This window comes from Meriones unguiculatus, assembly GCF_030254825.1.
Source record: "Meriones unguiculatus strain TT.TT164.6M chromosome 13 unlocalized genomic scaffold, Bangor_MerUng_6.1 Chr13_unordered_Scaffold_34, whole genome shotgun sequence".
Taxonomy (NCBI): domain Eukaryota; kingdom Metazoa; phylum Chordata; class Mammalia; order Rodentia; family Muridae; genus Meriones; species Meriones unguiculatus.
The window spans coordinates 5,818,757-6,107,114 of record NW_026843646.1 but is presented as its reverse complement, the minus strand read 5'-3'; the positions used below and the strand labels follow the sequence as shown (position 1 = coordinate 6,107,114).

General features: G+C 39.0%; 2 protein-coding genes and 1 pseudogene across 2 annotated transcripts; 1 reads left to right on the top strand and 2 right to left on the bottom strand.

Moving 5' to 3' along the window:
- Nucleotides 1-7,147: 7,147 nt before the first annotated feature.
- On the bottom strand, nucleotides 7,148-27,081 carry LOC132650850 (vomeronasal type-2 receptor 116-like; the record flags this gene model as incomplete). Its single annotated transcript, XM_060376186.1, has 5 exons — nucleotides 7,148-8,031; nucleotides 16,117-16,240; nucleotides 17,905-18,132; nucleotides 24,644-25,488; nucleotides 26,820-27,081. Coding segments are annotated over 5 exons (2,343 nt in total), but the record flags the coding sequence as incomplete, so codon positions are not given.
- A 78,528-nt stretch (nucleotides 27,082-105,609) lies between these two features.
- LOC132650849 (zinc finger protein 431-like) lies at nucleotides 105,610-225,939 on the top strand. The gene is made up of 4 exons (XM_060376185.1): nucleotides 105,610-105,643; nucleotides 105,856-105,916; nucleotides 107,279-107,964; nucleotides 224,948-225,939. Exons 1-4 carry the CDS (start codon nucleotides 105,610-105,612, stop codon nucleotides 225,937-225,939), a joined length of 1,773 nt encoding a protein of 590 aa, XP_060232168.1.
- Nucleotides 130,022-153,279, bottom strand: LOC132650890 (zinc finger protein 431-like; annotated as a pseudogene).
- Nucleotides 225,940-288,358: the final 62,419 nt, after the last annotated feature.

Here is a 288,358-nt window from a genome sequence, read left to right as displayed (position 1 = left end):
CCTCTGTCATATAAAGGGTTGGTGAAGATTCTTTCCCAATCTGTCTCCTAACATGACCTTGCCTCTCCACTCAACTCCCATTTTTCCTCATAGTTGAACCAACTGCGTTGATTGTTCCTGGTACTTGAGGATGACATAGGAGGTTCTGATTGGGCTTTCAGTCATTTACAGGCTGTTACAATGGATAATAAAGTTAGATCTGCCCCTTTTAGTCTTGTCTCTGGTGTTTGATTCCCAGGATTCTGCGTGGCTCTGTTGCCACTCATTCCAGTTCCCTATGGTTCCTGATTTCCAAATTTATGTAAGTACTGGCAATCAGGACTTGTTATTTGCAAGACCAGCAAAACCGCTTCACTGCTGAGCCAAATCTCATGCCCTATGTTGCCTATTTTTGATCAACATTTACATTAATGATGCTTTCATCTGTTATTTGTAACTGTTTAAATATATATTTCATTTTAGGAAGATCATATCAATGTTACAATTTAAAGTGAGGCACTTCAAGTTTCTAGAAGATATGTACATAACTAGAGGGAATGAATAGCTCTGTGTAGAAACTTGAGCAAAGAGCTGTCAGTTCTTTCTATCTATTGTTTGTTTGATTAATTTTTGGAGAGTATTTTGTGCCCCTGACTGTTCTGGAACTCATTGCGTAGACCAGGCTACCATCCAGTTCTATGAGATATACCTGCCTCTGCCTCCTGAGGGTTGTTGGAATTAAAGGCATGATAAAATACACCCAGCTTGCCTACTCTTTTTATATTTAGGAACTGTTCATACAATTTCTCTGAGGTGGGGTAAGCACAGTTGATCTGTTTACTTGTCTCCCCCTCTTTATGTCTGTTAAGTAACATCTTACAAGGCTACATGTTTTTTTTTATTTTTTTTATTAATTACAGTTTATTCACTTTATATCCCCCTTGTAGTTCTCTCCCTCCCACCTTCCCTCCCAATCCTACCGTCCCTCCCTCTTCCCCTACCAGTACCCCTCCCCCAATCCACTGATAAAGGAGATCCTCCTCCCATTCCCTTTGATCCTAGTCTATAAGGACTCATCAGGATTGGCTGCATTGTCTTCCTCTGTGGCCTGATAAAGCTAGGTGTGGGGAACAAACCTGCAGGGTAAGCACTCAGGAGGCAGAGGTAGGGGGATCATGTTTCCAAAACTTTTTAAAGAATTATTTATTATTTATACAACATTCTGCCTGCACGTTAGATCTCAGTATAGATGTTTGTGAGATACCATGTGGTTGCTGGAAATTGAACTCATAACCTTTGGAAGGATAGTGAGTAGTGCCCTTAACCTCGGAGCCACCACTTCAGCCTCATCCAAGAACATTAAGAAGGAATTTAAGGTATTAATTTGTTCGTGATCTTTTCTTTCCTTCTTTCTTCTAATTTATTGATTTATTGGTTTATTTATTCATTTATTTTACAGTGTTCTGCCTGCATGTACCACTGCAAGCCATACGAGGGCATGAGATCTTACTATAGATGGTTGTGAGCCACGATATGGTTACTGGGAATTAAACTTAGGACCTTTACAAGAACAGCCAATGCTCTTAACATCTGAGCTACCTCTCTAGCCCTCGTCCCACTTTTCTTTACTTCATGTTATTTAAATTTTCTAAAATATAAATGAATGTGTTATGAACATCTGTAGAATGAGGCATTGTTTTTCAAGGAAGAAAATGAAAAGATTATTAATAAATGTCTTAATGATTCTTTACTATGGTCACACATAAGTTTGAATGAATACTGTCGAGTATATCTCAACAGTTTATGTCACCATGTGGTGAATGAAATTTATCATTGTGTTTTCAGGATGTTTCTTACTCATGACCACTGGGAGGCTGTATGCTGCCTTAGCTGAGCTAACTGGATGGGTGAGTAAATTACACCTTTTCATGGGGAGGTGGGGAGGCCAGCCTTGGACTTGTGATCCTCCTGTGTCAGCCTTCTGAATGCTGGGGTTCAAAGCTTGGGACGCTAAAATGAGAATACTGAAGCAGATGGTTCATTTATCTGTTTGCGAGGATTATCACCTTTTAAGAATTCCAAACTTGTTATGTTTAATGTATCTCACACATTTAATAAGATATTAAAATGTATCGATGTCAGTCAACCCCGAATCAACTGTAATTCCAACTTTAAGGGATCCACTATCCTCTTCTATCATCCATGGACACACACACATACACACACACACACAACATATGTGTCTTTTAAAAAGTAAATGTGCAATCACAACTAGAAAAGCACACTTTGAAGCAATGTGCAACTGAGAAGCACCGTGATGATATGACCTTGATGTGCAGAACATTTCCTCAAGTGTTTCACACAATTCATCTTCAGTAGAAGGATCTTAAATGTTCTCTATACAAAATAAAAATAGAACCCTGTGTCTCCCCCTAGCCCTTGCCATTGGTCTTCTGTAGTTTCTCCTGCCATCTTTGACTTCTTTCATTTTCAACACATTAAGAATTTCTTGTAATGGAGATTTAAAAATTGAAATAAAATGATTTAAATCTTTCTTCCATCCACTATTTTTTTCTATAAACTACTGTGAGCCTTCCTTGTGAAAGGAACCCTGCAAACTGCCAGCAGGTGTGGCTCTGATGTTTGGTTTATTATTATTATTATTATTATTATTATTATTATTATTATTGACTTCTTTAGACAGGGTTTTTCTGTGTAGCCCTGGGTGTCTTGGACTTGCTGTGAAGGCCAGGCTGGCCTCAAAGTCAAAGAGATCCTCCTGCTTTTTCCTCTCCAGTGCTGGGATTAAGTCTGCCACCATGCTTGGCAGGATGTTCTTATAGCTCGGTTGAAGTCATAGTATGTAACTTAGGACATGTCCAGACATGTGAGTGTGAAGAGCTGGCAGGGGGTGAAAACCCTTGTTTTTGGAGACAGGGTTTCTCTGTGTGACCTTGTGTGTCCTGGACTCACTTTGCAAACCTGGATGATTTGAAACTGACACCTGCCTCTGCTTGCCCCACTGATGGTCACAGGTGTGTGATGCCATACCTGGCTTTTTTTTTTATAATCTTTAAAATGATTTATAATTTCTGTGTATGTGTCTGCCTTCCTGAGACCAGCCCTGTTTGGACTAGGAGAGTTGGCACTCACTAAAAGAAAGGAGTCAAGTCCACCTACCCTAAGCACGAGGTACTCTACTCTCAACTGCTGAGTCATTGAGGGTGTGGGCCAAAGCTATAGCTTGTAATAAAAAGATCCTCATGTGTTCTGCAACAGCTCGACTCCTGGTGATCTTTTGTGGTCTCACAAACTGGGCACAACAGAGGCAGTCCCATGAAGGATTTATACTTTCAGAACAGCCATAAATGCTCTTTAGTTAGACCTTAGAATAAAAGGTTATGGGAAAGCATAGAGAACTCAGCTATGGGCCTCCAGTGCCATCAGGTGAAATTCTTAACATCAGGCTTGGCAGAGGCTTGTGTTCTAGTTATCATGATCCTAAAGGTATTCTTAGTCCTAGTACACTAGGTCCAACAAAGAGGCTAGCAAGGAATGACTAATAGGTACTAAAGATGGTCCAAGACAAATTGTTATTAGGCTCTGGACACACAAACATCTCCACATCACTTCAGTTCTGCTCAGTCAGTCAGATTCTGTCAACACCACTCCTCTGTGGAAGTGCTCATTCCCATGATGAGGTGGGCAGTCAGGTTCAGGGTGTGCAAATCTGTCAACATGGGAGAGACCTTCCCACCAAACTCCACAGAGAACAAGTCGAATCCAAGCACAAATGAGGACAGACAGGCGACTGATACCAGCAAACATGTCAGTGTTTCTGAATTATAGCAATATCCACACACACACACATAACAATATTCTCTCTCTGTCTCTGTCTGTCTGTCTCTGTCTGTCTGTCTCCCTTTCTTTCTCTCTCTCTCTCAACCATATACACCCCAAATGACTCATGAACAGAGCCTCAGAGAGGCTTGCTGGGCGACACAGATGACTGTGCTGTGGTGGCCAATGAAGAATAAATAGTAGAGGAAGCAGTAGCGGCAGACAATCAAGAGATGGCTTAGAATTCTGGGATTGCCCTTGACAATGGCCAGGACAAGCTTAATACTTCACAAATTGACCCAAAACCACAGCAGTGATAGCAAAGAAGGACAGAGATGCACCAAACCCATGACCAGAAAATCCTAAATGGCAGACCAGATTATTAGTTTGGGGAGGTGGATTTATGTCACAGGCACACACTTTCATATTTCATAAGGAGGAAATTGTCAGGCTCCAATCTTCCAGAAATCAATAATACCGCTGAGGTGTCTAATGTTATTAATAAAAAGAGCAAAGAAAATTCATGAGGGAAATGTGGGTGCAGAGATACAGATATTCGCTCACACAGAAATACCATGAAAGCATGAAACCAGAAGCCATATGCATACAAAAGAACTGAATATATATTGTAGCCTTGACAACTCCACAAATATGCCCTTGAGTTATTTCTGTTGCCATCTGTTGCTGCTCATGGGGCTAACCAGTTAGTCTGGTTTGTGGCCCCTTGAAGAAAACTAACTTTAAAATTTATTATTATTATTATTATTATTATTATTATTATTATTATTATTATTATTTAAAGAGGGAGTGAGTGTTCTATTTGGAGGGAAGGGAACTTTATTGGTGATCCATGGTACATTTCTTATTTTCTTTGAAAATTTATTATTTGTAGAGTATTCTGTCTGCATACCAGAAAAAAGGAGCCAGATCTCACTATAGATGGTTGTGAGCCACCACGAGGGTGCTGGAAATCGAACTCCAGATCTTTGGAAGAGAAGCCTGCACTCTTAAGCTCTGTGACGTCTCTCCAGCCCCATCATTTATTATTATTTTATTTTTTAAATTTTTATTGATACATTTTACATCCCTATTGTAGACTCCTCCCTCCTCTCCTCCTGGTCCTACTCTCCCTGTTTCCCCTATCACCCCTCACCTGGCTCCTCAGAGAAGGGGATCACCCCTACCCTATGTCCACCATATCAAGTCGCATCAGGACTCAGTGCATCCTCTTCCCCTGTGGCATGGCAAGGTAGCCACAACAGGGGAATGTGATAGAAAGCTAGCTTGTGGGTGAGGGTGCATTCATATGTGTGTTGGTCCTGCTGTGTTTAAAAGACCTTGTTACCCTCGTGTCCTTCATCCCCTCTGGTGCTTACACTCTGCACAGAGTTCCTTGAGCCCTTAGGGGAGGGAATTGCTAGAGACATCTCATTTAGGGTGGAATGGTCCAAGGCCTCTCACTGTCTGCAAATCAACTTGATGTGGGTCTCTGTATTTGTTCCCGTCTGCTGCAGGAAGAAGTTTTCTATGATGGCTGAGTAAGGCATCGATCTGTGATTATGGCTGTGCTCCTTTAGCGCAACTATAGCATTTACATTTCTCTGATGTCCCTGGCCTGTGTAGATGCAGGCTCCTGGCCACCCAAGCCATGTTGGATCAAGGTTCCTTTTCATGGAGTGGGCCTCCTGAAACTCAACCAAATATTAATTGGTCACTTCCATGAAATTTGTTCCACAAGCACACCAGCAAATCTTGTAGGCAAGTTACCATTGGAGAGTGAAAGGTGTATGGCTGGATTGGTGTGTACATTCCTCTTTAGGTGGACTATGATGAATGTTAAGGGAAACACGAGCACCCACAAGCATGCATGCCATGTCTTCAATGTCTTATGTATTGTTGAAAAAGCAGGCACTTGAGAATAACTATAAAGTTATGCTCCAAGAATCTGACACTTGGTGGAAATTAAACTTTCAGGAGTTAGCATGGCTCCTCTTCATTTTCCTACTTCCTCCTGTATCATGTTATTTTCAGGTATTTCAGACCGAACAAAAAAACATCTTTTCAGGCTGGAAATAGACTGTAGTTTTCAGGTTAGATGGCAGTAGCATAAAATTTGGTCAGTGGTGAACTATACTTATCTGTGTGCATTATTGAAAATATCTAGATTGCAACATGTTTATATTCATGAATGGACTTACATGTATTATAGGGATTTTATGTAGATAATTCACAGTATGATTGCTTAAAACTCTTTCAAAAATTTGCTATTATTTCACCCACTTCCTTCTTTTATATTTATCGTCCTTCATAATTAGAGTACCTCCCTTGGTTTATCCCAATCGGATCAATTGTATCTGCCATTGTATTGCTTACCCACCATGCCTTCTTGTTTCTATAGTTATTCCATGATCAATACTCACAAATCAACATTTGGAGCTAGATGCCCCAGAGTAGAGAATGAAAGATATTTGTCTTCTGGATATGGGTTACCTAAATTATTTTTTTTTACTTACATCTCTTTATATGTATGATATTTATCATGATAAACATATTTATGAGTTTTCATTTCCTATCTATTGTGGACAGAATAGCAATGAAGGTGACTGAGCAAGTACTTGTAGAGTGGGATGTCAAGTCATTTTTACGTATGTCAAAGAAAAGAGAGCAGAGTCAGGCAGCAGATTTATAATTTCTGTTTAGAAAATTCTCTACTTTGATTTCTGGAATGGCTCAACCTGTTTAAAAGACACACCACGGAGGGTTTGGGGATTTAGCTCAGTGGTAGAGCACTTGCCTAGCAAGCACAAGGCCCTGGGTTCAGTCCTCATCTCTGGAAAAAAAAAAGACACACCATGGACCCCTTTCCAGAAATTGATTTTCATGCCTCGTCTATAGAAAAATCTCAGATATCACCGAAAGCCCTGTATACTCCACAAAGAAAACAAGTATTTGTTCATGTACTATTTATCTCAATTACTATCATGTAATTACATTTTGAATATGTATATTGTCCAAAAATTAATAAAAAACATGCATAACTTACTAAAATGTGTATTCAGCAGCAGCTTCTATTCTAAAATAGAATGTCTGTGATTGTTCTACAAAGTGAGGGGCTCTTATTTTGTTTAAATATACATTTAAGAAAAAAGTTACTTAAAAGTTACTTTAAGTTACTTAAAAAAGTTACTTTAAGTTATTTAAAAAAGTTACTTTAAGTTACTTAAAAAAGTTACTTAAAAGTTACTTAAAATAATTTAATTTTAGTATACTAATAGGTTTTATTAGTAAAAAGAAAACTAATATATCAAAATGATAATTTTTTATTTTTAATGCATCTCAAAGAGTTTTTATCAGGTCTTAAGAGAATAATGTAGCACTTAGGGAAGAAGATGCACCCCAGCAGCCCTGCACTAGAGGCCAATATGGAGAAGACCTCCACAGCCACGACAGCTTTGCCTTTGGTGCTCTGGTAGACAGGGATGAAGATGACCCAGACACTGAGGAAGACCAGCATGCTGAATGTCAGGAACTTGGCCTCATTGAATGTGTCAGGCAGGTTCCTTACCAGGAAAGCCACAGTGAAGCTGCCTAAGGCCAGGGTCCCTAAGTAAGCCAGCACACAGTAGAAAGCAGTAACTGAGCCCTTGTTGCATAAAATGATGACATGAGCATGTACAGAGTGTTCATCAGTGTCAATATAAGGAGGTGAGGTTCCCAGCCAGACTCCAGAGAGAATAAATTGGATCAGGACACAGATGGGGATGACAGCATTATAGACGCCTGAGACAAACAACCTTCTCATTGTTCTCCCTGGTTTCATGACCCTAAAGGCCAGAATTACAGTTATAGTTTTTGCCAAAATGGTGGAAATAGCCAAGGTGAACACAAATGCAAATGTTATTTGTTGCAGTATGCAGGAGGTTGTGTTCGGGCGTCCAATGAAGAGAAAGGAACAGAGGAAGCAGAGGAGGATGGAGATGAGCAGGGTGTAGCTGAGAGTCCTGTTATTGGCCTTAACAATGGCTGATTCTCGGTGTTTGAGAAAGACTCCCAAAACTGCAATTGTGCTGACAGAGAAGCACATAGCTGTGCATGCCAGCGCCATGCCCAGAGGATCCTCAAATGAAAGGAAGGTCACTGCCTTGGGCAGACAGTTGTTTCTCTCAGGGTTTGGGTACTCATGACTTGGGCAAGTGATGCACTCCTGCTGGTCTGTATGGAGAAATTGGATCAACATTTCACCTTATATAAATATCTATTTGTTGCACATTTAAAGTGTTTTCCAGTGATGTGTGTATTCTGGTATATTCTGCTTCCTGTTACTGCCAAGTACATGAAATCTTTATAATTCACATTTTTACTGTTTATCTTGTTTAATCAAAAATAAGCTTTCTTCTCAGCAGCTTATCACTGTTTCTCAAGGACAGTAAAATCTATTTTACTTGTATTCAGATAAAGTAATACTGTCAAGTGAGCCTTCAAATCTTTTTTTTTACACGTTGAGTTTCTAAGTATGTGTACATTGTATTTTGGTGACATCAATGTATAAATATACTTCATTGTTTCCACCATCATGAATTCTTCTCATTTTTCTTGTTACTCACTGTTTCAGTAGATATTTGTTATCCCATTCCTATAATTTTTCTAAGGTAACATGGGAATATGTTAGGTCTCACCTCCATGACCCATGAAACAGTTCTGATTTGGTGGTAAATATACAGCCCTTGCATCAACAAACTCCAGCTATAATCCCAGACCAATAATTACCTATCTCAGCTGTGGAAGTTTCAAATAAATTTCTATAGTCTTTGACATCCTTTGACTCAGGACAGGACTCTTTGTCTTTCATTATTAATTCCAGAATAATCCTGGGAATTGTTCTAATTTTCACTCTTGTTCTTCCAGTAATATTCTGAAGACTGAAAAATGACCTGCATGTCATAAATACCATAAATCTACCAAAATGTTTTATCACAAAGGGAGAATGACAGAGCCATATTCACTGAAATTGTTGAGAGTCATTTGCCAGTATAGTTCCTTGATGCTATTCCAGCAAAGCTGAGATTGTTACAATTGTTCTATGACTAACTTCTGTTTTTTTTTTTAATTGTTTGCTACATTACTGGGGACTTTCTGCACTTTGATTCAATTTCTGTTCTTTTTTTTTTCTACATAAAAATTATGTCTGAGTCTTTTTAATTAGGTATTTTTAATTATTTATAGTTTATTCACTTTGTATCTTAACTGTAGCACCCTTGCTCATGCCTTCCACATCTTCCCACACTCATATCCTCCCATACCCCTCTCCAAGTCTGCTGATAGGGAGGTCTTCCTTCCCTTCCCTCTAACCCTAGCCTATCAGGTCTCATCAGAGCTGGCTGCGTTGTAAGGAGAACAGGGACTGCCTCTGAATTTAACTCAGTGGCAAGCTCTTTGATCATCTTCCCTTAACAGGGAGCAACTTTACTAGGTCATAAAGGAAGACGATGCAGCCAGCCCTAATGAGACCTGAGCCTTATGAAAATACTGAACTTAACTTTATCTGTCCACTGTTTGAAAATCTTCTTTATGCCCTGAAAATTGTTAAGCAGAGTTAAGCAGATAGAGAGATGAGACCATTATTTCAGGAGTTTTCTTGGGGTATGTGCCCCTAAATATTATATTGGTGCAGGGTAAACAAATGTAATATGCATACCCTGTGAGGCCTGGAGATTCATGTATAGGTTTAAGATCTTTTATTATAGGCTTAGAGCTCCCTGAAAATGTAGTTTAAAGATAAAAGTTCACAGAGGATACACTCCTGATGGAATAAAACTTAGTAAATAAGATTGACTTAAATAAACTTTTTCTAGTTTGTAGCATAGATAATGATACATATAGTAAAAGGAGATATTTCTTTGTATTTGCTATGCATAAAAAGACCAGTTAAAGTGTTTTTTGTTTCTCTGGACTACACTCATAGTGCAAACAATACCAGCCTAAAAGCAGGCTTTCACATATTAAATGTGTTTTTTGTGAAGGAGACATTCTTTGGATTCTTTAAAGTAGAGTTATAGGGCTAATAATGATAATCAAATATGTTTTGTGTGTACTTTTTAAATTGTAACAGAACTTTTATCCCTGGATAATGAAAAAAAAATCAAACACCCATTCTGTACCACTTGTATAATCATTAATCTGTGTTTGTACTGTGAAACTTGTACAAACAAGAAGAGCCTTGTCAACAATAAGTCAGAGCCAAAGAAAGGTCTTAATGTTATAAGTCAGCTGCTAGATTCCACTGACCACATCAGCTGACTAACTCCCTCTCATCGTTGACACCTCATCAGCTCTCTGGAGCACCCTGTAGGCAAAAACCTCTCCTTTCCATGCTCGGGATTGCCCCACAGAAAGGCTCCTGGCACAAGCTCACAGAGAATGAACTGCCAACAGTAAAGCATGCAAGGGACAGATATGAGATTTTTGCACATATATAACACTTGTGCAGCTTTGTCTTTATGGGGACACCTAAGAGCAAGACCAAAGCTTTCTCTGACTCTTTTGTCACCTAATTTGACTGCCTTGTGTAGCCTCAATAACAGAAGTTGTGCTTATTCTTATTGCAACTTTATATGCCAAGGCTGGTTGATATCCATGGGGGACTTCTTTTTTTGGAAAGAAAGGGAGGAGGGGCACATTGGGTTGGGAGGGTCTGAGAGGAGAGGTGTGAGCAGATGCTGTGATAGTACACGAATTAATTAATAATATAATAAAAAGAAATAATAGCTTTGTAATAGAAATGAGTGAAACAGAAACAAAGAACACAATACATAGAATTAACCAAAGGAAGAGCTGTCTCTTTCTGAAGATAAAGAAAATTGACAGACCTATATCTCAAGTAAATTAAGGAAAAAATAGAGTACTCAAATTAACAGAATCAGAAATTACAGAAAAACTTTATTACAGAATTCAACGAAATTCAGAATATTTTAAGGAAATATGTTTAAAACATACTATATTCTAGTCAGCTTAAAAGTGGTCATGAGATGGATAAGTTTTAGATTTGTTCAAGCAACCATTAGTCAAAGTTGAATTCAACAACAATTCAGCAACCTAATTAGACCTAAATAGACCCAAGTGTAAATTCAAAAAATTACAAAAGGCTCCCACCAAAAAAGAAAAGGATGAAAGTTCAAACAAGGAGAATCCAAGATGGTGGAGACCAGTGTGCACCTTATCTGAGGGGCAGAGATGCAGAGACTCTGAGACCAGTGTATGGACAGGTGGCCAGATCCACAGAATCAACTTTGCTGCTTCCTGTTCTGAACAGGTCATCCAAGAAATGGAGTCCATCTGATACAGGCCCTCTGTGGCCATCTCACAGAATCAGGAGTAACAAAATTTGGGCCACCTGCCCCTTCATATACTCCAGTGAGTTTGGATCCCCATATCCAGGAACTGTTTGCTCTAGAAGTCAGAATTTGGATCTCTTCTGCTCCCTGTAGGGCAGCTTCAGGTTTACTGGGAGAGCATCTAAGCCACCAAGCTACTGTTTACTGGTCACCCTGTGGACACCATGTGAACAATAAAATTACAGGGATGGCAGATCCAAGAAGGCAGAGCTCAGAGGAATCTGAGTACAGGGATCACAGTTTGGGGCAGGCCTGTAAGCAGCAGCCCAGCTTTATTCTGAGGAATCCCCCGGATACAACCCGAGGCACCTGCCCCTTGCAGATGACCACCAGTACCTGCACTCTAAAATTCATGGTTCCAGTGCATGCACACCCTTGTCCTTCAGTTCACCAGTCCCTACATGTTTATGTGTCTATACACTGCCATGTGCCCTGCCCTTCAAGATGCTGGCATCTGAACTGCCAGTATCCATTCCTGAGCAACTGTACATTTGACATCTTCCTGAATACTACTCTAAACTCCAAAAGCAGGAGGATCCAGTCTTTGGTACAGTTTCCAGGAAGAAACAGGTAAGTCTACAGAGAACCAGATGGCCAAAGGCCAGTATAGAAACACAGTCAACAAAAACTGGGACATCCTGGCTCCACCAGAACCCACCCCTGAATGGATATTCTAATACAGCTGAAACACAGAAAAGGGACATTAAATCTATGTTTATGAAGTTATTAGAGACGTATAAAGAAGAAAAGAACAAATGTCTCAAAGAAATAGAGGGCAAACAAAGAGAGGCCATCATATATAAGAAACCACAATTAAACAGGTGAAAGAAATTATTAAAAATATTCAATTATTGAAATGGAATTTGAATCAATAAGAAAACACACAGAAAATCCTGGAGATGGAATACGTAGGGAAGAGATCAAGTACCATAGAGATAAGCATCACCTACAAAATACAAGAAATGGAGGAGAGAATCTCAGGCATTGAAAATACAATTGAAGAAACTGATCTATCTCTCAAAGAAAACATATAATCAGAAAAGTTCAAGGACTCCATGAAAATGTAAAGCCTAAGAACAATAGGAATAGACTAAACAGATGATTCCAGGCTCCAAGGTACAGAATATATTTTTAATAAATATCATAGACGAAAATTTCTCCAACCTTAAGAAATAATAACCTTAAACATACAAGAGGCTTACAGTACACTAAATAGACTAGAACAGAAAAGAAAATTATCTTGCCATAAGATAATCAAAACAATAAATTCACACAATGAAGAAAAAATATATCAAAAGCACAAAGGAAAAAGATCAAGTGAAATATAAAGGCAGACCTATTAGGACCACACCACACTTTCCAACAGAGCCTATGAAACCCAGAAGGGCCTGGGGAGATGTCATGCAGACATGAAGTGACCACAGATTCTAGAGCAGACTACTGTACTCAGCAAAACTTATAATCAACAGAGATGGAGGAAACAAGATATTCCATGACAAAACTAAGTTAAAACAATGTCTGTGCACTATCCCTGACCTTGAGAAGCTACTAGAAGGAAAACTCCAACCCAATGAGATCACCTACACCCACGAAATACACGATATAGATAACATCAGAAGTTGGGCTGGAGAGATGGCACTGGCTGTTCTTCCTAAAGGTTCCTGAGTTCAATTCCCAGCAACCACATGGTGGCTCACAGCCATCTATAATGAGATCTGGTGCCCTCTTCTGGCATGCAGGTGTACATGTGGGTAGAACACTGTATACATAATAAATAAATCCTTTTAAAAAAAGAGAAAAAATCAAAACAAGCACATAAATACACTATCCGCAATAACACCACAATAAAAGGAACCAAAATTCATTGATGACCAGTATCTCTCAACATCAATGGAGTCAGCAATCCATTAAAAAGACACATGCTAACAGAATAGTTATAGAAACAAGATCCTACATTCTGCTGCATACAATAAACACACTTCAGCCCCAAAGATAGACACTACCTTGGAGTAAAGTGCTAAAAAAAGGTTTTCCAATCAAATGGAACCCAGGAGTAAGTGGCACTACCATCTTAATATCTAATAAAATAGTCTTCCAAATGAAATTATTCAAAAGAGAAGTGAAGGATATGTTGTCCTCATCATACAAAAATCCACCATGAGGACAATATCTTGAACAACTATGCCCCAAATAGAAGGGCACCTGCATTTGTAAAAGAAACATTATTAAAACTTCAATCACATATCAGTCCCAACACAGTAATAATGGTAAACTTTATGACCTCACTCTCACCAAGTGACAGATCATTGTCACAGAAGCTAAACAGTGAAATAATGAAGCTTACATAGGTCATGCATCAAATACCTAATAGAAGTCCTAAAAAATGGTCACCCAGACACAAATATGTCTTCTCTGCAAATCAAGGAATTTTCTCCAAAATTGAGCATATATTCAGGCAAAAAGCAAGTCTTAACACATACAATAAGACTGAAATAATCCATTGGATCCAATTACACGACCATGTTCTAAATCTGGACCTCAACAATGACAGAAAGAGCGAAATGCCTACACATACACATGGAACCTGAACAATTCTACTCAATAACAGGTGTCATGGAAGAAATAAAAAAGTAATTAAAGATGTCCTAGAATTCAATAAAAATTAAGGCACAACATGCCCAAACTTATGGGACATAATGCCAGCAGTGCTAAGAGGAAAACTGATAGACTAAATGCCTTCATATAGGAATTTGAGACATCTCCTACAAGCAATCTAATAACACAACTGAAAGACCATGAATAATACAACAAGATGTAGACAGGGCCAAGAGGAGTAGAGGGCTGGAAATAATCAAATTCAGTGCTGAAATCAATATACTAGAAATGAAATGATTCAAAGAATCATCGAAACCAAGAGCTGATTCTTTGAGAATATCAACCAGAGAGACAAACTCTTAGCCAAAATAACTAAAAGTCAGAAAGACACTATCCAAATGAACAAAATAAAAAAGGAAAAGGGTGATAGAAAGATGGAAATCGAAGGAATCATTAGGTCTTACTTCAAAAGTCTATACATCACAAAAACTTAATATCTATATAAAACGGACAATTTACATGGTAGATTCCACTTAGCAAAGTTAAATCAAGATCAGGTAAATAAAACATCCTATCTTACCCAAGGAAATAGCGGAAGTCTTCAAAAGTCCCTATCCAAAAAAGCCCAGAGCCAGATGGTTTCAGCTCAGAATTCAACCAGACTTCAAAGAAGAGTAAATACAAATACTCTTCAAACAATCCCACAAAATAGAAACAGAAGGAACATTAACAAATTAATTCGATGAAGACGCAGTCACATCACAGTCAAGACCCAAAAAAGACATAAACTTCAGACCAATTTCCATCATGAACAATGACACAAAAAACTCAGTAAAATACTCGCAAAACAAATACAAGAACACATAAAAGATATCATCCACCACTGTCAAATAAGCTTCATCCCAGGCATGCAGGAGTGGTTCAGTCTATAGAAATCCATCAATTTAATCCACCACATAAACACACAGAAGGAAAAGAATTCCATGATCATTTCCATAGATTCCAAAAATCCAATGCCTGTTTATGTATAAAATTTTGGAGAGATCAGGGTCACAAAGCACATACCTAAACATAGTAAAGTCAATATACAGCAACCCTATAGCCAACATTAACCTAAACAGAGAGAAACACAAATCAATCCCAATTGAGGACTTCTATTAGGTATTTGATTCATGACCTTTGTAAGCTTCATTTGTAAGCTTCATTTGTAAGCTTCACTGTAAGCTTCATTTGTAAGCTTCACTGTAAGCTTCATTTGTAAGCTTCACTGTAAGCTTCATTTGTAAGCTTTGTAAGCTTCATTTGTAAGCTTCACTGAAATCAGGGACAAGGCAAGGCTCTCTGCTCTCTCCATATATTTTTAACATAGGAATTGAAGTCATCTGTCACTCTGCAAGGAATTTAACCTATGATAGCATTAGATCTTAGAATATAAAGAACATTTAATTTTCAACATTTGATCATTTCCAATAATACATAAAAAATTCTGTTTGTATTATGGTTGTCTAAGGATTGGCCTTTATAATAGAATAAATAGTAGATTCTCATCATTATATTAATGTATTTTCTTTCTGACTTTTTATTTTTCTGTAAAAATTTTCATTTAAAAAATAATATAATTACCTCACTATGCCTCTTCTTTTTCATTTCTCTAAGTCATCTCCCAGACCCACCTTATATTTATTCACTCTCAAATACATAGGCTCTTTCTTTTCTCATTAAATGTGTTTCTGTCTTGGTGTGTGTGTTTGTATATAAAAATGCAACCTGCTCATTCCATATGATTTTACTTATATATGTTATCACACAGTTGACCACAACCCTAAAATGGCAGCCATGTTTTCATTTACAAAGACTTGCTTTTTTTCTATTGTTGATACTGAAAATAACAACTGTGTTGTAAATGCAGTTCAGTTTCTTGTGCATTCAGAAACAATCAGATATGTAGTTTTCCTGGAGTTACTTTGAAGAAAGAATCATTAGGTTTGTTAATCACAGAAATACAAATCTATCCTGGACAACTGGAGAACTCACAATTAATGGAGAGCTCATAACATGGAACACTGCAAGAGCTGAGATGGTCATTCCGTGCACCCAAAGGTTGGTTTTTGAAAGTAGGGTGCATATGACACAATAGCATGAGAATTGCCACTCTAAATTCACACATTGTGTGGTTTCAGCAATGATTAATGGATTTAAGGATGAGTGTTAGAGACATATGGAACAGCACTACATTATGACACCAAGGTCACTTCTTAACTTTCCCCCTCTGCATTCCCAAGCAGTTTGAGTAAAAGTATTATTTTTCTACCTGTCTGGTTAGAAATATGCTGCTCTGGACAAAATGCACAAGAAAAACAGCAGACTGGCCTTTCTTTTTGTAGAACTTTCCAGAATCCTGGACCACAGCTCTGTGTACATACAGATTGTGGAGTCTGAAAGCAACACAGAAAAACTGGTCACGGTATCGAACATCACTTTAAAATAGTTTAGGCTAAATACACGTAACCTATGGAAATTGCATTTGTTTATGAGGAACTCTGAGGTTTTAATGTGGGAATGTAGAATGGAGATTTCAACTTACCACACTTTCCAATACTAAATGTTCAACATCCCTTTTTGGTGACCAAACTATGACTCACTACTGCCTATCCTGTGTGAAATGTGTTGGACATCAAGATATCCTCTTCTGTGAGGCAGAAAGCCAGAACTTATTTTATTGTATGAATTTTGGGACAGTTGGATTTTAAGACAAGTATCCAATCATAAAACTTGCCTCCAAGCACACTTATTTCTACCTTTATATTTCCAATCTTATAGTAACACCCATGCACTCTGATTCAGCTGCAAAAGGAAGTTCAATTTTCTCATGAAAATGTTTTGGCCATTGGTGAATTATAATCTGTTACTGTGACTCTTACCCTTGACTCCCAATGTTAGGGGTTGTTTTATGCCTTTCTTTTCAAACATTAGTGATGTCATCAAATGGGACTTTCACCAGTTGCATTCTTTATAACATAACTAATAAAATCCTAGTGCAATTTTAGTTTGTTATACGTTAGAAATTTTGTAGGACAGGAAATATTTTTATCTTAGATCTCTTTTCTGCCCTGGTTTGGCAGTTTCTGTCTAATGAATATGTACATATTAACAGGAATGTGTTTCTGGATAACTGGATTAGCTGTTAAGAGTGCACATAGCTCTTGAAATGAAATATAAGTTCAGTTCCTGAAACACATATTGGGCAGCTCATATACATTGCTTAGAGAAATGTCTTGTGTCCAAATCCATAATTTATTAATTATTTATGCTAGCTCACATCCTTGTAAAATTATTGATATGCTTGAGTATGAGTTATGTGAATGGAAGGATGCTTGAGCATCAGCTAGCCTTTATAATTAAGATGTGAAAATTTACAGAACTTTGTGTGCATGTGTGTGTTTACATATAGAAACACACATACATGCCTTTATATAACCATGAGCACTCAATCATTCATTCACTGCATTATGAATCAACACAAACATTCAAATTCAATTCATCTAATTGTAGCTAAGGAATTAGCTGACATTATGTGTGCATTTGTATGTATATTTATATGTGTATGTATATACATATATGTAATTCTGAAATATTAGTTCATTTCTGATTTAATGTCATCAAACAGAACTAAAGAGATGTTTTAGTATTTAACATGCATGCCACATAAGCAGGAAAATATGAATTTGATCATGATGAAAAGATGGAAGAAAAGTTGGGTTCAGAAAAATAGGCCTGTAATCCAAACTTTATGATAATGAAGACAAAGAGAGAACCTAGGTAATTCTGTCCACTGAGTTCAGCAAAATCAGAAAGTAAGGGTTTCACAGATAAAAATAAAGTTGACAGCAACTGAAGAAGATAACCACGGTTGACTGGGATTTAAGAAGCATATGTTCTCGGGTGCATGAACACCCACACACAAGCTAATAGTCACAATAGACATAAGAAATTAAAAATTCACAATCATTTTAAAAGTTCAAAGAATCATTACACAATCAATTTTTATAATTCTTTACAATTAATTCCCTTCAAATTAAATACTGAAAAATTTCCAGACCTGTTTTAATTTGCTTGGCCATTGAATCAGAACTTCATTGATGAAAAAGCCTTGATCTTGTGCACTCTTGAAGACAAACTCTCCCACTTTAAGTAGTAATGCATTTTGAAAATTATATGCAATAAAATTTTGTATATCATATGTTTCCCTAATATTCTTGTTCTCATCAAAGCTTATTTTATTTCCAGCAGCATTTATAAATTTAATTTTCCTCAGAAATGGATGCAGCTGAAGAGAGACATCATATGATATGAGTGGCCGACACAGGCTGACTTTAAAGAGAAGCTCATTTTCCCTCTCTCTACCATGGCTTTCTTTTTGAAAGTGCTTAGTTTGTTTATTTGTCTTCCCAGTTGTTTAGTGAGATTAAAACTATTCCCCATAGAAATAATACAAGAGCCAGTGAACACAAGTAGAAATATTGTCTATGAGATGGAAGATAGTATAGTATGTAGCATGTCCTTAGTTGGAAAAAAGTCCTGTGTCTTTCCAGCACCAGAAAAAAAAATATTTCCATTTAGAAGATGTAGAGTTGAAGAGGACCAAAATGGCAGCACCCGGTGGACCGGGTTACTAAGGCTTCAATTGTAGTGACTTCACAGCAAGTGGGGCCGTGCTGTGGAATTGAAAATGTTATGTTGTATGTGTCTATGCTTCACAACTGTACAGAAGATACTAGAATGAAAACCCCCACCAAAGTAAGTAAACATCACCCAGAGAATAACAGAAAATAAATAACACTGCTGCTGCAATAACAAATGAAAAAAAAAACACAAAAACTTGCTGCAATCATAAAAATCAAAATAACAGGCACTAGCAATCATTAATCATTAATATCAGTCAACATCAATGGACTCAATTCCTCAATAAAAAGACAAAGACTAACAGAATGGATGCTGAAATGGGACTCATCAATCTGCTGCATACAAAAGAAAAAACACAAACTTAAAAACAAAGGAGGACATTACTTCAGAGTGAAGGGCTGGAAATATGTTTTTCAAGGAAACTGACCCAAGAAGCAAGTTGAAAGAAGCCATCCTAATATTTAATAAAGTAATGTTTTAACTGAATTTATTCAAAACAGATATGAGAGGACACATATCATAGAAAAATGATACATATGATAGCAAAAATCCACCAAGATGATGTCTCAATTCTGAATGTATTGGTCCAAATACAAGGGCACCTACATTTGTAAAAGTAACATTACTAAAGCTTAAATCATAGACTAATACCTCCACAGTCATAGAGGGAGACTTCAAAACCCCATACTCACCAAAGGACATATCACGAAGACAGAAACTAAACAGAGAAACAATTATACTAACAGAAACACAAATCAAATGGATTTAATGGACATATACAGAATTTTTCCCCCAAAGAGGAATATACCTTCTTTTCAGCACCTCACAGAAGCTTTTCCAAAAGTGCGTATTGACTTAGTCAGAAAGCAAGCCTCAATAGGTACAAGGAAGTTGAAATAACTCCTTGTATTTTATCAAACTACCATGGATTAAAGCTAGATATCAATAACAGTGGAAACAAGAGAAAACCTAAAAAAATCATGGAAACTGAACAATTCAGTGACCACTGGGTCAGGGAAGAAATAAATTAAAGATTTTCTAGAATTCAATGAAAATGAAGGGACAACATACTGAAACTTCTGGGACACGATGAAACAGTGCTAAGGAAAAGTTTCAACGCATTAAGTGCCTTCCTAAAAAGAATTAACAAATTTTTACAATATAAATTTAAAAACACATGTAAAAGCTCTAGAACAAACAGAAGTAAAAACAACCAAGAGGAACTGGCATCAGGAAGTAGTCATTTTCATGGATGAAATCAGTATCAGAAAAATTGGAAACAATACAAAGAATCAGTGAAACCAAGAGCTGTTTTTTTTTTTGAGAACATCAACAAGATACACATACCTCTAAACAAACTAACAAACAGAGAGTGTATCCAAATAAAAAAAATCAGAAATGAAAAGGAATAACTCATAAGAATCATTATATATTATTTCAAAAGACTATTCCACAAGTTTCAAAAATCTAAATGGAAGATTTACCTGATAGATTTCACTTACCAAAGTTAAATCAAGATCAGGTAAGCAGGTTAAAGAGTCCTATAACACCTAAGAAAATAGAAACCGTCATCAGAAGTCTCCCAACCAAAACAAAATCTCAGAACCAGATGGCTTTAGCATAGAATTTTACCAGAATTTCAAAGAGGAGCTCACACCAATACTTTAGAAACTATTGTACAAAACCAAACAGAAGGAACATTGCCAAACTCATCCTATAAATCCATAGTCACACTGGTACCTAAACCACTCAAGGACCCAACACAGAAAGAAAAGATCAAACCCATTTCCCTTACGGACTTTGGTGCAAAAATACTCAGTAAGATACTGGTAAAACCAGTCTAAGACCACATCAAATAACCATCCACTATGATCAAGTAAGCATCATCCCAGGGATGCAGGTATGGTTCAACATAATTAAATCCATCACTGTAATTCACTGAAAGAAATAGTAAATAAACATGTTCATCTCATTAGATGCAAAAAAAAAAGCCTTTGAGGTAATCGAGCATGACTTCATGATAAAAGCCCTCTAGATCTCAGGGATACAAGGCCCAAACATAAACATAATAAAGGTAATAAAACAACGAGCCGATAGCCAAAATCAAATTAAATAGGGACAAAATCAAAGCAATTACACTAAAGTCAGGGACAATAGAAGGCTGTCCACTTTCTTCATATCTTTTCTGTGTAGTACCGTAAGTTCTAGCTAGAGCAATAATCCAACTACAAAAGATCAAGGGGTCCAAATTGGAAAGGAAAAAGTCAAAATATCCCTATTCACAGATGATACACTAGTATATATAAGTGACCCACAAAATTTTACCAGAGATGTTCTATAGTAGACAAACCCCTTCAGTAAACTGGCTGCTGTAAAATTAACTTATAAAATCAATAGCCCACATGAATGTAAATGATAAATTGGCTTGTAAAAAATTAGGAAAACAACATACTTCACAGTAACCAGAAATAATATATCTTGGTGTAACTACCCAAGCAAGAGAAAGACCTCTATTACAAGAACTTCACATCCCTGAAAAAAGAAACTGAAAAAGATATGAGAAGATGGAAATATCACCCATGCTCATGGATCAGTAGGATTAACATAGTAAAAACAGCCATCCTACTAAGAACAATCTACAGATTCAATGCAATTACTATCAAAATACCAACCCAAATCTTCACAGACCTTGAAAGGACAATTCTCAATTTCATATAGAACGCCAAAACAAAAACAAAAAATTAGCTAAAGAATAGCTAAAACATTTTTTGTATAATAAAAGAACTTCTGTAGGTAACTCCATCCCTGATTTCAAGTTGAACTAAAGAGCGATAGTAATAAAATCTTATGGGACAAAAGGAAAGCAGTGCTAAGAGGAAGTTCATAGTGCAAAGTGCTGCCAGAAAGAAGTTTGAGACATCTCATACAAGAAACTTAATGACACACCTAAAATCCCTAGGGGGAAAAAACAAGCAGATACACAAAAGAGGAGTAGACAATTAGAAATAATCAAACTCAGAGTTGTAATCTATGAATTAAAAACAAAGAAAACAATTCAAAGTATCAATGAGACCCAGAGCTGGTTCTTTGAAAAAATCAACAACATAGACAAATCCTTAGGCAAACTAACTAAAAGGCAGAGAGAAAGTGTCCAAATCAGCAAAATCAGTAACTATAAAGGGGACATAATGACAGATACTGAGGAAATCCAAACAATCATTAGGTCTACTATAAAAGCTTATATGCCACAAAATTTGAAAACCTAAATGAAGGGGACAATTTTCTTAATAGTTTCCAATTACCAAACTTAAGTAGAGATTGGCTAAATAGATTAAATAGTCCTATATGTCCCAAGTATACATAAGCAGTCTCAGAAGTATCCCTTACAAAAAAGCCTAGGGCCAGAGAGTTTCAGTGTAGAAATTTACAGACCTCATAAAGAGCTAACTCCAGTTCTATTTAAATTATTCCACAAAATAGAAACAGAATGAACATTACCAAACTCATTTCATGAAGCCACAGTCACCTTGATACCTAAATCTCAGGAAGACCCAACAAATACAGAACTTCAGACCTATCTCTCTTATGAACATTGATGCAAAAATACTCAATAAAATACTTGCAAACCCAGAACACATAAGAGATATTATCCACCATGACCAAGTAGGCTTCATCTCAGGCATGCAGGTTCAATAGACAGAAATCCATCATTGTAATCAATCATATAAACAAACTGAAGGAGAAAAACCACACGATAGTTTTCCTAGATGCCAAAAAAGCTTTTGACAATATCCAATACCTATTCATGTTTAACTAAGTCTTAGAGAGATCAGGGATACAAGGCACAAGACAAAATATGGCAAGCCTATAGCCAACATCAAACTAAATGGAGAGAAATTTAAAACTTTTTCCATTATACTTTTTTTTTTTATCTTGAAAGCGTGGTTTATTGTCTGTGTGACTTTTTTATTTTTTTTTATTTTTTTTTTATTTTATTTTTTATCAGTTACATTTTATTAACTCTGTATCCCAGCCGTGTCCCGATCCCTCATTCCCTCCCTGTCTCTCCCTCCCTCCCTCATCTCCACTGTGCCCCTTTCCAAGTCCACTGATAGGGGGGACCTCCTCCCCATTCATCTGATCCTGTTTTATCAGGTATCTTCAGGACTGGCTGCAAAGCCCTCCTCTGTGGCCTAACAGGACTGCTCCTCCCTTTGGGGGTGGGGAGACCAAAGAGCCAGTCATTGAGTTCCTGTTAGAAATAGTCCCTGTTCCCCTCACTTTGGGAAACCAATTGGTTACTGAGCTACCACAGGCTACATCTGAGTGGAGGTTCTAGGTTATATCCATACATGGTCCTTGGTTGAATGTCAGTCTCAGAAAAGACCCTGTGCCCAGATATATTTGGTCCTTGTGGAGCTCCTATCCTTTCCCCATCAGACTAACTCCCCTTCTTTCTTATGATTCCCTGTACTCTGCTAAAGGTTTGGTCATGAGTCTTTGCTTTGAAAACACTGCTAGTTAGAATCTTTCAGATGTGCTCAGTAGACTCCTGTCATACGTTCAATGCACATCCCATCTGTCTTTCTAAACGAGGATTGATCATCTTACCCCATGTCCCCTCAATTGATTATCTTTTTTAGGTGTATAGATTTCATTATGTTTATCATATCTTATAGGTCTATATAAGTGAGTATATCCCATGTTTGTCTTTCTCCTTCTGGGATATTTCACTCAGAATGATCTTTTCTAGATCCCACCATTTGCCTGCAAATTTCATGATTTCCTCCTTTTTGATTGCTGAGTAGTATTCCATTGTTTAAAAATACCACAATTTCTATACCCATTCCACCGTTGATGGACATCTGGGTTGTTTCCAGGTTCTGGCTATTACAAATAGAGCTGCTATAAGCATGGTTGAGCAAGTGTCCTTTGTGTGTACTTGAACAAACTTTGGGTATATACCTAGCAGTGGTATAGCTGGGTCTGGAGGAAGCATTATTCCTATTTGTATTAGAAAGCGCCAGATAGCTTTCCAGAGTGGTTGTACCAGTTTACATTCCCACCAGCAGTGGAGGAGGGTTCCCCTTTCTCCACAACCTCTCCAGCATGTGTTATCGCTTGAGTTTTTCATCTTGGCCATTCTGATGGGTGTAAGGTGATATCTCAGGGTTGTTTTGATTTGCATTTCCCTGATGGCTAATGAGGATGAGCATTTCTTTAAGTGTTTTTCTGCCATTTGATATTCCTCTGTCGAGAATTCTCTGTTTAGCTCTTGTGAAAATGGCCATACTGCCAAAAGCAATCTACAGATTCAATGCAATTCCCATCAAAATACCAACTCAATTCTTTACAGACCTTGAAAAAAAGATTCTCAGCTTCATATGGAGAAACAAAAAACCCAGAATCTCCAAAACGATCCTGTACGACAACAGATCATCTGGAGGTATCTCCATTCCTGATCTCAAGCCGTACTACAGGGCAACAGTAATAAAAACAGCATGGTATTGGCATAGAAACAGAAAGGAGGATCAATGGAACCGCATAGAAGACCCAGAAATAAATCCACACACCTATGAATACTCGATATTCGACAAAGAAGCCAAATCCATTCAATAGAAAAAAGACAGCATCTTCAACAAATGGTGCTGGACCAACTGGATGTCTACATGCAGAAAAATGAAAATAGATCCATATTTATCACCCTGCACAAAACTAAAGTCAAAGTGGATCAAGGACCTCAACATAAAACCAGATACCCTAAATCAATTGGGAAAAAAAGTGGGGAACAGCCTAGAACTCATTGGCACAGGAGACAACTTCCTGAACAGAACACCAACAGCACAGGCTCTAAGAGCAACAATCAATAAATGGGACCTCATGAAACTGAAAAGTTTCTGTAAAGCAAAGGATACCGTCATCAAAACAAAACGACTGCCTACAGATTGGGAAAGAATCTTTACTAACCCTTTATCTGACAGAGGACTAATATCCAGTATATACAAAGAACTAAAGAAGCTGAAAAGCAGCAATCCAAGTAATCCATTATACTTTTAATTGTAAGATGAAAATGTTTTATTGGCCTGACCACAGCACATTACTTACTAATAATATGAGGTTCTAAGCTTCCCCTGATTATGGGTGAGGCTTATTACCTGCCATGGTAGAAGCCAGTCTGTGTTTCTGTCTTCTTTAGATCCCATTTCAGTTTTGCTCAATAGCATTTTATGCAGGGCATGGGCCACTGCATACACTGCACTCCATATGGAATAGCTTGGCTCAGAAATAGTCATCATATCATTTATTTTCTCCTTAGTCTTTAGGGAAATATTCACTGGACAAAGTTTATGATTTCCACATTGCAAAGCAGGAGGTAAACAACTAAAATTGTCAATCCAGAACTTAGAGAAGTAAACATCTCCTGGGTAATGGGAGGGTGTAAGGGCCTCAAGAAACTGCTTGAAGCCAGGGATAGTTCTCTTCTTTAAAAATGAGAAGCTTCCACTGAATAGGTTCATCATAATATGCTTATTATTTATTATAGACTCTAAGTATGTTGAGTGTGGCTTTGCAAAGATCCACACCTTCTTTCTGAATAAAAAGATACGAATGTGTACACAGAAGAACAACAAGTCATCTATATCACCATAGAATAAATTCACATTTACTCGTGTATGTTGTTTCAAGTTCAGCAAACCATAATCATATTTTACATTATGATTCAAATTATCAGGGAGTTTTTGTGTAAAAGCTACACAGATATCTTCTGATACCATCTTTACTTTCAGGTCAGAGAGAAACTCCCTTCCTTTCTTATCATCAGACACAATGAGCCCCATCCACTTCCAGGCAAAGTGGAGCAATAAAGAGATCAGCCCTTGGGCTAGACCTCTGTCTTTAGTAGACATCTGATAAAGGGATGGAGACGTATCTTTGTCACTAAGCACGGAATCAAATGGTCCATATGTGACCTGAAGAAGCAAAGAAAAAAAAAGTGATTCTGAATTTCAGGTATTTGGAATCATCACCCTGAGTAAGGAAGTGACTTCATTATTCAAATATGAGGGTTAATATGAATATTGTTAAGGAGGATGTCTTCTGTGAGATTAGCTTGTCCCTAAATTATGTGGTGGAGTACAGTCTTTTACAACTACTATAGGCTCCAAAGTTACTAAGGTGTCTGAAGCTGCCAATAAGTAAACAATAAGCAGCTCACTGGCTTTGAAAGGCATGATAGCTATCTCTTGTTGCAATAACAATGCCAAAAAGTATCTCATGTAGAGAAAAACTGCAGAAAGCATTAACAGGTACTTTCTTGTCACATAACACCATATTTCCGAGAACCTTCATTTTTAGGAAAGCAAATACAGAGACTAACAAAGTTTTTAGAGATTCAGTTTCCTAAGTTAAAATTGTGTAAGTTAAAAGGCGAAAGATTTATGTGATATGAAGAGAAACTAATAAGAAAAATAAAATTAAAAAACTTAAAAAAAAATGTGTAAGTTGTGAAGATCTGGGGCCACATTGCCAGAGGTTATTGTATCATCCCTCTCAATAGATTTGATAGAGAGAAAACTCAGACAGATTAAATTATTGTCTTTTACTTTTTATTACATTAGGTTAAAACACATTTACAAATTGTTTAACTGAATGATAACAATGAGAGTTACCAGGTGGGTTTTTAATCTTGATTATTTCTGACTCTTGTGCTCACCAAGTATTTTCTATATTTGTAGTAACGCCTGCTGATAGATGCATTTCTTCAGTGTAGCCTTGGATGAGTCAATTGCAACGATATATAGCTAAGTGGTTGGTCTTTGTGAGTGCTATTCTGAGATCTATTTCCTGAATGATATCATTAATTCCTTGAAAAATTTTCATCAGTGATGGCATTAAACATTGATCCAAACTTAGTTACATGTCCTCGACTTTCTTTTTCCATGTGTAAGGTATTGACAACCATAGGAATTTTAAGATGTTTATATGCTAGATTGCATATTTAGGTATCTTTGTTGTAGAATTTGACTGATGATCAAATGCAGACTGTGTATCCACAGTACATCATCCATTGTTTGGAGATAGAATCATGGATACTACTAAGTGATCTGCTTAGAAATTCCCAGAATTTGCTGTCCATGCTTTTTACCACACTCTGTCATCTGTTAATTATTGCCATATCAAAATAATTCCTTCAGTGCTTTTTGAAATCTGCCTACACTAAACATAACCCATTTCTCTGTTTTCTTGTGTTTGTTCTGTTATTGTATTCTGTTGGTTTGTTTGTTTTGGTCAGGTCTAAGATGTGATTATGCTTAAAAATATGTTTCTAACTTACTTGTGGGAGATTGTAGAGCTCTGAAAGTGTTGCAATTACAGCAGAAAATTCCGGCTTGGTTCCTGAAATGATTCCTAGAGCATTATGTTGAGTGTTGCACTTGTAGTTAGGGATATATTCACTCCTTCCAGACAGCCACATCAGGGGGCCCTCCAAGGTTCTTTTGTTAGAATTAAAGGCATTGTAGATGTGGGGACCCAAGGTCATATTGGGAAGCAGGCTTGAGTCCTTATTGATCTCTTCAATGGCAAAGTATAAGGTCAGCAAATATTGATAGTTTCTCCAAAGGAATCTAAACCAGAAGAACAGAATGATGGGTATTGTCAGCACATTTTTTCTCAAAAAGTCTTTGTCAAATATAGGAACCTAGAGGTCCTAGCCTTTGACTTTTCTTGTGACATGTAAATCTTGTGTGAATAAGCCTATGGCAACCCAGGAACATCATTGAACTTCTCCTAAACTCTCAGAAGTTTAAGTGTTCCTAATGTTTTTTGGTGTACATTGTGTGCATAAAATATCACATGTTTGTATCAGATGAGTACTGAATACATAGGTGCTTATGATGTTTCAGCACATGGAAGCACTGGGTTACAGAAGAGTCACTAAGGTGTTCACTAGGAATATAAGCAAGAGCTTCATATCCTTTTCTTTTGTCATTATTCAATTTCATACTCACTTATAAAAATTTCTAACAAGTTTATATGCACTCCTAGTGTTAAAGTGTCTCTTTGTGGTTTAGACAGATGCCCAGGCATCTGTATATAGATAGACCGTTTGAATAAAAGCTAGCATCAGTTCTAACAATGCAGTCTTTCTATCTACTGTTCATATCTAAAGATGGGTACTTTCCTTCCTCCTGTGTTGGCATTCCTTCTCTTTCCAGCTGCATTGGGCTCCTGATCAATGATTTCTCTATCTTGTGAAAGCATTCCTACGAGTTCTTTATTTTCAACATAAATTAGGAATCCTGATTTTTTTTTCTATTCAAGTACTCCACAACAATACAACTACCAGGATCTTAGGCTATGTAAATTCAATTAAGTAATGAAAAATATTCAAGTGAAAAATATTATAATAAGTTAGATGCTCTCTCTCCAAGCCCTCAGAGAGTTCTCCTGAGTATGGATTTAAGGAATGCAATGAAAATGATTTCTCTGCCACATATCGCTTGCTAAGATAGGTAGAAATGGCCTTTCTTTTGATCATATTTCAACTGTGGTAATGCTGACAACTGAACCATGAATTGCCACATATTTCACCCAACAATAAATCTCTGTCCAAAATAGGGACATGGTTGAATTAAATTCTCTACTCTGCATGGCCAAGGTAGGTTATTTTTCCCAAGTTCCTGCTCCATAAAAAATCTCTCAAGCCTCACAAGTCTGGTATTAGAGGCTCATGATGCCTTGTGTGGCAGCTGAAGACAATGTTGTTTTGTGTGACATACAAAGACCGTCAACCTCTGGTCCCTACATAGTCTTTGAAAATGCCATGGAGGATCCCAGACTGGGTGCCCAGGTATCCATTAAATCTCTGTCATTTTTACTGGTATAGAGGCCATTTGGATTATACTTCCTGCTCAAATTTACCCATCTCAGATCTCTTGTCATTTTCATAGCAGGTTGTCATTATAAAAGTTTAACAGATGTTATGAAACTTTAGGCAGCTCTGCTGAACAATGCTGCACCTTCATGGTCAGTCCATATCATACATGAAAGTCAGGCCTTGTTCTTTTCTACAGATACAAGATTTTCCTTTGAAGAAGATATTACCTTGCTGGCTTCACACTGAAAAAAAATCTAATCTCACAAAATTAGATTTAAATGAAATTCAAACTGAAGCTACTAATACCTAATAGTTTACATTTTATCGTTCTTTCCTTTAAAAGAACTGGCTTGTCAATCATTTCTCCCAGTATTCAAACCAATTGTCTCTGTTTAAATGCCTGGATGTTGGAAACAGACACTTTAAAGTTGATGTAAATTTTGAATGTCTAAGAAAGGGATTTAAGGTATGTAAATGCAAGGTATAAATATCTGAGAAAGTGGTTTAAAGTATGTAAAAAATGAGACTTAAAGAGTTTAAACTTTCTGATTTTAAAATATGAATCAGTGGAGTTCTGATATGCTATGAAAACCACCAGGGGAAAGTCTTGGCTAGTCTTCTCATAGTTACTGAATCAGACTTTTTAATGTCCTTACATTCCTGCTGAAGATATACTTCAATGCTTCTTATTGTGCTGAAATCTTACCTGCCATTACACATTCAGAGAGAGGAAAGGCTGTTAATTTTTAGTCCAGAACCATCCTTTCTGTTGCCCAAGCTTATCTGTAAAGCATCAGTCTACTCTAATTGTTTACAGACACTTGTTGACTGTTTTTGGTCAAACAGAATCTAGATTAAGACTTCTGTCAACTAACAATGCAGTCTTTCTATCTACTGTCTATAGCTGAAGATGGGTACTTTCCTTCCTCCTGTGTTGGCATTCCTTCTCTTTCCAGCTGCATTCGGCTCCTGATCAATGATTCCTCTATCTTGTGAAAGCATTCCTACGAGTTCTTTATTTTCAAAATAAATTAGGAATCCTGATTTTTTTTTCTATTAAAGTACTCCACAACAATACAACTACCAGGATCTTAGGCTAGTATGTTTGTTTCCTGCTCAGAGAGGAAATATGTATTGTGGATTCAAAAGATACTTTTCAGCAAAGGACCATCCTAATCCCAAAACTGATGTTCAAATGAACACATGTACCAATTATAGCATCAATAAAAACCAGGAATATGAAAAAGCCTACTGACTCCTCCACAATATCATAAAAAATCAGCAACCTAACTCACAGTTTCTCAGAGAGATAAAGTGGTAGATAAATACTTCAGAAAGTAAAGAGATGAACAACAGAAAAGAAGACAGAATCAATAAATGGATTCAACCAGGCATTCAGACAAGAATCAACATTCTCCATGAGAACTTGGATGAGGGATAGAATAAACAACAATACACAGGAAAGACTGACTACCATAAAAGACAAATCATAAGACAAAATTGAGATTGTGAGGGAGGAGAAAGACAGATAGAAAGGTTGGAAATGAAAATCATAAAACCTCCAATCATATCACAGAACACTGGGTTTCCAGCACAGCTAACTAAGCAGAGGACAGAATGTGGGCATGAATGACATGAATTTCATAACATTACATTACAATATCAATGTAAAATAAATTAGTTATAAGTATGACGAGTCTCTAAACACTGAGTTCCTTTAAATATACTAAAACCAGAACACATGAAACTGGAGATTCTAAGATTTGTACTGAGGACATAGGGATATTCAAGTTCACTTTAGCAGAAACTCTCCAATTCTTGAAAGAAACAGATATTCAAACATAACACATTTAGATGCCAAATAGACCTGAGAAGAATGGAAACTTATCTTGACATATTAGCATCAGTTAAAAAAAACATAAGTTTGTCTATGTAATCACACCATGGAGCAGACACAAAAGTTGGTGGTTTCTCTTCCTGATTTCTTTCTTACTGGAAACATAACAAAGAGAAGTGGAAATGTTTGTAGATGCACAATGAAGCTGGAAAATGTCAAACTGTTTATCACATTGTCCTGGAACTAGTTCATAATCCTCAATGGAATTACATGTGTTTAGCAGGCAGTGTACTATCTTGTAGACAGAACAAACATAGCACATTCAAAAAAGTACTCACTGAAAGTTGTTCCATAGAGGACTTGGTTCAGTGTCAAAAAGGTTCTGGACATTTTGGGGTAGATCAAGTAGGATGCGAAAGGGGATAAATGTACCAAGGATTATGTCTGCCTCCGTGTAGTTGCTAGGCTCCCGGTAATGAAAACAATTGAGCTGAGACATCCTGCTATGGGGTGATGTATATGCAGGTTGCTGGAGTAGGATGAGATAAAGCAAAAAAAGGAACATTTAGGCTCTTCACTACAAAGAGACAGTCTCCTGCATCTAGATTGATCCAGGGAGATTATTGGCTTACGTCCTGGAACAGGCTCAGACCTCAACAATGTCAGAGAAGGCTTTGTATGCTACAGCTGCTTCCTACTGTTGCTTCAGTCTCTCAGTCTGTGCATAGCCATAGGTTCTCATAACAGGTCGGTGCAAACACTGTAGCAAATTCCAGACAACTGAGGGTCACAGTACTGAGATATTTCTGTTGCTGTAGCCAGACTTGCTCTGAATTTTCTGTCTTTTTATTGTTCTATTTCCCTGTCATCCATGTACTCTTGGAATCCCATAGCCCTGGAGCTCTGCACCTGGTTCCACTATGTGGGTTAAAAACATGTTTGGTTCTTTCTTTCTTCCATCAACAACCTGTAATGATTTCATCATGGTCCACAGTGACTTTGGAGAGCACCAGAGTCTGAGACAAAATTGTAGTTCATCCAAAAACAGCTTGTTTGGTTTTGATTGCTGTTGTGAAAATAGTTTGAACATTTGATTTCTCCTTGGAAGGGGAGCAGGGACAGTCACGCTTTGATCACTTTGATAGCTCTTTGATCACTTCCACCAGTCAAGGTGGATAAACTAAGCAACAGGGAAAGTAGATCCAGACAGTTTTGATGAGACCTGATAAGCTACAGTAAGATAGTAGAGGAGGAGGACGTTCCTCATCAGTGGACTACAGGAGGGAAATGGGGGGCTGAAGAAGGAGATTTCTGTCATACTTTGACATGGGGTTTTGACCAAGAAAGTAAACACTAGTGATTCAGCCTTATGCAGGACACCTGGGTTCAGGGTTCTCAACTCAGCTTTTGCATTCAGACATCCTCCTGGATGTTTGGCACCAAATTCAGAATTGTACAGGACAAAAAGAGGGGGCAAGCTTCTCATAGTCAATTTAAGTCATGACAGGTAACACATTTACGACTTGTGTGCTTAGTTTAAAGTATCAGCCACTTTACTCTTTACATTCTTTCCTGATTAAAAGACAAATATGAATTACCTGAAGAATCAGGGTAGGAGTAGGCTTTAGGGCCTATGAATATGAACTCAGTTTTGAACCTGGCAGCAGAAGCTCTGAGATTCACTCAACTGTCTCATAACAACAACCAAAAAGAAAAATAATTTTCCCTATACTTTTTCTACTTTACTGCAATACTATTTATCATAATTACTACTGATATAATTTTATGGTATTATTATATATTATTGTTATAATATGATATATATAATATAATGCAAATAAAATTTTGATACCTAACATAGGTAAAATTCATTCATAAAAACACAGCCATGAAATTTCAAGAGCTAAAATGCAAGAGGCTTTGAAGGTAGGAAAGTGAAAAAAAATGATGTAATGTTAATTCTTATATATAAACAAACAAAATAATTAATTGATGTTTCCTATGTATAATCTTACAAAATTTGGTTACTGGAATTTTAAATATATATATAGTGATTACACACACAAATCAATCAGTCTATCTATCTATCTATCTATCTATCTATCTATCTGTCTATCTATCTATATCAATCCAGATATAGATAAATATACCTACACAGTGAAATTTCTAAGTAGGCACCAGCTTAATTTCTCTATGTTCAGTGAGTTGTGTAAGTGATGTATTCAGCGATAGAGACTTGCAGTGAATTTATGGAGAGCAAATTATAATACTGATCAAAGTTTGCATTGTTTGGGCATTCCAATAAGACTCCTTTGCCCACCACCTCAAGTAGATATAACCCATTCTTCTTTGATGACAAGTGACATCCTGTTGTGACTTTCTCATATTATTTCATTTGGATCACCTTCAGATATGTATATATTTTAGGAAGCTCCTGCTCTATTAGGTTACTACAGTAACATTCAATTGACATTTCATATTTGCTGTCTCTCTTCATATTACTTTCCTTAATGTCCTCTTTCTTCCCCACTTCCAACCCATTCTTCTTCTATAAATGAGCCCATTCTCCATCTATAAATAACTATTTTACTGACCTATCCTAAAGAGATCTAGTTACTTGTTCTGTGTGTATCCTACATGGTTTAATGTACTGTACATTGCTTATCATTCACTTTAAAAGTAACATATGTAGCCAATGGCAGTTCAGTGTCCAAATGGGTTACATAGTAATGGGAAGAGGGACTGCCTCTGACATAAACTGATTGGCCTGCTCTTTAATAACCTCCCCCTGAGGGGGGAGCAGCCTTACCAGGCCACAGAAGATGACAATGCAGCCACTACTGATGAGAACTGATAGTCTAAGATCAGAAAGAAGGAGAGGAAGACCTACCCTATCAGTGGACTTGGGGAGGGGCATGCATGCAGAAAGGGAAGGAAGGGTGGGATTGGGAGGGGAGGAGGGAGGGGCTTATGGGGGGATACAACGTGGATAAAGTGTAATTAATAATAATAATAAAAATTTAAAAAAATATATTTAAAAAAAAAAGAAATGCCTGAGAATCCAGACAGGCATGTCCAGCCTTTTGACATTGCCAGAACAATGCTGTCATCTATAAAGTTCATGCTAGACAATTGTGCTATTACCTTTTTAAGAAAAATCCTTCTCCCAAACAGTAAAAAAAGTAATATTAACATGTGAGAAGATACATGCAATATTTGTATTTTTGAACTTGTGTTACTATATACTCAGTGTGATTTTTTTCTAGTTTGCTTGCAGATATGCATATTCTTTCAAATTTCATGATTTACTTTGTAAAATGACTGAGTACTATTTTGTTGTATAAATGTCCACATTTTCTTTATTTATTCTTCTGTTATGGACATCTGGGTTTTATTCAATTTCTGGCAGTGTTGATTAAAACAATCATACACATGTTTGCATAAATGTCTCCATGGAAGGATGAAACATTCTTTGGATATATACCCAACAGTGGTATAGCTGGTTCTTGAGGCAGAACATTCTCCATATTGCTGAGGAAAAGCCACAAATATGTCCTTAGTGGCTATACATTTTGGTACTCCTACTAGCAATGTCTGAATATTCTTAGCCATTGTGACTCTCTTTAGACCATACCTCAAACTACTTTTGGTTTCCATTTCTTCAGTGACTATCAATGTTGCACATATCTTTAAATGTTTCTCAGCCATTTGAATTATTTCTTTAAGAATTCTCTTCTGATATCTTCTTATATTTCTTTCTTCAGAGACTGAAGGTTTTTTTTTTTTTCATACAAGTCTTTCACTTGCTTAGTTACAGTTACACTAGGGTACTTTATGTCCTTTGTGGCTATTGTGAAGGGTGTTGTTTTCCCAATTTCTTTCTCAGCCCTTTTGTCTTCTGTATACAGGAGTGCTACTAATTTTTTTTCAGTTGATTTTGTATCCAGGCACTTGGATGAATGCATTTATCAGCTGTAGAAGAATTTTTGGGATCACTCAGGTATACTATCATATATCATCTGCAAATAGTGACATGACATGAACTCATGGGCTGGCTCTTTGATCACCTCCACATGAGGGGGTAGCAGCCTTACCAGTCCACAGAGAAAAACAACGAATCCAGTACTGATGAGACCTGATAGACTTGTGTCAGATGGAAGGAGAGGAGGTCGTACCCTATCATTGTATTGAGGGAGGGGCATAGGAAAAGAAGGAGGGTGGGATTGGGAGGGGATGGGAAGGGTGCTACACCTGGGATACAAAGTGAATAAACTGTAATTAATAATAGTAATAAAGAATTCTTTATTTAGAATTATATTGTGTATTATTCGTATTGTATATTTTCTTGATATCTAATTTTTCTTTTGACTTATTTATTCATTTGAATATTAGAATTTTATTTGGGTGTGTAGTTGGTGAACGTATTTTAGCTTTTTTTACACTTCTTCATTTTCAGAATGATGGCGGTCCTTTGTTATGAAGAAGATTTTAAGTTATCTGCTGTAATATTGAAGATGGTTTATCTTTATGCCCGGGCAAGGGCTAGGAAGATCTCCCCTACTCATTGACAACTAAGATTAATACAGTAAAACTCTCCATCATAAAAAAAATGCAATCAACATTAACATTCAGTGCAATCCTCATCAAAATTCCAGACAATTCTTACCAGATGTTGAAAGGACAATTTTCAGCTTCAAATAGAAGCACAAACAAACCATGAAACCTAAAACAATCCTAAATAAGAACTTCAAGAGGGATCACCCATCCAAAGATTAAATTGAACTAAAAACTATAGTAGTAACAGCATGGTACTGGCAGAGTAACAAACACTTTGGTCGATGGTGAGATGAAAAACCCATGCAGAAATCCAAATACCTATGGACAGTTAATATTTTTAAAATAAGAAATCTTGAAATAAACACTGGAAAAAAAAAGACAGCATCTTCACCACATTGTTGTGGTCAAACTAGAAGTGTGCACATAAAATAATTCAAAAGATCCTTATGTATCACTCTGAACAAAACTCACCAAAATAGATTAAAGACCTCAGTAAAATCAAGAATTAGAGAATCTGATGGATGAGAAATTAAGGAATAGTATTTTCTCTAGTCATGAGAATGTCTTTTTCATGTTTTGGACTGTGTTGGTGAAGCTTATCACTTGAGTTTTTGTTAGACTTCTTCAGCCATTTTTTATTTCTAGATATATCTCAGTTTTTCATTTTATCGATTCCTTTTGTAATAAAGTGTCTTCAACTATCGTCAGTGTTTTATTTCACTTTTTGTTTTCACAGACATCATTGAGGTTTTATATATATCCTGTGCTATATCTTTGATTTATCTATGTTTTGAAATCATTGTCTTGTTCTGTGGCTATATTGAATTCCTCAGGGTCTCCTCTAGTAGGGTTGTGGTGATTTGCTGTCTTGGGTGTTAATGATTTTTATTTCACTCTGGTGTCTAGTTATCTGGGTTTGGGATAATTGTGATTCTAGTTGTTGCTATCTGCACTTGTCTATTTTAGGTTTATGATGTTTAATTTCTTCACTTCTGTTTCTCTCTCTGGATCTTAGGAAAGGGTGTTGGCTGTTTATTGTCTTGTAGAGAATTCTTCTGAGTGTGTGCCTTGATAGATAGGTTATTAGGGATACTATCGAGAGTGTTCTGAGGTGTGGGTGATTACACTAAAAAATAATGATGCATAAAGATAGCCCTTACCTCAGAGTATAGGGCTGGAAAAGCTTTGAAAGCAAATTGACCCAAAAAAAACCAAGATGAAGTAGCCATTTTCATGTCTCAAAATAAGTTTTCAATCAAAATTAATCAAAAGAGATGGGGAAGAACACTTTATACTCACTAAAGGAAAAACCCACCACTACAACCATTCAATAATGAACATCTATGATGCAAATGTAAGGGTAGTGTCATTCATAAAAGAAATATTACTAAAGCTTAAATCACACATTGGATCTCACACATTAATAGTCAGAGACTTCAGCACAGACTTTCTCCAAAGGACAGATCAAGACAGAAAGTAAGTGGGGAAATAAATAAACTTACAGACATCTTGAATCAAATGGGCCTAACAGATATATACAGAACATTTCTCAGTGGCTTGGGAAACCTCCAAATTTGACCATAAAATCAGTCACAAAGCAAGCCTCAGAAGATATAAGAAGATTGAAATAACTCCATGAATCTTATTAGACATCCATGGATTAAAGCTAGACTTCAACAAGAGAAACACCACATGATCATGGAAGAAACAAAGGAAGAAATAAAAGACATTTTAGTTTTCAATAAAAATAAAGGCAAAACATACCAAAGCTTATGAGACACAATGAAAGTAATCCTAAGAGAAAAGCTCACAGCATTTTGATAAATGAAGTGCCTTCATAAAGAAATTGGAGAGATCCCAAATTAGTAATTTAGCAGCACACTTGAAAGCTCTCTAACAGAAGGAAGCAAACACACTAACATGGAGCAGTTGACAGGAAATATTCAAACTTGGGGCTGCAATCAGTACATTGGAAAAAAGAGACTGATACAAAGAATCAATAAAACCAAAAGCTGGTTCTTTGAAAATATCAACAAAATAAACAAACCGTTAGCCAAACTAACTGAAAGGCAGAGGGAGAGTATCCAGATAAACAACATCAGAAACAAAAAGGGGTCATAACTGCAGACAATGAGGAAATCCAAAATAATCATTAGGACTTACTTCAAAAGCCTGTATTCCACAAAATTTAAAAATATGAAGTAAACAAATGATTTTCTGGATAGATTTCACCTACCGAAGATAAATCAAGATCAGGAAAAAGTTTAAACAGTCTAATAACCTCTAAGAAAATAAAAGGAATCATCAAAAATCTCCCAACCAATAAAAATGTTCAGATCCAGATGGTTTTAGTGCAGAATTCTGTAAGACATTCAAAAAAGAACTAATTCAGATATTCTTCAAATTATTCCACAAAATAGAAACAGAAGAAACATTGCCAAATTCATTCTATGAGGCCACAGTCATGCTGACAACTAAACAGCACAAAGACCCAACAAAGAAAGATAATTCCAGACTAATTTCATGCATGAACTTCCATGCAAAAAATCTCAACAAAATACAGACTGAATCCAAGAACACATCATATACATTATCATGGGGATGCAGGGATGGTTCAACATACAAAATGTCATCAATGTAATCCACCACATTAAAAAAATTAAAGAAAAAATCACATGGTCATCTCATTAGATGGAGAAAATATTGTTGACCAAATTCAACATCCCATCATGATGAAAATCTTAGAGAGATCAAAGATACAAAGTCTATATTTAAACATAATAAAGATTATATACTGTAAGCTGATTGCAAGCATCAAAATAAATAATTGTAGAAATATTGTAGAAAAATTCAAAGCAATTCTACTAAAATCAGGGACAGGAGAAGAATGTCCACTCTCTCTGTTCCTCTTCAAAATAGTACTTTAAGTTCTAGCTAGAGCAATAAGACAACTAAGGGAAATAAAGGGCATACAAATCAGCAAGGAAGAAGTCAAAATATTGATATTTGAAGATGAGGTGGTAGTGTATGTAAGCAACCCCAAACATTCCACTAGAGAACTCCTATAGCTGATAAACAGCTTCAGCAAAGTAGCTGGATACAGGATTATTTTTTTAAAAAATCTGTAGCCCTCCTGTACATAAGGGACATATGTGCTGAGAAAGAAATTAAGGAAACTACACCATTCATAATATCCACAAATGCTATAATGTATCTTGGTATGACTCTAACCAAATAAGTGAAAGACCTGCATGAAAAGAACTTCAATGGTCTGAAGAAAGAAAATGAAGATGTCAGAAAATGGAAAGATCTCCCAATTTCCTGAAACCATAGGATTGACATAGTGAAAATGGCCATCTAAGCAAAGGCAATCTACAGATTTAATGCAATCACATCAAAATACCAACACAGTTCTTTTCAGATCTTGAAAGAACAATTCTAAACTTCATATGGAAGAATTAAAAAAAAAAAAAAACAACCAAGAACAGCTTAAACGGTCCTAGACAATAAAAGAACTTCTGGAGTTATCTACATTCCTGACTTCAAGCTACAACACACAGCAATAGTAATAAAACTGCATGGTACTGGCATAGAGATAGACTGGTTGGTTGATCAATGGAATTGAATCAAAGACCCAGAAATAAACCCACATACCTTTGGTCAATTGATTTTTGACAAGGAAGCCAGAACCATACAAAGGAAAAAAGACAGCATCTTCAACAAACCATGCTGGTCTAACTGTATCTCTCCATGTAGAAAAATGCAAATAGATACATATTTTTCTTCCTGAAAAAAAGTCTCAAATCCAAGTGGGTCAGAGACCTCAATATAACTGCAGACACACGAAATCTGTTAGAAGAGAAACATGGAAAGAACCTTGAACTCATTGGTACAGGAGACAACTTCCTAAACAGAACACCAACAGATCTATAAGGAGTAAACACTATGAATGAAACTAAATATCAGTCTACACATTAGGAAAAGAACACATCAATCCTATTTTTAATAAAGTGCAAATATCCAAACTATAGAATGGACTCAAGAAATCAAACTCCAATAAAAATGACTCAATTAAATAGTTGGCACAGAACTAAACAAAGAATTTTCAACAGGGAAATCTTGAATGTCTTAGAAGCACTTAAAGAAATACTCACCTTCTCTCATCATCAAAGAAATGCAAATCAAAATGACTCTGAGGTTCCACCTCATACCAGTCTGAATGGCTAAGATCAAAAATCTCAAATTGTAGCACATCCTGGTGAGGATGAGGACAAAGGGGAACAAGCTTTCCTTACTGGTGTGAGTGTAAACTTTTACAAGCACTTTGGAAAACGATCCGGCGTTTTCTCAGAAAATTGTGATGACCTAGCTATACTACTACTGAATATACACCCAAAAGAGGCACTACAAGAAGGACACCTAATCAACTACATTCATAGCAGTTTTATTTGTAGTAGCCAGAATCTGGAAACCACCTAGATGTCCCACAACTGAAGAATGGATAAAGATACCGTGGCACATTCACACAAACGATAATACTCAGCCATTAAAAACAAAACAATCAACTTCCACTGCTTTCCCCAGCCAGCGGTGAGAATTTTTTTTTGAATTCTCTGTTTCTTATCAGGCAAAGAAATCTTGCATTGAGCACAGCATAGACAAACCCTACCCACTCCACCCCATTCCCTTCCCCCATATCGGCTGCATATGACAACAACTTCACGTTTGGGTCGGGACCTCTGGAAAAAAAAACAAGTTTCTCTAGAATTATAGTAATCAGATTAGAATAGGATAGAATATTGTCATAGTGATTATGGCATTTAAGGAGACCACAGGCCACAAATGCACACCCTCATGGTTTTATAAATGGCAAATGCGCCCAGATCAGGCCTGCACAGGTAAATGATGAGAGACACTAAGGGTGAGGAAAGGAAGACCCTCTTCTCCTCTCCAGAGATGCTCTCCAAGCTCAGACACACCCAGGAACCTTTGCGGAGGAATTCATCCAAACCCTTCCTGGATGAGAGAAACTCCTGGAGGAGTTTCAAATTCCCTGCAGTCACCAGAGTGGTTAGTGCCACCTGAATTCACTGTGCCAATTGCTTGAGAAAAATTTGAAGGCACTGATAGAAATTTGAAGGAACTGATGACCCTTTGGACTCTGAGTTCACAGCTCTAGTCACTAGCTTTCTGCTAGTCATTGGCAGAGGGTTTAGGTGTTGTGCTAAGCACATTGGCATCTACTATATACAATATATTAAGGATAAAACCCCTCAGCAAATGATGTCCTCACTAAAATAATTTCTAAACCAAAGGTCCCGAAAACTTCAGTCTTAATTTGCATACATATTCTACTACTAAAACTTCATGATCATTATTAGTGAGAAAGTAAACTCATCTAAGTGTTGTGCCAGCCAACTCTGAAAACATTAGTAGTGGATATTTTGGGAACAGTGACTGTCTCTGACATGAACTGATTGGCCTGCTCTTTGATCACCTCCCCCTAGCAGCTTTACCAGGCCACAGAAGAAGACAATGCAGCCAGTCCTGATGAGACCTGATAGACTAGGATCAGAATGAAAGGGAGAAAAACCACCCCTATCAGTGGACTGGTGGAGGGGCATGGGTGGAGAAGGGGAAGGGTGGGCAAGATTGGGAGGGGAGGAAGGAGTGAGCTACAGGGGTGATACAATGTGAATAAATTGTAACTAATGAAAATTAAAAAAAATAAATAAAAAATAAACTCAATCGACTAGGATAATCTCTAGACTGGACAAAGAACCCCAGGTGGTCAGGGCTTGCTGGGGATAGACAGGACCATTTCAGGAGTATTCCTGGATCCTCTGTTCCTAGGTGGAATCCACCTCCCTGGGGCACTCAGAGGAAAGCCCAAGATGACCGCCCCAGCCAAGGCAGCCCAGAAACCATAGGCGCTTCTGAAGATTGCTCAACTCTCTTCCTACCCCGCCAGCTCGGTGGCATGTTTCTAAAATCCCCATCTGAACAACATAAACAGGCAAAAAGCCTTGGCGGTGCAAATTCCAAGCTTCCAGCCAAGGGCGAGAGAATCTGCTGCGAGACCAGTGGCAAGCAGGCGACAGAGAAGTGCAAACTTTCCAAGTGACCCCGCGCCCCTCCACGCCCTTCTCCCCCCACTGCAAAAGGGAGAGAGAAGGCGGAAGGAAAGACCCTGCTCCAGGAGAATAAAGAATGGGGAGGGGGGCGTTGAAGCAGAGGCTGGCCTCTAAGAGCTCGGCCTCGGTGGCGACCTTCTTCCCGAGCTGTGGGTCCCAGCGTCCTTGGAGGAAACCTAATGCTGAGCCCTCTCGGGTGGGGCGGGGCAGGAGATGGCGTGAGGCGCAGCGCAGGCGCAGTGCGCGCCTCCAGTGTCAAGCGTGACGGAAGCGCCGTTGCTATGGCTACAGTCGCTGAAGAAAAGACGCTGAGCTTGTCCTGGGCCTGGTGGGTGGCGGCGGCGAGGGCGGCGACCAGAACCCTCTTCCTGGCCGCAGTGGCGGCGGTCGTGTTTCGGCTAATGGACTACTTCCTCGTGGTAGGCTGAGACCAGGAGAAGCCAGGTAAGGCTGTGGGGCAGGCGCCTGAGGGATCCGCCTCCGCCCTCCCCGGGCTCCGCCTCCCTCCTTCTCTGGGCTCCGTCTCCGCCTCCTCCCCTGGGCTCCGCCTCTGCTCCCCCGGGCTCCGCCTCCGTTCTTCCCGGACTCCGCCTCCGCCCTCCAGGCTCCGCCTCCGCCTCTCTGGGCTCAGCCTCAGCCCCTGGGCAGCAGTTCCAGTAGCCTCTGCAGGGCGTGAGGTGGGGTGGGGGAGCTTCGACATCCCAGTCTAATGAATGTACTGGGAAAGGTGACAGGAGCCTTGCACATTTCTAGGAACATTGTTTCAGAATGTATGTGCCGGCGTTCCAGAATGAAATGCTTCTTAAATCAAAGACAGCCAGCCAAACACTGCAGGTGCTCTCTCTCACTTAGCTTTCACATGATTTGATTGTTCTCTTTATTCTTCAGAATATTCCTATAAGGAACAGTTTGGCAAATACACTGCTGTTTATACTTTAATGGACTTGCAAACCAGAAGTATACAGGGTTCACGCAGGGTTATTTTCTTATTTTTATTTCTTTGTGTTGTTATTTATAGATAAACGGGATGTAATAACAAGGTTACTGTAGAGCTGAGAAAGCTCTTTTATTTCAGGATAATTCCAGTTTTATACTTGCAAGGAATTTTAGCTACCAGCCCTGCAGCCCCTTGTCTCTGGAGGTGCTTAGGTTGTGTTTTGCTGATTGTTAGTCTTTGGAATCAGTTTTGTTTTTAATTTTGTTCAGTTTTTTATTTACATTTTTCTTCCCCCTACAACAATTTTATTTAGTTTAGTTTAGTTTTTGTTTGTTTGTTTGTTTGTTTTGTTTTTGAGACAAATTCTCTCTATAGAGCCCTGGCTGTCCTGGGATTCCCTATGTAGATGAGGCTGGCTTTGAACCTAGAGAGATCTCCCTTCCTCTGCCTCCCAAGTGCGGGGGTTAAAGACCATGCCCAGCTTCCCCCACAACAATTTTGAAACAATAACAAACTTGAAAAAAGTTCCAAGTATGGTACACAGTTAATTGCTGTTTTACTTTGGACATTTTGAGAGGAAGCTGCTGACCTTATGCCCTGTCACTCTGAGTGGTTTAGTGTCAGTTTTATACAAACAAGAACGTTGTCCTACATAATGACAGTGCACTTATCAAAATAGGAAATTCACGCTGACATAGTATTCCATTTAATGTAGGTTTTATTGACTATATTATTACTCACACAAATGTCGAAAAAAGCTGGTAGATTTAAGTGTTGCATTGTTTCTTTATCTCCTAAGTCTCTTTCAGTATGGAACAGTTCCCTCATCTTTTTCATGATCTTGTCACTTTTGATAACTAAGTGTCAGATATATATTTTTAATTAAAATTTTATTTTAATATTAATTATAGTTTATTCACTTTGTATCCCAGTTGTATCCTCCTCCCTCCTCCCCTCCCAACCCCACCCTCCTTCTCTCATCTCCTCCTATGCCTCTGTCCAAGTCCATGAATAGGGGTGGTCCTCCTCCCCTTCCATGTGACCCTAGCATATCCGGTCTCATCCGAACTGGCTGCATTCTCCATTAATTTATTTATTTGTTCATTTTACATCCCACTCACAACCCCATTCCCTCCTCTCCTCCCAGTGCCACCCTCCAACCCACTTGCCCTATAACACCCCACCCCTAAACAACCTAACCTAGCACATCAAGTTACATCAGGATTAAGTACGTCCTCTTTCACTGAGGCAAGACAAGACAGCCCTGCTAGGAAAATGGGACCCAGAGGGAGGTGATAGAGTCCAAGTCAGAGACAGCCCCTGTTCTAGTTGTTAGGGGACCCACTCGAGGAAAAGCAGCCCATCAGTTTCATATGTGTAGAATGGAAGGACTAGTCCAGGAATGTTCTTTTGTTGGTGGTTCAGTTTCTGTGAGGCCCCATGGTCCCAGGTGAGCCAGGTGAGCTGGCTATGTAGGTCTTCTTGTGGTATCCTACCCCTCCATCTCCCTCAATCCTTTCTCTAACTCGTCCACAAGACTCCCTAAGTTCTACCTAATGTTTGTTTGGCTGTTGGTCTCTGCAACCTTTTCCATTATCTGCTTGATGAAGCCTCTCAGATGACAGTTATGTTGGTCTCCTGTCTACAAGCATAGCAGAGTATCATTAATAGTATCAGAAGTTGGGTCTCTCCCATGGGTTGGGTCTCAAGTTGTGCCAGTCATTGGTTGGCCATTTCTTCAATCTCTGTGCAATCTTTTATCCCTGCATATCTTGTAGGTGGTCAAATTTGAGTGCGTTTTATGAGTTGGTTGGTGTCCCCTCCCTCCTCTAGCTACAGGATGTGTCTACTTCAGTCTCAATATCTCTGCTGCTAGGAGTCTCATCCAGGGTCACCCCCATATCTTCCCAGGCACCTCCAAAATTCCAGGTATTCATCTTGTCTCAGAGATGCCTCAACACCAATTTCCCTTCTCTCCTAGCCCTCACCTTTATCTCCACATTTGAAACCCCTCCTGCTCCTCTCTTCACCCCCTCTTTTATCCACCTGCTTTCCTCCTCCTCTTCCCATGTCTGTGATGTCTATTTTATTTCCCCTCTTTTGAACCCTCCATGTTACTTAGTTTATTTGGGTCTATAGGTTGTAGCATGCTTATCCTGTACAAAATGGCTAATATCCCAGGTTAGTTATTTTTGTAAATTGTCTCTCAGCTCTCTTTGCTCTCATGGAACAATATATATACTTAGGCAAGGATATCACAACAGTGGCACACACTGTCTTGTCAGATGGTACATAATTTTACTTTGATTATTTGAAATCAGTATCTGCAAGGCTTTTCTGCTACAGAGTTAATACCCTACACCCTTATGAGTACCTTGACACTCTCTGTGTTGGTTCTCATCAAAATGTTAATGCATTTGCCACACTTACATCAGTATGGATTCATGATTCATGTGTCTTCTGTAGTAGACTGTATTGTTGTTTGTTTCAATCTGCTGGGGCTACTGTGACAAATGATTTATAAACAAAGGCATTAGTTTTCACAGTTGTCAACTCTGAAAAGTCTAATGTTAAAATATGAGGTCTAGCTGGGGGCATGCTTTTCTACAGTCCTGTTCTCGCTTTAATCTCAGTGGCCTAAAGGACCACATGATTTTATAGGATCTCTTTAATAAGGTTATGAACCTATTTATAAGTACTTCACCTCTAAGACCTGAGTGCCTTCCAAAGATCTCATGCAGTTCTGTTACTTTAGGTCTTAGAACTTCAATATAGTAATTTTTGGAGGACATAAATATTCAGACCATTCATTTTGATATTTAAATTGTTTTGTCATAGGACCAAAGAGAGCTCATACATCCGGCTCCAGTGTCTTTTTTTAAGATTTTTTTTATTATTTATACAATGTTCTGCCTGCATGTATGCCTGTAGGCCAGAAGAGGGTAGCAGATATAGATGGTTATGAGCCACCATGTGGTTGCTGGGAATTGAACTCAGGTTGAACTCATTGAACTCATTCTTTGAGAATCATTACTTTTTGACCTATGGTATTTCTGGCATACATGCACACCCATTTCTTCTCCTTTGTGGTGTTAAGCCTCTGACATGGGGCTGCTTACACAAAATGCCAAGTGCGGCCCTGTAATCAACTATTCCTCTAGGGATCCCTGCTTTCTCCCAGCAGAGGCTAATTTCTCATTGCTAGCATCATTATCACTGTTGGGTTATAAGTATTCCCAGATTCTCTTCATGTGGAGGTAGAGGATATATTTATCCATATTTTCACATATATGTATATTTCTGTCTCTGTACATTGAAAACTAATTCAGTACTTCTGATTTCAGCCCAGAAATCTAGCATTTGCATTTTTCATGTCTTCTCAAACAGTGAGAAATCAGGCTTTGCACACACATACCTTGTTTATTTTATTTTTTTGCTGTTGTTTATAACGACTCGTTTTCTCTCCCTACTGAGGCTATTTCTTCATTTCTTATCCTCCTTCCTCACTTCCATCCCTGTTGGATCTAAGAACCCATGTTAGGAAGCCACCACACAGGGTCTACAATACTTGCTTGTACAATGGTGCTTGTGTTTATGATGGTTTCTGTGGACATTCTTCTCATTCTGCTCATGCTCTGACCTCGCATTTAGGCATCTTCACCCTCACTCCCTTTCCATCTTAATGCTCAAGGCCAGTTTCTTCCTTCAACTTTGACCCACAGTTTCTGATACAATGTGTTTGGCTTTGGCCATTCTCTGACCACATGAACAAAGGGAAGATTTCTTTCTTTCCTTTGGTTTTTTAAATGGAACTCAGACTGTTGCATACATTCTAATCTGAAGTGTGAAGTGTATACTTTTTACTGTTATATTTTTGTACGATTTTTGTGGTTTATTCAAGCATAAACTTTGTGTGAAAAATAGGGCAAACAGTTCAGTGGTTTTAAGCAATTATATAACTAGTACAATCACCACCACAACCAAGATATTGTACATTTTCTTCCTTATAAAAAAGTACTCTTATGAAGCAGGCCATGGTGGTGCATGCCTGGAATCCCAACACTCAGGGAGGTATCTGCAGTCAAATTTTGTGAGTTCGAGGCCAGGCTGGTCTACAAAGAGATCCCAGGATATGCAAGTCTAAACAGAGAGGTTCTGTCTTGAAAAACAAAACAAATGCCCTATAATGCTCTTTTGCAGTGTGTTTTGTCCTTGTTTTCTCCTGCTTACAGATCTGCTTTCTGTATGTATGATTTTGTTGTTTGTAGAGTGGCATATAAATAGAATCAGACATTTAAAAATGTTTGGCTTATTTTCCACTTTGATTCATACCCTGAGATTAACCCATGTTGTACAATTTTACCCTTGCACTGCTCCCCTTTTCCTTCAGTGTTGATGATTGAACTCAGTGCCTCACCCATGCTAAGCATGTACACTACCACAGAGCTAAAATCATTGTTCTTTTTATTCCCATTCTGTTCCTTCCTTTCCTTTCCCTTAACTTCCTTTCTTTCCCTTTCTCTTCCCACCAGTCCCCTCCCTTCCCTTCCCCTTCCTATTCCTTTTCCTTCCCTTTGCTTTTCCATCTCATCCATTCTGCAATCCCTTCCCTTTCTTTCTTTTCTCTTCTTTTTCATTTCCCTTCCTTTTCCTTTCCCCTTCTGATCCCTTTCCTTTCCATTTCCCTTCCCTTCCCTTTCTCTTTCCTTCACTTCCCTTCCCTGTGTTCCCTTCCCTTTTCTTTCCCCTTTCCTTCCATTTCCCTTCTCTTCCCTTCCATTCCCCTTTCTTCTTCTTTCCCCTCCCTTTCCCATTTCTTACCTTTCCCTTCTCCTTTCATTTTCCTTCCCTTCCCTTTCCCTTCCTATTCCTTTTCCTTTCTATTCTCTTCTCTTTCCCATCCCTTCCATTTCCATCCCTCCCCTTCTCTTTCCCTTTCCTTTTCTTCCCTATCCCATCCCTTCCCTTTCCCTTCTCATTCCCATTTACTAGGTATGGTGTATGATTTCCACGTAGGACAGCAGGAGGTGAGCAATCAAAATTGTCAATCCCCTAGGTACTGGGAGAGTGTCGGTGCCTCGAGAAAATGCTTTAAGAGAGGGATGTTTCTTGTTCTTGAATATGAGAAGCTTCCTCTGAAAAGGTTCATCAAATCATTTTTATTTGATACAGTGTGTAAATATAATGTATTACTTTGCCATGTTCCACAACTTCCTTCTGGCTGAAAATATTTTATTCACCATGCAGAAAAACATTAATTCCTTTTATCACTACAGAATACCTGAACATTTTCCTGTGTACGTTGGTTCAAGTTCAACAAATAAACACCAAATAGTACCACGTTTCAATCAGCTGGCTGATTTTCTGTAACAAAACAAAACAAACACATACATCTTTCTTTCTTTTCTTCCTTCCTCCACCTCTTACTTTTTCTCTTTGCCCATGTGTGTACGCGTCCAGGACAGCAGCTGTGGCTAGAGCCTTATGAACTAAGTCCCCAGCACCATAACCACTAAGTACAGTGCACCTTATTTACTCAGGCCCAGCACTCTAAGCACTATCTATTCATTGCTCAGCATGAATATATGCTTTCAGGCCAGCAGAGGTGGCAGGATCCTTGTGTGCTAAGTTCCCAACAACCTAACCGCTAATGAAAGAGCACCTTACCTACTCAGCCCCCAGCACACTACACATTATTTATAGTGTTCTGCCTGCTTGTGCATCCACAAACCAGGAGAGGGGGCCAGAACACCCTATACAAGGTAGTGCACAACAAGACCCCCGAGGGTTAGGGGTGAGGTCGGGGTGCACCAATCTCCCACAGGGTGCTTGCAGGCTTGGTGGAAGCTCCTCTCTCCCGCCATCCCCATGCCTGCGGTTCTGCCCCAGGCAGGAGTTGCTCCAGGACTCCTAGCAGACAGACAAATGGACAGTGGGCGGTGGGTAGGAGGAGGGAGTTGGGGAACCCTGCAGCCACCCCGCGTGTGAGTGTGATGTGGAGCTCTGTCAAACAGCTTGGGATAAGAAGGATGCTGACCTGGGAAAAACGGTCTGGATATTGGCTCACCATCACTGAAGTCCGCCACTTCTGGCTTTGATTCCTCACCGCCCTGCGAGAGCAGACTTAAGGGTGTGGAGGCTCCGGGGTCACCCTCCTTCCCCACCTCTCCACGTTCCGCCATCTCCCTGACCCCCACCACGGGGATGTAAACACAAAGCCTCTAGTCACAGATCGACCTTTATCCGTTCCTTTCCCACTTTGGAGCGCTCCTGGCTCAGGGAAGTACCAACGGTCCCAAGATGCATTGCGGCAGAGGCTCACCTGCCTGAGAACTACATACATACAGAGAAATTTATTTTATCAGTTCTTTTCATGTAGAGAGCCTTCACTAATACAGCTTTCTGTTTTCTTCATCTTCCTATCGAGGAAGACGTTTTACGTGATTTTGGAACTCCAAAATGCTATATTTTTCCTCCTTTTTTTTTCCTCCAGGGTTGTCTCTTATCTTCCAGGAGAAAAAGTGGCTGCAGTTTACCTGACCCCAGCATGATGTTCCAGAACAAAAATCTCCTTGCATTTTCTAAAATCTCCCTTTAATTCTTAAAATTCTTGGCACCCTTCCACCTGTAGGACAGACAGTTAACTCTGCTACAGGTTGAGTAATGGTTTTGCAGCTATCGACCTTGATTCTGGAAGGTAGAAGAAAATTGCATCCTGAGTGCTGGAGGACAGAGAGTAGGCTAGGGGAGGACAGGCACAAATGATGATGAAATGCAAATCTTTGCAGATCTGAAAAAGGTTTGTTACTAAAAGGGAAGCGTGCGTTAGGAATCACTAAGCCTTGTCCCTTTAGTACACTCTAACCCTAAAGGAGGTGCTCATGTCACTCAAGACTCACTTGCCAATCAGATGCTTCCATCTCTCTAGTCAGAGGAAGAGGTGGGTTCTCCCTGGTGCCAAGCTGCATGTTCGCTCTGTAGCTGAGTGTGGTCGAGTTGTTGGTGTGCTCTTGTATGAACGCTGCTGCTGTGTGTTTTGCGGGGATTTCAGACAACTTCCAAAGTCGCAAAATGGTGAGTGTGTAGCCTCTGCCCCCAACCTGGTGAGTCAGGAGGCTGAACAGCAGAAGCAGCTGTGTAGGATCCTTCCTGAGGCTGTGAACGGGCAGTCAGAATCAGCCACAGGAGAGGTCCCTTTTCCTAGCCCTGAACACAGCGGGGCATCTGATATATCGACTATATTGGATTCGGATTGGGAACAGTGAAAATTCTTTTCTGGAACAGAAGGTTAAAATGAGAGCTTTATTTTTCTGAGCTCAGGGAGGCGGCCAGTTCAGGATCTGAACGGTGCCCAGGGGTAAGCGTTATTGTATATTTAAAGGGCTAAATCCACAAGGAGAGGGACCCTTGGTGAGTGCTGGGGTCATCCAATCAGATTTTAACGTTGTGAGACAAAGAAGTTTCTGTTGGAGGCTGTGCTGATCCAGGCCGCTGGGCTCAAGGCCTTTATGTGTTTTCCAAGACATTCAGTCTGGAATCCAAGGCCCTTAATTTATATCTCTCGATATGTGGTCCGGAGCTCAAGTGACAAAGCAACAAAGAAGCGTGTCCTCTGTCCATAGTAATGCAGGGCTTTGTAAGCGATATATTTTGACAATTTAGTCACCTCGGTTAAGGTAACAGCAAGTTTTACCAGTTAACTGATAATTAGGAAAATGTTTCAAGGGGTTGGGTGGGAGATGGCGCTGCAAGCTTGGGAATGTGAAGTTAGTTTACTCTTGCTAGTAAAATGGAAGAGCAAAATGAATGAACTGCTTGGAGAAGACTGGGGCTCAGGAGGCTGCCTCCATATACACTTTGGGGCTGCATGTTCACAAAGTATTTGCAGCAGGGGCTTGAATGTAGAAATGTCTTTGGTAGGATGCAAACTCAGAGAGGCCAAGTTTCTAGTATCTTTTCCAAGTTCTGACCTTGCCATTTAACATTTAAGTATATGGTTTGTTTGGAGTTATTTTCATGGAGGTTGTAAATAACGTATGTGTCTCAAGTGCACATGGTATAATATAGTTAGATGGGTCAGATTTCACATCTTGTGCTGTAATAGATGTGGTAGGAAACAGGCATAAAATTACTATTTAACATTGTTTTGTTTATGAATATCAGGGGGATTGGGTTTGCCTGCAATCACTAGGGGGCCATGAGGGGCTGCAGCACCATAGACTACCTTTCTGGTGACCTCCATTTACAGAGAGATGTCTAGAGCATGTGGGCTATGTTTAAAAAAAACAGGTCAGTAGTACCTAGAGGGTAATTTGAACACTTTGAGTTATTTTCATGGGAGTTGTGACATTTGCGTTTATTTAATTTTTTATATGTATACAATCATAGTTAACATGGTTCTGCTTCACATTTTTTTTTCTTGGTTGGGTTTCCTTAGGTATCTCGATGGATATTTGACTAGATTGTTTGGCTTATGTTCTTGGCATTTTTACTTTATTCTTTCACAAATATTGTGCACAATCTTCATTATTTTTGCTATACAGTCAGTACAGACATCATATTTTGTCTGTGTGTAACATCTCTTCTTAATCCTGCTGAGAATTCTGAGGGTTTTTTTTTTTTTCACATGCTAAATTCAGTTGGCAGCATGGCATCATAAAATTGCTGGTTGCCACCATCCAAAAAAATACACCCTACACATATCTAGCTGATGGGGAGCTTTGTCTCCATGTTGGTCACCTAGCATTTGAAATTGTTCACTGTAACATGGACACAGTTGCCTGTTTATGAATCAATTTGCCCTAGCTGGGCTGCCTTCACTGGCCTTAGTGGAAGAAAATGCATTTAGTTTGTATGCAACTTGATGTGCTGAGAACTGGTATGTGGAGGCTTCCCTTTCCAGAGAAGAAGGGAAGAAGGAATTGGGAAGAGGGTGGGAAGGTGACACCAGGAGGAGAGATGGAGAGGAGATGCAACCAAGATATAAAGTGAAAAAAAGAAATAAACTAATGAGAAAAATGGCTGGTTTCTATGTAAGTGAGAGATTGTGTTGAGTGATGATTTCTACCCATTAAGGGTGGCAATATCCCTAAGCAAGTGGCCCTGTGCTGGATAAGAATGCTAGCTGAGCATGAGACTATAAAGAAACAAGAGAGCAAGGCAAGAAACAATATTTGGCATATTTTTGCCTTACTTTTCTTGAAACTTGAGTTTCTGTCTTTGGCCTCCAAAATGATGGTCTGTGATCTGAGAGGACCAAACAAGTAATCCCACTGATAACCTGAGATGTTTATGGTTAAGGAATTCAATCACAGCAGTACAGTAGCAAGTTAAGAGGAAAAAAGGTATGCCAAAACTGACTTTGCTCCTGGACTGACCTGAGAATGTCTTCTTTGAGGAATGTGGAAAATATCAGGTCTTGAGAAGACAAAAGTTCAGAGCTTAACTGGCTCTTCCTGTATGGCCTGGAAGGTCATAATGTTGAGTGTAGTGCATACAGAAAAAGTGGATGTCATAGGATTTCAGTGGAAAATAGACTCCATGGAAAATTAAGCTAGAGTTCATTTGTGTGGTAATTTGTCCCTAGATCTCTCTTATTCTGCTCATGTTCTAAGAAATTAAGAAAGGAAGAATTAATAATTGGGGACTGATTCCTTCTAAGATCTTTGTTTTCAAATATGTCTTGGATGTTAGTAATTAGTCAAGGCTTCACTTGAAATCTTGATTCTCATGTGTCAGCCTTTTGAGTACAAGTCCAAGGATGGAAGATATACCCCCACTGTGTTCTGTTTTGTCAAAATATTTTAAAATTGTTAGTACTAAAATGCTTAAAAGAATACATACATACATATTCGTATGTATGTATTATTTGAAGTTATATGTTTCTTTATGTTCTCATTTGTTACTATATGGCAAATCATGCTGAAGTTCTGCCTTGTAAGAGAGATATCTACAGGTGCTAGACAATGTAAAAACAATGATATTTATTTCATAAAAGCATGTTATATGTGTGTAATGTGACTATGTGTTCTTAGGCCATGACAGATATGTGAAAACTTGATGACACTTTTGGGTGTTTATTTTGACCAGTCTTATATGCTGGTCTAGGCCATGTTGCCAGTTTGTCTCTGGATTTTTTGAAAAGTGTAGTAATTTCTTTTTTTTTTCCTTTTAATTGATTACAGTCTATTCATTTTGTATCCCAGTTGCAGCCCGCTCCCATGGCCCCTCCCAATCCTGCTGTCCCTCCCTCTGAGTGTATTAAATTAAATAAATATTTTATATTTTAATTTTACATCCCCAGGGTGATCCTTCCTTCCTCTGTTCTTAGTCCACCATCACCCTTCTCTTTACCTTCTCTCTCTCCTCCCAGAAAAGGGAAGTCCTCCTTTCTTGTTTCATCCCTCCAAAATACATCAAGTCACATCAGGACTGAGCATATCCTCATCCACTGAGGCCAGGCAAAGCAGCCCCAACAGAGGGAGGTGACCTAAAAGCAGGCAATACAGTTAATATTAGAAAATATCCCCCTCCAGTTGCCACTCAACCCACATGGACCAAGGCACCCATAGTGCATATGAGTTCAAGAGGCCTAGGTCCAGACAATGTTTGCTCCTTAGCTGATATCTCATTTTCTGTAAGTTTCCCTTGGGTCTGGGTTACTTGTCTTTGTTGGTCTTCTTGTGACATCCTGTCCCGAACAGTTTCTTCCATCTTTTCCCCAGTATTTTCATAAGACCCTTGGAAGTCCACCCCATGCTTACTTGCAAGTTCCAGCATCTGTCTCCTTTGGCTGCTGGGTGGATCCTCTCAGATAACAGGCATGTGTAGGCTCTTTTCTACAAGCACAGCAAAAGAATATTTACAATTTCATTAGCCGGCTCTCTGGTGTAAACTGGGTCTCAGGTTGCCTCTATTATTGGTTCCATTTTTTCCACATCCTCACCAGCATGCGTTGTCACTTGAGTTTTTGATCTAAGTGGTGTATGATGGAATCTTAGAGTCATTTTGATTTCTACTTCTCTGATGGGTAAGGACTTTGATCATTTCTTTAAGTGCCTCTCAACCATTCAAGGTTCCTCTGTTGAAGTTGCAGTTTAGCTCTGAACCCCATTTTTAAATTGCATTTTTTGATTTGTTGGTATTTAATTTATTAAGTTCTTTGTATAGCTTAGATATTAGTTCTCTTTCTTATGTAGGGTTAGTGAAGATATTTTCCCAATCTGTTGACTGCTTTTGTGTTCTATTGGTAGTGTCCTTTGACTTACAGATGCTTTTCAGTTTCTTGAGATCCCATTTATTAGTTGTTGATCTTAGAGCCTGTGCTGTTGTTTTTCTATTGTCTCCTGTGTTAGTGAGTTCCAGACTTTTCTACACCATGTCTTCTAAATAATTTAGAATCTATGGTTTTATGTTAAGGTCTTTGATCTACTTGGACTTCAGGGTAATACAAAGGGGGTCTATTTGCACTTTTCTACATGATATTTAGTTATACTACCACCATTTGTTGAAGATACTGTGTTTTTTTCCATTGTATGGGTTTGGCTTGTTTGTTGAAAATAAAGTTCCAGTAGGAGTGTGGGTTTATTTATATGTCTTTATTTCAATTGCATAGAATTGGTCTGCTATCAAGGGTGTTTTATATTTCCATATGAAGTTAATGTTTTCTCTTTCAAGGTCTGGAAATAATTGTGTTGAAATGTTGGTAGGAAATGGGATTGAATTTGTAGATTGCATTTGTTAAGAATCCTGTTTTACTATGTTAATTCTGCCTTTCCATGATTTTGGGAGATCTTTCCATCTTCTGATATCTTCCTCAGTTTCTTTCTTTAAAGACCTGAAATTCTAGTCATAGAGGTCGTTCACTTGCTTGGTTAGAGTTACAACAAAATATTTTATATTCTTGGTGGCTACTGTTCAGGATGTTTCCCAAATTTTATTCTCAGCCCATTTTTTCTTTTGTATACAGAAGGGCTAATAATCTTTTTAATCAATTGTGTTCCAAGACACTTTGTGGGAAGTGTATATCAACTGTAAGAATTCTCTGGAGGAATTTCTTGGGTCACTTATGTATACTATTAAATCCTCTGTGAATAGTGATACTTTGAATTCTTCCTTTCCAAGTATTTTAACAGGAAGGTGTGTTGGATTTTGTCAAAGGCTTTTTCTCCTGTAATGAACTGATCATGTGATTTTATTCTTTCAATTTGTTTATATGGTGGAATACATTGATGGATTTTCATATGCAGAACCATTGCTGTATCCCTGAGATGAAGCCTGTTCATCGCGTATATCTTTGATGTATTCTTGTATTTGGTTTGTGTTTTTTTTTGGATATATCTGTGTCAATGTTTGTAAGTGAGATTGGTCTGAAATTCTTGTCCTTTGTTGAGTCCTTGTGTGGTTTAGGTATCAGGGTGACTTTGCCATCAGAATGAGTTTGGTAATGTTCCTTCTGTTTGTATTTTGTGAAAAATTTTGATGAGTATTGGTATTAACTCTTCTTTGAAAATCGGGTATGATTCTGTGCTAAAATCATCTTGCCCAGTGCCTGTGTGTGTGTGTGTGTGTGTGTTTGGCAGACTTCTAATGACTGTACCCATTTTCTAAGGTGTTATTGTCACTGTTGTTTTATTTTATTAATTTTATTGTTTTTGTTTTTGAAGAATAAGTTTCTCTCTGTTGTCTTATGTGTCCTGTAAGTAGGTATGTAAATCAAGCAAGCCTTAGACTTAGAGATCCAACTGAATCTGGATCTGGAGTGCTAGGGTTATATGTGGGCCCACATGCCTGTCTTTGTAGTGTTGTTTTGTTTTTTTAATATATTATTGCCTGATGGGCCTGAAATTTGTTATTTGTACATATCAAAACTATTCTGAATTGATTTTTACCCACATCTTGAATTTGAGATTTTGCAGAGCATATTATATTTCTCATTTGGCAACTTCAGGCTCCTTATCCCATGCTGCTTGGGCTTCTCATCTAGGGCCACTCCCACAAACTCTCAGAAGCCTCCCATGACCCAGAAACTCACCCACCCTGATTTCTATTTTCTCTCCTTGTTCCCTCCTCATTCTACTCCCCCCATACCTGATACCCATCCCCATTACCCTATCCATTCCCTCTTCCACCCTATTCCTTCCCTCCATTTAATTCAGATACTTATCTTATTTTGTCTTCAGAGTGAGTTTCCTACATCCTCCCTTTCTGCTCCTTTCACTGGGTCTGTGGATTGTTCCATGATTATCCTGTACTTTATGATTAATTTCCACTTCTAAGTGAGTAGGTACCATGTGGGTCTTTCTGGGTCTGGATTATCTCACTTAGAAAAATCTTTCCTAGTTCCATCCATTCTCTTGCTGATTGCATAAAGTGTTTGCTATTAATAGCTAATTGGTATTCCATTGTGTAACTGTATCACATTTTCTTTATCCATTCTTCAGGAGAAGGATGTCTAGGTTGTTTCCAGTTTCTCTTTATTACAAATAAATCTGCTGTGAACATAGTTGAGCAAGTGTCCTTGTGGTATAGTATATCATCTTTTGAATATGTTCCCCTCAGTAGTATAGCTATTGAGGCATATAGGTATTGACATAGGTCTATTCTAATTTTTCTTTTGAGAAACATCTAGATGGATTTCCTAAGTGTTTGTTCAAGTTTTCATTCTCACCAGCACTGGAGGTGTGTTCTCCTTACTCCACATTCATCAACACCATATTCTGTCACTTGAGTTTCATGATCTGAGCCATTTGACAAGTGTAAAATTGAAATGAAGAATCCTTTGATTTGCATTTCCTTGATGATTATGGACACTGAATATTTCTTTAAGTGCTTCTCAGCCATTAGCACTTCCTCTGCTTAGAGTTCTCTGTTTAGCTTTATATGCCATTGTTTAATTGGGTTATTTGGTTCCATTGTGTCTAATTTGTTCATTTCTTTAAGGATATTATTCTTCAAGCAACTGTAGGACTGGTGAAGGTCCTCTCCCAGTCTGTGTGCTGCCATTTGTCTTATTGATAGTATTGTTTGCCTTCTAGATGCTTTTCACTTTCATGTGTCCCTTTTGTTAATTGTTAATCTTAGTGTCTGAGCTGTCAGTGTATGATTCACAGACGTGTCTCTGTACAAATTCTATATCAAGGCTATTCTCCACTCTCTCTTCTATTGTGTTTTATGTTACAGTTTTTGGACTTGAACTTTCTGCAGGGTGATAAATATAGCTGCATTTGCATTCTTCTGCATGCAGATATCAAGTTAGAGAAACACCAATTGTTCCATAAGCTTCTTTCCATTGTATCTTTTTGGCTTCTTCATCAAATATCAAATTTCTGTAGGAACATGTGTTTATTTCTCTGTCTTTAATTTGATTCCATTGATCAAACTGTCAGTTTCTATGCCAATACCATGCAATTTTTATTACAATTGTTTTGTATTATAGCTTGAAATTATGGAGTTTGATAACCTCAAAAGTTCTTTTATAGTACAAAATTGTTTTAGCTATATTGCATTTCTTTTTTCCTATGAAGTTAATGGTTGCTCTTTCAAAGTCTATAAATAATTCTGTTAGAATTTTGTTAGGAATTGCTTTGAATCTGTAGATTGCATTTGGTTATATGGCCATTTTTTTACAATAATAATTGTATGATCCATGAATTTGGGAGATCTTACTCTCTTCTGATACCATCTTCAATTTACTTCTTCAGGAATTTGAAGTTCTAGTGATGCAGGGCTTCACTTGCTTGGTTAAAGATATACCAAAATATTTTATATTGTTTGGGGCTATTGTTCAGGATCTTGATTTTCTAATTTCATTCTAAGCCCATGTAATTTTTGTATATAGAAGGGCTACTGATTTTTTTAGTAAATTTTGTTCCAAGCTGCTTTGTGGAAAGTTTTTGTCAACTGTAGGTGTTCTCTTGTAGAATTTATTGATTTACTTATGTATACTAGTATATCGTCATCGTATAGTGATACTTTGACTTCTTCCTTTCCAATTTCTATCTCATTGATCACGTTCCATTGTCTTATTGCTCTGTCTAGGTATTTGGTGGAATTGCTTTAATTTTCTTTCCATTTATTCAGATGCAGGCTATAGGCTTGCTGTGTTGCCTTTATTATGTTTAGGTTTAAATTCTGTGTCCCTGATCCCTGTAAATCTTTTAACATGAATGGGATGTTGGATTTTCTTCAAGGCCTTTTCACCATCTAATGAGATGATCGTGTGTTTTTCCCCTATCGGTTTGTTTATAAGATGGATTAAATTGATGGATTTTCATATGTTGAACAATCCCTGCATTGTTGTGCCCAATTTGAGAGACCCCAAAAGACCACTAGGAGTTGAGTCTGTTGCAAATAATATGAGGATCTTTATTCAAACTTAAGCTAGGGCCACCAATCTCCCATGATACAGCAGGTTAGAAAGTGAGGCCTCGAGTCTCACGAAGGCAAAATTTTTAAAGGGAAAAATAGTGAGCAGTGAATTCCAAACCTTGCAGTTACAGGGAAGGGAAAGTTTTGGGTGGGTGGGGAGGGTTCAGTGATTGAAATGTCCTTTAGGCAAATTGTTCCAAGCCACCTGGCCAAACTGAAAGATATCTAAGATATCTGTATGACAACCTGCTGGGTGGAGTGGAGGACCTATTAACACATTCTGTGGCATTTATGATACCTGACAACGAGGACCCAGCATGAACACATTCTGTGGCATTTATGATACCTGACACTGAGGACCCATCATTAACACATTTTGTGGCATTTATGACAACCTGCAGGGTGGAGAGCTATGTGGCCCTTTTCAGATCCCAAAGGTGGGGGTCAAGTCACTCCAAGGTCAGTCAACTTAAGACAGAGTCTGAGAAACAAAATGGAGCCACCCCTTCCATCCTCAGTTTCTTCAGCATCACTGAGATGAAGGCTACTTTCTCTTGGTGGGTGGCGTTATTGCTGTGCTTTTAGATTTGGTTTGTGAATATTATATTGAATATTTTTACATCACTTTCACAAAGGAGATTGGTCTGAAATGCTTTTTCTGTTGTGTCTTTATGCTATACAGTTATCAGGGTGACTTTGATCCAATGGAATGATTTTAGCAATTTTCCTTTTATTTGTATTTTGTGGAATAGTTTAAGGAGTATATGTACTAGCTTTTCTTTGAAATTGTGTTAGAATTCTGTGCCAAGACACTCTAGATCGGAACATTTTTATTTTGTTTGGGATACTTTTAATGACTGCTTCTTTTTCCTTAGGGTATATAGGCCTTGTTTTGTTTTATTTTATTTTGTTTTGTGATGTTTGTTTGTTTGTTTGTTTAAATCAAAGTTCCTTTTAGTAGTCCTGTCTGTACTGTAAGTATGTGTGTAGACCAGGCAGGCCTCAACTTATAAATCCACTTTAAAATGTCTCTAGAGTGTTGGGATTAGTTGTGGTCCCACATGCCTGGCCTTTTTCTTTCATTGTAATGTTATTATGTGATAGGCCTGGAATGTAGGTATTATACGTGTCAAACATATGCTCTTTTATTGATCTTCATTATGACATTAATATTTCTTGAACTTTTAGAAATGTATGATTGCAGTACTTTTTATGCTTGTTCTGAAATTTTTTGAATGAATAAGACTATTTTGCACTCACACACACACACACACACACATATATATATGAATATATATATGAATATATATATATATATGAATAAGTACCTCATGTGTGCCTGTTCCTCACAGTAATCAGAAGATGGCCCAGAACTCATGAAATTGGAATAATGGATAGGTGTGAGCTCCTATGGGAGGGCTAAATCAAGGTAAGCCTTTAGGAGGCCCATAGGGAATGGCGAGTGAAGCTTCAGGAACTCAGTGCACATAACATTGATCTAGTAGGGACGCCTGGCTCACTAGTGAAATCTCAGAGGGATCCAAGGCTAAGATGATGATGCTTTTCCCTTCTTTATGGAAATCTCCTAAAGAACTTGCCACCCCACAACTCTCACATTTTCTGACAGTTGTACCAAACTATTTGATTATTACTGTTAATTGAAGCTAGCATGGAATGGTGTGATTAGGCTTTCAGTCATTTAAAAGCAGTTATATTAGATAATAAAGTTAGATTTGCATCTTTCATTCTTGTCTCTGGAGTTTGATTACCAGGTTTCTTTGTGGACTTTTGTCACCCATAACCCACCTACAGCATGGTTTCTGATCCCTACCTATGTAAGTACTGGCAATCAGGCCCAAATATTTGCAAGACCAACAAGACCTCTTCACTGCTGAGGCATCTCTTATGCCCTATGTTGCCTATTTTATTTATTTATTTAAATCTTGATTTTTTTATATCAATTACAGTTTATTCACTTTGGATCCCAGCTGTAGCCCCCTCCTTCATTCTCTTCCAATCCCACCCTCACTCCCTCCTCTTCGCCCATTCCCCTCTCTAAGTCCACTGATAGGGAAGTGGATTTCTATCTGACCTTAGCTTATCAGGTCTCATCAGGACTGGCTGCATTGTCCTCCTCTGTAACCTGGCAAGGCTGCTCCCCCTGAGGGTGGTGTGGTTAAAGAGCCCAACACTGACTTCATCTCAGAGACAGTCCCTATTCCTCTTGGATATTAGGGAACCCACTTGGATACTGAGCTGCCATGGGCTATATCTGGGTAGAGGTTCTAGGTTATATCCATGAATGGTCCTTGGTTGGAGTATCCAGTCTCAGAAAAGACCCCTATGCCCAGATATTTTGGATCTGTTGCTCTCCTTGTGGAGCACGTGTCCTCTCCAGGTTCTATTATCTCCCCCCTCTTTCATAGCATTCCCTGCACTCTGCCCAAAATTTGGTTAAGAGTCTTTCAGAGGCCCTCTGTGATAGGCGCTGGTCCAGTTTCCTGTTTTCTCCTTCTTCCGATGTCCATCTCATTTGTCTTTCTGAGTGAGAATTGATCATCTTACACAGGGTCCTCCTTCTTGCGTAGCTTTAGTTATATGGGTTGTAGTATGTTTATCTTATATTTTATGCCTAGTATCCACTTATAAGTGAGCATATACTGTATGTGTCATTCTGCTTCTGGGATACTTCACTCAGGATGATCTTGTCTAGATCCCACAATTTGCCTGCAAATTTCAAATTTCCTTGTAATTGCGGAGTAGTATTCCATTGTGCAATTGTGCCATAATTTCTGTATCATTCTTCCTTTGGGGGACATCTGGTTTTTTTCCAGGGTCTGGCTATTACAAATGAAGCTGCTATGAACATGGTTGAACAAATTTCCTTGTTGTGTACTTGAGCATATTTTGATTATATGCCTAGGAGTGGTATAGCTGGATCTTGAGTTAGTGCTATTCCTAATTGTCTGAGAAAGTGCAGATTGATTTCCAAAGTGGTAGTACATGTTTACATTCCCACCAGCAATACAGGAAGGTTTACCTTTCTCCACATCCTTTCCAGCAGGTGTTGTCCGTATTGTCACCTGAGTTTTGATCTTACCTGTTCTGATGGGTGTAAGGCGAAATCTCAGGGTCATTTAGATTTGCATCTTTCTGATGACTATGGCTGTTAAGCATTTTTTTTAAGTGTTTCTATGCCATTCTATATTACTTTACAGAGAATTCTCTCTTTAGCTATATACCCCATTTTTAATTGGATTACTTGATTTGTTGCTTTTCCACCTCTTTAGTTCTTTATATATTCTGGATATTAGCCCTCTGTCAGATATAGAGGTGGTGAAGATCCTTTCCCAGTCTGAAGGCTGTCGTTTTGTTCTGAATACTGTGTTCTTTGCTTTACAGAAGCTTTTCAGTTTCATAAGAGCCCATTTATTGATTGTTGATCTTAGAGCCTGTGCTGTTGGTGCTCTGTTCAGGAAGTACTCTCCTGTGCCAATGAGTTCTAGGCTCTTCCCCACTTTTTCTTCTAATCAATTTAGTGTGTCTGTTTTTATGTTGAATCGTTGATCCACTTGGGCTTTAGTTTTGTGCAGGGTGATAAATATGGATTTATTTTTTTTCTACATGTAGACATCCAGTTAGACTGCCACCATTTGTTGAAGATGTTGTCCTCTTTCCATTGTATTATTTTGGCTTCTTTATCAAAAATCAAGTATCTGTAGGTGTGTAGATTTATTTCTGCATCTTCCATTTGGTTCCATTGATCCACCATTCTATGTCAGTACCATGCAGTTTTTATTACTATTGCTCTGTCGTACAGCTGGAGAATCAGGTGTCTTATTGCTCTAGCTAGGACTTCAAGAAAACAGAGGATACAGATAACTTCACAACGAAAAAAAAGAAAACAAGCAACGAATCACAGTAACACCACCAACTCCACAATAAAAGGAACTAACATTTATTTATTTATTTCTAATAATTTAATTTAACTTCGTATGCATTGGTGTAAGGGTGTCAGATTGATTGAATTGGTGTTTCAGAAAGCTATGAGCTGTCATGTGGGTGCTAGTTATTGAACCTGGGTCCTCTGAAAGAACACACAGTGTTCCTAACCACTGAGCCATAGCTCCAGCCCCTTATGTTGCCTCTCAGTGATCAACATTTACATTGCTCATATTTTCATCTGTCTCTTTGTAATTGTTCAAACATATGTTTCATTTTAGAAATATTGAATGAATGTTACAGTTTAAAATGAGGCATTTCAGGTTTCTAGACATGTCTACAAAACTGGAGAGAATGTATAAATCTTTGTAAAAACTTGAGAAAGATCTCTATCTTTTTTTGTTTGATTGATTAAATTTTGCAGAATTTTCAGATTCTTATTATATACCCCTGACTGTCCTGGAACTTATTGCTTAGACCAGTCTAGCATGCAATTCTATGTGATACACCTGTGACAGTCTCTTGAGTGTTTCAGGAATAAAAGGCATGAGAAAATACACCCAGCTTACCTTTTGTTATTATAGTTAGGACTTGTTTATACCATGTCTCTGATGTAGGCTCATTACTGTTTATCATCACTTTATTCTCTCGCTTTCTTCATGTCTGTTTATTGGCATTTCTCCTGCAAGTCTACATCCTATTAAGGGATGAAGAAATTAGAGAGGTAAACCTCACTTTTCAGTTTCCTTCTAAAAGGAGTTGGTGAATATATCAGCACTTGCGTGTCAGAAAATAAGTGGGAAAAAACAGAGTTATGTGACTATGTTGTACATGAAGTATACATTTCCAGTGTTGTCAGTTTAATGTTTTCTATTGTGCACTTGTGTCACTATTTTAGAATGCTTTGACATACAATCATGTGCATGTGAACTTTACTCGAGAAGAGTGGGCTTTGCTGGATTCTTCCCAGAGGAATCTCTACAAAGATGTGATGCTGGAGACTTACAGGAACCTCACTGCTATAGGTATGGCAGTGAATTTTCTTTGCTTATTAAAATATGGGGGAAACTCCTTATTCGTTATTGATGCACTTCTATAATTTCTCGACGATGAGGAAGAATGAGGTAAATGGTTCTTTGATTGACCATAGATCATGACCTAAATTTTGCCTTATTTTCAATAATAAATAATACATTTCCTGGTACTTTCTTAGGCAACAATTGGGAAGATCAGAATATTGAAGACCATTGTCAAAGTTCTAGAAGATACGCAAGGTAACTTTCATGTGTAAACTGATTTGGATATGGTTTTGAGAAAATTTTAATATGTCCTAGAAGTTTGAAAGAAAAAGAACAGTGTAAATGAACTGCTTTAAATGTATATATTGATGATTACTATCTTGTTACCAAACTAAGTACATTCATGTTAGGTATTTGATGTGTGTTTGCAAGGCACCCCTCTAAGAAAGAACATAAGGAAACTATACCTTACCCAAGATCCATTTAAATCATACCCGCATTAGAGCTACGCAGTAGAACTGCAGTTTGTTTAGTCTCTTACAACTCAGTTATTGCAAAAGGTATTCAGAAAATAGGTGATGAAAGTATGTCCAAAACATACTCAGCAAATAGTCCATACTAAAGCTAGGGTTACTCATATACTTGTAGTAATATTGCTAAGTTTTTTGATAAGGGCAATTTTATAGAGTCAAGAATGTTGTGGAAAACCATAATCCCTATAGCACATGTCTATGATGAACAGAAATCAAATGTGTGAATGCAACATGAAACCATGTCATTTATTATTCTTCTTTTAATAGGTATATCATAGATAACATTAAATACAAATCATGTTAGCATGTGGCTATTGAAAGAAGCAATGTACCTCCTAGAACAACTAAAAGATATAATAGTCCCCATTTTGAGTAGATTTTTAAACAGTTATACCTGTTATGCTTTATATGAGACATTCATACCTGCCAGCAGTACAAATAATGACACAGAGGTATTTCAATAAAGCTTAGGCAATTTAGTTGGGCAGATCACAAACCCTTTATCTCCCTTATCAAAAAAAAAAAACCTAGCATGGTGTCCTGCTACAAGGCCAACTCTACCTCTTTGTTTCAGTTCATGTCTATGTTAACCTCAGTGTCTTGCTGTGAATCGCCTGTTTTTTACTCTCTTCTTTCTAGCAAACCTCTCTCAGAAGTTCTGCCCCCCATTTTGTGCCCTGCTATCAGTCGTTAGCTCTTTATTATTTCCAATAGAGAAGTAAAAAAGGTGAAATATTTGCAAAATATATGACAGATGATGGGCCATAGAAAGAACAGTACTAAGATCTGACCAGGACTTAGCTCTCTCTACTGGCTCAGGAATCATCATTCACATATACTGACACACTTACACACAATATACCCCAACATCAATTAATTGGTTATTCAACCTCATTAGGAATACTTAGAAACTCGTACAGCAGAAAATACAAGTTTTAAGAATGTGGAAATTCTTCTCTTTGTCCCAGTTATCTTTGCAAATTTAGCACAGCACATAGTATGGGTAAATTATGAAGCCAGTCAGTGTGTTTTAGCTCTGAGATCTTGTAATTTTTAATAAATATGTGCTGAACCATCTTCTAGAAGATAAATCTAATATAAATGTAAGCCAGGCAGCAAATATTTTTACAGGTATTTGCAAATATGCAAAACAACCCATAGTAAAGGAGAACACCGTGAATGTAAAAAGTGATGAAACCTCAATTCCTCCATACCTTTACACCAAATTGAAAAATTAATTGACATGGAGAAAAAGATTGATCAGTGTAATAAGTGTGGTAAAGCTTTCTTATATGGCAATTATTTTTGCAGGTATGAAAACAGTCATAGTGGAGAGAAACCCTCTGACGATATTCAATGTGCTGAAGCCTTTGCACATCACAGTAATCGCCATACATATAAAAGAATGCATACTGGTGAGGAGCTCTATGAATTTAACCAATATGGTAAACACTGTGCATATAATAGTGATCTTAAAATGTATGAAAGAATTCATGTTGGACAGAAATTCCACAAATGTAATCAATGTGATGAAGCCTTTGCAAACAAGAGTTGGCTCCTAAAACATAAAAGAACCCATACTGGAGAGAAATCTCATGAATGTACTCATTGTGGTAAAGCCTTTGCACGGTACAGTTCTCTGCTGATACATAAAAGAACTCACACTGGAGAAAAACCTTATGAATGTAATCAATGTGGTAAAGCCTTTGTATATAACAGTCATCTCCTAAGACATAAAAGGACACATACTGGAGAGAAACCTTATGAATGTAACCATTGTGGTAAAGCCTATGCAAATAATTGTACTCTATTACTAGATTAAAGAACACATACTGGAGAGAAACCTTATGAATGTCACGAATGTGGTAAAGCCTTTGCAAATAACAGCGCCCTCCTAATACATAAAAGGACACACACTGGTGAGAAACCTTATGAATGTAACCAATGTGGTAAAGCCTTTGCACAGAACAGTCATCTGGTAGTACATAAAAGAATTCACACTAGAGAGAAATCTTATGAATGTATTTAAATGTATGCATTTCAGAGTAGTCTCTGAAAACAAAAGAACACACCCTGGAGAAACACTCTGTCTGTACGGCCTCAGGGACATGTGGTTAAAGTCAGGTTAACTGTTATCTCTCATCAGTGTCCTGGGACACAAAATGAGGGCCTGAAACCATCCAAGAAAGAGGCTGGTGGGCATGAAGGCACAGGCTTGTAATTCCAGGACAGGAAGCTGAGGGAGGATGTGAGCTCCAGATCACACTGGGCTTCATGTTTGTTTCCAACTTCTTGTCCCACCAAAAGCCAGAGAACTGGCCTGAAGATGGCTCAGTGGTTAAGACACCTGCTGCTCTTGCAGAGGACTGGGATGGACTCCCAGCACCTTTATCAGGTGGCTCACAATCACCTTTAGCTCTTGGGTATCTCTTACCCTCTTCTGGTCTTTGCCAGGCATGCATACCCCCACACCCAAAGATAAATAAAATAAATCTACTCAAAAATTCAGAAGGACAGACTGAAAGATAGATAGAGCAGTGGACACACCATGTGCTCACCCTGCACTGGGTACTACTGAATCTGCCTAAGACCCCCACACTGTGCCAGCCAGGATGCTGTGCCCAGCTCCTGCTAAGCCTATAGCCGAGTACATCCTCTCTTCTGCTACTTGCTCTGTTCATCATTGAGCACTAATTTACCTGCTTTCTTTCCTCCTTTCTTTTTTCCTTCCTTCCTTCCTTTTTTCCTTTCTTACCTTCCTTCCTTCCTTCCTTCTTTCTGAGACAGGGTCTCAAATAGCTTGGCTGCCCTCAAGCTCAGTCTGTAACTGAGGGTGACCACAAGCATGTATTGTTACTTGAGTTTTTTATCTTAGCCACTCTGATGGGTATAAGGGAAAATCTCAGGGTCACTTTGGTTTGCATCTTCCTGATGACTAGGGGTGTTGAGCATTTCTTTAAGTGTTTCTCTGACATTCTATATTCCCCTACAAATAATTTTATGGTTATCCCATTTTTAAAATAGGATTACCTTTGACTTTAAAACTTTGTTTTGAACAATTTTTGAACCATGTGTGTTTGGAAGAAATAACAGATTTTCAAACCAAGTGTCTGTGTGTATATGGGTGTACTAGATACGTGATATAGATGATAGATAGACAGATGATTGCTGTAAGAGAGAAGGTAGAAAACTGTAATAATATGTGTGCAACAATAGGAGGAATACTTGTATAAAATATAGTGCTAGGCTAGGGTCAAACAGAAGGTGAGGAGGACCCTCCCATCTGTGGAGTAGGGGAGAGGCATAGGGGGAGAAGTTGGAAGGAGGGTGGGATTGGAAAGAGATGAGAGAGGGGACCACAGCCATGATACAATTTGAATAAATTGTACTAAATGATAATAATAAAAAGAATATTTAAAAAATTGTAATGTAAAAAAAGCATCGTGAAATTTATATTCTTCTCCAAAGATTATCAATTCCTAAAACTTTTAACCTATTAAAAGTCCACGTGAAAATGCAAAATCATTAAGACTGTGAACCTTAGAGTCTAACACATGCGAAAAACACAGCATATTTTAAAGATGAATGTGCTTTACTCAGGTACAGTCAGAAAGCTTCATGCACAGAGAAATCAGAAAGTTTTGAAGAGTGGAGAGGACTACACATGTTTATTAATATATAGTTAACTTTATATGTTAATCCTAGAGACACAAAGAATTTTGACTGAAGACATATAATAATATTTCATAATAAAATATGTAGTATATATTGAATTCTTAATAACCATGGAAAAATCATATAAAGTTAGAATGCCTGTCTGTAAAATGATTGTATTTTGATGATACTAATAATTTTTGACTCTTCCAAAGTGTGTAATTTCATTAATACATATACTTAAACAGTCAAGCCTAGATACAACCAGATGGTTAGAGGCCAACCTAAGAACACAGGAAACAAAAACCGTAACATCATGGTGTACCAGAATCTCTGAAATTCCACGGATGTTCTATTGCAGAAGGAACACAGGAAAATTATATGAAATCTGTAATGATGCAGTGATTCAAGGCACATAAAAAGGAAAGGAAAAAATGGAGGCCATGTTGGTCACCCAGAAATCCATATTGAGATAAAGGAAATGGTACAAGACATGAAAATGAAATTAGAATCAATAAAGAAAATACAAACGGAATACCCTGAAGTTGAAGAACTTAGTGAAGAAATCAGGAACTAAGAAGGTAAGCATCACCAACAGAATACAAGAGATAGAGAAGAGAATCTCAGATGCTGAAGATACAATTACAGAAATCGACACACCTCTCAAAGAAACATAATATCAGAAAAATTCTTTTCAAAAACACCCAAGTAATCAAGAACACCATGAAAGGAAGAAATTTAAGAATAATACAAATAGATGAAAAAGAAAATTCCAAGCTCCAAAGCCCAGAAAATATTTTCAAGAAAATTATAGGAAAAAAAATCTATAACTTTAAGAAAGAGATGTCCTTAAACATAAAAGAGGCCTACAGAACACAAAACTGACTAGACCAGAAAAGAAATTCCTCCTGCCATATAATAATCAAAACACTAAATCTAAAGAACAAAGACAGACTTATAAGTGGCAATGGGAAAATGCCAAGTAACATATAAAGGCAGATCTATCAGAATCAAACCAGACTTTTCAAAACAGAGACACTACCAACCTTATTTGCTTAGGTCACAGTCACCCTGATATCTAAATCACACAAAAACCCTACAAACAAAGAGTACTTTAGACCAGTCTTGCTTAAGAACATTGATGAAAGAATATTCAACAAAATACAAATGGAATTCAAGAACATATGAAAGATATCATCCATCATGACCAAGTCGGGATCATCACATGCATGCAGGGGTGGTTCGATATACAGAAATCCATCAATGTAATCAACCATACAAACAAACAAACTGAAAGAAAAAAAATAAATAAAAACACTATCATCTCCATAGATTCTGAAAATGTATTTGCCAAAATCCAACACCCCTTTATATTTAAAGTTTTGGAGAGATCAGTGATACTAGGCACAAAAGATAGTAAAAGCAATATACAGCAAGCCTATAGCCAACATCCAAACTAAACGGAATCTCACTGAAATCAGGGACAACGCAAGCCTGCCCATTCTTCCACTATCTCTTCAACATAATACTTGTAGTCCTAGTTAGAGCAATAAGACAACTAAAGTAGATCAAGGCAATGCAAATCAGAAAGGAACAAGTTAAACTATCACTATTCCCAGATGATATGATGGTATGCACTAGAAACCCTAAAATTCTACCAGAGAACTTTTTCAACTGATAAACACTTTGAGGCAAGTGGTTGAATATAAAATTAACTCAAAAAATCTGAAGGCTTCCTGTATACAAGAGACAAACTGGCTGATAAAAAAATTTGGGAAATACCACCCTTCACAATAGCCATAAATAACATAGAGTACCTTGGTATAACTCTAACCACGCAAGTGAAAGATCTCTATGAAAAATCTTCAAGTCTCTGATAAAGAAAGAAATTAAAGAACAAATCAGAAGGTTGGAAACATCTTCCAAGCTAATATCTGTAAGATTAACAGTGAAACTGGCCATCCTGTCAAAAGCAATCTAAAGATTCAGTGCAATTCCAATCAAATACCAACAGAGTTCTTTAAAGACCTTGAAAGAAAAATTATCAGTTTCATATGAAAGAACAACAACAACAAAACAGAATATCTAAAACCACCCTGTACCATAAAATACCTTCTGGAGGTATCTCCATCCCTGATGTGAAGCTGTATTATAGAACAACAGTAATAAAAATAGCTTAGTACTGGCATAGAAACAAACTAGAGATGGAATCAAATTAAAGACCCAGAAATGAACCCACACACCTACAGATACTTGATTTTTTGGACCATCAAGCCTAAACCATACAATGAAAAAAAAAAAAAAAGACACCATCTTTAACAAATGGTGTTGGTCTAACGAGATGTCTACAGGTAGAAAATGCAAATAAACCCATATATCACCCTACACAAAAGTAAAGTTCAAGTAGATCGAAGACCTACCATGACCCTCAATACCAGTTCTCTCTACATCCTATGAGAGAACCTCAACTGTTATTGAGCCTAACCTTAGGGGTTTCTATATAGTCACAACTGTTCTGATAAAAATAGTGTCTGTTGTGCTCAGAGAATAGTACTAAACAATAAGTATTGATAGTTTATCTGAGGCCAAAGTACAAGCTCCCTAAACCAACAATGCTAGGCATAAACTTTATAGATTTCCATGTGAAACATTTATTATGTGGCCCCATAGTTCCACTTCTGTGAATTAAATCTTATACAGTAATTGTGATCCAGATATGGTTTTAAGCACTTATAGAAATTAACTCAATCTTTGCAATAAGTCTAGGAGGTAAATATTGCTAGCCACTATTACTCTGTTTTGTACATGCATTAACAGAACAAATATGCTAACCTGTCTAAGGTCAGAAGTATTCAGAGGCAAAACTAAAAATCAAGTTCAGACTACATGGACTTAACCCACACTTTCAACCTCACTAGACATAAACTTTATATATTTTCAATGATAATCAGACACTTCTATAAACCTTAATGCTATTGTATAACATATATTATATCAAAAGTATTAAATATTCAATTAGTACAGAGTGCATAAAGGGAAAGATACTATGACTTTGTTTCATAAGAAGTAAAGTAACAATATACATCTATATACATGCAAATAAATACAAAAACATATCTTTGAATACACATATATATGAATGAATACAAAACCTCAGGATCTTCTAAAATGTCAGCAAGATAATGTATACCACTTTATCTCCACTAAGATAGTCATGACAATAAAAGAAAAACAAGGCAGGAATTCTAGGAAAAGCAGAGTGTATAATCTTGACTCCTTAGAAGGACAGCAAGGCCCCAGGTCGAGGCTTATTTATCAACCATTATCAACTACTCATACAGTTTCTTTGAGTCCTTTAACAATGTCTTCAATAGTTTCAAACCTCATGACCACGAGGAAAGAGTGATTTTATCATTTGATTTCATTAGAATTATATATGTAACATTGTTTCTCAGTTTTTTGGATAAGATCAAGTACAGAATTATACATTTAAATAGTTACTAAAATGAATCTATGTACTAAAAAAATAAAAGATTGCTTTGTTTTGGCCTTTGAATTAAATACTTTGATGACCAAATATTCTGTTTACTCATGTGTGTGTGTGTATATATATATATATATATGTATATATATATATGTGTGTATATATATGTATATATATATATGTATATATATTCTGAAAAGAAACAGAGGAGAAGTGGGTGGAGGGGTAGGAGAGAGACATGGAGGAGAACAAGAATGGGAAACAAATAGAACAAACCCACAAAAAGATTCTCTGAAAGTCTGGCCATCAGGAATCTGCAAATAACCTGAACAATGAGCTGACCGTTTATAAACAGCATGCTTCTCTGGGAGGAGAGAAACACTTCTTGCTGACTAGGGTGTGGGACAGGAAGAGGCAAATTTCAGATTTCCTGATGGGTACATGAACATTTCTTGTTGTTGTAAAATGGTCATGAAACATCTCATGAACTTGAAAATATTCCTACTATCCAACCAAACATTTCAACTCTACATTTTCTATCTGGTCCACAGATAGAAAATCACCAGTACTTAAATGTGAAAGATATTCCTGTAACATTGCTGTACTGTGGGTGGTGGGAGCATGCTAAGGGAAAGGGTGGATTAAACAGGAAACAATTATATATATCATATTATATATATATACATATATATTACAGGCTTGAATATATATATATATATATATATATATATATATATATATACATATATACATATATGTATATTAGAAAACCTTGATGTTACCCAACAGTAATGGAATTATCTACTGGCCCTATTTATGGTCTAGATATTGTCATACATGTTGAAATATGACTTTTATCATATAGTAGCAGACTCTATATATATATGTATATTCAAGCCTGTAATTCAAGGGAGTAAAACTGAAAGGATAGGTCAGTTTTCCAAAGTTTCAAAATTGCAACTTATCAATACAAATTAATCAGCCCTTAATCTAGATGCTTCTAGATACAAACAATTTTTTAAATCTTCATCAACTAACTTAATGCGTACAGAATAATCATTATTTTTTTCAGGTTAAAATCAAAAGAAGGAATATTACATCAATTAAAATGTAAATTCATTGTTTTATAAATATTACTTTTCCCTTAAAAATAGAAACTATGGTGCTTGTTTAGCTGAACTATGATCTGGTCATGAAAGCTGTGAGCATGTTTCCAGATAACATCAAGGTTTTCTCAAAGTTGGGACAATGGGTGGCAAACAGGTACAAAACAAAAGATGACCCATCCTATTCCACTGTGTTTATGAATCCCTTCTTGTGATAATGTTGTTATAGCCCAGTTCATGCTGTTAAGAGTAGAGAAAGGGATCTGGAGCTACAGCCCAGTGACAACGCTCTTGCCTGATATGCAGAGGCCCTGGGTTCAATCCCAAGTACTTCCACAAAACAAAGAGTAGGGAATGAAATATCTCCTCAGACATATTTCCACCATCAGTCATCCAAAAATCAAACTGATCTTTGGCCAGAATATGAAATACAGGAAAGGAACCTTAGAGAAACCTGACAATAATGGAATTATCTGCTGGCCCTTTTGTAGTGTGTAGATATTGTCAGACATGTTGAAACATGACTTATATCATGTAGTAGCAGACAATAAAATAAGTAAGATAATATCCCTTTAAGAGACCACATCCTGGAAAGGAGTAAGCAATACCTAACAAACTGTGAAACTGAATTAAAAGTTATTCTCTTGGGGCTGGAGGGATGGCTCAGAGGTTAAGAGCACTGGCTTCTCTTCCAGATGGACCCAGGTTCAACTCCCAGCACCTACATGGCAGCTTGCAACTGTCTATAACTCCTAGATCTAACACCATCACACAGACATACATACAAGCAAAACACCAGTGCACATGAAAATAAAAATAAATTAAAAAAAAAGTTATTCTCTGGCTTCATCACATATTCATTTTCACCATTTAGAAAATCTTACTTCAGTGTTCCAGCCTTGCTTCAGCACTTCTCAGAAAATAAAGAGAAGGTTATTTGGTTCAGGGAGACTTGGGCCAAAATAGTAAAGAAATGTATTATTCTAAGAGAGCACTGAATAAATAGAACTGAAGCCCTGAGGTCAAGCCAACCTTTCCCAAGCAGGGGATTTCCTTACACTGTCAAATTTAGAGGACTGGAGTTTCCTGTTATTAAACCAGGAAGTGCCTGTACTGGTCCTTAGAAACAAATTTACTGTGACAAGCTCTAAAGAGATAGACAGCACACTTTAAGATTTTGCAAAAACATCCTCTTTCAATAAGACAGAAAAGAATTATACATATAATATATACCAGGAATATACACCAGGAATGCCTAACAGAACCACACAGTTGAATTGAAAGTAAGTAGAAAAGCAGAGTGAGCAGAGCTCAATGGCACAGCACACCCTTATTAAGGCCACAGAGCCATCTCAGAACCAAAGGAAAGAATGGAAGAAGGTAAGGAATGGAAAGCAGTTAAGGAAAGATTTTAACCACAAAAACATAAGAATTTAAGAGCTGAGCAGAATGGGTCAGTCAAAATCCAAGTCTACACAGAGATACAGTCAAATGTGAGTGAAAAGGTGATACAACTTGCTAAGAGAGAAAAAAGAAGATTAGGCCACCAGTCTGCAATGAAAGGCATTAACCTCTTTTCCAGTAAAAACACATTTTCCCAAGGTGTTACCTCATTAGTACTTGTAGCCGAGAAGGAATAGCAAGGCTCTAAAACTCTTTAGCAGCCATTCCCTAGACTTCAACACTAAAACACAGTGTTTTACTTCCTGAAAGCTAATTCTGGTGGACATGATACCTATTTCTCTTAATTCTACTTAGAGAATACAAAGCAAAATATTCTATTTTTTTGAAATACTGAATATTAGATTAAGTTCTGTGCTTTTCTTTCCAAAGGTAGAATGTACACCTTATGAAACTAAAACCTGTTTACTTATGTCACTTTATTCACTGTTTTTCTATGGTTCAACAGTTTTCTTGGTTTGTTTCTCTGTTGCTGTGATAATCACTGATCAAAGCAACTTTGGAAAGGCTTTTTCAGGCATACAGTCCATCAGGGGAAGCCAGGGCAAGAACTCAAAGCAGAGACTGAGGCAGAAACTATGGAGGAGCAACACTCACTGGCTTGCTCATTTACCTTTTTTATATAGCCCAGGACCACCTACAGGAATGGTACCATCCACCTGCAGGAATGGTACCATCAACCTGAAGGAATGGTACATCCACAATGGACTGGGCCCTCCTACATCAATTAGCAATTAAAAATTTCTGTACCCACTAACCACCATGCCAATCTGATGGAAGCAATTTTTTAGTAAAGCTTCCTTCCTCTCAGGTGAGTCAACCTGACAACCAGAGTTAGCCATCCTAACAGTCTTTGGCTATAGAAAAAAAAACAGGGCTGGGAATATAGCTCAGTGGGGTAGGGGAGTAAGGAGGGGGAAAGGGAGGGAGTAGAAAGAAAGAAGAAATACATGTTTTCTAGGTACAAAATTCCTAGTACAGGGGAAAAAGGAAGGGAAGAAGGGAGGTAAAGAACAAAGGAAAAAAAGAATAAGGCAAAAAAAAGATTCCTAATACTCCCCAACATCCAGGACTGAGAATTGAACCTAGGGCCTCACTAGACTGGTGTTTCACTACTGAGCTATGGCCACAGCCATTTTTCTATTCTTCCTTTTTGTTTTGAGATTAACTTGCCCAGTCAGGCCTTGAATTCATTCTGTAACTCACAAAAGCCTTGAACTTGCTATCTTCGGGCATCTGCCACCCAAAAAGCTGGGATTATAGACATGTACGACCAGGCTGAACAAAGAAATTGTTTTTATGAAAAAAAAAAAAAAAGATTCAACAAAGAAAACCATGGGAATAGAGGGCAGAAAGATAATTATGGTGCCAAAAATGGCAGTACACCAGGGACCACCAGAAACTTGAAGAGATGAATATTCTACCCTAGAAGCCCTCAAAGGAGGTTACTTCCTGACACCTAAACTTCAGATCCATGCACCAAAATTATGCAAGAATAACCACCTGTTGTTGTAAGCCCCCAAATTTGTGATACTTTATTTTAGTAGCCCATATGCTGGAAAATTAACTTGTAACTATTATGTAATACATCATTAAGAAACAGAATTAAGCCTTGTGGTAATGGCCAAAACATTTAATTCCAGAATTTGGAAGTCAGACGCCAGGAGATCTGAGTTCCAGGACAACGAGGACTAACAGAGAAACCCTATCTTAAAACTCTGAAATATATAAGCAGTGAAAATAAAATAAACCGAGAGAGGAAGATAAAACATTTTTTTTAAAATAAAGATTAGAAGCCAGGCATATTGGCACAAGCCTATAATTCTTTTGATTGCTTGCTTGCTTAGTTTGGGTTTTTCTGTGTAGGTTTCCTGGCTGTCCTGAAATTACAGCTATAGACCAGGCTGGCTGTTAATGCAGAGATCCAAATGCCTCTACTTCACTTCCCAAACTCTAGGATTAAAGTCCTGAACCACCACCACCCAGCTGATCTCCAGTCTCAGCTAAACAAAAGCTAGGAATATACACCATTACCTCCTTAAACACTTCTGAAACATTGTATTCATCATTCCATTTATATTCAACTAATCCAGTCATAGTCACATGATTATAGCTGTTAAAAATTAAAGAGAGCTGGAGATGGGTCAGTGATTAGGAGTACTGACTGCTCACCAGGTGGTGCACACCTTTAATCCCAGCACTTGGGAGGCAGAGGCAGGCCAATTGCTGTGAGTCTGAGGCCAGCCTGGTCTACAGAGTTCCAGAACAGCCAGGGCTACAGACACAGAGAAACCCTGTTTTGACAACTCCCACCCCCCCAACAAAAAGAAGAAAACATAAAAGAAATCTAAAACATTTATTTAAATTTGGAAACAATCTTTCTATTCTGCACAGCCATATAACTAGACAAAAATTAGGGCTCATATCACCCACAAGAAAAATAATATATATTGGGGAGAGTTGAATGTCTTTTCCAAATTCACCAAATCTATTTGGTGCTCCTCTTCTTCCATCCCCTAAGCAATGGTGTATCCCAAAGCCTGGGCCCCGGTCATTTATTCCTATCTCTGTGACAACATTCTGAGGACATCTACACAAATGTAATAGCTCTATCTGCCCTAATGATTTCCAGATCTTCATGCTTATTCTCTATTTGCCCTATCTTTTCACACTTGACTTGGATAGTGATGTTTACAATTTGGGGCATGAGGTGGCTGTTACCATCTTAATGAAAGCAGCTATAATTACCCACAAAAGAGTCAGGGGAGCATCACTAGATCCTCAAGTGAAATTACAACCATTTCTCTGCACCCTGCTTGTAATTCTGCTCAGTTATGCACTCTTTTCTTGCTGCCTGACAAAAAAACTGGTTATTGATAACTTCTAAATAATTCTCTAATCCTCACCTGTCTTTACTCCTGGCTCATGTATTTGAACACCCAAATAACAGTTCCATCTTGATTAAAAACAATCATATTTAAAATGTCCAAAATTAAACTCAGTTATTTCTTCTCTTGCTTGAATTTATACACCAATTACCCAGGTTAGAATCTTTGTTACTCACAACCACTTTTCCTACTTCATCCCTCATAGTAATTTAGCATGAAGCTTTACTAATTTCACCTTTCTAACTCTAGCATCCACACCATTATTTCCACAGCAAGTACTCCTGAGTTTCCTCACACAGGTCCTTCTGTGTGCAGCTCACTGCCACTTGAGTCACAGTTTTGTTAATTCTTGGTTCTTAAGAACTATCATTTCTGATATTAGAAATAAATTGGGACTTTGTACAGATGTTCATTTAGGTGTCATCCACCCAAAGAGCATCAGACCCGTCCGATACCTTTTTCTCAGAGGCGGGACCTGGGGCATCAACCCGCATGCAATCAGAAATGCTCTTCCCTGGGTCCAAAGTGGCTGATCCTGAGTGCAGTGCTTAGCCTCACATCCTGAGCGTATCATTTTAGCTTTTTATGGTATCCTACTCTTGCCTGATGCACCTAAAACAAAAAGGGGGAACTGTAGAGAGCTGCGGAATGCTATGCCTTAAAGATGGAGCTGGTTTCCGCCTTCCACCTTCCCGATGGTGAGTGCTCTCTGTCATGAACAACTCCACATTTGGCTAAGGCCGAGGATCTGGCTTGCTTCCATGTATGTGGACCTATCTGCATTGCCCCCGTGGCACGCCTGGGTTGGCTACCCAGAGGCTATTTAAGCTGTGGGCTGGCTTTCCCCGGGGTCCGAGGATTGTTCAATGTTCCTGAATAAACTGCATTGAAAAAAAAAAGAACTATCATTTCCAAAGCCAGAGAAACAGCTCAGCAGGTACTTTCAGCCATGCCTAATGACCTCAGTTTAATCTCCAGAATGTGCTTAGTAGGAGAGAACACACTCCAGCAAGTTGTCCTCTCACCTTTAGACGTATACCACAGTGTACACACACACACACACACACACAAACACAAATTCAGTCTCAAAATACAGTATTTTACTTATGGAAGAACACATTTTTGCTTATGTCACCTGCAATATACGGCTTAATATTTGTGAACCATTTTGAATACTTTTTCTAATATACTGAAGCCAACTGATTTTTAAAATATACAGGACTTCAAGTGAATATTAATGTAAATTAATATAGTTTAATAAAATCTATATAAAGAATTTTGCCAGCAAATAATTTTTGCCTGTGCCATTTCTTAAGACTTAGGACCTTGAACATGTTAGATAAGAGTTCTGTTACTAAACTACTTCCCTAGCTAGATGGGTTATTTCTAAAACAGTAGAACAAAAATAAACAAAAAGGAATATAAAAAAAGTAAGTCATCACTAAAATTTACTTTGACAAATCTCAATAAAACTAAAACAAAGTAACAGAGTAAGAAAAGTAAAGGTAAAAGTAACTTTGTCTTTTAGAGACAAATTACACTTCCTAATTATTCCACCATCATCCAAATATAAAGTAAAATGAGGGTTTTTTTTGGGGGGGGAGATAATGTATGTGGGTATATGAGTGTAGAGAACACAGGTGGATATAGTGTCTTCTTCCATTACTGTCCACCTTATGCCCTCACAGAACTTGAAGCACACTGATGCGGCTAAACTCTGTGGCCAGGAAGCTCCAGGAGTCTCTGCCTCCCCAGCCCTTGGGTTACCGATGCTGTGCATCACTGAGCCTCGCTATTTTTATATGGGTGCTAGGGATTAGGCCCTCATTACACAACAACCACTTACTTTACCAAATAAGCCATCTCACCATGCCCCAAAAATATAGTTTTAAATAATGAATTATCAAGCTGTCATAAAAATCAGTGATTTTAAAGCTATGTTCTTGTAAATATTAACATTAGCATAAAACACAAAACTGAAAGCAGTAAGTATTTAATAGTAATAAAGTCAATGAGGCTGATCCTCAGAAATATGATTCTATCAACAAAAAGCATGTTTTTCCAAAATTGTATAGACAAAGAACTTCCTTATCTCATCAATGTCGAGGAAAAATCAAGTTACTTAAAGTACATTTTATCTTCTTTACGGTTTCTGGACTCTGTTTTTCAAGAAAACCTTTTTTTGTGTGTGTGTGTTGCCTTGGCTGTCCTAGACTGGCTTTGTAAGGCCAGGCTGGCCTTGAGCTCTCAGAGATCTGCCTCTCTGAGTGCTGGGATTAATGGTGGGTTTCTGGAGTTTTTATGTTGATAAAGTTGTAGATTTACCAACAGTTAAAGGAATAAGAGATACCATGGATCCCTTTACCACATTATCTTCACCAGACAAGCTGCATCCTTACAGTACAGTATCACTGTTAGGATGCTGGTATCATATAGGAAGCCACCATTCTTATTCAGATTTTCCCATTTTATGTGTGTGCACACACAAGCCCACCTTTAATTGCAGTATTTGGAAAGCAGAAACTAAGTGGGTCACTATGAGTGTCAGTGTTATCTATATAGATAATTCCAGTACATCCAGGACCACATAGTAAGACCTTGTCTCAGAAAAAGGAACGAGAAAGAAAAAAAAAGGAAGAAAAAGAAATAAAAGAAAAGAAAAGAAGAAGAAAAATGTAACTGAAAATATGTAACAGCAAGATGGTTCCACAGAAAAAGGCACTTGCTGTCAGGCCTCATGACTTAAGTTTAATTGCAGGAACCCACATGAAGGCTGTGGCAGCACCCGACTCTCTGCACATCCTTTCCGGGAGAACTGGCCCCAGAGTCACTCTTACTCAGGATGCAGGGCACAAGTGTATCCCTAGGAACTCTGTACAGTGTGCTTCCGCCCTCCCAACACCTGTGGCCCAAGGGCACGGTCCCGGGTACCAGCAGCCTCCACAGAAGTTTTTGGCCAAACTCGTGCAGGCTCTTCTGACTCACACAGCCCTTCAGCTCCGGGTTGCACAGCCTTGGCTTTGCCCCGCGACTGCCATCCTGCGGGTCCCTCACACACGCCCATAGCTAGCCAGACTCAACCGCTCCGCGATGGCCTACATCCGTGGACCCGCGGTTCCTCCACCGCGGGACCCAACATTCTCTCCTCCTCATTTCCCAGCCACGACGCCAGGCCCAGCACCACTTAGCCCACTGGAAGGCTGCTGGGGGAGGAGGCGGAGCCCAGAGGCGGAGACGGGGGAGGAACCCTGGAGACGGAGGCGGAGCCTGAGGTCGGAGGCGGAGCCCAGGGCGGAGGCGGAGCCCAGGAAAGGAAGGAGGCGGAGCCCGGGGGAGCAAAGGCAGAGCCTATTGGAAGCGGAGGCGGAGCCCATGGGCGGAGGCGGAGCCCAAGGGGGTGGAGGCGGCACCCAGGGAAATGGAGGCAGAACCGGGCGCAGGGAGGAGGCAGAGTCCTGGGGCGGGGGGAGGAACCCGGGCATTGAGGCGGAGCCCAGGGAGGGCGGAGGCGGGGTCCGGGGCCTGGAGGCGGAGCCTAGAGGGAAAGGAGGCGGAGCCTGGGGCGGAGGCGGAGCCAAGGTGGCGCCTGCCCCACACCCTTACTTGGCTTCTCCTGGTCTGAGCCCACCAAGATAAAGTAGTCCACTAGCTGAGCCGCAACCACCGCCACCGCGCCCGGGAAGCGGGTTCCCGTCGCCAATGCTCGCCACCGCCGCCCACCAGGCCAGGGCGAGCTCAGCATTTTCCCTTCAGCGTCTGTAGCCATAGCAACGGCGCTTAGGCCACTCTTGACAATGGAGACGCACACTGCGCCTGCGCCGGGCCTAGTGCGAGCTCCTCCCCCTCCCCACCCGCGAGGGCTCGGCCATCTGGGTCCGGGCGCTCTAAGGCTTGAAATTTCTGATATCTGGCTATTCGTTTTATAGGACAAAAGGATCTTTGGGATAAGTGTACATCAAAGCATTTCTCTCCTGTTTTCAAACCCCTTGCCTTAGCTACTTTTCTATCACTGTGCTAAGATATCATGACCAAGGCTGCTAATAGAAGAAACAGTTGGTTGGGTACCTAGAGTTTCAAAGGGTAAGTCCATGACCATCATGGCAGGGACCATGGTGGCAGACAGGAATGGCAGGAAGAGAACCAGACAGAACAGTGGCTGAGAGCTTACATCCTGATCTACAAGTATGAGGCAAAGAGCCGAGAATGGTGTGGGATTTAAAAACCTCAGAGCCCACCCACAGTGACACACCTATTCAACAAGATCACACTTCCTAATTTTTCCACCAGTGGGGGACCATATTTTCAAACATATGAGACTGTAGGGGTCATTTTCATTCAAAGAACTACACTCCTCAATAGCTTCCTATGGAGCCAAGAATTAAGATAAAAAACTTGAATGTCCCAAAGCATCCCAGACACTCAGATTCTTGTGCAGATTTGTTGTTGTTGCTGCTGTTTTTTTTTTTTTTTTTTTTTTTTTTTTTGAGACAGAGTTTCTTATAGTCCAGGTTGACCTTCATTCCTGACCTTCCTGATGCTCCATTTACAGGCATGTGTTACAACACTTGATATATGAACTTTTTTGTTTGGTTTGTTTTGTTGTTGTTTTGCTTTGCTTTTCAAGGGAGCATTTCCTGCAGCTTTGTCTGGACTGGACTAGGTCTGTAGACCAGGACAGACTTGAACTCACAGAGATCCAGTGTGTGCCACTAAGCCAGCTGACCTCTTTTTTTTTTGATGGTAGTATTTTTATCTTTTGCGAAGATGAGTGATAAGAGTATTTTACTTGTATGAATATAAGTGTACCACATGTGTACCTTACATGGTAGGAACTTGGCAAAAAAAAAGCAGAGAATGTTTTGTTTTGTTTTAAGATTTATTATTTATTACGTACATAATGTTGTGTTTGCATGGAAACCTGTATGACAGAAGAGGGCGCCAGATTTCATTGTAGAAGGTTGTGACCTCTGGAAGAGCAGCTAGTGCTCTTAACCTCTAAGCCATCTCTCCATCCTCACAGAAAGTATTTTTCATCACTAAACCATGTCTTCAGCCCCTCTGGCTTCCTTTTTAATCATTATTATTATTATTATTATTATTATTATTATTTATTTATTTCTTCTTCCCTATTATATTCCAAAGAAATTCACCTTCTTTCATTTCTCCTACTGAACTAAAATGTTCTCAGCTCTGGGCCCTTGAGCACATATATTCTTTATTCCTTCTGGGGTGTTAGGTCCCCCTTACTTTTCTTTAGGTTTCATAGTGGATTTTATAGTGATGTATACATTTCTATGCATGGTCTATAAGTTTGTTTATGGTGGATTACCCCACAAGACTGTAAGCTTCTAGAGAAAGAATGATGTTTGCATCAATCATTTTTTTGTGTGTTCAGGACATAGAACGGTATTGGGTACCTAATTCACAAACAGTAACTATCTGTGGAAGGACAGATAACCTTTCAAACAGTAAATACCTTTAACAAAGTCTTCATAATCTGATAGTAATACAGAATTCTCACCTAAAGGATGGGGGCATGTAGCATTTTATTTGTTAATGTCAGCCATTGTGCTTTCTGTAATAAACTTCTCCTGAAGTCTTTTTATCTTGTTCTGTTACTGCTGTTAATAGGACAGCCTCCTCTATGCATGATGCCTTCTCTGTGTTCTCTTTCATTTATCCCATAACAAGTTACTTCCTTTAAGCTTTAGTGAGCTTTAGCATCTGGCTTTATTATACTCAAAGACTATCTGTATCTACCTGTTTTGTACAGAAGCTAGGAATACAGCTCGGAGGTAGAACATTTGCTTCATATATACGAGGTAAAGAAGGAGGAGGAGGAGGAGGAGGAGGAGGAGGAGAAAGAAAATGAACAGGAGAAGCAAAGCATTGCTTTTCTTCATGTGGATGCTCTGCCTTAAATACAGGGGTTAACAGTCTATCTTTCTTAGCCTTCCAAACAAGATCGAAATTACAGATACAGCAACAATACTATTTATTTTGTATTAGTTTTTAACCTGTTTCCTCTCCTGACATTCACTGTTTACCTGCTTTATACATAGTTGGTTTTATGTACATGTTCATTTTCTGGGAAGAATCTATGTTTTCATTAGGTTTTATGAGAGGTCAGGTCCTCAGAAAATGTCCTGGGCTTTGCAACCTGCCATACCTATCCCTAGGACACCATATCTGCAAAGCTGATTATGTCCTCTTTGTACATCATTTGATGTTATGACTTCAGGATGCATCTTGAACCTGTTTACAACAAAATGTTATAAACATGCCCTAAGCTTAACAGACATTTTATGCCTCGTGAACAAAAAAAATCATTCTAATATGTCTTGTCTGAAAAGATCATCTGAGATCATTGTACAATGCACACAGTTACTTTCACTTTGGTCATTAACATTATTAGTACTATTCATTGTTTTTCATTAGTTTTCTACAGACCCAAGTATGATGACCCGCTTATAAGGAACTGTGTACACATTATTAACTAAGAAAATAAAACCACACATTCAAAACAAGCAAAACCTCCAAATATTGATAAGAATTAGTTTTGGATTTAGGGGCCAAAAATAATTCAATTGAAATGCGAGGAAGACATTGAAACACCACTATTCAGCAAGCTTTTAGAATAAATATTTATGTATATGCATGTAAATATGATGAAAGGATGTACACATAAACACAACTTAAGAATTCTTAAGTGGAACTTAGTTAAGCAGGATTTTTTTTCCTTTCTGTTTTCTTGCCAGGAAATTTTTGAACATGTTCCTCCCCTCCCCTCCCCTTCCATTCCTTCCTTACTCAGTGTGAATTTACAAACATTTCTCTTGAATGGATGCAATTCTGTGAAAGCAATGCCCAAAGGACCCCTGCTGCCTCACGTCTAGACCTTGAAACCCAAATGCATTCTAGCTAATTTTTTTTCTTGCACTGGCGATTAAGTAAAGGTACTCATTTTTTGGGGGGAAGGGGAGATACCCAGACGTGTTTAATTCCTCATTTATTCCCCCCTTACGTACTTTAGCGTTTTGGGGAGCATATTGACAAAGGTTCCCCACCCATGCAAACCACAATCATACATGTGATTTCTAAGATTTTCTAACAAAATTCTTCTAGTTGCCAGTCTGGGACCTCACTTGAAAAAATAATTGGCTTGGTTCTCAGGTGACAATCTCTTAAGTACCAATGCAGGGAAGACCACTCCAGCTAATAAGGCATGTGCTGAGGGGCGCAGGTGAGTATTCTTGGCACAGTGCCAGTACACTGGCACAGACCCAGGAACTCGGTGGAGCCAAGCCTTCTCCTTTTGAGTTCTGTCCACTTCCTAGTTGAAGTCACCTAAGGCTCAAAAAGAAGTTTGAGGGATTAGAGATGTAGCACAGTTGATAAGTGGTGGAGCAGAAGGATCAGAAATTCAAGGGTATCTTATAGCTATTTAGTTTCAGGCCATGCTGGGCTACAGGGAACCCTAACCAAATAAAAATAATAGTAATAACCACAATACATTTTGGTTAAGAACATATTTGAAGATCATTGTTCCAAGCCAGAGCTAACCTGAGATCACCTCAGAGAAGAAGCAAAGAGGCAACAAGGTCCAGCCCAACAGAATTTTCTGTACACAGACCCCTCACCAACTGAGCTTTCCCAGCCAACCATGTGGAAATGTGTGCTCCCACTGGAGACTAGAAGTGCCCCAGCTTGTAGTGCTGGGAGGATGGGACAGGCAAAGTCACCATGGAGCACAGCTGTTTGGTCATGGGCCCACTGAGACCAACACATGCAAACAAAACCACAAAAGAACAACACAAGAAAAAATGTACTGGGTACAGTGCGTGCAAAGAAAATGAAGAAGAAGAAAATACCAAAACTCAAAACAGTGGCCTGTCTCTGTATGGGCCCTCTATCCTGTTCCATAAGTGGTGACCTACCCCAAAATTAGGCTCCACCCAACTACACCAGAGTTTGGAATGGTGTCCTGCATTCAGCCAGACCAGTGAATGAAGCAGTAAAATATCTGTTGATCTCTACCAGACCAGAGTCTAAACACCAGCCAAACTCTGACAGACCAGAGACCACAGCAGCAGCAAATCTCGGCCAGATCAGAGTCCAGAGCAGTGGCCAAGCTCTGCCAGACCCCAGGCCAGAGTAATGGCTAAGCTCTGCCAAACCAGAAATCAGAGAACATTGGCAGAGGTGCCAAGCCTGGAGCTCCACATACTGTATCCATCCCTTGGCACCTCCTCGACACTCTCACTGGAACTTGTGGAGCATGGCTCAAGCTTCTCTAACATGGGAAAGAATCAAGTCTAGAGGGATAGAAGGATTCTGTCCCATGTCCTCAGTCAGTCCCAAAGACAAAAAAAAATTGGCAACAAGGGACAAAACAGTTAAACAAGACACAAACAGCTAGATCCCATTGCTTGTGCAGCAGAAAAATACATAGAGCCAGACAGAAGATCCCACCACTCCTGCAGTGGAGAAAATGAAAATAGGATATCAGAGAATCTCTGCTGCAGGAGATAGCTGCATTGTCCTTTTCCAACGATCCAGAGATCACAGAAAATTGGGTACTCTACCACCCTTTACAAATAGGAGCACAGTCATCCTCTCTGAGGTCCAGAGATCACAGAAAACTCGGTGCTCAATTACCTTTACAAATGTACCCATTTGAGGGGGGTCTGGAAAATCTTCCAGGCCCCCTCTGGCCCACAGCTGTCCAAAGCATCAGCTATAACCTTTCTGACCACACAGATTACACATTTTGCCTTGAGCCCTGAAAAAAGAAAGTACAGAAACAAAGAGACAGAAACAGACAGATACTGACAGAGTGCTCACTTACTGGCTGTTGTTCAGCTCCATGTGCCCAGGTTGTGTGGGAGACTTGGGGATCCAACATGAGAACCCATATGTTATGGCCAGCACTTAGGGTCACCAAAGATCATCAGGAGCTGGACCATATATGCAAGAGCAAAGAGTTTTATTTGGGCTTAACCTGGGTCTCTCCATCATTACCAATACAGTGGATCAGAGAGGAGAGCCCTGAGCAGCTGCATGGCAGGGTTTTGATTGGGGTTTCAGGAAGGACCAGGAAGTTCCAGTTTAACAGTTACAAGATTGGGTGACCTTTAGCAAGGGCAAGCTTTTTACAAAGTGATTGGCTAGCTAAGATAATTAACATTGAGTGAGCTATCTCTAGGCCTCGGGAATGTTAGGTATTTTCTGTGTCATTAATGTTCTACTACAAGGTTGGTAGGCTGCTCAGCACAAATGCCCCATTTTGCTATGAGATATTTCCCATCCTTGTGGTTATCCTCAGGCTGTTCCTTGGATAGGGAATCTTACAACATTGTTTTTTGGAATTGGTGACCCATGGCCCAATTCCTGCTCACCTTGGGGCAGACTCACTAGCTGGTGACCTTTTTTAGGCCTAGTTCCTGGTGACCTTGGGGGTGACAGATAGGTTCTTTCAGTTCTAAAAGATACATTTGAATTTTGTGGGGGTTGTAAATGGTATGTCCTGTGTCAGGGGGTACTCCAATATTAAGCTGTGATATAGAAGAGTAGAACCAATGATATAAAGGATTTACTATTGCTGAGAAACTAGTGGTCCCAGATATAATTTAGCTGAGGGAAGAATGTCTGTAAAATACTCCACAGATAAGTAATATGCTAACCAAGCCTGCTAGAGATTAGGATTCCGGGAAACTAATGTTTGCTCACCAGGATTTTCTAGAAACGTAACAGGGTGAGGTTTTTTAATTTGTAACTTCCCAACATATATTTATTAATTTATGAATGCAAATGAAAACAGACCAGATTGATGGGTGTACAGTTTATGTCAAGTAACTCGATCCAGTGAATATTGAATTTTGAATTAAGGGACTGTCCTATGCCCATATGTACAATCCTCATTGACACAGTTCTGCCAGTTCAAATTTGAGAAACAAGCTATTGACTAATGCTTTGTCAGGTTACAGGTCTCAGCAGCTAATATTGTACACAGGGACAACATCGAACAGTATCTTATTGATGGATTTCCCTCTACAAGAGAATAGCCTGTGTTTTTCAAAGTCAGTATGCCTATGTGTTTTCTTTCTCAACTCTGAGGTTAAGAGTACTGGGTGCTCTTCCAGAGGTCAGGAGTTCAATTCCCACCAACCACATGGTGACTCACAACATCTATAATGAGATCTGGTGTTGTCTTATGGTTTGCAAGTGTACATGCATGCAGAACACTGTATACATAATAAATAAATAAATATAAATAAGTCAGTTGTTGGTATTATTAAATTTTATTTTGTTGATGCATCACTGCTCTACTGTCTTATTAGTTAATATTCTCTGATAATCCCCAGTCATTAAGAATTTCATTCCTTTTTCTCTAGTGCTTTGATTTTTGTTTTTGTTTAAAGCAATGTCTCCTGCAGATCATGTTATGTATCTTACACTTTATTTAAACACTGAATGCTACCTCTGCTGGCTAGTGCATAAAACATAATCCTGCAAGTCTTTTCAGGTGGGCCCTGACTGGTCAGTGTGAGGTAAATTATCAGTGAATGAGTGTCCACTGACCTCCCTGGGTTTTGTTTGTTTGTTTGTTTGTTTGGAGCTGGGTGATTACAAATAAAGAGCGACCTGTGTAAGAATTGAGTTCACTGACCTACTTTGAAGCTGGTGTTGTCACAACACAGAAAGGGAGGGGGAAGAGGGAAGATGGCAATGATAATGGTAATCAATTTTAGATGGTCAGTATATGTGAAAAGTGTAAACTTAGGGCTGGGAGTTATACAAAAAGAGAATCAAGAATATGGATTAGTTGCTGAACTTGTTTCTGGAAAGCAAATATTTACAGTTACACTAGTTCAAACACACAGAAGATCTGGACAAAGTGGGGTGGTAGTGCCTAACAGGAATGCTTTCCCCTCCCCCATTTGAAAATGTACAACCTGAGAGAGAAAAGGTGTGAGTAATACTTTGTGTGCTCTAATATATACTTGAATTCCCTGAAGAATATTGGACCATAAAGCCATTTTCAACTTTTAAAAATAATTTTTGAGATTATAGTGAAATTGTTTTAACCTTCTCATTCCCCTCTACTCTTACTTCTCAAATACTGGGATGAATCGTTAAGGTGGCTACTTAACAATCAAAGCAGACATGGCAGACATGGCTGTCAGGTTCTCCCAGCATCCCTCAGCCCTTACCTGTTACAAGGTATGGGTGTCAAACACAGTTCTCTAGCCCCGGGGTTGAGCTGCCCTTCTCCCAGCTGTCCTTCCATATGTATTCTAACCATTTTGGTTACCTGGTACTTTTCATTTATCATTTATCCTCCTGGCTTTGTTCTGGCTCTCCACTTCCCTCTCTCCTCTCGTCTCACATAGCTCAGGGTCATGTCAAATTTAGACTGTCCCAGATTTCCCTGTGTCTGACTATGTTCTCTTGTCTATCTATAATAAACTTTCTACTCCAACATTTCTAGGTATAGCCATATCCTTTTTGTTTTATTTCTCATTTTCATTGAGCTCCCATTAACTACTCCTTGCTTTCAAATTCATGGCCATTTGTTTCTTTAATGGTCGTTACTGTTTAGCTTTGACTTAAGTTTGGCTGAAGGACTTCCCAACTATGAGGGAGAGATGACTGCACTGGACATTGATCGTGTAATGGAATGTGCAACATAAATGACCTGTATCTTGGAAGATGAGCAGGTGCCCTGGGAAAGTGGAAGATTGTATTTTAAAACATTTCCAAGATGAGGATGTTGCAGGATATTTGATCCCAGGGTGATCCCTTAGATTGTGAACTGTAAGAACCTGTGCTTTTTTTGGTGTGGTTGAGCCCTAACACAAACCTTAATAACAAGAACTTTCTGTTTCTTCTAAACAGGTGATCATGGAATGGTTCTATCAACCCTAGAACATACCCTTAATTCAAAAGCTCTCTGTGCACAGGATTAAATAATATTAATCCTACATCAAGAGGCAAAGCAAGAAACCAGCTGACAGGGATTAAAGAGTAAGTGGAACTTTCAGCTGAAATGTATTTAAGACAGAGTGTAAAAGTGGAAGGAGTTTTATCTTGGTAGATTTTGGGCTTTTTTAGCTTTGACCTAGAAAGCCTTTGGCCTTGGGTTCCTTTGGCCTATCACCTTGAGCTGTCATCTGAACTGGTGAGATTTTGTGGCATTTTCCTCTTGGAGGTGAGGTGAGTAGCAGGGTCAGGTGGGTGCTTTCTCAGCCTCTCTGTGCTAGCAGGTTTTAAAATCGAATAATTGGGATTTTCACTCTTTTATAACAACATGAGGGTTCTGTGTGTCCATAGGGATTAGGGCAAAGCTAGAATGCCTTTATTATCTGCATCATTTGATCTTTGATCCACTGGTAGAGGAGCTATGACTGTCCTGACTCAGCTCTATTGTTCAAACTGATAAGGGTCTCTGGGCAGTCCTAGCAGTCAGGAGCAACAATGGGAGGTAGCTTGTGGGTTTCTTCTGGGATTTTTCTCTGATGCAGCTGTAGAGGGCTGTGAGTGAGATCAGAGGCCATGTCATGGTGAATGTGGGGCCATTGTCCCTATGCCAGGAAAAGCAGGCTGCTGAGCTATCACAGCCTGATCTGCTTTAACCGAGATGGGCTGTGGTTCAGACTATGGTTCCGTTGTTTTCCATGTGGTGGCTTCAGCAGAGATCTTTGTCCTCTGATCCTTCTTGAGTGTTAACTGTCCAAGGAGGAGGGGACCCTGTGGCTTGGGCAGTAGAAAGTTGTGGTGCTTATAGAATCACTATCTAGTGTGCACACCCAGGCATTGCTTTTGCTGTGCATTAATTAGATAGATTGGAAAACTGAAAGTCTCGTTTCTAGAAATGCCTCATGTTATATTCCACACATGGTTTTGTGTAACAAATTTTACAAATAGTTTTGAAACTGGTAAAAAAGAAGTGGTGGTCATCATTAAGCAATAATTGCTTACTTTTTTTTTTAAATTTATTTTTTACCTTTCAACTACCACCGGGCACAATGGAGTGATTCAGCGAAATTCAATTCCTGGGTTCAAAAGGATTTTTTGAGATGCAAAATTTTGTCAGTGTCAGGTGTGCCTGGATTTAGATAAGTGGAAATGGAAGATTCCACATCTTGTGAAATAATCCATGCAGCAAGAAACAGATATTAAATTATTCTCCAACATTGTTTTGTGTGTGAGTGTTGGGGAGGGCAGGGCTATGCTTGAACCCACAAGGGAACATGAGGGACTGCAAGCCATAGCCCATCTTTATTATGGTCTCCATTTTCCAAGAGACTTCCAGAGAAAAAGGATTCTCTGGAAAGGAGATTAGTAGTAGCAGGAGGGTCATAAATATAGCAGTTTAAAGGTATCACTTTGAGTTTGTCTTGTAGGAGTTGTGAAATCTGTGTTTATTTAATTTGTATTAAATTAAAAAAAATCAAAGGTATCTCTGATCCAGTGCACATTTTTCATGTTAGAGTTTCCTTAGGCCTTTTCATGTAAACTTGGCTATATTTTAGGCTTATGTTTTTGGCTTTTTCTCTTATCCCCTCACTCTTTCACAAAATCTGTGCATTCTTGACTGTTGATGTTTGTGCTAAGTATAGAAGTCACATCATGCCAGAAGTGGCAATAGAATTGTCACTTATTTTTCTGTTTTTCTCTGTTTCTTACAAGGTGGCTTTTCTGATATGAGATACAGATTTTGTGTTGTCCTTTAACGAGCATATAACGACAATTTGCATTTATGTCTGTAGAAGGCAGAGGAGACAACATGAAGGTGGGTGATACCACTTGGCCAGTTTACTCCTTTTCTTTGGGCATAATCTTTTGGTGATCTGTCCTTTTTCTTTAGAAGTTTCATGTTTCCAGTGGACTCCACATTCTTTATTTGGATGTTTTTATTCTCCTGAAAATATTATATCAAAACCCTGCCCCATACCTAATTCTGGGGTGAGGATAGTTACTTTTCAGGCAGTTATATCTTTTATAGGGCAAAATGGTTTTTGGAAATAGAAAAAGTATAATCTCTCAATCTAAGTTACAAAAATCTTTGAAAGTTTACAAATATACCTTCAACTCTATTTATTTCTAGATAACAAAGGACATTTACTTTGATTTTCAGCCTGTCTTTTACAAGTAGCTTTTAAGTGGAATCAATGTAAATCCTATGTGCCTGCCTCTGCCTCCCAGGTGGTATGTAAAAGGCATGTGTCTCCCAAATGCTGGGATTAGGGCTATGCTATAAACCACCAACACCCTGTAATTGTAACTCCTGAATTTAGAAAACAATTAATTAATAGAGAACTGCCTGTCTCTGCTGGGCTTAAATGCATGGTCTATCACCACGCTGCTCAAATATGTTATATTCACTCCAAATTATTCCGACTCAAACAAGTTTATACCTTTGAATTTACTTCAAATATTTTAAACCTCTTAACTGTTTTTAATATGAAACAACAAAAGTATCCTTTTTTATTTAAGAAGAAATCACTTGTCTTTATAAGTTTGTTTGGACTCAATGACCAAGCTCTCTGATGAACAGTTACCTCTGCTTATTCAGATCTCTACTATTCAAATCTAATCATTATCAATTTTGATAGGATCCACCTTTCTTTTCCTGTATAAACATTCAGTTTTACCAGTGAAGACACAGTTCAGTAGTTTCTCACTGTCTACTCCTTTTAGTTATGTTTGTTTCTTTTTGTTCTAGAGTATTTAGGTGTGATGTTAAGTTGCTACTAAGAGATCTTTCTGATTATTTTTTCTGAATGTACTTAGTGCTATAAACTGTCTTCTGGTCAGCACTTCCATTTCGTACTATGAGTTTTGATATGTTGTGTATTCATTTCACTGACTTCTAGAAAGTCTTTAATTTCTTTCTTTATTTCAGTTTTGATCCATTTTTTTATTCAGTAGAGAGTTTTTCAATTTCTATGAGTTTGTAAGCTTTCTATTGTTTTTGTTATTGGTGATTTGCTGCTTTAAACCTTAGTGGTCTGATAGGATGCAGGAGGTTATTGCAAGTTTCTTATATCTTTTGAGACTTCCACTCTTCAAGTATATCATCAATTTTGGAGAACAATATATGAGCTGCTGAGAAGAGGGAACAGTCTTTTGTGCTTGGGTGGATTGCTGTAAACATCATTTGGGTATATTTAGTTTTTTTTTATGTTAGTTAGCTGGAGCATTTCTCTGTTCAGTTTGGTCAGGAGAACCTGTTCATTGGTGAGAGTGATATATTGAAGTCTTCACCTGTCAGTTTAAGAGGACTAGGCTGTGATGCAAGCTACAGAAGATTTTCTTTTATAACTTGGGTGCTCTTATGTTTGGGACATCGATGTTAAGTATTGAAATGTTATACTGCTGGATGTTTTTTTTTTTTAATATGCCATGTCCTTTGCCATCTTTTGATTAGTTGTTTTTGAAGTCTGTTTTGTTAGATATTAAAATTGCTATACGAGCTTGATACTCTAGTCCATTTATTTGGAATATCTTTTCCAACACTTTACCTTGAGATAATATCAATCTTGATGTGAAGCTGTGTTTGATGTATTTAGAAGTGTGGATTCTGTTTTATCATCCATTTTGTGAGCCTGTGTCTTTTTGTTGGTGAATTTGGGTCAATGGTATTAAGAGATATCAATGAACAGTGATGGTTAATCTTGGTATTTTGATGGTGAAAGTGGTGGTGGTTTTAGCACCTTGTGTGGGGCTGTATTTATAGATACATATTGTTTAAATTTGACCTTAACATGCAACATCGTATTTTCTCCATTTGATGATTGAAAGGTTCTGGGCATAGTTAGTAATTTTTCTTGGCTTCTGTAGTTTTTTAGAGTCAGAAGCACACTGTCTATGTCCTTCAACCTCTAGCATCTTTACTGAGAACACAGGATTAATTCCAATAGATCTGCCTTTGTTTATTTCTTGGTTGGTTTTTGTTTGTTTTGGTTTGTCTGTTTTATTGGTTAGTGTGGCCTGTTTGATTTTTTTTTCTATTACAGCTTTTAATATTCTTTATTTGTTCTGTATATTTAGCGTTTTTATTATTCTCTGGTAAGAGGACTTTCTTTTCTGGTCCAGTGTCTTCGGTATTTTTGTATGCTTCTTGTGCCTTGATAGACATCTTCTTTAGGTGAAGAAAGTTTTCTTGTATGATTTTGTTAAAAATATCGTCTGGACCCTTGATCTCATCCTTCTGTTAATCTGATTATCAACATGTTTTGTCTTTTCATAATGTCTCAGAATTCCTGGATGTTTTGTGATAGGGAACTCCAGGATTCCCTAAATTTCTGCATTTAAAAAATAATTTTCTTTTGGATTTTTGAGCCTGGGATTCTCTGTGTAGCATATGCTGTCCTTGCCTTGCTTTGTAGACCAGGCTAGCCTCAAAGTCACTCTGCCTCTACCTACCCAAGTTCTGGGATCACAGGTGTGCACCACCATGGCCAGCTTGTTTTTGCTTTCTTTATTGATAATATTTCCATATTTCTAGAATGTGCTTCATTCTGTCATTCTCCATTCAGTGGAGGCCTGGAGCTCAGCTTTCAGATGGAGAACAGTGGCTCCATTTCTCTCAGGGACAGCTAGAACAGTTTAGGGCAACACCCATTTTCACTAGATGGGGGTGTGGAAAGAATTTTCTATTGACTATTACAGGTAGCTAGCTCTTTTGAAATGAAATCACCAGTGGTAGTGGAAACTTTGGTATTCCAGAGCCTATGGCAATACCAAAGTGTTACCATTCTTGGATAAGCTGCTGTGCCTTGCTCTAAGGACTTTCACCTCAGAGGTTCAAGTAAAAGTCCATGCCTGGTTGGCTTGCAACCAAGACATAGGCCTTGTGAGACACAGACCCAGTGAAGCCTAGGCCCAGTGGGCCAGTGAGCAAGCCCAGATGGGAATAAATGATGAATCTCAGAGGCCATGATGGAAGACTGATGGTATCAGGTGGCATACAACCTACCAGAACACGTGCACCCCCTGCATGGGCTGGATTTCTTAGGAAGAACATTGAATCTGTTGAATGGTTATTATTAATGAGACCTTCAGGACCACAGTGGAAGAAAGAGTCAAGTGGAGCAGAAATAAATGTAGTCTTTGGTTTGTAGAGAAAAGCATCACTAGGTAGTTTCAGATGGCAGTCACATGCTGAAACAGAGACAGGAATTTTTAAGGAGATCATCATCAAAGAGAATGTCCTAGGTCTAGATTTGAAGCCTAAGTTTGTGTCCTTAAATTAACACTCCCTCCTGATAATTCTTCTGTTAATCAAAGAAGTAGGCTAAGTGATTCCTAATACCAGGAAAGAACTTCATATAAAACCTGCTCCAAATGTGTTCCAAGTGTGGCACGATCCATCCCATTTTGTCCATCCCAACTTAAAATCCAACTTGACAGTCTCACTCATCTTATGCACATTCTGGAAACAAGAAAAATGCAAAATTTAAGATAATAGATTCTTCCTTTGTGATTTCATTTAACACTGTGACAGCCATCTGTGTTTGGCAGAGTCAGCTCCCCAGGAAAGATACTGTAACTGTTCATTGCATGAAGCAGTGAGGGTGAAGCCTGAGTTGTGTCTTGACAGTACAAGATGTTGAGGTGCCTAAGTTATGAGATACCTACCATAAAGTGCTACCTATAGGGAGTGGAAGTAAGCAATCTTGGAAATGTATGAGATGTTTCAGGGATAGGACCATCTAAACCTTTTCAAACAGCATCAGGCTTTGGTGTTTTCCTTGCTGATCTTCTTTCCTTGGTCTACTCTTCCCTAAATATGTACACAATTCCTCTCTACAAGAATGGGAAAGGGGTATTCTGTGCATCTATGTTGGAATGATGTAACTTGCTTCTGATGTTACAAGATGTGGCACCCAAAAAATTCTCTTGTGTATCAGAAGAGACTATGAAAATTTGTACAGTGTATGAGCTATTGCAGAATTTTAGGATCATTGAAGTTAGACTACATTTTCATCATGGGATGACAATAATCCTATAGTGAATTTGGTCAGAACTTATTTGATTGAATCAAAAAAGCTCCCAGAGAAGATCATGTTTCTATCTTTGACACTGAATAAAAAGTTTCTTTGTAGCCTTGGCTGTCCTGAAAGTTGGTATGTAGACCAAAAAGGTTTTGAATTTACAGATCTAACTCCAGTCTAGTGTTGGGCTTAAATATAGTCCAACATGCCTGGCATCAACATAAATATCAACGTTATCTGCTGAGTCTGGAATGTAGCATTTTGGGTTTTGTTTTGTTTTGTTTTGTTTTGTACATGTAAGCATAGGTTGTTGTGCTGATCTTCATCCATATCCTGCATTTGAAATTTGGAAGAGAGTATATTTAATTTCTTAGGATGGCATGTGTTCATGACACTAACAGTGTCTGAGCTTTCTGAGTTATTGAATTGCAGGTATGTGACATTCTTTCTACCTGCTGTATTTGTTTTTTTAGACTTTATTTATTTATTTTATTCACACTTAATTTGCTTTAATATAAATTTGTTTTTCTATAATTCATTCTCTAACATGAACTCAGCTCTTTGAACACCTCCTCCTGGGGGGTGTAGCCTTGTGAGGCCACAGAGGAATATGGTGCAGCCATCCTTGATGAGACCTGAAAAGCTAGGGTCAGACAGACAGGGACAACTATCAGGAGACTATGGAAAGGGCATAGGGGGAGAAGGAGAGTGGGTGGGACTAGGATGAGACGATGGAGAGGGCTACAGTGGGTATACAAAGTGAATAAATTGTGATAAATAAATTAATAAAATTTAAAAGCAATTTATCCATTTAACATCCCAATTTTAGCCCCCTCCCTTGTCTCTTCCTGGTTTTACCCCTCTGTTCCTCTTTCACCCTTATCCCATTTCCAATTCTCAGATAGGGGGAGCCCTCCTCTCCTACCATCTGAACCCAGACTATCAAGGCTCACTAGGAATACCTGTATTTTCTTCCTTTGTGGTGTGGCAAAGCCCCCTCTACCAGGGAAAAGTGATCAAAGAGCAGGCAACAGAGTCCATGTCAGAGCCAGCCCCTACTCTTCTTAATATGGATCCCACCTGAGACTGAGATGCCTATCAGCTACATCTGAGCAGGGGTCTGGTTCCTCTTCATGAATGGTCTTTGGTGGGTGCATCAATCTCTGCAAGTCCCCATGGGCCCTGATTTGTTGTCCATGTTGGTTTTCTTATGGAGGTCCTGCCAGTTCTGGGTCTTTCTACTTTCTATCCCCCTACTCTTTCCTATGATTCCCTGTGCTCTACCCAAAGTTTGGCTGTGAATCTTAGCATCTGCTTTGAACCGCTGCTGGGCAGAGTCTTTCAGAGGATATGTATGTTAAGCTCTCATTCTGTTCCCTCTCCTCAGTCACTTCTGGTGTCGATTCTATTTGCCCTTTTGAATAAGAATTGACTATCCTCCATAGGGTCCTCCTTTTTATTTAGCTCCTTTAGGTCTGTAGATTGTAGTATGTTTATACTATATCATGGCCATTATCCATTTACAAATGAGTATATACCATGCATGTCTTTCTGGTTTTGGAATAACTCACTTAGGATGATCATTTCTAGTTCCATCTACTTGCCCGAAAATTTCACAGTTTCCTTTTGTTTTGTTTTTTGTTTTTTGTTTTTTTTTTTGTTTTTTTTTTTGCTTTTTTTTTCAATGCAGTTTATTCAGGAACCTTGAACAATCATCTGACCCTGGGGAAAGCCAGCCCACAGCTTAAATAGCCTCTGGGTAGCCAACCCAGGCATGCCACGTGGGCAATGCAGATAGGTCCACATACATGGAAGCAAGCCAGATCCTCAGCCTTAACCAAATGTGGAATTGTTCGTGACAGAGAGCACTCACCATCGGGAAGGTGGAAGGCGGAAACCAGCTCCATCTTTAAGGCACAGCATTCCGCAGCTCTCTACAGTTCCCCCTTTTTGTTTTAGATGCATCAGGCAGGAGTAGAGGTCTGACCTCTGATATTAGAAATAAATTGGGACTTTGTACCGATGTTCATTTAGGTGTCATCCACCCAAAGAGCATCAGACCCGTCTGATACCTTTTTCTCAGAGGTGGGACCCTGGGTATCAACCCGCATGCAATCAGACATGCTCTTCTCTGGGTCCAAAGCGGCTGACCCTGAGTGCAGTGCTTAGCCTCGCATCCTGAGCATAACATTTTAGCTTTTTATGGTATCCAACCATGCTTGGGGCGAATGTCCTGCTTCAATGGCTGTAAAGGCCTGAATGATCATGGCTGCATCACACTGTTGTGAGACTCTAATCTTGCATATATACCACAGGCAAACCAAGGAGACCAACACCAGAAGGCCTGCTAACGCTCCCATGCCCGCCCATTCCTTCAGATGATTCATGGCCTTTTGTTTTTAAAATACCCAAGTAGCATTCCATTGTGTAAATGTACCACAATTTTTGTAACTGTTGTTCCATTGAGAGACATGTAGTTTGTTTCCCTGTTATGGCTATTATGAATATAGATGCTATGAACATAGTTGAGCAAATATCTTTGTTGAATGGTGGAGCATCTTTTTGATATATGCCCAGGAATGGTATATCTGGGTCTTGAAGTAACACTATTTCCAATTGTCTGAGAAAGCATCAGATTAATACCTAAAGTGGTTGTATAAGTTTGCAATCCCACCAGCAATGGAGGGGTGTTCCTTTCTTCACATTCTCACTAGCACGTGCTGTCACTTCAGGGTTTGATCTTAGGCATAATGGGTTTCAGATGGAATATCAGAGTCATTTTGATTTGCATTTCCATGATGACTATGGATATTGAGCATTTATTTAAGTGTTTTTCTACCATTTGATATTCCTCTGTGGAGAATTCTCTGTTTAGTTCTGTACCCCAGTTTTAAAGTGGATTATATGGTTTGCTGGATTTTAATTTATTGATCTCTTTATATATTTTGTTTATTATCCCTCTCTGTTGTTTGTAGGGTTGGTGAAGATCTTTTTCTCAGGCTGTAGGCTGTCATTTTGTTCTTTTGACAAAGTTCTTTGCTTCATAGAAGCTTTTCGTTTCATGAGATCCTATTCATTAATTATTGATCTTAGAGCCAGTGTTCTTGGTGTTCTATTGAGGAAGTTACCTTCTATGCCAATGAGATTGAGGATCTTTCCCAATTTTTTTTTTCTAACAGATTTAGTGTATCTGGCTTTATGTTGAAGGTCTTTGAACAACTTGGACTGCAGTTTAGTGCAGGGTGATAAATATGGATCTATTTTCATTTTTCCACATGTAAACTTCCAGTTAGACCAGCACCGTTTGTTGAAGATTCTGTCCTTTTTCCATTGCATGGTTTTAGCTTCTTTGTCAAAAATCAAGTGGCCATAGGTGTGTGGTTTTATTTATGGGTCTTCACTTCAATTCCATTGATCCCCTGATTGTTTTTATTCCAGTACCGTGCAGTTTTTATTACTATTGATTTATAATAGAGCTTGAGATGAAGAATGGTGATATCTACTGAAGATCTTCTCTTGTATAGGATTGTTTTAGTTCTTCTGGCTTTTTTATTTTTCCATATGAAGCTGAGAATTGTTTTGTTCATGTTCCTTAAAGAATTGTGTTGATATTTTGAGGGGAATATCATTGAATCTGTAGATTGTTTTTGGTACAATGGCAATTTTTACTATGTTGATCTTACTGATCCATGAGCATGAGAGATATTTCTATCTTCTGGTATCTTTTTCAGTGTCTTTCTTCATAGTCTTGAAGTTGTTTTTTTTTTTTTTTTTTTTTCATATAGGTTTTTCACTGGCTTGTTGAGGATAACATCATGATATATTATGTTTGTTTGTTTGTTTTTCTAATTATTGTGAAGGGTGTTATTTTCCTAATTCTTTCTTAGTCCATTTGTCTTTTGTATACAGGAGTGCTACTGAATTTTTTTGAGTTATCTTTATATCCAGCCATTTTGCTGAAGTGTTTTTCAACTGTAGGACTTCCCTACAGTAGAATTTTGGGGGTCATTTTTTATACTGTCATATCATCTGTAAATAGTGATATTTGAGTTCTTCCTTATCAATTTGTATCCCCTTGATCTCCTTTAGTTGTCTTATTGCCCTAAATAGGACTTTCAGTACTGTACTGAAGAGATTTGGAGAGAGTGTGTGGCCTTGTCTTGTCCCCGAGTTCAGTGGAATTGATTTAACTTTTCATTTAGTTTGATGTTAGCTATAGGATTGCTGTATATTGTCTTTACTATTTTTAGATCTGTGCCTCTGTCCCCAGTCTCTCCAAGACTTTAAACAAGAATAACTCTTGGATATTGTCAAATGCTTTTTTGGCTTCTAAGGAAATGATCCTGTGCTATTTTTTTTCAATTTGTTTATATGATGGATTAAGATTCCATATATTGGACCATCCCTGCATGCCTGGAATGAAGCCTACTTGGTCATGTTGGATGATATTTTTGGTATGTTCTTGGATTTGGTTTGTGGTTAATTTATTGAGTATTTTTGCATCATTGTTCATAAAAGAGATTGGCTGAAGATTTCTTTCTCTTTTGGGGTCTTTTAGGATTTATCAAGGTAACTGTGGTCTTACAAAAGGAGTTTGGTCATGTTGTGTCCATTTCTATTTTGTGGAATAATTTGAAGAATATCGGTTTTCACTCTTCACTGAAGTTCTTGTAGAATTCTGCTCTGAAATCATCTTGCCCTTCGCTCTTTTTTTGGAAGGATTTTGATAGCTGCTTCTATTTTTTTAGGCAGTATAAGTCTATTTAATATCTTTACCTGATTTTTATTCAACTTTGGTAAGTGGAATCTAACAAGAGAATTGTATATTTCATTTAGATTTTTCAAATTTTGTGGCATATAGGCTTTTGACATAAGAGCTAATGGTTCTTTAGATTTTCTCAGTGTCTGTTATCTCTCTGTCTTCCTTTCAGACTTTGTTGATTTGGATAGTGTCTTTCTGCCATTTACTTAGTTTGGCTAAGAGTTTGTCTATATATTTGATTTTCTCAAAGAACTAGCTCTTGGTTTCGTTGATTTTTTTAAATTATTTTCTTTGTTTCTAATTTATTGATTTCAGCCCTGATGTTGGTTATTCTTAGTGGTCTAATCCTGTTGGGTGTGTTTGCTTCTTTTTTTTCTAGGGCTTTCAGGTGTGCCATTAAGTTTCTTGTATGGGATGTCTCCAATAGCTTATGAAGGCCTTTAGTGATATTAAAAGTCCTCTTAGGACTGCTTTCATTGCATCCCACGAGATTAGGTATGATGTGCATTCATTTTCATTGAACTGTAGGAAGTTCTTTCTTTATTTCTTTCCTCACCTAGATTTCATTGAGTAGGGAGTTGTTCAGTTCCCACATGTGTGTAGGCTTTTTATTATTTCTGTTATTGTTGAGGTTCATCTTTAGTCCATCATGGTCTGATAAGATACAAGATATCATTTCATTCTTGTTGTATCTTTTGAGGCCTGGTTTGTGACCTACTGTATGGTCAGTTTTGGAGAAGGGTCCATGAGGTACTAAAAGAAGATAGATTCTTTTCTTTTTGGGTTTAAAAATTCTCTAGATATCTGTTAGGTCCATTTGATTCATGACATCCATTAGTGTCATTATCTCTCAGTTTAAGTTCTTTTCCATTGCTCTGTCCCTTGATAATAGTGACATGTTGACTTCTCCCACTATTAATGTACGGTGATTGATATGTTCTTTAAGTTTTATTAATGTTTCTTTTACAAATGTGGGTGTCCTTGTATTTGGGGCATTGTTGCTCAGAATACAGATGCCATCTTGGTGGAATTTTCCTTTGATGAGTATGAAGTAGTCTTCCTCATTTTTATTTATTTATTTATTTATTTATTTATTTATTTATTTATTTATTTATTTATTTATATTTAGGAGCAATAACTGACATCAGGCAATATTTTCATAGTTTGAAACTATGTGTAACAGCATAGTTTTTAAAAAAAATCTTTCAACATTTTATTGTGTTCTTTTTACATTTTTATTAATAACAGTTTATTCACTTTGTATCCCCCCTGTACCTCCCTACCTCCTCCCCTTCCAATCCCACCCTCCATCTTTCCCACCTCTGTCCCTTTCCCAGTCCACTGATAAGGGAGGTCCTCTTCCCCTTCACTCTGATCCTAGTCTATCAGGTCTCATTAGGAGTGGCTGCATTGTCTTCTTCTGTGGCCTGGCAAGGCTGATTCCCCCTCAATGGGAGGTGATCAAAATCAAAAAGCAGGCCAATGAGTTCCTGTCAGAGACAGTGCCTGTCCCAATTACTATGAAGCCCACTTGAATACTGAACTGCCATAGGCTACCTTTTGGGCAGGGGTTTCAGGCCATCTCCATGAGTGGTCCTTGGCTGGCGTATTAGTTTCACAAAAGACCCCTGTGCCCAGAATTTTTGGAACAGTTACTGTCCTTGTGGAGCTCCTGTCCTCTCCAGGTTTACTATCTCCCAGTTCTTCCATAAGATTCCCTGCACTCTACCCAAAGTTTGGCAATGAGTCTCAGCATCTGCCTTGACACCCTTCTGGGTTAGAGCCTTTCAAAGGCCCTCTGTGGTAGGTTCCTGTCCTGTTCCTTTGTTCTCCATCATCTGATGTCCATCCTCTTTGCCTTTTTGCATGGGGTTTGAGCATCTTAACCAGCATACTTCCTGATTAACTTCCTTAGGTGTACAGATTTTAGTATTTTTATCCTATATATTATATTCTATATCCACTTATAAGTGAGTATATACCCTGTGAGTCTTTCTGCTTCTGGGATACCACACTCAGCATGATCTTTTCCACTTCCCACCATTTACCTGCAAGTTTCATGTTTTCCTTGTTTTTCATTGCTGAGTTATATTCCATAGTATAGATATACCACAATTTCTGTATCCATTTCTCAACTGAGGGCCATCTCTGCTGTTTCCAGCTTCTAGCTATTACAAATAAAGCTATTACAAACATAGCTGAGTAGATGTCCTTGTTGTATAGTTGAGCACCTTTTGGATATATGCTTAGGAGTGGTATAGCTGGATCTTGAGGAGGCGCTATTCCTAATTGTCTGAGAAAGTGTCAGGTTGATTTGTAAAGTGGTTGTATAAGTTTACATTCCCACCAGCAATGAAGGAGGGTTCCCCTTTCTCCAAATCCTATCCAGCATGAGTTGTCACTTAAGTTGTTCTTCTTAGTTATTTTGATGGGTGTAAGGTGAAATCTCAGGGTGGTTTTGATTTGCATTTCCCTGATGACTAAGAATGTTGAACATTTCTTTAAGTGTTTCTCTGCCATTCTATATTCCTCTATTGAGAATTCTCTGTTTTGCTTTGTACCCCATTTTTTAATTTGGGTTACTTGATTTGTTGCTGTTTAACTTCTTGAATTCTTTATAAATACTGGATATTAACCCTCTGTCAGATACAGGGTTAGTGAAGATCCTTTCCCAATCTGTAGGCAGTCGTTTTGTTTTGAAAACAGTTTCCTTTGACTTATAGAAGATTTTCAGTTTCATGAGGTCCCATTTATTGATTGTTGCTCTTAGAGTCTGCACTGTTGGTGTTCTGTTCAGGAAGTTGTAGCCTGTGCAAATGAGTTCAAGGCTCTTCCTCACTTTTTCTTCTAACAGGGTTAGTATGTCTGGTTTTATACTGAGGTCTTTGATCCACCTGAACTTTAGTTTTGTGCAGAGTGATAATTATGGATCTATTTTCGTTTTCCTACATGTAGACATCCAGTTAGACCAGCACCTTTTGTTGAAGATGCTATCTTTTGTCTGTTGTATGGTTTTGGCATCTTTGTAAAAATCAGGAGTCCATAGTGTGTGGGTGTATTTCTGGGACTTCTATCCAATTCCTTTGATCCACTAGTTAGTGTCTATGCAAGTACCATGCAGTTTTTATTACTTTTGCTCTATAGTACAGCTTGAGATCAGGGATGGAGATACCTCCAGAAGATCTTTTATTATGGAAGATTGTTTTAGCAATTCTGGGTTTCTTGTTATTACATATGAAGTTGGGAATTTTTCTTTCAAGGTCTGTAAAGATTTGTGTTGGTAATTTGATGAGAATTACATTAAATCTGTAGATTGCATTTGGTAAGAGGACCATTTTTACTATGTTAATCCTGCCAAGCCATGAGCATGAGAGATCTTTCCATCTTCTGAAATCTTCTTATATTTCTTTCTTTAGAGACTTGAATTTTTTTTCAAACAAGTCTTTGACTTGCTTGGTTAGGGTCACACCAAGGTACTTTATGTCCTTTTTGACTATTGTGAAGGTTTTTGTTACCTAATTTCTTTCTCAGCACTTTTGTCTTTTGTATACAGGAGGGCTACTTATTTTTTGAGTTGATTTTGTATCCAGCCACATTGCTGAAAGTGTTGCTAGCTTTAGGGGTTCCCTGGTAGAATTTTGGGGGTCACTCAGGTATATTATCATATCATCTGCAAATAGTGATACTTTGACTTCTTCCTTTCCCATTTGTATCTCCTTAATCTTCTTTAATTGTCCTATTAATCTAGCAAGGACTTTGAGAACTATGTTGAAGAGATATGGAGGGCGCAGCCGTGCCTTGTCCCTGAATTCAGTGGGATTGCTTTAAGTTTCTCACCGTTTAGCTTTATGTTGGCTATAGGATTGCTGTATATCGCCTTTACTATGTTTAGGTATATGCCCTGTATCCCTGATCTCTCCAATACTTTAAACCTGAATGGATGCTGGATTTTTTCAAATGCTTTTTCAGCAACTAAGGAGATTATCATGTGTTTATTTTTCTTTCAATTTGTTAATATGGTGGATCATAACGATGGATTTTTGTATATTGAACCACCCCTGAATACCTGGCCTGAAGCCTGCTTGGTTGTAGTGGATGATATCTTTGATGTATTTTTGTATTGGGTTTGCAAAGTATTTTGTTGAGTATTTTTGCATCAATGCTCATAAGAGAGATTGGCCTGAAATTGTCTTTATGCTGGGGTATCCAGGGCTGCTTGCTCCTGAATAACTGGGTTCTGGAGATGCCATATTGTTTGTCTTTTGTTGGTTGAGCTTTTACACTGGCCTCTACCCATTGGTATATCTTAGGTGTTGGGTGTTAGTTTCTGGTACTTCCTGGAATCCTGTGGTGGGTCGAATCCCCTTGGCAGAAAGATTTTCCCAAAGGAGCTCTCCTCCGTTTTTTAGGTATGGTCAATGAATGGCAGGTGTTTTTCAAGAATTGCCACAGCTCATCTCAGGCATACAGACCTGAGTAGTAATTGTTGCCTTTGTTAGTAAAGGGGGCTATCCTCTCACCCAGAGAAGTTCTGGAGACAGCTGCCCTGCTGCTGGGTTTCTTGCTGTAAATTTAGTGAGCTGCTGCTGTAACCTGGGTGCCTTCTGGTTTGGTCAGTTTAGTTAGGGAAAACTAGTTGTCCTTTGGAGCAGTATCTGGGGGTTGATCTCAGGGAACCCAGGCTTCTGTAGGTTTGAGTTTGGAGCTCTATACCACAGTAGCCAAGTGGTAATCAGTGGCAGGTGAGCACCACTTTCATGTATACAGCAGGAGGCTAGAGTATGGATCCTGTGGATAACCAGAAACTTTTCTGGAGCTAGGTGTCCTGAGGTAGGGCTAGATATTTTCCCCACCTTTGGGTTTTCTCCCAATAGGAAGACTCAGTCTGTGGTGTTTGACGTGGTGTGTAGAATGCGTAGGCACTTGCCAATGATGGCTCCAAGCTGGTGACTGGGAAAGAAGCTGAGAACTTTTCCAAGAATGTTCCTGTGTATGGTGGATGTAGTGTGTGTGTGGAGAGTTGGCTGAGTTCTCTAAGCTGGGATCTGCTGTTTCCCTGCCTGTGGGGTTTTCTCCAGACAGGGAAACCCAGCCTCTAGTGTCCGGGGGCACACAATTCTGTGATGGAGAGTAGGGCATATAAGCCTAGCAGCTGGAGGCACACTCAGGCCTGGCGGCTGTGCACCCACCGATCTGCAGAACCTTTCTAGGGATAAAATGAATGACCTGAGGTCAGTCCTGCTTTCTTCCCTGCTTTTTTTTTCCTAGACTGGGGCTCCCAGTCTATGGTGCCCTGGAGAACATAATTTAGTCTGGAAAGTTTATCAGGACAGAAAGGTGTATCCTGGGACCCGGGATATCTTCCGGGTTCTTGCTGAGTGACCTGAGAGTGGACCTGACTGACTCCCACACCGTGGAGGTTCCTCTCACCTGGGAAACAGGATCTCTGTTGTTTTAGGGCCCAGATTTCAGTCTTTTAGTTGCTGTACCAACATTGCTGTCCTACTCCTCAGACCCAATGTCCTTCTGGCACCACCATCTTGGATTCCCCCCTTCCTCATCCCTTTCAATTATTTTTGGTTGAAAGTCTATTTTATTAGATATTAGAATAGCTACTCCTGCTTGCTTCTTGGGTCCATTTGCTTGAAAACCTTATTCCTGCTGCAACATCCCAGGAACTTTCCCAGAGATTAGCTGGGTGCTCTGAGGTTGGACCCGATTGTTTACCTCATCATTGGTTTTCTTCTTACATTTGAAACACAGTCAGTTGGGACCCACAGATCCAACTATTGGACGCCATGCAGTCTCTGCTACCCAGCTTATCAGACACAGTATGCAATCAGCCCAACCATCTGGGATCTATTTTTAATTTTTACTGAATATGAGTATTGTGATTGTATGCATGAATATGCACCTCTTGTGTGCCTAATCCTCACAGTAGTCTGAAGATGTCTTCAGAACTCATGAACTTATAGCAATTGATAGTAGTGGGTCCCAGGTAATCACTGACAATTGAGCCCAGTTATTTGAAAGAGCAGCAAGAACTCCTCACTGCTGAGCCATCTGTCCTGTTTTATGTTGCTTATTTATGATCAGCATTTACATTTACATGTTAATATTTTCATCTTTCTATTTTTAGGTGTTTAAACATGCATTCCCTTTTAGTAAGATATCATTGAAGTTACAGTTTAAGCTGGGGCAGTGCAGATTTCTGGAGAATAAATATACAACAGGAGTGAATGTATAATTCCTTGTAGAAGCTTCAGTAAAGACCTCTGAGTTCTTTCAATATTTTTTGTTTGTTTGATTGACTTTTATAGGAGGCTCTGTCTTACTATATAGGTCTGGCTGTCCTAGAACTCTTTGAATAGATAATGCTGACATCCAGTTCAATAAAATACAGCTGCATCTGCCTCCTGAGTGATGGAATTGAAGGCATGACAGAATACACCCAGCTTGTCCACCATTTTTTGTAGTTAGTAACTGTTAATAAATTTCTCTGATCTGTACTTAGTATTGATCATCTGTTAATTTCTCTCTCTCTGTGTCTCTGTCTCTATGTCTCTGTCTCTCTATTTCAAACCCTTCTCTCTGTTTGTCTTTGTCCACATTAATTGCCATGTCTATTCCAAAGCTATATCCTCTTCAAAAAGTTCAGATATGATACAGTTAAAACTTGTTATTCCATTTTCTTCTAAAATGACTTAGTGATAACATTAATACTTCTTTTTTAATAGAAAAGTTTTAATCTTTATTTTTAATCTATAGACTACATTATTTAGTAAGGAGGATATACAAAACAATGATCAAAGAATAATTATGTGTTCTATTCCTTTTCTTTTGTCTGGTCACTCAGAAATATGATGTTAATGGCTATGATTGCTGTTGCTTGCCACTCACATTATTTTTATTTATGTATTCACTGTAGTCCACTTTCCCTTCCACAAATATATGAGCCCCCTTCTTCACATACTGATATGCCACATCCCTGAGCCCTGGTCAAAACATAATATTCAGTACCATGTTGTCTTTTGACTGATATTACCCATCTGTTCAGTGTCCCCTGATCAACACATCTCATTTGTTGCTATATAAAATATCATGACTGTGTTTTGTCCTTCCACCTGTCTCATGACAGGGTGCTGACCTACTCACCCAAGTAATTGAAGATGATTCATAGATTGCTCAAGAACCCAACTAATGGCTACTTTATATTCATGTCTTACAAACTGATGAAACACAGGTTTTTGAAGCACGCCTTTGTTTTTTTTTTCAATCTAAACTTTAGGCTTTTTCATCTCCCCTACTTCACATCACACACAGCACCCAACTGTATAACATTCGCACTTCTGTGTAAGAAAATAAATTGAAGAAGCAGTAGATTTATATGATTATATTGACAATGACATATAAATTATATTGTTGCCACTGTTTCTGTTGTACAAATGTATGGCATATTTTAGAATTCGGTGACCTTCAATGATGTGCATGTGAAATTCAGCCAAGAAGAGTGGGCCTTGCTGGAACCTTCCCAGAAGCAACTCTACAAAGATGTGATGCTAGAGACCTGTGAAAACCTCACTGCTATAGGTAAGACTGCAATTTTTCTTTCACTTTTAAAATAAAGAGACAACTTTTACTTTGTTATTGATCCTCTTCTGTAATTCCAATTGAGAATGAGGAGGAATGAGGTAAATAAATCAGGCATGGTTCTAAGGGTCACAGAAGATAGTGATTTAAGTTTTGCCTTAATAATAACATGATGTTTCCAATAATATATATTTTCTCGTACTATATTTTAGGCTACAATTGGGATGACCATAATATTGAAGAACATTTTCAAAGTTCTACAAGTAATAAAAGGTAACTTTATGTGCGTGTTGATACAGATATAAATCTTAAATTTTAATGTGTCCTGGAAGTCTGGTGTTTTTTGTTTGTTTGTTTGTTTGTTTGTTTATTGGCTGCTTTTTATTTTCTGTTTTTGAAATAGATTTTTTTCTGGGTATCTGTGACTTTCTTAGACTTGATTGTTAGACCAGCCTGACCTCAAAATCACACAGATCTGACTGCTTCTGCCTCCACAAGTGCTGGAATTGAAGGCATGTACCAGCACACATGGCTGTGTCCTGGAAGTTTTAAAGAAAAGCAACAGTGTAAAAACAGCACTGCTTTAAGTGTACTGATGATCATTAAAATCTCATAATTCCATGTACTTCAATGTCAGGTATCTGATTTGTGTTTTCAAGGCACTCCCCTAAGATAGAAGAAAATAAAATAATATTGTAACAAAAATACCATTTGAATCATATGGACATTACAGCTACTGACTTGAACTGCCAATCTGTTTAGTCTCATTCTATCTACTCAGATATTGTAAGAGGTATACACACTGAATTGGTGATCAGTATGTGTCCAAAACCTTCTAATAAGCAAAAATTACATAGTAGAACCAGTGTTACTAATTTTCGTGCAGTAACATTGTAAAGTTTAGTGAAAGGAGCAGCTTATGAGAATCAAGAATATTGTTGTGGAGAAACCTTAATCCCTATATGACATGTTTATGATGAACAAAAACAAACTGTGTTAATTCAATGTGGTAATCTTTATTATTTTTTAAATTAAACTGGTATATCATATGTCAAAATGATTCTAAGACACATGAGCATAGGGTTATTGAACGAAGCAGTGTCCCTGTCTTTCTCCAAGAACAATTGATTTGGTAGTAGTCCCCACTGTGAGTAAATTTTCTGAATGTGATAAATGGTTACTGTTAATTGGTTTTGTAACTTCACTGAGAATTCATCAGCAAACTCATATTGCTGAAAATACCCATGAATACTAGGAATTTGGAACTTCTGCTTGTCTTGGCTCACTTTGTAAATGAAGTATCATTCATACAGTACAAAAATTTGTGAATGGGATTGCTGTGATAAAACTCTGAATTCTTACAATACTCTTTATATATAGGAGAAAACCTCTTATAGAAAAATGATGCTATAAAATGAACCACATAACAAATGCTCTTACCATCACAAGGATCTTCAAAAATACCCATAATGAAGGGGAATACCATGAATGTAAAAAAAAGTGATAAAACTTTAAAATTTGATTCTTCTTTACCATTATACCAAATTATAAAATTAACTCACATAGATAAATATATTTATTAGTGTAATGAAATTACTGTGGTAAATGTTTCACATGTGCCAATTTTCTTTGCAGGCATGAAAGCAGTCATACTGGAGAGAAACCCTTTAAATGCACTCTCTGTGGTAAAGCCTTCCCCTATATCACTGTTCTCATATGTCATAAAAGATCACACACAGGAGATAAGTCTTACAAATGTAATCAATGTGGTAAAGCCTTTGCAAACATCAGTACTCTCTTAAGCCATAAAAGAACACACACTGGAGATAAACCTTATGAATGTAACCAGTGTGTTAAAGCCTTTGCACAAAACAGTCATCTCATAAACCATAAAAGAACACACACGGGAGAAAAACCTTATGAATGTGACCAGTGTGGTAAAGCCTTTGCAGAAAACAGTACTCTCATACGGCATAAAAGAACACACACTGGAGAAAAACCTTATGAATGTGACCAGTGTGGTAAAGCCTTTGCACGAAACAGTCATCTCTTAAGTCATAAAAGAACACACACTGGAGAGAAACCTCATGAATGTAATCAGTGTGGTAAAGCCTTTGCACAACACAGTACTCTCATACGGCATAAAAGAACACACACTGGAGAAAAACCTTATGAATGTGACCAGTGTGGCAAAGCCTTTGCAGAAAACAGTCATCTCTTAAGCCATAAAAGAACACACACTGGAGAGAAACCTTATGAATGTAATGAGTGTGGTAAAGCCTTTGCACGCAACAATAATCTCATAAGCCATAAAAGAACACATACTGGAAAGAAACCTTATGAATATACCCAATATGATAAAGCCTTTGCACAGCAGTCTCCGAAAACATGAAAAAACACAGTGGAGAGAAGGCTTGTGAGGGTAATTAGTGTGATAAAGCCTTTACATGTAACAATCATCTCCTAAGACAACAACACATTCTGGAGGGAAACCATATGAATATAAGTATGTGGCGAAGCCTTTGCACATAACATTTCCTAATACATAAAAGAACACATACTGGAAAGAAGCTGTCTGACTGTAACCAATGTGAAAAAAACTTTTGGACTTCAGAATCATCTTCACATTCATGAAAGGGATCCTAATGTACAGAAAGCCTATAATGCTTTTAACATGGTGAAAACATTCCACATTTGTATAATCTTCATAATCATGAAAGGATTCATGCTGGAGAGAACACTTATGAATGTGTTAAAATGGTGAGGACTTGCACAAATCTAGAGTCATCATCATCATAAAACTATCCTTACTGGAGAGGAATTCTGTGAGTATAAGCAATGTGGAAAGGCCTTTGTGTACTTTGGTCCACTGAGATCCAACAGAACTGTAAAACTAGCTCAATGGAAATGACCTCCCTTTTCTGAAGGAGAAGGGGGAAGTGGATAGGGGCAATAGAAATGGAGTGTAGTACTGTGGGAGAGAAGGGAGGGGGACTATGATTGGAATGTAAAGTAAATAAACTTATTTTTAAAAAGAATACAATGGTAAATATCAATTACACACAAAAATATTACAAAGTGCTTTGGGAAGAGTTACTGATAATCCTGATTCTCAACATTTATTGTTTTCAATTGCCTCACTTTACACAAGAAACTTTTAGTCCAGTGGATGAATATGTAGGGAATGGTGAACTAACACCAGCCAAGAAGTTCTCTGAGAGAATCACAAAGGTGGTAGCCTGTAGATGTTTCTTTTGTTCACATACCTATTGTTCCAGGGGAACTATTGAAAAACATCACAACCCACACTGAATTTTGAGATATGAGGGAGGAGGCTTTCTTTTCCATGTATAAGCCTGCTTCTGGCCTAGATGTGTAACCTTGTCAAGGGTGAGTTTTCTCTGCCTGGCTTCATTTGGAAAGTGTCTTTAGACATAGATACCACCAACCATATTTGATAGATATACCTCCCCTGTCTTCAAATATAGGATAATTTGGTTCTGTGTACTTGTTCTTCTTGTTCATATGATAGGAATGTGCTGTTTAATACAAATTGAGCATCCTTGAATTGGCTAGTATTAAACAATTATCTACACCTATGCTTGAAGCATCCCAGTCACTCCCCAAGGGGTATAAGCCTCTGTTTTCTGGAATTAAAGTTGAACTTACTTTCTGAGGTGGTTCCCAGATTGGCAGATCACTGTTATGCTTGCAGGCTTTCCAAGCTTTATACCTCATCTTCTTCCCCTCGTGCCTTCCTGGGCTGGTGGGAAACAGCCCTCCAGGCAGCAAGAGAATCATGTTCTCTGAAATTCTTGTAATAAAATGTTTCAAAGTTCATAGCATTTCAATTTCACATGATTCTGGATGTGAGATGGTAAATCAAACAGTGTCTTGAGGGTAGGACTCTTTAAAATGGGTTGTACCTAGTGTTTATTTCACGGTAAGGTTGAAGGCAAGCTTCATGGTATGAAATCTTCTGATGTGAGTACAGTGACCTGTGGAAAATAAATAAAAGCAGACATTTTTTTTCTGTTTTAATAGCTGAGTATTGTTCTGATCATGTATAGTTAAATGGCAGAGGAGAGGAACTGCCCTTTGGTATGGACTAGGGAAAGGGGAGGGGGGAAAGATGGAGGGAGGGTAGGACCAGAAGGAGTTGAGGGTGTGAACTTCAATCAGCATATATATGAATAAATTGTGAAAAAATAAAAACAATTAATAAAAAAATAGTCAGAAAAATAAACATAATAGCAAAAATTTGAGTCCAGTTTAGGTAACCACCCTCCCTCATAAAAAAGAAAGACGATATATACAAAGAAAAGAAAAACAGAATCTTTGTCTTTACCACCTTTCTTCCCTGTGGGCTCACTTGATAATCATTATCCAATGGAGACCATTCTTCTCTCTCTGAAGTTTGTGTTACCATATAAGTAGGATTCAAACCTGGAACTAATGGCAGAGGTTCCTAGATAACATATCAAATTAAACCTACCTGCCATTTTCTCCCAGCAATCCTTCAGTCCTTCCATGTTATCTGTTCTTCCAGGATAGTATAGCCCATAAAATGCCCTGAATTCTCCTTCCCAGGGCCTGAGCTAACCTTACTCCCCCCTCACCCATATATAGGCAAACTATTTTGGCTACCTGGTCCTGTCAAGAGCCATGCAGGAGCAACAGCACAGCTGTAGAACTCATGGAATATGGCTCTCCTGTTAGCATAGTCACGATGAGTTTGTCTTGGAGAAGCATAATCCCAAGAACTGCTTTTCCTGAGGACTTTGAACTCTTATGTAGCATATCTCTGCTTGTTGCCCTTATGATGCCCATATTCCTCAAAACATGAGGAGTATGAAAACTATAAGGAGGCTTCTAGCCCATCACTGGGCAATATCACTGGCATTTAAAATTAACAATGCTTGATCTCTTTTCACATGTTTACTGGAGCAGATTAATGAATCAACCACTGCCCTTGAAAGGAGCCATAGATGTAGATTGTTAGCAATCACCATTATACTTAGAAAGAATTTGGAAAAATAGATTGTTTAACAAGGTCAGGGAAGATGTTTTTGCTTATGGCTCTGGTATAAAAATCTTAGAGAACAATTTAAAGTTAATAAAAGTATACTATTAATAGTAAAGCCAGTGATGTTTTAAGGTTGATGGGCTGAAACAATAGGCCAAGGTGGCATTGACAGTCTGGCTACTCTCAAACTGGGTCTAAAACTTAAAATCTCTAAAACTGAGATTCTCCTTTATTTGTGTTTTCCCCTCAGCTTCTTGATGATTTAATAAAAATGATTAATGAGTAGATGCACACCCTTTAAGATTTAAAGTACAGGTGCCAGTGCCATACCATTTTTTATTACTGTTGCTCTATCATACTACTTGAGATCCATGATGAAATTACCACCAGGAAATCTCTTATTGTACAGGCATGTTTTTTTTTTTTTTTAATCAATTCTGGGTTTTTTTGTTTTCCATATGAAACTGAGAATTGTTCTTTCAAGGTCTGTAAAGAGTTGTGTTGGTATTTTGATTGTAATTCCATTGAATCTGCAGATTTCTTTTGGTAGAGCGGCCATTTTTTACTATGTTAATCCCACCAATCTTGGAGCATGGGAGATCTTTCCATCTTCTGATATCTTCCTTAAAGTTTTGTCCTTTGTATACAGGAAGGCTTCAGATATATTTTTTATTTAATTTTGTATCCAGCAACCGTAATGAAGGTGTTTTTCAGTTGTAGGAGTTCCCTGGTTGAATTTTTAGGCTTATTCATATGTACTATCACATCATCTGCAACACATGCTGGATTGGATATGGAGAAAAGGGAACCCTCCTCCATTGCTGGTGGAAATGTAAACTTGTACAACCACTTTGGAAATCAGACTGGTGCTTTCTCAGAAAATTATGAATAATGATACTTCAAGATTCAGCTATACCATCCCTGAGCATACAATCAGAAGATTTTCAACCATACAACAAGGACATTTGCTCAACTATTCTCATAGCAGCTTTGTTCACAATAGCCAGAATCTGGAAACAACCTAGATGATGTCCCACAAGTGAGGAGTGGATACAGAAATTGTGCACATTTACACAGTGCAGTACTACTCAGTATTTAATAACAAGGAAATCAGTAGGCAAATGGATACAACTAGGAAAGATCATCTTCAGTGAAGTATCAGACTCAGAAAGACCCACATGGTATATACTCACTTCTAAGTGGATATAAGTCATGTAATATAGAATGAAGCATATGAAAATCTATAGTCCTAAGGAAGCTAACCAACAGGGAGGACCCTAGGGAAGATGCTTAATCCTCATTCAGAAAGGCAAATGGGATAGACATTGTTAATGTGAGAAGACAGGGAACAGGGCAGGAACCTAGCACAGAGGGCCTCTAAAAGAATCTACCTAGCAGGGTATTGAAGCAGATGCTTAGACTGATAGCAAAACTTTGGGTAGAGAGCACAGAATCATATGGAAGATTCAGGAGATAAAGATCTGGATGGACCAGGCACTCCACAAGGAGACCAACAGAGCAAAAATAAATATGGGCCCTGAGATTCCTGCTCCAACCAAGGACCATGCATGGAGGACAACTAGAGCCCCTGTTCAGATATAGCCCATAAGTATCTCAGTCTCCATGTGGATTTCCTAGTAAGGGTAGCAAGGGATTTCTCTGACATAAACTCAGTGGCTGGCTCTTTGATCACCTACTCCTGAGAGGTGCAGCCTTGCCAGGCCATAGAAGAAGCGGGTGCAGCCATTCCTAGTGAGTTCTGATAAGATAGGCTAGTATAATATAGTAGGGGAGGAGGACTTCCCCATAAGTGGACTAGGAGAGGGGTATAGGGAGAAAAGAAGGAGGTAGGTTGTGACATGCAGAAGGTGAGGGATGGGACTACATTCAGTATACAAAGTGAATTAATTGTAATAATCAATAAAAATGTGTTTTTTTTTTCCTGGGGTGACTGGACTTAGGCAACTGTCTCCTAACAACAACTGAAAAGAATACTATTTCATTTCTACACATTTTCCTTTTCCTGTAATTAATACTATTTATAATAAATACCCTTGATAAAATTCAGTGGCTTGTTATATATTACTGGTATCATAATATAGCATAATATATTACAAATCAAAATTTGACATGTTAAGCATATAAAAAGTTTATGAAAAAGTGGCTTGAATTTTCAAAAGAACAAAGAGTATTTGCTTAAATCTCTGGAGGGTGAAAAATGGAAGAAAAATGATGTAAGAATAAATAATAATATATAAATAAATTAATATCTCTTACATAAATTAAAACATTTTGGTTATTACAATTTAAAAAATATACACAGAACACTTTTTTCTTTCTTTTTTATTATTATTATTAATTACACTTTATTCATTTTGTATCCCCCCATAAGCCCCTCCTTCCTCCCCTCCCGATCCCACCCTTCCTCCTCTTTCTGCATGCATGCTCCTCCCCAAGTCCACTGATAGGGAAGATCCTCCTCTCCTTCCTTCTGATCTTAGTCTATCAGACCACATCAGGAATGACTGCATTGTCATTTTCTGTGGCCTGGTAAGGCTGCTCCCCCCTCAAGGGGAGGTGATCAAAGGGCAGGCCAATCAGATTGTGTCAGAGGCAGTCCTTTTTCCCATTGCTATGTAATCCACTTGAACACTGAACTGCCATGGGCTACATCTGTGCAGAGGTTCTAGGTTATCTCCATGAATAGTCCTTGGTTGGAGTATGAGTCTCTGGGAAGTTCCCTGTGTTCAAATTTTCTTGTTCTGTTGCTCTCTTTGTGGAGTTCCTTTCCTCTCCAGCTTTTGCTATTTCCCACTTCTTACATAAAATTCCATTCACTCTGCCTGACAGTTGGCCATCAGGCTCAGCATCTGCTTTGATAGTCTGCAGGGCAGAGGCTTTCAGAGGCCCTCTGTGGCAGGTTGGATACGTAAACTAAACCCAGCAATCTGTTGCATACAAGAAACACACCTAAGGCACAAAGAGAGACATTACCTGAGGGTAAAACATTGGAAGACGACTTTCCAAGCAAATGGACCCAAGCAGCAAGCAAGAGTAGCCATTTTAATATCTGATAAAATAGACTTTCAACCAAAATTAATAAAAAGAATGGGGAAGGACACTTCATACTCATCAAAAGAAAATTCCACCAGGAAGATATCACAATCCTGAATATCTATGCCCCAAATACAAGAGCCCACCCACATTTGTTAAAGAAACATTGATAAAATTTAAACCACATATAGATTCCCACACATTAATAGTGGGAGACTTCAACACCCCACTCTCAACAAAGGACAGGTCAACAAAACAGAAATTAAACAAAGAAACAATGTCTCTAACAGAGGTCATGAATCAAATGGACCTAACAGACATTTACAGAACTTTACATCCAAACACAAAAGAATTTACCTTCTTCTTAGCACCTCATGGAACCTTCTCCAAAATAGACCATATAGTTGGTCACAAAGCAAGCCTCAACAGATACAAGAAGATTGACATAATCCCTTGTATCTTGTCTGATCACCATGGAATAAAGCTGGACCTCAACAATTACAGAAATAGTAAAAAGCCTACACACACATGGAAACTGAAAAACTTGTTACTACATGACAGCTGTTTCAGGGAAGAAATAAAGAAAGAAATTAAAGTCTTTCTAGAACTCAATGAAAAATGAAGACACAACATACCCGAACTTGTGGGACACAATGAAGGCAGTGCTAAGAGGAAAGTTCATAGCACTAAGTGCCTTCAAAAAAAATTCGAGACAGCTCATTCAAGCAACTTAATGTCTCACTTCAACACCCTAGAAAAAGAAGAAGCAGACACACCAAGAAGGAGTAGATGGCTGGAAATAATAAAACTCAGGGCTGAAATAAATCAATTGGAAACAAGTAAAACAATTCAAAGAATCAATGAAACCAGGAGCTGGTTCTTTGAGAAAAACAACAAGATAGACAAACCCTTAGCCAAGCTAACTAAAAGGTAGAGAGATACCACCGAAATCAACAAAATCAGAAATGAAAAGGGGGACATAACTACAGACACTGAGGAAATCCTAACAATCATTAGGAATTACTTCAAAAGTCTATATGCCACAAAATTTGAAAATCTAAATGAAAATGGACAATTTTCTTGCTCTATTTGACTTACCAAAGCTGAATCAGGACCAGGTAAATCAATTAAATAGTCCTATATCCCTCAAAGAAATAGAAGCAGTCATCAAAAGTCTCCCATCCAAAAAAAGCCCAGGACCAGATGGCTTCAGCGCAGAATTCTACCAGACCTTCAAAGAAGAGCTAACACCAATTCTCTTCAAACTATTCCACAAAATAGAAACAGAAGGAACATTACCAAACTCATTCTATGAAGCCACAGTCACCTTGGTACCTAAACCTCACAAAGACTCAACAAAGAAAGAGAATTTCCGGCCAATCTCCCTTATGAACATTGATGCAAAAATACTTAACAAAATACTTTCAAACAGAATCCAAGAACACATCAAAGATATTATCCACTATGACCAAGTAGGCTTCATCCCAGGTATGCATGGGTGGTTCAATATATGGAAATCCATCAATGTGTTCCACCATATTAACAAACTGAAAGAAAAAAAAACAACACAAGATAATCTCCCTAGATGCTGAAAAAGCATTTGACAAAATCCAACATCCATTCATGTTTAAAGTATTGGAGAGGTCAGGGATACAAGGCACATATCTAGACATAGAAAAGGCAATATACAACAAGACTATAGCCAACATCAAACTGAATGGAGAGAAACTTAAAGCAATCTCACTGAAATCAGGGACAAGACAAGGCTGCCCACTCTCTCCATATCTCTTCAACATAGTGCTGGAAGTCCTTGCTAGAGCAATTAGAGAGTTGGAGGAAATCAAGGGGATACAAATTGGAAAGGAAGAAGGCAAATTATCACTATTTGCAGACGATATGGTTGTATACCTGAGTGACCCCAAAAATTCTACAGAGGACACCTACAGCTGATAAACACCTTCAGCAAAGTGGCCGGATAGAAACATAACTCAAAAAAATCAGTAGCCCTACTGTATACAAAAGAGAAAAGGGCTGAGAAAGAAATTAGGAAAACAACACCCTTCACAATAGCCATAAATGACATAAAGTACCTTGGTGTAAACCTAACCAAGCAAGTCAAGGCTTGTATGAAAAAGAATTTCAAGTCTCTGAAGAAAGAATTAGAAGAAGATATCAGAAGATGGAAATATCTCCCATGCTCATGGCTTGGCAGGTTTAACATAGTAAAAATGGCCATCCTACCAAAAGAAATCTACACATTCAATGCAATTCCCATCAAATTACCAACAAAATTCTTTACAGACATGGAAAGAGAAATTCTCAACTTTGCTACACCCTCTCCATCATCATCGTTGTAACACATCAATAGATTTTGCTACTAGATGGTAGATACATTTTCTTCAGAAATAAGCTCCCTGGAGGTCACTGGCAAGAACCCTAACATGGCCACCTAAGCCAGAAAGACTTATTCTGAGAGTCCCATGCTTACTCAATTACAGGGTCGGATTGATGAGCTTTTTTGCTGTTTCTCTATGATTCTTGGAACAGCACAGTTAACTATTCAAGGAAACACATTTCTGATAGATTACTAAAAGATTTAGCAAATATGAGTGAAAGGAAAATAAAATTTTAGGAGAGGTAATAAATCAGATTCAGCATCAGGAATTGCTTGTGGAAAATCCAAACATTGTAGGTAATAAAAGGACAAGAGTTTTAGGGCTTTTTAAGAAAATATTTAATCAGGATCTGTTATGATAAATGCTCTGGATATTACCACTGCAGTAAAACTACTATAAAACCATTACCAAACATAAGTGTTTATGATGAGGCAGAAAGAAGATAGGCAATCATAGGACTTCAGAAGGTTTTATATTATACTATGGATGTTATGGACAGACTGGCTCGAGCGAGTACCCCTTGGTTCCTTATCTCTAAAGAAAGATTTTAAATCCTTAGCAAGACAAACAGGAGGAATTCCTCCTGATTCTTATCTCTAGGAAGAATTGTAAATTTTTAGGCGACTTATCTTGGAGGACTATTAACAGGCCCTGGCCCTCTACTCACTAAATTAGCAGCAATAACTCTGTGTAAATATTCACTAGTCCTATGTTTGCTCTGCTTAAGAGGCTTTTAGGCCAAGGTTTTTTGTAGACACTGCCTTTTACCAGATCGCCTTTCAGTTAAAATATAAACTTTGTAAATGTTCTGAGAAATATGTCAACTTCAGGTGCTTCTATATGTATTCACTATAAAAGTGTTGGCTTGATGTCAGTAGAGCACAGCAGATTCAAAACACTACTTGGTCTGGTCTCTGACTGTTAATCTGCCTACCTGTGCCTAACCTGAAAATCCAGCCAACTGATTCCCCACAGTTGTGGGGCCCCAGCTGGGCCGGTCTGCTGCACAACTTCATATAGAATAACAAGAAACCCAGAATTGCTAAAACAATCCTCTACAATAAAAGATCTTCTGGAGGTATCTCCATCCCTGATCTTAAGCTATACTATACAGCAACAGTAATAAAAACTGCATGGTACTGGTGTAGAAACAGAATGGTAGATCAATACAACTGAACAGAAGCCCCAGAAATAAACCCCCATACTTATGGACACCTAATCTTTGACAAAGATACCACAACCATACAATGGAAAAAAAATAGCATTTTCAACAAATGGTGCTGGTCTAACTGGATATCTACATGTAGAAAAATGCAAATAGATCGATACTTATGACACTGCACAAAACTAAAGTCCAAGTGGATCGAAGACCTCAACATAAAACCAGACACATTAAATCAGTTAGAAGAAAAAGTGGTGAAGACCCTAGAACTCATTGGTACAGGAGGCAACGTCCTGAACAGAACACCAACAGCACAGGCTCTAAGAGCAACAATCAATAAATGTGACCTCATGAAACTGAAAAGCTTCTGTAAAACAAAGGACACCATCATCAAAACAAAATGACTGCCTATAGATTGGGAAAGACTCTTCACCAACCCTTTATCTGACAGAAGACTCATATCCAGTATATATAAAGAACTAAAAAAGCTGAAAAGCAGCAAACCAAGCAATCCAATTAAAAAATGAGGAACAGAGATAAACAGAGAATTCTCTGCAGAAGAATATAGAATGGCAAAGAAACACTTAAAAAGATGCTTACCGTCCTTAGCCATCAGAGAGATGCAAATCAAAATGACCTTGAGATATCACCTTACTCAGAACAGCCAAAATGAAACATTCAAGTGACAACACATGCTGGAGAGGATGTAGAGAAAGGGGAGCCCTCCTCCACTGCTGGTGGGAATGGAAACTTGTACAATCACTCTGGAAATCAACCTGGCACTTTCTCAGACAACTAGGAATAGTGCTTCCTCACAATCCAGCCATACCACCCCTAGGCATATAGCCAAAAGAGGCTCAAGTACACAATAAAGACATTTGGTCAACCATGTCTGAAGTAGCTTTATTTGTAATTGCCAAAAGCTGGAAAGAGCCAAGATGCCCCTCAACTGGAGAATGGATGCAAAATTTGTGGTACATCTACACAATGGAATGTTACTCAATAATGAAAAATAAGGAAATCATGAAATTTGCAGGTAAATGGTGGGACCTGGATAGGATCATCCTGAGTGAATGTCCCAGAAGCAGAAGGACACACATGGTATATACTCACTCATATAGACATATAATATAGGATAAAACTACTAAAATCTGTATATCTAAAGAAACTAATCAAGAGAGAGGACCCTGACTAAAATGCTCAATCCCCATCCCTAAAGGCAAAGAGGAAGGAAATCAGAAGAAGAAGAAAACAGGAATCAAGCTAGAAACCCGCCACAGAGGGCTTATGAAAGGCTCTACCCTGCAGACTATCAAAGCAGATGCTGAGACTTATGGGCAACCTTTGGGCAGAGTGCAGGGAATTTATGTAAGAAGTGGGAAATATTAAGCTCTGGAGAGGACAGGAACTCCACAAGGAGAGCAATAGAACCAGAAATTTGAAAATAGGGGTCTTCCCAGAGACTCATACTCCAATCAAGTACCGGGCATGGAGATAACCTAGAACCCCTGCACAGATGTAGCCCATGGCAATTCATTGTCTAAGTGAGTTACATAGTAATGGGAAGAGGGACTGTCTCTTTTATTACTTCCCCCTGAAGGGGGAGCAGCCTTACCAGGCCACAGAAGATGACAATGCAGCCACTCCTGATGAGATCTGATAGACTAAGATCAGAAGGAAGGACAGGAGGGCCTCCCCTATCAGTGGACTTGGGGAGGGGCATTCGTGAAGAAGGGGGTGAGAGGTTGGGATGGGGAGGGGAGGAGGGAGGGGCTTATGGGGGGATACAAAGTGAATAAAATGTGATTAATAAAAAATGGAAAAAAAAACAATACCTACAATCAAACCTGGTAGGATTTCACAAACTACTTGACCAGTGACAACTCAGAAATACTAATAGATTTTTAAATTATATCACAGACAATAAGTGTTTTCAACTTTATGATTCTAATTAGGTCAAAATTAAAAAAGTCCTAGTCTTTTTTATTGTTCAATTAAATGGATTCATTTTTCCAGATAAATGGTTAAATTTTATGTGAAAAAAGTAAGTATTGGAAAACTATTATGTAAAATATTTATATATAAGAATTTAATTTATACTTAAACTCAAGTAAAGTACATAAATATAAAAGGACTATAGCATATGTATACTTCAGCAAGATTTTGTAGCTTCATTTCCACAAAGCACTCATTAACATCTATAATAATAAACTATTTAAAAACATTTAAAATATGTTATATTGATTAAATTATATTCTAAAAATTCATGCATATGCATGTATTTATTTATGATGTATTTGTTTTAAATTCATTCTGAAGTATTGAGTACATTAGGCAGAGTGCAGTTAAGTAAAGGCCCTATTTTGTTGCAGCCATTGTGCTTCCAACCCACCATGGATTCTGGCATTTTCTTGATCCCTTTGCTTGACTGGAGAATTAGTTATTAATATATCTTCTTGTGGCTTATAAAGGAAATGGACACTGATTGAAAAAAAAAAAGAACAGGTAAGAATTGATGAAAAATAGTCAGATAGGTTACAACCAACTATTCAAGATTTGTAGTTTGAGGTTAGTGAAGCGAAAAAGGAAGACAGTGGCAGAGCCAAGAAACAGTTTGAACTGAACATTAAACATTTGAAGACATGTGACTGCCTTAACAGAATACAGTACCATATGCATTAACTACACTTTAATTTAAAGGAAGGAGTTGTTAGTTATGCCTCTTTTGAAAGGTATTTTTGTAAGTTTATGTGTCTGTCTGTGCCTGCATGAGATTATGTGTACTATATCTATGCTTCTGCCTGTGGAGACACAAGTTATGAGTCTCCAATTTTGGGTGTTGGGAATAGATTTTGGGTCTTCTGGATGGAGAACACATTTTTATATATTTTTTATTTTTATATTAATCACAGGTTATTTACTTTGTATACCAGCCATAACTCTCTCCCTAATTCTCTCCCAATTTCACCCTCCCTCCTTCATCTCCTCCTGAACCTCTCCAAGTCCACTGGTAGAGGAGGTTCTCCTTCCATTCCATCAGACCCTAGTTTAACAGGTTTCATCAGGAATGGCTGCAATGTCCTCCTCTGTGGCCTGGAAAGGCTGCTCCTCCCTTGGGGGGGGTGTCAAAGAGCCCTCCACTGAATTCGTGTGAAGGAGAACACTTTTAAAGTGCTCAGCCATCTCTATATTTTTCTTGGTTACAGATATTTCTGTCCCTGGTTGCTTACTTCCTTTGAGTGGACAGAGCCTATCAGTGGGATCAAGAAAGTGGAGTTTCTTCACCTCAAGAAACACTGGGAGCAGAGTTGAATGGCAACAAAGAAGACCCACACTGGCTCTAGCCCTGAATGGCTCATCTCCATCTACCCAATTCCTCTAACCTGCTCCCTCTAATACAATTCCACAGACTCTCAACAGTCTGTTCAAATTTTTAATCACTCAGTGGATTAAACTATGCGTGGGTTAATGCCTTATTGATCTAATTACTTCTAGAAATAGCCTTTGAACACACCAAAGGGTGTGTTTTCTACCCAACCCTGTTAACAGTAAAGACTAAGCAATGCACTGAGAAGTTCCCTCATGAATGTTCCTGAATTATATTAATTTGCATTATTTGCATTGTCTTGAGAGTGACCATGTCATGGAAATTCCCAAAGTAAAATGTGGGAACATTCAATAGGTCAGAAAATATAAGTTGAAATTACAGGGAGGACATGTTTAAAAACTGCTTTTTTTGTCGCATAGAATTTGAATCACCTTTTTTATTAGTTCAAATATTACAATGAAAAACTCTTCCATATAATTGTTATCTGCTGTCTTATTTTCATATATTTCTAAACAGTTGCCAAGGTTTAGAAATTCAGTTGTGTAGATTATATTTCAAAATACCTGGACTGGACTTGAGAACTAATCTTCACTCTTCAACCAATAAACATAAAAATCATAACCATATGACCAACCCCAAATTGTTTGCTAGAGTAGAATAAAAGCCAAGCACATAAGAGCAGTTATCTATCCCAAGTAAGAAAAAAAGCCAAGTTAAAACAATGTAAGAAAAACATACTTGCATATAAAATTAAAATTTTCAACCTTATGAAAATTTACCAAGATTTTTCTCACAAAATTATGAACTAGAATATAGTTTTTTTTCACTGCATTTCTTTTTCATGGAGATTCAGGTTCATTTAAAATCAATGCATTTCCTTTCCTTCCTTCCTTCCTTCCTTCCTTCCTTCTTTCTTTCTTTCTTTCTTTCTTTCTTTCTTTCTAAATATATTCTTCTCTCATATGTCCTGACTACAGTTTCTCCTCCCTCATCTCCTCTGACTTCCTCCTTGTTATTTTCCCTTTCCCCAGATTCACTTCTACATTTCCCTTCATAAAATAGCAGGCATCCCAGGGATAGCAACCAAACATGGTGTTACAAATTACAATAAAACTCAACTCATCAAATCAAGGCTGGATGGGGCACTCTGGTAGGGGAAAAAGGGATCCAAGAACAAGCAAAAGTGTCAGACACTGCACCCACTGTTAGGAGTCCCACAAGAATATGGAAGCAGTCTAAGTTTATGTGTACTGCTGTAAAACAAAACAAAACATACAAACAAAAACCTTCTAGATACTGCATCACTTACAAAGAGCGGGATTTTACTGTTCATAGTTCTGAGGAGGGGAAACCTATACCCAAGGGTCAGCAGATTTGATGTAAGGAGTTTCTACTTCCAAGATAATAATTTACCATTGCTTTCTCATGTGCTAAAAAGCAAAGGGCAAAAGTACCTTCACTATATGATAAAAAGTTAAATTCATAATTCTATGGGAACAGGTGGGTGCTTTAGAATCTATTTGGAATGAACAGTTTAAGACTGGAGTGGAAGATATGGTGGATATGTTTGTGGCAAGATTGACTTAGAATGAAGAATTAGTAAATTTGATGACAATTTTCTCAAGAATATTTATTTTAGCAAGTCAGTTTCTAACTTGGAAATACAGTATAGATTCAGGCAGTTATAAATGAGAGAAACATTGGTCCCTTCTTGAAATCAGACTTTGCCCAGTGAATTTATTTTTTGTGTACACAGATATATCACGTTTCACTAAACTCTCCCTCTCAAAGCCATCCAGAAGGAGAGCTGAAAACCACAGCAAATGACTCTTTATCTGTGTTAGTCTAAGTTGCAGGTGAAATCAGTAAATCATTTGCTGCGTGGATTTTAGCTCCAATGGGAGAAACATTTTGCTTGAGAAAACTCAATAATTTGGTGCTCATATTTTTCACTTTAATATGGAGCTCTATGTAAATTCACTACTTTAAAAAGAAAATAATCTGAGGTATATAAAATCCCTTTAGTGAGGATTTCATCAGCAACTAATTTCCTCTCCAAATTCCAAGTCAGCTTAGACATAAAATAAAAGTAGAGATATGTAGGAGCCAAAATACCTCTTTAATAATTGAGAGGTCAATAGTGATGAGAAAAAAATTTGTTCACAGGAAGCTGAACTTCTAACGACCATGTCCTCAAACCCATACAGTCAACAGCAATGGAGCCTGAAAGTCTAGCTCAGTGTTTCTCAACTTGTGGATTGCAATAGCTTTAGGGTATGAAAGAACTTTTCTCAGAGGTCACATATCAGATATTCTGCATTTTAGATATTCACTTGATTCATAACAGCAGCAAAATTTCAGCTATTAAGTAGCAATGAAAATAATTTTATGATCGAGGGTCACCAAATCATGAGGGTAGCAACATTAGAAAGATTTAGAATCACTGGTAGCTGAAAGTATGCTCTCAGTGAACAGCTCAATTTCAAGGCATAAGGTCACTATGCTTTGCTCCTTTACTTTCTTTTTTTAAATTTTAATTATTTTTTTTACAATTAATTCACTATATACCCTGATTGAAGCCCCCTGCCTAAACCCCTCCCAGTCCCAGTGAAAGGTGGAGTCTTCTGCCATCTGCCCATAGCTTATCAAGTCTCATCAGGACCACCTGGATCCTCTTCCTTTGTGGCCTAGCAAGGCCACATCAACAAGGGCAAGTGATCACACAGTAGGCAACAAAGTTCATGAGAGAGGCAGCCTCTGCTCCCCTTACTCAGGAAGCCACATAGATACTGAGCTACCAATCAGCTACATCAGAGGGGGGGTCTAGGTCATCTACATGCATGGACCCTGGAGGTGCACCATTCCCTGCAGGACCACCTGGGCTGAAACTTTTTATATTTGTTGGTCTCAGCATACAAAATGGGGAAAAAAATCTTCACCACCTCTATATCTGAAAAGGGCTGATATAGAAAATATATTAATAGCTCTAGAAATTAAAAAAAACAACAAATCAGGCAATTAAAAAATAAGGTACAGGGCTAAATAGAGGATTCTCTGTAGAGGAATATAGAATGGCAGAGAAACATTTAAAGAAATTCTCAATGTCTTTAGTCATCAGAGAGAAGCAAAACAAAACAACGCTGAGATTTCACCCTACACCCAGAAAAATGGCTAAGATCAAAATCTCAAATGACAACACATGCTGGAGAGGTTGTGGAGAAAGGGTATACCTCCTCAACTGCTGGTGGGAATGTAAACTTGTACAAAACTTTGAAAATCAATCTGGTGGTTTCTCACACAATTATGAATAGTGCTTCCTCACGTTCCAGCTAATATTGCATAGAAATAAATACAAAATATATTCAAGCATGCAACAAGGAAATTTGTTCAACCACATTAGTAGCAGCTTCATTCATAATAGCCACAACCTGAAAGCAACCCAGATGTCCCTCAACAGAGGAACAAATGTAGAAATTGTGGTACATTTACACAATGGAATACAACTAAGCAATTAAAAAAAAGGAAATAATGAAATTTGCAGAAAAATGGTGGAATCTAGAAAAGCTCCACTCTGTGACTCCTGTAGACGAGTCCTTCTCTGATTGGCTCTTGGTCTGCTCCTCAAATAGACCTCACTTCCAATCAAGGCCTTTGCCCTCTCCAAACAAAACTTCCCTACAGTGCTTGGGATTAAGGTTGAGTCCTAAGGGTGTGTCAGCTTTTCAGCCAGAGGGCTTTTCAGGGGTGTCTGCGTTCCAGCCCCAGCAGGCAGCCCATGAAGATCTCTAGGTGTGACCCCACCATTGCCAGGTTGCAGGACTGAAATTCCTCTAAAACTGCCTCCCTCCACCAATCCGTGTTGCTTTTTAGTAAGGAAGACTCAAGAGCCACCTGCTCAGGGGAAATCCCACTAGCTCAGAGAGACAGGGAGAGCACCCAGCTGACCTTGTACTCAACTGAGGACACAGAAGGAGCAAACCCTCCCCCGACCCCCTTCACCAGGCTGTCCTAAGGACCCTCTGATTCAATCTCTCTCATTCCTGGCATCTTTCAGCCGAATGGAAACATTGTGCTGGGTTTCAGTCTTCCAGCACAGACTATCACCCACTCCCCTAAACTAAACAGTGGAAAAATCCACCTTAAGATTCATGCCTTCATGCCACTTTCCCCTCGAACATCAGTAACCTCAGCAAATGTCCATTTCAGGATCTAGGTCTTCCCATCTGTCTGTTTCAGGAACTCACTGTCCTCTTTCAGTCAGGTCAATGAGCTCTTCCTGCACCAGGGCATGGTGGTTGTGGAGCTGGTGGTGGTGTTGGTGTTGTGTGTGTTTTTGTGCAGGGGCTGTGGGTGGTATCAATTTTTCGGGTGGGACCATGGCTCCGGGTTGCCCTCTATCTGCCTCCTTTCCTTCCTTGAGTAGAGGCTTTCATGGGGAATCCTCTCTCACTGGGGATGGGCTCCTTTGCAATTTGATGGAACCCTTAGGCTCTGCTCACCTGTGGAAATATAGGCAAAAGCTACTTCTCTGAGTGTCCCATTACCTGAAACCCATCCCACTCTTTTGAATATCCCATTGAAGAATGGAAGCTCACACTCATCATCACGTTCTCCTACAATCCAGGGACTTTAAACAGCAGTTGTCTTCCTGGTTGCCAATCAGGAAATTTCAACTTAAAAAAAAACAAAACAAAACACAATGGTCTGTATTTGTGGGAGTTCCTGCTCCCTGTTTCTGTTTATTTAGAATCTCCGTTTTGTGTACACCAAACACCTGTCACTCCTTTCTCCCATACCATACAGCAATGTTCCCTCAGGGAAGGAACTACCAACAGGTGGCAGATCCTAATTCCCTCCCCTGTCCCCTCCCCACCACACCGTGAGTGCAGTCTCAGCCCAGCTTTGCATCCAACACGAGGCCAGAGAGGACATTCAGGTCCATCGTGGATGGATGAGCTAGCAGAATCTGGTCAATCTTCTGTTTCTGTTCAGAGTCCGGGAAGATGCTCATCAGCGCCTCCCTCAACTCGCTGGTCTCGGCCCAAGATCTCTGTGCGGGCCTGGCCAGTTTCTGCTGCATCCTGGGCAGTGTGACCGGGGCAGTGAAGAGCTGTTGCTGAGGAAGCCCAGGGCTTGGAGAGGCTCCGTGGTTCTGAGGCGGTGGCCATTGGCTGGGGCTGGGGCTGGGGCTAGGGCTCCTGAGGACAGAGTCTAAACTGCTCATGCCTGGCGGGCCGCTGTCATCAACCAGCTGCTTGTCTGGAGGAAAGAGGTCCTTTTGAAGAAATTCTTCCAGCCGAGGTCCGTGTCTTTCCAGAGGGTCATCGGGAACCATAAATATGTCTCCCACGAACGTGTAATGAAGCAGTCTCCTGGCAACGATTTCTCTCCAGGACGCCGACTCAGTCACAAACTCTCTCAGGTTATCATTGGTCACGATGATCCCCCCGGTGTTCTCTGCCAGGTGCAGTAGGAACCTGTCATCATGAGAAGAGATTCTTTCTCGGGAGACCATCCAGGCAGGAGTCAGAGCCACTATGCCGAGCTCCTGGAGCTGGCCCAACAGGTGCTGTTCAGTGACGTGAGGATCCCATCTCGTTCTCCACTGCGGGACAAACACGGTGATGTTTCTGTTACCAAGCTTCCAGAAATACTCCACGGCGAGGGCTATTCCGCGGCAACTGAAGAACTTTTTCAGGCTGTGGGCCATGGCCACGTTACTCCTATCTATCACCACATGCTTCAGATCTGCTCTGCTGGGCTCATTTCTCAAGGCCAGACTGTATGGGGTCTTGAGGGCCTCTTGAAATCTCTGAACCCCTGTGACCGAAGCAGTGGGTTCCTCAGAGGATCCGCCCAATGCTGCGGATCCTGTCCCTGAAGGAAACAGCCAGGGCTGCTGAAGGAGCGGCTCAGAAAGTGGGGGGCACCTCGGCTTAGGCTCAGGCGAGTCCCCTGAGCAGGAATGCTTTCCATGGGGAGACTCCTTAGATTATGTAAGCACAGGTCCCGCGGAATGTTGAAAACCCTTGTCAGGTGTTCCTCCCTGGGCCAATGGGAAAGGTGGTGGGGGTCGCTGCCCCAGTTTGGTTTCCTTCAGAGCCAGCGGCGACTGAGGTTCCACGGGCTGTCCATCCCGGCCCCCTGACCCATCACGTAAACTAGTTTCTTCTTTGAGGGCCCTCGGTTCTCTCACTTCCCCTTTCTCGTGTCTCTGCAGCCTCAGTAACATCACAGCTAATTTCGCTTGTTGCACGACTACCACTTCTTGCAGTAGTTCTGCTTTTCCAAAGGCTGTTGAGGTGCATTCTTGTTGGGCACATATTGGTCCAAGCTTCTTGGAGAGAAAGTAGAGAAGGACGGCTGCAAGTACAAGTACAAGCAGGCTGGTGATCATGATGGTGATCAAGGCCCAAAGAACTGCCGCCATGGCTTTCCCGAGGAACCCCTCTAGGCCTTCAGTTTCCCCCCTCTCCAAAATGGAGCCTCCTATGTGTTCTCCAGCAGGAGCCGGGTGAAACAGATGCATCCTCTGCAGAGGATCCCAGGGAATTTCTCCTCCTCCGAGGCTCTCCCTCAGACGTCTGCTCTCCTCTGAGACCTTTCTGTCAGATGTCCTCTGCCTCCTGCAATCTTGGTGGGTTCTCTCCTTCCCGATCAGGTTGGGTTCCACTGCAAACACTTCTGGTCCCTTCTGACTCTCGGGATTCACGTGCCTCTCTTCACCAGCACAGAACCGCACTCAGAAAATCAACAATGGGTGGTGGGTTGCTGGAGGGAAGGGGGTGGGGTGGCGATCTAGCACTCAGCTCCACCTCACTGCACAGTGAGAACTCAACTGAGCTGCTCTAGAGTGCTGCACTCTCTTTAAGAAGCCTCCCTTTCCTGGTGGGCAGATCCTATCTCTGATGCTTGCTGAGGAGTCCTTCTCTGATTGGCTCTTTGTCTGCCCCTCCACTAGACCGCACTTCCAATCAAGGCCCTCTCTCTTTCCAAACTAGAGTTCCTTACATTGTTTGGGATTAAGGTGTGTCCTAAGGGTGTGTCAGCCTTTCAGACAGGGGGATTTTCAGGTGTGTCAATCCCAGCAGGCAGCCCATGAAGATCTCTTGGTGTAACCCCTTGCTAGAGCAGCCAGGTAGCATGATTGAAATTCCTTTACAACTGCCTCCCTCCTCCAGCAAACAAACAGACCAAAAACAATAAAAACCACTAAAACAAACAAACAAACCAGACTAATTCCTTTTGCTTTTTGCCAAGTTGGACTCAAGTTCCATATGCTATTTATTGGATGATGATGCTGTAGGGTGTTCGAAGTTTACAATGATTCGATCATTTTAGGTGAGCAGTACATCTAGTCCTGCCCCTATCTGATTTGGTGAGCTATGATTTTCTGGACTGGTTGTTGGGCAATGTTATCTCATACTGCATATCTGGACATTCCTCTGCATCAGAGTGGAGAATTTTGGTATTCCTTTGCAACAGTGTGGGTCTTTTCTCAATTCACCTGCTTTTCCTTTTGTCCTTCTGCTTTCTGGAAAAGTACTGATTGAAGTTAGTTTATTATGGGGTATAGATTTCATAAAGTGCCCTGTAGAGCCAACTTGTTCCTTTCATTTTTCTGTATTTTTAAATATGTTTATGTCATGTATTGTGTATGTCATGTGTATAGCATTGTTGAGGCATGCACATATGAATAAGCTGCCCATCGGGATTGAAAAGGATGATCAAATCATGAGACAGACAGTGATGCTGGAAATTGATCTGGGGTCCTTTATGAGGGCAACAGACATTCAACTGCTAACTCACTGTCTTTCTCCAGCTTATCTAAGTTTCTTTCCACTTCCGTTTCAAAATCATTGCTAAAACCCCACAGAAACCCCCACTGTTTTTCCAGGAGCTCATTTTGAAATAATTATAATTCCCATGAACTAGTCTCATTATAATAGTTTTAATATATTTTAAATAAATTTTAATAAAGTATAAATAGTCCATCATTCATTATTTTGACACATATTAAGTAAAGGTATTCCTGCTATATGATACATTTCTTCATTATTTACAGTTGCTTTGACAGCATCAAAGGTGGTAATACTTCAGAATAAAATAGACCTCTCTACCCTGCTGTCTGGAACCATTTCAGTGGTACCCAGAACACCAAGTATTTGTTCAAAAAGGCATGTAATGAAGACAGTTATTTTGATCTGTGGATACAGAGTCAGGAGTGGTGAGAGGATGGAATGATCCTTACATTAGATATAGAATGCATGACTATCTGATTTGCATGGATATCTCAGAATGAAAGAAAAAATGGTAAGTAGCTTCAAGTAGCTATTTCGATATAATAACAACACACACACAGACATACACACAGGAACACACAGACACACCACACACATATACACAGACACACACATGAGTCTATGAAGTCTATGAAGTCACGGTTCCTCACCAGGAACTCACATAACAGTTATAGCGAATCCAAAACTATTTAGAAAACAAATACAATATCATAGCTTTATCTGTATTCTCTGTTTATGCCACTCAGGCACAATATTCCTCCGCAACAGTTTTGATGTGGTTTTTCAGAGGCTTTCTCATTGTATAGTAACTGCAGGAAGTCCTTTTAATATCTAAAATTGTGAGAGGAGAAAGGGTCTTAACTGACATACAGGTTTATATGAGATGTGAGTCTCACACCCACAAAACTATTAGAAGTATTCTAGCTTCAAATAAGAAGTAAACGATTACTCCGAGGTGGATTACAGATTTGAAAAAGCATTTCAAGATTCACAAAATTGGATTTTTTAGATGGATGTATTTCTAAGTGCTGGGTGCCTTTTAATAGGAAGTCCATTAATAAAAAAATATGGGAATCCTTTTTCTAAAAAAAAACACATTTACTTAGTTCAAGTTTCCTGATTTTTCAGGCATCATTGATTTTATGAATTAAACCCCTGATATCACTAATGGAGCTACTTTATGAATTTGCTGTTAGCACAAGGTGTAATAATTGATAAAGTAAGATTATGTAAAATCCATCATTAATTTTTGTTTAAATGCCTTTATTAATTATCAACTGCCTAAATATATCTGTACAAATATTCCTGTAAGATACTACTATTCTACTGCTGTAAGACTTACCATGATAAATTTGTTTGAAAACATAATTTGGTAGTAAAATAACAACTGGTTCCAAAATTTTATGAAAATTAAATTATATTGTAAAACCTAATTGGTCTCAACAAAGCCTTCATTGGAATATTTGTCTGTTTTGTTGGGTTTCTTATAACTCTACCTCCCTTCCAACTATTATCCAACCTAATCCCTTCCAACTCCCAGACACTAGGTAGTAGAGAAAGAATGATAAATGGGAAAGGGCCATAGATTTCTATGGACTATTTCCTGATGTTTATGCAGCTCTTATGCTATTTCCAGGTTTCCTGGGACAAGTCCAATCTTCGTCTTCAGGATATTCAGCAATGCAGCAAACCAGCAAGTCAGCAGTAGCAAATGTAACAGTCAATGCAGCAGCAAATGCAGCAGCAGGATGAACCTTAGCAGGACGGAGAGCAGAAGCTGCCTTCTCTGTATGGGAGTGTCCTCTGGCATGCAGACAATGGTTTCTTATCTGCTGTGGATTTCTTACCTGCTACATTTTACAGTTTGAGCACTGCAGAGCATTCATACTGTAATGAAGATGACACCATCTTCATAAATTCTGGCCCTATAACACGTGCTTCTAGTTGCAATATGTCACATATAGGCATTCTAAGAGAAAACATCATTTAAGACATGTTTATATACATATTATTTTATTTAAAACTTGTAACATGTTCCCCTTTAAGATTAAGAGTATTCATAGTAGTGGCGGGTTTTGAGGAGAAAAGATCTTATTCTACAAATGGGAACATGAAGGTTAGGCTAATTCTGTTGTTTCTTTGTCTACAGACAGTATTTACTGATATTGAATATTGTGTTTAACTATGTTGCACTATAAGAAAGAAAAGAGCCTTCCACCTGAGCATATATGCATTCAATTCTTGAGACTCACATGGTGGAGTGAATTGATAACACAAATTGTCCTCTGACCACAAGAACATATGTACCCATACACATAGTAATTAAAAAAGAAAAATTCGTTGAAGATATTAATGCAATAAATAAATAAATAAATCCATTTAAGTTCATGTAATTAGCAAGTAAAATAATCTTGTTGTAAAAAGGGATTCTTCTCATATTGTAAGTGGCGATTAATATTTACTATTGATACATCTTTTAGTAACGCTGCTGTTAGTCCTAAACTGCTGTATAACCAAATCACCACACAGAGATTGGGTTTATTTAGTTAACCTAAATAAACAATCATTCCCAGTGATAATGAACTCAATCCTGTGTATGCAACAGAGCATACCTATATCTTCTTGAAAAAACAAGTAAATTAAATAAAGATTGGATATGACTACATCAAAACACTTTATAAATTATATATGATGATTTCCATAAAGATAGGTTCTATAGATTTATAGAAAAAATAAGCTTATGATGAATGTCTGGGGGTATATCCAGTTTGGTCTCTGGACTCGGAACACAAACTTCACCCAGACAGAATGCACATCTGTTCCCAGCATTCAGGGAAGATAAGAGGTTATCCATACCTTCTGTTGAAGGAACACCTCAGGTTTCTTGAGTGATTCTCTATGAGAACATGGGCCTCCATACCTCTTACAGTGGCTGAAGTGCTGTCAGAAGAAGTTGGTCGCTGCTACATAGTTTTCAGTCTGTATCAACCATAATGGCTTTTTTGCTTTCTCCCAGCTACACAGAGAATTGTCTGTATCACTCTCATTTCAAAAGCTCTCTGGCTTTTTCTCTTTCTGCCCAATACTTTTCAAGTTCTGTTGAAATATAAAGAATTCCACCTAAAATAATTGTATCATGTATATGTATGTATGTATGTATGTATGTATCAAAGCAGAGTCTCACTTTGTAGTAGCCCTTACTGGCCTGGAACTTGCTATATAGATGTGTCCTGAAACCTACAGAGATATACATACCTCTGCATCTTGAGTTCTGGAGAGTCTTGCACCATTACATCTGGATTGAATTACATCTGTGTGAGACATCACAATCCAATCATGAGAAGATAATCTTCACATGATAAGTCCTTCCCATATTAAAGGGAAGAAGATTATGTAAGAAGTGAGAATCTAGATAGTAAATTTCTGATTCTGTGTATCTCAGCATTATCAACAGTTCAGCATTTACTAATTTCTAGACATATCTGTATTGCTGAAGAGTTGGTTCAGCAGTAGAATCATACACTGTAGAGAATATCAGTTCACCTTCCAGAAATCATTTTGGGCAGCTTACAAGCACCTACAACTCCAGCTGCTAGGAATATGTCTCCTTCTTCTGGTCTTATTTGGTCCTGCACCCACATGCACAAAGCCATATTCTCCACAAATGCATTCACCCCATTAAATATAAAGGTTTAGAGACACTTGCTTGTCTTTTAATTTTGCAATATTCATTCCAGCAGAAAATTTAGAGGTTATTGTGCTAGTGTTCTTTCTACTTCTATGCTCCACCTTCTTTCTAGAGAATCCCTCATTTTTTATTATGATAGATTCACTACATGTATCTGATTAATTTTAGTACCTCTTACACACTGCTATTTTTGTCTTTTCTTCCTTCCCCCATTGAATACCTTCTTTCCAATAAGTCATCCTACTAATTTCACATCTTTTTGTATTTGTAGCTTACTGTGATATAAAAAGGTTACCTGCCTCGCATGGATGGGAGGTTGCTTACCTGAGTATGGACTAGTTCTTGTATCATCTGTACAAGATTGGGCACCTCAATATTTCATTACAGAAGGGGTCAGAGCTTATAGGGGCCTACCCTTTCCTGAGGGACTGTGGTGACTTAAAAAAAATGGTGTCACTTAATTTTTTTATTCTAAGCCTACATCATGACCTCAGTACTTTCCATATGCTCAGTTTTCACTTATTTGTAACCTCAAAAGGATAGGATTCAGTTCAGAGTAAACACACTAGAGTGAAATGTGAGATCTATATCATGAATAAAATCAAGTGGTCAGAGTCCAGGAAATATATGTTTTTATATCTTTTCTTTATGAAAGAGTATGCTTAGTAGTTCCAAGCATTATTTCCCCTAACTTCTTGTAGAAATAGCTACAGAACTTACAAAACAAAACGATGGATACTCAGAAGTACTAGGAACTTGATCTAGCCAAGACATTCCACAATCTGCTGCCTTAATGGGTGTGTTGTTTTGTGTTTTGATAAATTATTTTCTGAAATGTCAAATAGATAGCATAATCATGGCCACCCAAGTGTGCATAATTTTACAAAGCTGACACATGCATGTCTTACTGTTTTGAGTTGGTCTTTCAGCCACAGATCAGCAGTGCATTCTTCAAGGATAAAAACTGAGCAAGTATTTTCTTTGTCACCTACAAGTGCAATTTACTGCCTTCGCAATTTTCCAACTTACAAATACAAAGCAAATGTAGGACATTAGAGAAATAAGTACACTAGGCGATTTATGGGGAAGGGGGTTTCATGATACCCAGAATAAACCAGTGTCACATGGTAGATGTAGTAACATTATTGATATCTGGTAAAAACAAACAAACAACAAAGGCAAAGAATGTAAAAAGTAAAACAGTAGCAGGGAAAAATCACATCTGAGTGTTTCAGAACCATGTGTGTGTTAGAACTGTACTGAGCTTCTACTGTGAAGAGCAAACAAATCAGAACTCAGTCACTCAGAAAACAGGGTCAAGGGAAATTCTCATCCTTACATTTCAGCAAATAGTAGGAAGAAAATGATTTCCTGTCATCTAAACATCAGTTTCCAGAAAGACAAATCAACAAGCACCTTGTGAAATGTATTCTAGTAAAAAGTATTTTTCCTTGGGATATTTTGCTAAAGATTCAGAAAGCTGCAAAGCTTTCTGATTTTACAAAGCTGCACAAGGTTAATATTTATTTGCTCAAAAGTTTTTTAACAAAATTACAGACATAAGATAAGTAAACAACAAAGGTAAGAGACACTATCCTAAGAATAAATCATAATATTGAACATAAGAGATGCTCACTTCACAAGTAGCTAAAAAAAAAATCTATCAGAGCGTAATGCTGCAGTTTCATTATCTCAGACACGTAGACAGTGGGCACATTGCAAGTTCAAAACTAGCCTGGATTACAGACTTTGCAAAGCTAGCTAGCCTCCATAAATAGGACTGGGGCTAACTAAAGCTAACTGACATGTGAAGGGCCCTTTGTCTTGTCACTTTTACTCTAGAAAAAAAATCCAATGGACAACAATGCTACAGATACAAGACAACAACAACATCACTAGACACATGGCATAAGAAAATGAGGAAAGGTGTAATTTTTTTTGCTATTCTTTTGCATAAAAAGGAAATATTCAAACACATACCTTGGCTATTATAATTACAAACCAAAAACAAATGTTCTAAACTTCCAGGTAAATGATTTGCTTTGTTCTACATATTAGAGTTACATCCGGTTTCATGTTCATGTAGAGACACATAATAATAAATTCTGATTTTTGTACTATTTATACTGAATAGTAGAAAGATTAAAACAAATGCAGGGATGATTTGCTTTAAACAATCAAACAAAGGAGAGCTTCACAAAATAAAGACAGGAATAGCATAGTAGAATTTTTATGTACCATTTTTCTGTCTAGATTAAATATATTAATTTTTAAGTGCATTGAAAGATCAATAGAGAAAGTGGTTTAATAATCCAAAATTACAGAATCAGTTTTCCTTGGGGGTGGAAATCAGAGCAATTTTTATTTTTTATTTTTTTATATTACAAATGTTATTTCAATAGTCTCTAATGTTTCATTATGAAATTCCTTATGAATATAACTAGTCCAGTCAGTTTTAAATATCTTATATTATTAAATTAGGTACATTTATTTGTTAAATTAAATAAATATATTTTGTAAATAATTTTTATTTTAAGGAGGTGGGATGAACTTTATTTAGAAATCATATCAATGACTGGTAGGAGAGTTCATGGATGCTTGTGCCACATTCGTGGATCTCTAGGACCTACTTGGCTGAAGGACTAACAAGTTGTCCTTTAATCTCCATACCCACTCCATGATATAGCATACACATAAATAAATGTAGTAAAAAAATTTAAAAAATAATACCAATGGTGAACGGTTAATAGACTCACGGCAAGAAGTTGTGACTGTTGTCATATCAAAATACTTTGATCAGGTAAGTAACACTTCCTGACAGTCTGTGTTTAATTGGTGGGCAAATATGTTTACTTAAGACACACAGAATTTTTCACTGTTTGAATATAATCTTAGTTGGAAACCATGGAGCATCTACTCCTGTAGATAAAAAGACATAAAAACATTATAATTGATTAATCAAGAGGACATATGCAAGAAAAAAAGAAATTAGCTAACAGATATCCAACCATTTGTTGTGATATTCTATTCATATTAAATGATTTTTACCATTCAAAGAATAAAAGGACTTATTATAAGAAAAGGCATTACAATAGCTTTGTAAGGTATGTTTAAAGAATTATAAAGACATTTTGAAAACATGTCTGATGAACAGTAATCATTTTTTAAAGTACTTTAAAGATTATTTGGTTGCATTAGCATGTAATAGGATTCCAAACACTTTTGAAATATTATGAAAAGGAATAAGGTTCACAGAAAAAAAAGAGTGAAGGACACTTTATTCTAGTCAGGTTTTTGATTCTTGCTGTATGTGGGGTACCGCTGTCATGCTGGGAATGAGCTAATATCGCAATTCTTACAGTGCATGGATAATGAGCACAGACTGCCAAGAAGTAACTCTAATCATAATAACCTCCACTTGCAGCCAGCCACATCTCTGCTCTGCTCAGTCTTTCTTCTGCCCATTGACCATCTAGCTTTCTAGTTCAGTGTTCTCAACCTTCCTACTGCTACAACCTTTTAATACAGTTCCTCATGTTGTGATGACTCCCAATCATAAAATTATTTTTGTTGCTACTTTATAACTATAATTTTGCTACTGCTATGAACTGTAATGTAAATATCTGATATGCAGGATGTCTATTATTGTGACCCACAAATAGAGAACATCGGTTCTAGTTGGTCATGGAAGGGAAATGTGGTCCAGGATCTTCTGTTCACTACTTCGCTGTATTTCAACCTAACACCAAGCTTCTTGTAAAAACAATTTCTTTTGTTTTTGTGTTGGTGTTTGTCTACTTGCCTGCTTTTGACATTAAAAAAAATAAATAAAGAAAATTAAGCAAAAGAAGTCCTTTGCTGTGTCTTGGAATATTTTCTGAAAAGTTAAAATTTGCTAACAAAACTGACTGCTGAGGAAAGCATGTATATCATTTGATATATGATATCATGTATATCATGTAATCCTTGCCTGAGCAAGGATTATTTTCCATAAGATCATAATATTTGAAGAGAAAATGTGGACTCAGTAACTAGAGACAGTAAATGGGTGTGGAGAAGGGGAAATCAGAGGTAAAATGTTTGGGTTAGGATAAGAAAAGATTGGATGGTATTTCATGGGTGGGAATAGCAATTCAGCTGCTATAAAGGATCATATGTACAGCTAAATTTTGGCTTCTCATTTTTAAAATTTCCTTTTTGTTGTTTTGGGTTTTTTGTTTTTGTTTTGTTCTGTTTTGTTTTTTGAGACAGGGTTTCTCTGTGTAGCCTTGGCTGTTCTGGACTCACTTTCTAGACCAGGATGCCCTCGAACTCAGAGATCCACCTTACTCTGCCTCTCTGAGTACTGGGATTACAGGCGTGTGCCACAGCAATTGGTTTCTTTTTAAATTCCTAAGTTTTGGCTTTGAAACAATTTACACTTATCTAATTATCTATATCTTTTGTCAAGATTTCTAAGGATGCAAAACGTGTATTGTGCTGGATCCCCAGCCCCATACACAATTTCCTCCACCATTTCTTTATGTGTCTTCTCACCTGCACCAGAATCTAGGATGTGCACCCCCATTTCTCACCAAATTTTTAGGAGGACTCCATTTCAGGCCTCTTCTCTTTCACCAAGTACAGCCAAATATTTCATTATGGGACTGATTTTACTTTCTTCCCCATGGACACATCCCATAGATACTACCCACACAGCTGGACAGTTGTTAAGTAGTTCTATAAATCATTGTCCTACTCACTTGCCTTGCCACCATTCAAGAGAGATAGGGGTAATTGATGCAGCTGCCGTCTTGCCAGAAGATCTATTTTACCAACCACAAGGAACTTTTCAAGTGCACTGCTGAAGCCTCCTTTCCGACACTTTCCATATGATACATGGAAGTATCTTTAAAAAAGAAAGATTTTCTTTTGACAGTTTTAACTTGAGGACAAGTCTGTGACAAGCAGCTATTGTGCCTTCTTGCCATTGCCTCTGTGCATTCCTATGGCAGCGCAATGCCAAACTTGTGTGTGAAGTCTTTTGAAAAGGTTTTTGTGGTTCATTTGTTTTTTTTTTATTATTTTATTTTTATTTTATTTTTTAAATTTTTCATCAATTACACTTTATTCATTCTGCATCCCCCCATAAGCCCCTCCCTCCTCCCCTCCCAATCCCACCCTCCCTCCTCCCTCTGCTTGCATGCCACTCCCCAAGTCCACTAATAGGGGAGGTTCTCCTCTCCTTTATGATCTTAGTCTGTCAGTTCACATCAAAAGTGGCTGCATTGTCCTCTACTATGGCCTGGTAAGGCTGCTCCCCCAAAGAGGGAGGTGATCAAAGAGCAGGCCAATCAGATTATGTCAGAGGCAGTCCCTCTTCCCATTACTATGTAACCCAATTGGACTCTGAACTGCCCTGGGCTACATCTGTGCAGGGGTTCTGGGTTATCTCCATGAATAGTCCTTGGTTGGAGTATGAGTCTCTGGGAAGTTCCCTGTGTTCAAATTTTCTTGTTCTGTTGCTCTCCTTGTGGAGACCCTGTCCTCTCCAGCTCTTACTATTTCCCAGTTCTTACCTAAAATTCCATTCACTCTGCCCAACAGTTGCCCATCAGGCTCAGCATCTGCTTTGATAGTCTGAAGGGCAGACCAGTGATATCAAGCAGACAGTTAGGAAAGTAACTGATTTCCATTCGATCTTGCTGTCTGAGTCTTGTCATGAGTACAGGAACTTCATTTCATGGTTGTCTTAATAATAATGTTAGGCATCTCATCCTCTTCACTTTTTAAATTTGGAAGCTAAATTGATACAATTGACTTAGTACCTCATTCCTGGATTTCTTCATGTATTCTTAAATAGATGGCAACCAGATTTATGACCTGGGGCATGATCCCGACACTTAGAAGAAGGCTGAGGAGGTTTGTTAAATTCTATCAGTGCTTCGTCACCTGCTGCACATGTGTGGAAGATCATGGTGCACTTGAAGTCTTACAATCTCAGAAAATGCAAATTGTGCTAATTCAGGAAGCATCAGTCTTACAAAACATTTATCCATCAAGGTTGCATTTTTGTCTCATGTGTTTATTTTTATATTCTCAATTTGCATGCAAACCTGAAACTGTTAAGCATTTAAAAAATACCTCTAACAGCATGTTATATAAAAAGCCAATCAAAGTAAGCTAAAAATTTGCTAAAGAGGCTTGTTAAAAGCCTCTCTAATTGTGCAACTGACATCATATTATCTTCAAAAATTATCCAAGTGAATGAGGAAAAATGAATCATAAACTTGAATATTTTCTTTACAAGAAATAAATCTTAATAATAAAGGTTTGAGATTGAATAAAGCCAAGGGGGGTAGGGAAATTTTAATTCAGAATATGGCTGTTTTGAAAAGACATGACATCCAAAGACCTTACTCGATCTCTGAGTTCAAGACCAGTGTAGTATGGAGCAAGTTTCAAGTAAAGAAAAGCTTTGGTTCAGGTGTGGTGGTACATGCCTCTAATCCCAGCACTCATGAGACAGAGACAAGCAGATCTCTGAGTTCTACTCAATTCTCTTCAGGCAGTTTGGGTGAGAGTGAGTTGGGAAATAGTATGGTGGAGTTCATTTTGTGGCAGTTCAGTTTGTGGAATTGAGAGGCAATTTTAAACTGTGTGGGTTTTGCAGAGAGGTTGAAGAGAGAACAAGCTAGACACGGGTGAAGACAGAACAAGCCAAAGAATGAGAAGGAGCCAGAAGCTTAGAAGAGGTTTCTATAATTAATTGGATGCCAAGTAGAGCTATGCAGTGAGAAACTGTGAGAAGCCAGATTTAATCAGTCAGTTTGAGAGGCATTTGACCCAGAACAGCTGAATTGAACCAGTCAGCCTAGAGCTCAGAAAGTACAAGAAAGGGTGAGCTTATGCAGCCATAATTCTCAGAGGCTAAAAGCATTCTTGACCTAGATTAGATTGTGCGAAAACTAGAAGTTCTCAAGACTAGGCCAAGGTTAGCAGATAAAGGCAGTAGGTCTTTAGATGACAATTACGCAGGCAAATAAATGTTACTTTACCAAAGTTACATTTAACTTTGTATAATAGTCTAACAAAAGTTATATCTTGGTTTTAAATTTACATCAAAATTTGTATAAATTTAAGACTACAATAGCATTTGTATGTCTTTCTTTTGGACATGAAATCTCCTGGTTCTTCACTATGAGGTTCTTCTCAAAATGCATTTCAAATCAAAACTCTTGTTGAGTAAGGTAGCTCTTGATTCTCTAGTGTGACAAGGGTTCTAGCTAACCACTATTTTAAGAGAATTTTCTTTAGTGAATGTTGTCTTTTTTCACATATGCTTATTTATGCTTCATCTCTTTTCATACTTTGTAAGGTACTAAGAATGACTTTATCTTGCTTGTAGTATAATTTTTGCATATATGTTTACATTTCCATCATCAGCAATGCCAGAGTTCTCTTGTAATTTTGGTAAATGCTGTGAGTTGATGATTTTAATATAAAAGAACCATATTCATTTTCTGAGCTGATGCCAGGGATCAGCCAATTTTGAGGAAAATGTACAGTGAAGAATTTTACATTACTGTACAGGTAAATAGCATGACCTCTGCAATGTGCTGGGAAGCTTCAATGGCACATTTGCAATTGAAATTATGAAGATCCATGCCTCAAGGAACAAAGCTAATTTTAGAACTTCTAGAGCCTATGTGCAAAACCTGAGCTGAACTTTTTTATTTTTTTGAATGACGTAAGGTTTTTTTTTTATTATATGAATATTTGTATATGAAGGAACACTCATTTTTTATGCCCCTATTACCTGAAGATTTTACTATCCACAAACAACTACACTATGATGAACACTGGAATAATGTTATCCATTAAAAAGTAACTGGAGTATTTCCTCTTCTGCTCTTCTATCTTTTGTTGAAGGAATGTGCTCATTTTTGTTTTGGAGCTACCTGCGAATCTGTATTATAGCTTTGTTTTTTGTTTTTTTTTTTTCATTTTTATGCTTAAAAGCTGCAACCTTATACAGAAATAGAGCTAGATAGTCCAGTCACTGTCAGTTATGGTTTGTGTGTCTGGAGAAGTCACTTGAAATCACTAGGTTATGAACATGAATCACTGTGGAGATTTTTGTTGTTGTTGTTGTTGCAGGATATTTGAGCACACTGTGAACCTATAGATTGTGCTGTTTACTGGAAATACCCATTTTTAATTGTGGTGTCATTGGGCACTAGAACACACCTTTAATCCAAGACATTTCTGATTGAATTTAAAAAACTCAACCATAGGTTAAAGAGGCAGAGCAAAGAAGCAAACAGTTGGCAGGGAGTAAACATAGGAAACAAACAAACAAACAGAAAGTAAGAGGAAGTCAGAAGGAAAGACAGAGAGACTCACAGTAAGTAGAAGGGGAGGACATTCAGATCTGTGGGTGTTTTGAGAAGGCATGGGGAAGGAAGCTTCTTTTTTCTTTTGGGATGGCTGAGGAGGAAGATGAGCTAGGTGCTTTCTCTACCTCTCTGAACTAGCAGGCTTTCACCTCAGCAGCTGTCTCCTGAGTCTTCATTGGTAAAATCAAAATATTGAGATTTTTATTGACAACAACAGTTAACAATAAACTTCAAATAAAGCTATCAATAGACACTAAACTGTCAGCCACTGTAACTTGTACACGTAGTCTCACCACTTAGCATGACAAAACTGTATATTCATAAGTCTGTAGACAATGGCCTAGAGATTTTCAGGCCAGTGTGGGCTAGGTATCAAGAACCTGTATCAAACATACAAACAAGATTTAAAAAAATACAATGCAGGATCAAAGTAAGGGATTCTGTTTCACTGATGACCTGATCTTCTATCAACCCTTGGAAGTCACCACAGACCTTTAGAAACACATGCATGTCATATTGAAGGCAATTATACTTCTGGGTACTCTAAAAAAGAGTTTAAAGTGTGGAGCTTCCCTCTTCGAGTGTGTTTTTGCTGTGACTTATTTATTGGCTTGTATTTTTTTCATCATTATCAATTCTATGCTGAATAAGTTTCTAAACTGAGAAAGAAGATACATGCAAGCAAGAAGCTTTCTGAAAAGTACAAGTATCACCATTGTCTCCTTCCAGAGCTGTGGGTGTGACTCACTGCATATTTTCTGGATTCCTGCTTTCTTTCCCCCTTTTTACTCAGGAAGTACCAAATAAGCTTTCCCACTAGAAGAAGACCATAGGTCCAGTTGCTCAACCATAATGGATCACAGTTCTTGCTAGAGCTAACTATCTTTCACATAAATGACCAAGATATAAATGACATAGCTTTCATATATGTCCCTTGATGGCAACATGGCTTTATATCCTGTGGATCCCTTAGTCTACATGAAAAGAAGAAGCTATTCAGTCTCATTGCTTCATACAAGATTGTACAGCAGAAGAGGCACTAGTCCTACTTTTAAACACTAGCCCAGATGTCATTGAGCAACTCTTCTGAGGTGTCAAAGAACATTTCAATAGCAAAGCTGCACAGAAAATAGTTAAGGAAGAAATGCTGATGCCTGTCTGGTATTGAATGAGGCCAACTGAGAAATTGTAACTTCTGGGGTAAGGAATCTTTTCTGACTTTATAAAATTCTACACAGAAAGATAACCAAGTGGCCCATTGTCTTGTAGAGTGTAACAATGGGCTCGAAAGCAGGTTTCACTTGATAACAGAGTAAAGTCAACATAATTAACAACCAGTCTGGCAAGTGACAAATAGTTAAACCTTATGATTTCATCACCTACCAACTCCATCTTCCATAAGGTACACTTATCCCAGAATAATTCTGTTTACTGCTAAGCAACTTCCAAACCAGGAAAAACAAAATGGAATAGTTGTAAGTCACCTGAACCATTTCCCATCACCATTCCTGACATCACTAAATCATCTTAAATGTAAGGAAGATTGAAAATGTGGTTGATACACTTTATGGTTGGCTGTATTTTTTTCTGGATAAATAGCTTGTTTTTTTATGAATATTACAAAAGTAAATGAGAACAGAGAGCATAATTCATTAATGATCCCCTTTCAGTAGCAAAGTGCTCTTAATTTTATAGACATGTCTTTTCCTTTTAAAGACATAAACATGTCTTTTCCTCGTGTGAATGAAAAATAATATATTGTGTGCCAGAATCCAAACTTGAACACTGGTTTTTAAAAAGCAGAAATCATGTGAAGAGCCTCAACATTTGAAAAGAATTCACTGTAATTCATGTATCTTAACATGTGTTAATGGTATAGTGTGAGCTTTTGTATGACTTGCCTTGGCTTACGAAGTTCAATGAAAGAGGCCTAGAAGTCCAGTCTCTTCCTTCCTTGTGATTAACATTTTATAATCCAAAAATAACAGAAATGTGTTGAGAAATAATGCTTCTAGACATTTGATAAAATAACATTTTAATGAATATAGAATTTATGATTACAGAAGTGTTTTTCTTTAAGGAATATTTTCTGTTTCTAAGTTTAGTTTTTAAATGTATTACAATTTTTAAAAGATTAAACTAACTTTGTGTTTCAGGCAAAATCTTAAACACACAGATTTAAAAGAAAGATGGCTAATCATGTTTGTCTATTTTTATATTAATCACAGGTCATTTCACTTTGTATCCCAGCTGTAGCCCTCTTCTTCTTTTCCTCCCAATCCCATCCTCCCTCCCTCATCTCCTCCCTGCCCCCTATGTGATTAGACATTGGAAGTAGGAAGACAGGGAATAGGGCAGCAGCCTACCACAGAGGGCCTCTGAAAGACTCTATCCAGCAGGGTATTAAAGCAGATATGAGACTGATAGCCAAACTTTGGGCAGAGGGCATGGAATTTTATCAAAGAAGGAGGAGACAGAAAGATGTCGAGGCAACAGGAGCTCCACAAGGATAGCAACATTGCAAAAAAAACATGGACCCAAGGAACCCTGCAGAGACTGATACCCAAACCAAGGACAATGCATGGAGAAGACCTAAATCCCCAGCTCAGATGTAGCCCATAGACTCAGTATCCAAGTAGGTTCCCTAGTAAACAGAACAGGGCTTTCTCTGGCATGAACTCAGTGACAGGTTCTCTGATCACCTCCACCTGGTGGTAGGGGAGTACAGTCTTGCCAAGCCACAGAGGAAGACAATGCAATCAGTCCTGATGAGACCTGATAGGCTAGGGTAAAATAGAAGGGAAGGAGGACCTCCCCTATCTGTGGACTGGGGGAGAGACATAGGGGGAGAAGAAGGGAGGGAGGGTGGGATTGGGAGGAGATGAGGGAGGGGACCACATCCAGGATACAAATTGTAATAAATTGTAATAAATGATAATAATTAGAAAAAATAAAAGAAAGATGGACACTTGACAGTATTGGCAACTTTAAATGAAATATAATGTTTGTTTTAAAGTTTTGTTAAAATAAGCCACATTAAGGTACTTGCATGTATGACTTTAAGTTTCTTTATTCACTAATTCATTAATTCAAACTATAGCTATTAGATTATTTCTATGGATAAAGAATTCTACAACAAAACAAAGTTTTGAAAATAAATAGACATAGTTTTTCTTTCATACAATCAGGTAAGTAACGTCAGTAATCAAGGGAAGAATAATGCAATGTCGTAACATATGTATGTAGCAGACTAGCACAGCAGGTAAAGAGGATCTTAGGTATCAGTCAGAAGTCTTCTCAGAAATTATGTATCTACTAAGATTTTTATGAGTTATCTAAGTGAGAAGAGAGGCTTACTTCCTTGAGCAAGGTATGCAGAAATCCAGGTAGTTGGTCAAACATTACAATTCCATTGAGTAGCAAGAAAGATCACTAAAGGCATTGGTGAGAAAGGAGGGTGTTCCCACTTAGCCTGGAATTTGGAATTTTGACATTTAACAAGGGGATGAGATAAAGGTTAATGCATAGTCAGCTAGGGCTAATTGTAAAAAGGTTTGCTTCAGTTTCATATCTTTAAACATTCTTTCATGAAATGTTAATACATTGTTAGGGTTCAACATGCACAGAAGCCTCATGCCTTTATTTTTTTTTTTTTCAATGCAGTTTATTCAGGAACCTTGAACAATCATCTGACCCTGGGAAAAGCCAGCCCACAGCTTAAATAGCCTCTGGGTAGCCAACCCCAGCATGCCACTTGGGCAATGCAGATAGGTCCACATACATGGAAGCAAGCCAGATCCTCAGCCTTAGCCAAAAGTGGAGTTGTTCGTGACAGAGAGCACTCACCGTTGGGAAGGTGGAAGGCAGAAACCAGCTCCATCTTTAAGGCGCGGAATTACGCAGCTCTCTACAGTTCCCCCTTTTTGTTTTAGATGCATAAGGCAAGAGTAGAGGTCTGATCTCTGATATTAGAAATAAATTGGGACTTTGTACCGATGTTCATTTAGTTGTCATCCACCCAAAGAGCATCAGACCCATCCGATACCTTTTTCTCAGAGGCGGGACCTGGGGCATCAACCCGCATGCAACCAGACATGCTCTTCTCTGGGTCCAAAGCAGCTCACCCTGAGTGCAGTGCTTAGCCTCGCATTCTGAGTGTAACATTTTGGCTTTTCATGGTAGCCAACCATGCTTGGGGAGACTATACTGCTTCAATGGCTGTAAAGGCCTGAATGGTCATGGCTGCATTACGCTGTTGTGAGACTCTAATCTTGCATATATACCACAGGCAAACCAAGGTGACCAACACCAGAAGAACTGCTAACACTCCCATGCCCGCCCATTCCTTCAGATGATTCATGGCTGCAGAAATCCATGATGATAATCCTGTGGCTAGTCCTGCGTCCACTCTGGTAGAATTTACCATGGCAATGGCCACTCTCAGCTGCTCCATCGTAGTATCGAATTCTTCAGTCCAATTACCTAAAATATAGCTAGACAATTGTTTAGACAGATTTGCAGCACAGGGAAAATTCTCATGTTGTATGCTAGTGACTCAAAGTCCAGCCTACTTTCATTTACAGCCAAGTTGAGCGATTTGCCATAGGGTATCAATTTGCTCCTGCACGAGATCAATCCTCTGATTGAACACCATCAAACCTCCTTTTAGTTGAGCATTAATTCCTTTTTGTACATCTAAGGCATGAGCTACATTGGCTAAAAGGTTATTCAGGGTCTGAGCAGTCTGCCCAGTATGCCTCATGGCTAATGCCACGGTGGTAGCTCCAACTGCCGCCAATGAGATGGCAGTAACAATGGTGGCTGTAATTCCAAGATCCCTTTTCTGTCTGAAGAGAGTCATAGCGTGAGGGACATCAATGGGCACAGGCACCCAGCGAGGCATGCGAGTAACCAGCTAGTAAATTTACTAGCATTCCAGCATTGGGCAAAAAAGCAAGTATCATTACCACAATTACTTGGCTCTACCTGGCTAATAATGAATAAAAATGGGGGATATAAACAAACAGGTGTGGGCTTATAGGAAATATTATGAGAAGCCTTAACCCCCTCGTTGGAACATCCTGCGTCAGTTCTAAAACTAGCAGTGGTGGTGTCCGAGGTCTGAGTAGGTTCAGGAGACCATTGCCCCCAGGGGCGAGATGTGCTCCATGTAAATTGACTAACTCCATGTTTTCCTCCACTTTTGAAAGTCATTTAAGGTTCTTAAATTATTTTTCCCCTTTTTTTTAAATTTTTTATCAATTACACTTTATTCATTCTGTATCCCCCCATAAGCCCCTCCCTCCCCTCCCAATACCACCCTCCCTCCTCCCTCTGCATGCATGCCACTCCCCAAGTCCACTAATAGGGGAGGTTCTCCTCTCCTTTCTGATCTTAGTCCATCAGTTCACATCAAAAGTGGCTGCATTGTCCTCTACTATGGCCTGGTAAGGCTGCTCCCCCTCAGGAGGAGGTGACTGAAGAGCAGGCCACTCAGTTCATGTCAGAGGCAGTCCCTCTTCACACTACTATGTAACCCAATTGGACTCTGAACTGCCCTGGGCTACATCTGTGCAGGGGTTCTGGGTTATATCTATGAATAGTCCTTGGTTGGAGTATGAGTCTCTGGGAAGTTCCCTGTGTTCAAATTTTCTTGTTCTGTTGCTCTCCTTGTGGAGACCCTGTCCTCTCCAGCTCTTACTATTTCCCAGTTCTTACCTAAAATTCCATTCACTCTGCCCAACAGTTGCCCATCAGGCTTAGCATCTGCTTTGATACAATGGAATATTACTCAGCAATGAAAAATAAGGAAATCATGAAATTTGCAGGTAAATGGTGGGATCTGGAAAGGATCATCCTGAGTGAGTTGTCCCAGAAGCAAAAAGACACACGTGGTATATACTCACTCATATAGACATACAACATAGGACAAACCCACTAAAACCTGTGCATCTAAAGAAACTAAGCAAGAGAGAGGACCCTAACTAAAATGTCCAACCCCCATCCGGAAAGGCAAAGAGGATGGTCATCAGAAGAAGAAGAAAACGGGAAACAACCTAGGAACCTACCACAGAGGGCCTCTGAAAGCCTCTGCCCTTCAGACTATCAAAGCAGATGCTGAGCCTGATGGGCAACTGTTGGGCAGAGTGAATGGAATTTTAGGTAAGAACTGGGAAATAGTAAGAGCTGGAGAGGACAGGGTCTCCACAAGGAGAGCAACAGAACAAGAAAATTTGAACACAGGGAACTTCCCAGAGACTCATACTCCAACCAAGGACTATTCATGGAGATAACCCAGAACCCCTGCACAGATGTAGCCCAGGGCAGTTCAGAGTCCAATTGGGTTACATAGTAATGGGAAGAGGGACTGCCTCTGACATAATCTGATTGGCCTGCTCTTTGATCACCTGCCTCTTTGGGGGAGCAGCCTTACCAGGCCATAGTAGAGGACAATGCAGCCACTTTTGATGTGAACTGACAGACTAAGATCATAAAGGAGAGGAGAACCTCCCCTATTAGTGGACTTGGGGAGTGGCATGCAAGCAGAGGGAGGAGGGAGGGTGGGATTGGAAGGGGAGGAGGGAGGGGCTTATGGGGGGATGCAGAATGAATAAAGTGTAATTGATGAAAAATTAAAAAAAAGGGAAAAAAATAATTTAAGAACCTTAAATGACTTTCAAAAGTGGAGGAAAACATGGAGTTAGTCAATTTACATGGAGCACGTCTCTCCCCTGGGGGCAATGGTCTCCTGAACCTACTCAGACCTCGGACACCACCACTGCTAGTTTTAGAACTGACGCAGGATGTTCCAACGAGGGGGTTAAGGCTTCTCATAATATTTCCTATAAGCCCACACCTGTTTGTCTATATCCCCCATTTTTATTCAGTATTAGCCAGATAGAGCCAAGTAATTGTGGTAATGATACTTGCTTTTTTTTCCCAATGCTGGAATGCTAGTAAATTTAGGTATGCCCTGGTTACTCGCATGCCTCACTGGGTGACTGTGCCCGTTGATGCCCCTCACGCTATGACTCTCTTCAGACAGAAAAGGGATCTTGGAACTACAGCCACCATTGTTACTACCATCTCATTGTCGGCTGTTGGAGCTACCACCGGGGCATTAGCCATGAGTCATACTGGGCAGACTGCTCAGACCCTGAATAATCATTTAGCCAATGTAGCTCATGCCTTAGTTGTACATAAAAGAATTAATGCTCAACTAAAAGGAAGCTTGATGGTGTTCAATCAGAGGATTGACCTCGTGCAGGAGCAAATTGATACCCTATGGCAAATCGCTCAACTTGGCTGTCAATGAAAATATGCTGGACTTTGAGTCACTAGCATATAACATGAGAATTTTTCCTGTGCTACAAATCTGTCTAAACAATTGTCGAGCTATATTTTAGGTAATTGGACTGGAGAATTCGATACTATGATGGAGCAGCTGAGAGTGGCCATTGTCATGGTAAATTCTACCAGAGTGGACGCAGGACTAGCCACAGGATTATCATCATGGATTTCTGCAGCCATGAATCATCTGAAGGAATGGGCGGGCATGGGAGCGTTAGCAGGCCTTCTGGTGTTGGTCTCCTTGGTTTGCCTGTGATATATATGCAAGATTAGAGTCTCACAACAGTGTGATGCAGCCATGATCATTCAGGCCTTTACAGCCATTGAAGCAGGACTGTCTCCCCAAGCATGGTTGGATACCATAAAAAGCCAAAATGTTACACTCAGAATGCGAGGCTAAGCACTGCACTCAGGGTGAGCTGCTTTGGACCCAGAGAAGAGCATGTCTGATTGCATGCAGTTTGATGCCCCAGGTCCCGCCTCTGAGAAAAAGGTATCGGACAGGTCTGATGCTCTTTGGGTGGATGACACCTAAATGAACATCGGTACAACGTCCCAATTTATATCTAATATCAGAGATCAGACCTCTACTCTTGCCTGATGCCTCCAAAACAAAAAGGGGGTACTGTAGAGAGCTGCATAATGCCGCGCCTTAAAGATGGAGCTGGTTTCTGCCTTCCACCTTCCCAATGGTGAGTGCTCTCTATCACAAACAACTCCATATTTGGCTAAGGCTGAGGATCTGGCTTGCTTCCGTGTATGTGGAAAAATCTGCATTGCCCACATGGCACGCTGGGGTTGGCTACCCAGAGGCTATTTAAGCTGTGGGCTGGCTTTCCCCAGGCTCAGAAGATTGTTCAAGGTTCCTGAATAAACTATATTGAGAAAAAAAAAAAGTTTTTCTAATTCATTTTCATTTTATTAATCATTGTTATTTTTTCAGAATTTATTCATTATATATCTCTATTAAATGCTACTCCCTCACCCACCCTCCTTCCCTCTTTCCCCCAATCCCTTTTTCCTAGTCCACTGAAAAGAGGAGTTCCCCTCCTCTGCCATCCACCCATATCTTATCGGAATAGTACTCAGCTATTAAAAACAAGGAAATAAAATTTCTGCTCTTATTTCTTCTCCATAGGCCACTGTGCTCACCTCAGAAGATTCCATACACTGAAACTTGTCTGCAACATTACTGTGAAATAAACACTAGGTATAACTCATTTTATAGAGTCCCACCCTCAAGGCACTGGTTGAATGGCCATCTCACATCTAGAAACATGTGAAATATGAAATGCTTTGGAATGCGAAACACTTGATCACAAGTGTTTCAGAGAAAGTGGTTCTCCTCCTGCCTGGAGGGCTGTTTCCAACCAGCCCAGGAAGGCAGGAGGGGCAGAAGATGAGGTGTAAATCTTGGAAGACCAGCAAGCATGACAGTGATCACACACTCTGGGAACCACCTCAGAAAATAAGTTCAACTTTAATTCCAGAAAACAAAGGCTATCTACACCTTGGGTAGTCACTGGGATGCTCCAAGGATAGATGTCAATAATTGTTTAAAACTAGGCACTTCAAGGATGTTTGATTTTCATTAAACAGCACATCCTTATCATATGAACAAGAACACAGAACCTAATTATCCTATATTTGAAGGGAGGGGAGAGTTATGAGGGATCTGTGTCAAAGGCCATCAATCAAATTTGATTGGTGGTGTCTATGTCTAAAGATACTGTCCATATGAAGTCAGGCAGAGAAAACTCACCCTTTACATGGTTACACATCTAATCCAGAAACAGGGTCATACATGGAAAAGAAAGCCTCCTTCCTCATACCTCAAAATTCAGTCTGGGTTGTGATGTTTTTCAGTAGTACCACTGGAACAATAGGTATGTGTACACAAAGAAACTTCTACAGGCTACCACTGTTGTGTTACTCTCAGAGAACTTCTTGGCTGGTGTTATTCACCATTCCCTACATATTCACCCACTGAACTAAACTTTTCTTGTCTAAAGTGAGGCAATTGAAAACAGTAAATGTTGAGAATCAGGTTTATCAATAAGTCTTTCCTAAAAAAAATTTATAATACTTTTGAATGTAATTGATATTGACCATTCATTGTATTCTTTCTAAAAATAAGATTATTTACTTTACATTCCAATCATAATCTCCCCTCCCTTTACCCCCATTAATACCCTCCATTCCTTTTGCCCCTATTCCCTTTCCCCTTCCCATTCAGAAAAGGGAGGTCATTTCCATTGAGCTAGTTTTTCAGTTCTGTTGGATCTCATTGGACCAAAGAACACAGAGGCCTTTCCATATTGCTTTTAGTCACAGAATTCCTCTCCAGTAAGGATACTTTCATGATGATGATGATGATGATGATGATGATGACTCTAGATATGTGCAAGGCCTCACCAGTTTAACACATTCATAAGTTCTCTCCGGTATGAATCCTTTCAAGATGATGAAGCTTATACAAATATGAAATGGTTTCACCATGTTAAAAGCACTCGTAGGCTTTCTGTCCATTAGGATTTCTTTCATGAGTGTGAAGATGATTCTGAAGTGCAAAAGTTTATTCACATTGGATGCAGTCAGACAGCTTCTTTCCAGTATGTGTTCTTTTATGTATTAGGAGATGTTATATGCAAAGGCTTTGCCACACAGTTAATTCATATGGTTTCCCTCCAGAATGTGTTGTTGTCTTAGGAGATGACTGTTACATGCAAAGGCATAATCACACTAATTATCCTCACCAGGCTTCTCTCCACTGTGCGTTTTTCATGTTTTCAGAGACTACTCTGCTTTGCAAAGGATTTATCACGTTGGGTATATTCATAAGGTTTCTTTCCAGTATGTGTTCTTTTATGTCTTCTGAGATGACTGTATCGTGCAAAGGCTTTACCACACTGGTTACATTCACAAGGTTTCTCTCCAGTGTGTGTTCTTTTATGGCTTAAGAGAGTACTGTTTTGTGTAAAGGCTTTACCACACTTGTCACATTCATAAGGTTTCTCTCCAGTGTGAATTATTTTATGTCTTATGAGATGACTGTTTTGTGCTAAGGATTTACCACACTGGTTACATTCATAAGGTTTCTCTCCAGTGTGTGTTCTTTTATGTCTTAAGAGAGTACTGTTTTCTGCAAAGACTTTGCCACACTCGTTACATTCATAAGGTTTCTCTCCAGTGTGTGTTCTTTTATGGCTTAAGAGAGTATTGTTTTCTGCAAAGGCTTTACCACACTCATTACATTCATAAGGTTTCTCTCCAGTGTGTGTTCTTTTATGGCTTATGAGATGACTGTTTTGTGCAAAGGCTTTACCACACTCATTACATTCATAAGGTTTATCTCCAGTGTGTGTTTTTTTATGGCTTAAGAGAGTACTGTTTTCTGCAAAGGCTTTGCCACACTCATTACATTCATAAGGTTTCTCTCCAGTGTGTGTTCTTTTATGGCTTATGAGATGACTGTTTTGTGCAAAGGCTTTACCACATTGGTTACATCCATGAGGTTTCTCTCCAGTATGTGTTATTTTATGCCTTATGAGCTGACTGCTTTTTGCAAAGGCTTTACCACATTGATTACATTTGTAAGGCTTCTCTCCAGTGTGTTTTCTTTTATGCCATAGGAGAACAGTGATATAAGGGAAGGCTTTACCACATAGAGTGCATTTAAAGGGTTTCTCTCCAGTATGACTGCTTTCATGCCTGCAAAGAAAATTGGCACATGTGAAAGATTTACCACAGTCATTTCATTACACTAATAAATATATTTATCTATATGAATTAATTTCATAATTTGGTCTAATGGTAAAGAAGAATCAAATTTTAAAATTTTATCACTTTATTCACGTTCCAGTATTCCCCTTCATTATGGGTATTTTTGAAGATCCCTGTGATGGTAAGTGCATTTGTTATGTGGATCACTTTTATAGCATCATTTTTCTATAAGAGGTTTTCTCCTATATATGAAGAGTATTGTAAGAATTCAGAGTTTTACCACAGCAATCCCATTCACAAATTTTTGTACTGTATGAATGATACTTCATTTACAAAGTGGGCCAAGACAAGCAGAAGTTCCAAATTCCTAGTATTCATAGGTATTTTCAACAATATGAGTTTGCTGATGAATTCTCAGAGAAGTTGCAAAACCAATTAACAGTAACCATTTATCACATTCAGAAAATTTACTCACAGTGGGGACTACTACCAAATCAATTGTTCTTGGAGAAAGACAGGGACACTGCTTCGTTCAATAACCCTATGCTCATGTGTCTTAGAATCATTTTGACATATGATATACCAGTTTAATTTACAAAAATAATAAAGATTCCCACATTGAATTAACAGTTTGTTTTGTTCATCATAGACATGTCATATAGGGATTAAGGTTTCTCCACAACAATATTCTTGATTCTCATAAGCTGCTCCTTTCACTAAATTTTACAATGTTACTGCACGAAAATGAGTAACACTGGTTCTACTATGTAATTTTTGCTTATTAGAAGGTTTTGGACACATACTGATCACCATTTCAGTGTGTATACCTCTTACAATATCTGAGTAGATAGAATGGGACTAAACAGATTGGCAGTTCAAGTCAGTAGCTGTAATGTCCATATGATTCAAATGGTATTTTTGTTACAATATTATTTTATTTTCTTCTATCTTAGGGGAGTGCCTTGTAAACACAAATCAGATACCTGATATTGAAGTACATGGAATTATGAGATTTTAATGATCATCAGTACACTTAAAGCAGTGCGGTTTGTACACTGTTGCTTTTCTTTAAAACTTCCAGGACACAGCCATGTGTGCTGGTACATGCCTTCAATTCCAGTACTTGTGGAGGCAGAGCAGGCAGATCTGTGTGATTTTGAGGTCAGGCTGGTCTAACAAGCAAGTCTAAGAAAGTCACAGATACCCAGAAAAAAAATCTATTTCAAAAACAGAAAATAAAAAGCAGCCAATAAACAATCAAACAAACAAACAAAAAACACCAGACTTCCAGGACACATTAAAATTTAAGATTTATCTCTGTATCAACATGCACATAAAGTTACCTTTTATTACTTGTAGAACTTTGAAAATGTTCTTCAATATTATGGTCATCCCAATTGTAGCCTAAAATATAGTACCAGAAAATATATATTATTGGAAATATCATGTTATTATTAAGGCAAAACTTAAATCACTATCTTCTGTGACCCTTAGAACCATGACTGATTTATTTACCCCATTCCTCCTCATTCTCAATTAGAATTACAGAAGAGGATCAATAAAAAAGTAAAAGTTGTATCTTTATTTTAAAAGTGAAAGAAAAATTGCAGTCTTACCTATAGCAGTGAGGTTTACAGGTCTCTAGCATCACATCTTTGTAGAGTTGCTTCTGGGAAGGTTCCAGCAAGGCCCACTCTTCTTGGCTGAATTTCACATGCACATCATTGAAGGTCACAGAATTCTAAAATATGCCATGCGTTTGTACAGCAGAAATAGTGGCAACAATATAATTTATATGTCATTGTCAATATAATCATATAATTCTACTGCTTCTTCAATTTATTTTCTGACACAGAAGTGTGAGTGATATACAGTTGGGTGCTGTGCGTGATGTGAACTAGGGGAGATGAAAAAGCCTAAAGGTTAGATTGAAAAAAAAATAAAACCAAAGATGTGCTTCAAAAACCTGTGTTTCATCAGTTTGTAAGACATGAATATAAAGTAGCCATTAGTTGGGTTCTTGAGTAATCTATGAATCATGTTCAGTTACTTGGGTGAGTAGGTCAGGACCCTTTAATGAGACAAGTGGAAGGACAAAACACAGTGATGATATTTTATATAGCAACAAATGAGATGTGTTGATCAGGGGACACTGAACAGATGGGTAACATCAGTCAAAAGACAACATGGTACTGAATATTATGTTTTGACCAAGGCTCATGGATGTGGCATATCAGTATGTAAAGAGGAGGGCTCATATATTTGTGGAAGGGAAAGTGGACTACAGTGAATACATGGATAAAAATATTGTGAGTGGCAAGCAACAACAATCATAGCCAATAATACCATATTTCTGAGTGACCAGACAAAAGAAAAGGAATAGAACACATGATTATTCTTTGATTATTGTTTTGTATATCCTCCTTATTAAATAATGTAGTCTATAGATTAAAAATAAAGATTAAAACTTTTCTATTAAAAAGAAGTGTTAATGTTATCACTAAGTCATTTTAGAAGAAAACGGAATAACAAGTTTTAACTGTATCATATCTGAACTTTTTGAAGAGGATATAGCTTTGGAATAGACATGGCAATTAATGTGGACAAAGACAAACAGAGAGAAGAGTGTGAAATAGAGAGACAGAGACAGAGAGACAGAGACACACAGAGAGAGAAATTAACAGATGAACTATAATACGTACAGATCAGAGAAATTTATTAACAGTTACTAACTACAAAAAAGGGTGGACAAGCTGGGTGTATTCTGTCATGCCTTCAATTCCATCACTCAGGAGGCAGACACAGGTGTATGTTATTGAACTAGATGTCAGCATTATCTATTCAAAGAGTTCTAGGACAGCCAGACCTATATAGTAAGACAGAGCCTCCCCTAAAAGTCAATCAAACAAACACAAAATATTGAAAGAACTCAGAGGTCTTTACTGAAGCTTCTACAAGGTATTATACATTCACTCCTGTTGTATATTTATTTTCCAGAAATCTGCACTGCCCCAGCTTAAACTGTAACTTCAATGATATCTTATTAAAAGGGAATGCATGTTTAAACAGCTAAAAATAGAAAGATGAAAATATTAACAATGTAAATGCTGATCATAAATAAGCAACATAAAACAGGACAGATGGCTCAGCAGTGAGGAGTTCTTGCTGCTCTTTCAAATAATTGGGCTCAATTGTCAGTGATTACCTGGGACACACTAGTATCAATTGCTAAAAGTTCATGAGTTCTGAAGACATCTTCAGACTACTGTGAGGATTAGGCACACAAGAGGTGCATATTCATGCATACAATCAAAATACACATATTCAGTAAAAATTAAAAATAGATCCCAGATGGTTGGGCTGATTACATACTGTGTCTGATAAGCTGGGTAGCAGAGACTGCATGGTGTCCAATAGTTGGATCTGTGGGTCCCAACTGACTGTGTTTCAAATGTAAGAAGAAAAGCAATGATGAGGGAAACAATTGGGTCCAACCTCAGAGCACCCAGATAATCTCTGGGAAAGTTCCTGGGATGTTGCAGCAGGAATAATTTTTTCAAGCAAATGGACCCAAGAAGCAATCAGGAGTAGCTATTCTAATATCTAATAAAATAGACTTTCAACCAAAATTATTTGAAAGGGATGAGGAAGGGGGGAATCCAAGATGGCGGTGCCAGGAGGACATTGTGTCTAAGGAGTAAGACAGCAATGTTGGTATATCAACTAAAAGACTGAACTCTGGGCCCTAAAACAACAAAGATCCTTTTTCCCAGGTGAGAGGAAACTCCAAAGTGTGGGAGTCAGTCAGGTCCACTCTCAGGTCACTCAGCGAGAACTTGGAAGATATCCTGGGTCGCAGGATACTCCTTTGTGTCCTGATAACCTTTCCAAACTAAATTATGTTCTCCAGGGCACCAAAGACTGGGAGCCCCAGTCTAGAAAAGAAATAGGGAAGAAGAAAGCAGGACTGACCTCAGGTCACCCAGTCTATCCCTGGAAAAGTCCTGCAGACCGGTGGGTGCACAGCCGTCAGGCCTGAGTACGCCGCCAGGTGCTAGCCCTGCATTCCCTACTCTCCATCACAGAACTGTGTGCCCCAGGACACTAGAGGCTGGGTTTCCCTGTCTGGACAAAACCCCACAGGCAGGGAAACAGCAGGTCCCAGATTAGAGAATTCAGCCAACTCCCCACACACACACTACATCTACCATACACAGGAACATTCATGGAAAAGTTCTCAGATTCTTTCCCAGTCACTGGCTTGGAGCCATCATTGGCAAGTGCCTACGCATTCTACATACTATGTCAAACACCACAGGCTGAGTCTTCCTATTGAAAGAAAACCCAAAGGTGGGGGAAATATCTAGCCCTACCTCAGGACACCTAGCTTCAGAAAAGTTTCTGGTTATCCACAGGCTCCTACTCTAGCCTCCTGCTGTACACATGAGAGTGGTGCTCACCTGCTACTGATTACCACTTGGGTACTGGGGCACAGAGCTCCAAACTGAGACCTACAGAAGTCTGGGTATCCTGAGATCAACCCCCAGATACTGCTCCAAGGGACAACCAGTTATCTCTAACTAAAGTGACCAAGCCACAGGGCACCCAGGTTACAGCAGCAGCTCACTAAATTTACAGCAAGAAACCCAGCAGCAGGGCAGCTGTCTCCAGAACTTCTCTGGGTGAGAGAATAGCCCCTTTTACTAGCAAAGGCAACAATTACTACTCAGGTCTGTATGCCTGAGATGAGCTGTGGCAATTCCTGAAAAACACCTGCCATTCAGTGACCATACCTAAAAAACGAGGAAAGCTCCTTTGGGAAAAAATCATCTTCCTGCCAAGGCGATTCAACCCAACACAGGATTCCAAGAAGTACCAGAAACTACCACTCAACACCTAATATATCCCAATGGGTAGAGGCCAGCGTAAAAGCTCAACCAACAAAAGACAAAGCAATATGGCATCTCCAGAACCCAGTTATTCAGGAGCAAGCAGCCCTGGATACCCCAGCATAAAGACAATTTCAGGCCAATATCCCTTATGAACATTGATGTAAAAATACTCAACAAAATACTTTGCAAACCCAATACAAAAACACATCAAAGATATCATCCACTACAACCAAGTAGGCTTCAGGCCAGGTATACAGGGTGGTTCAATATGCAAAAATCCATCGATATGATCCACCATATTAACAAATTGAAAGACAAATAAACACATGATAATCTCCTTAGTTGCTGAAAAAGCATTTGAAAAAAATTCATCATCCATTCATGTTTAAAGTATTGGAAAGATCAGAGATACAGGGCACATACCTAAACATAGTAAAGGTGATATACAGCAATCCTATAGCCAACATCAAGCTAAATGGAGAGAAACATAAAGCAATCCCACTGAATTCAGGGACAAGGCAAGGCTGCTCCCTCTCTCCATATCTCTTCAACATAATTCTCAATGTCCTTGCTAGAGTAATAAGACAATTAAAGAAGATCAAGGGGATACAAATGGGAAAGGAAGAAGTCAAAGTATCCCTATTTGCAGATGATATAATAGTATAGCTGAGTGACCCCAAAAATTCTACCAGGGAGACCCTAAAGCTGACAAACACTTTCAGCAATGTGGCTGGATACAAAATCAACTCAAAAAATAAGTAGCCCTCCTGTATACAAAAGACAAAAGGGCTGAGAAAGAAATTAGGGAAACAACACCCTTTGCAATAGTCAAAAAGAACATAAAGTACCTTGGTGTGATCCTAACCACGCAAGTCAAAGACTTGTATGAAAAAAATTCAAGTCTCTAAAGAAAGAAATAGAAAAAGATATCAGAAGATGGATAGATCTCTCATGCTCACAGCTTGGCAGGATTAACATAGTAAAAATGGTCCTCTTCCAAATGCAATCTACAGATTTAATGTAATTCCCATCAAATTACGAACACAATTCTTTACAGACATTGAAAGAAAAATTCCTGACTTCATATGGAATAACAAGAAACCCAGAATTGCTAAAACAATCTTCCATAATAAAAGATCTTCTGGCAGTATCTCCATCCCTGATCTCAAGCTGTACTATAGAGCAACAGTAATAAGAACTGCATGGTACTTGCATAGACACCAACTAGTGGATCAACGGGATCAGATAGAAGTCCCAGAAATACATTCACATACTATGGACTCCTGATTTTTGACAAAGATGCCAAAACCACACAATGGAAAAAAGATAGCATCTTCAACAAAAGGTGCTGGTCTAAATGGATGTCTACATGTAGGAAAATGCAAATAGATCCATATTTATCACTCTGCACAAAACTAAAGTTCAGGTGGATCAAAGACCTCAGTATAAAACCAGACATACTAACCCTGTTAGAAGAAAAAGTGAGGAAGAGCCTTGAACTCATTGGAACAGGAGACAACTTCCTGAACATATCTTCAACAGTATAGGCTCTAAGAGCAACAATCAATAAATGGGACCTCATGAAACTCAAAAACTTCTATGAGTCAAAGGAAATTGTTATCAAAACAAAATGACTGCCTGCAGATTGGGAAAGGATCTTCACCAACCCTATATCTGACAGAAGGTTAATATCCAGTATTTATAAAGATTTCAAGAAGTTAAACACCAACAAATCAAGTAACCCAAATTAAAAAATGGGGTACAGAGCTACACAGAGAATTCTCAATAGAGGAATATAGAATGGCAGAGAAACACTTAAAGAAATATTCAACATTCTTAGTCATCAGGGAAATGCAAAACAAAACCACCCTGAGATTTCACTTTACACCCATCAAAATGACGGAGACAAATAACTCAAGTGACAACTCATGCTGGATAGGATTTGGAGAAAGGGGAACCCTCCTTCATTGCTGGTGGGAATGTAAAATTATACAACGACTTTACAAATCAACCTGACACTTTCTCAGACAATTAGGAATAGCACCACCTCAAGATCCAGCTATGCCACTCCTAAGCATATATCCAAAAGGCGCTCAAGTATACAACAAGGACATCTGCTCAACTATGTTTGTAATAGCTTTATTTGTAATAGCCAGAAGCTGGAAACAGCACAGATGCCCCTCAGTTGAGCAATGGATACAGAAATTGTGGTATATCTATATGATGGAATATTACTCAGCAATGAAAAACAAGGAAAATGTGAAATTTGCAGGTAAATGGTGGGAAGTGGAAAAGATCATCCTGAGTGAGGTATCCCAGAAGCAGAAAGACTCACAGGATATATACTCACTCATAAGTGGATATAGTATATAAAATATAGGATAAAGATACTAAAATCTGTACACCTAAGGAAGTTAATCAGGAAGGAGTATGCTGGCTAAGATGCTCAAACCCCATGCAGAAAGGCAAAGAGGATGGACATCAGATGAGGGAGAATACAGGGACAGGACAGGAGCCTACCACAGAGGGCCTTTGAAAGGCCCTACCCTGCAGGGTGTCAAGGCAGATGTTGAGACTCATAGCCAAACTTTGGGCAGAGTGCAGGGAATCTTATGGAAGAACTGGGAGATAGTAAACCTGGAGAGGACAGGAGCTCCACAAGGACAGTAACAGTTCCAAAAATTCTGGGCACAGGGGTCTTTTTAGAAACTGATACGCCAGCCAAGGACCACTCATGGAGATGGCCTGAAACCTCTGCACAAAAGGTAGCCTATGGCAGTTCAGTATTCAAATGGGCTTCATAGTAATGGGGACAGGGACTGTCTCTGACAGGAACTCATTGGCCTGCTCTTTGATCATCTCCCATTGAGGGGGGATCAGCCTTGCTAGGCCACAGAAGAAGACAATGCAGCCACTCATAATGAGACCTGATAGACTAGGATCAGAATGAAGGGGAGGAGGACCTCCCTTATCAGTGAACTGGGAAAGGGACAGGGGTGGGAAAGATGGAAGGTGGGATCGGAAGGGGAGGAAGGAGGGAGGTATAAGGGGGATACAAAGTGAATAAACTGTTATTAATAAAAATTTAAAAAGAACACAATAAAATGTTGAAAGATTTTTTAAAAACTATGCTGTTACACATAGTTTCAAACTATGAAAATATTGCCTGATATCAGTTATTGCTCCTAAATAAATAAATATAAATAAATAAATAAATAAATAAATAAAAATGAGGAAGGATACTTTATACTCATCAAAGGAAAATTCCACCAACATGGCATCTGTATTCTGAGCAACAATGCCCCAAATGCAAGGACACCCACATTTGTAAAAGAAACATTAATAAAACTTAAAGAACGTATCAATCACCGCACATTAATAGTGGGAGAGGTCAACATGTTACTATCATCAATGGACAGAGCAATGGAAAAGGACTTAATCTAAGAGATAATGACACAAATTGATGTCATGAATCAAATGAACCTAACAGATATCTAGAGAATTTTTTAACCCAAACAGAAAAGAATCTATCTTCTTTCAGCACCTCACGACCCTTCTCCAAAACTGAACATACAGTAGGTCACAAACCAGGTCTCAACAGATACAATAAGATTGAAATAATATCTTGTATCCTATCAGACCATGATGGACTAAAGATGAACCTCAACAATAACAGAAATAACAAAATGCCTACACACACGTGGGAACTGAACAACTCCCTACTCAATGAAATCTAGGTCAGGGAAGAAATAAAGACAGAACTTCCTGAAATTTAATGAAAATGAAGGTACCTCATACCCAAACTGCAATGAAAGCAGTCCTAAGAGGAGTTTTAATGGCACTAAAGGCATTCTTAGGCTATTAGAGACATCCCATACAAGCAACTGAATGGCACACTTGAAAGTCCTAGAAAAAAGAAGCAGACACACTCAACAGGAGTAGACTACTAGGACTACTCCTAGTAGTCTCCTAGTAGTCAACTCAGGGCTGAAATCAATAAATTAGAAACAAAGAGAATAATTCAAAGAATCAACAAAACCAAGAGCTAGTTCTTTGAGAAAATCAAATACATAGACAAACTCTTAGTCAAACTAAGTAAATGGCAGAAAGACACTATCCAAATCAACAGTCTGAAAGGAAGAGAGAGAGAGATAACAGACACTGAGAAAATCCAAAGAACCATTAGATCTTATGTCAAAAACCTATATGCCACATAATTTAAAAATCTAAATGAAATATACAATTCTCTTGTTAGATTCCACTTACCAAAGTTGAATCAAAATCAGGTAAAGATAATAAATAGTCTTTTATTGCCTAAGGGAATAGAAGCAGCCATCTAAATACTTGCAACCAAAAAAAGCCAAGAGTGAGATGATTTCAGAGCAGAATTCTACAAGACCGTCAATGAAGTGTCAATATCGATATTCTTCAAATTATTCCACAAAATAGAAATGGACGCAACATGACCAAACTCCTTTTGTAAGACCACAGTCACCTTGATAAATCCTCAAAGACCCCCAAAAAGAAAGAGAACTTCAGACCAATCTCTTTTATGAACAATGATGCAAAAATACTGAATAAAATAATTGCAAACCAAATCCAACAACATATCAAAGATATCATCCACCATTACCAAGTAGGCTTCATCCCAGGCATGCAGGGATATTTCAATATAGGGAATCTTAATCCGTCATATAAACAAATTGAAAAAAAAAAAAGGATCATTTCCTTAGATGCTAAAAAAACATTTGACAATATCCAGCAGTTATTCTTGTTTAAAGTCTTGGAGTGACTGGGGACAGAGGCACAGATCTAAAAATAGTAAAAACAATATACAGTAGTCCTATAGCTAACATCAAACTAAATGAAAAGAAAGTTAAATCAATTCCACTGAACTCAGGGACAAGACAAGGCCACACACTTTCTCCAAATCTCTTCAGTACAGTACTCAAAGTCCTATCTAGGGCAATAAGACAACTAAAGGTGATCAAGGGGATACAAATTGATAAGGAAGAAGTCAAAGTATTGCTATTCACATATATGACAGTATATAAAAGTGACCCCAAATATTCTACTGTAGGATACTCCTACAGTTGAATAACACTTTATCAAAGTGGTTGGATATAAAGTTAACTAAAAAAAAATCAGTAGCACTCCTGTATGCAAAAGACAAATGGACTGAGAAAGAATTAGGAGAACAACACCCTTCACAATAGGTAGGAAAAAACAAAACAACACAATGTATCTTGGAGTTATCCTCAACAAGCAAGTGAAAAACCTGCATGAAAAAAAAAAAAAAAACAACTTTAAGCCTCTGAAGAAAGAAATTGAAAAAGATACCAGAAGAGAGAAATATCTCTCATGCTCATGGGTCAGTAGGATCAACATAGTAAAAATTGCTATCATACCAAAAACAATCTATAGATTAAATAATATTCCCATCAAAATATCAACACAATTCCTTAACGAACTTGAAAAAAACAATTCTCAGCTTCATATGGATAAATAAAAAAGCCAGAATAGCTAAAACAATCCTGTACTATAGCAGATCTTCAGTAGGTATCACCATCCCTAATCTCAAGCTCTACTATAAATCAATAGTAATAAATAAATGCACGGTACTGAAATAAAATCAGAATGGTGGATGAATGGAATTGAAGTGAAGAGTCATAAATAAACCCACACACCTATTGACACTTGATTTTTGACAAAGAAGCCAAAACCATGCAATGGAAAAAGGACAGCATCTTCAACAAATGGTGCTGGTCTAACTGGATGTTCACATGCAGAAAAATGAAAATAGATCCATATTTATCACCCCACATCAAACTACAGTCCAAGTTGTTCAAAGACCTCAACATAAAACCAGATACACTAAATCTGTTAGAAGAAAAAGTGGGAAAGAGTCTTGATCTCATTGGCATAGATAATAAATTCCTCAACAGAACACCAAGAACACTGGCTCTAAGATCAAGAATTAAGGAATAGGATCTCATGAAACAAAAAGCTTCTATGAAGCAAAGAACTCTGTCAACAGAACAAAATGACAGCCTACAGCCTGGCAAAAGATCTTCACCAACCCTACATACAACAGAAAGTGCTAATAAACAATATATATAAAGAGCTGAAGAAATTAAACTCCAATAATCCAAATAATCCAATTTAAAACTGGGGTACAGAACTATACAGAGATTTCTCCACAGAGAAATATAAAATGGTGGACATTAAATGCTCAATATCTGTAGTCATCATGGAAATGCAAATGACATTCCATCTTAAACCCATCATGATTAAGGTCAAAACCTGAAGTGACAGCAAGCTAGTGAGAATGTGGAGAAAGAGGAACACTCCTCCATTGCTGGTGAGAGTGCAAACTTATACAACCACTATAAAAATCAATCCAATGCTTTCTCAGACAATTGGAAATAGTGTTACTTCAAGACACAGCTCTACCATTCCTGGGCATATATCAAAAAGATGATCCACCATTCAACAAAGATATTTGCTCAACTGTGTTCATAGCATCTCTATTCATAATAGCCATAACAGGGAAACAAACTACATGTCTCTCAACCAAACCATTGTTTTACAGAAATTGTAGTACATTTACACAATGGAATGCACCTCGGGTATTTAAAAAATAAAGGAAACTATAAAATTTTCAGGCAAGTAGATGGAACTAGAAATGATCATCCTAAGTGAGTTATTCCAAAACCAGAAATACATGCATGGTATATACTCATTTGTAAGTGGATAAGGGCCGTAATATAGGATAAACATCCTACAATCCACAGATCTAAATGGGCTAAATAAAAAGGAAGACCCTATGGAGGATGGTCAATTCTTATGCAAAAGGGAAAATAGAATCGACACCAGAAGTGACTGAGGAGAGGGAACAGGATGAAAGCCTAATCTTTCCTCCAAAAGATTCTACCCAGCAGGAGTTCAAAGCAGATGCTAAGACTCACAGCCAAACTTTGGGTAGAGCACAAAGAATCATAGGAAAGAGTAGGGGGATAGAAAGTAGAAAGACCCAGACCTGGCAGGACCTCCATAAGAAGACCAACAAGGACAACAAATCTGGGCCTATGGGGACTTGCAGAGATTGATGCACCCACCAAAGGCCATTCATGAAGAGGAACCAGACCCCTGCTCAGATGTAGCTGATAGGCAGCTCAGTCTCATGGGGGATCCATAGTAAGAAGAGTAGGGGCTGGCTCTGACATGGACTCTGTTGCCTGCTCTTTGATCACTTCCCCCTGGTAGAGGGGGCATTGCCACACCACAAGGAAGAAAATGAAGGTAGTCCTAGTGAGCCTTGATAGGCTGGATTCCAATGGTAGGAGAGGAGGGCTCTCCTTATCTGAGAATTGGAAATGGGATAAGGATGAAAGAGGAACAGAGGGGTGAAACCAGGAAGAGACAAGGGAGAAGGTTAAAATTGGGATAAGTGGATAAATTATTTTTAAATTTTATTTATTTATTTATTAGAATTTATTCACTTTGTATACCCACTGTAGCCCCCTCTACCATCTCCTCCCAGTCCCACCCACTCTCCTTCTTCTCCCTCTATGCCCTTTCCATATTCTCCTGATAGTAGAGGAACTCATCCTCTTCTATCTGACCCTAGCTTATCAGGTCTCATTAAGGATAGCTGCACCATATTCTTCTGCGGCCCCACAAGGCTGCACCCCCTAGGAGGAGCTGTTCAAAGAGCTGAGTTTATGTCAGAGAATAAATTATAGAAAAACAAATTTAAATTAAAACAAATAAAGTTTGAATAAAATAAATAGATAAAGTAAAAAAAAAAAAAACAAAAACAAATACAACAGGTAGAAAGAATGTCACACACCTGCAATTCAATAACCCAGAAAGCTCACACACTGTTGGTGTCATGAATACATGCCATCCTAAGAAATTAAATATACTCTCTGCCAAATTTCAAATGCAAGATGTGGATGAAGGTCAGCACAACAACCTATGCTTACATATACAAAACAAAACAAAATAAAATAAAATATATAAAACCCTATATTCCAGGCTCAGCAGCCAATGATGGTGATGTTGACGCCAGGCGTGTTGGACTAAATTTAACCCCAACACTAGACTGGAGTTACAGCTGAAAGTTCAAAACCTTTTTGGTCTACATACCAAATTTCAGGACAGCCAAGGCTACAAAGAAACTGTTTCTTCAGTGTCAAAAACAGAAACATGTTCTTCTCTGGTAGCTTTTTTGATTAAATCATGTTCTGACCAAATTCACTGTAGGCTCATTGTCATCCCATGATGAAAATATAGTCTAACTTCAATGATCCTAAAATTCTGCCATAGCTCATACACTGTTCAAATGTTCACAGTCTCTTCTGACACACAAGATAATCTCTTGGGTGCCACATCTTGTAACATCAGAAGCAAGTTACATAATTCCAACATAGATGCACAGAATACCCCTTTCCCATTCTTATAGAGAGGAATGTGTACATATTTAGGGAAGACTGGACCAAGGAAAGAAGATCTACAAGGAAAACAATAAATCCTGATGCTGTTTGAAAAGGCATAGATGGTCCTATCCCTGAAACATCTCATACAATCCCAAGATTGCTTACTTCCACTCCCTATAGGCAACAATATATGGTAGGTGTCTCCTAACTTAGGTATCTAAACATCTTGTAGTGTCAAGATACAACTCAGTCTTCACCCTCACTGCTTCATGCAATGAAACTTTACAGTATCTTCACTGGTAATCTGACTCTGCTAAACACTGATGGCTGGCATCGGGCTGAACTGAAGCTACAAAGAAAGAATCTATTACCTTAAAATTTTCATCTTTCTTGTTTCTAGAACCAGCACAACATGGGTGAGACTGTCAAGTTGGATTCTACATTGGGGTGGACTAATTGGGATGGACAGTGCCACACTTGGACCACTTTTGGAGCAGGTTTTATATGAAGTTCCTTCCTGGCACTAGGAATCACGTTGCCTACTCCTTCCATTAACAGAAGAATTAGCAGTGGGGAGTATTACTGTATGGACACCATTTTAAGCTTCAAATACAGAGCTAGGACCTTCTCTTTGATGGTGATAATCTCCTTGAAAATTACTGTCTCTGTTTTAGCACGTGACTGCCATCTGAAGTTACCTACTGATGCTTTTCTCAACAAACCAAAGACTACATTTATTTCTGCTCCACTTGACTCTTTCTTTCACTGTGGTCCTGAACATCTCATTAATAATAACCATTCAACAGATTCAATGCTCTTCCTAAGAAACCCAGCCCATTATTTTTTAATTTTGCATTACTCAATTTCTCAAGGCATAGGCAGAATAAATATGATTTGCAGCTAAAATATCACACAAATGACCTCTAGCTTAATTTTCCATGAGTCTATTTTTCACTGAAATCCTATGACCTGGGCTTACTCTGTCTGCAGTTCTCTCAACACTCTGCTAGGTACTACCAGAACAGCTGATGAAGCTCTATATACAGCTTTCTAAAGCTTTTGCCATCTTAAATCCTGGTGTTTTCCACATTTCTTATGAAAAGAACATTCCAAGGTTCTGTCCAGCAGCTAAATCACTCTAGTTCTAATTTGCTACTTTGTTCTGTGACTACATCCCCCTAACCAAAAGAATCTCAGGTCATGAATGGGTTTATTCATTGATTTTGGTACCTTCAGATCACAGTCCATTATTTTGGGAGCTTGGCATAGAAAGTCAAGCTTGAAGAAAATTAGGGCAAAAGCCATGGGCAAACATTTCCTGGGTTGGTCTCTTGCTTCGTCACTGTCTCATACTTAGGTAGTTGTCTAACACGGTCCAGGCCTACTTGCTTAGGCTCTCAGTGGAAGAGCCTTTCCACATCAATCATCCATCAACACAATCTCTCACAGATATAACAACCAGCTTCTCTGATGAGTGCATTCCCTTAACTGAGGCTCTCTCAAATGACTGTAGGCTTTGAAATGTTGACAACTGAAGTTAATAAGGACAAAGAGACAACAATATATGAGAAAGTTTTAAAACCCCCAAACCAATGTGTTAATTCTATCAGTCACTTAAGTAGCAAAAACTGAGACATTGATGATTGCAACAACATGAAAAACACAGATACACCAAGAAATGAGGAGAGGCAAGTCTTTAAGATCAATAAGAGTGATATCTCAGGGTCGTTTTGATTTGCATCTCCCTGATGGCTAATGAGGATGAGCATTTCTTTAAGTGTTTTTCTGCCATTCGATATTCCTCTGTCGAGAATTCTCTGTTTAGCTCTGTTCCCCATTTTTTAATTGGATTACTTGGTTTGCTGCTTTTCAGCTTCTTTAGGTCTTTGTATATACTGGATATTAGTCCTCTGTCAGATAAAGGGTTAGTGAAGATTCTTTCCCAATCTGTAGGCAGTCGTTTTGTTTTGATGATGGTATCCTTTAGACAAACATGGGATATACTCACTTATATAGACCTATAAGATATGATAAACATAATGAAATCTATACACCTAAAAAAGATAATCAATAGAGCGGACATGGGGTAAGATGATCAATCCTCGTTTAGAAAGACAGATGGGATATGCATTGAACGTATGACAGGAGTCTACTGAGCGCATCTGAAAGACTCTAACTAGCAGTGTTTTCAAAGGAAAGACTCATGACCAAACCTTTGGCAGAGTACAGGGAATTATAAGAAAGAAGGCGAGTTAGTCTGATGGGGAAAGGATAGGAGCTCCACAGGGACCAAATATATCTGGGCACAGGGTCTTTTCTGAGATTGACATTCAACCAAGGACCATGTATGGATATAACCTAGAACCTCCGCTCAGATGTAACCTGTGGTAGCTCAGTAACCAATTGGTTTCCCAAAGTGAGGGGAACAAGGATTATTTCTAACAGGAACTCAATGACTGGCTCTTTGGTCTCCCCACCCCCAAAGGGAGGAGCAGTCCTGTTAGGCCACAGAGGAGGGCTTTGCAGCCAGTCCTGAAGATACCTGATAAAACAGGATCAGATGAATGGGGAGGAGGTCCCCCCTTTCAGTGGACTTGGAAAGGGGCACAGTGGAGATGAGGGAGGGAGGGAGGGACTGCGAGGGAATGAGGGATCGGGACACGGCTAGGATACAGAGTTAATAAAATGTAACTGATAAAAAAATAATAAAATAAAAAAAAGATCAGTGAGAGTAAAGTAAAACTGTTTCTCTAAATCAGGTCTCCAAAGCAACAAAATTCAAAGAATTATAACATAATATAATAAATTTTCAGAAGGCAAAAATATGTGAAGGTTTCACTTTCAAAAGAAACAATATAGTTAGATTATAACTAATCAAATCACACAATATACATAGCAGCCCTGCCAAAAGGAAACACAAAGATAGGCCTATAAATATAACACAGTCCTATAAGAAAATATAATAGGATTACAGTCAAAACCAAAATCAAAGAACTCACTGGCCATCACTCAACTTGTGCATTGTTTGATTGTTTATTCCTTTACCAACAATATAAATACATTGGAGGTGGAGGGATGTTCCAATTGAAGAGATTCCATTAAAGCATACAAATGTTTCAACATTAGAAAAACTATTTTTGACTACTAAAATTATCTCATACTCTTATGATAAAGAAAATGATGTCTGCTAGGATCACTTGGAAACCATATTGTTTTCTTTGGCTGATGATTGGGTATATGTCTGCATCAGTGTGAGAATATGTAACCTTTTAAAAGCCAAGTAGAAGAAAGCAGATTTTCAAAGAAACAGTGTGTTTGTATTATACACGTACATACCCCCTTTTGTAACAAATGCTTTAATGACCAATATCATCTTCATGTAATTTGTGTCAAGATCTTTTTCCTGTGCTTTCAGCTGTGTTTATATATTCAGGATTTGCTATGATATGTGGTATGAAGAAATTCCATAAAGAAATCCAGGCAAAACATAATCAAACAATTGGAGGTAACCATTAAATTCCTCAAATAAATCCATGAAACAACAAACAAACATTTGAGGGATGTGAGGCTTTGTTTGATTAGGATGAAGTCTGACATCTCTGGATAACCATTTATTTCTACTCGGGCTAAGATGGTGAACTCTCTTTTCTCAGTGAAGGGCCTAAAAATCTGCCTTCTGATCTGTATGACTCCAATTTTTATAAAAGGTCTCACATAGCCCTCAGGGAAGATTATTATCCAAAGCCTTTCCTGAGAAGAAAACTGCTCCAATAAGCATCTGGGAATTCATAGAAGTGGATCACCCTGCTAAGGATCATAGTCTTCAGCAGTGACTATCAACTGTACTCAGAGATTTTTCCCTCTACATATATAGGATAATTGAGTACTGTGATCTCCTTCTTGTGATAGGACCATGCTACTGCATGGAAAATGAGGCATCATAGCCCAATATTTAAGCCAAGTATCCTTGATCCCTAGACACCAGAAAACCAAACATTCATACTTGAAATCTGTCCCTCTGGCCAAAGTTTATTAATTCTGACCTCAAACAAACATGCTGGGGGTGCATGCATGATGGCAGGTTTATATGCCACCTGATACCATCAGCCTTCCATCATTGCCCCTGATATTCATCATTTATCCCCCTCTGGGCATGCTCTTTGACCCACTCGGCCTAGGCCTCACTGGGTCTGTGTCTCACTAGGCCTATGTCTTGGTTGCAAGCCAACCAGGCATGGACTTTTACTTGAACCTCCGAGGTGAAAGACTTCAGAGCAAGGCACAGCAGTGTAACTGAGAATGGTAACACTTTGGTATGGCCATAGGCTCTGGAATACCAGAATTTCCACTACCATTGGTGATTTCATTCTAAAAGAGCGAGCTACCTGTAGCGGTCAATAGAGAAGTCTTTCCACACCTCCACCTAGTGAACATGGGTTTTGCCCCAAAGGGTTCTAGTTACCCCTGAGAGTAAAGGAACCACTGTTCTACATCTGGAAGCTGAGCTCCAGGCCTCTGCTGAATTGAGAATGACAGAATGAAACACATTCGGGAAATATGGAAATATGATCAATAAAGAAAGCAAAAACAAGCTGGTCATGGTAGTGCACACCTGTGATCCCAGCACTTTGGTATGTAGAGGCAGAGAGATCTCTGTGACTTTGAGGCTAGCCTGGTCTACAAAGCAAAGCAAGGATATCATATGCTACACAGAGAATCCCAGGCTCAAAAAAAACAAAAGAAATTTATTTTTTAAATGCAGAAATTTAGGGAATCCTGGAAATGAAAAATTTAAAGACTACAGCAAGGAAATACAGAGGCAAGGTTCACACAGAAAACAGAGATCAAGGAGATCAATTTATGCTCTGAATACAAAATAGAAGAAATGGAAGACAGGTGTGATTACACACTCCTTTAATGCCAGAACTCAGGGAGGCACAAACAGCTAGACTGTTGTGAGTTTGAGGCTAGCCTGGTCTACAAAGTGATTCCAGGACAGCAAAGCCTATAAAAAGCAATCCTGTCTGAAAATAAACAACAACAACAACAACAACAAAAACACAGAAAAAAGATGAAATAGATACACATGTCAAAGAAAATGTTAAATCCAAAAGTTCCCTATCACAAAACATCCAGGAACTCTGAGACATTATGAAAAGACAAAACATGCTGATAATCAGATTAGCAAAAGGAGGATGAGATCAAGGTTTTGGAAGATATTTTTAACAAAATCATACAAGAAAAATTTCTTAACCTAAAGAATAAGATGTCCATCAAGGCAAGAAAAGCATACAAAAATACCAAAGACACTGGAACAGAAAAGAAAGTCCTCTTACCGGAGAATAATCAAAACACTAAATATAGAGTACAAAGAAAGAATATGAAAAGATATAACAGAAAAAAATCAAACAGAACACACTAACCAATCAAACAGACAAAGCAAAACAAACAAAAACCAACCAAGAAACAAAAAAGGCAGATCTATTTGAAGTAATCTTGTATTCTCAGTAAAAATTCTACAAGTTGAAGGGCTTAGACAGAGTGCTTCTAACTCTAAAAAACTACAGAAGCCAAGAAAAATTACTAACTATGCCCAGAAAGTTTCAATCAGCAAATGGAGAAAATAAGATGTTGCATGTTAAGGTCGAATTTAAACAATATGTATCTATAAATACAGCCCCACACAAGTGCTAAAACCACCACCACCACCACCACCACCAAAATACCAAGATTAACAATCACTGTTCATTGATATCTCTTAATACCATTGACTCAAATTCACCAATGAAAAGACACAGGCTCACAAAATGGATGATTAAACAGAATCCACCCTTCTTCTAAATACATCAAACACGGCTTCACATCAAGATAGACATTATCTCAAGGTAAAGGGTTGGAAAAGATATTCCAAATAAATGGATTAGAGTATCAAGCTCGTATAGCAATTTTAATATCTAACAAAACAAACTTCAAAAACAACTAATCAAAAGATGGCAAAGGACATGGCATATTAAAAAAAAAAAACATCCAGCAGTATAACATTTCAATACTTAACATCGATGTCCCAAACATACGAGCACCCAAGTTATAAAAGAAACTCTTCTGTAGGTTGCATCACAGCCTAGTCCTCTTAAACTGACAGGTGAAGACTTCAATATATCACTCTCACCAATGAACAGATTCTCCTGACCAAACTGAACAGAGAAATGCTCCAGTTAACTAACATCAAAAAACTAAATATACCCAAATGATGTTTACAGAACATCCACCAAAGCACAAAAGATTGTTCCCTCTTCTCAGCAACTCATATATTGTTCTCAAAAATTGATGATATGCTTGAACAGTGGAAATCTCAAAAGATATAAGAAACTTGCAATAACCTCCTGCATCCTATCAGACCACTAAGGTTTAAAGCAGCACATCACCAATAACAAAAACAATAGAAAACTTACAAACTCATAGGAATTGAACAACTCTCTACTGAATAAAAAAAATGGATCAAAACTGAAATAAAGAAATAAATTAAAGACTTTCTAGAAGTCAATGAAATGAATATACAACATATTAAAACTCATAATACACAATGGAAGTGTTGACCAGAAGACAGTTCATAGCACTAAGTACATTCAGAAAAAATAATCAGAAAGATCTCTTAGTAGCAACTTAACATCATATCTAAATACTCTAGAACAAAAAGAAGTAAACAAAACTAAAAGGAGTAGAGAGTGAGAAACTACTGAACTGTGTCTTCACTGGTAAAACAGAATGTTTCCACAGGAAAAGAAAGGTGGATCCTAACAAAATTGATAATGATTAGATTTTAATAGTGGAGATCTCCTGAATAAGTAGAGGTAACTTTTCATCAGACAGTGTGGTCATTCACTCCAAACTAACTTAATAAAGCCTAAAGTTTTTTTTTTTTTTTTTTAAATAGAAAAGATACTTTTCCGCCTTTCACCTTCCCGATGGTGAGTGCTCTCTGTCATGAACAATTCCACATTTGGCTAAGGCTGAGGATCTGGCTTGCTTCCATGTATGTGGACCTATCTGCATTGCCCACGTGGCACGCCTGGGTTGGCTACCCAGAGGCTATTTAAGCTGTGGGCTGGCTTTCCCCAGGGTCCGAGGATTGTTCAAGGTTCCTGAATAAACTGCATTGAAAAAAAAAAAGAAAAGATACTTTTGTTGTTTCATATTAAAAACAGTTAAGAGGTTTAAAATGTTTGAAGTAAATTCAAAGGTATAAACTTGTTTGTGTTGGAATAACTTGGAGTGAATATAACATACTTGAGCAGTGTGGTGATAGACCATGCATTTAATCCCAGCAGAGACAGGCAGTTCTGTATTAATTAGTTGTTTTCTAAATTCAAGAGTTACAATGACAGGGTGTTGGTGGTTCATAGCCTTAATCCCAGCATTTAGGAGGCACATGCCTTTTACATACATAGGATTTACAGTGATTTTATTTAAAAGCTTCTTGTAAAAGGCAGGGAGAAAATCAAAGTGAATGCCCTTTATTATCTAAAAATAAATACACTTTAAGGTATATTTGTAAACTTTCAAAGATTTTTAACTTTAATTGAGATACTATATTTTTTCCATTTCCAAAAAAAACATTTTGCCCTATAAAAGATATAACATGCCTAAAAAGGTACAACCCTCAACCTTATTTAGGGATGGGGCAAGGTTTTGATTTAATCTATTCAGGAGAATAAAATCATCCAGCTAAAGAATATGGAGACCACTGGACACATGAAACTTATGAAGAAAATGACAGATCACCAAAAGAAAATGTCAACAGAGAAGGAGTAAACTGGCCAACTGGTATCACTCACCTTCATGTTATCTTTTCTGCCTTCTACAGACATAAGTGCAAATTGTCTTTATGTGATTGCTAAAGAACAATCCAAAGTCTCTACTTCATTTCAGAAAAGCCACCTGCCAAGAAACAGAGGAAAGTAGAAAAATAAGGGATTATTCTATTGTCACGAATCTCATAATCTTCTGGCATGATGTGACTTCTGTACTTACCACAAACTTCAACAATCAAGAATGTGTACAGTGTTTGTGAAAGAATGAGGGGGTGGGAGAAAAAGCCAAAAACACAAGCCTAAAATATAGTCAAGTTTACATGAAAAGACATAAGGAAACTCTAGCATGAAAAATGTGCATTGGACCAGAGATTCGTTTGATTTCTAATTAATACAAATTAAATGAACACAGATTTCACAACTGCTACAAGGAAAACACAAAGTGATACCTAAACTGTTATATTTCTGACCCTCCAGCTACTACTAACCTCCTTTACAGAGAGTCCTTTTGCTCTGGAAGTCTTTTGGAAAATGGAGGTGATCATAAAGCTGGGCTATGGCTTGCAGTCCCTCATGTCCCCTTGTGGGTTCAGGCACAGGCCAGCCCTTGCGGACACTCACACACAAAAAATGTTGGAGAATAATTTAGTATCTGTTTCCTGCTGCATGAATTATGTCACAAGAAGTGAAATCTGCCCTATTCACTTATTTAAAACCAGGCACACTTGACAAAATTCTGCATCTCAGAAATTCCTTTTGTACCCTGGAATTGAATTTCCCTAAATCACGCCATTGTGACTGGTGGTAATTGAAAGGTTAAAAAAATGTAATCAAGTATTGCTTAAAGATGACCACCACCACCTCTTTTCTTCCAGTTTCAAAATGATATGTAAAATTTGTTACGCAAAGCTGTATGTGAAATACAACATTCATCATTTCTTGAAATGAGACCTTCAGTTTTCCAATCTGTCCACTGCAAAACCAATGCCTGTGTGTGCACACTAGACAGTGATATTATAAGCACCACAACTTTCTACTGCCCAGGCGACAAAATCCTGACTTCTCTGGACAATCAACACTCAGGAAGGGTTGGAGGCCAAGGGTCTCTGCTGAGATTACCACATGGAGAGCAACAGAAACACAGCCTGAACCACAGTCTGAACCACAGTCCATCTCGTTCAAAGCAGATCAGGTTGTGATAGTTCAGCAGCCTGCTCTTCCTGGCCTGGGGACAATGGTCCCACACTCAGTATGACATGGCCTCTGGTCTCACTCACAGCTCTTTAAAGCTACATCAGAGGAAAATCCCAGAACAAACCCATAAACTACCTCCCACTGTTGCTACTGACTGCCAGATAGGTCTTCCCAGAGTCCCTCATTAGCTTGAAAAATAGAGCTGAGTCTCAGGACAGTAGTAGCTCCTCTACCAGTGGATCAATGATCAAATGATGCAGAGTGCAGAGGCATTCCAGCTTTGCCCTAACCCCTATGGGCACACAGAATCCTAGTGTTGTTATAAAAGAATGAAAATCCCAATTATACAATTTTAAAACCTTCTAGCTCAGAGAGGCAGAAAAAGCACCCATCTGACCCTGCTACTCACCTCATTTCCAAGAGAAAAAAGCCCCAAAATCTCACCAGCTCAGATGACAGTTCACGGGGGATAGGCCAAAGGAACCCAATGCCAAAGGCTTTCTAGCTCAAAGCTCAAAAAGCCTCAAATCTACCAAGCTAAAACTTCCACTTTTACACTCTGTCTTAAATACATTTCAGCTGAAAGTTCCACTTACTCTTTAATTCCTGTCAGCTGGTTTCTCACTTTGCCTCTTGACCTAGGGTTAACATTATTAAATCCTCTTCACAGAGGGCTTTTTAATTAAAGGTATGTTCTAGGGCTGACAGATCTATACCATTATTACCTGTTTACAATAAACAGAAAGTTCTCAGAATTAAGGTTTGTGTTAGGGCTCACCCACACCAAACAAAGGACAGGTTTTTACAGTTCACAATCTGAGGAATCACACTTGGATCAAATATCCTGCAACATTCTCATCTTGGAAATGTTTTAAAATACAATCTTCCACTGTACCAGGGCACCTGTTCATCTTCCCAGATACAAGCCATTTATGTTGCACATTCCATTACACGATCAGTGTCCATTGCAGTCACCTCTACCTCATAGTTGGGAAGTCCTTCAGACAAACTTCAGTCAAAGCCAAATAATTACACCCATTAAAGAAACAAATGGCCATGAATTTGAAAGCAAGGAGTAGTTAATGGGAACTCAATGAAAATGAGAAATAAAACAAGAAGGATTTGGCTGTACCTAGGAATGTTGGAGTAGAAAGTTTATTATAGACAGATGAGAGAACATAGTCAGACACAGGGACATCTGGGACAGTCTAAAGTTGACATGACCCTGAGCTATGTGAGATAAGAGGAGAGAGGGAAGTGAGAGAACAAAGGAAGAGCCAGAACAAAGGGCCAGGAGGATAAATGATAAATGAAAAAATACCAGGTAAACAAAATGTTTGGAATACATAAGGAAGGACAGCTGGGAGGAAGGCAGCTCAACTCCTGGGCTAGAGAATTGTGATTGACACCCATACCTTGTAACAGGTAAGGACTGAGGGATGCCAGGAGAACCTGACAGCCAAATCTGCTTTGATTGTTAAGTAGCCACCTTAACAATTTATCCCATCATTTGAGACGTAAGAGTAGAGAAGAATGAGAAGATTGAAATTATTTCATTATAATCTTAAAAATTATTTTTAAAAGTTGAAAATGGCTTTATGGTCCAATATTCTTCAGGGAATTCAAGTATATATTAGAGCACACAAAGTTTTACTCACACCTTTTCTCTCTCAGGTTGTGCATTTTCAAATGGGGGGAGGGGAAAGCATTCCTGTTAGGCACTACCACCCCACTTTGTCCAGATCTTCTGTGTGTTTGAACTAGTGTAACTGTAAAAACTTGCTTTCCAGAAACAAGTTCAGCAACTAATCCATATTCTTGATTCTCTTTGTGTATAACTCCCATCCCTAAGCATACACTTTTCACATTTACTGACCATCTAAAATTGATTACCATTATCATTGCCATCTTCCCTCTTCCCCCTCCCTTTCTGTGTTGTGACAACACCAGCTTCAAAGTAGGTCAGTGAACTCAATTCTTACACAGGTCTCTCTTTATTTTTAATCACCCACCTCCAAACAAACAAACAAACAAACAAACAAAACCCAGGGAGGTCAGTAGACACTCATTTGCTGATCTCTTTTACCTCACACTGACCAGTCAGGGCCCACCTGAAAAGAGTTGCAGGACTATGTTCTAGGCCCTGAGCAGTAGAGGTAGCATTCAGTGTTTAAATAAAGTGTAAGCTACATAACATGATCTGCAGGAGACATTGCTTTAAACAAAAACAAAAATCAAAGCACTAGAGAAAAAGGAATGGAATTCTTAATGACTGGGGATTATCAGAGAATATTAACGAATAAGAGAGTAGAGCAGTGATGCATCAACAAAATAAATTTAATAATACCAACAACTGACTGACTTATTTATTTATTTATTTATTTATTTATTTATTTATTATGTATACAGTGTTCTGCATGCATGTACACTTGCACACCAGAAGAGAACACCAGATATCATTATAGATGTTGTGAGCCACCATGTGGTTGGTGGGAATTGAACTTCTGACCTCTGGAAGAGCACCCAGTGCTCTTAACCTCAGAGTTGAAAAAGAAAATACATAGGCATAAAGACTTTGAAAAACACAGGCTATTCTCTTGTAGAGGGAAATCCATTAATAAGATACTGTTCGATGTTGTCCCTGTGTACAATATAAGCTGCTGAGACCTGTAACCTGACAAAGCATTAGTCAATAGCCTGTTTCTCAAATTTGAACTGGCAGAACTGTGTCAATAAGGATTGTACATATGGGCATAATACAGTCCCGTAATTCAAAATTCAATATTCACTGGATCAAGTTACCTGACATAAACTGTACACCCATCAATCTGGTCTGTTTTCATTTGCATTCATAAATTAATAAATATATGTTGGGAAGTTACAAATTAAAAAACCTCACCCTGCCACATTTCTAGATAATCCTGGTGAGCAAACATGAGTTTCCCGGAATCCTAATCTCTCTAACAGGCCTGGTTAGCATATTACTTATCTGTGGAGTATTTTACAGACATTCTTCCCTCAGCTAAATTCTATCTGGGACCACTAGTTTCTAAGCAATAGTAAATCCTTTATATCATTGGTTCTACTCTTCTATATCACAGCTTAATATTGGAGTACTCCCTGACATAGGACATACCATTTACAACCCCCACAAAATTCAAATGTATCTTTTAGAACTGAGAGAACCTATCTGTCACCCCCAAGGTCACTAGGAACTAGGCCTAAAAAAGGTCACCTCAAGGTCACCAGACTAGTGAGTCTGCCCCATGGTCACCAGGAATTGGGCCATGGGTCACCAATTCCAAAAACAATGTCGTAAGATTCCCTATCCAAGGAACAGCCTGAGGATAACTACAAGAATGGGAAATATCTTATAGCAAAATGGGGCATTTGTGCTGAGCAGCCTACCAACCTTGTAGTAGAACATTAATGACACAGAAAATACCTAACATTCCTGAGGCCTAGAGATAGCTCACTCAATGTTAATTATCTTAGCTAGCCAATCACTTTGTAAAAAGCTTGCCCTTGCTGAATGTCACCCAATCTTGTAACTGTTAAACTGGAACTTCCTGGTCCTTCCTGAAACCCCAATCAAAACCCTGCCATGCAGCTGCTCAGGGCTCTCCTCTCTGATCCACTGTGTTGGTAATGATGGAGAGACCCAGCTTAAGCCCAAATAAAACTCTTTGCTCTTGCATATATGGTCCAGCTCCTGATGGTCTTTGGTGAACCTAACTGCTGGCCATAAGATATGGGTTCTCATATTGGATCCCCAAGTCTCCCACACACCCTGGGCACATGGAGCTGAACAACAGCCAGTAAGTGAGCACTCTGTCAGTATCTGTCTGTTTCTGTCTCTTTGTTTCTGTAGTTTCATTTTTCAGGGCTCGAGGCAAAATGTGTAATCTGTGTGGTCAGAAAGGTTAGAGCTGATGCTTTGGACAGCTGTGGGCCAGAAGGGGCCTGCAAGACTTTCCAGACCCCCCTCAATTGGGTACATTTGTAAAGGTAATTGAGCACCGAGTTTTCTGTGATCTCTGGACCTCAGAGAGGATGACTGTGCTCCTATTTGTAAAGGGTGGTAGAGTACCCAATTTTCTGTGATATCTGGATTGTTGGAAAAGGACAATGCAGGTATCTCCTGCAGCAGAGATTCTCTGATATCCTACTTTCATTTTCTCCACTGCAGGAGTGGTGGAATCTTCTGTCTGGCTCTGTGTATTTTTCTGCTGCACAAACAACGGGATCTAGCTGTTTGTGTCTTGTTTAACTGTTTTGTCCCTTGTTGCCATTTTTTTTTGTCTTTGGGACTGACTGAGGACATGGGACAGAATCTTTCTATCCCTCTAGACTTGATTCTTTCCCATTTCAGAGAAGCTTGAGCCATGCTCCACAAGTTCCAGTGAGAGTGGCGAGGAGGTGCCAAGGGATGGATACAGTATGTGCAGCTCCAGGCTTGGCACCTCTGCCAATGTTCTCTGGTTTCTGGTTTGGCAGAGCTTAGCCATTACTCTGGCCTGGGGTCTGGCAGAGCTTGGCCACTGCTCTGGACTCTGATCTGGCCAAGATTTGCTGCTGCTGTGGTCTCTGGTCTGGCAGAGTTTGGCTGGTGTTTAGACTCTGGTCTGGTAGAGACCAACAGATATTTTACTGCTTCATTCACTGGTCTGGCTGAATTCAGGACACCATTCCAAACTCTGGTGTAGTTGGGTGGAGCCTGACTTTGGGGTAGGTCACCACTTATGGAACAGGACAGAGGGCCCATAGAGAGACAGGCCACTGTTTTGAGTTTTGTTATTTTCTTCTTCATTTTCTTTGCACGCACTGTACCCAGTACATTTTTTCTTGTGCTGTTCTTTTGTGGTTTTGTTTGCATGTGTTGGTCTCAGTGGGCCGGTGACCAAACAGCTGTGCTCTATGGTGACTTTGCCTGCCCCATCCTCCCAGCACTACAAGCTGGGGCACCTCTGGTCTCCAGTGGGAGCACACATTTCCACATGGTTGGCTGGGAAAGCTCAGTTGGAGAGGGGTCTGTGTACAGAAAATCCTGTTGGGCTGGACCTTGTTGCCTCTTTGCTTCTTCTCTGAGGTGACCTGAGGTTAGCTCTGGCTTGGAACAATGATCTCCAAATATGCTCTTAACCAGAACTTATTGTGGTTATTACTATTATTTTTATTTGGTTAGGGTTCCCTGTAGTCCAGCATGGCCTGAAACTAAACAGCTATAAGATAACCTTGAATTTCTGATCCTTCTGCTCCCCCACTTATCAACTGTGCTACATCTTTAATCCCTCAAACTTCTTTTTGAGCCATAGGTGACTTCAACTAGGAAGTGGACAGAACTCAAAAGAAGACTTGGCTCCACCGAGTTCCCTGGGTCTTTGCCAGTGTACTGGCACCGTGCCAAGAGTACCCATCTGAGCACCTTGGCACATGACTTATTAGCCTGGCTGCACTTATGAGATTGTTGCTTGAGAACCAAGCCAATTCTTTTGTAGGTTAAGTCTCAATCTGGCAACTGGAATAATTTTGTTAGAAAATCTTAGAAAGCACATGTATGATTGTGGTTTGCATGGGTGGGAAACCTTTGTCAGTGTGCTCCCCAAAGTGCTACAGGACATAAGCCAGGGTAGGAGGGAGGGATAGATGAGGAATTCACCATGTCTGTGTGTCTACCCCCCCAAAAAAAAATCACTAGTGCAAGAAAAAAAATAGCTAGAATGCATTTTGTATTCAAGGTCTAGAAGTGAGGTAGCAGGGGGCCTTTGGGCAATGCTTTCACAGAACTGCATCCATTCAAGTGCAATGTTTGTAAATTCACACTGAGCAAGGAAGGAACTAGGAAATGAAGGGGAGGGGAGGGAAGGAACATATTCAAAATCTCCCTTGCAAGAAAACAGAAAGGAAAAAATCCTGCTTAATGATGTTCCACCTTTTGTGTGTGTGCCCAAGAATTCTTTAAGTTGTGTTTATGCATGCATCCTTTCATCTTTTTTACACACACACACACACACACACACACACACACACACACACACATGTATATACTCTAAAAGCTTGCTGAATAATGGTGTTTCAATGTCTTCCTCACATTTCAACTGAATTATTTTTGGGCCATAAATCTAAACCTAATTCTTATCAATATTTAGAGGTTTTGCTTGTTTTGAATGTGTGGTTTTATTGTCTTAGTTAACAGTGTGTGCACAGTCCCTTACACCAGGGTCATCATGCTTGGATCTCTAGAAAAGTAATGAAAAACAACAAACAGTACTAATAATGTTAGTGAATAAATTAAAGTTACTGAGTGCATTGTACAATGAACTCAGATGCTCTTTTCAGACAGGACATTTTATGATGATTTTTTTTTTCATGAGGCACAAAATGCCTCTTAAGCTCAAGCCATGTTTACAACATTTTGTTGAAAACAAGGTTCAAGATGAATCCTGAAATCATAACATCAAATGCTGTACAAAGAGGACATAATCAGCTTTCCAGATATGGTCTCCTAGGGATAAGTATGATAGGATGCAAAGCCCAGGACATTTTCTGAGGATGTGATCTCTCATAAAACCTAATGAAAATATAGATTCTTCCCAGAAAATGAACATGTACATAAAACCAACTACATATAAAGCACTTGCAGAGTGAATATTAGGAGAGTGACTGGGTTAAAAACTAGCACCAAATAAGTAGCATTGTTGCTGTATCTGAAATTTCTATAATGTTTTGATGTCAGAAACAGGAAGACTGCTAACCCCTGTATTTAAGGAAGGGCATCTGTATAAAGAAAATCAATGCTTTGCTTCTCCTGTTCCTTTTTTCTCCTCCCCTTCTTCCTCCTTCCTTATCTCCTATATGTGAAGCAAATGTTCTACCTCTGAGCTGTATTCCTAGCTTCTGTACAAAACAGGCAGATACAGATAGTCTTTGAGTATAATAAAGACAGATGCTAAAGCTTAAAGGAAGTAACTTGTTATGGGATAAATGAAAGAGAACACAGAGAAGGCTCAGGCATAGAGGAGGCTGTCCTATTAACAGCAGTAACAGAACAAGATAAAAAGACTTCAAGAGAAGTTTATTACAGAAAGCACAATGGCTGACATTAAATAAAATGCTACATGCTCCCATCTTCTAGGTGAGAATTTTTTATTTTTTATTACTATCAGATTATGAAGACTTTGTTAAAGGTATTTACTGTTTAAAAGGTTATTTGTCCTTCCACAGATAGTTACTGTTTGTGAATTAGGTACCCAATACCGTGCTAAGTCCTGAACACACAAAAATGATTGATGCAAAAGAATGACACATCATTATTTCTCTAGAAGCTTACAGTCTTGTGGGGTTATCCACCATAAACAAACTTATAGACCACGCATAGAAATGTATACATCACTATAAAATCCACTATGAAACCTAAAGAAAACCAAGAGGGACCTAACACCCCAGAAGGGATAAAGAATATATGTATTCAAGGGCCCAGGGGTGAGAACATTTTAGTTCAGTAGGGGAAATGAAAGAAGGTGAATTTGTTTGGAATATAATAGGGAGGAAGAAATAAATAATAATAATAATAATAATAATAATAATAATAATGATGATGATTAAAAAGGAAGTCAGAGGGGCTGAAGATATGACTTAGTGATGAAAAATAATTTCTGTGGGGCTGGAGAGATGGCTTAGAGGTTAAGAGCACTAGCTGCTCTTCCAGAGGTCATGAGTGCAATTCCCAGGAACCACATGGTGGCTCACAACCTTCTATATATAATGAAATCTGATGCCCTCTTCTGTCATGCAGGTGTACTTGCAAACACAACATTATATACGTAATAAATCTTAAAACAAAACATTCTGTTATTTTTATTTTTTTTGCCAAGTTCCTACCATATAAGGTACACATGTGGTACACTTATATTCATACAAGTAAAATACTCTTATCACTCATCTACGTAAAAGATAAAAATACTCCCATCAAAAAAAAGAGGTCAGCTGGCTTAGTGGCACACACTGGATCTCTGTGAGTTCAAGTCCATCCTGGTCTGCAGACCTAGTCCAGTCCAGACAAAGCTGCAGGAAATGCTCTCTTGAAAAGCAAAGCAAAACAACAACAAAACAAAACAAACAAAAAAGTTCATAAATCAAGTGTTGTGACACATGCCTGTAAATGGAGCATCAGGAAGGTCAGGAATGAAGGTCAACCTGGACTATAAGAAACTCTGTCTCAGAAATAAAACAGCAGCAGCAACAACAAAACAGCACAAGAATCTGAGTGTCTAGGATGCTTTGGGACATTCAAGTTCTTTATCTTAATTCTTGGCTACATAGGAAGCTATTGAGGAGTGTATTTGTTTGAATGAAAATCACCCCTATAATCTCATATGTTTGAAAATATGGTTCCCCGTTGGTGGAACTGTTTTAGAAAAATTGGGAAGTGTGATCTTGTTGAAGAGGTGTGTCACTATGGGTGGGCTTTGAGATTTTAAAATCCCACAGCATTCTCAGTTAGCTCTCTGCCTCATACTTGTAGATCAGAGTGTAAGCTCTCAGCCACTGTTATCTCTGGTTCTCTGCCTACCATTCCTGTCTGCCACCATGGTCCCTGCCATGATGTTCATGGACTTACCCTCTGAAACTCTAGGTACCCAACCGTTTCTTCTATAAGCAGCGTTGGTCATGATATCTTAGCACAGTGATAGAAAAGTAGCTAAGACAAGAGTTTTGAGAACAGGAGAGAAATTCTTTGATGTACACTCATCTCAAAGATCCTTTTGTCCTGTAAAATTAATAACAAGATTTCAGAAATTTCAGGCCTCAGAGCGACCTGACCCAGAAGGCAGAACCTACTCAGGAGGGGCGGGGGAGGGGCTGGCGTGAGGCGTAGCTCAGGCGCAGTGCATGCCTCCATTGTAAAGCGTGATGGAAGCGCCGTTGCTATGGCTACAGACGCTGAAAGGAAAACGCTGAGCACATCCCGGGCCTGGTGGGCGGCGGCAGTGAGGGCAGCAATGAGAACCCTCTTCCCGGGGGCGGTGGCAGCGGTCGTGGCTTGGCTAGCTGACTACTTCCTCGTGGTAGGCTGAGACCTGAAGAAGCCAGGTAAGGGTGTGGGGCGGGCGCCGCCTGGGCTCCGCCTTCGCCTCAGGCTCCGCCCCCAGGGTCCACCTCCGCACCGGGGCTCTGCCTCCGACCCCCAGGCTCTGCCTCCATCCCCGAGCTCCCCCCACGCTCCTGGGCTCCGCCTCCACACCCTGGCTCTTCCCCTGTCCACGCCCTGAGCTCCACCTCCTCCCCCGGGCTCCGCCTCCGCTCCCCAGGCTCCGCCCCCCGGCTGGGCTCCTCCCCTGCCTCTGCCTCTGCGCTCCTCCTCCGCCCCCAGCAGCCATCCGGTAGGCTAGGTGGCGCTGGGCCTGGCATCCCGGCTGGGAGGTCGGGAGGAGAGAGGGTTGGGTCCCGTGGTGGAGAAGCTGCGGGTTCACGGGTGTCGGCCATCATGGAGCAGCCGAGCCTAGCTGACTGTGGTGTGTGAGGGACCCGCAGGATGGCGGTCACGGGGCGAGGCTTCAGCATTGCATCCAGGGGCTGGCGGGCTGGGCGGGTCGGGAGAGCCTGTGGGTGTTCTGCCAAGAGCTTCTGTGGAGGCTGCTGGTACCCGGGACCGCACCCTAGGGCCGCTGGGGTTGGGAGGGAAGGAGCACACTGAAGAGTGACGCTGGGGCCAGTTCTCCAGGAAAGGACATGCAGAGAGTCCAGTGCTGCGTGGGGTGGGGTGGGGGAGCTTGGTCATCCCAGTCTAACGAATGTACTTGGAAAGGCGACAGGAGCCTTGCACATTTCTCGCAACATTGTTTCAGAATGTATGTGCCGGCGTTCCAGAATGAAATGATGCTTCTTAAATAAAAGACAGCCAGCCAACCACTGCAGGTGCTCTCTATCACTTAACTTTCACATGATTTGATTGTTCCCCTTATTCATCAGAGATTCTTTATAAGGAACAGTTTGGCGGATACGTTGCTGTTTATACTTTGATGGACTTGCACAACCAAGAGTATACAGGGTTCACACAAGCTTATTTTCCTGTTTGTGTCTCTTTGTGTTGCTATGCATAGATAAGCACCATGTAATAACAAAATTACTGTAGAGCTGGGGAAACCTCTTTTATTTCAGGTTAATTCACTTTTACCCTTGCAAGGAATTTTAGCTACCAGCCCTGCAGCCCCTTGTCTCAGGAGGTGCTTAGGTTGTGTTTGGATGATTGTTAGTCGTTGGTAGCCCTAGAGTACCACTGTTCTACTCATATCTTTTTATTATTTATCCATCCCTAAAAATTTGTTTAAGAGAAGGGATCCTTCACATTTTTTTTTCCTCAATACTACTAATTGAGGTCACTGAAGAGAACCTCTCAAAGGTCAGTCAGATGGCTCAGTGGATAAAGACTCTTGCTGGGCAAGTGTGGAGACCTGAATTTGATCCCTGAATTCATGAAAAAGTGGAAGACAAGAATGATTGCACAGAGTTGTCTTCTGACCTTCCCATGTGTTCCCTAGTATTCAACCTTCAACCACATCATGAACACCCCCCACACACAAAATAATAAAAAAAAATAATAAGACATTGGGCTGTATTTAGAGAAACTTCTTACTGCTCCAAAATGTCATGTCATTTTACTTTTCAGTCTCTTACAGACATAGTCTTACCCAGACTGCCAGTGTGAAGAATCAGCTTTGTTTTTAATCTTGTTCAGTTTTCAGTTACATTGTTCTTCTCCTTACAACATTTTTATTTAGTTTGTTTTTTGATACAAATTCTCTCTACAGAGCCCTGGCTGTCCTGAGATTCCCTATGTAGACCAGGCTGGCCTTGAGCCTACAGAGATCTGCCTTTCTCTGCCTCCCAAGTGCTGGGGTTAAAGACCATGCCCAGCTTCCCCAATAACAATTTTGAAACAATAACAAATTTGAAAAATGTTCCAAGTATGGTACACAGTTAATTGCTGCTTTACTTTGAACATTTTGAGAGGAAGCTGCTGACCTTATGCCCTGTCACTTGGAATGGTTTATTTACAATTTTATACAAGAATGTTATCCTACATAATGACAGTGCAGTTATCAAAATAGTAAATTCATGCTGACATAGAATTCCATTTAATTTTGGTTTGGATGACTATGTCATTACAAAAATGTCAGAAGAAGTTGGTACATTTAAGTGTTGCATTGTTTCATTATCTCTTTAGTCTCTTTCAATATGGAACAGTTCCCTCATGTTTTTAATGATCTTGTCACTACACATCACTTCATTAATTTATTTGTTTATTTTATATACCACTCAAAACCCCACTTCCTCTTCTCCTCCCAGTCCCACTCTTTCACCCACTTTCCCCATATACCCTTCCCCCCAAAAAACCTACTCTGGCACATCAAGTTACATCAGGATTAAGTACCACCTCTTTCACTGAGGCAAGACAAGGCACCCCTGCTAGGGAAATAGGATCCAGAGGGAGGCAACAGAGTCCAAATATGAGATAGCTCCTGCTCTAGTTGCTAGGGGACCCACTTGAGGAAAAGCAGCCCATCAGTTTCATATGTGTAGAGGGGCTAGGACTAGTCCAGGCATGTTCTTTTGTTAGAGGTTAAGTCTCTATGAGGCCCCATGGTCCCAGGTTACCTGGCTATGTAGGTCTTCTTGTGGTGTCCTATCCCTCCAGCTCCCTCAATCCTTCCTCCTCACTCTTCCACAAGACTCCCCAAATTCTGCCTAATGTTTGTTTGGCTGTGGGTCTCTGCAACTGTTTCCATTTTCTGCTGGATGAAGCCTCTCAGATGACAGTTATGCTAGTCTCCTTCTACCAGCATAGCTGAGTATTATTAATAATGTCAGAAGTTGGGTCTCTCCCATGAGTTGGGTCTCAAGTCATTCATTGGATGACCATTTTCTCAATCTCTTTTCCATCTTTTATCACTGCATATATTGTAGGCAGACAAACTTGGGTCGAGGTTTTGTGAGTTGGTTGGTGTCCTCCTCCCTCCACTGGCTACATGATGTGTCCACTTCAGTCCCAATAATCCTGCTGCTAGGAGTCTCAGCCAGCATCACCCCCATATCTTACCAGTCACCTCCAAAATTCCAGGTCTTCATCTTGTCTCACAGATGCCCCAACACATATTTTCCTTTTCTTCTAGTCCTCTCATCCCCACATTTCCTACACCTGAAACCCCCTCCAGTTTTTTTCTTTATCCCCTTCTCCTACCAATTCCTCTCTCCCTCCACTTCCCATGTCTGTGATGTCTATTTTATTTTCCCTTCTTAGTGGTAGTCAAATATCCTCTTTTGAACCCTTCTTGTTACTTAGTTTATTTGGGTCTGTGGGTTGTACCATAGTTATTCTTTACTATATGGCTAATACCCCAGGTTAGTTATTTTTGTAGAATGTCTTTAAGCTCTCTGTGCTCTCATGGATCATGGATAGATACATACACTTAGACAAGGGTATCACAACAGTGGCACACAGTGTCTTCTCAGGTGGTGCATACTTTCACCTTGATTACTTGTAATAAGTGTCTGCCAGGATTTCCTATTGAAGAGTTAATACCCTGCACCCCCATGAGAACCTTGATATTCTGTGTCTTGGTCCACATCAGAATGTTAATGCACTTGCCATATGCTTACATCAATATGGATTCATGATTTATGTGCCTTCTGTAGTGGACTGTACTGTTATTGTTTGTTTTAGTTTGCTGGGGCAATGTGAGAAATGATTTATAAATAAAGGCTTTACTTTTCACAGTTGCAAACTCTGGAAAATCTAAAGTTAAATTATGAGGTCTAGTTGGGGGCATGCTTATCTACAGTCCTTTTCTCACTTCAAACTCAGTGTTATAAAGGGCCACTTGATTTTATAGGATCTCTTCAGTAAGGTTATGAACCTGTTATAAGGACTTCACTCCCAAGACCTAAGTACCTCCCAAAGATCTCATGCAGTTCTATTACTTTGGGTCTTTGGACTTCAATGTAGGAATTTTGGGAGGACATAGATATGCAGATCATTTTGATGTTTGAATTGTTTTGTCATTTGACCAATGAGAGCTTATATATCTGGCTTCCATGTCTTTTTTAAAAGAATTTTTATTACTTATACAGTGCTCTGCCTGCATATATGCCTGCAGGCCAGAAAGAGGGTAACATATCTCATTATAGATGGGCTTGTTGTGAGCCACCATGTGGTTGCTGTAAATTGAATTCAGGACCTTTGGAAGAACAGCCAGTCCTCTTAACCTCTGAGTCATTTCTCCAACTCCTTCTTTGTCTTTTTGACATGTTCTATTTCTATCATTCTTTGAGCATCACTACTTTTGAGCCAAGATATTTCTGGCATACATACACACCCATTTGTTCTCCTTTGTGGTATTAAGTCTCTGACATAGGGCCATTTACACACTAAGCAAGTGGGGCCCTGTAATCAGCTATTCCTCTAGGGATCCCTGCTTTCCCTCAGTGGAGGCTAATTTATACTTTCCCTTGCAGCTCAGGCAAACCTCAAATTTATGATATAGTCAAGGATGACCTTGACTTTGAAATTATCATCTTCATGCCTATATCTCCAGTGCTATGATTATAGTCGTGTACACACAAGGCCAGTTTCTGTGATCCTAGAAATGGAATTACTACATGTTAAGCAAGCATTCTTATCAATAGAGCTGCATCTCCAGCCTTAGCAATAACATTCTTAGTTTATATTGAGATGTAAAATACAGTTTGTTCATTCATTCATCAGTTGGTGGATATTTATGTTTCCAGATTTTGGTTATTCGGAATAAAATAAATATTTGACAGGATCTTTGAATATTGGCATGCTTTTATTTTTCTTGGGTTAAAACAGAAAAACTCTTAGATCATGGGCAAGTATCTGCTTAAGTTTATATGGAACTGTCAATGGGTTTGTCCCCTCTTACCCAGGAAGCCTCAGAGTTGATGTTCTGGCTTCAGCTGCCCCTCTGCTCAACAATTTTGTCATTTCAGATCCTGTGCCCCTCAGATCTGGTGTGTGTTGGACGCCAACATCTTGGATTACCCTCCTCTGCACTTTCTTATACTGAATCTTAAAGTCCATGGAGCATTCACTCTGAAATTTCCCAGGGAACAAAAATAGGCCAAAAACCAATCTTCTCATATGTAAAGGCAAGCCAATAATCAAGCACTTTATTTGAACAATTTCCCACAATTTTCCTTCTATATCTTGTTCTTTTTATTTTAGTCCTTAATTGAAATAATAAGCAATAACCATTACTTGTGTAAATTTGATGTCTTCATTTCCTGTGCAATAGTAATTGGTCTGTTACTTTTTAATTCATTCTTACACAATTTTTGAAGACAAGAACAGCATGCAGTAGTTCTATAGCAACGTGATATGTATGACAGCTAGATAATCAATGTTCTTTCTGTGCAAACATGACAACATAAATTTGATTCTCATAACTTAAAGAAATGTGAAATATATGTGTTAAACAAGATGGCCTCTGCCTTCTACGTGTGGCTGTCATTACCTTGTGCAAAGACACCATGAGGTTAATTGCTTAAACAAACTTAAGCATGTGTAAATGTACTGTATTATTTATTGTGCTTTCACACAGGAATGCGTCTAGAAGTGCACTAAACTAACAAGTTTAGTGATGTATGAAAACACCTTAAGCAAACTTTGCTAACTGCCTTCAGTTCATGTTATAAAGGAGTTTATTACCTTGTGCAGACACTCCATGTGATAAATTGCTTTAAAAAGCTGTGTGATGGTAAACTGAAATCTTAGGAATGGATTTTAAACATGTGGGATAGTGGTGAATGAATCCAGTACCTCTTGAATGAAGGGACTACAAGGTTTCCCTGAAGAAGGAGCCTGACAAATCCCCTAAAAGTTTTACTTTTAGCCTTTCTGCAGTCCTTGCCCAGAAGGACCCTACTACCTTTTACAAGAGTAATTTCATCCAAGGGTAAAGGAAAAATCAAACTTTCTTGTATCTATTATATGCTAGGTCTGAATTAATATGGATTCCTGGAGATACCAAGAAATATTGCATCACTTCACATAAAGTAGGGGCCTTTGGAGGTCAGGTGTTTAATAGAGTTTTGGTCAACACCCAAATTACAATTGGTCCAGTGATCCAATGATATTACCCAGTCTGAGAAGGTATAATGGGGGTAGTTTACATAAAAGCTAGCAGAATTTTCACATTGGCACCTGTACCTGTGGAGGTGTTATAGGTTCAGGAATAGCCACACACTAACCGCTCAAACACCAAACTCAGACTGATGGAAGTTATTGAATGCTAAACAAAAATTGACCATTCAGGACCATAATCTGGAATCAGGAGCCAGAATATGATGCTGGTTTGTTTCTAAGTTAGGCTTTTTATTCATAAAAACATAACCAGGTAACCAGGTGTACCTGGTTTGAAAAAAGTTTGAGCCACGGACATGGGAAATCTTTCCAGTTCTTCTTCTTTTTTTTTTTTTTTTTTTCATAGACTTAAAGTTCTTGTCATACATGTCTTTCACTTGCTTGGTTAGAGTTACAGCAAGAAATTTTATTTTATTTGTGACTATTGTGAAGGGTGTTGTTTATATAATTTCATTCTCAGCATATTCTTTTGTATACAGGGGGACTACTGATTTTTTTAATTTAATTTTGTGTCAATCACTTTGCTGAACATGTTCATCAGCTGTAGGAAATCTCTAGTAGAATTTTCAGGGGTCACTTTTTTATACTATCATATCATTTGTGATTAGTGATTGTTTGACTTCCTACTTACCAATTTGTATCTCAATAATCTCCTTTAGTTATTTTATTGCTTTGGCTAATTTTGTCTATAGAGCTGTCTTTGTACACATAAACTCTTTTAATAAGTTTTCTACCATAAAAGAAAACTCCTTCATTTTGGTACATACCTTTGCTGACTAAAACATCTTGACTAACAATTACGATGTTTTGGGAGTTAGAGTATATCTTTTGATTTCCTTCTTATGTTAAAGTTAATGTCAAACAGTTTGGTATTATTCTAATAGGCTTGCAGCATGAGTAAGTTACTTGATCTTTGTCAATGCACCTTTTAATAACAGTTTTTAAGATTTTGTGTTTCTAATGTTTTAACTATAATACATTGTTAAGGTTTGCAAGGCAATCCAGGAAACTGACCAGGAAGAATTATTCAAAGGAAAAGAAATAGGGGAGGGAGCCCAGTATTTCTTCTCTAGAATTAGAGACTGGCTACACAGCTGCTAAGGAGGAAAACTAAAACTGACCACTTCTTTTTCCCTTACTAAAAAACAAAACAAAACAAACAAACAAACAAAACGGCATCTAGCCAAAATTTCAAAGGGTTATAAAACAGGGGCCCTTTGTTCTGAGATTAGCTCCTGACATAATTAAAGGAGACCCAAGGACCCCTTCTCCAGCTACCAGGGACTGGGCATTTTAATGTAGTAACAGGAGCAATAAAAACAGCAGCCAAGCGTGTTAACTTATGGGATGGGGGCGAGGAGTAGACGTCACAAAGCTCCTGCCCAATTGTGATGCCAGGGACAGTATGGTGTGAGAGAGAGATTTACAGACACCAGAACCAGGGGAAAGGCTGTGTAAGGTCTGAGGACAAAGATGTGCCACAGCGGCCTTCAGCACCTAGAAGATGCTTCCAGAGCCTTTTTCCAGGGTCCTAGCCAAGGCACCAGGTGAGAAGCTTAGGAACAAAGGCTTATGATGGTGGGAACAGCACGCAGGGGATTCTGGGATTTGTAGGCAACACCTGGGCCACAGTCCAGACAGCCGACAGGGAGAGACGCAGGCTCGCGACTACGAGCAATCCCAGGATGCATCGCGCCGCCTGGACGCCATTTTTGTAGTTCTCAGATACAATTCCAGAAGTCTTAGCTCCGAAGCCTTGTTTGTAGTTCTCAGGCAGGGGGTGGGGGGTTTCTGGCGTGAAGCATCTTGGGATCGTTGGGACTTACGTGACCAGCAAGAGCTCCGAAGTGAGAAACAAAGGGGTAAAGGTCTGTCTGTGACTAGAGGGTTTGCGTTTTCATCCCCGTGGCAGAGACCAGGGAGATGGTAGGGCGGCCTCCGTGTCTCTGAGCCTGGAAGTCTGCGGGGCGGATACGGAAGCGAAGCCATAAGGGGCGGGACTTCCGCCAGAAATGCCCTGCTACCCGGAATGGTTTTCCCAGGTCAGCAATCATCTTATCCCAAGCAGTTATGAATACATAGTCCTGCTCACACGTGGGGTGCGGGCGGGGAGAAAGGGGAGTAGGAGGGATTTGGGGTTCCCCGCCTTCCTCTCTTGTCCACCCCTCGCCTTCCATCCATCCGCCTGGAGTTCCTGAGCGGCCACGCAGGCAGGGGCATGGCGGGAAGAGAAAAGGCACAGTCCCCTGCTCCCACCAGGCCTGCGTGCTTCCTGGGGGAGATGGTGCACCCAGCCCGGGGTGAGGCTGTGCACGACCTTGTATATGTTGTTCTGGCGTCCTCTGATGAGGAGGAAGAAGAGGAAGGAAGAAAAGAAAGAAAAAGAGAATATAAAGGAAGAAAGAAAAAGACTCCCAACTAATTGAAACTTGGGTACTATTTGCTGAGTTCCCAAGTTTCTGGTGCACTCTGCTGGGCCCCGCGGGTGCACGAGCGAGGTGGGGGGGGCTGGGGGTTGAGTAGGTAAGGTGCACTGGGCTTAGTTGATAGGGTGCTGGGGACTCAGTACAGAAGGATCTGGCCACCTCTGCTGGTCTAATGGGCAAAGAGAAAAAGTAAGAGATGGAGGAGGAAGAAGAGGGAAGGAAGGAAGGAGAAGAGAGAGACAGAGAGAGGGAGGGAGGGAGGAAGAAAGAAAGAAAGAAAGAAAAAGAAAGAAAGAAAGAAAGAAAGAGAAAGGAAGAAAGAAAGAAAGAAAGATCTTTGTGGCTTTGCAGAAAAACAGCCAGCTAATTGAAACTTGGGTACTATTTGGTGTTGATTTGCTGAATTTGAACCAACATACACAGGTAAAAGTGCAGGTATTCTGTACTCACATAAGTAACTGAAGTTTTTCCACATGGTAAATAAATTATTTTCAACCAGAAGGAAGGTGTAGAACATGGCAAACCAACACATTTTATTTTGAGTCCCTATCAAATAGTAATGACTTGATGAACTTTTTGAGGAAGCTTCTCATATTTGAAAACAAGAGTTATCCCTGACTTAATGAGCTATTTCTAGTCTTCTACAGCCTCCCAGTACCCAGGAGATTTTTACTTCCATAAATTCTGGATTGACAGGTTTGATTGCATCTCCTGCTTTACTATGTGAAAATCATGACCCATGCCCAATTTCTATAGAGATTAACAGAAGAAAATGATGTGGTGACCCTTTCTGAGCCCAGCTATTCTATATGGAATGCAGTGTCCTGTGCCCTCCATAAAACACTGTTGAACAAATTTGAAATGGGATCTAAAGCATACAGAAACATGGACCGGCTTTTTTCATGCCAGGTAAGCCTCACTGGTAAGCAAGGGTAGCATCATATCTTATATTATTGGTAAGTAATTCACTGTCATCAAGCCAATAAAACATTTTCACCTTATAGTTGAAAGTACAAATTAAAATGGAAAAAGGTTCTGTCAACGTGTATGTGTATATATCTGTATCTTAAATGATTTGGAGACTGAAAGCACTCATTTGAAGACATTTAATTTGAATGTCTTTCAACAAATGCTTTCCTAGTGTGAGATGAAATCCTGTAAGATATATGTGTAAATATGTAAAAATATGGCAAGTTCAATAACCAAAATTTTTATGATTTCATGGAATATGTCCAGTGCCATAAGATATATATACAAGAGGACTGTATCCAAAGCAACCATTTCAAATAAAATAGAATCTATATTTATGGCAAAAAAAACATAAAAAAAGATTCTTTTGTGGACAATAAATAGCCTGTCTTAGAGTAAAAAAAAAATTCTGCTCAGTTCCCTCTCTTCATCCACTTCTGCTGTCTATTCCGTTTTCTATTCTGGGTGACATTCTGGCACCCTCCTGTGGACCCTCCTTGTTATTTAGCTTCTTTGGATCTGTGGATTGTAGTACAGTTATCTTGTATTATAGGTCTAATATCCGCTCATAAGTGAGTATATACTATGTGTTTCTGTCTGTGTCTGTGCTACCTCACTCAGGATTTTTTCTAGTTCAATCCATTTGCCTGCAGTTTCCATGATTTCTTATTTTTAATAACTGATTAGTATTCCATTGTGTAAATATACCAGAAGTAATTTATCCATTCTTCTAGATTTGAGGGACACCTAGGTTGTTTCCAGTTTCTAGCTATTATGAATAAAAAGCTATAAACATAGTAGAACAAATGTTCTTGTTCTATAATGGAACATCTTTCAGATACATTCCCTGGAGTGGTATAGCTGGGTCTGGAGGTAGAACTATTTCCAATTTTCTGCGAATGCACCAGATTGATTTCCAGAGAAGTTGTACAAATTTGCACTCCCATCAGCAGTGGAGGAATGTTCCCTTTTTACCACATCCTCACCAGCATATGTTGTCACTTGAGTTTTTTATCTTAGCCATTCAAGTGGTGCAAGATGGAATCCTGGAGTCATTTTGATTTCTGTTTGATGACTAAGGACTTTGATGATTTCCTTTAGTGTTTCTCAACCATTCGAGATTCCTCTGTGATGAATTCTCAGTTTAGCTCTGAACCCCATTTTTAAATTGGATTAGTTGATTTGTTGGTGTTTAATTTCTTAAGTTCTTTGTGTATTTTGGATTTTTAATACTCTGTCTGATGTAGGGTTGGTGTTGCTATTTTCCCAATCTATTGGCTGCTGTTTTGTTCTTTTGATAATGTCCTTTGACTTTCAGAAGCTTTTCAGTTTCTTGAGATCCCATTCATTAATCGTTAATCTCAGAGCCTGCACTGATTTGTTCTATTGTCTCCCATGTTACTGAGTTCCAAACTTTTTTCTACCTTGTCTTCTAAATGATTTAGAGTCTCTGGTTTTCTGTCAAGGTCTTTGATCCACTTGGACTTGAGTTTCTGCATGGTGATATACAAAAGGATCTATTTGCATTTTCCTACAGGCAAACATCTAGTTAGACCACAACTATTTTTTGAAAATGCTGTCATTTTTCCATTGTATGGTTTTGTCTTTGTTGAAAGTAAAGTTTTAGTAGAAGTGTGGGTTTATTTATGTGTCCTTATTCCAATTGTACAGGATTTGTCTTCTCTCAAGGGTGTTTTTTGGTTCTCTGACCATTATTTCTTACCTTTTTCAGACCCATGAGACTGGGTATTTGTGGGCACTTCTTGCACAAACAGCCAATGTGAAGGTATTTGGGGAAAATCCTAATTAAAAAACCTATTGTTTTCCTGAGCATATCTTAAATGATAATATAGGAACCATATGCTGAGATTTGGTTGACCTCACTGTTTGTCCTTGTGAAATATTGAAGACTCTGGAAATCAAGGCAGGGCCAGCATGGCTCCTGTTATTATGCTTTGCCATACTTGATTCACTTTAAGACACTATCCTAGGGAATTTACTCTTTTCCATCTTCTCTGGAGAGGTGCACCAGCTTCGGTGACCCCATCCAAAAGAAATTCACCAATTCCATTTTGATAACTACGTTTGCTCAGGAGGAAACAAATAGCTGCTGGGTTATAACATTCATTTTGGTTTGAGAAGATATTAGGATTGTAAGAAAGGAACTTTGGGACCTAGAAAATCATAGCTACACTGAGAATTTGCTGTGATGAATGAGAGAGGAAAAAAAGCAACAATACCAAGTTACATTGATGCTTCCTGTTGTGTGTTTTGGAAGATGTCACATTATTTAAACATTTTGTATGATCGTGGTGAAAGCCATGCAGTTACTACTTCCAGGATAATAACAGACATTTTCCTGGCTGGTTCAGTGATGTCAAGCACACATCAGGAAGTGTTCATGTTCTTGGATCTGTTGGAGATGCTTCACTGTCATTTGGAGCTAGCTGGAAGGTAGGGGTGCTGATGGTATTCTGGGTTTAGGCTGAGCACAGTTTGGGAGAATGTGAAGATTGGCAGGAAGAGCTGAGCTTCATGTCTATTTCTGTGGCTGCTGGGAGTGATGCTACCCTCACAAGCACAAGTCACCCTCACTGACTCACCTGGACCGTCTACCATGCAGAGTGATTATTGGGTTAAAGACTATAATTTTATTTGAATTCCACTATAACACTGGTCAGTGGGCAGCCTCTCTGTGATGGTCTGTTTCATACTGGCCATTTTGGTAGATGATGATGGTCATTGTATCAAAGGTTCTTATACTTCATGATAGGTGCATGTGTTCTGGGTGCTAGCTAGTGAGTTTTTGGCAGCGTAGGCTCTTCAGAAATTATGATTTTGTCAGACATGGGAAAAGAATAATGCTGTATTTTTTTTGAGTGTGTGAAAGTGGTGCATGTAGGGGAGGGAGAGTTGTTTTAGAAAACCTTCCACATGTTCCTCAGAATATGAATTTTCACCAGAGATGAAATTGAGTAATAGGAATAACATCATCATTTGCTATTTAAACTACACTAAATAATATGATAGTCTTTTAAGAGGCCATGACTGAAGGCATATGCATCCTCAGTTATTCCTCAAGAAATGGAGAACAGTGGGAATTTGGTCTCATGTGATACCAATCAGGAGCCAGAACCAAATCCCTGACCAAATTTTTATCTGTATGTGGGCCATTAAAATGAAAACGAAACAAAACTTGTTCAAAACTACATCTGGACCTGGAACCCTTATTATTTGAGAAGGAATGAAGGGGTCCTCAAATGTGTGTGTGTGTGTGTGTGTGTGTTTGTCCATTTACACATCCAGGAATGGCTTTTTTTGTCTTTATCCTTTGTATCAAGTTGCTGCACCTTGCTCCTATATGTACCTGGGTGGCTACACCTGATCACCGTATGTGTCATCATCTGTGGGATCATAACTGCTACAGCACTGCAGAAAACTCAGAAACACAAAACGAGCCCAAAGCACAGCCATCTTTTCCTCCAAGAGTGAAGTAGCGTCATATACAGTATATGCTTTTTGTGTGTGTGAGCAGAGGAGAAGAACTGAAATTGTTGTGCATGTATAATACAGGTCAGTTACTTGTTTGTATTAAAATTTGGAATAAATTCTCTCAGGCTTTTTTTTTTCTAAATTAAGGGAAAACCTGTGTCCTCCATAGCCTGCAGCAACAACTTTTAGAGGTTGGATACAGGTGCAGGGGCCCAGGTAATCGCCTTAGCATCCCCCTCTCCTCCACTCTGTTTAGCTTAATTCTGGCACAGGGTCCCTGTATGCTTAGGGCAGAATAAGGCCTTTATCTTTCAGTGGTTCATCCAACGATGCCACAGGACTAGAGGATGTGGGCTCTCGAGACAGTTCTGCCTTTACTAAATTAAAATATATAGTATTAAAATTATCACATATATAAATCTAGCTATTAGGTGCAGGAGCGCTCTGTCTTCATGGACTCGTGCGCATCACCGGAGGGAACCAGACATTTGTGCACCACCCTGTTGTCCCTGGGGATCCAACCTGGCAACTGGGAAAGAAATAGCGATTTTGTGTCCCTGTCTGTCCTGGACTCGCTTTCTGGAGCACGCTGGTCTGGGACACACTGATACCCGCCTGCCCATGCCTCCCCAGTGCTGGGATCCCAGGTGTATGCCACTGCGCCACCTTTTGTTGTTGTTGTTTAATCTTTAAAAATATTTATCAGGGTGAGCACATTTCTGCCTTCCCGAGAGAGCTGCGCTGCTTTGACTGGGAGGGCCGCGATTACAAAAAAAAGGGGGGGCAAGACCCCAGGATTCCTTTCCCATACACCAGCTGTGCGGCCTCTGAGCAGGAGAATGCAAACTGCACTTTCTGCCTCTACACAAGCGACTTCCAGTGGGCGGGGCGATGACGTCACGGAGATGCTCCTAGAAAGGTCTTGATTCCTAAGAAGGCGAGGGGCAAAGCGAGGGGACATTTCCAGAACCTTGGGACCCGGGGAAACGCTGTGTGCCCTGGTCGGTTGGTGATTTCCCAGACCAGGGCCTCTGCAGCGGTGGAAAAGAGCTTCAGGGCGACTTCTGGTCCAGGCTACCCTACCATTGAGGGAAAACGACCCAGGCAAGCTTGTGAAGGCATAAACAGTGCCCGTAGCATTCTGGGAATTGTATTTCTGCGCCTGCACCACATTACAGCTTGGCCATAAGCTGAGATGACTGCAAACAATCCCAGAAGTCTTTGCTCTGCAGCCCGCCATGTTTGTAGTTCTCATTGAGGAGCCATGCTTGTAGTTCTCACAGAAGCTTGCTGTGGCCACAATGCACTCTGGGATTGTTTGTAGTTCCCTGACTTTGGTGCACTCTGTATTGATCAATGAAAGGGGTAAATGGCTCCTGTTTTTTCCAGGTTTGTGTTTACAGTTCAGAAATGTGGTGCGTATCCGCTGTTGGGCCCGGGAGATAGTGGGGAGGCCGCTGAGCCAATGTCCTAACTGCTGAGTCATCTTCCCAACTTTTTGTTTATGTCTCAGGAATGCTTCGGAGTGAATATTTTCATAGTTTAAAAACCATTAACAATGGAAAATGCATCACCTACCCAATTTCTCATCTGCACTCATTCAATTTAAAGCCGAACAGTACACACCATGAGCATTTAAAAATTCGCATGTTATTTATGCGGTGTCCTGTGACAATCCATTGTGTCTGCAGTGCTCCTGTTGCGCAAAATGCGTTCTTCGGGAGACTGAGGACACCTGCACTCATTTGCATAGACCCTTCTGCCTGAGCTTCCCTCTTTGCTAGCTCTTCAGTCTTGCCATTTTCAGTTCAGGGTACATCCACTGACACTTGCGGGGAGACATGAATTAGAGAATGCATTAGCAGGGCTGTGGGTCCCTGTGAGTCAGGATGGCAATTTCACCATTCATACTGAGTTCCAGGGCAACAGAATTTCTTAATCTATAGACAGATTTGGGATTCACAGTGTGACTGTCTTAAGCTAGTGGTATACAAATAACACAGAACTCAGGTTCATTCTGGCCTTTTCAGATGTAGTTTGTTTGTATTGAAGGAACTGAGGATGGCAGGGGTGGCTCCATTTTGTTTCTCAGACTCTGTCTTAAGTTGACTGACCTTGGAATGATTTGATCACCACCTTTGGGTTCCGAAAAGGCCACATGGCCCTCCACCCTGCAGGTTTTGTGGATACCACAAAATGTGTAAATAGATAATTATAGCCAGGCCTCCACCCCACATGTTATCATAAATGCCACAGAATGTGTTAGTGGATCCTCCACTCCACCCAGTTGGCTATCATGTAGATTGCTATCTGTAGGTTTGGCCAGGTGGCTTGGAACAATTAACCAAAAGGTTGCTGAACCCCCTACCCAAAACTTATCCTTCTCTGTAGCTCTAAGGCTTGGAATCCCCCGCTTGCCGTTTTTTCCTTTAAAAAGTCTGCCTCCCTGAGATTCAGGGCCTCACTTTCTAACCTCCTATGTTGGGGAAGATTGGCAGCCTGAGATTTAGCTTGAATAAAGATCCTCGTGTGATTTTCAATGGACTGGACTCCTAGTAGTCTTTTGGTATCTCTCGAATCGGGCACAACATACCTACCTTGTCCTCATAGAAAACTGTTACAGAGAGGGGTGCATCTGTCCCCTCCAAGATCCAAAGATCACAGAAAACTGGGTATTCTGTCACCCTTTTCATATAGGGGCACATCTTTGGTCACTCAGATGGGTAACTGTCTAGGAAAGAAATAATCATTCTGGAAAATTTTGGTAAAGTCTGCCTCTGTAGCAAGAGGTAGGTGAGGTCTGCCCCCACAGCTAGCAAAGAGGTCATTAACAAATTCCACTCCCACCTTTTGGATTGAATGCAGTTATTTTATCTAATGCACTGAGAAGAGGCCTTTGCATGTTTAACATTCCTGGTTTCCCTAGTGATCTGTGGGTACAAGGACCTTTGTGGTTCAACATCTTGTTCATTGAAGAGTGGAATTTTCCTGAAAGTAGGATAATTAGCATCAAACAAGGATGAGCTTCCTAATTGCTTTTCCAATACAATATGGTCAGTCCTGAAACCATATATACACAATCAACAGAAAGGGACTCAGCAAGTTTTATTCAAATATTTGAGCATGCTTATTCACCCATACTTAGCATGGAAGAAATCACCTGGGAAGAATAAGAAGGGATAGAGAAAGGACAAGAAATGGGTAAAGCAATGTAATATATTTTAATTAAAATATATAAAAATACATATTAAATTAGAACATGGCTATACAGATAGTTTAGCAGTTAAGAACAATGGATATTGGTACAGAACATAGAGGTTCCATCTCCAGAAATCACATGGTAGCTAGCCATTTGCTCTAATTCCAGTCAATGTCATCTCCTGCCATCTTCTGGCTTCTGTTGTTACTGAACATAGACACACACAGAAAAACACCCATGTATATAAAATAAAAATAAAGCTTAAAATTGTAGTAATCTCTACAGAGATATCACAGCAGTGAGACAGACAGCAGCCAGGGCTACTTAAAATGAACTCTTTCTACTCCTGTACGAAAGTAGCTGCATAATTCCTCTGAACCAGCCATCTCATAGGCAAAATCAGGCTCATTGTGAGGTTAGACTAGCTCAGCAAAGCTGTTTCTCTAAGAATAGTGTCCATGGTGCTGATTGGTGACTTCCTTGATATTTTCTGAATCTGTATTCTCTGTCTTTGTATGTGTGAGAAAATGGCCTTGATACTTCTATCTGTGAAATCATACAACATGATTGACAGGTAGCACTGGCCACATGCAAACGATATCCACTGTCCCTTATTTTCATCTTAGAACTTGTGGTACAAGATGAACATTCCAGAGGCATTTCTGTCCACTTTTATAATTTACATATGTTTCTGCATGACTTTGAGTTAAGATGCATTTAAATATATCTCCTTACACACTACCACCATGTTAAGAAAAGGATTTAACTTAGCATGCTTTAACATAGGCAAACCTATAATTGAACTTTTCCAGATTCCCAAAGTAAAACATCAAAGCTTCCTTTGTTGAAGAAAATCATGCTTTGGAAAAGACTCCCATGATCTCCTTTACTGCCACAGGAAAAAAAAAATCTTTCTCAGCTCTTCTGTTTTCACTGTTATGATGGTTATTCTAGGCAGCCAAATTGACTATATGTCTGGAATTAACTAAAACCGAAACTGTTGGGAAGTGGAAAAACTCTTCAATCTAGATCTAGATTTTTGTTGTGATAAAACCCACCTTTCATCTCATCCACAGTCTCTGATGGTAACATACATACATATATATACACACACACAATACATACATATAATATTGGAGATGGCAGCTCTTTTTCTTTGTCTGCTGGCCCTACCTCTGGATAGCAAGCTCATTAAAAAAAACTGGCATTAAAGCTTATTTCTTAAGAATTATGGTATATACTGAAGACCATCTGAGACATCCAGCTACATTGGCTGAACCATTACTGTATTTTGTTTTTGTTTTTGTTTTTAAGCAAAATCCAAAACATTTGATGTCACCAATAAAGATGCTGGAGTCAGATGCCTAGGTGAAAACTTGCTATCTCAAGGAGGCAGCCTACCTTCCTACTCAGCCAAAGGCTCAGAAAACAAAACAAAACAAAAACTACTTCTCCTTCCATGCTTTTTTAAAATCCTCTCAAACTGAATGTCCCTACATTCCACTTCATGTGAATCTCTCCCAACTGGTTGCTTGCTTGGGCTCTTGACCTATGGTTGAGTTTATCCAAGCCTGTTTTAACAGAGAACTTGTGGTGTATGCTTACACTAAACCACTCCACAACTAGAGACAGATTTTTCCAGGATACCATCTCAGGGTTCACAGTATAACTAAATAATCCTGCAACATGGGTTCTTCAACTTTCCATCGGTAGTTAGGCATTGTTGGACCAGTTGGAACACAGCCTGTGAGCCATTCTAATAAACCCACTTTCTACATATGTACATTCATTCCATTTGTTCTGTTCAGCTAGAGAATCTTTACTAATACAGATGTTTTGTTTTGTTTCCCTTCCCATTTTGCTATGGCTGCTAAAAACACTGCTCCATAAAGTTTGTCATCTGTTAACTGTTTTTCTCTCAGGATGTTCACAGGTACCAGGTGAAACGTAGGTGCAGTTATCTTAGCCCAGTATGAAGCCACAAAACACAAATCTTGTTTCTTGAAATTTCTCTGATAGGGAAGGTCCTCCTCCCCTTTCATCTGACCCTAGCCTATCAGGTCTCATCAGGACTGGCTGTAATGTCTTCCTCTATGGCCTGCTCCCCATTCAGGAGGAGGTGATCAAAGAGCTAGCCACTGAGTCATGGTCAGAGACAGTCCCTGTTCCCGTTACTATGGATCCCACATGGATACTGAGCTACCATGGGCTCAGTTCTAGGTTATCTCCATGCATGGTCCTTGGTTGGAGAATCAGTCTCAGAAAAGAGAGATAGAGTGGGGCATGGATGGAAATGAGGGGAAAATAATGAGACTGGGAGGGATTGAGTGAGGGGGCTACAGCTGGGATACAAAGTGAATAAATTTTAATATAAAAAATTTAAAATATTCATAACATTAAGAAATGAAATATATAAGGAACACACAGTCCCAACCAAAATTCTGTTATCAGCTTTTATACTTTTTGCCTAGCATGCATTTTGCATTTATTACAAAACACAATTCATATTGTTTTCTGAGAAGACTATATAACTCCTGTGAGAGTCATTTATAAAATCTAATAAATTCCTTTGTGGTACTTGTAAATCACTATAAACTAGACATTCCACCAAAGATGAATATGATTTAGCACAACTTAAGAATCCTGCAATCATTTTGTCAGAATTGTTTGATTGTACTGAATATGTTCTCTAGATATGTTAATCATCTAGGAATGGGTTTCTTGGAGTATGTGATTCAAACGTTTTATATTTACATTATATATGTGTATATTACTGCTAAAGCATTTAAACGCCATGGTAATTTAATAGAGAAGTCACCTAAATTTGTATTTTGTTTTTTAATTATAAAATGTATAAATAATTAAAAATTGTCTTGTTAATATTCTAGGATCCCTTTCATTTGTGGGACAGATGGGTAACTTCACTGCAGTTGAGTAATGGGCTATGGAAGCCTGATCCACCAGGAGGAAGAAGCAGAACTGCCTCCTGAGTGCTGCTGTGTGGGAGCTTAGGCATACCCTGAGATCTTGAGTTGGGGAGCCTAGGGTCCCCTCCCACAGAGGGGAGCAGCAAGTGGCTGAGTGGCCAGGGTGGGAGGGCTGGGCGATCTGGAGGCTGGGTGTGCAGGCAGACATAGGCTATCGGAGGACAGGCATTAGTGCTGCTGAAATGCGAATCTCCGCAGATCTGGAGAAGGCGCAGTCCTGGACTGGAAGTCAGTGTCAGGGACTAAAGAGCTGTGCCCCTTCCGCACACTCTAACCCTAAGGGAGACACCATAGCCCTAAGGGAGGGGCTCCTGTCACTCAAGACTCTCTGGCCAATCAGGGTCTCTGAGCGGACCTGCCAGTCAAGAGAGGGGGCGTGTCCTTCTGGATGCCTTTCTGCTGGTTCAGCTACCACTGCTGAGTAGGCTCCTGTGGTTCCCTTTGAAGTGCTCTGAGCGCCGCTGCTGCCGCTGCTTGGGTGCTGTGAGAGAAACTGAGGCAAGCTCCGAAGTCGCAACATGGTGAGTTCAGGGAGGAGAAGGTGGCTGAGTGGCTGGAGCTGCTGTGCGGGGTCTCTTCTGGAACTGGCTGGTCATCGGCGGCCACTGGGGAGGGAAATTGTGGTCCTGGGCGATCGCTGGACCCAGCGGTTGTATCTGAGTCACTTCACTGAGGGGGCCGCATCCATGCAGAGCGTTTGCATCAGGGGTTTGTGAGCAGAATCATCCTCATGGTGGGACGCCAAACTCGGAGTACTTAATTTGTCTTTGGTGTTCCAGTTTTTCTTGCATCCTCTACAAGTTCTGCTCTTAGCAATTAATCTTTAAGTGTGAGATCCATTCGGAGGTAGTTTTGTGGGGGTTGTAAACGCCATCTTATGTGTTGAGTAGCACTCCAATATTAAGCTGTGATGAGGAAGAGTAGAATTGATGATGTAAAGGATAGCCAATACTTGGGAAATAATAGGTGTCACTAAATAGAATTTAGCCAGGGGGAGGACTGCCTCCAAATCACCCCACAGGTAAATAGTATGCTAACCAGGCCTGTTAGAGATTAGCATCCTAGCATACACATGTTGACCAAGCTTGTCCAGAAATTTGGCCCCAACCCTAGCAAAGGAGAGAGAAAACTCTGATTTACAACCAGCTACCAGGCCGATCCTCATATCAAACAACAGGCCTCTACCAAGCTGCTCAAGGTGATCCTACAGGGTCACTACCAACATTACAGCCTGTGGTGACATAAAGGTGTTAAAGTAACTTTTATTCCCCTGAAATAATTGTCCTCCAGGCGCTTAGTGCCTTCATCTGCTAACCTAGGCCTAGTCCTGCAAGCCTCTAGCCTCCATACAATGTAATCGAGAATGTTTTCATCCTTTGAGACTTAGTGCTGAATAAGCTCATCCTTTCTAGTTTTTCCTGAATCTTGCTGGCCTGTTCAACTCAGCTGTTCTGGCTCAGACTCCCCTCCAAGGTGACTGAATCAATTTGGCTTTTCTTAGTTTATGACTGAATTGTTCTGCTTGGCCTCATACTAACTTTGGCAATATGTTATAATCTTCTGGATGGTTCTCATTCTCTGGATCTGTCTGTCTTCACCTGTGTCTAGTTTCTGTCTTCACCTTGTGTCTGTAAAAGTCTCCCAGTAAAACTTTTTCTGAATTCTGAAAACTCAACTTGACAGCATTGCCTCTCAACTCACTGACTCAGCTGAACAGCCTGAGCAGAAATGGCTAGAACTCAAACATCTGCATCTCTCTGTTTCCTTAGGGCTAGGATTAAAGGTTTGCACCACCACACCCAGACCTAAACTTTTCCATACCTGAAGCTTGCTCTATACCTGCCTGGCCTTGACCACAAAGATCTGCTTATCTCTTTCTCCTGGTATTAAAGGTGTGCCTGAATTCCAACTAGATCTTATAGCCTTTGGATGTGATCTCTTGCCAGAACAGCCATGTTCTGAATTAAAATTCATTTACCTAAAGATCCAGTTTTCTTTTTGAGAAAAGAATAATTTTTCCACAGGGGCAAGTCTATACTGGTTGATATCTCTTTGAAAAGGGGAAAAAAACCAAAGAAACAAAACAAAACAAAACTTGTTTGTGTTCTTGGCTGACCTGGATCAATGAAGGCATTCCGTGAGGCCTTCATATGAGGGAAATGGCATAGTTGTTTCTCAAACCCATTATCATTCTTATCATAGCCAGTAACAGACTGGGGCCTAGGCCTTGAGAGCTTTCACTAAGTTCTCCATGCATTGAGAATAAAATGGAGTTCCCTCTCAAAAGCCAGGAACATGTTTGGGAGTGTAATACTGTCCATTGTAGTTACAGTGAAAGGATTTGCATGTGGAGCATGGTTTCTGCCTTCTGTTCAGAACAGTAAGAACAATTCTTTATGTACAATTGCTAGGTGAAACAGGGTAGGCAATAGCTAGATCAAAAACTAAACTTTAAGGCAGTCAGCTACAGGGATCAGGCTACGAAGAAGGATATGATCCCCACAGAGTTAGTGATTTTTCAATATCTAGCACACATTAACTCTTGCATGTGAGTGAAAACAGACCAGATTGGTGGGTATTCAATTTGGGCAGGTTAGGTTGAACCAGTGAATATTGAATTTGCAAGTAGGTCTATCCTATGCATTTATGTGCCGTCTTCATAGATAGGGCTAAGTCTGCTCAGAAATTTGAGACTCAGCTATTTGCGGTAGCTTTGTATGTCAGGTTACCAATCTCAGCAGCTAACACTGCAGGTAGAATCAAGGTAAATCAGTATCTGATTAATGCTATTAGCTCTACCAGAGAAGGGGCTGCTTTTGTTCAAACTCAGTAAATATACCTATGTAGTTTTTCAATTATATTTCTCTTTCTAAAAAAGTCAATTGTTGGTATTAATTAGTAAGTTTTATTTTCTTTATGCATCACTGCTCTAATCTCTTATTTCTTTCTCTTCTCCAACATTTATCAGTCATTAAGGATTTCATTCCTGGGACTGGAGAGATGGCTCAGTGGTTTAGAGCACTGCCTCCTCTTCTAAAGGACCCAGATTCAATTCCTAGCACCCATGTAACAGCTCACAACTGTCTGTAATGCCAATTCCAAACAATCTGACACCTACACACTAATGCACAGAAAATAAAATTAAATATCTTTTAAAAAGAATTTCATTCCTAATTAAAAATGGATTTTTCATTAGTTTCTGTTTAGAGCAATGTCTTCCAAAACTCAGCCTTCATGCTATATAGTTAAGACTTGCTTTGAACCACCTAATCCTGCCTTTGTGGCCCAGTGTCTTGCAACTCATTTCAGGCTGGACCTTAACCTGCTCAGTGAAATGGAAAAGGGACCAGTGAATGAGGTTCCTCAAACATCTCTGGCTTTCATAGGGTGGGTAATTACAAATAAAGAAGCACCAGTGTATGAATTGAGTTAAGTGACTAAATTTGAAGCTGGTGTCATCATAGCACAGAAAGGGATGGAGAAGAAGGATGGTGAGAGCTTTCATGCTTGGACAGAAGTGTCAGTTATTCAATTTTAGATGATTAGGAAATGTCCAAACTGGCAATACTTGGAGTTCACAGACCAAGGCAATCAAGATTCTGGAAAAGCAACTAAACTTATTTCTAGAAACCAAATATCTGTAGTTACACTAGTTCAACAAACAAAGAAGAACTGGATAATCTGGTGTGGCCAAGCATAAATGGAATGTTATTATTCTAACAATGGTGCACCCCTAGAGAAAAGGAGTTTATAATTCTTGGTGTGCTCTGCTACGCATGTCTAGTACCAAAATACTATTGGAGCATGAAGCGTGTTTTAACTTTTTACAATTTTTGAGATTATAGTTAAATAATTTCAACCCCCTCATTCTTCCCTACTGTTAAGTCTCAAATGCTGGGACAAATATCTGAGGTACCTATTTAACAAATCAAAGGAGGCCCAGCTTCTGGTTCTCCTAGAATCCCTCTGTTTCTACCTGTGATAGGGTAATGGTTGGCATCCCCAGCCTTCTAGCCCAGGGTCTGAGTTCCCCTTCCCCTGGGTGGTCTTCCTTATGTAATCCAACCATTTTGGTTACCTGGGCTTTTTCATCTATCATTTACTATCCAGGCCTCTTGGTCTAGCTTTCCCCTCTCCCCTCCTACTTTTCCTCATAATGCTCAGTCATGTTTCCTCTGGACTCTCCCAGATGTCCCTGCATCTGGCTATTCTGTCCCTTTTCTCTATAATAAACTCTACCCCACCATACCTAGAATCATTTATGACCTTTCCTTTTTATTTCTTTTTTTTTTCATTCATTTCCCATTTACCACTCCTTTCATATTCTTCATCAATTTTTGTTTTAATTGTTACTGTTTGACTTTGACTTGTTTGGCTTCAGGATTTCTCAGCTATAATGTAGAGATAGTGACACTGAACAATTATTGTGTGTTGGAATGTGCACACAAAGGACCCTGTAAAGTAGAAGAGGAACTATCTCCTTGTGTCTTGGAGATGGGAAAGACATACTAAAATACAAATTTCTTAGAGTAGGGCTCTGTGTGTGCCTAAGGTGTGGACCCAGTTGGGAAGGTCTCAGCTCTCTGAGCTATTTGATCTCATCCCCCAGTAGAGTAGCTGTTAGTGTCCTTAAGCCCAGCTGGGTGGTCAAAGGAAATGAGGGACTCTAGGCAGACCTATCAGTCAGCAGCACCAATGGGAGGTAGCTCATATTTTCTTTCCAGGATTCTTTTCTGATGCAGCTGAAGAGAACTATGAGGGGGACTTCAAAGTATGCAATGGTGAGTGTGTGGGCCACTGTACCAAAACCAGGAGGAAAAGGTCTGCTAAGCTCTCAGAGTCTGATATTGTGATGCTGAGACTGTGGGTTAACTGTCCTTCTGTTGATCTATGTGGTGACTTGGGGATTGGTCCCTGGTCTCTGACTCTTCCTTGAGTGTAGATTCCTTGGGGGCAGTGGGTGGGGGCTGGGAGAATTCCTCTGCATCCCTGGCAGCTTAAAGCTGTGATAGTTAAAATATCACTGTCCAGTGTGCACACACACACACGTTGTTTTTGGTGTGTGGTAAGAAGAGAAATTGGAAAACTGATGGTCTGCTCTCTAGAAGTTCTTAACTTTGCATTCCACATTCAGGTTTGTGTGGCAAATTTTATAAATAGTTTTGAAGCTGGAAAAAGTGGGTGATGTGAATCCTCTATCAATTTTTGTTTGGAATCTTTTTATCTTTTTCTTTCTTTCAGCCATAGTGGTGTGATTCAGGAAAATTTAATTTCAGGACACAATAGGAATTTCTGAGATGCAGAGGTTTTTAAGATGTGCTAGTGTTGGGGAGGTGGATAAGGCAGATTCCATATCTTATGGCACAATCCATGTGGGAGTAAGCAAACATGAAAACACTCACCACATTGGTTTGTGTATTGCTTTTAGTGGTGTTGGATTTGCCTGAAACCACAAGAAGGCATGAGGGGCTTTAGAATCGTAGCCCTCTTTTTTGATCACTTTTTTTCCACAGTGAGCTCCAGACCATTGAGCATGTGGTCTCTCCTTTTAGAAGAGCGATCTACGGTAGCTGGTTTGTCAGAAATATACTTTTTAGGGGTCAGTTTGAGTTGCTTTTGTAAGAGTTTTGCAGTCTGTGCTTATTTAATTTCTGTACACATATAACCATAAGTAACCTTGGTCAAGTCACATTTTTCCTGGCAGAGTTTCCTTGGGTCTTTTGAGGAAAACTTGAATATATTTTTAGGCTTATGATTTTGGCTTTTTCTCTTTGTCTCCTAATTTGGTTGCAACTGTTGTACATTCTTGATAGTTGTAGCTCTGAGACACGTTCTGAGGTCACAGCTGCATATGTGTGTACTCTTACTTCATTATCCTATTTGGAATTCTGTGTCGTTTTTCATGGGACATAGCTTTGGAATCAGCTTTCCTCTTAGAAATTCATAGAAATTTTCTTTGGATTCTGGTGAATTCATATTGAAATAGAAAATAGCCAACATCTTTTTTAAAAATACATCATTCCATTGGTTTTGTTTACTCTAGTATAAAAGTGTAAATGATATCCTACATAATCATTTGTTTAGCAAACTATAGTTAGTATATAAAATTGAAAGTAATGAAATAATTTACACAGCCATAGAAAGAAGACTTCAGTATAGAGTTTACTGACACAAAATACACTGCTATGGTCACAAAAGCTATCCCCCCATGTATAATTTAAGAAGAAAAAAAGTGAAAATAAAACATGGTTCTCAATTGAATAATAAATTTGAATGTGGTATGGGATCATGTATTAGCATACAAAATAATCTCTTGATAGCAGAATTTAGGAATTCCCACAGATTCGTACTAAAATTAAGGAACATCAGGTTGTGTTCTTATAGTTCATGTAAAACTGCAAGGATTTATTATTTGTAATCTGATGCATTTGTTGGTGTTACCTACACCCACACCTCCTCATTACCCAAACAAAAAACCTACAATAAACCATGTTTTTCACACATTCTCATTGTATCCATGTTTACGTGTGCCTACATTGCACGTAGCTCTCATAAAATGACAAAATGGCTATTGATCCCAGCAGTCTTCTCAGTAAAGTTTCATGTACTTTTGATTAGTTATAAAATGTATCTGAATTCTCATGTTTATTGTGTTTATGTTTGTGGTGGATAACTTTTAAAGTAACCTAATTCCTTATTTGTTGAGGTCATGGTTTGTGACTCAGAAGGACAGTATGATAAATGAATGACAACAATAGCAATGGTAAAGGGATTACACACTTATAAAAGACTTTCACAGTCATTGCTTTATTGGTCATGAAACAGTGTATAATTACAGCATAAGCAGTGTCAAATCAACAAACTTCTCTCTCTCTCTCTCTGATTCCAATCTTGCTACATTCCCATTTGTCCATTGGGTAGGAGAGCTTTAGTCAACTTGTCTACCTTATAGTTCACAATAGAAAATGAAGGGCAGAAACAACACAACCTAGCAGAAGCAATCACTTTCAAAGAATTTTTTTAATATATTTTTATTTGGTATGTGGAGAAGGAAAATCAAATGTCAGGCTTTTTAGAGCAAATGTTGTTATAGAAATAAAAAGCAAATGTACTTTTACAATATAATATACTATAAAAATGCAGAATGTTGGTTTATTTTGATGGCGTAAGAGTTTTCTGCCAATGAGTCATGCTGCATGAAGTGAAAATGAGTTAAGAAACAGACTGACTTGTTTTGTTTGTATTGAAATAATGACAAATTACAGTTGAATAAAAATGTAATAGTCTTAGACAAGTAACACTTAGTTTTGTTTTGATCAGCTAACCCACCTTAGATGATGACATGTTTATTTTTACTGGGAAAACATGTTTAAACACTTAGCATTTTAAAATATCAGTTTGTATATACTTAATGTATTATATAGTTAATGCATAAATAGTGTATAACATTACATGCTTATTTCCATTATTGTGAATATTATTCAAATTATTTTTTTGTTTTTTAAAGACTATATATTTAATTAATGTTCTATCAGCATTTGTACCTGCATGCCAGAAGAGGGCAACATATCTCAGTATAGATGATTGTGAGCCACCATGTGGTTTCTGAGAATTGAACTCAGGTCATCTGAAGGAACAGAGGGTGTTCTTATCTGCTGAGCCACCTCTCTAGCTCCAAACTTTAGTTTTTATTATAGAGAAGAAAGAGTACTGTTTTGGAATTAAGTGAGCAGGGACCCCTGTAATTCCACACAACAGCAGAAAATTACCTCATTTTACCTGTGTGATATATATTTCATATTGGTGAGAGCAAAACATCTGATTTCATAGATCTAGATAAGACTAAAGAATAAGCTTGTTAAACTCCTGAATGATGTTTCCCCTCTTTGCACACCGAATAATAACTGTACATCATGATTTTTTTTCCTTGTCTTCACTATTTCACTTCTCTTTGATTGCTTCTCTTCTTTGCATTTTTAGGTAGGAAAATTAAATTAATGCTTTTTAATTGAAAAGGATTCTTCCCTCATACAATATATTCTGACCACTGTTTTCCCTCCCTCCACTTCTCTCACATCCAGCATACCTCCCTTCTTTCCCCATATCTACTTCCTTCCTCTGTATCCATTTCAGAAAAGAACAGGCCTCTAAGATAGGACTGCCAAACAAAATACAAAAAAGATAAGGCCAACAGACCTCACAGTGAGGATGGACAAGGAACCCTAAATAGGGGAAAAAGAGTCTCAAGAGCAGGTGAGAGAGTCAAAGTTATACCTGTTCTTAATGTTAGGAGTCTCACAAAAATATAGAACTAACAGCCAAGACATCTCTGCAGTGGACCTGGAGTGGACACATACAAACACAGTCCTTGCTGTTTATGTCTTGGAGACATTCTTGGCCATCAAGGGAGTGGGTTCCATTTAATGGATTGTGCTGCAAGTTAAACCAAACATTAGCTCACCACTCAAGCAAGTTTGGTATAATCATGCCCCCTTTACATCTTGTAAGCAGTACAGATTTTAGGTGGAGTGGTTTTTATTCTGGGTTTATGTCCAGGTTTCTCTTTTGATAGCCTGTACAGTACTGTCTTACCCCAAAGAGACTAGAACATAGGGGTGAAATCTTTTAACCTGCACTTCGTCCACCTCTCCACTTTCAGTGCACTGTGTATAAGCTTTCCTCCAGAGTGTGGCCCTGCTGTTGTTTTTCAGAGAGCAATGCTCTCTCGTAACATCAGCCCGGGCTTTTGGGCATCCTCATACAACCTCCTGGGACAACAACTCAGTTGTGTGAGAAAATACAATGTTGGCTGTATTTGTTTGACCTCCAACCAGCAATGGAGGAGTGTCCCCCTTCCCCAACACCTTTGTCAGTGTGAGTGAGCTGTCACTTGTCCTGTTATACTTCACCATCTAACATGTGTAAAATTAAAGCTCAAAGTAGTTTCCATTTGCATTACCTTAAAGGCTAAGGATGCTGAACCTGAACAGTGTTTCTCAGCCATCTGAGATTCTCCTGTTGAGAATTCTACATTGAGATCTGTTCTCTGTTTTTTATTTTATTTATTTTATTTTTTTAATATTAGTTACAGTTTATTAACTTTTTATTCCCGCTGTAGCCCACTCCCTCACTCCCTTCCAATCCCACCCTCTCTCCCTCATTTCCTCCATGCCCCTTTCCAAGGCCACTGATAAGAGAGGTCCACCTCACCTTAGCTTATCAGGTATCTTCAGGACTGACTGCAATATCCACCTTTGTGTTCTAGGAAGGCTGCTCCTCCCTGGAGGTGGGGGGTAGATCAAAGAGCCAGCCATTGAATTCATGTCATAAACAGTCCCTGTTCCCATTACTATAGAACACACTTGGCTACTAAGCTACCGTGGGTTCCATCCGAGCAGGGGTTCTAGGTTATATCCATGCATGGTCCTTGACTGGAGATACAGTCTCATAAAAGACCCCTGTGCCCAGATATATTTGGTCCTTGTAGAGCTCCTGTCCTCTCCAGATGATACTAAGTCTCTCTTCTTTCATATGATTCCTTGCCCTCAGAGGATCAGACCCACAGTGCAAGTGATGCTCAGCACAGAACTCACTGCCTGGGGAGATGTTTTTCTAATAAAATAAAATAAAATAAAATAAAATAAAATAAAATAAAATAAAATAAAATAAAAATTTCTTAGGCATAAGAGTAAAAACTCTGATCTAAGAAGGTCTGTGAGCATGGCAACAATGTCTGATTTAATGCACACACAGACACATACACATAATAATAGTCAGAGGTCTCCTCATCCACCTACTCAAAAATCTTAAAAAAATTAGTTAGATAAGAAACCCTCCTTTAAACATATCCTTAAAAGTCTAAGGTCTTGCCAGCCATGCTTGCACAAGCCTTTAATCCAGGCACCTGAAAGGCAGACACAGGCTGTGCTCTGTGATTTCAGTGTTGGCCTCGTTGACAAAGAGTCCAGCACAAACGGGCCTACATGATGAAACCCGGTCTTTAAAAAAAAATAAAATAAAACAGAAAATCTAAGATGGATTTAGTGGCACAGGGCTTGAATCCCAGCCTTCTGGCAGGAAGAAGCAGGCCAGTCTCAGCGAGTCCAAGGTCAGCCTGGTCTACAGATCTAGTCCAAGACAACCAGGGCTAAAAGAAGAGGCCCTGTCTCAAAATACCAAATCGTGTGTGTGTGTGTGTGTGTGTATACATAAATATATATGTATTAGCTGTATACATACACAGAAAAATTTATTCTGTCAGGTCATTTCATGCAGAGAGCCTTCACTAGTGCAGGTTTCTGTGTTCTTCATCTTCCTATTGAGGAAGAAGTTTTACCTGATGATAGTACTCCAAAGTGTCATGTTTTCCCTGCTTTTTTTTCTCCTGGGTCTCTTCCAGGAGAAAAGTGGCTCCAGTTTACCTGAAGTCACAGAACAAAAAACTCTTTGCATTTTCTTAAATCTCTCTTTAATTCTTAAAATTCTTGGCCTTCTTCCACCTGTTGGACAGAGTGTTCACTCTGCTACAGGTTGAATAATGTTTGTGCAGCTATGCAAGCTGATTCGAGGAGGAAGAGGGTAATTTTATCCTGAGTGCTGAAAGACACAGGGTAGGCTATGGGAGAACAGGCACAAATGATGATGAAATGCAAACATGTCCAGATCTGAAGAAAGTTTGGTCCTAAAAGAGAAGCCTGGACCAGGAATCACTAAGTCTTGTCCCTTCAGTACACTGTAATCCTAAGGGAGGTGCTCATGTCACTTAAGACTCATTGGCCAATCAGATGCTTTCATTCCTGCAGTCAGAGGGAGAGGCGGGTTCTTCCTGGCGCCTTGCTGCAAGTTCGCTCTTTAGCTGAGCAGGGTTGAATGGTTGGTCTGCTCTGGTATAAGCGCTGCTGCTGTGTACTGTGAGGGGATTTCAGCCAAGTTCCGAAGTTGCAACATGGTGTGTGTCCACTGCCCCCAGCCTGGTGGAGCAGGAGGCTGAACAGCAGTAGAAGCTGTTTAGGGTCCTTCCTGAGGCTGGGTGGGAGCTGGCAACCAGAAACAGCAACCAGAGAGGCCCCCTTTCCTAGCCCTGAACATAGCCGGGCATCTGAATATCTTGAGCATATTGACTTTTGGTTCTGAACAGAGAGAACTCACTTCTGGAACAGGTTAGAATGAATGCTTTATTTTCTGAGCTCAGGAAAGTGGCCAGTTCAGATCTGAATGGTGCCCCAGGGTATGCTTTATTGTATATTTAAAGGTTTAAATTCATAAGGTGAGGGCCCCTTGGAGAGAGTCGGGGTCATCCAATCAAATGTGGGTTAAGCAAGGGAGTTTATGTTGGAGGCTATGCTGATCCAGTACACCTGGGCTCAACACTTTTAAATGTTTTCTAAGACATTCGGCCTTGAACCTAAGGCCTCTAATTTTTATCACTTGACATTTGTTCCAGAGCTCAAGGTGATAAGGCAACAGAGAAGTGTGTCCTCTGACTGTTAGTAAGTGAGGGCTTACTTATACAATTTAAGGCACCTGGTTAAAGTAACAGCAAGTTTAACCAGTTAACTGATAATTAGGAAAATGTTTCAATGTGTTCAGTGGAAAACGGCGCTGCAACATTGGGACTTTAAAGTTAGATTTATCTTGCTAATAAAATGGAAGAGCTGTTTGAGGAAGGTTGGGCTCCGGAGGCCACCTCTTACACACTATGTGTATGCATGTTTAGTGGAAGTTGTAGGTAACATATGTATTGAGTAGCACTTCAGTGTAAAGCTGTGATGTAAATTCATAGAACAGTTGATGTACAGAAATTTTCAGTGCTTAGGTGACAGGACATCACACCAAGTAGAATAGCTAAGGGCTGTTTTAAAACAGATAAGTAGCATGCCAACCCAGCCTGTTAGACATTGGGATGCTAGGAAACCTATTTGCTCAAGAGGATAGTCAACAAATTTGTCTCCAGCCATAACCAAGGAGAAAGCCCCTGATTCATACCAACCATCGGCCCATCTCCATGTCAAAAAAGAGACATCTAACAAGCTGCTTAGTGGGCCATTACAGAATCAGAGCCAACATTAAAGCCTGATGTGCCATAAAGTTGCAATTTTCTTCTTAAGAAAAGCATAGTTCAGCCACACGGGCAAGACATCTGATGAAAACAGTTGAACAGAGAAAACACTGTTGTGTTGAGGGCTGCCCTGACCAAACAAAACCTTCCTTGAGGTCCTCATGATGGAGAATAATCTAACTTCTCACACTCCTCAAATATGCTTTGCAGAGCCAGTATATCCTGTGGCCTAGGCCTTGGGAGATTTCCCCAAGATTCTGAGTTATTTAAAATAAAGCACTGTTCCTTTTCTAAAACCAGAAATAGGGTGAGCAGCAGGGTAAGGACATTTGAGGAGTGCTTGCTTCTCATTTTGAGAACCCACCTCTTTCAAACACATGGAGATACCCTCATCAGTTCCAAAGTCACTGTGGTGTTGGTAAATAATGTTATTGAGATCTTGTGTTTCCCTCATGCAGTATTGTTTTTTTAGACTCCTCATGATTTTATCCCATTGTATGAGAATTTCTGATCAATTCATAGACGTTTCCTGTTTCCTTCCATTTCTTTCAAGGAAGTAGTGTACAAGATGCTATTCTTCTCAAGAAGCTTAGTTAGGATAAGATGTAGCTTGTGCAAGACCTTCCCACCCTAGCTTTTTGTTGTTGTTGTATTTTTTTAATTTTATTTTTATTAATTTTTATTTTATTAGTTTATTCACTTTCCATCCCAGCTGCATCCCCTTCCCGTTTCCTCTCCTAATCCCACATTCCCTTTCTCCTTCTCTCCCATGCCCCTCCCCCATTCCAATAACAGGGTAGGTCCTTCCCACTTCCATCTAACCCTAGTCCATCAGGTTTCATCAGGACCAGCTTCTCTGTCTTCCTCTGTGGACTGACAAGGCTGTTCCCCCCTCAGGTGGAGGTGATCAAAGAGCCAGTCATTGAGTTCATGTCAGAGACAGTCCCTGTTCCCTCTACCAGGGAACCCCCTTGGACACTGAACTGCCATGGGGCACTTCTATGCAGGAGTTCCAAGTTATCTCCATGCATGATCCTTCCTTGGAGTATCAGTCTCAGAAATGACCCCTGTGCCCAGAGTTCTTGGTTCTGTTGCTCTTGTGGGGCTTTTTTTCCTTCCAGGTCCCTCTATCTCCCCCTTCCTCCCCCAAATTCCCTGCACTCTGCAAAAAGGTGGGCTATGAATCTCAGCATATTTTTTTGATATCCTGCTGAGTAAAGTCTTTCAGAAGCCCTCTGTGATAGGCTCCTGTACTGTTTTCTCTTTTCTCCCTCTTCCGATGTCTGTCTTGTTTGCCTTTCTCAATGAAGATTGAGTATCGTACCAGGGTCCTCCCTCTTGATCAGCTTCCTTAGGTGTACAGATTTTAGTATGATTATCCTATATTATATGTCTAATATCCACTTATAAGTGAGTATATACCATGTGCCTCTTTCTGCTTCTGGGATACCTCACTCAGGATGATCATTTCTAGATCCCACCTTTTGCTTGCTGATTTCATGCTTTCTTTGCTGAGTAGTATTCCATTGTGTAAATGTACCATAATTTCTGTATCCATTTCTCCGTTGAGGGACATCTGGGTTGTTTCCAGCTTCTGACTATTACAAATAAAGCTTCTATGAACATGGTTGAGCAAATGTCCTTGTTGTATACTTGAGTAACTTTTGGATATATGCCTAGGAGTGGTATAGCTGGATCTTGAGTTAGCACTATTCCTAAGTGTCTGAGAAAGGACCAGATTGATTTCCAAGGTGGTTGTACAAGTTTACTTTTCCACCAGCAATGGAGGAGGGTTCCGCTTCACATAATCTCCAGCATGTGTTGTCACTTGAGTTTTTGATGTTAGCCATTCTTATGGGTGTAAGGTGAAATCTCAGGGTCGTGTTGGTTTGCATTTCCATGAGACTAAAGATGTTGGGCCTTTCTTTACGTGTTTCTTTGTGATTTGATGTTCCTTTATTGAGAATTCTGTTTAGCTCTGTATCCCATTTTTTAAATTGGATTACTTGATTTGTTGATTCTTAATTTCTTTATATATTCTAGATATCAGCCCTCTGTCAGATATAGAGTTGGTGAAGATCCTTTCCCAACCTGTAGATCGTCTGTAAACTGTTTTGTTCTGATGACAGTGTCCTTTGTTTTACAGAAGCCTTTCAGTTTCATGAGGTCCCATTTATTGATTGTTGATTTTAGAGCCTGTGCTGTTGGTGTTCTGTTCAGGAAGTTGTCTCCTGTGCCAATGTGTTCTAGGCTCTTCCCCACTTTTTCTTCTAACAGGTTTAGTGTGTCCGTTTTTATATTGAGGTCTTTGATCCATATGTATTTTAGTTTTGTGCAGGGTGATAAGTATTTGTCTGTTTGCATTTTTGTACATGTACACATCCAGTTAGTCCAACACCATTTGTTAAGATGTCTTTTTTTTTCCATTGTATGGTTTTGGCACTTTTTCTACCTTCTACTTTTCTTAACATTTGAAACCACTGAGTCCTCTCTCTTCTACCTTGACACTGAATAATGACCTGCTGTATTATGGAAGTGGAGTCCTTAAATCATTCAAGGAATATCTTTGCTGTGTAAATCTCCCATTTGTTTCAGTGGCTAGACTTGAAATCTCTGGTCCATATTAAAATTGTTTAATGTATAAACTGAAGCCTAAAATTAAGAGACTTAAGAAAGACTGTGTGTATGGAATACAAAATCAGTTTTATGCTGACTTCACTTATAGCATTAAGTAGAGCTAGATACGTGCTACTATTAAAGAGATTATTTTTTAGTTAACCATTTAATTATGTATGGTGTACTTTCACTGTGGGGGTGGATATTAATTCTAGAACAGCTGCATCTTCAGCCTTTTGGAAAAATATTTCTAAGGCAAGCTTTATTGGTACAGGTCTCTTACATCCCAGTCTATTGCTTCCCAGCAGCATGATTTTGCTTTCCTCTTGGTTAAAATTCCCAAAATTTTAAGGTAAAGCCTGTACCACAGCTGAGTTCTAAAAATTACTCATTTGAGTCATGTAATGAGCTGCCTATTTATGTGTGCGAAGTGGGAAGACAACTTGAAAAAAATGAAGGTCAAATTTCTGGGACTTAAGGAACTCAATTCCAGGGTTAAAAGGAGTTTCTGAGCTGCAGTGGTGTCACAGATGCACATTGTGTTATATAGTTAACTAGGGCAGATTTCACAGCTTGTGACATAATAGATGTAGCAGGAAACAGTTATAAAATTATTATTTAACATTGTTTTGTTTAGGGGCATCAGTGGGACTGGATTTGCCTGCAGTCACTAGGGGGCCATGCAGGGCTACAGTGCCATAGTCTGTCATTTTGGTGACCTCCATTTAGAGAGACAGGTCATGGGGACTCTGTTTGAAAATAAGGTCAGTAGTACCTAGAGCATAATTTGAACAGTGTAGGAGTTACTTTGAGTTATTTTTGTGGGAGTTGTGATGTTTGTGTTTATTTAATTTCTATATGTATATAATCATAGGAAACATTGGTCTACCTTTTTTTCTTGGTTGAGTTTCCTTAGGTGTCTTGATGAAAACTTGAGTATATTGTTGGGCTTATGTTTTGGAATTTTTGCTATATTCCTTCACACATATTGTATACAATCGTCATTACTTTTGCTGAACAGTAAGTACAGAAGTCATATTTTTGTGTCCGTAATATATCTTCATGATCCTGCATTTCATAATACTGTGGGTTTTTTACATGATAAATTCAGTTCACAGCATGCCAGCCTAAAATTGCTGGTTGCCACCATTCAAAGAACATGCATGGAATGGACCTAGGCACTTACACATGTCTAGTTGATGGTCAGCTTTGTCTTCATGTTGGTCACCTAGAATCTGAAATGGGGGCTGTCTGTGACATGGACACAGTTGACTGCTTATGAATCATTTTGCCCTAGCTTGGAAGCCTTCTCTGGCCTCAGTGGAAGAAGATGCACTTAGTCTGTATGCAACTTGATGTGCTGAGATTTGTTATGGGGAGTCTCCCCTTTCCTGAGAAGAAGGGGAGGAGGAGTGAAGGATGATGGTGGGGATGATAACAGCAGGAGAGGAGGTACAGAGCTTTGAGCAGGCTATAAGGTGAAAAAGTAAGTAAACTAATGAGAAAATGGCTGGTTTCTATGTAAACGAGAGATTGCATTGACTGATGATTTCTATAGAAGGTTCTTCAATTGAGGATGGCAATATCCCTAATTAAGTGGCCCTGGGCTGCATAAAAAAGCTAGCTGAGCCTGAGACAATGAAGAAATGAGAGCAAGACAGGAAACAATATTTGCCCTGATTTTTTCCTTAGTTTTCTTGAAATTTGAGTTTCTATCCTAGGTTTTCAAAATGATGGGCCAAAAAAGTAAACCCATTCATGACCTGAGATGTTGGTGGTTAGGGGATTCAATCACAGTAGCACAGTAGCAAGTTAGAAGAAAAAAAAGTATGCTAAAAGTGACTTTGCTCCTGGACATTAACATTAAAATGTTTAATAAAATGTATGTATGTATATATGTATTGTTTGAAGTTACATACTTCTTTATGTCACATCGTGCTGAAGTTCTGCCTTGTAAGAGAATTTCCTACAGATTCTATATAATGACACAATAATTAAATTAATTTCAAAAAAGCATGTTATAGATGTATAATATGACTGTGTTCTTAGACTATGACAGATATATGAAGATTTGATGACAGTTTTGGAGGTTTATTTGGACGAATTCTAATTTGATGGGCAAGGTCATGTTGCCAGTTTTCCCTCTGGATATTTCAGAGAATGTATTAATATTATTCTTTTTCATTTTTATTTATTATGTTTATTTCATGTCCCACCTACAGCCCCCTCCGTTATCACCTTTCAATTCCATTGTCTCTCTCTCTCTGAGTGTATTAAATTTTTTAGAGAGATTAGTTTGTTTTTTGACTTTACATCCAAAGAGTGATCCTTCCTTCCTCTGCTCTCAGTCCACCCTCACCCTTCTTCCTCCCCTCTCACAAAAATAGAGCCTTAGTCTTTCTGTATCACCCCATTGCAGCACATCAAGTCACATCAGGACTGAGCATATCCTCATCCACTAAGGCCATTCAAGGCACACTTGCCAGGGGGAGATTTTCTAAAAGCGGGCAGTAGAGTTCCTTTTAGAAACAGTCCCCTCAACTTACCACTCAACCCACATGGACCCAACCACCCTTAGTACAGATAAGTTCAAGAAGCCTAGGTCTAGAACATGCATGCTCCTTAGTTGATGTCTCATTTTCTTAACCCCCCCCCCAGGTCTGGGTTACTTTTCTCTGTTGGTCTTCTTGTGGCTTTCTATCCCCTTCGGGTTCTTCCATGTTTCCCCCAGTACTTCCATAAGACGCCCAGAGATCCTCCCCATGCTTAGTTGCAAGTTCCAGCATCTGTCTCCATTGGCTATTGGGTGGAGCCTCTGAGGTAACAGGCATAATTAGGCTCTTTTCTACAAGCTCAGCAATGCAACATTTACAGTTTCATTGGCTGGCTCTCTAGTGTAGTGTGAGTCTCAGGTTGGCCCAATTATTGGTTGGACATTCTCTCAATCTTTGTTCCATCATTATCCCTAAACTTATTGCAGTCAGGGTAATTTTTGGATAGTGGGTTTTGTTGTCCAGTTGTTGTTCCCTCTCTCCACTAGTCCTGACTGGCTAAGAGGTGGTCACTTCATACTTAATTTTCCATGTCTCTCTTCTCCTGCCCCTCCATTAGGATTCTCAGCTAGAGTCATGCCCAGTCACACCCAGGTCCTCTCATGAAACTTCCCTGTCAAATGACTCCAAGGAGAAGCCCCCTCAGTTACCCTTCTTGTTCTCATGCCTCTCACGTCCTACTACAATTCTCCCCACATCTGCTACCCACATTTGTTTCCCTCCCCATTCTAACTTCTGCACAGTTCCCTCTATTCATCTACTTCTGCTGTCTGTTCTCTTTTTTTTATTCTGAGTGATATTCTGCCAACCTCCCATGGACCCTTCTTACTTAGCTTCTTTGGGTGTGTGGATTGTAGAATGCGTATGCTGTACTATAGGTCTAATATCTGCTTATAAGCAATGTGTTTCTTTCTGTGTCTGGGTTACCTCTCTCAGGATGATCTTTTCTAGTTTGATCCATTTGCCTGCAATTTCCATGATTTATTTTTAATAACTGAGGTGTATTCCATTGTGTAAATGTATTAGTAGTTCTTTATCCATTCTTCACTTTCTGGATGTTATGAATAAAACAGCTATGAACATAGTAGAACAAATGTCCTTGTTCTATAATGAAACATCTTTGGGATATATTCCCTGGAGTGGTATAGATGGGTATTGAGGTAGAAATATGCCCAATTTTCTGAGAATGCACCAGTTTGATTACCAGAGAAGTAGTACAAGTTTGCACTCCCATCAGACCTGGAGGAAAGTTCCCTTTTCTCTACATCCTCACCAGAATGTGTTGTCACTTGAGTTTTTTTATCTTAGCAACTTCATTGGTGTACGATGGAATGTTAGAGTCATTTTGATTTCCATTTGTCTAATGGCTAAGGACTTTGATCTTTTCTTTAAGTGTTTCTCAGCCATTTCACTTTTCTCTCTTATGACTTCTCAGTTTAGCTCTGAACCCCATTTTTAAATTGTTTTTTTTGATTTGTTGGTGTTTAATTTCTTAAGTTCTTTGTATATTTTGGATATTACTTTTCTGTCTGATGTGGGATTGGTGTAGATATTTTCCCAATCTGTTGACTGCTGTTTTGTTCTATTGATAGTGTCCTTTGACTTACAGAAGCTTTTCAGTTTGAGATGCCATTTATTGTTGATCTCAGAGCCTGTGCTGATGTTGTTCTCCTGTGTTAATTAGTTCCAGAATTTTCTCCACCTTGTCTTCTATATGATTTAGAGTTTCTGGGTTTATGTGACGGTCTTTGATTCCCTTGGACTTCAGTTTCTGCAGGGTCATACAAAGGGTCTATTTTCATTTTTCTATGTGCAGACATCTACCACAATTTGTTTAAGATGCTGTCTTTTTTCCATTGTATAATTTTGGCTTCTTTGTTGAAAGTAAAGTTCCAATAGGGGTGTGGGTTTATTTCTGTGTCATTATTCCAATTTTATAGGATTGTACTGTTATCGAGGGTATTTTATTTTTCCACTTAAATTTAATGTTTGCTCTTTCAAGGTCTGTAAAGAACTGTGTTGGAATGTTGTTGGGAAATGGATTGAATCTATAGACTCCATTTTTAAGAATGCTGCTTTAGAGAAAGGGAATAAAGGGAGCATTTGGGAGGGGAGAAGGAGGACGGATGCAAAGTGAATAAACTGTAATTAATAAAATATTTAAAAAAGAATGCTGTTTTTCTATGTTAATCCTATATATCCATGAGTTTGGGAGATCTTTCCATCTTTTGATATTTTCTTCAGTTTCTTTCTTTAAAGACTTCAAATTCTAGTCATAGAGGTCTTTCACTTCATCTTGTTTGTGGCTACTGTTCAGGGTGTTGTTTTCTAAATTTTATTCTCAGCCCATTTTTTATTTGTATACAGAAGGAATAATGAAAATTTTAGTTGTGCTCCCAGCCACTTTGTGGAAAGTGTATTTCAACTGTAGGAATTCCCTGGTAGGATTTCTTGGGTCACCTAGGTATACTAAGAAATCATCTACGAATAGTGATACTTTGAATTCTTCCTTTCCAATTTGTATCTCCTTTATAACCTTCAGTTGTCTTATTGTTTTGGCTAGGACCTAAGGAGTACATTGAAGAGATATGGAGATATGTACCTCATATGAGTGGAATTTCTTTAAGTTTCTCTCCAAATAATTTGATGTTGGCCCTCAGTTCGCTTTTTACTACCTTTATTATGTTAAGTGTGTGCCTGAATCCTTGTATGCTTGATTTCTCCAAGTCTTTTAACATGAAGGGTTGTTGAATTTTGTCAAAGCCTTTTTTTTTTTTCATCTAATGAGATGATCATGTGATCTTGGTCTTTCAGTCACTTTATATGGTGGATTACAGATGGATTTTCATATACTGAACTATCCCTGTATTTCTGAGATTAAGCCAATTTTTTCATCGTGTATATCTTTGATGTGTTCTTGCATATGTTTTACGAGTATTTTATTGAAAATATTTGTGTTACAGACAGCTATTAGCTGTCATATGTGTGCTGGGAATTTAACCCATGTCCTCTGGAAGAACAGACAGTGTTCTTAACTACTGAGCCATACCTCCATCCCCATGTTGCTTATTTATGATCAACATTTACATTGCTAATATTTTCATCTCTCCTTTTGTAATTGTTCAAACATACATTTCATTTTTAAGAAGATCATATTAATATTACAGTTTAAAATGAGGTACTTCAGGTTTCTAGACATGTATGCAGAACTGGAGTGAATGTGTAACTCTTTATAAAAAGTTGAGAAAGATCTTTAAGGTTTTTTATCTTGTTTGTTTGATTAATTTTTGCATATTTTTCAGGATCTTATTATGTACCCCTGAGTGTCCTGGAATTTATTGCAAAGAGCCGTCTACCATCCACCTCTGTGAAATACACCAGCCTCTGTTTCCTGAGTGATTTTGGAATTAAAGTCATCAGATAATACACCCAGCCTGCCCATTCTTATAAGAGTCAGGAATCATTTATACTATTTTTCTCATGTGGGCTCTGTACTGTTTTTCTCTTTACTCTCTCTCTCTCTTTATCTGTTAATTGACATTTCTCTTGTAAGCCTATATCCTACTAAAAGGATGCAGAAATTAGAGAGGTGAACCTCACTGTTGAGTTTACTCTGAAAAAGAGTTGGTGATCACATTACAACTTGTGTGTCAGAAACTAAGTAGAAGAGCCACCAGAATACATTGAAAATATTGTAAAAGAAGGATACATTTCCAGTATTCTAAGTATCATACTTTCTGTTGTACATGTGTGTGGATATTTTAGACTGCATTGACCTACAATGATGTGCATGTGAACTTCACTCAAGAAGAGTGGGCTTTGCTGGATCCTTCCCAAAGGAATCTCTACAAAGATGTGATGCTAGAGACCTACAGGAACCTCACTGCAATAGATAGGGCAATGAATTTTCTTTACTTCTTAAAATATGGGGAAACACTATTCGTTATTGATGTGCTTCTGTAATTTCTCTTGAGGATGAGGAAGAATTAGATGAATCGATCTTTGATTGACCATAGATCACGACTTAAACTTTGTATTATTTCCAATAATAAAGCATACATTTTCTGTTACTGTATTTTAGGCTACAATTGGGAAAGTCATAATATAGAAGAGCACTGTCAAAATTCTAGAAGACATACAAGGTAATTTTCATTGTAAGCTGATATGAATATGGTTCTGAAAAAAAATTTTAATATGTTCTGGAAGTTTGAAAGAGAAGGGACAGTGTAAATGATCAGTTTTAAGTGTATTTATTGATGATGACTAACTTGTTACTAAACTATGTACGTCCACGTTAGGTATTTGATGTGTGTTTGCAAGGCACTCCTCTAAGAAAGAATGCAAGGAATAATACTCACACAAGATCAATGATTAAATTGTTTACTCATTAGCGCTGAGGTAAAACTGCAATTTGTTTAGTATCCTACAACTCAGATATTGCTAAATGTATTCACAGTAAATAGGTGATGAAAGTATATCCAAAAGATTATACTAATCAACTCATCCATAGTAAAATGGGGTTACTCATATACTTGTAGTAATGTTGCTAAGTTTTGTGAGAAGGGCAGTTTTTTTAGAGTCAGGAATGTTGTTGTGGAAAAACCATAATCCCTATATCACATGTCTGTGATGAACAAAAATCAAATGTGTGAATGCATCATGGAACCATGTCATTTATTATTATTCTTTTAATAATTATATCATATATCACAATGAGTACAAGTCATTTTAATATGTGTATATTGAAAGAAACAATGTACCAACCAGAACAACTAAAAGGTATAGTAGTCCCCATTTTGAGTAGATGTTTAAAAATTGATACCTATTATGCTTTATATGGGCTATTTAGAGCTTCCAGCAGTACAAATAATGATGCAGAGGCTTTTTAATATTTTAAAGCTTAGGCAATTTACTGGGCAGATTCTGAACCTTTTTTTTCCCTAACACAAACCTAGCACAGTGTCCGAATGCATGGCCAGCTCTACTTCTTTGTTCATGGTCATGTCCATCTGTTAACCTCACTGTCATGCTGGTGAATGGTGTGTCATTTGCTTTCTTCTTCCCAGCAACCCTTTCTCACTCAGAAGTTCTGTCCTGCATTTTGCGCCCTGCTATCACTTGTTAGCTCGTTATTATTTCCAATAGATAAGTAAGGAAGGGTAAAGGTTTACAAAATATACGACAGGTGATCAGCCATAGAACTAACAACACTATGATTTCATCAGTACTTAGCTGATTGCTGGCTCAGCAAAACAACCAGAAGAGGAGAACACTGTGAATGTAAAAATAATGATGAAAACTCAAAATGTAATTATTCTTTACTTTTAATTCAAACTGCAAAATTAAGTCATGTGGCAAAAACGTCCATCAGTGTAATGAATGTGGAAGAGCTGTCATATGTGCCAATTATCATTGCAGGTATGAAAACAATCAATGTGCAGATAAACTCCCTGAAGATACTCAATATGAAGTCTTTGCACATCACAGTAGTCCCCACACATGTAAAAGTATACATACTGGTGCGGACCACTATGAATGTAGCCTATATAGTAATGCCTTTGCAAATAAAAGTCATATCCTAAGACATAAAAGGATACATATAGGAGAGAAACCTCATGAATGTAACCGATGTGGTAAAGCCTATGCATCTAACAGTGATCTCCTAAGACATAAAGGAACTCACACTGGAGAAAAACCTTATGAATGTAATCAATGTGGTAAAGCCTTTGTACATAACAGACATCTCCTAATACATAAAAGAACTCACACTGGAGAGAAACCTTATGAATGTATCCAATGTGGTAAAGCCTTTGCATATAACAGTAGACTTTTAGTACATAAACGAACTCACACTGGAGAAAAACCTTATGAATGTAATCAATGTGGGAAAGCCTTTGCATGGAACAGTGATCTCCAAAAACATAAAAGAACTCACACTGGAGAGAAACCTTATGAATGTAACCAATGTGGTAAAGCCTTTGCAGATAACAGTAGTCTCCAAAGACATAAAAGAACTCACACTGGAGAGAAACCTTATGAATGTAACCAATGTGGTAAAGCCTTTGCATCTAACAGTAATCTACGAGTACATAAAATAATTCACACTGGAAAGAAACCTTATGAATGTAACCAATGTGGTAAAGCCTTTGCACAGAACAGTAATCTCCTAGTACATAAAAGAACACACACTGGAGAAAAACGTCATGAATGTAACCGAAGTGGTAAAGCCTACACATCTAACAGTGATCTCCTAAGACATAAAGGAACTCACAGTGGAGAAAAACCTTATGAATGTAATCAATGTGGTAAAGACTTTGTATATAACAGTAAGCTTTTAGTACATAAACGAACTCACACTGTAGAAAAACCTTATGAATGTAATCAACGTGGGAAAGCCTTTGCATGGAACAGTGATCTCCAAAAACATAAAAGAATTCACACCGGAGAGAAACCTTATGAATGTAACCAATGTGGTAAAGCCTTTGCACAGAACAGTAATCTCCTAGTACATAAAAGAACTCACACTGGAGAAAAACCTCATGAATGTAACCAATGTGCTAAACCTTTTCACAGAACAGTCAATTCCTAATACATAAAAGAACTCACACTGGAGAGAAACCTTATGAATGTAACCAATGTGGTAAAACCTTCATAGATAAGAAAGGCCACGCCCTGAGTTCATGTCAGAGACAGTCCTTGTTCCCATTACTAGGGTACCCTCTTGGACACTAAGCTGCAATGGGTTATATCTGTCGGGTACTACATTATCTCCATTTGTGGTCCTTATTTGAGTCTCCAAAAATCTCTGTGCCCAGATTTTTTCATTCTATTTCTCTCCTTGTGGAGCTCCTGTCTCCTCCAGGTCTTTCTATCTTTCCCCTTGTTTCATTAGATTACCTGTACTCTGCCCAAAGGTTGGTTATGAGTCTCAGCATATGTTTTGATACTCTGCTGTATAGAGTCTTTCAGAGGCCCTATGTGGTAGGTTCCTGTCCAGTTCCCTGTTTTCCACATCTTCTGATATCCATCCCCTTTGCCTTTCTGAATGAAGATTGAGCATCTTACCCAGGGTCCTCCTTGATTTGCTTCTTTAGCTGTGCAGATTTTAGGATGATTATTCTATATTATATGCCTAATATCCAGTTAAAAATGATGAAATTAACAAAGGAATGCAGCCACTAATAGATGACTGAAATTATTTGTAGAATTTGAAGTCTTATTACTGTTCATTAAAAGGAAAATGGTTCCTTTGTACATCTTATTTTATCCTTTAATTCCTTGATTCAAGTATAGACCACTTAAAAATAATAGGTTGGCTCATAAGTACATGTCTGTCATCCTAAACCTAGGTTTCAATGGCAGGGTGATCTCTCTGAGACTGAGGCCAGACTGTTACACAGAGTGTGTTCTCTGTTTGTTTGTTTTTGAGACACAATTTTCTTGTGTTGCTTTGGCTGTTCTGGACTCACTTTGTAGACCCAGCCATCCTCATAATCACATAAATCTGTCTGCCTCTTCCTGGTTGAATGCTGGGATTACAAGTGTGTGCCACCATGCCCAGCTCCACAGACAGTTCTAAAACAGCCATGGTTATGTAGAAATGTCATGTATCAAAATGATTTCAAAATGTAAACTATATTTCAAGTTATAGATGTTTTTTTCCTGAGGTATAGTGTACACAGGGATGCTAGAAATTTTCTGAATTTGTGTTCTCTGTCATTTGTGTAAGTGAGAAATATAGCATTGAATTATCCCCTCATTGATCAGACATCATGATTACCAGATGGCATTGCCTCCTGAGCAATCTAGTTTCATGGCCTCATTTACTTCATTTTCAGTTAAGAACTTGTGGTCATAATCTCAGGGGAATTTCTGTCCATTTTAAAAATTTTACACATATTTCCACCTGGCTTTGAGCAAAGAGTGCCTTTTGAGCTCAGATTTTACATTTTGATCACATTCAGAATAGGACTTAATTTAGCATGGTTCTGAATAGAGAACCCATATTTGAACATATCCATATCCCCTAAGTTAAATCCCAGTGCTTGCTATGTTGAAGAAAACCATTGCTTTGGAAAGGACTCTTATGTTCTTCTTGCCAGGAAAATATCTTTCTCAGGTCTTGTGTCTTGGCTGGTGTAACAAAACACCAACAACACAGGCTCTAAGCAACAATCAATAAATGGGACCTCACGAAGCTGAAAAGCTTCTGTAAAGCAAAGGACACTGTCTACAGAATGGGAAAGAATATAAAGTTCACTAACCTTATATCTGACAAAAAGGCTAATATCTAGAATATATAGAAAACTCAAGAAGTTAAACAGCAACAAATCAAGTAATCCAATAAAAAAGGGACACAGAGCTAAACAGAGAATTCTCAATAGATGAATGACAGAGAAACACTTAAAAAATGCTCAATGCCCTTAGTCATCAGGGAAATGCAAATGAAAACAATCACGAGATTTCACCTTACAGCCATCAGAATAGCTAAGATCTAAAGCTCAAATAACAATACATGCTGAAGAGGATGTTGAGAAAGAGGAACCCTGCTCCACTCCTGGTGGGAATGTAAACTTGTACAATCACTATGGAAATCAATCTGTCACTTTCTCAGACAATTAGGAATAGTGCTTTCTCAAGATTCAGCTATACCACTCCTAAGCATATATCCAAAAGTTGCTCAAGAATACAACAAAGACATTTATTTGTCCAACCATGTTTCTAACAGCTTTATTTGTAATAGTCAGAAGTTGCAAACAACCCAGATGCCCCTCAACTGAAAAATGGATACAAAATTTTTGGTAAATCTACATAATGGAATATTATTCAGCAATAAAAAAATAAGGAAATCATGACAATTGCAGGCAAATGGTGGGGACTGGAAAAGATCATCCTGAGTGAGGTATCCCAGAAGCAGAAAGACACACAGGGTATATACTCAATCATAAGTGGATATTAAATATATAATATAGGATAAACATACTAAAATCTGTACAACCAGAGAAACTTATGAAGGAGGAGGACTCTGGCTAAGATGCTGAATCCTCATTCAGAAAGGCAAAGAGGATGGACATCAGAAGAGGGATAAAACAGGGAACAGGACAGGAACCTACCACAGAGGGAATCTGAAAGGCTCTACCCTGCAGGGTATCAGAGAAGATGCTGAGACTTGTAGCCAAATTTTGGGCTGAGTGCAGAGCACTTCATGAAAGAAGTAGGAAATAATAAAACCTGGAGAGGACAGCTGTTCCACAAGGAGAGCAAGAGATCCAAAAAATCTGGGCACAGGGGACTTTTCTCAGACTAATACTCCAACCAAGGACCATTGATGGAGATAAACTAGAACCCAGCACAGATGTTGCCCATGGCAGTTCAGTGTCCAAGTGGGTTCCATCGTAATGGGAACAGGGACTGTCTCTGACATGTGCTGATTGGCCTGCTCTTTGATCACCTCCCCCTGAGGGGAAAGCAACTTTACCAGACCACAGAGGAAGACAATGAAGCTATTCGTGATGAGCCCTGATAGACAATGATCAGAGGGAGGGAGAGGAGGACCTCCCCTATCAGTGGACTTGGGGAGGTGCATGTGTGGAGAAGAATGAGGGAGGATGGGATTGGGAGAGGAGGAAGGAGGGGGCACAGAGGGATTCAAAGTTAATAAAGTGTAATTAATAAAAAATAATATAAAAAATGGAAAGAAAAAAAGACACAGAAGCTGGATATATAAGCTCTCATTGGTCAAATGACAAAACAATTTGAACATCAAAATGATCTGCATATTTATGTCCTCCCAAAATTCCTATGTAGAAGTCTTGAAACTCAAAGTAACAGAACTGCAGGAGATATTTGGGAGGTACTCAGGTATGGGTGGTGAAGCCCTTATAAATAGGTTCAGAACCTTATTGAAGAGATCCTATGAAATCATGTGGCCCTTTAGAACACTGAGTTTAAAGTGAGAACATGACTGTAGACAAGCATGCCCCCAAGTACACCTTATAATTTAACTTTAGACTTTCCAGAGTTTACAATTGTGAAAACTAAAGCCTTTGTTATTAATCATTTGTCACTTAGCCCCAGCAGTCTAAAACAAACAATAACAGTCTAGTCAGCTGCAGAAGGCACATAAATCATGAATCCATATTGATGTAAGTGTATGTCAAATGCATTAACATTCTGATGAGGACCAAGACACAGAGTGTTAAGGTACTCATGGGGGTACAGGTATTAACACTGTAGTAGAAAAGCCTGGAAAACACTGATTACAAGTAATGAAAGTGAAAGTATGTACCACCTGACAGGACACAGTGTGTTTCACTTTTGTGATACCTTGGTCCCAGTTTATGCATTGATCCATGAGAACACAGAGAGCTTAGAGAGAGTCAACAAAAATAACAAACCTGGGATATTAGCCATATCTTACAGGATAACCACGGTATAATCCTAAATAAACTAAATAACATGGAGGGTAGAAGAAAGGATACTTGAATCCCCCTAAGAAGGGGACAGACATGGAAAGTGGAGGGAGAGAGGAAGTGGGTGGGAGAGGGGGTGAAAAGAGGAACACGATGGGGGATCATATGTTGGAAAAGTGTGGATGGGGTGAGAGGGCTAGGAAAGAAGGGAAATTGGTGTTGCAGCATCTCTGAAATAAAATGAAGACCTGGAATTCTGGAGGTACCTAGGAAAATATGGGGGTGTGAGCCTGGCTGAGATGCCTAGCAGCAGGGATATTGAGACTGAAGTGGACACATCTTGTAGCCAGTGGAGGGAGGGAGACACCAACCAACTGGCAAAACCCTTGACACAAATTTGTCAACTACAAGATATGCAGGAATAAAAGACAGGAGATTGAGGAAATGGCCAACCAAAGACTGGCACAACTTGAGACCCAACCCACGGGAGAGACCCAAATTCTGGCACTATAATACTCTGGTATGCTTGTAGACAGAAGACTAACATAACTGCCATCTGAGAGGCTTCATCTGGCAGATAATGAAAGCAGATGCAGAGACCCACAGCCAAACAATTAGGCAGAACTCAGGGATTCTTGTGGAAGAATTTGAGGAAGGATTAATGGATCTAGAGGGGTAGGACACTACAAGAAGACCAACATAGGCAGCTCACTTGGTAACATGGGGCCTCATAGAGCCTGATCCACCAACAAAAGTACATGCCTGGAATAGTCCTAGGACCCCTCCACATATGAAACTGATGGGCTGTTTGTCTGGAAGTAGGTCCCCTAACAAGTAGAGCAGGGGCTGTCTCTGATTTGGGCTCCTATCTCTGTTGCCTCCCTCTGGATCACATTTTCCTAGCAGGGCTGCCTTGTCTTGCGTCAGTGAAAGAAGAGGTACTTAATACTGATGTAACTTGATATCCCAGGGTGGGTTGGTTGTGGGGGTTATAGGGAAAGTGGTTGGTAGGGTGGAACTGGGACGATAGGAAGGAGTGAGGTTGTGAATCGGAGTAAAATGAACAAATAATTTAATGAAGAAAAATGTAACTGATCTGTAGTCATCAAAAGTGACAAGATCATGAAAAAGATGAGGGAAGTGTTCCATATTGAAAGAAATTAAAGAGATAAAGAAACAATGCAACACTTAAATGTACCAACTTCCTCAACAATTGTGTGAGTAATAACATAGTCAACATAGCTCAAATTAAATGCAATAATGTGTCAGTGTGAATTACCAATTTTGATAACTGCACTGTCATTATGTAAGACAAAGTTCCTGTTTGTATAAAATCAACACTAAACCATTCCGAGTGACAGGGCATAAGGTCAGCAGCTTCCTCTCAAAATGTCCAAAGTAAAAGAGCAATTAACTGTACATACTTGGAACTATCTTCAAGTTTGTTATTGTTTCAAAATTGTTGTGGGGGAAGCTGGGCATGTTCTTTAACACCAGTACTTGGGAGGCAGAGGAAGTCAGATCTCTGTAGGTTCAAGGCCAGCCTGATCTGATCTACTTAGGGAAGCCCAGGATACCCATGGCTTTGTTGAGATAATCTGTCAAAAAAAAATAACCTAAATAATGTTGTTTTAGGGGAAAAAACAATGTAACTGAAAACTAAACAAGATTAAAAACAAAACTGATTCTCTACACTGGCAGTCTGGGTAAGACTATGTCTGTAAGAAACTAAAAAGTGAAATGACGTGGTATTATGGAGCAGCATGAAGATTCTCTAAATACAGCTCAATGTCTTCTTTTTAGTCCGTGTGTGTGTATGTTTGTGTGTTCATGATGAAGGTGAAACATGCATACTAGGGAACACATAGGAAGGTCAGAAGACAATTCTTGCCTTCCACCTTTTCATGAATTCAGGGATCAAACTCAGGTCTCCAGGATTGCCAGCAAGAGTGTTTTTCTGCTGAGCCATCTCACCAACCTGCAGGCAGTTCTCTTAAGTGACCTCAAATAGGTAGTAGGGAGAAAAAATGTGAAGGATCCCTTCTCTTAAACAAATTCTTAGGGATGAATAAATAATAATAAGTGATGAGAAGAACATTAGTACCCTAGTGCTACCAATGACTAACAATCAGCAAAACACAGCCCAAGCACCTCTGGAGACAAGGGGCTGCAGGGCTGGTAGAATTAACCTGAAATGAATGAGGTTTCCCCAGCTCTACAGTAACCTTGTTATTACATCTCGTTTATCTATATATAACAACACAAAGATATAAAAATAAGAAAATAAGTCTGTGTGAACCCTGTATACTCCTGGTTGTGCAAGTCCATCAAAGTATAAACAGCAGTGTATCTGCCAAACTGTTCCTTATGAAGAAGTATCTGATGAATAAAGAGAACAATCAAATCACTTGAAAGCTAAGTGAGAGAGACCACCTGCAGTGGTTGGCTGGCTGTCTTAAGAAGAGCCATTTCATTCTGGAATGCTGGCACATACATCCTGAAACAATGTTCCTAAAAATGTGCACGGATCCTGTGGCCTTTCCAAGTACCTGGCTTTTGTTCGACTGGGATGTCCAAACTCCCCCACCCCACCCTCCCAAGGGCAGGCGGGAGGCAGCACCCGACTCTCTGTACTTTCTTTCCAGGAGGACTGGCCCCAGCATCTCTCCTCCTCAGGATGCCGGGCACAAGCGTAATCCTAGGAAGTCCACACACTGTGCTCGAGCCCTCCCAACCCCAGCGGCCCGAGGGCACGGTCCCGGGTACCAGCAGCCTCCACAGAAGCTCTTGGCAGAACTCGGGCAGGCTCTCCCGACCCGCCCAGCCCGCCAGCCCCCAGCTGCACCGCCCAGACCTTGCCCTGCGACCGCCATCCAGCGGGTGACTCACACAAGCCCACAGCCAGCCAAGCTTGGCTGCATTGGGATGGCTGATACTTGTGGACCCGCCGCTCCTACACCTCGGGACCCAACCCTCTCTCCTTCCCGCCTCCCAGCTGCGATGCTAGGCCTAGCACCACCTAGCCCACTGGATGGCTGCTGGGGGCTGAGGCGGAGCTCAGAGGAGGCGGCGGCAGAGGAGCCCAGGGAACGGAGGCGGAGCCCGGGGATGAAGGCGGAGCCCGGGGCGGGGACGGGAGAGGAGCCCGAGGAAGCAGAGGCGGAGCCTAGTGGGGGCGGAGGCGGAGCCCGGGAGATGGAGGCAGAAACTGGAGCTGGGCGGGGAGAGGAGCCCGGTGCGGAGAGAGGAGACTGGTGTGTAGGCAGAGCCCGGTGGGCAGAAGCAGAGCCTGGTAGGGCAGAGGCGGAGCCCGGGGGATGGAGGCGGCGCCTGGGGAGGCAGAGGCTGAACCTGGGGGCGGAGCCTGCGGCAGAGGCAGAGCCCGGGACGGGGCGTGGATGGAGCCCTGGGGTGGAAGGAGGATCCCGGGGCTTGGGGTGGAGCCCGGGAAAGGAGGGAGGCGGAGCCCGGTGTAGGAGGCGGAGCTTGGGGCGGAGGCGGAGGCGGAGGCGGAGCCCGAGCTTGGGGCGAAGGAGGCAGAGTTCGGGGGTAGAGGCAGAGCCCGAGGGGGCGGAGGGGGAGCCCAGGGGCAGAAGCGGAGCTCAGGCGGCGCCCACACCCTTACCTGGCTTCTTCCGGTCTCAGCGTACCACGATGAAGTAGTCTGCTAGCTGAGCCACAACCGCTGCCACCGCGCCCAGGAAGCGGATTCCCATCACCGCCCTCACCGCCACAGCCCACCAGGACCAGGCGAGCTCAGCGTTTTCCCTTCAGCGTCTGTATCCATAGCGACGGCGCTTGACAATGGAGGAGCGCTCTGCGCCTGCCCCTCCCCCGCCCCACCCACAGAGGGCTTGGCCTTCGCGTTTCTCCCAGGCCTGTCAGACCCGCGGCTGGGGAAATGGGCTGCCAGGTGCAGCCTCACCACGGAGGCCGAGCTCTTAGAGGCCTGGCCTCTGCCTCAACGCCCCCCTCCCCTATTCTTTATTTTCCTGGAGCGGGGTCTTTCCTTCTGCCTTCTCTCTCCCTTTTGCAGTGGGGGAAGAAGGGCATGGAGGGACTCCCTCTCACTCTGAGGAAGGATCAGGCCTGAAGGGAGGCTTGAAGTGTGCAAACCCTGAGAGGCAACAAGGACCCCTTTCCGTACACCGAAGCTGGAAGGGGACATGAAGAGTGTTCCTGGGTGTCTTCAGGGGAACACTCACCCAAGCTGGGATTACTGTTGATCATAGGGTCTGGGGGAGGGGCGAGGGGGCAGGCAGAAAGCTCCCCTGCAGCAGGCAGGCCCCATTCACCTTGGTCTTCCAGGGAGGAACAGGCCAGGAGCTTGTCAGGGAGTGTACCTGAGGTGTCCAGCAGCGGCCCAGGCCACCACCCTGGCTGTCTTCTCAGAAACCTGAGCCTCTGGAGGTCTGGAAGCAGGAGAAAGGGCTTAACTCTCAATGTTCTCCAGATGCTTTGGTCTCTCCAGGCCTCTGCTGCTGCTTGCCTCTGGTTACCTGGTAACCAGGGTTCAGAGTTCTATCTGAGGAAGCAGGGTCACTTCCTGGAGTTCCCCAGCCCAAGCCTCCCCCTCACGGGCTCTCTGCTCTCCCTGAGGGCCACCATCCCTGTCTGCCCCGCTGCTTCACAGTTCCCTGGACACCACCGGACAGGGCAGAACTGTAGGGGAAAGAGACCCTCTGCTCCCCGAGTCGCTTTGCTGGTGGAGTTTCATCACTGTGATGGAGAGAGGACGGCAGAAGGTTTGCTCAACTGCCTGGGGTCAGATCCCTTTTCGTGAGCTAAAGGCAAAGGTCTATGGCCACATTTCCAAAAATAAAAATTAAAAACAGAAAACAAAACAAACAAGCAAACAACAACAACAGAAACAGCCATGCAATTCTCTAGCCCCTTCTCTTCCCTCCATGGGGTGCCCGAGGCCCTGTGCCCCTTGGCCCGGCAGTAGCTGAGCCTCTGGCTTCTCTCTCGCAGTGGTGCTCTGCCTGGGGGAGTGTAGGAAAAGAGGGTGCCCCTGCCATGGCGCCAGGAAATGCTGCCAATGAAACCTGAGACAGTCCTGGAGAGAAGCAGTGAAGAAGTTGCCTCCCGTCACCACTAGAGGGCTCGGAGACATGGGAGAATGTGCCCTAAAAGAAGAGCAACAGCAAAGAGAAAATACTATGGCACAGAGGTTAAGAGGATCTGTTGCAGGTCCAGTTCAGGGGGTAAGAGTATAGGCTGCAGGTCCAGAGGTTTGCGGTTTGGTTTCCACCCCTTGGATTGGTATCTTCATAAGATCCCCTGCACTCTGCCCAAATTTTGTCTATGAGTCTCAGCAATAAATAAATCATCCAGTTGTAAAATTTATGGGTGTGTATTACTTCCTTTTCAGTGACAAAACACAATCTCTTAAGGCACTTCCAAATGTGTTTAATTTGCTTTATGGTTGTAGAGGGATATGGGATCATTGTGAAATGGTCATCAGCAGTGTCACACATGGTAGCTGAATTAGGAAGCTTGGAGCTCACATCCTCAACCTGCAGTCTGAAGCAGATAGTGGGAACTACAAACGGTATATACTTGTAAACTATGGAGCCCTTTGTAAACGCAGTTTAATTCCTAGCACTCTCATCAAATGGCCAGAACTACCTGTGTTTCTAAGCCAAGGGTGTTGGGTGTATTCTTCTGGCCTCATAGAGGACAAGACAATGAAAATGGTGAAAAGACATGCACATGTGATTCCCTAATGTAAAACACATGTTCTTCCCATATATGTACTCATTTCTTGAAAAATTAAAATTGATTGTAATTTAGGTGCATAAGTTTTGCCAGTGTGTATACTAAGTACATGCACGATATCAGTGGAGGCCAGAAGAGAATGTCTTTTCTCCCATGATTGGAGTTACAGACAGTTGTAAGCTATCTGCTGGGTAGGCCATGTTGCTGAGCAATCCATCGCTCATAGGTGCTAAGCCCACTATTCAGTGCTAGGAACATATCATTAATAAAAGTAATATCTATTTTTAGTGCTGAGGTGTGTTTCTTTTATGAAGCAGAAAGAAAGGAATTTTTTTTATGTCCATCCTTTTAACCTGTGTCTTTTCACAAGGGAGTTGCTGCCATTGATGTTGAGAGATACTAATTTCCAGTTTTTGTTACTTCCTGTTATTTTGATGTTGGTGGTGGTAATGTGTGTGTTTTTTTGCGTGTGTTTCCTTTCCTTTGGTTTTGCTAATGTGGGGTTATATATTTCTTGTGTTTTCCTCGGTGTAGTTCTCCTCCTTGGGCTGCAGTTTTCCTTGTAGTATCTTCTGTAGGGCTGAATGTTGATATTTAAAGATTTATTTTTAGGCTTATTTTATTTTTAATTAAGTATGTTTGTAGGGGTATGTGTGCAAGTATGTGCACATGAGTGCAGGTGTCTCTGGGGACCAGAAGATATTTTCAGACTCCCTGAAGGTGAAGTAAAAGGAGATTGTGACCTGACTGATGTGCATAGTAGGAAATGAACTTGTTCACTCTAGACCAAAGGCTTATTGATTGGTTCAGAACACTTGTTGCTCTTGAGGCCCTGAGTTTGAATATGAAAAGCCTAAGAGCTCTGCCAACAAAAGATGTCCACTTTTAGTTGTTTAATTACACCCTAATTGAAGGCTGAATGTCTCTTCTCTGGTTGAAAGTACCCTGCTGTTTCTGGTTGCAGCCCTCCCAGTCTGGATAGCCATTCTGAGCTGGACATTAAGGTGCAGGAGTCCCTCTTCCCACCAGAGCCTACTGATCTCTGCCTGACTTCATAAGGAATGTCTTTAGATATAGATGCCACCAACCACATTTGATGGATACCCTTGGACACAACTCCTAGCTAACTCTCCCCTCCCTTCACCTATAGGATAATTAGGTACTGTGTTTTTGTTCATATGATAGGAGTGTGCTGTTTAATGCAAATCAAGCATCTTAGATGTGCCTAATTTTAAACAATTATGCACACCTATCCTTGAAGTATCCCAAGGAGTATATAGCATTGTTTTCTAAAATTAAAGTTTAACTTGCTCTTTGTGGGGGTTCCCAGAATGGCCAATCTCTGTCATGCTTGCTGGTCTTCCAAACTTTACACCCAATCTTCTCCTGCTCCTGCTTTCCTGGGCTGGTGGGAAAAAGCCCCCAAGGCAGGAGGAGAACCATCTTATCTCTGGAATGCTTGAGATCAAAAGTTTCAGGTATCATAGCATTTCATATTTTAGATGTTTCTGGATGTGAGATGCCCAATCAACCAGTGCCTTGGGGGTGGGGCTCTGTAAAATGGGATACACCTAATATTTATTTCACAAGAATGTTGCTGGCAAGATTCAGGGTACGGAATCTTCTGAGCCAAGCACAGTGGCTGACGGAGAAGAAGTTAAGAGCAGAAATTTGAGTCCAGCCTGGGTAACTAACCTTCTTCATTGAAAAGAAAGAAGATATTAAGAAAGAAAAAAAAAAAGAAAAAAGTATAATCTTTGCTACCTTTCTTCCTTGTGGGCTCATTTGACAATCATTATGTTATGCAGATCATGGTGTTCTCTAAAGTTTATATTTCCATAGATGTAGGTTTTAAGCCTGGACTAAATGGCAGAGGTACCTATTTAAAAATATTAAAACAGACCTAGCTGCCAATTTTCTTTCAGAAATTCTTCCGTCCTTCCAAAGCTTGGTATGGTTCTCTTGGCTGGCAAATTGCACTCCCTACCCTGATTTTTTCTGCCCATATCAACCCATTTTCTGGGCTAACCTCCCTTCTCCATATCAACTTGCAGATTAGGTAAGATGTTTTTGCTAATGAGTCTGATGTAAAAAAATCTTAGAGAATCATGTGAAGTTAAGAAAAGTACACTCTTAACAGTAAAGCTGGGGACTCTTTAAGTTTCATGAGCAGAAACAAAAACCCAAGGTAGTACTAGCTGACTGGACACTCTCCAGCTGTGCCTGTAACTGAGACAGCAATTGGTTTCCTTATACTTGTTTTGCCCTCAGCTTCTTGATATGACTTAATACAAGTTAATGAGCAGATGTACATCCCTTTGAGATTTAATGTAGAGGTGGCTGATTGTCTTATATGTATAAAAGTTTAGATTTGTGATCCTTTTAAGAATGTTGTAAGATTACTTTTTAATATAATGGTTTCTTAATTACCACAAATTTCAGCTTACCAGTAAAAAAAAAGGTGGCTGAGAAGTTATGTTGCTTGCTCATCTTGTTAATTGATCACAAGTTCATTAATTATAAGTGTATATGGGGTCTTGGCAATAACTTGTTTTTCATATTTGTTTTTTACCCATAATACATAAAACAGTTGGTCATGTGAAGGTATTGCGGAATATGTGTTTTTTTTTTTTTTTTTGGAGGTATATTCTTTGTAATCATTCACTTAAAGAAAATAGGGTGTAACCACATTCTGTGTTTAGTACTGCTTGAAAGATCTTTCTGGGATAGATAAACTGTGGAAAAAGAGGAAAGTGTGATATGAACCGGCACTCTGGGTCTTTTTCCATCCACCGATGTGTATTTGTATAGAGTGGTTTGGACCTTACATTTTGGAGTTTGTTTCATCCACAAAGATGTATGTATAAGTATGTATGTAAGGTTGGGATGGAACTTGCTCTTTTGTGTTTGTTCTATCTATCATGATGTATGTATATGTAGGTAAGGTGGCTCGGTGCTGGCTCTTTGGAGTTTATTCCATCCACCAAAATGTATGTAGGTATGGTGGTTTTGGACCTTACTCTTCGGAGTTTCTTCCATCCACCAAGTTGTATATATGTAAGATGGATTGAAACTCGCTCTCTGGAGTTTGCCCTATCTACCCAGTATGTGAATGTGTATATATGTATGTATGTATGTATGCAGGCATGTATGTATGTATGTATGTATGTATGTATATATGTATGTATGTGATTGTGTAAAGAAAAAAAAAGCCTGTAAGAGAAGCTAAATGAAGAGAGGCTTAAATAAAAAGAAGCTTTTTGGAACCTACCTGCTGGAGTCTCTTACTTAACCTTCAAGAATAAGTGTGGTGTGCATGTGTGTGTGTGTGAGAGAGAGAGAGAGAGAGAGAGAGAGAGAGAGAACCTATTGGCTACATCTGAGCAGGGTTTTCAGGTCTTCTCGATCCATTGTCCTTGGTTGAGGTATCCATCTCTACAAGGGCCCCAAGGTGCCACCGACCGGCCCGGGAGGTCAGGGCAAATTCCGACTCAGGGTCCTTGGAAGATCTCAGGAGGGAAGGATTCGGCGCGACAGACAACACAGACTCAGTGAGTTCTTATGCTGCTGCAAAACTTTACTGTTTCAGTAGTCAATTTATACAGTCAGAAAAAACCATTAAGAGGAATTTGTAAGAGTGCCAAGATAGGTGGCCACGTAGTACAGATAGTCATCAAACATAACTTCTAAGAAAAGACCATAAAAAGATCAAAAATTCAACTAAAAAAGGCTGATATTATCATAACAAGCGTGATCAATCAACCTTGCTTAACCCCTGATCAAGACCATAGCGGGACAAGTTCCAGATCGTTAGGCTCAGTATAGACATTCTTATGCTAATCTTGCCTTTGATTTCAAACGTTCTCAAAATGTTCTTTTCAGGCTTCATAACTTTTACAGACATCTGCCTCTGCTTTCCATCCACTGTTCCTTTTACGCCATGTACTATCATAAGGTTCACTAACTGCATCAGCTACTTGGAACAGAATACGTTCCTATCCTGGGAAGATAAAGTAAAGCTAAATTTAGTGGTAAACTAGAATTATTTTGCAACTGATTACTTGAAAATATTATCAGAATTGTTACATATAGCATTTCTAAGAATTGATTCAAGCCCAGTCTCAATGAATTGAATTTCCTCTATTGAGACATAATTTCTGGGAAAGCAGGGCTTTCAAAGATGCCCCCATTTCTTCCCAAGAAGTGTGTGCAATCGCTATGAGACAAAGCAGAAATTCAAAAGTGAAACCAAGCCATCCGAGTTACCCCAGCCATTTCCTCATCCCAGGAGGCCCGAGTCTTCGCCTAAACAAATGTCCAGGCTTCAGAGCCTTATCCATCCCCTTGGAGAACTTCATGCTCCTACAGGTTTCACCAAGCTTGTCACAGGGCTGTTGCAGCCTGCGCAGCTGGCGAGACGGACGTGGCACCAAGGCCCACTATTTTGGGGTTCTATTGGTCCCTTTTTACATCTCCTTTTCCCTCCATGTCTTTCTATCTCCCCCTTATTTCATAAAATTCCATGTAGTCTGCCTAAAGTTTGACTATGGGTCTCAGTCTCTGCTTCGATACCTCAATCAGTGGATTCTTTCAGAGTCCACCTGTGGTAAGCTCCTGTCCTATTCCCTGTCTTCTATTGCTTTGGATATCCACTGCATTTTCCCTTCTGAATGAGGATTGATCATCTTCCCTGTTGTCCAGCTACTGCAGCAGTATAGATCTCAGTATGTTTATCCTCTATGTCTAATAACCACATCTGAGTGAGTATATACCATGTGTGTCTTTGTGCTTCTGGGTTACCTCACTCAAGATGATCTTTTCTAGTTTCCATGATTTGCCTGTCAGAAATCTCCTTCAGCTGACAAACACCTTCAGCAAAGTGGCTGGATAAAAAAGTTACTCAAAAACATCAGTAGTCCACTTGTATACAAAATACAAAAGTGCTGAGAAAGAAACAACACCCTTTACAATAGCCACAAATAACAAAAAGTAACTTGGTGTACTCTAAACAAATAAGTGAAAGACCTGTAAGAAAAAAAATATCTTATTGGATCTTAAAGCTCCTCAGTCCTCACTCTTTCATCCCTTTGACCTGTCTGCCTCATAGGAATGAGGATATTCTAAAGACATTTATATCTCTCCCTAAGGTGAACATCTAGTAAAACCATGGGCTCCATGAAATTCTAATTTACCCCTCGAATCTCTTTCTGTGAAAAGGCTGATTCCTCCACATGAGAAATCCTCTCCTACACAATCATTAACTCAATGTCTGAATACTTTGTGAGAGGTAAAGGAGCTGAGAATGATAGACAGATTTAAGGATAGAAAAATTAATTATATGGCTTGGTTAGATACTTGGTTGTGTGTATTTTGCCTTCCATCTAAAACTGTTAGGACCTAGAGGATGTAATAGTTTCCTTATAACCTCATTTCTGGTGAAAACTACTGAATAAATATGTTAATATGTTTTCAGTTTTTATTAATAATTTCCTTCTGTCATTGTTTTCTCTCTTTTTTTATTTAAAAAGATAATCCCAGTATGTATCTCTGGTTGTCCCGGAACTCACTATATCCTAGATATACCCACTTTCCCTCCAGAGTGCCTGCACTATAGGAGACATGTCACAGCTTGGCAAATCAGGTTTTTTTTTAATTGGCTTATTGAGGATGAGTGGCTGAACCTGACGATATGGTAATTAGAACATGGGCTATGTTCCTAAATCCAGTAACAGAAGAAAACTCCCATCTAACGCAGCACTCCTGGTTAAAGTCCATCTCTGAACAATATTGCTTTCCTTTATCATCGAGTGTATTATAACTCATCTAAGAGTAGGGCAGAGTTCTATTTTTATTCTACAGAGAGTCAAACTGAGGCTCAAAGAAATATGTGGTTTTGTAATATAGTTAAGTGTAACTGCTAATCTTACTCATTACATCATTCTATTATGTCACTAAATAAAGTTGAAGCCACCGCAGCCAGGTATGGTGACATAAGGTACTTAGAAAGAATAGGCAGGAATTTCAGGGTTTCAAGGTCACCCAAGGAGTGAATGATCAGTGGTATAGTGGGAGACCATCAGAATAAAGAGAGGCAGTTAGTAGCCCAGGCCAAAGTCCATAGTCTTCCCTGCAGCTGCAGATATTCAGAGCCATGGCACTACCAATTGTTTGTTGAGATATTTACTGCTTTCTCTTTTCTATTCTAATGTTTCTTTTTCAAGGCAGCTTAGGTCACTTGAGGATCAGACTCCTGTTAGTCATTAATGAATGGAATTCTCCTGCAGGTGGAGAAATCAGCCTCAGACAGGGATTAACTCCCTCATTACATATCCAATGGAAAGTCTTCAGGCCTGAAACCATATAAACAGAACCAACAGAAATGGATTCAGGTTTAATTCATATATTTAAACATAATTGCTCACATACTTATAAGGAAAAATTGGAATGGATGAATTTGGGAAGGGATGAAGAAAGGATATGGAAAGGGGAAATTGATGTAATATATTTTAATTAATGTACAACAATAAATACACCCAACAGAAAAACTCAGCAAGTATTGTATATATATTTATAAAAAACTTACATATTTAATAGGAAAAATTGAAATTAAGAATATGGGAAGGGATGGAGAAAGGCCATGTAAAGGAGGAAATGATGTATGTATTTTAATTAACATGTACAAAAATAAATTTGAAATGAAAAGTGCCTAAAAAGATACCATAGTAGTGAAGATCACTGTGTGGTGTCACAAAAGACATAGGTTCCAATTCAGAAAGAAGTTCTTAGCTAAACAGCTCCTTAACTTCATTCCCAATGAATCTGATGCCTGCTTCTGGCCTCTACCTGTACTGTACACAGATACATGAAAAAAAAAAACTTCCATATATACATACATAAAATATAAATAAATCTTATGAAATAAAATTTCCTGTGATGATGTCATAGCCATGAGATAGACTGCAGCCAGGGTGGTTGAAATAAACTTCTGGTCCTGCATAGAAGCAGCTGTATCTCTTTCTCTAAGCCTGCCTTCTCAGAGGCAAAAGCTGCTTTACTCGGAAGTAAGAGTTGCTCCCATGTTGAATTTTATCACCAGGATACCATTCTATTGCTCTCCAGGGAAATGAGCTTGTCATTTTTTTATTAATTTAAATAACTTCTTCAATTAAAGGGTGGCACCATCACTCAGTTTTATTTACCCACTTGAATCATACAGTCAACTCTCAATTACAGTAAGAGGAAAAAGACTTGCATGTCATGCTCAGCATCTGCTTTTAGACCACAGTAAAAGGACTAGTTACTTTTGTAGATCCCAAAGAGAAATAGGGTACTCATAGAGCTACTGATTTCACCATTGTGAAAATGAACTTATTGTGGCAGGGTGAGTGCTTTTGTAATTTCCCAAAAAGTAATAATTAATGTCAGATGAATGAAGACAGACCAGATTCGTGGGTGTACAATTGGGGAGGACAGCATTGTGGGGATCAGGAGCCAGGTGAAGGAGGTGTGGGAGTGGTGAAAGATCCCACCCAGAATCCTGGAAAATCAGACTGAAGGTGCAGGTCTAACTTTATTGTCCAGTGCAAAAGTCTTTGAATGATTGAAAAACCAATGAGACCATCCTATGGTCTCAAGCACCAACAAAGTTTGGTGCAACTATAAGGAAAAGTGTGTGGTGGCAAGGTCACCTTAGGAAACTTCTCTAAAGAAGGTGGAAGCAGTCCCAACCCTAGTTTCAGATCCATTTGAGATTGAGAGTTTAATAGTGAGTTATGAGTCCTTAGGAGATGAACACTGTATGCAGTGGATACATGAATCTTTTGTGGATCCATAGGAGTCACTGACATCACTGGCCATTCCATTTTGGGCCTCCAATAGTTTCATGTTGACACTCCCCTCATAGCATGATCCATTTAATATTGAATATTCAACCATGGAACTGTCCTTTGCAGATATGTCCAGTCCACAGACATATTTAAGTCAGCTCTGAGGCTTGAGACACAGGCCATTCACTATAGCTGTGTGTGTCAGGTCACAGATCTAAACAAGTAACATTGCACTCAGGATTAAGTTCACACAGTATTTTATTAATCTAGTTCCCTTTGCAAAGGAACGGCTTGATCATTTTCAGTGTCAGTTAGGCAACATTTAATTGGAATTTCTTTACCATTCCACTACCAGCAGCCATAGTGGTGTGATTCAGGAAAATTCAACTCCAGGTACAAAAGAAATTTCTGAGCTGAAAAGGTTTCTCAAGTGTGCATGTGTTACGCGGGTAGATACAGCAGATTTCACATCTTGTGCCATTATCCATATGTCCAGGAAGCTGACATGAAATTATAGTTCAACATTATTTTTGTGTGGGCATCACTGTGGCTGGGTTTGCTGAACTTACAAATAGGCTTGAGTAGCTGCAGATCCATAACAGACCTTTCTGATCACTTCCCTATACAGAGAGATGTATAGAACGTGGGACCTCTCTGGAAGAGAAATAAGTAGTAGCTGGAGAGTCAGAAATTAGTTATTTTGTGTGAGTTGTGAAATTTGTGTTTGTTTGATTTCTGTGCACATACAATTGTAACATTGTTCAGGTTCACATTCTTCCTGTTTCCTTAGGTCGTTTAATGAAAACTTGAATATAATTTGGGGATTATGTTTTCTGTATTTTTGTCTTCATCTACTTATTATTTCACTTATAATGTATACCTTTTGATTATTTTAGTTTCAAGGAAGTACAGAAGTCATGTTGTATCAGTGTGTGTACAATGTCTTCATAGTCATAATGAGAATTCGGAGTTTTTTACATGGCACATGGCTTTTGAATCAGCTTTTCTGTAATAAAGTGTTAGGAATTCTCTTTGGATTGTTTTTAATTCATGCTGCAAATTGAAAGTTCAAAGTCTTTTATCTTTTCCTTTTGAAAACATAGTTAAAGTGTTTGAAATGGGTGAATTTTATTATATTCATTAATTTGGCAAAATATAGTAAGTGTGTGACATTTAAACTTTTGTCAAATGATGTTCAAGGTATAGAAAGTGGCCTTTTGGACAAAGTTCAGTGACACCTAATATATTCATACAATATGGTCACATAACAACCACACTGAGCAGAGTTCTTACAAAAAGACATAATTGCTATGGGTTAAAGCAATCTTCTCATTAGATTTTCTAGTCACATGTAACTGGTATTGACAAGTATCACAGTTCTAATTTTCATTGCAGTTATACTCATCATTGCCTACATATTAAAATTCCTCCTATGCTTGTTTACCCAGGATAATCTTGTACCTCAAGAGGACATCATAATAAAAGAGTGAAGACAATAGCAACCATTAAAGGATTATACACTTATAACTGACTCTCACAGTCAGTGCTGTATTAGTCATGAGACACCATGTAATAGCAAAGGCAGTATCAACCCACTTTTTCTCCCTTCTGATTTTAATTATTAGTGCACATGTTTTTTGATTTTTTTTTCAGATGGATAGGAGAGATCCATCAATTTTGTCTACACTTCAGATGCCAATAGTAAATGACGGGCTAAAAGCACAGAGTCTAGTTCACACAATCACCTTCAAAAGGTTTTTCTAATGTTCTTTTAGATGGTATGTGGATAAGAAAAATTAAATATCAAGATTTTTGTAGCAAGAGTTGTTATAAAAAGGAGAAGCAAATGTGCTGTTACAGTAGATTATAAAAAAAAATCCAGAAAGTTGCTTAACTTGGATGGTATGAGAGATTTCTGCCAATAAATAACACTGCATGCAAAACTACAAATGAGTTTAAGAAATAGACTGACATGGTTGAATGTAAACAATGACAATAAATTACAGTTGAACAAAAATATGATTTCTCAGAAAAATGACTGATAGCTATTTTCTGATTAAATAATCGCTATAGATGGAAAGATTTTCACTTTTGCTTTCAATAACGTGTTTAAACATTTAACATTTTTATACACACTTTTCTTTATTTTTAACATATTGTATAATAAAAATAGCTGTACTGGATTGTATTTCATATTTATTTCTATTTGAATTCAAACACTTGTTTTTTTTTAGAAGGAAAGAAGAGTATTCTTCTGGAATGAAATGTGCAGGAACTGGTGTAATTCCTAAATAAAAACTAGTGAAAGCCAACACCAAAAAATGACCTGAGTTTGTTTTCTTTTCTTTTTTAAGTAGTTATTTATTATTTATACAATATACTGCCTGTACACCAGATCTTACCATACATGGTTATGAGCCACCATGTGGTTGCTGGGAATTGAACTCAGAAACTTCGTAAGAACAGCAAGTATTCTTAACCTCTGAGCCATCACTCCAGCCCCTCAATTTTTTTCTTTGTTTCACTTGGCTGAGAGCAATGCTTCTCAATTCACAGATGTAGATATGCCTGAGACAGAACTTGTCATGAATTCCCATGTGATGTTCAGCCACTACACAAAAAGAACAAGAATTCTGATTGTCAAAACCAAGGTTTTCCTGTCATTACTATTTTGCTCTTCTTTCTCCTTTATTGCTTTGTCCATTCATTCTGCTATGTACACAACAAATTAATCCTGCTGCTGTGGTTTGAAAGCATAAGCTGATCATGACTTGCTACAGCTGTGATACAAAATGAATGAATTGTAATTATTTTTAAAAATTAATTAATTAAAAAAGATGGAACACTTGTAGCTCCTTCTCCAGAATTATGCCTGCCTTTCCTTTGTCATGTCCCACACCATGACATAAACCTCTGAAAGTATAGTATAGGCTATCCCAAATTAAATGTTTTCTTTTGTTGAGATGCCATGGTCCTGGTGTCTCTTCACAGCAATGGAAACTGTAACTAAGACTAAAGTTGTTACCAGGAGCTGGAGTATCGCTGTAATAGACCTTATCATGCTTTCCTTGGAGGAATGTGAGTTTGGTAACTGTGGACTAGGAAAAGAGCTAGAGAAATGGAAATAAGGGAATAGTGACCTCAGTGTAAGACCCCATGCAGCCAAGCTTCCATTTTGTGAAAGTACTACTTAGGCCATGCATGGTGCTATGCACCTTCAACACTAGTATTCAAGAGATAGAAACATGTTCATCTCTGAGTTCAGTGTCAGTCTACGGAGCAAGTACCAGCAGAGCCAACCTTAATCATTGAAGAAAAGCATTGAAAAAAGGAAGTTTGTTCAGAATTCATTGAACAATGATTCCATGTTCCAGCCCCAGCAAGCAGCAGAACTCAGAAGCCTCAGCCAAGTGGTTCTTGCTTTAGATTGGAGAATAGAAGAATGTGGTTATATTATATTCCACAATGTAAGATGGCTCACACAGGAAATTCCAGGAAATTCCAGCACTCAGGGAGGCAGAGGCAGGTGGATCTCTGTGAGTTCAAGGCTAGCCTGGTCTACAAAAGCAAGTCCCGACAGCTAAGGCTACACAGAGAAACCCTTTGTAGAAAAACAAAAACAAACAAAACAAAAATAAAAACAAAAAACAAAAGAAAAGAAACAAACAAATAAAAACCCCAAACTTACCATGAAAGCACAATAGTGTAGTTCAAGTAAGTAAAAACCCAAATAGTTAGGTACTGTGAGAGATTTATTTTATTTATATCTTTTGACATAAGTAAACCTTTCTTTAATCTGGACTATTTGAGGTGATAAATTCCCTCTTTAGGCTAACCCACATATCTGGTGGCAGCCTGCATATATAATGGACATTGAAGATGGTCAATCTGTCTCTTGTCCTGCATGCCTAAGCTCTGGCTAGTAACTTTTTTTTTTACTGACATTAGGGTCTACTTCTTTGGAATTCTGGAATATTCTGATAATCAGGAAGCTTAGTTATCCAGCCAAACATTCTGAAGAGCTACTGGATTCAGCTCTCCACAGCCTTTGAGCCATTCTTATAAAATAGTTTTCTACATACACAGAGAAATTCTTTCTATCAGTTCTGTTCGTCTACAGAGCCTTTACTAATACAGATTTGTTTTTTCCAGACCTTCCCATTGAGGAAGAAGTGCTAGCTGACACTAGTACTCCAAAGTGTCACGTGTTCCCTGCTTTTTGCCCCTGGATTGTCTCATACCTTCCCAAAGGAAAGTAGCTGTGGTTTACCTGACTCTAGCGTGAAATCACAGAACAAAAATCTCATTGCATTTTATAAAACTTCTCTCTAATTCTTAATATTCTTGTCACCCTGCCACCTGAAGGACAGACTGTTCACTCTGCAGCAGGTTGAATAATGGACTGTGTGGCATATATCCACCTTGATTCCAGGAGGAAGAGGGAAATTGCCTACTGAGTGCTGTAAGACATAAGGCAGGCTAGGGGAGGACAGGCACAAATGATGATAAAATACAAATATCTGCAGGTCTGGAAAAAGTCTGCTCCTGAAAGGGAAGCTGCGCCAGGAATCACTGTACATTTTTCATTTTTGCTCCGGGAAACTGTAACCCTAAAGGAGGTGCTCATGTCACTCAAGACTCACTGGCCAATCAGGACCCTGAGGACATCCCTCTAGTCAGCGGAAGAGACAGGTTCTTCCTGGCGCCATGCTCCTTGTTTGCAGTGTTGCTGAGCAGAGTTGAATAGTTTTTGTGCTGTGGTCTGAGCGTGGTTGCTGTGTGCTGTGAGGGGATTTCAGGCGAGTTCCAAAGTCGCAACATGGTGAGTGTGTGTCCGCTGCCCACAACATGGTGGAGCAGGGTCTAAACCAGGACCTGCATGTAGGGTCCTTTCTGGGGCTGGGTGGGAACCTACAGCCCTAAGAAGCCAGGGGAGTGATCCCTTGTCCTAATCTTGAATGCACTGAGGGCATCTGAACATCTTCACTATATTGGGTTAGGGGTGGAAGCCGAGAAATCTCACTTCAGGAACAGAAAGTTAAAAGGAAAGCTTTATTTTATGAGCTCAAGGAGGCGGCCAGTTCTGGATCTGAAAGGTCCCCAAGGGGGTGAGCTTTATTGTATTTTTAAAAGGTAATATCCACAAAGCTAGGCTCCCTTGGTGAGTGTGGGGGTCATCCAATCAAAATTTAAAATTGTGAGTTAAGCAAGGGAGTTTGTCGGAGGATGTGTTGATCCAGGACAACCGGGCTCAAGGCCTTTAACTATTTTCCAAAACATTAGATCTGGAATCCAAGGTCTGAATTTATCCCGCTAGAGGTTTGGTCCAGAGTTCAATGTGATAAGGGACCAAAGAAATGAGACTTCTGTTCATAGTGAGGGCTTTGTAGGTGATATATTTTTACAATTTAGGCACCTCTTTTCCCGTACCAGTAAATTTAAGCAGTTAACAGATAATTAGGAAAATATTTCTGGGGGTCTGGTGGGAGATAGTGCTGCAAGCTTGGGAACGTGAAGTTATTTAAACTTTGCTAAGAAAATGTAAGAGCAAAACTTAAAAGTTGCTTGGAGAAGACTGGACTCTGGAGGCCACCTCCTTACCTATTATGGGGATGCATTTTCGCAAAGTATTTGCAGCAGGGGCTTGAACGTAGAAATGTCCTTGGTAGGATGCAAACTCAGAGAGGCCTCTAGTGCCTTCTCCAAGTTCTGATCTTGGCATTTAACATTTAGGTATAAAATTCATTTGGAGTTAATTTTGTGTAGTTTGGAAATAACATATTTGTTGAGTAGCACTTCATCATAAAGCTGTGATATAAAGGAGTAGAATTCTTGATGTGAAGGATTTACCAAGGTTTAGGAGATAGGAAGTCACTACAAATATAAATCAGGTAAGAGTTTGTTTTAAAATATCCCTGAGATAAGTAGCATGCCAGCCAAGCCTGTTAGAGATTAGGATGCTAGGGAATACGTTTGTTCCCGAGGTTTGTATACATTTTTTTTCTATAACCATAATCAAGGGGACAGCCCTGATTCATAGCAACTACTGGACCATCTCCATGTTCAAGAAGAGGCATCTAACAACCTCAGTAGGGGCATTGCAGAATGTCAGCCAACATTAAAGCCTGGTGTGCCTTTACATTGCAGTTTTCTTCTTGAGAAAAATCAGTTCTGCCACTTGGGCAAGATATCTACTGACACCAATTTGAACAGGGTAATCACTATTGTTTGAGGGCTGGCCTGACCAAACAGGGCTTTCCCTGAGGTCCTTATGTATAGAAAATGGCATAACAGCTTCTCACACTCCTCAGATATGATTGGCAGTGTCAGTATGACCTAGGGACTAGGCCTTGGGTGATTTCTCCATGATTGTCAGGTATAATAAAATTGCCCTCCTTTCCTAAAGGCAGATATATATCTGGGTTAGATGTGGGGCAGGGCATTTGAGGAGGATTTGCTTCAGATTCTGAGAACTCAACTCTTCCTAAATATGGAGCAGAATTTCTTAGTTCAAAGGTCAATATGGCCTTGGTAAATATGTTCCCATTGTGCAATATTGTTTTTAATAGACTCCTCATGATTTTATCCCTTTCTATGAGAGATTAATTCATAGATGTCTCCTGTTTCCTTCCATTTCTTCCCTGGAAGTAATGTACAAGATGCTAGTTTTCTTAAAAAGCTTAGTTATGATAAGACAGCATGTACAAGACCTTCCCACTCCAACTTTTATACCTTATACTTTTCTGTTCATTTGAAACCTCAGAGACCTTCCACTTATGGCCCTGGCACTGAAAAATAACCAGCTGTATTATAGTAGCAGAGGACATATATAGTTCTAGGAATATCTTTGCTGTGCAAATCTTCCATCTGCCTTAGTGGCTAGACTTGAAATCTCTAGTCCATATTGAAATTGTTTAATATATACCTGGGCCTTAAATTGAAAAGAGACATAAGGATGACTACATGTAGGGAAATAAAAATCTGTTCTAAGCTGTCTTCTCTTTTAGCATGATCTAGAGCTGGATACATGCTACTCTTAAAGAGATTTTTTTTCCTAACTTAACCATTTAATTGTGTTTGGAGTACATTCTCCCTGGGGATGCATATTAGTTCTAGAACAGCTGCATCTTCAGCCTTTTGGGAAAATACTTCTGAGAGAAGTTATGTTGGATCAGTTCATATTGATCCCAGTCTGTTGCTCCCCAGAACAATAACCTTGCTTTTCTCCTTGATAAAATTCCTAAATTCTTAAGTTAAAGGCTGTTCCACTACAGACTTTTAAAAATTAATCATTTGAGTCAGGTAATGAGCTCAATTTTTGTGTGCATGGGGAAGACAGATTGGAAAAATCTGTCTAATTTCTAGTAGTTTTCTAGTAGAAAAAAATCTGTCTAATTTCTAGTAGAAGGTCAAATTTCTAGTAGTTTTTAACACTGCTTTCTAAATTCAATTTTTTTTCTGAAAAAAATTACATTGTGTTTGAAACTGGTGTCAAGATTGCATTGACTATATAAATAGCTTTTGGTACAGTGGACATTTTCACAAGGTTATTCCTATAAAACCCTAAGCGTGTGCAGTCTTTCCATCTTCTGGTTTCTTTTCTAGTGACTTAATGTTTGACTTGTATTTGTTAGTTGCATTTGACTTATGTTGTCTTTTAATTCCACAGTTCCTTAGATTAGTTTATTTCCAGATAACCAGTTTATTGGCAGAAAGAATTTTTGATTATTACCCTTTTGGGGTAAATCTGTTGTCTGTTGTTTCACATCTAATTTTGTTTCTTTTATGAAATTGAGTGCACTTGTTTCATATATATATATATTTGGCATTGGAATTTCTTTTGTTTTAATGATAGGATATCTCTTATCTCTATGTAATCCTGCCTTTCCTGGACTTGCTTTTTAGACCAGGATTGTCTTGAACTCACAGCAATCAACCTCCCTCTGACTCCATGTGTGCTGGGATTATGTAAAGGCATGCACTGCAACCACCCTCCAGCTTATTGTAATATCTTTTGCTCAGTTTTTCTTTAATGAGTATGAAGTGTTCCTCCCTTAAATATATTGACTACATTTGGCTTTTAGTATGTTTTCTCAGGCAATGGAATATCTGAATACATGGTAGTTTTCTGGCTCCATTTCCTCAGAATCCTATTGAACCTATTACCACAAATAAGTGTCTACATTTAGTGTTGATGGGAGGATTTTAGAGGCAGCAACCAGATGAATTCTGTTTCTTATTCAGTCTGATAGACTGTTTTTATTGAGAAATTGAGCCCAGTAACGTAGTTATTTTTGAAAGATGTGTATTGATTCTTCTTATTTTCTTGATTTCATGCTGTTTTCTTGCATCTATTTGATAAATAAACATTGTAAGGGCAATGTTTTTTAACATATTGTGAAATCTTGCATGTGTTTATTCTCTTCAGACTGATGCATTTCTCTTAATTTTCTCTGTAGTGCTATTTTTCTACATATAAGCTCTTTTAATTTTTTTTTTTTTACTAGAAAAGCTTATTCCTCCTGCAGTTTTAATACATTCCTTTGCTGACTGTATCATCTGGGCTAAAAATTACAATGTTTCAGGAGTTAGAGTATATTTCTGATTTGCTTCTGAGGTTAAAGTTTATGTCAAACAGTTTTGTATTATTCTATTGGGCTTGCCACATTTGCTAGTAACTTGATCTTTCTCAATGCAAATTTTAATACCATTTTTTTTAAAATTTTCTGTTTCTAATGGTTTAGCTATAATACATTATTAAAATCCACATGTCAATCTCTCTCTCTCTCTTTCTGCAATGGCAGGGTTCCTGTGTGCAGTGTTGGATCTGGGACAGATGCAGAATCCCTGTTTTCTTTATCTCTTGGGTTGCCAGGCAAGTGACCAGGAAGGATGGTTGAAAGGAAAAGAAATAGGGAGGGAGCCCAGGTTTTTTTCTCCAGGATTAGGGACTGGCTATATATACTACTGCTAAGGAGGAAAACTAAAACTAAACACATGTTTTTCTCTGACTGAAAATGTAAAAAGCAGCTTCTAATCGAAACTGCAAGGGGTTGTTATAAAGGGCCCTTTGACTTGAAATTAACACCTGTGCAGGAACAGGCCTCTGAGGATGCCACCTCAGTTAGTGACATAGACATCCAAAGTGAGAGCTGAGAATTCCAAAGTATCTGATACTCTTCCTGGACAAGTCATAGATTTCCTTGTTAATTACTATCTACTGTGGGAAGAAGCTGCTCAGATGAGGGTTGATACAGTTGATACAACTGTGTGTCATTAGGAATCATTTTATCTCTATATCAATTTAATAGGTTAATATTAGTAGGTTTTCTTCTAGGGCTCATGATTTATCTGCTCTCTGGTTCTTGGCCTTAATGACAGTATCAGGCGTGGGTTCCATCTTATGGAAAGGACATAAAATTCAATTTAAAAAGTGGTTGGATACTTCCATAATATTTGTGCCACAATTTCACCAGTGGGCATAACTTTCAGCCTGGTCATTATTGTAGCTTACATAGTTCACATCTCGGTAAGACTGAATATTACTTTTCTCATCCAGTATTGTGCATAGAACCTTTCTGCAAAAGTAACATTTTCACCCTGGGTAAGATGATTAGTCCTCACTCACAAAGGCAAATGGGAGACCGACATTGGAAGAAGGAGAAAACAGCGAACTGGACAGGAGCCTCTGAAAGAGAGACACAGAGGGCCTCTGAAAGTCTCTGCCCAGCAGGGTATCAAAGCAGATGCTGAGACTCATAACCATACTTTGGACAGAGTGCAGAGAATCTTATGAAGGAAGGGGGAGATAGTAAGACCTGGAGGGGACAGGAGATCCAGAAGAAGAGCAACAGTACCAAAAACATCTGGTCACAGGGGTCTTTTCTGAGACTGGTAGGCCAACCAAGGACCATACATGGAGATAACCTGGAACCTCTGCTCAGATGTAGCTGATGGCAACTCAGTCTCCAAGCAGATTCCCTAGTAAGGGAGCAGGGACTGTCTCTGACATGAACTTGGTGGCTGGCTCTTTGATCACCTTGCCAGGCTACAGAGGAAGACAATGCAACCAGTCCTGACAAGACCCAATACCTAGTTTCAGACAGAAGGAGAGGAGGATCTCCCCTATCAGTGGACTTGAGGAAGGGCATATGAGAAGAGGGAGGGAGAGTGGGATTGGGAATGGATGGAGGAGGGGGCTACAGCTGGGATAAAAGGTGAATAAATGAATTAAATAAAAATAAAATTAAAAAGAATACACTCATTGGTAAAGAAAAACAGTATTTCTCATAGTTGCAAGATAGTGGAGTTTAAGGGTTGGAACAGTGAAAAAAAGAGGCTATTTGATCCTTGGGGTAATAGCATATTTGGATAGAAGGCAAGAAATGTATGCACAGGTAAGTAAGGCTACTGTCCTCTCCCACTTCTGATGTCTATCCTGTGTGCCCTTCTGAATGAGGATTAAGCCTCTTCCCTAGGGTTCTCCTTGTTGTTTACCTTTTTTAGGACTATGACTTTTACTATGTTTATACTATATTATATGGCTAATATCCACTTATAAATGATTATATACCATGTGAGGCTTTCTGCTTCTGGGTTACCTCACTCAGGATCATCTTATCTAGTGCCATCCAGTTGCCTGCAAATTTTATGATTTCCTTGTTTTTAATGGCTCAGTAGTATTCCATTGTGTAAATGTAACACAGTTTCCATATCCATTCCTCAGATGACAGACAACTAGGTTTTTTCCAGGTTCTGGAATAAAGCGGCTATGATCATAGGTGAGCAAATGTCCTTGTTGTATGGTTGAGCATCCTTTCAGATATATTCCCAGGAGTGGTCTAGCTGGATGTTGAGGTAGCACTATTGCTAATTTTCTGGGAAAGCACCAGAATGATTTTCAAAGTGGTTTACAAGTTGACATCCCTCCAGCAATGGAGTAGAGTTCCCCTTTCTCAACAACCTCTCTAGCATGTGTTGTCACTAGAGTTTTTGAACTTAGCCATTCTGATGGGTGTAAGGTAAAAACTCAGGTCAATTTTGATTTGTATTTCCCTGATGACTAAGGATGTTGAGCATTTCTTTAAGTGCTTCTCTGCCATTCAGTATTCCTTTGTTGACTATTTTCTGTTTAGCTCTGTACCCAATTGTTAAAATTGATTATGTGGTTTTGGGGTGTTTAACTTCTTGAGTTCTTTATATACTCTGGATGTTATCCATCGGTCAGGTGTACGTTTGGTGAAGATCCTTTCCCAATCTGTAGGCTGTCATTTTGTTCTGATGACACTGTCCTTTGCTTTACAGAAGCGTTTCAGTTTTATGAGGTCCCATTTATTGATTGTTGCTCTTAGAGCCTGTGCTGTTGGTGTCCTTTCCAGGCAGTTCTTTCCTGTGCCAATGAGTTCAAGGCTCTTCCACAATTTTTTGTCTAAGAGATTTAGTGTGTCTGCGTTTATGTTGAGGTCTTTGACCCACTTGGACTTTAGTTTTATGCAGGGTAGTAAATATGGATCTATTTGCATTTTTCTACATGTGGACATCCATTTCACATAGCAACATTTGTTTAAGATGCTGTAATTTTCCATTGTATGGTTTTGGCTCCTTTGTTAAAAAGCAATTGTGTAGGAATGTGGGTTTATTTCTGGGTCTCTGATTTTATTCCATTGATCAATAACCCTATTTCTATGCCAGATTTTATTAATATTTATCTATAATATATCTTTCCTTCTTTTTGTATTTATTGCAATTTATTCACTTTGTATCCCAGTGGTAACCCCTTCCTCATTCACACCCAATATGCCCTCCCTCCTTCTTCTCCTCCCATGCCTATTCCCCAGTACACTGATGGGGCCTGTCCTCCTTTCCTTCCATCTGACCCTAGCCTATCAGTTCTCATTTGGACTGTCTGCATTGTCTTCCTCTGTGGACTGGCAAAGCTGCTTCGCCCTCCGGGGGAGATGATCAAAGAGTCAGCCAGTGAGTTCATGACAGAGACAGTCCCTGTTCCCCTTACTAGTGATCCCAATTGGAGACTGAGCTCCCTCTGTGGAGGAGTTCTAGGTTATCTCCATACGTGGACCTTGGTTGGAGTTTTAATTTCAGAAAAGACCCTTGTGCCCCGATTTTTTGGTTCTGTTGCTCTTCTTCTGGAGCTCCCCTCTAGGTCTTTCTATCTCCCCCTTCTTTCATAAGATTCACTGCCCTCTACCCAAAGTTTGGCTATGATTGTCAGTGTCTGCTTTAATACCCTGCTGGGTAGAGTTTTTCAGAGGCCCTCTGTGGTAGGCTCCTATCTTGTTCCTTGTGTTCACCCTCTTCCAATGTCCATCCCATTTGCTTTTCTGAATGAGGATTGAGCATGTTACCAAAGGTCCTCCTTCCTGCTTAGCTTCTTTAGGTGTACATATTTTAGTATGATTATTCTATATTATATGACTAATATACAGTTTTAAGTGAGTATATACTATTTGTTTCTTTCTGCTTCTAGGATTCCTCACTCAGGATCATCTTTCTAGTTTCTACCATTTGCCTACAAATTTCATGATTCCTTGTTTTTAATTGCTGAGTACTAGCTCATTGTGTAAATGCACCACAATTTCTGTATCCATTCCTCAACTGAGGGACATCTGGGTTGTTTTCAGATTGTGGATATTATGGATAAATCTGCTAAAAACATGGTTGAACAAATGTCCTTGTTGTGTACTTGAGGGTATTTTGGATATATGCCTATTATTGGAATAGCTGGATCTTGATGTAGCAATATTCCTAATTGTCTGAGAAAGAGCTGGATTGATTTCCAAAGTGGTTGTAGAAGTTTATATTCCCACCATCAATAGAAGAGGGTTCCTTTTTCTTCACATCCTCTCCAGCATGTGTTGTCACTTGATTTTTTGATCTTATATTTATTTTATTTCTTGTTTTATTCTCTATTGAGAATTCTCTCTTTGTCTCTGTACCCCATTTTATAATTGGATTACTTGGCTTATTGCTGTTTAACTTCTTGAGTTTTTTATATATACTGGATATTAGCTATCTATCAGATATAGGGTTGGTGAAGATACTTTCCCATTCTATAAGCTGTATTTTGTTCTGATGATATTGGCCTTTGCTTTACAGAAGTTTTTCAGTTTCATGAAGTCCCATTTATTGATTGTTGATCTTAGAGGCTGTGCTGTTTTTCTGTTCAGGAAATTGTTTCATGTGCCAATGAGTTCAAGGCTCTTCCCCACTTTTTCTTCTGGTAAATTTAGTGTGTTTGGTTTTATATTGAGGTCTTTGATCTACTTGGACTTTAATTTTGTGTAAGGTGATAAGTATGGATTTATTTGCATTTTCTTTACATGTAGATATACAGTTAGATCAGCACCATAGGTTAAAGATGCTGTCTTTTTTTTTTCCATTGTATGGTTTTGGCTCCTTTGTCAGAAATCAGGTATCCATAATTGTGTGGGTTTATTTCTGGGTCTTCTATTTGATTCCATTGATCTACCATTCTATTTCTATGCCACTGTGCAGTTTTTATTACTGTTGCTCTATAATACAGCTTGAAATCAGGGATGGAGATACCCATAGAATATCTTTTATTGTAGGGGATTGTTTTACTGATTATGGGTTTCTTGTTATTCAATATGAAATTGAGAATGTTTCTTTCAAGGTTTGTGTTGGGAATTGCATTGAATCTGTAAATTGCTTTTGGTCAGATGGCCATTTTTACTATGCTAATCCTGTCAAGCCATAAACATGGGAGATCTTTCCATCTTCTGATATCTTCATCTATTTCTTTCTTTAGAGACTTTAAGTTTTTTTTTCATACAAGTCTTTGACTTGCTTAGTTAGAGTTACACCAAAGGTACTTTATGTCCTTTGTGGCTGTTGTGAAGGGTGTTGTTTCCCTAATTTCTTTCTCAGCCCATTTGTCTTTTGTGTACAGACAGCTACTGATTTTTTATTTGAGTTATTTTGTATACAGCCACTTTGCTGAATGTGTTTATTAGTTGTACGATTTCCCTTGTAGAATTTTTGTGGTCACTCATCTACACTATCATAACATCTGCAAATAGTGATACTTTGACTTCTTCCTTTCCAAACCAAATCCTCTTGATCTCCTTTAATTGTCATATTGCTCTAGCATGGACTTCAAAAAGTATGTTGATGAGATATGGATAGAGTGGGCAGCCTTGTCTTGTCCCTGATTTCAGTGAGGTTGATTTAGGTTTCTCTGTGTTTAGTTTAATGTTGCCTATAGCCTTGCTGTACATTGACTTTATATGTTTAGATATGTGCATTGTATCCCTGATCACTCCAGGACCTTAAACATAAATGTATGTTGAATTTCCTCAAATACTTTTTCAGGATCTAAGGAGAGTATCATGTGTTTTTTTTTTTTTTTCTTTCAGTTTGTTTATATGGTGGATTACATTGATAGAGTCCTGTATCTTGAACCACCTTTGCATTCCTGGGATGAAACCTACTTGGTCATAGTGGATGATATCTTTGATGTGCTCTTGGATTTGGTATGCAAGCATTTTGTTGAGTATTTTTGCATCAATGTTCCTAATAGTGGCCAGAAATTCTCTTTCTTTGTGGGGTCTTCGTGTGTTTTAGTTATCAAGGTGACTGTGGCTTCATAGAATGAGTTTGTAAATGTTCCCTCTGTTTCTATTGTGTGGAATAGTTTGAAGAGAATTAGAGTTAGCTCTTCTTTGAAGGTCTGGTAGAATTCTGTACTGAAACCATTTGTTCCTGGGAATTTTTTGGGTGAGAGACTTTTGATGACAGCTTAGGTGACATAGGACTACTTAATTTATTTACCTGGTCTTGATTCAGCTTTGGTAAGTGGAATTGATAAAGAAAATTGTACATTTTATTTCTATTTTCAAATTTTGTGGCATATAGGTTTTGAAGTAAGACCTACTGATTGTTTGGATTTCCTCAAAGTCAGTTATGTCCCCCTTTTCATTTCCTATTTTGTTGATTTGGGTAGTGACTCTCTCTTTTACTTAGCCTGGTGAAGGGTTTGTCTATCTTGTTGATTTTCTCAAAAAAAAAAAAAACACAGCTCTTCATTTAATTGATTCTTTCAATTGTTTTGTTTCTAATTTATTAATTTTAGCCCTGATTTTGATTATTTCTAGCCTTCTATTCCTCTTGGAAGTGTCTACTTTTACTTTTACAGGATTTCAGGTGAACTGTTAAGTTGCTTTTATGAGATGTTTTAAATTTCTTCTTGAAGGCACTTAGTGCTGTGGACTTTCCTTTTAGCACTGCTACTATTGTGTCCCATAAGTTTGGGTATGTAATATATCTTGAAGTCAGGTATGTAGATACTTCCAGAAGTTCATCTCTGGAGTCTGAGTACTCTTCTTTATGACAAGAGATGTCCAGGGAAACACGAGTGGGTGCTGGATTTTCAGATGGAGCCAAGCAGGAATATGTATTTTGAAGGAAGGGCACAAGCACAGTGCCCTGAAGGGTGAGGCACTGGAAAGGATTTCTTTGAATGGTAAAGGGCATGAGTACCATTTTAGCTTTTTGTTTATTTTCTTCTCTCTTTTTTTTTTTTTTGCGAAGCAAAAGTATTGTTTTGGAAAGAAATGAGCATGAACCTCTGTAATGCCACAATCCAAGCAAGTGAAAGATAAGACAAAAGATGACCTAAATATGTTTCCTCGAGGATATATATTTCACATTGCTGAGAGCAAAATTATAGGCTTTGCTTTTTGAAAAACCTAATAAATTTAGGATTCTTAAATACCTCTATCCCCCTTCCACCCACTACCCCTAGTTAGGAGAGAAAACTGGTTTGTACAGACAAGGAACTCAGACCTCTCCAGCTACTTAATGCTGGTTAGGGTTGTTGGCTTCTTTAGGGCAATACCAGTCTCAGCCATCTGGATTCCAGAAGTCTACTCAAACAGCAAACAGCTTGGCACGATTTTTTATAATATATTTTATTTGGGTTATTATGCCTCTACTTCCCTTACAACCATTATTCCTTCAAACACCCCAACACTAGGTAAAAGAGAAAGAAGGCTAGAGGGAAAAGAGATATAGGTCTCTTTAATAAAGCTGCCTCCTATGGTTTATTGTGGTCAAGTTCTTTGGGGCAATACCTCTTAATCATGAGGATATTCAGCAGTCCAACAAACCAGCAATGACAAACACAGTAGCAGTGTGGGTGAAAAGCATCATGAAGAGCAGCATTCTTTCTTCTTCAAATACCCCAGGCCCTCTTATGGCTCTCGCATGTGTACCCTCTCCAGAAGACTCAGAATTAAACTATGTGCAGTTGGCAAAAACACATGCCTGCTAGAGCACGAGACAATCAGAATTAACAGCTGTGGACAAACTGAAGCAGCCTCGTGCTCCACACCTGGGGTTAAAAGAAAAACACATTCACATAACATGAGTGGGATTTTAAAGGAACATACATTTGTAACACAATTTCTGATTCTATTACTTTGGTTATTTTCTCTCTGTCTTTTACTTAGATTAGATAAGTACTTATTTAATTTAGATAAGGGTTTGTCTGTCTTGTTGATTTTTCTCAAAGAACCAACTTTTTGTTTCATTGGTTCTTTATCTTCTCTTTCTATTTTATTGATTTCTGCCCTCAATTTGATAGTTTCTTGATGTCTACTCCTTTTTTGTGTGCTTACATATTTTTGTTCTAGACTTTTCAGGTGTGTTTTTAAGTTGATAGTATGAGATCTCTCCAATATCTTTATGTAGGCACTTTGTGCTATGAAGTTTTCTCTTAGCACCACTTTCATTCCTCATTGTATTCCATGAGTTTGCATACAGTATGTATTTATTTTTATTGGATTCTATAGTCTTTATTTTTTTTCATTTGTTTTAACCCATTTTTCATTCAGTAGAAGATTATTCACTTACCATGAGTTTGTAATGTTTTTATGATTCTTTCTGATGCTATTTTTATCCAGCTTTAAACCATGGTGGTCTGACAGGATATAAGATGTTATTTTAATTTTCTATTAAGATTTATATTGTGTGTGAATATGTAGTCAATTTTAGAGGATGTGTCATGAAATGACGAGAAGGTATATTCTTTTGTGTTTCTGTAGAATGTTTTGTAATTCTCAGATAGATTTAGGTCCTGCTATGGTAATATAGCTGAGCTAAGGTGGTGACATATTGCCTGACTGTTCTTGAATCTATTCCTATGCTGGTGTCTAGAGATCTGGATTTGGGGTGATTATAGGTCTAAGTGTAGGTTTTTTGGGTGGGAGTTTTGTGCTTGAGGTTCTGCTAGCACTCTGAAGTTCCAGAAAGTGTGTTGGCTGAGTGTTGATATTTTAATGACCTGCTTGGCATGTATTCACGGTGTTATGTTTGCTGGGATGGTATGGGGGGAGAGGTGCAACATGTGTTCAGTTGGAACAGTAGGGAAGATCCTGGAATTGGGTTTGTGGTAACAAAGATAGTGAGGAAGATTTCTGGTATTCCACCTTGGTCTCCATGCAAGTATGGCCTATGGTTGAGCAGAGGAGTTGGGGGTGAGATTACAGAAGCAGAACAGAGATTGGGAGTGTGTAATCTACAGGACACAAGAAAGGGGAAGCTGCCACTGGTGTTCTTTGTAGTGCTAGGGGCAACCATGAGAATTGGGTCTTCTGTAACAGAGAGTGGGTAAAGCTCCACAGAAACAAGTAGGAGAATATCACTGAACATTTGTTTCTTCTTTGTGTGTTTCTTTGGGGGAACTTAGGAAAGCTTTTGGAGGAGGAACCTGTCTAGATTGGGGATTGGATTTGAGTGTCTATGATCTCAACCCAGTTCCTGGTGTTTGTGTCTACTGTGTTGTGATTGAAATTGATCATTCTGACCCCTTGTTATGTTCTCATGCTTTCACCTTTATCAACTCTATCCCAAAATTATATAGGAAAGACTCAAAGCAATTGCTATTCAGTGCTAGGCTATTTTGGTATCCTGAGGTTTTTACATGTTTAATTTTGTTGTTTTTGGAGACCAAGTTTCTTTGTGTAGCGTTGGCTGTCCTGAATGTAGGTATGAAATTCAGCCAGGCTTCACACTTAGAGGTCTACCTCCCTCTGGCTGCAGAGGGCTGGGATCAAATGTAGTCCAATATGCACATTTTGTTTCGATATATAGGCTGATGGGCCTGGTATGTAGGGTCTAGTACATGTCAAGCATATTCTATTTTGCTGGTCTTCACATCCACACTTGAATTTTGATATTTGTCGGAGTGTATATTCTGTTTCTCAGGTTGTCATGTATTCATCACATTAACACTGCCTGTATTTCTGAGTCATTGGATTGTAGGTGTGTGACATTCTTCTTGCCTCCTGTGTTTGTTTTGTTTTGTTTTGTTTTAACGGGCGAATAAGGGTAGTATTTTGCCTGTATGTATGAATATGCACCTCTTTTGTACCAGGTCTTCCCAATAGTCAGCAGATGGTCTCAGAACTCCTGAATTTGGAGTAATGGATAGATGTGAGCTTCCATTTAAACACTGGCAATTGAGCCCAATTATTTACAGGACCAACAAGAGCTTTTCATTGCTGAGCCACTTCAACTGCCTTATGTTGCTTATTTCATCTGTCCATTTGTACCTGTTTGAACACGCATTCCCTTTTAATAAGTTCTCATTAATGTTACAGTTTAACCTGGGACACTTCAGGTTTCTGGAAGTTAGATATAAAACTGTAGTGAATATATAAACCATTGAGTTCTTTGTATCTTTCTTATTTGAATGATTTTTGCAGTGGATTCAGATCTTAAATGTACCTCTGGAAGTCATGAAACTTGTTTGAAAAGAAGGCCGGCATCCATCTTAATGAGATACACAGACTGAGTGCCAGCATTAAAGGCATGAACCAATACGTCCTGCTTGCCCATATTTTTTGTAGTTAGTAATTGAGCATAGCATTTCTGTGATGTGCCATCTGTACTGATCATCTATTTTCTTGTCTCTCATTATGTCTTTTAATTGGCATTTCCTTTGAAAAGCTATATTTTATTCAAAGGGTCCAGAGATGACAAGGTGAACCTCATCATTTAGTTTCCTTCTAAAATGACTTGTCAATTACATCAATTCATTACATCAACGTCTATGTGAGGAGATAAGTAAGAGAAGCACTGGAATTATAGGAATACATTGTCTATTAAGTATACATATACAACATGCATTGCCATGCTTTCTGTGATACTCACATATGGGATATTTTAGAAATCAATAACCTATGAAGAAGTGGATGTTAATTTCACTCCAGAAGAGTGGGCTTTGCTAGATCCTTCCCAGAAGAGTCTCTACAAAGATGTCATGCTGGAGACCTACAAACACCTTACAGCTATAGGTAAGAAAGTGAATTTTCTTTCACTATTAAGAAAAAGAGGACATCTGTTGTTATTGTTTTTGTTTTTTCTTATTGATGCTCTTATGAAATTTCAATTGGAATGAGGAAGAATAAATCACACATGTTTCTAAGATTCACTGAAAATAGTAACTTAAATTTTGCCTAATTTTGAATAATATGTCATACACTTTCTGGTATATATTTTAGGCTACAATTGGGAAGAGCATACTGAAGAACATTGTCAACATTTTAGAAGACATGGAAGGTAATTTTCTTGTGGAAACTGGTATAAATATTCCTATGAAAAAAAATGTTAATGTGTCCCAGAAGTTTTAAATAAAAACAATAGAGAAAAAGCACTAGTTTAAGTATATTAAGGAATATTAAATTCTCCCAAACCCATTTTACTCACAGTCAGGTGTCTGATTTATGTTTTCAAGGCATCTCTCTAAGAAAGAAGATGATGAAACACTTGCTTAACAGATATTGCTGTGAAAAGGACTTTAATTCACATGTAGTCATTGCTGTATCTGAAGACTACTGCCCCTGTCTGCTGCCCTAGACCTGGGCAGGGCAGCTTCTAGGTTCCATACAATCTATCTTAAGCATAGAAGATTTTCAGCCTCTGTGAATTACTGCTTAATATGCACACACTTTCTTTCTGAGCACATAGATGGCTGATTCAGTTCAGCTGTTCTGGCTCAAACTCCTTTCCTAGCTAACTTATTAAATCTGGCTTTTCTCCCATCCTCTGAATTGCTTTGTTTGGCCTCAAACTAACTCCAGCAGTCTTTTCTAATCTTCAGGCTCTTATTTTCCTGATCATTTGATCTTCACCTTAGTTCTCTCCAACCTGTCTTTCTTTTACTGTCCCAGAAAAACTGCCTCCTCTCTCCATTCTGTGTCCCTTAAGGAGCTTCATTTCCTCTCTATTTCATGAGAGATGAATGTATCCTATTCTGTCAAATATTTTTCTGAATTTGTCCCCTTTTCTGCCACTCACTTAGATATTGCTTTCAAACATGTGTGCTTCCTTCTCCCAACTATTTTTACACCCATTGTTTGAGATTAAACACATGTATCACCATGCCTGAAACTAAGCTTTTCTTTACTGGACATTGCTCTATACCAGGCTGGCACTGAAGGCAGATCTTCTTGCCTCTGTCTACTGGATTAATGTATTGTTATATTCCAGCCAGATCACATAGACATAGAGGGTCTTCGGATGTGATCTTTTGCCAGAGCAACAAGTCTCTAAATCAAATTCCTCTATAAAAATCATTACTCATATCCACATTACAGATGCTCCGTAGAAATTCTAATCTCTTAAGTCTTATACAATTCAGATATTGGAAAAAGCAAGCTCATTAAATAGGTGATAATTTTATGTACAAAACCTACTCAAGAGCAAATATTCCATAGAAAAGCTGATGTGACTCAAATACTTGAAGTAAACTTGCTAAGTTTAGTTAGATGGAAAGGATGAAAGTCAAGAAAATTGTTGTGGAGGAAAAATGATTCCCATAGCACATGTCTTTGAAGACAAAATACAAACTGTGAATATGAGGATCTTCCATTTGTTACTCAAGTCATTTGACCATAAGGATATGAAAAGAAAAATCATACTTACCTCTCAGAACAAGGAGAAAATATGTAGTATTCCTTAGTTGGAATAGACTTCGTGAATGTGATGCAAGTTTACATTTAATTTATTAATAATCACTAATAATAATTAAATAATAATCATAAATAACAATCAGATTATTATTTAAACAGTTAAAGAAAATTCCCCATCTACCCAATAGCAGTGAGATTCCTTTAGGTCTCCAGCATCACTTCTTTGAAGAGATTCTTTTGGGATGGATCCAACGAAGCCCACTTTTCCTGAGTGAAGTTAACATGCACACCATCATAGGTTATTGCATTCTAAACTATTCTATACATATATACAACAGAAACCATGAAAGTGACAACACTAAATTTATAATTATTCATGTATTAATTCATTATTAATGACAGAAACTCTAATGAAAGCAGGGGACAATTAATAAATTAAACTACTATACTTAATTAGTTTTTGAAACTAATTGGGAATATAGCCACAGAAATCACATTAGAGATTACTAGCCCTGTGGAAATTGTTGTGTTTATCCTAGTTCAGTTTCCAAATGTAGTGTGACTCCCACTATAGGAAAATTTATGAATGCAGTCACTATTGTATAGGTGAGTTCTAGTTCTTTTCAAATATGTGAAAAAACACTTATAGAAAAAGTACCCCCCTACCAGTGGACTGGTGGAAGAGCATGGGTGGAGAAGAGGGAGGGGGGATGAGAGTATTAGGGGCAGGTGGAGGGAGCTACAGTTGGGATACAAGGTGAATAAACTGTAATTAATAAAAATATGCTCTTTAAAAGAGGAAAGAAAGAAAAAGGATGCTATAAGCAATCCATGTAATATGTTTCTTACCTCAAAGGTATCTTCAAAATGAAAAATTTCCACAATCAAGGGGGAAATTATAAATGTAAACAAAGTGATAAAACAGTAAGATGTAAGTCCTTTTTACATTTAGATCAAATTGTAAACTTAATTCACTGTAATGAATCACTGTAATGAATGTGAAAAAGCTTACACATATACCAATTATCTTTGCAGCCATGAAAAACCACATACTAGTGAGATCCCCTATGAATGTAATCAGTGTGGTAAAGCCTTTGCATGTCATAGATCTCTTCAAAGACAGGAAAGAATTCAGAATGGAAAGAAACTCTACAAATGTAATCAATGTGAAAAAGCCTTTTCAAGACATAGTAGTCTCCAAAACCATAAAAGGACACATACTGGAGAGAAACCCTTTGAATGTAATCAATGTGGTAAAGCCTTTGCAGATCGCAGTAACTGCCAGAGCCATAAAAGAATTCATAGTGGAGAGAAACCCTATGAATGTCATCAATGTGGTAAAGCCTTTTCACAACTCAGTAGTCTCCAAAAGCATAAAAGAACACATACTGGAGAGAAACCCTATGGATGTAATCAGTGTGATAAAGCATTTTCTCGTTGCTGTGTTCTCCAGAGACATGAAAGAATTCATACTGGAGAGAAGCCCTATGAATGTAATCAATGTGGCAAAGCCTTTTCACATCCCAGTAGTCTCCAAAGGCATAAAAGCACACATACTGGAAAGCAGCCCTATGAATGTAATCAATGTGATAAAGCCTTTGCACGTTGCTGTGATCTCAAGAGGCATGAAAGAATTCATGCTGCTAAGAAATCCTATGAATGTAGTCAATGTGGTAAAGTCATTGCACATTCCAGTGACCTTCGAAGGCATGAAAGAATTCATACTGGAGAGAAAGCCTACATATGTAATCAATGTGGTAAAGCCTTTGCACGATGTTGTGATCTCCAGCGGCATAAAAGAATTCATAGTGCAGAGAAACCCTATGAATGTAATCAATGTGGCAAAGCATTTGCACATTGCAGTAACCTCCAAAGGCATGAAATAATTCATACTGGAGAAAAACCCTACAAATGTAATCAATGTGATAAAGCCTTTTCACATCCCAATAGTCTCCAAAAGCATAAAAGAACACACTGGAGAGAAAGCCTATAATGTAATCCATGTGATAAAGCCTTTGCACGTTGCTGTGATCTCCGAAGGCATGTAAGTTTTCATATTGGAGAGAAACCCTAAGACTATAAACAGTGTATTAAAGCCTTTGCATGGTGCATTGACCCTCAAACCATAAATAAATCATACTTGAGAGAAAACCTTATGAATATATTTAGTATGATGAAACCTTTGTACATTTCTATAGGTTTTATTATTGTGAATGAATCATATTGAAGAGACACCCTATGAATGTATTTAATATGGTAAATGAAAGTTTTGCATTTTCATCTACCATAGAGATGTAATGAAGTGATATAATCAGCAATCAATTGTATATCTCACTACATAGCTTGCTGTGATATGAATATATAATTTTATGTTCCATGATTCTGCATGTTCCTCTTAATTATCCATTTATGATTTCATCTAAAGTACTGCATTCTATAGGAAATATATGAAGATTCTAGATAATGTTACAGCAAGAATATTAATTTCAAAACCACTTCTGATGTGTGTGTGGAACATAATTATGGGTTTTTATGTCATGACAGATATGTAGAAATTGGGAGACAACTTTGTGCAGTCTCCTTTGTCTATCTTTATATGATGACTGAGGTCAAGTTGCCAGGTTTGGACACCACAAATGTTCCCTACAGAACTGTTTTCATGATGCTCAAATAGGATTAGTTGAGATATTACATAAATAAAATGTCTTTTCACATTGTAAACATTTTCATGTAATAATTGAGGAAATCAGGGTGATTTGAATTAATTTTATTTGTAAATGAAAATGATCTGGAGCTCTATATTTTGGACTGTATTGATTTATTCCTAGGAGTAAACACTTGTTCATAACATATATGAGAACTACAAGTGAGTGTCAAAGAATTGTCTCAGTGGGTAAAGTTGGTTGCTGCTAAGCCTGATAACATGACATCAATCTCTGGGAGATTCATATTATTCCAAATTTTTCACTTATTTCTACATTTAAGCTATGGCATATGCACACTCTCACACCAGCGTATACAGAAATTCTTTGTAAATCTAAGTCAGGACCATTGAGGTCACCTGAACCAAATAATTGCCTAAGTTTCATCTCTAGGACCCACATTGGAGATGTAGATGATAGTCTGCAATACACTGTCCTCTCACTGCCACATACACAGGTACTTACATGCTAACAGAGTGCAAACATTTTAAAGGATGAAATTCACAAAGCTAAGAAAAATAACACAAGAGAACATATGAAAGGATTTGACAGACTAAATTATTGCTATTGGATTTCAAGATGTATTTCTGTTCATTGAAACAATGATGGTTCCTTTTTTAATTAATGTCCTGGTTTTGATTTGGAAAATGAGTGGATTTTTTTTTCATTCATTTTGCAGTTCAAAGACAGGTCATTTAAAAAATATGTCTCAATTTAGCTTACTGGTGCATGCCTGTAATCCCAGCACCTGAGAGACATTGGCAACCCAATCTGAGTTTTATACCAGTGTGGTCTACATAGTGAATTTCAGACAGCCATGGCTATGTAGAGATATCCTCTCTCAAAAAGATCCTAAAATGAAAGAGTATATCTCAAAGCATGGAAATGTTTCTGATATAATCTTCCTGAACATTGATTTTAATAAATATTCTTGTTACATTTACTCACATTAAGAGACCTATGTTAATAATGAAAATAGGAAACTGTCCAAAGTCCAGTCACAGAGGGAAAGAAATCCATTGAGCCCTTCAGCAGCCATCTAGCAGGGATACATAACCTTCAAGTGATAGGAGACCAAAGTATTAATGGAACATCTTCATCCTCTCTATTGTAATGACATGTTTGGGAGATAGAATGTTAGTAGTTCTGCTCCTCTTGCATGCCCAAATTTGGTTCCTAGAACCCACATCAGATGGCTGAGAATAATGTATATTTCCAGGTCTAGGGTATCTGATGAATTCCTCTGGCCACCTAGGGCACCAGCTATGAAAATGGTGAAAACACACATGCATATTTGACTCCACATTGTAAAAGAGGTTTTCTTAATGTATATGTTATTTTTATTAAAATTCATGTAATTTAGGTACATAAATTTTATTGCTGTGTATCCCAAGTGCATGCAATGTATGAGCTGAGGCAGAAGATCGTGTCTCCTCCATGTGATTAGAGTTACTGGCAATTGTGAGCTGTTGCTTGGATGCCTGACATCAAATCTAGGTCATGTGGAAGAGCAGCCAGTGTGCCTAGGGACTGAGCCATCTATTCAGCTCCATAAACATGTCATTAATAGCAGTAAGGTAGGAAAGGTTGATCTTCAGTTCATCTTTAACTCAGCCCAGATGACCCAGAAGAAGAAGATTGGTAGCTTAAGGAATTTAGGATTGGTTTTTAAAGAAGTTTCTAAGCCAAAATCTCCATAAAAATATGGAAGTATCCAAAAATGATCAGGACAGAACTGATAATACCAAATGATTAAAAAGTGCCTGACCACTTGACCAAAGCCACAAGACTGAGTTTATCTTGCATGTGTTAAATAGGCAGCAATGGGAGCCCACAAGGACGCATGTCAAGACACATACCCCTGCTTGAGATTGTGACTACTGTAAAGAAAGAAAATAAACTTGAAGACATGAAGACTAACTTTTCTGAAACAGATTGCATTCTGCTTCCCTGATGCCTGCAAAACATTCAGTTAGGAGCCCAAGATGGAGACTCTATAAGTTGTAGAGGTTGTGGTCAGAGGAACCTGAGGGTCAAACTATAAGGCTGGAAAAATCAGGTGTTTATAAAGACCTGTGGAAAGTGGAGGAATTATTAAGGAGGGAGCTTTGAATGTTAAAGTGTTACTTTTACACAAGGAATACTACTCAGCAATTAAAAATAAGGAAATTATGAGGTATCCCAGAAGCAGAAAGATACACATGGTATATACTCACTTTTAAGTGGTTATTAGACATGTAATATAGGAAAAACATACTAAAATCTGTACACCTAAAGAAGCTAGGCAAGGAAAAGGACCCTGGGAAAGATGGTCAATCCTGATTCAGAAAGGCAAATGAGATAGACAACGGAAGAAGGTGAAAACAAGGAACAAGACAGGAGCCTACCACAGAGGGCCTCTAAAAGACTCTACCCAGAAGGATATTAACGCAGATGCTGAGGCTCATGGCCACTTTGGGCAGATTGCAGGGAATCTGGTGAAAGAAGGGGAGATTGAAAGACATAGAAAGGTCTGGAGCTCTACAAAGAGAACAACAGAAGCAAAAATATCTGCGCTCAGGGGACTTTTCTGAAACTGATTCTCCAACCAAGATCCATGCATGGATCCTAGAAACCCTGTACAGATGGAACCCATGGCAGCTCAGTCTCCAAATGGGCCTCATAGTAAGGGGAACAGGGGCTGTCTTTAACATGAACTCAGTGGCTGGCTCTTTGATCACCTCCCAATGAGGTGGGGCAGCCTTACCAGGCCACAGAGGAAGACTAGGAATTGAGAATTCTGAGTTTTTCACATAATACATGGTTTTGGAATCAGTTTTCCTGTAATAAATCATTAGGAATTTTCTTTGGATTGCTTTTAATTCAATCTTCAAATTGAAAGTTAATTTTTTAAATCTTTTTCTTTTGAAAAAATATGTTTAATGGTGGTGTTTATACTTGTTTGAAAGGGTAAAATATATCATTATATAATCATTAATTTGACATAAACCATAAATACATGCCACTGAAGATTATTTGATATAAGGTACAAAGTAATACAAAGCGACTTTACTGTTGAGTTCAGTGACACAGCATACATTAACATGGTCACATAGCAACTACATTATGTAGAGTTCTCATAAAAGGACAGAATTGCTGTGGATTCATTAGATTTTTCCATGCACATGAAATTGGTATTGTGAAGTGTCACAGTTCTCATGCTCATTGCAGTTATATTCATAACACAGCCACAGAAGACATGGCACAGACTTAGAAAAGCCCCATTGACCCATCCCATTTGACGGTCTAGTCAAACAGGGTCTACCTGAAAGAGGGAGTAGAAATGGGGGGACAGAGAGGCGAATGGTGACCAAAACAGGCTTTTTGAACAAGGTCTTAGTTTACTGAATGTGCAAACAACACTTATAAAGCCAAGGGTACAAGAAAAAAAATTTTTTTCACAGTAGCCACACATCTGCACCACCTGGCAAGGCATCCAAGAAATTCACTCAAGGTTACACAGAGTTTGCTGTCTGGTTCTCAGGGTTGTAGGGAGCTTGCTATCTACTTCTCAGGCTCTGAACACCCTGCTTGCAGAGACTGCCAAGACTGTCTCTGAAAAATGGAACTTAGTTAAGATCTGCATCTGCTAAGGCCAGGAGGCAGAATTCCAATTACCAGACTCCTTCACCCCATGTTTGATAATTATGTCTCTGTGATATTCCTGAAAATCTAGGCAGTATAATATATGGGTCCCCCATCACCTTAGCTTCAATTTAAAGCAGATATTCTCTTGGCACTCCCAAATATTCTGTACCATCAAGTCACAGGACAACTTTTCTGGCTCAGTTGGTGGTGAGGTTTTTCTTCCCATTGTGTGTAGAGAATTTTCTTTCCCCCAAGAGGCTGGAATATAGAGTTGAAGACTCCAAGCCTGTACATGCTCATCTTCTGTATATTCAGCAAAGCTCTGTGGAAATGGCCCTCAGCAATGGGGGCATTTCTCAGTTTTTTACTACCATCAGCTTGATTTGTTTAGGGATATCTACAGGGCCAATGAACCAAGACATCAATTGATTGTAACACAATTCCAGCACTAAAAACCCTGTCTGACCATAAAAGATGGTCAGTTCAGACTCTGTATCCTTTGTTACTAGGACTTTTTACTAGGGATGCAATCATAGACTCCATGAAGTTGCCACAAAACTTTTTTTTCCACTCTAAGCAGCAAAATTCTCCTGATTCCGGCTGTGTCTTCCTGTAGCTTTTCTCTCCCTCCATTACCTGATGTTTTCTGCTCCAGCATACCCACAGCATCTATTCTTTCTCTCCTTCCCAGAGAGCTCCAATTTCTACCATCTTGTTTACCTAACACTCTGGATCTGTGGAATTTTAACTTGAAGTAGTGTGTCACTGTGGAGGCAGACTTTGAAGTCTTCTATGCTCAAATAAGTCCATTTTCACAGTCTTTTCTGCTTCAGATCAAGATGTAAACCTCGTAGCTTCTCCAGAACTATACCTGCCTTTACTCTGTCAGGTTTCCCACCATGACAATAAAGCAGTAAACCTCAGAAAAAAGACAGCCAAAGTTAATGTTTTATTTTATAAAAGATGCCGTGGTCATGGTGTCTCTTCAAAGCAATGGAAACTAACTATGAATGAAGTTGCTAGCAGGAGCTGGGGTATAGCTGTAATAGTCCTTTCCATGCTTTTCTTTGGATGAATGTGGATTTTTGTAAGTTTGGATTAGGAAAATAGTTGAAGTGGAATAAAGGGAGTAGTGACCTCAGGGGAATACTCCCAGTGGCAAAGCTTCCATCATATAAAAGTAAAGCTTAGAGGCCATGCATGGTGGTATATACCCTCAACATCAGCACTCAGGAGAGAGCAGAATATAGGTTTCTGAGCCCAAAGTCATATATGGAGCAAGTTCCTGCAGATCCAAGCTTAATCAGTGAAGAAAAACATTGGAATAAGGGAAGCTTATGTAGATTTCATTGAACATTCGTCCCAAGTTCCAGCCCCAGCAAGCAGCAGAACTCAGCTGATTCAGCCAAGTAGTTCTGGCTTTAGAGTCGATAATAGAAGACAACGGTAGAATAATAATAGAGGTCAACTTTGGAAGAGTGGGGTAATGTCATTATTCCCTGTGCTGAGATGGTTCACACAGGTAATTCCAGCACTCAGGGAGGCAGAGGTAGGTGGATCTCAGTGAGTTCAAGGCCAGCCTGCTCAAAAAAAAAAAAAAAAAAAAAACAGTCCAGTACAGCTAAGGCTACACAGAGAAACTCTGTCTAGAATAACAAAAAAAAAATAATAATAAATAAATAAAACAAAAATGATTTAAAAATGAAATAAAATAACTGTATTTCAAGTAAATAAAACCCAAATAGTTGGGTATTATAAGGGAACTTTTTAATTTATCTTTTGGAGTAAGATAAATTAAAAATATTTAGTAAGATAAACTGACGATATTTAATTTATCTTTTCTTTGATCTGGACCTATTGAGGTGATGAGCTCCCTCCTTAACTTAAGCCACATATCTCATGGTAGCCTAAATATATAATGGAAACTGAAGATGGTTAATATTTCTCTTGTTCTATGTGCCTTAGCTCTGGCTAGCAAGTTCATTTTTTCACTTCCATTAGAGTTTACGTCTTTGGAATTCTGGTGTATTTTGATGATCATGAAGCTTAGTTATCCAGTCAAACGGTCTCAACAGCTACTGAATTCTTTAACTCTGCATAGTCTTTGAGCAATTCTTATAAATTAACTTTCTACATACACAGAGAAATACATTCTATCAGATTTTTTCATGTAGAGAGCCTTTTCTAATATAGCTTTGTTTTTTTCCCACTTTTCCATTGAGATACAAGTGCTTGCTAACGTGGTGCTCAAAAATATCATGTGTTTCCTGCTTTTTTCCCCTGGGTTGCCTCAGACCTTCCAGGGGGAAAGTAGCTGCAGTATATTTGACAGTAGCGTTAAATCACAGAACAAAAATCTCATTGCATTTTCTGAAATCTCTGTTTAATTCGTAATATACTTGGGACCCATCCACTTGAGGAACAGATTGCTCACTCCCCTGGAGGTTGAATAATGTGCTGTGCATCCATCCACCTTGATTCCAGTAGAAGAGGGAATGTGCCTACTGAGTGCTAGAAGACAGAAGGTAGAGAGAAGGTAAGAGAGGACAGGTACAAATGATACTGAAATAAAAATCTCTGAGATCTGGAAAAGGTCTGGTCCTAAAATGGAAGCATGGGCCAGGAATCACAAAGCCTTGTCTCTTGGGTACACTCTAACCTTAAAGAAGGTGCTCATGTCACTCAATACTGACTGGCCAATCAGGACTGTGAGGTCATCCCTTCAGAGGAAGAGGTGGATTCTTCCTGGTGCCATATTGCACATATGCTCTGTAGGTGAGCAGCTTTTAAAAGCTGGTGTCCTGTGGTCCATTTGAGGCTTCTGTGTGCTGTGAGGATATTTCAGGCGAGTTCCAAAGTTACATTGTGGTGAGTTTGTGGATACTGACCCCAACCTATGGAACAGGAGGCTGAAGAGCAGGACCTGCTTTATTGGGTATTTCCAGAGTCTGGTTAGGAACCTACATGAAGTCACAGGAGGGATCACTTGTCCTAGCCATGACCATAGCAGGGACATTTGAATATTTTCACTGTATTGGGTTCTGGATGGAAACCGATAAATCTCACTTCAGGAATAGAAGATTAAAAATCAAAGCCTTATTTTCTGAGCTCAGTGAATCATATAGTTCAGGATCGTCTAGTTCTCCCAAGGGTAAGCTATTTTTGATATTTAATATTTTTGGCTTAGCACGGGAGTTTCTGTTGGAGGCTTGGTCTAATCCAGCATATTTCACCTCAAGGCCTTAAATAATTTTCCAAGATATTCGGTCTGGAATCGAAGGTCCTTAATTTATATCCCTAGACATTTGGTCCAGAGCTCAAGGTGATAAAGCATGAAGAATTGGATCCTTGGTCTGGTGAAAAGTGAGTCGTTTGTGGTCTAGTTTACAATTTAGGCATCACCATTAAGTTAACAGCAAGTTTAATCAGTTAACAGATAATTGGGAAAATGTTATAAGGAGCCCAGAGGGAGATGGCTCTGCAAACTTGGCAATTCTCAATATCATATGGGAAAACAATAAATGCAGAATTGACAAAACAAGCCTGTACAGGAAAAGATTTTCTAGAGGTTATCCTCATCCCAGATCTCAAAGCTGTACTTTAGAGCAATAGTAATAAAAACGGCATGGTAATGGCACCAGTACTTTAAATCTTTAAGGGGTGTGCATTTACTTATTAGTTGCTGGAGCCAAAGCTATTTACTGAAGCCTAAGCCAAATAATGAGCAAAGGTCATTTAGTGGCAACCTAAAGCTATTTAGTGAAAGAGTTATTTAGGATCCTAAGTCATGGGTGATAGATTTGTGAGGACATCCGTCTGTCAGGTTTAGAGCATCCATGAGAAATCTTAAGAAAACATCCTTACGGTATCTTGCAGGTGCAATATTCAAGCCATGGAAGCACTCTTGCTGTCTCCTGCAACAGTAATTAAGCCTTCCCCCATTCCTGCCTTCTCCCTATATAAGTTGGGTAAAAATTTCTAATAAATGAGGCTTTGATCAGACAAGAAGACTTGGCCTCCTTCAGGTCTCTCTGTCTCACCATTCTTTTCACCCCCCCCTTAGGACCCCGATGAACTTCTGCGGGTCAGGACAATTAGTAATTTTTATTAAATCATATTAAGAAGTTGAGGACAAAATAAATATAGTGGAATCAAATGTGGTCTCAGTTTCAGGCCCAGCTTGAAAGTATGCAGTCAGCCAATGCTACCTTGGCTATTGTTTCTGCTTATCAACCTTAACATCCCTGGCTTTACTATTAAGAGTGTACTTTTCTTAACCTTAAATTATTCTCCAAGATTTTGTACATCACAGACATTAGCAAAAACATCTTCTCCAACATTGTTAAACAATCTTTTAAAAAATTCTTTCTAAGTATAATGGTCATTGATACAACCTACATCTATGGTTTCTTTCAAGGGCAGTGGTTAATTCATTAATCTGCTCCAGCTTGATCTGCTCCAGCTTGATCTGGGAAAAGAGATCAAGAGAAAAGAGATCAAGCATTGTTAAAACTTTAAATGCCAGGGATACTGCCCAGTGAGGGGGCTAGGAGCATTCTTAGAGTTTTCATACAACTCATGTTATGAGGGATATGGACATCATAATGGCATCAAACAGAGTTATGTTCCAAAACAGCACAAAGTCCTCAGTATAAACAGCTCTTCGGGTTATGCTTTTCCAAGACAAACTCATCATCATGACCATGCTAACAGGGGAGCCAAATTCAATGAGTGCTACAGATGTTTTGCTATTGCTCCTGAATGGCTCTCAACAGGACCAGGTAGCCAAAATACTTTGCCTATATATGGGGGAGGAAGGAATGAGGTTACCTCAGGCCCTGGGAAGGAGAATTCATGGTATTCGGTGGGCTATGCAAGCCTTGAGGACCATATAACATGGAAGAACTGAAGGATTGTTGGGAGAAAATTGGCAGCTAGGTCTGTTTTGATACATTAAATACGAACCTCTGCCTTTTGTTCCAGGTATGAATCCTACATCTATGGAAATATAAACTTCAGAGAGAGCAGGATGGTCTCCATTAGGTAATGATTAAAAAATGAGCTCACCAGGAAGAAAGATGGCAAAGACAAAGATTCTAATTTTCTTTCCTTTCTTTATATCTTCTTTCTTTTCTTTGAAGGAGGGCGGGTACCCAGACTGGACTCAAATTTTTGCTGTCAAGTTTTGTTTTTCTAATTCATTTTTATTTTATCAATTATTTTTATTTTTTCACAATTTATTCATTGTATACCCCTATATAAGGCCACTCTCTCAACTCCTACTGGTCCCACCCTCCTTCCCTCTTCCCCCAAACCCTTTTCCATAGTCCACTCAAAAGAGGAGTTCCCCTCCTCTGCCATCCATCCACATATTATCAGAACACTACTCAGCTATTAAAAACAGGGAAATAAAATTTCTGCTCTTATTACTTCTGCATAGGCCACTGTGTTCACCTCAGAAGATTTCATACTATGAAGCTTGCCTGCAAGCTTACTGTGAAATAAACACTAAGTATAACTCATTTTAAGAGTCCCACTCCCAAGACAGTGTTTGATTTACCATCTCACATCCAGAAACATGTGACATTTTAAATGCTATGAAGTGTGAAACATTTTTTTCACAAGCATTTCAGAGAACGGGGTTCTCTTGCTGCCTGGAGGCCGTTTCCCACAAGCCCAGGAAGGAAGGAGGGCCAGAAGATGAGGTATAAAGCTTGGAAGACACCCACAAGAATAACAGTGATCAGAACACTCTGGAAACCACCTCAGGAAGTAAGTTCAAATTTAATTCTAGAAAACCGAGGGTATATACCCCTTAGGGAGTGACTGGGATGCTGTAAGGATAGGTGTAGATAATTGTTTAAAACTGAGCACTTCAAGGATGCTTGATTTGCAGTAAACAGTACATTCCTATCATATGAACAAGAACATGGAACTTAATTATCCTATATTTGAAGGGAGGGAAGAGTTATTAGGGATCTGTGTCAAAGGCCATCTATCAAATTTGGTTGGTGGCATCTATGTCTAAAGGCATTCTCCAGATTAAGTCAGGCAGGGAAAACTCACCCTTGCCATGATTATACAGCTAGGCCAACAGCATGGTCATACATGGAAGAAAAAGCCTCCTCTCTCACATCTCAAAATTCAGTCTGGGTTGTGATGGTTTTCAGTAGAACCCCTTGGAACAAAAGGTATGTGTAAACAAAGAAACTTCTACAGGCTACCACTGTTGTGATACTCTCAGAGAACTTCCTGGCTGGTATTAGTTCACCATTCCCTATATATTCATCGACTAGACTAAAAGTTTCTTGTGTAAAGTGAAGTAACTGAAAACAGTAAATGTTGAGAACCAGTATTATCAGTAAGCCTTTCTAAAACACTTTATTATATAATAATTTTGCATGTAATTGATATTTACCATTCATTGTATATAAAAATAAGTTTATTTACTTTACATTCCAATTTTAGTCCCCCTCCCTTCTCTTCCCCCTGTACTACCCTCCATTCCTATTGCCGCTATTCCCTTTCCCCTTCAGAAAAGGGAGGTCATTTCAATTGAGTTAGTTTTCCAGTTCTGTTAGATCTCAGTGGACCAAAGAACACAAAGACCTTTCCACATTGCTTATACTCACAGAATCCCTCTCCAGTAAGGATACTTTTATGATGACGATGACTCTATATTTGTGCAAGGCCTCACCATTTTAACACATTCATGAGTTTTTCCTCCATTATGAATCCTTTCAAGATGATGAAGATTATACAAATGTGGAATGGTTTCACCATGTTAAAAACACTCACAGGCTTTCTATCCACTAGGATTTCTTTCATGAGTGTGAAAATGATTCTGAAGTCCAAAAGTTTTTTCACATTGGTTACAGTCAGACATCTTTCCGGTATGTGTTATTTTATGTATTAGGAGATGTTATGTACAAAGGCTTTGCCACATAGTTATATTCATATGGTTTCCCTCCAGAATGTGTTGTTGTCTTAGGAGATGATTGTTACATGCAAAGGCTTTATCACACTAATTACCCTCACCAAGCTTCTCTCCACTGTGTGTCTTTTCCTGTTTTCGGAGACTACTCTGCTGTGAAAAGGCTTTATCATATTGGGTACATTCATAAGGTTTCTTTCCAGTATGTGTTCTTTTATGTCTTATGAGAGCACTGTTTTGTGCAAAGGCTTTACCACACTGGTTACATTCATAAGGTTTCTCTCCAGTGTGTGTTCTTTTATGGCTTATGAGATGACTGTTTTGTGCAAAGGCATTACCACACTGGTTACATTCATAAGGTTTTTCTCCAGTATGTATTCTTTTATGGCTTATGAGAGCACTGTTTTGTGCAAAGGCTTTACCACACTGGTTACATTCATAAGGTTTCTCTCCAGTATGTATTCTTTTATGGCTTAAGAGATTACTGTTTTCTGCAAAGGCTTTACCACACTCGTCACATTCATAAGATTTCTCTCCAGTGTGTGTTCTTTTATGGCTTATGAGATGACTGTTTTCTGCAAAGGCTTTGCCACACTCATTACATTCGTAAGGTTTCTCTCCAGTGTGTGTTCTTTTATGCCTTATGAGATGACTGTTTCGTGCAAAGGCTTTACCACACTGGTGACATTCATAAGGTTTCTCTCCAGTATGTTTTCTTCTATGGCTTATGAGGTGACTGTTTTTTGCAAAGGCTTTACCACATTGATTACATTTGTAAGGCTTCTCTCCTGCGTGTGTTCTTTTATGCCCTATGAGATCAGTGGTATAGGGGAAGGCTTTACCACATAGAGTGCATTTAAAGGGTTTCTCTCCAGTATGACTGCTTTCATGCCTGCAAAGATAATTAGCACATGTGAAAGATTTACCACAGTCATTTCATTACACTAATAAATATGTTTTTCTATATGAATTAATTTTATAATTTGGCCTAATGGTAAAGAAGAATCAAATTTTTAACTTTTATCACGTTATTTATATTCATGATATTCCCCTTCATTATGGGTATTTTTGAAGATTCCTGTGATGATAAGAGCATTTGTTATGTGATTCACTTTTATAGCATCATTTTTCTATAAGAAGTTTTCTCCTATATATAAAGTGTATTGCAAGGATTCAGAGTTTTACCCCAGCAATCCCATTCAATAAAGTTTTGTACTGTATGAATGACACTTCATTTACAAAGTGAGCTAGTACAAGCAGAAGAAGTTCCAAAATCCTTGTATTCATAGGTATTTTCAGCAATATGAGTTTGCTGATAAATTCTCAGTGAAGTTGCAAAACCAATTAACAGTAACCATTTATCACATTCAGAAAATTTACTCACAGTGGGGACTACTACCAAATCAATTGTTCTTGGAGAAAGACAGGGACACTGCTTCTTTCAATATCCCTATGCTCATGTGTCTTAGAATCATTTTGACATATGATATACCAGTTTAATTTACAAAAATAATAAAGATTCCCACATTGAATTAACACAGTTTGTTTTTTGTTCATCATAGACATGTCATATAGGGATTAAGGTTTCTCCACAACAATATTCTTGATACTCATAAGCTGCTTCTTTCACTAAACTTTACAAAGTTACTGCACGAAAATGAGTAACACTGGTTCTACTATGAAATTTTTGCTTATTAGAAGGTTTTGGACACATACTGATCACCAATTCAGTGTGTATACCTCTTACAATATCTGAGTAGATAGAATGAGACTAAACAGATTGGCAGTTCAAGTCAGTAGCTGTAATGTCCATATGATTCAAATGGTATTTTTGTTACAATATTATTTTATTTTCTTCTATCTTAGGGGAGTGCCTTGTAAACACAAATCAGATACCTGACATTGAAGTACATGGAATTATGAGATTTTAATGATCATCAGTACACGTAAAGCAGTGCTGTTTTTACACTGTTGCTTTTCTTTAAAACTTCCAGGACACAGCCATGTGTGCTGGTACATGCCTTCAATCCCAGGACTTGTGGAGGCAGAAGCAGGCATATCTTGCTTGTTATTTTGAGGTCAGGCAGGTCTAACAAGCAAGTCTAAGAAATTCACTGATACCCAGAAAAAATCTATTTCAAAAACAGAAAATAAAAAGCAGCCAATAAACAAACAAACAAAAAACACCAAACTTCCAGGACACATTAAAATTTAAGATTCATATCTGTATCAGTGTGCACATAAAGTTACCTTTTATTACTTGTAGAACTTTGAAAATGTTCTTCAATATTATGGTCATCCCAATTGTAGCCTAAAATATAGTACGAGAAAATATATATTATTGGAAATAACATGTTATTATTAAGGCAAAACTTAAATCATTATCTTCTGTGACCCTTAGAATCATGCCTGATTTATTTACCACATTCCTCCTCATTCTCAATTGGAATTACAGAAGAGGATCAATAACAAAGTAAGAGTTGTCTCTTTATTTTAAAAGTGAAAGAAAAATTGCAGTCTTACCTATAGCAGTGAGGTTTTCACAGGTCTCTAGCATCACATCTTTGTAGAGTTGCTTCTGGGAAGGTTCCAGCAAGGCCCACTCTTCTTGGCTGAATTTCACATGCACATCATTGAAGGTCACTGAATTCTAAAATATGCCATACATTTGTACAACAGAAACAGTGGCAACAATATAATTTATATGTCATTGTCAATATAATCATATAATTCTACTGCTTCTTCCATTTATTTTCTGACACAGAAGTGCGAATGTTATACAGTTGGGTGCTGTGCGTGATGTGAAGTAGGGGAGATGAAAAAGCCTAAAGGTTAGATTGACAAAAAAACCCAAAAACAAACAAACAAACAAAAAAACAAAGGCGTGCTTCAAAAACCTGTGTTTCATCAGTTTGTAAGACATGAATATAAAGTAGCCATTAGTTGGGTACTTGAGCAATCTATGAATCATTTTCAGTTACTTGGGTGAGTAGGTCAGGACCCTGTCATGAGAAAGGTGGAAGGACAAAACACAGTCATGATTTTTTATATAGCAACAAATGAGATGTGTTGATCAGGGGACACTGAACAGATGGGTAACATCAGTCAAAAGACAACATGGTACTGAATATTATGTTTTGACCAGGGCTCAGGGATGTGGCATATCAGTATGTGAAGAGGGGGGCTCATATATTTGTGGAAGGGAAAGTGGACTACAGTGAATACATGGATAAAAATAATGTGAGTGGCAAGCAACAACAATCATAGCCAATAGCACCATATTTCTGAGTGACCAGACAAAAGAAAAGGAATAGAACACATGATTATTCTTTGATCATTGTTTTGTACATCCTCCTTACTAAATAATGTAGTCTATAGATTAAAAATAAAGATTAAAACTTTTCTATTAAAAAAGAAGTGTTAATGTTATCACTAAGTCATTTTAGAAAACTGAATAACAAAGTTTAACTTGTCAAATCTGAACTTTTTGAATAAGATATAGCTTTGAAATAGTTATGGCAATTAATGTGGACAAAGACAAACAGAGAGGAGAGTGAAATAGAAAGAGAAAGACAGAGAGACACAGAGAGAGAAATTAAGAGATGAACAGTATTAAGTAACACATCAGAGAAATTTATGAACAGTTACTAACGACAAAAAAAATATGATGGACAAGCTGGGTGTATTCTGTCATGCCTTTAATTCCATCACTCAGCAGGTAGAGGCAGGTGTATCTTATTGAATTGGATGCCAGCATGATCTATGCAAACAGTTATAGGACAGCCAGACTTATATAGTAAGACAGAGCCTCCCCTAAAAGTCAATCAAACAAACACAAAAGATTGAAAGAACTCAGAGGTCTTTACTGAAACTTCTAGAAGGAATTATACATTCACTCCAGTTGTGTATTAATTTTCCAGAAATCTGCACTGCCCTAGCTTAAATTGTAACTTTTATAAGATCTTACTAAAAGAGAATGCATGTTTAAACAGCTAAAAATAGAAAGATGAAAATATTAGCAATGTAAATGATGATCATAAATAAGCAACATAAGACAGGAGAGATGGCTCAGCAATGAGGAGCTCTTGCTGCTCTTGCAAATAATTTGGCTCAATTGTCAGTGTTTAACTGGGACCCACTACTATCAATTGCTATAAGTTCATGAGTTCTGAACACATCATCATACTACTGTGAGGATCAGGCACACAAGAGGTTCATATTCATGCATACAATCAAAATACTCATATTCAGTAAAATTTAAAAACAGATCCCAAATGGCAGGGCTGATCACACACTGTGACTAATCAGCAGGGTAACAGAGACTGCACAGTGACAAATAGTTGGAACTGTTGGCCTCCAATCACCATTGACTGAGTTTACCAGGTGATAAGAAACCCAATGATGAGAAAAACAATTGGTTTCAACCTCAGAGCACCCAACTAATCCCTGGAAAATTTCCTGGGCTGTTGTGGCAGGAGTAAGTTTTTCAAGCAAACCGACCCAAGAATCATGTCCTGATCACCTTCCCAGGCTGAACTTTGCTCCCCCGGGCACCAGAGACTGGGAGTCCCAGTCTCAATAAAACCCCCACAGGGAAGGAAACAAGTGGGACTGACCGAATGTCACCCAGTCTATCCCTGAAAAAGGTCCTGCAGACATGTGGGAGCACGGCAGGCAGCACTGGGTGGGGCTCCAGCCATGAGCCCCACACACACGACTCTCCATCACAGACAGAACTGTGTGCCCCAGGGCACTAGAGGCTGGGTTTCCCTATTGGGAGAAAACCCCACAGGGAGGGAAACAGCAGGTCCCAGCTTAGAGCACTCAGCTGACCCCACCACCACCACTATCACCACCACTACCACCACCACATATGGGAATATTCTTGGAAAAAGTTCCAAGGTTCCTGTCCAGTCACCAGCTTGGAGCCACCATTTGAAAGCAAGTGCCTATGCACTCTACACGCCCCCCCCAACAGTACAGACTGGGTCTCCCTTTTGGGAGAAAACCCAAAGATGGGGGAAATATCTGGCCCTACCTCAGGACACCTCGCTCCAGAAAAGTTTCTGATTATCCACAGGCTCTAGACTCTAGCCTCTTGCTGCACACATGAGAGTAATGCTCATGTGCCACTGATTACAACTTGGGTACAGGGGAAGAGAGCTCCAAACTCAGACCTCCAGAAGCCTGGGTTCCCTGAGATCAACCCCCAGATACTGCCCCAAGGGACAACCAGTTATCCCTAACTAAACTGACCAAACCCCGGGGCATTCAGGTTACAGCAGCAGCTCACTAAATTTACAGCAAGAAATCCAGCAGCAGGGCAGCTGTCTCCAGAACTTCTCTGGGTGAGAGAATAGCCCCCTTTACTAACAAAGGCCAAAATTATTTCTCAGGTCTGTACATCTGAGGTGAGCTGTGGCAATTATTAAAAAACACCTGCCATTCAGTGACCATACCCAAAAAGATGAGGAGGCCTCCTTTGGGAAAAATCATCTTCCTGCCAAGGGGATTCGACCCACCATAGGATTCTAGGAAGTACCAGAAACTAACACCCAACACCCAAGATAGCCCAATGGATAGAGGCCAGCGTAAAAGCTCAACCAACAAAAGACAGAACAATATGGCATATCCAGAACCTAGTCATTCAGGAGCAAGCAGCACTGGATACCCCAGCATAAAAACAATTTCAGGCCAATCTCCCTTATGAACATTGATGCAAAAATACTCAACAAAATACTTTGCAAACCCAATACAAGAACACATCAAAGATATCATCCAATACAACCAAGTAGGCTTCATGCCAGGTATGCAGGGGTGGTTCAGTATATGGAAATCCATCAATATGATCCACCATATTAACAAATTGAAAGAAAAATAAACACATGATAATCTCCTTAGATGCTGAAAAAGCATTTGAAAAAATCCAGCATACATTCATGTTTAAAGTATTGGAGAGATCAGGGATACATGGCGCATACCCAAACATAGTAAAGGCAATATGCAGCAAGCCTATAGCCAACATCAAGATAAATGGAGAGAAACTTAAAGCAATCCCACTGAATTCAGGGACAAGGCAAGGCTGCCTACTCTCTCCATATCTCTTCAACATAGTTCTCAAGTTTTTGCTAGCTCAGTAACACAATTAAAGAAGATTAAAGGGATACAAATGGGAAAGGAAGAAGTCAAATTATCACTATTTTCAGATGGTATGATAGTATACATGAGTGATCCCCAAAATTCTACCAGGGAACCCCTAAAGCTGACAAACACTTTCAGCAATGTGGCTGGATACAAAATCAACTCAAAAAATAAGTAGCCCTCCTATATACAAAAGACAAAAGTGCTGAGAAAGAAATTAGGTAAACAACACCCCTCACAATAGTCAAAAAGGACATAAAGTACATTGGTGTAACCCTAACCAAGCAAGTCAAAGACTTGTATGAAAAAATTTCAAGTCTCTAAAGAAATAAATAGAAGATATCAGAAGATGGAAAGATCTCTCATGCTCATGGCTTAGCAGGATTAACATAGTAAAAATGGTCCTCTTACCAAACACAATCTACAGATTTAATGTAATTCCCATCAAATTACCAACACTATTCTTTACAGACCTTGAAATAAAAATTCCCAACTTCATATGGAATAACAAGAAACCCAGAATTGCTAAAACAATCTTCCATAATAGAAGATCTTCTGGGGGTATTTCCATCCCTGATCTCAAGCTGTACTATAGAGCAACAGTAATAAAAACTGCATGGTACTGGCATAGACACCAAACTAGTGGATCAATGGAATCAGATAGAAGTCCCAGAAATACACCCACACACTATGGACTCCTGATTTTTGACAAAGATGCCAAAACCATACGATGGAAATAAGATAGCATCTACAACAAATGGTGCTGGTCTAACTGGAAGTCTACATGTAGGAAAATGCAAAAAGATCCATATTTATCACTATGCACAAAACTAAAGTTCAGGTGGATCAAAGACCTCAGTATAAAACCAGACATAATAACTCTGTTAGAAGAAAAAGTGAGGAAGAGCCTTGAACTCATGGGAACAGGAGACAACTTCCTGAACAGAACTTCAACGGTACAGGCTCTAAGAGCAACAAGCAATAAATGGGACCTCATGAACCTGAAAAACCTCTATAAGTCAAAGGAAACTGTTGTCAAAACAAAACCACTGCCTGCAAATTGGGAAAGGATCTTCACCAACCCTATATCTGACAGAAGGTTAATATCCAGTATTTATAAAGATTTCAAGAAGTTAAACACCAACAAATCAAGTAACCCAAATTAAAAAATGGGGTACAGAGCTAAACAGAGAATTCTCAATAGAGTAATATAGAATGGCAGAGAAACACTTAAAGAAATGTTCAACATTCTTAGTCTTCAGGGAAATGCAAATCAAAACCACCCTGAGATTTCACCTTACACCCATCAAAATGACTGAGACAAATAACTCAAGTGACAACTCATGCTGGATAGGATTTGGAGAAAGGGGAACCCTCCTTCATTGCTGGTGGGAATGTAAACTTATACAACCACTTTACAAATCAACCTGACACTTTCTCAGACAATTAGGAATAGCACCTCCTCAAGATCCAGCTATACCATTCCTAAGCATATATCCAAAAGGTGCTCAAGTATACAACAAGGACATCTGCTCAACTATGTTTGTAATAACTTTATTTGTAATAGCCAGAAGCTGGAAACCACACAGATGCCCTTCAGTTGAGGAATGGATACAGAAACTGTGGTATATCTATACGATGGAATATTACCCAGCAAAAAAATAAAATAAAATTTGCAGGTAAAATGGTGGGAAGTGGAAAAGATCATCCTGAGTGAGGTATCCCAGAAGCAGAAAGACTCACAGGGTATATACTCACTCATAAGTGCATATAGGATATAAAATATAGGATAAAAATACTAAAACCTGTACACCTAAGGAAGTTAATCAGGAAGGAGTATGCTGGCTAAGATGCCCAAACCCCATGCAGAAAGGCAAAGAGGATGGACATCAGATGAGGGAAAACAAAGGGACAGGACAGGAGCCTACCACAGAGGGCCTTTGAAAGGCTCTACCCTGTAGGTTGTCAAGACAGATGCTGAGACTCATAGCCAAAATTTGGGCAGAGTGCAGGGAATCTTATGGAAGAACTGGGAGATAGTAAACCTTGAGATGACAGGAGCTCCACAAGGACAGCAACAGTTCCAAAAATTCTGGGCACAGGGGTCTTTTGTGAAACTGATACGCCAGCCAAGGACCACTCATGGAGATGGCCTGAAACCCCTGCACAATAGGTAGCCTATGGCAGTTCAGTATTCAAGTGGGTTTTATAGTAATGGGAACAGGGACTGTCTCTGACAGGAACTCATTGGCCTGCTCTTTGATTACCTCGCATTGAGGGGGGATCAGCCTTGCCAGGCCACAGAAGAAGACAATGCAGCCACTCCTAATGAGACCTGATAAACTAGGATCAGAGTGAAGGGGAGGAGGACCTCCCTTATCAGTGGACTGGGAAAGGGACAGGGGTGGGAAAGATGGAAGGTGGGATCGGGAGGGGAGGAAGGAGGGAGGTATGGGGGGATTCAAAGTGAATAAACTCTTATTAATAAAATTTTAAAAAGAACACAATAAAATGTTGAAAGATTTTTTAAAACTATGCTGTTACACATAGTTTCAAACTATGAAAATATTGCCTGATACCAGTTATTGCTCCTAAATAATAAATAAATAAATAAATAAATATGAGGAAGAATACTTCATACTCATCAAAGGAAAATTCCACCAAGATGGCATCTGTATTCTGAGCAACAATGCACCAAATACAATGACACCAACATTTGTAAGAGAAACATTAATAAAACTTAAAAAACATATCAATCACCATACATTAATAGTGGGAGAGGTAAACATGTCACTATCATCAATGGACAGAGCAATGGAAAAGGACTTAAACTGAGAGATAATGACACAAATTGATGTCATGAATCAAATGAACCTAAGTGATATCTAGAGAATTTTTTAACCCAAACAGAAAAGAATCTATCTTCTTTCAGCACCTCACGGACCCTTCTCCAAAACTGAACATACAGTAGGTCACAAACCAGGCCTCAACAGATACAACAAGATTGAAATAATATCTTGTATCCTATCAGACCATGATGGGCTAATGATGGACCTCAACAATAACAGAAATAACAAAAGCCTACACACATGTGGGAACTGAACAACTCTCTACACAATGAAATCTAGGTCAGGGAAGAAATAAAGAAAGAACTTCCTACAATTCAATGAAAATGAAGGTACATCATACCCAAACTCATGGGATGCAATGAAAGCAGTCCTAAGAGGAGTTTTAATAGCACTAAAGGCCTTCATAAGCTATTGGAGGCATCCCATACAAGCAACTGAATGGAACACATGAAAGCCCGAGAAAAAAGAAGCAAATACTCTCAACAGGAGTAGACTACTAGGACTAACCAAACTCAGGGTTGAAATCAATAAATTAGAAACAAAGAGAATAATTCAAAGAATCAACAAAACCAAGAGCTAGTTCTTTGAGAAAATCAAATACATAGACAAACTCTTAGTCAAACTAAGTAAATGGCAGAAAGACACTATCCAAATCAACAGTCTGAAAGGAAGAGAGAGAGAGATAACAGACACTGAGAAAATCCAAAGAACCATTAGATCTTATGTCAAAAACCTATATGCCGCATAATTTAAAAATCTAAATGAAATATACAATTCTCTTGTTAGATTCCACTTACCAAAGTTGAATCAAAATCAGGTAAAGATATTAAATAGTCTTTTACTGCCTAAGGGAATAGAAGCAGCCATCTAAATACTTGCAACCAAAAAAGCCAAGAGTGAGATGATTTCAGAGCAGAATTCTACAAGACAGTCAATGAAGAGTCAATATCGATATTCTTCAAATTATTCCACAAAATAGAAATGGACGCAACATGACCAAACTCCTTTTGTAAGACCACAGTCACCTTGGTAAATCCTCAAGGACCCCCAAAAAGAAAGAGAACTTCAGATCAATCTCTTTTAAGAACAATGATGCAAAAATACTCAATAAAATAATTGCAAACCAAATCCAAGAACATATCAAATATATCATCCACCATTACCAAGTAGGCTTAATCCCAGGTATGCAGGGATAGTTCAATATAGGGAATCTTAATCTGTCATATAAACAAATTGAAAAAAAAAAACAGGATCATTTCCTTAGATGCTGAAAAAACATTTGACAATATCCAACAGTTATTCTTGTTTAAAGTCTTGGAGAGACTGGGGACAGAGGCACAGATCTAAAAATAGTAAAGACAATATACAACAATCCTATAGCTAACATCAAACTAAATGGAAAGATAGTTAAATCAATTCCACTGAACTCAAGGACAAGACAAGGCCACACACTCTCTCCAAATCTCTTCAGTACAGTACTCAAAGTCCTATCTAGGGCAATAAGACAACTAAAGGTGATCAAGGGGATACAAATTGATAAGGAAGAAGTCAAAGTATTGCTATTCACATATCTGACAGTATATAAAAGTGACCCCAAATATTCTACTTTAGGGAACTCCTACAGTTGAAAAATACTTTATCAAAGTGGTTGGACATAAAGTTAACTAAAAAAAAAAAATCAGTAGCACTCCTGTATGCAAAAGACGAATGGACTGAAAAAGAATTAGGAGAACAACACCCTTCACAATAGGCAGGAAAAAAAAAACGTAATGTACCTTGGAGTTATCCTCAACAAGCAAGTGAAAAACCTGCATGAAAAAAAAAAAACTTTAAGCCTATGAA

Bases quoted from the DNA above. Each gene is read 5' to 3' on its own strand.
- LOC132650849 (XM_060376185.1), top strand. From the start codon at position 105,610: ATGCTAGAGACCTGTGAAAACCTCACTGCTATAG. The intron at 105,917-107,278 runs GTAACTTTATGT...TTTTCTTTGCAG, and splicing joins AGTTCTACAAGTAATAAAAG to GCATGAAAGCAGTCATACTG. The intron at 107,965-224,947 runs ATACTGGAAAGA...ATAAAAGGATAC, and splicing joins CATAAGCCATAAAAGAACAC to ATATAGGAGAGAAACCTCAT.